General features: G+C 41.7%; 6 protein-coding genes and 1 long non-coding RNA gene across 14 annotated transcripts in view; 5 read left to right on the forward strand and 2 right to left on the reverse strand.

Annotated features, from left to right (window-relative positions):
• The first annotated feature begins 43,757 nt into the window (after positions 1 to 43,757).
• LOC125009277 (cadherin-2-like) lies at positions 43,758 to 111,350 on the forward strand. The gene is made up of 16 exons (XM_047587069.1): positions 43,758 to 43,953; positions 49,089 to 49,230; positions 75,736 to 75,965; positions 81,016 to 81,189; positions 83,347 to 83,502; positions 86,219 to 86,363; positions 86,475 to 86,647; positions 88,059 to 88,196; positions 88,603 to 88,788; positions 89,209 to 89,462; positions 91,007 to 91,149; positions 93,773 to 94,006; positions 94,200 to 94,433; positions 98,269 to 98,408; positions 103,550 to 103,711; positions 108,333 to 111,350. The coding sequence occupies exons 1-16, from the start codon at positions 43,912 to 43,914 to the stop codon at positions 108,537 to 108,539; spliced, it is 2,760 nt and encodes a 919-aa protein (XP_047443025.1). The 5' UTR covers positions 43,758 to 43,911; the 3' UTR covers positions 108,540 to 111,350.
• A 611-nt stretch (positions 111,351 to 111,961) lies between these two features.
• On the forward strand, positions 111,962 to 145,525 carry LOC125009603. Its single transcript, XR_007112962.1, has 2 exons — positions 111,962 to 112,908; positions 144,481 to 145,525. It is a non-coding gene; the product is annotated as an uncharacterized LOC125009603 (long non-coding RNA).
• A 39,360-nt stretch (positions 145,526 to 184,885) lies between these two features.
• LOC125008917 (aquaporin-4-like) lies at positions 184,886 to 191,239 on the forward strand. The gene is made up of 5 exons (XM_047586323.1): positions 184,886 to 185,194; positions 186,348 to 186,786; positions 187,414 to 187,578; positions 187,999 to 188,079; positions 189,086 to 191,239. The coding sequence occupies exons 1-5, from the start codon at positions 185,160 to 185,162 to the stop codon at positions 189,344 to 189,346; spliced, it is 981 nt and encodes a 326-aa protein (XP_047442279.1). The 5' UTR covers positions 184,886 to 185,159; the 3' UTR covers positions 189,347 to 191,239.
• Positions 191,240 to 197,010: 5,771 nt separating this feature from the next.
• LOC125008941 lies at positions 197,011 to 209,047 on the forward strand. The gene is made up of 5 exons (XM_047586355.1): positions 197,011 to 198,647; positions 201,243 to 201,445; positions 202,637 to 202,781; positions 204,752 to 205,057; positions 206,420 to 209,047. Exons 1-5 carry the CDS (start codon positions 197,043 to 197,045, stop codon positions 206,576 to 206,578), a joined length of 2,418 nt encoding a protein of 805 aa, XP_047442311.1. The 5' UTR covers positions 197,011 to 197,042; the 3' UTR covers positions 206,579 to 209,047.
• Positions 209,048 to 209,620: 573 nt separating this feature from the next.
• LOC125009572 (transcription initiation factor TFIID subunit 4-like) lies at positions 209,621 to 222,397 on the reverse strand. 2 transcript variants are annotated; one of them, XM_047587638.1, is made up of 16 exons: positions 222,256 to 222,397; positions 221,473 to 221,973; positions 220,861 to 220,982; positions 220,664 to 220,762; positions 219,720 to 219,839; positions 219,098 to 219,220; positions 218,771 to 218,860; positions 218,366 to 218,515; positions 217,984 to 218,116; positions 217,577 to 217,661; positions 217,309 to 217,469; positions 216,481 to 216,611; positions 216,047 to 216,172; positions 215,846 to 215,902; positions 213,248 to 213,355; positions 209,621 to 210,642 (listed from the first exon to the last, which is right to left on the reverse strand). In XM_047587638.1, the coding sequence occupies exons 2-16, from the start codon at positions 221,963 to 221,965 to the stop codon at positions 210,517 to 210,519; spliced, it is 2,124 nt and encodes a 707-aa protein (XP_047443594.1). In that variant the 5' UTR covers positions 221,966 to 221,973; positions 222,256 to 222,397; the 3' UTR covers positions 209,621 to 210,516. The 2 variants fall into 2 exon arrangements, with proteins under 2 accessions (XP_047443594.1, XP_047443593.1); XM_047587637.1 differs by having other exon boundaries at positions 218,771 to 218,875.
• Positions 222,398 to 224,270: 1,873 nt separating this feature from the next.
• Positions 224,271 to 229,071, reverse strand: ddx10 (DEAD (Asp-Glu-Ala-Asp) box polypeptide 10). Its single transcript, XM_047588213.1, has 2 exons — positions 227,494 to 229,071; positions 224,271 to 225,978 (listed from the first exon to the last, which is right to left on the reverse strand). The coding sequence occupies exons 1-2, from the start codon at positions 228,841 to 228,843 to the stop codon at positions 224,743 to 224,745; spliced, it is 2,586 nt and encodes an 861-aa protein (XP_047444169.1). The 5' UTR covers positions 228,844 to 229,071; the 3' UTR covers positions 224,271 to 224,742.
• A 2,027-nt stretch (positions 229,072 to 231,098) lies between these two features.
• szt2 (SZT2 subunit of KICSTOR complex) overlaps positions 231,099 to 288,358 on the forward strand; it is an 84,095-nt gene continuing 26,835 nt past the window's right edge. For 2 of the 7 annotated variants that reach the window (XM_047586783.1, XM_047586788.1), the window contains exons 1-60: positions 231,099 to 231,265; positions 232,819 to 232,944; positions 233,592 to 233,765; positions 235,882 to 236,052; positions 236,142 to 236,264; positions 236,386 to 236,548; positions 237,682 to 237,788; positions 237,872 to 238,082; positions 238,411 to 238,581; positions 238,665 to 238,896; positions 238,999 to 239,128; positions 239,724 to 239,869; positions 240,907 to 241,059; positions 241,607 to 241,721; positions 242,273 to 242,478; positions 242,585 to 242,821; positions 243,020 to 243,098; positions 243,241 to 243,329; positions 243,676 to 243,844; positions 244,007 to 244,124; positions 244,799 to 244,912; positions 245,443 to 245,646; positions 245,800 to 245,897; positions 246,406 to 246,544; positions 246,640 to 246,963; positions 247,095 to 247,302; positions 247,662 to 247,709; positions 249,549 to 249,676; positions 249,997 to 250,264; positions 250,612 to 250,786; positions 250,873 to 250,965; positions 251,105 to 251,189; positions 254,185 to 254,475; positions 254,729 to 254,864; positions 255,776 to 255,883; positions 255,973 to 256,042; positions 256,139 to 256,324; positions 256,451 to 256,672; positions 256,943 to 257,180; positions 258,800 to 258,874; positions 259,938 to 260,076; positions 260,745 to 260,880; positions 261,158 to 261,278; positions 261,452 to 261,604; positions 262,473 to 262,575; positions 263,500 to 263,614; positions 265,290 to 265,377; positions 267,646 to 267,764; positions 267,848 to 268,012; positions 269,402 to 269,486; positions 274,545 to 274,718; positions 278,191 to 278,382; positions 280,883 to 281,082; positions 281,309 to 281,475; positions 281,946 to 282,043; positions 282,187 to 282,319; positions 283,478 to 283,608; positions 284,479 to 284,526; positions 286,067 to 286,188; positions 286,772 to 286,957. In XM_047586783.1, coding sequence (XP_047442739.1) covers positions 231,242 to 231,265; positions 232,819 to 232,944; positions 233,592 to 233,765; positions 235,882 to 236,052; positions 236,142 to 236,264; positions 236,386 to 236,548; positions 237,682 to 237,788; positions 237,872 to 238,082; positions 238,411 to 238,581; positions 238,665 to 238,896; positions 238,999 to 239,128; positions 239,724 to 239,869; positions 240,907 to 241,059; positions 241,607 to 241,721; positions 242,273 to 242,478; positions 242,585 to 242,821; positions 243,020 to 243,098; positions 243,241 to 243,329; positions 243,676 to 243,844; positions 244,007 to 244,124; positions 244,799 to 244,912; positions 245,443 to 245,646; positions 245,800 to 245,897; positions 246,406 to 246,544; positions 246,640 to 246,963; positions 247,095 to 247,302; positions 247,662 to 247,709; positions 249,549 to 249,676; positions 249,997 to 250,264; positions 250,612 to 250,786; positions 250,873 to 250,965; positions 251,105 to 251,189; positions 254,185 to 254,475; positions 254,729 to 254,864; positions 255,776 to 255,883; positions 255,973 to 256,042; positions 256,139 to 256,324; positions 256,451 to 256,672; positions 256,943 to 257,180; positions 258,800 to 258,874; positions 259,938 to 260,076; positions 260,745 to 260,880; positions 261,158 to 261,278; positions 261,452 to 261,604; positions 262,473 to 262,575; positions 263,500 to 263,614; positions 265,290 to 265,377; positions 267,646 to 267,764; positions 267,848 to 268,012; positions 269,402 to 269,486; positions 274,545 to 274,718; positions 278,191 to 278,382; positions 280,883 to 281,082; positions 281,309 to 281,475; positions 281,946 to 282,043; positions 282,187 to 282,319; positions 283,478 to 283,608; positions 284,479 to 284,526; positions 286,067 to 286,188; positions 286,772 to 286,957 — 8,829 coding nt within the window. In that variant the 5' untranslated portion in view covers positions 231,099 to 231,241. Of the gene's footprint in view, positions 231,266 to 232,818; positions 232,945 to 233,591; positions 233,766 to 235,881; positions 236,053 to 236,141; positions 236,265 to 236,385; positions 236,549 to 237,681; positions 237,789 to 237,871; positions 238,083 to 238,410; positions 238,582 to 238,664; positions 238,897 to 238,998; positions 239,129 to 239,723; positions 239,870 to 240,906; positions 241,060 to 241,606; positions 241,722 to 242,272; positions 242,479 to 242,584; positions 242,822 to 243,019; positions 243,099 to 243,240; positions 243,330 to 243,675; positions 243,845 to 244,006; positions 244,125 to 244,798; positions 244,913 to 245,442; positions 245,647 to 245,799; positions 245,898 to 246,405; positions 246,545 to 246,639; positions 246,964 to 247,094; positions 247,303 to 247,661; positions 247,710 to 249,548; positions 249,677 to 249,996; positions 250,265 to 250,611; positions 250,787 to 250,872; positions 250,966 to 251,104; positions 251,190 to 254,184; positions 254,476 to 254,728; positions 254,865 to 255,775; positions 255,884 to 255,972; positions 256,043 to 256,138; positions 256,325 to 256,450; positions 256,673 to 256,942; positions 257,181 to 258,799; positions 258,875 to 259,937; positions 260,077 to 260,744; positions 260,881 to 261,157; positions 261,279 to 261,451; positions 261,605 to 262,472; positions 262,576 to 263,499; positions 263,615 to 265,289; positions 265,378 to 267,645; positions 267,765 to 267,847; positions 268,013 to 269,401; positions 269,487 to 272,490; positions 272,542 to 274,544; positions 274,719 to 278,190; positions 278,383 to 280,882; positions 281,083 to 281,308; positions 281,476 to 281,945; positions 282,044 to 282,186; positions 282,320 to 283,477; positions 283,609 to 284,478; positions 284,527 to 286,066; positions 286,189 to 286,771; positions 286,958 to 288,358 lie in introns of all 7 variants that reach the window. The other 5 variants (XM_047586784.1, XM_047586785.1, XM_047586781.1 and 2 more) reach the window with 4 other exon arrangements.

Here is a 288,358-nt window from a genome sequence, read left to right on the forward strand (position 1 = left end):
TTTTAATTAGCATAAATGCATTGAAATGATATCATTTTGTACTTGAGAAGGCTTGTTGAAGGGGTAATTATGGTCCTCATGTAATTAAAGTTTGTGAAATGATTTTATTTTGGAGAGCTTAGTTCCTCAAATACTACATATATAACAGCATTGCACTCTTTATTCATTCATTCATTCATTCAGCTCATTTAATACCCTACAGAAATATACCATGCAAAATTAGAGCCCTTTAAAGGATACTGTGCAAAAATATTAACCATTCAGATAACCACCCCAAGACTCTTCTCCCTGGCCTATTTATGTTAAAGTAATAGTGTACCACTTTGAGAAATGCACTTAATTGATCTGTAGCTTAACGTTTGATGGCCGGATCATTACCACTCTTCACACCAGGGGAATCCAGCTAGCTGCCCCTGTGCAAAGTTCAAAAACATACCCGAGCTCAGTTTAAAAGAAATGTAAAAACTGCACAGCGTTGAGTTCCTCAACGCGATGACAGCCCTCCAGTTTGTCAATGCATCAAGCAGCAGATCTGTAACTGTGGTTTGATACCTGCTGCCTGAAGCTCTGTGTAGCAGTGGGGAGGCGCTCACGTGTTCTGACTCCATTTATTCCTTTACTAAAATGTGTCTGGTTAATGTTAATGTGTTAATGGAATGTGTTAAAAGAAATTTAAATTTGTGGGAGAAAATTAATATATACTGTGTATATATATATATGAAACATGCCTAATCAATCAAAGTTTTTGCGACCCCCCCTGCAGTTCCTCTGCGGACCCCGTGTTGAAGACCTATGGCCTAAAGTTGGGCTCTTTATGAAAGGGTATGGAAGATCAACCATCAGGCTTTATAATGAGTGGCTAGCAAATACACCAGAAACTATATAAAACATACTTGTCTCAAGTGATCACAGGTCAGTCAGTTGATAAATGCACTCGATAGAGTTGTGATGTCACAAACGAACCGGATCTATTGACCGGCTCTCTAAAATAAACAACGGGAAACGATGTGCTGCTGCGAGCACTCCCTTCTTTGACTCTGCTTTTCAGACGGTGCTGGTATAGTGGAGAGCATCGATTACCGGTCAGCGCAAAGTTGCTCACCGAATTTCTCACGCGTTAAGACTCAGATATCCCACCAAGAGAATATATATTGGTGGGAAGTTTGAATGATTCTGAACCAAATCTTACCATATTAGCCAGTCTTTTGAACAGCTCTTTGAATGGATCCACACAATCCGGCTCCCTTCAAAGAGCCATAAATCCCATCTCTAGTATTCAGTTATCATTCAACATACGTAGAAGTCACCTAAGCAGTAGATCTGCTTGGCATTGCAAGAAGCACACAATCTTTTCACTTGGATTTCAATACATCATTGGGAGAGCAAAGTCGCACCTTCTGCTGCACCTGCCCCAACTCTGGTATACACAGCTGGGTTACCAGGACACTGAAGTTGATAAAACACCTTAGTTCACTGTAGGAAAATACAAGTTCAGTGATGCAGAGCTGCATTTTGCTCCCAGCAAACCCGGAGCGCTTTATTCATGTGATGAAATGTTGGCGAACCACGGTAATGCAGTGATACAGTCGCCTTAAATCCTTTTAATCCGTTTCTACCTCCTGTTGGCTGAGGCGCAGCTTCAGTTTGTCTCAGTGATTGTCACTGTGTGTGTGTGTATACGTGCGAAAACGTGTGTGGCGATGGTGTGAGACTAGCCATAAAGAATCAACCCATTTAACTGCACTGCCGAAGGCCACAGCATCACATCAGCATTTTAGCCTCCTTACTCATTCAGGATCGTCTGCCATTACCTCTGACAACCCCTTACCCCGACACTAATTCATCCCTCTTAAGTCAGCCACACACATGCACGAGCACCCCCACACACACAAATAAGTTCCAGACCGATTTTGCAGGATTAATTAATGATATATAGCATATTACATGGTATATGGTTTCGCCGCCCGAAGCACAGACACGGTATCGCTGTCACGGTATCGCAGACCTGAAGATACATGCATCTGCGGTACGCATGTGTGTGTGCGTTTGTGTGCGTAACGGATCTACTCTGGAGACAAAATGCAACGGCTTCACAGAAACAACAACAGATAGCGGGGGAAAAAATGAACGTGGCAGCTGAAACTGGCAATGTCTCTCTTTAAATAGGAACCAGATGTTATCCAAAGTAATTTACTGTTATTGACATTGCAGAAAGTGCTGCCTTAATGACTGAAGCTATTTGAGAAACAATGAACATTTTCATTTTTTATTTTAAAAAAAAGCCTTTATTGTAATAATTCTGACATTTTAATTTAAACAAATGTCTGTTTTGTTGCGTTTTGCCATAAAAGTAATCACGTTCTGAAGCACATAAATGTTAAGCAGTCGCACTGACATGTCTGGTGATTTCTTTTCAAATTCTCTATTTGTAGGAGCTGCACTGAGATTACATTTTTCCAATGAACATCTGCTCAGTTGTTAAACACTTTGTTTGGCATTGTTACTTATTTTAATAAATGAAGGTTCATAGCGGTTATTGAAAACATGAACAGAAAACCCATGACCTCTACCATAACTTTATGCTGGTTTCCAGATCTAGCATCTCTGATTGTGGTGCTGATGTGAAAGGGTGAAGAGTAGGAGTCAATTCCTAGAGAAAAAAAATGTCTAGTTTACAGAGACTTATTCATTCTGGAAAAACAATCTAATGTTGCTTAGTAAAGGAAATACATTTAGAGAACCAAATAGGCCTGGGACCCAGGATTCAGGACCCCTGTTTATAATTAAACTCCTAGAATAAAATAAATAAATAAATGAATGAATGAATTAATTAATAACTGAGTGAGTGAGTTTCTGTTTTTCATACAGACTTAAAGAACTGACTTGTTTAGTAGAGAGAATGTGATTTATGCAAGTTCTCAAACATGTGTGACAAACTAAACTCTTCCAAACATGCACACATTTTCTACTCTACTTTTTTTTAAATAATAGAGCAAAGGGAATTGGGTAAATCTAAACATAAATGAAAGCTGTGCTAGATTAAAGCCACCCACATTCTGTAATTTCTTCTGGACTGTTTCTGGACCAGTGCTGGTGGTAAAATATGGAACAATGCCTGATGTCTAGAATTTATGTGACCAGAAAAAGGCTATTTAAGCATGGTCTGTGAGGCTCCCCCTTGTGAAAAGTTCTTTTTGTCAGGCGGACAGTGAATCAAACTCGAATGAACTGTCTCGTGAATGAATGGTGGTATTTAAACGAATTTGGCTTGTTTCTGCCCTCAACTGGGCCTATGAGCACAGTGATGGTCGTGCTTGACCGGTGCCGCAACAATCCATTAAATGTGTGGAGGAGGGAAGAAACATGCTTCGAGTGCATGCATGACATTAATTAAACATGCATAATGAATACATGCTCAGACAGAAAAAGAAAAAGAACATGCGAATGCAATACTTGAAACTAAGTAAATTGCAAAGTTCCCAAAACAAAGCAAGTATGTGTGGGAGAGGCAGGTACAGAGTGTGGTTCTGAACTGTAACAGCAGGAGAGGAAGGGGAAAATAAAATGCATGAATGCCATTACAGCTTTAGGTACATCTTTGTTACTGGGCAGTACCATTAGAACAAAGATAAAGTGAAAAACTGCTCATTAATAAAGCTGACATACTCAGATGTAAATATGTTGCAGTTATGATATTTTATAGTCATTATCATAACTTAAATTAAAAGAATCCCATTAGTATCAGGTAGCTGCAGACTTAAGTCAAGTGAATGAAAATGACCATGGCAAGTTAGATGAACTTTGTCCATGTCACGGGAGAACACTGAGGCCTTCGCTTTAGTTATTACACAGATTGGGGGCAACACAAGTTACCAGTTACCCGTCTCCTGAAAAATTGACTTCCATTTCCTTTGATTGTCACTGACTTTGAGGTGAGAGGAAATAAGAGGGAGTACACCACAAAAAGATATTTGAACAATCTTTAAATGTTAATGCGCTGCTACCTTTTGAACAATGCCTTGAAAAATAGAAAAGAGACAACTGCGGCGTTGCTGAAAAGCCGTGAACTGATGCACCTGTATAGTTATAAACAAAGAAAAAAATAGGTTTTAGACATTTGTCCTTCTCATAAATAACCACTTCTTAAATTCTCTCACATAGAACATTTTCACAGTGGACTCGTCTTCGAAAGGAGCCGGACCTTATCGATCGCCTCCTTTGAAAGAGCCGTTCAAAAGACCAGCTCGTGTTTATTTATTTATTTACTAATTTTATCCGTGAAAAAATAAGAACAAGAGTAAGATTTGGATCGGAGTCAAACTCCCCGTCCCCCAAACATTCTGTTTATCCCTCAGGAAATTCAGTAATAAGTTTCCCTTCTTGAGACAGATGCTCACTGAGGCACTCATGTAAAGGCAGTGTGGAAAACTCAGACGACGTGATGTGACATTTGCATATCACATAAGTACCAATGGAAAGGAGGAGCTTGGGTGTGCATCTGTGGGCAAAAAAAACCAACAAAACAAAAAACAGAACATGTCACAACAGCTTCTGTTCAAAGAACCGGTCGATAAAGTCGGTTCGTTTGTGAACGTCACAAAATATCACTCATAGTGTAGAAGATATGTCATTCAGGGTATAGGCCTCACAAGCAGTGATATTTTGGTTTATATTCATTATTTTTACCAGAAACATAAAGAAAGGTGCAGTTCTTTAAAGTAATACACTGTCCACAATGTGTTTTATTTTTTTAGACGTCTAAATGTGTCCAATTCCGCAAGCTATGTGGACATTCAGCATATTGTACAGTGTGATGACTCAAACGTGGATGTTATCACAGTGCAATAACACGGTAACACGGCGGGCTCTCTTCAAATTCATTGCAGAGCTGCTGGCAGGGGGCTCCGATGGCAGACATTTGAGGGCGATGATCTTTAGTATAACTGACAAAGACTGCCTCACAGTGTGTCACGGCAGAGACGACTCCCTAATGTGACTTAATATGACGTTCTCTGAAAAAAAGCGTCTGTGAGACCGCTGCTCCAAATGCCTACTTTTCCGTCTGAACGTGACATATTAAAATAAAAAGGACTATCGTTCGGTTTGTCGTTTCATTAGGTTTGTTTCCAGTTCGTTGTTTATACAGAGAAGCTGGTATTTTTCTGCTTTTCTCCTTCCTCCGTTCAATCTGTCCACCTTCAGAGAACGATGGCAGCCGACAACTCTTCAGACACGCCTGTCCAACCAACAGGAGCTGACTGATTGATTATTCCTTGAAAGGGATCATTTATAAATCGCATCATTTTTGGTTCAGATCCCCTGTAGCGCTTGAAGAGATAGTTCCGGTTTAGTGAAGTGGTGTTAAAGCAGTATAAACACCAGATGAAATATAAATTACTTTAGGGCTCTTAGCACGTTAAAAAATATATGTGTATAACTTATCTTTTTTATGTAAAAATTAACCTAAGTTACCAATAAATAAACTTTATAAAGGGATACATGTTGAAATAAATTCAGTTCCAGTTATTTTTCTGCAACTCCAAAATGCCAGGGCAAAGAGTCCGGCTGTAATCCACCAAGACATTTACGACACAATAACAACGGCGAAATGTCAAATAGCTGAACTGTAATGCTGCCACACTGCCACACAATCCCAAAAACATACACTTTCTCCCAACACAGCTACGGTTATAGCCGCGTGTAGGCAGACTCAATTCTTATCAGAATACGAGTCTGGCAACGTGGCATTTGGATTTCATTATGGGGTGAGTTTCAACTGATAGCGAGAAAAAAAATAAAAAAAATATTTCCTCATGCAACTGGATTACACTTCAACCTGGTACCAACTCCACATTCCTTAGATAATGTGTATGACTATGCAGCATGGAGTCTGCCCGAACTCCAGAGCATAATCACTTCCCATTGGAGGGTTTCCAGACCAACTTTCTGCCACAAAAAATGTGTGGGCGGGGAAGTTTGTCTCGCTTCTGGGCTACCACAATGAAGCAGCCTGCCCAGATTTCAAAGGAAGAATACCATATAGCTAGAGAAGAGGGGCACGGGAAAGATTCCCTCAACTCCCGTCAGAAGATGTATAAGAAAAATACTCTGACTTAAAGAACATCGTCTGTGGTGTCTCGCATGGCGTCTCTGTATAAATGCTAGGTTGCCTGCTTAGAAACTGTTTAAAATGACATTTATTCCTCCCCAAATCTAGGAGTATTACAATTATTTTGGAATGTTGTAATACTGAGACTATACACTGATCAGCCACAACATTAAAACCACTGTCAGGAGAAGTGAATAATATTGACCATTTTGTGACAATGCAATGTTCTGTTGGAAAATGTTTGGGATTTGTGTGGATGATATTTAGACATGTACCACCCACCTACACCTATACCAGAACCCTGACCCATAGCAATGAAACTACTCGATGGCAGCAGCTGTTCTCGACAGGATGCAGCCTGACACAAGTGCACCAACAAAAACGGTTTAGGAACAACTTTAAAAAAAACAAAAAAAAAAAAAACACAAAGTGTTGTTGACCTGGTGTCAAAATTCACTAGGTCCCAATTCACGTATCAGGGGAATGCACTGAAAGAAGTCTGATTCATGGAGGCCACTCCCCTTATATGTGACTGTGAAGCACTTTTAATTCAGTAGAAAAGCGCAACATAAATACAAGACCATTTACCATTTTATGAGTCTTACTCTTTTTATTTTGTTGTGTAACAAAAATACAGTCATGGAGGCTATCTATCTTTTATGTCATGAGTGATCTGGTTTGTATTATAAGATTAACTGACCTTTAATTTCAGGCAGGTAGACGCATGCTGTGTGTGGATTATCACATGCTGGAACGAACCCTGAAATGCCCAGTATGTAAAGTGTTTGATGGCGTACATATCGTTTACGTGTCTGATAGTGGATGATAATTCCAGCAGGGGTTGCTGTTAATGGATCTATTGTAGTAGCTCAGCACAGACAAGTTGAATATGCGTGGTAATTACGACGCAGGCCACATGTCGCATGATTGCACACCTAAATGTGTGTGTTTGGAGAGTGTGCGTGTTCCAGCGTGGGTGAACACATGGGTAGGAAAGTGCTGTTTTTCTCTACCTTTCCCTCCTCTGTAGAGAGAAAAATAATGTTTTTAAAAATAGTGCTACCTTTTTTCTGTTTATTCGTGGGTCTTCACGTGGGCCTTGATGGTGTGTATCTGTCTGTGTGTGTGTGTGTGTGTGTGTGTGTGTGTGTGTATGCGTGAGTGTGAACGTGTTATCACCTGAGTGTGAGAGTGTGAATTAGGATCCTGATATAGTTCAGGCTCATTAAAAGTTCCTGCTCCTTTTTCCCCAATCCAGTTATCAGCCAGGCATAGAAGACCTTGTCTGCATGGGAAATGACGGAAATACCCTTACTGATGATGATGATGATGATGATGACGATGATATGCCTGTTCCTCTCTACTCTCCTCTCTCTTTTTCTATTTCTACCTGCCTGGCCTCAAGCAGATGAGTTCCCCCATATGAGTTGGGTTCTGCTCAAGGTCTCTGTCTCTGTTGAAGAGGTTGGAGTTTTTTTTTTTTTCCACTGTCTCCTTAGTGCATGCCATGGTTGTTTCAGGCTCTGGGATCTGTAAAGCATCTTACTGAAACTGCAACTGAATGTTTTTCAAAATATTGCCATTTAACCTGGAAAGGATTTACACATGGGACCGCCCAGAAGCAGCAGCCAACTAGCATGGTAGTGGAAAACATTCCTTCAAATTTATCTTTAAAAAAAAAAAAAACGCAAATTTTTAAACATTTAAACATTTTCGGCGGAATGCTTTACGTGAAGCACCTTGAATTGTTGAAAAAGGCAAAAATAATGAGTGAGATCTCACAGTCCAGCAGGACTACAGTACAGTTGCCATGGTAACGCTGCTCCTGCTGAGGTGAGAAATCTTGATCACTATCAAAATTGCTACTGCTATTGTGCTGTTACAGCGCACTTAATAAAAAAAAAAAGACGGCCTTGAAGAGGCAGGATGAAGTAAAGCAGACAAAGTGGATGGAGGGGGAAAAAAATAATTTGGGGTTGTCAGATACTGACTGGAAACAATAACTCCAAATTACATGCAATGCAGAAATTCTGAGTGGAAAATTTAATTGTAGGAAATGCAAAATGTTCGCGTACAGTTCTGTTATAATGACCCCGGTGGTCATTTTGTCCAAAAGCTGCATGAAGGAAAATGGCCAGTTGCAAAATTTGCCAAATTGTGCTTGTGTATGTTTGGGAAACTAAGCATAGCAAGACGTTAAAGACTACAGACCACAGAGTAGGACGTGAAGAGCGTGTACACACAATTTCTAAAATTATTCCATTAGTTAAAGCCACATTTCACTTAAATTTTCACTGGCCATCTGAGATGAGGAGAACAAACAAGACCACTCTAGCTGGTGGTTGGTGGTTTCCATATTGTTTTTGTCATCATCATCATCTCTTCACTGCGGGCTTGAGTGACATGAGAGGCTTTTTGCTTCTTTCTGTAAAATAATGTTCAAACCCATACTCTCAAAGCACCCTAACAACTAACTTTAGTAGGCCCACGAGTCAGCACTTGAGCAAAGGGCTGCTGGAGAGGGTCAAAGCACCAGCTAATAGTTGATAGATCAACTACTGTATGTTGTACGCGTTGACGTGTACAATAGAAGAGAGATAATAAATGTGACAATCCCTGCTGATAGTTACATCAGAAAGAGGGAGGGACTGGAACAGATGTGAAACGAACTGGGAGCATCATTCCAGACTGGTAGAGGTTCCAGAAGATTGAAAGCCCAACATTTTAGGTCTGTTCAGTGACATCCTCACACATTTGGAATATGGTGACAATTGGGTCAAATGAAATGCAAAATACACCAGTCAGGCATAACATTATGACCACCTTGCTAATATTGTGTATGTCTCCCTTGTGCCTCCAAAACAGCTGTGACTCAGAGAATGGACATGGGTCTTCTGAGGGTGCCCTGTGATATCTGGCAACAGAGTGTTGTTAGTGTGGTCTTGGGTCCTATGGGTTGAGGGGAGGGGCCTCTATGGATCAGGCTTGTTTTTGTGTGCCTGTGTCAGGCTGCATCCTGCTGGGGATGGCCGTTGCCATCTAGGAGTGTCATTGCTATGGTGTGGTGGTACCTGGTCTGGTCTAGGTTAATGGTATTTCTTTACTTATCCTGTCAGTGGCTTTAATGTTGTGGCTGATTGGTGAAGTTAGGTTAGGGATCGGCAGGTTAGGGGTATGCAATCCATCTTCAAGAAATGGCACAATAAAAAAAAAAAAAAAAAAAAAAAACACAAAACAAAATGTGTGAGCCACATCCACTGGCCACCGCTTCTGACACTGATTTAACTCTCTGCCATAGTGTGTGTCCATGACTCACGAGCTCTTTTAACAGCCTGATGGTGGAAGAAGCCATGAATACTCTGCATCCCACTTCAACAGGATAGATTTTTGCATTCCATTACCAGTGTTAAGCACCCACTGCCAGTTCTGCGTAGCACAGTTTCTTACGCTCATAAGCCTCTTCAGCTGAATTCTCCCACGGGACTGTGAGCTCTATGATCTAGACACCCTTCAGTGATGGAGACAAGAGTACCAGGTTAGCCCTAAGGGTGGTGTATGCAATCTTGGTTGGAAATATCTTTGTTAAGACGATATTTGTTGGTTGGATAAATGTTGGTGCCTTGATGGGATTGGAGATCTCAGGGGCAAGGAGATGGTCGGTCATACTCTTTTTACTTTCAAGAGCTGCTGACAGACTCTTGAAGACCTGGTTATACCTCCAAGTTTAGCAGCATTGCGTTGCTTGCATTGGGCAGAGAACACAGTTTGGGTCGTTGCCATACCACTGGTGGAGGTTTTTTGGAGATGGAAGCACATCACGATGAAGCTGAAGTTGTTCGCCTCCACCAGTGCTTTGCACTTTTTGCAGCCTCCTTCTAATGACTCACCTCCTCGACCACCATCTTTCTCCACTCTAATGTTGAGGCTTTGCACCAAGTTTGTTTGCTTCCTGCAAGGTCAAAGCCACCTCTTCCTCTTCCTAGCTGGACATGCCCCACAATGTTGTTGTGTCTCAGGCTAGGCTAGCTAGCTGGTGTGTTCTTGTTGGTTGTTAGCTGGTATCTGGCTGCTAGCCTACTGGTCAGTTTTCAGTTGACTGGGCTTCTAAATGTGTTGTGCCTGTGATCTTGACACAAAGGATTGTAACACCTTATCCTGTGTAATAATGAATGCTAGAAGGGCTCAACATCATCTGAAGTCTAACTTTTGAGCACTTGCACTCCTCCGTTAGGCTCGTGAGGGGCAGTTCAAGAACGCCTTTGCCATAGAGGCCAATGTTGGCGAGACATTGTGGAACACCGAGCCATTCCTTCACAAATTAAGTTATGGTTCACTCCATCTTATCCACAGTTGTTATTGAGAACTCATAGATGGTCAGTGGCCACATTACCCGAGGGAGAAGTCCAACTTGCAGGCGCCAGAGCTGAAGTTTCCCAGCCTGGGAGGTACTACTAATTAAATTGGGTTTCGAAACATCTCTACATTAGTTGGAAGCTCAAAAAAAAAAAGAGACTGGAGGGAATGAGGGAGGGGACAGCAAGTCTTGGATTCTGATTATGATCAGACCTGACCTCCCACTGGTCCTGTTAACCAGACGACAACAGAGGCAGACAATTATGAAATCGCACACTTTGCTTCACGACCTTTCCTTGTTGCAGGGACGGGGTGAGGGGGTGTGCAGTCTAACTTTGTGCTCTGCTTTGGGCCCATCTCCTACTCATAAATGATTCATCAATTCTCTCCAGTCATTTCCATTTCAATTCATCTTCAGCCCCACTCTCAGCCAAAAATACCCTAATATTATTTTACTGCTGTGTAATGTTTTCTGTTATATTTGAAGGCTATTTAAATCAATCTTACCTTCAACCAGGCGTCAGTGTGGCGCCACAGAGTCAGACGCAGAGCAGCAGCCGTTTAAATGCTCCACCATCAAGCCTCACTAAATCTGTTAGACATTATTAATTACCTGCTTACTAATGCAATCGCTAACTTGAGATCAAATTAGTCCAACAGAGCATGATCTCATTACTTTCAGACACTATTAAAACTATAATACCAAACATAGCATAGCAATGGACATAATACATCACTCTGACTGATAATGCTTTAGGAAGACCTCAAAAACAACACGGATTGTTGTGCCTTATTGACTTAAGCTGTGTACTATCATTCGCAATCAGATCCTACTGAGTATTAGAATATATGTAAAAATAATTTTGGAAAGTCTGACTGTAAACACATTGCTCAAGTGTGACAAGGTGCCAGGTTCAAGAGTGGGAGGGAGAACAAACCTACAAAGTGCATATACACTTATCAGGCATAACATTATGACCACTGACAGGAGACATAAATGACATTGATCACCTTATGACAATGCAATGTTCTGCTGGGAAACTTTTGGACCTGTCATTCATGTGGATGTTATTTAGACATGTACCAACAACCTAGACCAGACCAGGTGCCCCCCTAGCCATAGCAGCCATCATCAGAACGATGCAGCTAATTCACTTGGTCCCAAACTGATCAGGTATCACTGGAAAAAGTCTGGTCCACCAAGGCCCCTCGCCTCAACATGAAAATCCCCACTACAGGACACAGGACACCCTCAGAAGACCCATTCTCTGATGAGTCAAAACTGTTTTGGAAGCAGGACGTAGACCTGCACGGTGTTAGGAAGGTGGTTTTAATGTTATGCCTGATCAGTGTAAATCAGTGTAAAGTTATTTAGAAAAATATAGCATGGAAGCTTCGTACATGTTCTTTTGCCCCAACCTATGTCTAAAGACATAGCTTATGACTGATGATCTTTTTTCAATTGTTAGGCTCAGTGTTGTTTACACCGAAATGAAAAAAAGTATCATCCGGACAGAGTTTCTGGTCTGGTATTTTTAAATCATCCAGAGTAAACTGCGTCATGTCCAGCTTTTCTCACATGCTTATGCTGCGTCTGTTGCAGGAGTTTCATGTTGACTCTGCCCTTTTGACTCTCAAGTCCCAAATCTGTCTACCCATGAGTTGGAATGTAAATCCAATACCCTAGCCCCTTCAGTTTGAGCTGCTGTGTCAATCTGATCATCTCAATACTGCATACAAATAACTCTGGCAGACCGGCTCAGCAACATGTTATGTACCTGCACGATGTAGGAAAATTAGCAACATCCCAAAGATTTCAGCCGCAGCCCAGACTGTCCTTTTGGATGAGGGAGGGCGTTGGAGACGATGAAGAGAAATGGCTCTGAATAAAACATTACATTTACTGGGATAGTTTTCCTCGCATGAAGAAGATTTTCTTGCTCTGCTTCTGCAGGGAGCGGGTTTAGAAACGCGCTCCAGATTCTAGACTTTTTAAAGATTAAAAAATCAGCTTCTGCTTTTAAAATACTGTTTAAACATTGATAAACCAGGTCCATATGATATCAATGGCTGAGTGATATTAACCTAATTCTCTAACAGAAACCCTCCTTGGGAAATCTCCTTGTGTTCTCCGACTCTCAAACACTAGTCAAATTCCAGACTTCTGGCAGACATCACAATTCTGTGTTTTCGAAGTTTGCAGCGTGAGAAACAGAATAGAAGTGTTTGATGTAAAGATTCAGCTGGGTGCATTCAGAGCTGCTGCAGAGCCTTGTCCTTCTTCCTGGCTGATGCTGTGGCGGTAATGAAGTGTGATACTGAGCCAGGATCTGCAGCATCCCCCATGACCCTGCTGCGCAGCATATGGTGGCCCTCACTGTGGCCCCAGTGATTATTGGCTTATGGCAGTATGTCACCAGCTGAACTGGGAAGAACAACCGTGTGGGGAATATTGGGTGTGAGCTGCTGCAGACCTGCCTGTCTTTGTTATCATGTAAACGTGAACGCCTGCTATTCTGCTACATGTGCTTTTGAGAGGAAAACTGTTTAAATGGGTCATCCAACACTGCATTTGCACACTCTGTGTTCTTGCTCTTTAAAAATGTATGGCGATATCGCTCTTCAGTATCAAGTCAAATCAAGTGTATCTGCTTCTTTGTTCAGTGCCATGGGAAGATTGCAGTCAATTCTAGCGCGCATTGTGATGAGACCTGCATCTTTTCACCACAGGCAGAAACCATCGCATCACCCACGCAGGGATAGGGACAATATAATAACGCTACCCAGAAAAAAGCCTTTCAGTGTTAACAACATTGTAGTCCCGAAAATGCCAACGTCTACTCGCAGCTTTCAGCACTTTCAGCTGTTTTGCATGAATGCTTTTATAAAATACGAGTGTTGGAAAATTGAGACCAGTCATGGTCACAATTTTAAAAAAGCAGTTTGAGTTGCCTTATTTTTACGTAAGGGCAATCATGTCACAACTTGGCAATAATAATAATAATAATAATAATTAAAAAAAAATCTTCATGGTGTGAATACACAAATCAGCCACAACATTAAAACCCCTGAGAGGAGAAGTGGATAATATTGACCACCTTGTGAGAATTCATTGTCCTGCTGGGAAACATTTAGACATTTAGATCCACAGAGACACCTCCCCTCAAAAGACAGGACCTAAAGACCCCCCATTAACAGCATTGGAAGACCATATCCATTTTCTGATGAATCACAACTGTTTTGGAGGCAAAAGGGAGAAATACACAATATTAGGAAGGTGGTTAGAATTTTATGCCTGATCAGTATTGTAGGAATCATTTATAGTGAGTTTCTGGCCATTTTCTGTCTTTCCACTAGTAATAATATTATTCATTATTTATTTATTTTTCTGTTATTATTCACACTGCTCCTGTGAGTCAGGCCTTTCATCTACAGGGGGTGCAGTGACAAACTCAGAGCTCGGGGTGACCCGTACCGGCCCCCGAATGCTGGCTCCTGCCACATATAGCCTCAGCCCAACCTGCTGGAACAGCTTTGTGCGACTGATTGCGCTGCTTGTTAGTCTGTCTTTGATCATTAACCAGAGCAATGTCACTGCCTTTAGTGCCATCAATTATAGTTCGGCTCGTGTCGCTTTGATCTTAACAAATATTATCCCAGTATTTTAAGCCGTTGTTCGGCTACGTGCTGCAGACTTTCTCTAGTGTCCTCTATTAGATGCAAGCCTTGTGATGAATAATTTACCTGAGTGGATTTTTCTCTCACATGCTCTCTCTGCTAAAACCGAGACTACACAGCCTACAGCCAGGAAGTTTAGAGTGAATGAGAAAGTGAACGGATATCATATAAATAGCTCATCATGTCCCTTGGTGGTGGCACCTACATCTGCCCAGTCCATATGGCACCATATTTCAGCTCCAATTTCCACCGAGTCAGTAGTCAGTATGAATTTTCTAATTGGTTTAATTCTGTGGTCTGGTCAGAAAGTTACTGCTCGTCTGTTCGGTGTCCAGCTACAGAATGTGAAAACACCTTGCACAGGAAGACTGGCCTGTCACAGGGATCAGTATTAGGTCCCATTCTGTTTTGCTTGTTCTTAAATGATTAACCAAATATTTGTAATGACACTTAATTTCAGATTTATGCTGTTACAGTCATTTATGTATCAGCTACGAATCTCCAGTGAGTCAGAGAGATGGCTACTATTTCAGAATGGCTGCAAAGGAACCATGTGGACTTTATACATGTACTTCCTCTTTTCATCAGACAGTTATGACAGTGTTGGTTTTGTGATCAGCACTAATTAGCTTATTTGGCAAAGGTAAAGGTAAAACAGTTGGGACTCATCAGAGGATGGACATGGACCTGCTGGGGTCATCCTGTGGTGTCTGTTAACAGAATATTGTTAGACGGGGTCTTTTGGTCCTGTGGGTTGAGGGGAAGGGCTTGTTCCAGTGCATCCCACAGACACTTAATCAGTTTGGGACCTAGTGAATCTTGAGGCAAGGTCAACACCTTGTGCTGTTCCTCATGTTTTTTTTTGCCTGGTCTGGTATAAGTAACATCCACATGAATGTCAGGTCCCAAAGTTTTCTAGCATATATTGTCACAAGATGGTCAAAGATATTTAGTTTGCCTGTCAGTGGCCATAATGTTGTGCCGGATCAGTGTATACAGGTAAGTAATGTGTGCTCACTGCATTTCAATCACGTTTGTTAAATAACTTCTAGATCATACTGTAGTATGACAAAAAAAAAAAAACCTCAGGTTTCACATATTCTGTTTTCTTTCTGTACATGTTACCATAATGATGTTGCAGTGGCCTGAGACCTGTGACAAACTAGTCCTGTTATGACACTCGTATTGTTTGCAGTCTTGTTGCTTACTCTGGTAATTTATAGTCAGGTCTGAATCCAATTTTCCCGTGGGACAAAGAGCCCTCTGAAATCATGTGGTAACCATGGCAACACATGTAATTAATTCATTATGGACATTTTCCTGTGAACATCAGATATCAAAAATCAGTTCAAAGTGAGATGCACTGCGCTCACCTCTTCCTCCTCCTCCTTCTCCTCCTCCTGAAGTGCAGTTGAGCAGCAGTATAATTATGCTCATAATCAATAATGCAGAGCATCATCGAAATTGACCAATGAGCCTGTCACTCCACATCTTCTTTTGTTTATACGAGGTGTGAGATATTCAAACGGTAAAAGGTAGAGAAGGTTTAATTAGGTGAACAGATATGGAAAGATGACCTGAGGCTTTTTTTTTTTTTTACCCAGGCCTGTAAGCATGAGTTTCTGGCCAGAGATAATCATTAAAGTCGTCTTATTTCTCTTTCGGATCAGGAAGTAATCTGAGAGCAAAAAGGAAGCACATTCTCTATGCATGTTCATTTATATTTATATATTCATGTTCTTCCGAATATGAAAGCATGCTTTTGTCACATTAAGGTACAAGGTGCTTCAGGGGTGGCAGCCCCTCAGGTGTGTGCACTTTTTCAAAAGGGTCATTTTCTTACAGAAGTCTACTGAAGCCTTTTTATCACGTTGGCAACGGGATTGTTCTTTTAGCGGTACAAAGTGAAAACATGTAAAAACATACTGCAGGGGGGTGAAAGATATGTGTATCCCTGCAGGGTACGCAGACTTACCCCACTGACAATCATTTGTACTCTTAACTCTGTAATGGATAAAGGATTTCTGACATTATTAAACACCTTGGGATGTTTGCATTCTGGTATAGTATGGCATATTATATCGTAATATTATAGTAGCTACACATAAAAATAGCATTTTATCGTTAAAATATTATTTTAAAATCAGTTAAAGATGTTAAATAAGTTTTTCATTGACAAATATGTTTCACTGAGACCACTACACCAAGAACTAAAGACAAGCAAAGAACTTCCAGATAATAGTTTATAATTAGATTTGATTGCACTCAATACTTTGTTTTAACAACTCTCCCATGATTAATTTAAAAACATTGTCAAGGACAAATAGTTAGAGGAATGTGCATTTTAGATGTACTGTGTTTGAAACTATTATAATATTCACAAAATGAAATTAAATGAGTGGACTCTATCATAATATCACTTTAATATCCCAAAGGACAAAAACTTTTGCAACACTTCTCTGTGTGATACAGAACATTTTGGTTAAGACCAAATCAAAAGTTAAATCCAACTTTTTAATTGAACCCAAACCCATCTCATTCCTGTAGTCTGGAATGTCTTCCTTCTATCCAGCGAGATACATCTTGGTCAGTGTCAGCCACTGTACTGAAAAGTTTTTCCTGACAAACTTTCATTTATGATGAGTGGAGTTCATGCTCTTTGTCAGCAGAAAAAGTTGGATGCTTTACTGTTGCACAATATTTTCTTCTCATCTGGATTAAGGGAAAAGGGAAGAGAAAAAAATCATGATAACACTGGGGCCCATTCTGGATACGTCTTGTTGTGGTCTACAGTCAACAGTTTGGACAAATTACTTTGTTGCCCAAAGGTCGCTGTTGATGCTTTCCCCTGCTGCAGACTTTTCAACATCTCTTTCTCGCCACTCTTCTCCAAGGAAGAGTCTTTTAGCAGAGTAATCTGCACAATTCCGATCAATTTGAGCTTCTCCTCTCTTTGTTCTGTAATGGGAATTTTTCCGCACGATCAATAGACATATTTTAGAAGTTCCTTCAAACGATAAGTCTGTTGAGGTATATGTAATTTGTTCTGTGGTATTCTTTCAGAGCCCCTGTGCCTGGGAGCTAGACAGATGGCTCAAATGAGTGAACAGTGTGACCTCCTGCAGATAAGAAATATAAAACAAATCTACAGTGCGTATTCTTTGCTCATTAGCCACTCTCGATGCTTTGAACCCATCTGCAGATGCTGAATTAAACACACAGAAAGACCGGAGCGTGATGACTTATTCATTTCAACAGACATTTCCTCCATAGTTTGTCATGAGCGAACAGGTTGGATCATTGTTCATTTTTGTGTTTTAATATTTATATAAAAAGTATTATTCCTAAGTATTGGACTCCTGGTTCATCCTCAAGAAGTTATTCACATCAGAACTGGACAAAATGTGTGGGAAATAACAATTTCTATACATAGTTACCCTTATTATGAGGGGCTCAAAAGTGACTGGACTATTTGCTCAAACTGTTAAACAGGCAGATATGGGACATCACCAACAGTTAAGTATGGAAAAGTTGTGGAGTTGATTCCAAGAGTGGCATTTGCATTTGGCAAGTGTTGCTGTAAAAAGGAGCTCTCAATACAATTGAAAAAAGGCAAAAAAAAAAATAAAAATTTGTCTGAAGTTTAGTAAGAATTTAAGAAGTGGCCATTTTGTACATTCTAGGGGAAAATGACTGCACTGTTGAGTTCAGTAACAATGAAAAGGCCTAGATACCCATAGAGGACAATAGCGACCTCAGTCTCCACAGTAGTATGACAGACTAAAAAACACCTAGATGGTTGAACTTTGTATGGACCAAAGTTGGATTGCATTTTTATGGTATGGGTACAATTGCAGCACAAATCATGTTTGTCACCAGGTTCTATAATAAGCGCAGTACTCATTGCCTTTCAAGCTTGATTTATGTCTTTTTATCTGTTGCCTGGTTTCAATATTTACACATATATGAAGGGAAAGTTGTCAGAGACCCAGAAAACTGTAAAAGAAACAACAAAGTACATCTTTGATATTATTTGAAAAAACATAATCCTTTTGTTCTTTTCAGTAGCCTACTATAACAGTCGTTCTCAATTCCCCTCATCTGACTGTCTCAGTATGTCTCCAGAAACCTATTAAATGTCCTAATTTTTGTTGACAAGATTGCTACAATTAGAGGCATGTGTTTCACCCCCTACCAACGATCCATTCACCATTATAACTTGTTCATTATGACCCTGTGTCTCCGGCACTTTTAAAGGAAATCACTGGTAAATTGAAATCCTTTGGCCTTTCCAATAGATTCTAAAAGGACAATTTTGAAACTATTGGACCAACTATTCAGGCAATTATAAACAGCAGGCTTGCTTCGGGGGTAGTGCCAAGGAATTTTAAACATGCAGTGGTGCATCCATTGATTAACAAAATCCAATCTGGATACTTTAGCTCTGTCCAACTTTAGACCAAGATAGAAATTTTCATTTCTTTCCAAGATATTGGAGTTTCTTTGTGTTTTTACATACCTGCTGCATCACAGACATGTTCCATTCTGGTTTTAATTCTCTTCATAGCAACGAAAGTACTCGTTCAAATGATTTTTGATGACCTCTTCCTCGTGGTGTCCCTCAGGGATCTACCCTTGGGCCAGTCTTATTCTCCCCATACATGCACTCCTTAGGGCACATTTCCAGGAAGTATCAGTCAGTCCATAATTGTGCCTATGATAAGCAACTCTACCTGTCTAAAAGAAAGATCCGATCTTCCTAAAGTCACACCTTGAATCTCTCAAGTACATCAAAGACTTCATGGCCTTCACTCTCAACTTCAATGAGGGTGAAACCGAGGTCACAATATATGGTATTTGTGGCTCCCTAAATCCAAGACCTTGATTTTAAACTGGACAAATAGATTTACTCAATGTGATTCACCCCAACAGATCTTACTGTACATCACTTTGTATTGTAATTTTCCTCATTTTACAAACAGTAATTTGTCGTAAATAATCGGAACAATTTCGAAAGTGGAAGATTTATTTTCTTTAATAGTTGTAGTCCCTGTGGTCAAAACGGAGTAACTCAGCAAAAAATGTTTAGACCAATATCTGTACAACCACGACCCTGACAACAACAAGGCAGAAAAAGACTGTATACCAGAAAGTGAAAGAATGCCAGTGGACATTTCTTTAAAGACAAGTAATCATTTCAACGCGTTCTTGATGAAGGTTGTGCCACCAAGGATGCAGTACAGAAGAGGCGCAAGGGCAAATCATTTTTTCTTTGGCGCTCAAGGATTGATCTACAGATTGCATTGCAAACTGCACAGACTCCCAGAGTTCTTCATGTGCATCTGCTGACTTCTTGAGTGAAATCTTGAAAAAAGAAAAGAAAGAAAAGACTAAGAATAAACGCTTTGACAAACAGCCAAATAATACCTGTAAAATCAAAGTAACTTTTATGTGGCTTCTAACTTGTGCGCACACAAGCCTAATGATCTTCTAGTCGATAAAGACTCCGCCAAAGTCGCCACTGCTGATCAATAAATCTAAAGGCATAGCATTTGCTTGTGGTTCTTGTGGTTAATTATTTTCCTTTCCCTATTCTTGTTGCACTGCAGATGAATAACAATGAATCAAGTTACTGGATACACACGACAAACCAAGGGCAAACACATATTTACATTAACATTACAATAACTCATAATACACTTGGTAGTATTGCAGTACTTATTAATAGTCATCAGGTACTCTAGAGGAATGTTCTCTAAGAAAAGGCAAAGCCATATTTTGTCACAGAGCAAATTTTAGTTTATCAGTCCACACAAAGATACTGAACCTTCACTTTTTTTTTGTTTAGAGTATATGACATGCTGTTAACCCTCAAATGCATGAATGCATTGATTTGAAGATCTACTTGAGGCTGCTGATGTCAGGGAGTTCATTTACAATATATCCAGAGGTAAGAGAGATGAAATTAGATTGTAGGTGCTTAGTAACAAAAGCGGTTCACTGCATCAACCCCCCAGCAGCCTAGGCCTATTGCAGCATGACTAAGAGGTGGTTCATGGTCACCTGAGCCCGCCCAAACTATAAGACTCATTTAAAAAAAAAGTCTTAAGCCAAACCTTAAAGGTAATGTCTGCCTCGCGAACCCAAACTGGGAGCTGGTTCCACAGGATAGGCCCCGGTAGCTGAAGACTCGACCTTTCATTTTACTTTTTGAAACTCTAGGAAACATAAGCAGGCCTGCAATTTCAGAGCAAAGCGGAGTGATATGTTGCTATGAGGCTTTTAAGATATAATGGTGTTAGTATGGTCTTGTATGTAAGGAGGAGGATTTTAAATTCTATTTTGGCTGAGCTAAAACTGGAGTAATGTGATCTCTCTTGCTAAATCCCGTCATTGCTCTCGCTGCAGCATTTAAAATCAACTATAGGCTTTTTGGAGAGCAATTATATGGATGTATATGTATATATATATATTTATGAATGGTGTGCGTGAGTGAAGAGGTGTTTGTGAACCTGTGTGTGCAGATGTGAATGCATGTGTGCCCTTTGTGGGTCTGCATTGCTGCTTTCTGCCTCAGGTGTGCTGATTACAGCTGCTACATTGCGTAGGCTGGGGCTGGGCCGCTAACTTGTCTGCTTCTATTCCACTAGTCAAGCCTTGCATGCTACGTAAGTTCTTTCAACTACCTCTGTGATAGTTACCTGTGACCCATCCATTGATTTTCTTGGCAACTTTGAAAGCACAATTCCTAATGTGCCCCTTTCTCCTTTTTGCTTCTCCTTAAAGTTCAGGTCTTTGCCAGTGAGCTGCTGTAGACTTGTTTCTTTTTGGAACTTCGTTCCACCTTAACATTTAACTTCTCGTCATTAAACTCCTTTTTTGGGGACATTCACACCTGAGTCCTGTGCTGGCCCTTTTCCAGAGTTGCCTTCAACGTAACGGCATGAGGCATGAGATGCGAGACACAAAGAATATCCTTCCTTTATTCTGCTTCTAAGTGCAGGGCGTGAATGCATTATTGAATACAAATATATCTGGTGTGGTTGTATTCAGAGCATGTTCAGAGCATATGGTTTAAACCCTTCAGGTGTTGGTTAGAAGAGAGGGTCGTTAGTGTGCATGCGAGGTCTGTGTGAAGTTTAACTGACGCCTCAATTAAGCGGAGTGGTACGAGCCACGACAGTAATGCTTAACCAAGTAAGTACATGCAAAATTACTGTCTACACTGTAAATACTCAGTTGGTCACCAAGCGCATGAGGGGAAAATGACTTGGTGTCTGTTGTTATGAGTCAGCTGGGGAGAACTGTGGTCCGATGGAAATTGCCATCATACTGGGTCATAGTCTCAAGGTACAGGTTGCATGAAACCACTCTCTTGTTTGATGCAGATTTAGCAGCTCAGCGGGAACTCCTAGCAGATAGACAATGTGTTGCTGCTGGCAACACATTGAGGGTCCAACAGCTCATTGCACTCGGTTGGACCCTCAGAGCGCCAGAGTATTCATGGCCAATGAGGAATCACTGAGCATCCTGAGAGGAATGCTCCTTTGGTCAATGAGTAGTCCATGTTTTTTCAAGTAACTGTAAATGAAAATGACTGGAAAAGAGTTCACATTAAATACCACCTGATGAATGACTTCCCAACAATGAAATGAGGTTGGAGTTTTTTGCAACAGCGGTGAATAACATTAAACCATCTCTGCAATATCATGCGGAGCTTAAGGCACATGGACAAATCTATCTATGGAGACGTGGTTGCTAGCCAGTTTGTACTGACTGAAACAAATGATGGTTCGCCACTGCATAAAGGTGGCCAAACATAGCATCTAGCCTCTAGGTGTTCAGAATCAGAGTCTGCTTGGGCCATGGGTCACAGTGCCTCTGTGAAAGATTCAGCAGGAACAAGCACCAACTTGTAGCTCTCATTGGAAAAAAAACAATTGTTTAGTTGTGAAAATTTGAAAAAAATGCTATCACATAACTGTATCCTTTAAGTTTAGTTATGTGATTTCTAATATGACGTACATCCTGACCATATCATTTGTCACTTGAGGACTGTTGCAAGTCACTAGTTAAATCTTCTTTGTAAAACTCAGAGAAACTTTATTGTCATGGTTACAAAAACAATCATGTTGTTAAGATTACGAACGAAACGAAACAGTGAACATAAAGTCCTATGATAAAGTCCAATGTTTTGTTGACCCGTGTATCCACCTCAATCTCAACCCTCCACTTTTCGGCTTCCGCTAACCTTCATTTGTCCATGAGAGGGCACTGCTATTCGAAAACAAAGGCCTCTTCGTAAGTGAATTGCTTATCCTTCAGCTCAGACGGAAAGTGCTGTTATCGCTGCTTGGAATGAGAATTACGAAATTATTTATCACTCAACTGCATAAAGCAAGATTTACTCAGTGTGATTCACCTCGACAGATTTGCCCTCCGCGGTGAAGCAGATACCTTTAATTTCCAGGCTGTCTCATCCATTACAGGGTTGAAAATGGAATCATGCAGGTGCTGATCTATTATTACCCCCAGCTCCCCCCTACTCGACTGTCACCCACTGAAGAAAAGGGGAGAACAAATTGATGTTGAAACCTGAGATTAGCCAAAATAACAATAAAAACTAAGAAATAGTTCGTCCTCGTGCAAGCGAAGAGCAAACTACAGGTGACTGCACACGCTGTGTCTCTTATAGAGGTGCGAGGGGAAATTCCGCAGATAAATGTGTTTTGTCTAATGAGACGGGGTGTGTTTGTGATAAAAGCGGTAACAATGTGTCACGTTGCTTTGCAGACACCCACTCGCATCCAGTTTCTCCATCTCGGATAGTGTATGGATGTGATTGAAAACCTCTTCCTGGGAGATGGATGCCTCCCCCAAGTCCCCTGCCTCCTTCAGCCTGCGGGCTCGAGTGGGTGTCCGCGTATGAGAATTTCTATACTATCGACTAAGTTTTTGAAGAACTGAATTACAGCACACAGGATAATGAGTTGTCGTTTAAACAGTCGGTATGAGGAGCTCATTATTAACCCGGACCACACACGGGGATGCCAAGTAACGAGAGGAGATGATCACTTGGCTGTGCACAGAGGATGATAAATCCTTGAAGTATGAGCAAATTGCGCTTGCTTCTTTGATGTAAGTATGTGGGAATGTTTATGCATCGAGTTTCTTCCACATCAAGACACATCACACTCTCACATGTACAATGCTGCTTGAAACCTCAAGAAGTTGATTTGACAGTTGGTGTAAAGTAACTACCACAGTACATTCAGTACTCTGAAGGAGGAAATATCATACTCTCTGCTTCATGTATCCGATGGCTACGGTAAAATACACAACAGGCGTCTAAAATACTATACAATGCATTAGAGTGGTGTCTGACAGCAGAGTCTTTGGGTCCTGTGGGTTGAGGGGAGGGGCCTCTGTGGCTTAGGCTTGTTCCAGTGCATCCTACAGATACTTGATCAGTTTGGGATCTAGTAAATTTGGAGGCCAGGTCAACACCTTGCGCTGTTTTTGTGTGTCATTGCTAACTAACTTCCCTCACTGTTATCCTTAGTGTGTGTGGCTAAGGCTGAGCTAACTTGCTTCTACTTTTTTTTTTTTTGCCCTAAACTATTAAAAAATATGTATATTCATACCAATATTTAGATTAGATTAGATTTGTCTTTATTATCATTACACATGTACAGCTACAGAGCAACAAAAAGCAGTTTAGCACCTAACCAGAAGTGCAATAAGCAGCAAGTGCGTGTAGCACGAATCGTTATAAATGTTATATAAGTAAACCTTAACCTGTGTACAGGTGAGACCATATATACAGGTGAGTGATCAAAATATACACAGTGATTGATTGAGGTACTATGAACATATTATACTGGTCGATTTGCGCATTAAAAGTAAGTAGACTATAAACAGGAACTATAACATAACGCAGATGATAAATTAGGTGATACAAAATACAGATAAGTGAGCGTAAACAGTGCATAAATAATGAGCAGTAGCTACTTAATGTTACTAATCTAGTGCAATATTTGGTACATAGTACTGAGAAAACTGATTATTTATCCCCAGTACCTCTGCAGACCCCCAAGGGGTTGCGGACCCCCTGTTGAAGACCTGTGATTTAAAGTGCAGATGTGCAGCATAGTCCAATACTGCACTGGTGATGGCGTAAGAGTCTTTAGTCAGAGAATTATTTCAGTATTCATAATTATGGTATCTATAGCAACCAGTCACCTGCTCGGTCTCATCTAATTATGAGTAATTGAGTTTTCTTTAGGTTACAGTGACTCTAGAGATGGCCTTTCCTGTTTTTAACGGCCACCGTGCGTTCTCCTACGCTCTGGGTAAGAGAAGGGAAGATGAGAGGATTTCATTTGGTCGCAGTCTGCAGTATGTTATTGCTAGATGCCACTAAATCATGCGCAATGTTTGTTCAATGTGGAAGCAGACGAGTTTTCTTCTGTCTAAAAGTGAAACTGTGCCTCAAATAATAACCACATAAAGAATGGTGAGGACGGGGGCCGCTTTAATAACTCAAACCCAATTTGTAAAAAGTGATTATTCGAACTGAAGATCTGCAGATTTGTGCAAATGCAAGGCAGTGTGGGCGGTTTGGCTCTTCAGCGAAGAAAAACCTTTCCACCGCTGTCTTCAAACGTGTCCCCCTGGACCAACAGGCAGTGCATGAAAACAAAAGACTGGCCTGAGCCCCTCACTCACTGCTGACTGACACGATTCAAGAAGGAACCCACAGACGCAGGCTGTCTGTTTAAACCCTCAGATTACAAAGAGCAAACAGGAGATACATAACAACACATCTTTTTAACAAGTGCTCGCTGTGGCACCTTGACAGGCAGTCTCAGGATTTGCTTGTCTTCACACCTAAACAACTTAAAAGTCAGCCTCGGTATTACCTCAGGGGCCCATTTCAACAACTGTTCCTCCATATTTATGAAGTGTAAAAACAAAAAGCCTCTGCCTCAGCCATTAAACAACATTCTTAAGCACACTGCTGCCATATCGGCCAGGTTACTTCAGGGATTCGTGTATAGATTGCTTGTGTAGGTCATGTTTCACGGCACTGTGGGATATTATTTGCTTGTGAAGAAGTATCTGAACAGAATGTACTGTAGGCATGTTTGTTTTGTCAGGCAGTGCCTTGGTTTTTTATGATGTACTTTGAACCAGGAAACCAAACAGTTCACCCTTACCTCTAGTTAGAGGAAACATTCAGTGAAATGTGTCTTCTGTGTGTTCTTCACACATAACAACAGATGAAACCTTTTGGTCTTGGTCTTTCTTTTCTTAAACATTGAAAAAAAAAAAAAAAAAGGTTAACGATGAGCCAAACACCTGCACTTCCTCCATGGACAAACCCAATATGTTTAAGCATATAAGTGGTCTTTCTTGACCTTGTGGATTGTATCATTTAAACATTCACAGTGCTGGTGGAAAAAGAACTGTCAGTGAGCTGCTGTATTTAATAGCTGGGGCACTTCCAGCAGTAATATGAAGTGTTTCATTGTTCAGGAGGAGTTTTGAACCATTCGTCTTCACACTACCATTTCAAACGTAGCTAGATCTCTAAGATCTCTAAGATCCTAAGACTCAAAATGTCCTTATTTTTTTAAAATAGTTTTTAGTCTTATATCATTCTGAAGGGCAGTCATGATAAAATAAGCCCATATTCAGTCCCATAGAAATGGTTGGCTTTTTGACCATTACCTGGACAAGTACATGATCTTCTTTGAAATGGTGGTATAATAAAGATGACCTTAAACAAATGAGACACGGAAAATGAGCCAATGGAAAAAAAATTAAGTATAGATTCAACACACCATAAAACCCATAAAATCTGAATCAAGTGTTCCTCCTAAGGAAGTGACAGGTGGAATCTGTCTTATTTAAACATCTGATGTCTGGGATCAGCCGTTCTCTCTGCTATCGGAGTGTGTGTGGTGGCATGCTAATATCTAAACAAAATGGCAAAGGCAAAAACCCTTGTTTTGGAATGAGACACATTCATACTAATTATATTGTCATAATCTTTTCATGAGAAGAGATAAAAACATAAAAAATATTTTATTCCAACTACACTGCCTGGCCAAAAAAAGTCACACATATTTTGTTGGACCGCCTTTAGCTTTGATTACAGCAGCATTCACTGTGGCATTGTTTCAATGAGAAGCTTCTGCAACGTCACAAGATTTATTTCCATCCAGTGTTGCATTAAATTTTTACCAATATCTTGTATTAATGGTGGGAGAGTCTGACCACTGTCGAAAGCCTTCTCCAGCACATCCCACAGATTCTCAATGAGGTTCAGGTCTGGACTCTTTGGTGGCCAATCCATGTGTGAAAATGATGTCTCGTGCTCCCTGAACCACTCTTACACTACTTCAGCCCAATGAATCCTCTCATTGTCATCTTGGAATATGTCCATGCCATCAGGGAAGGACAAAATCCATTGATGAAATAACCTGGTCATTCAGTATATTCAGGTAGTCAGCTGACCTCACTCTTTGGGCATAATTTTGCTGAACCTGAACCTGAGCAACTGCACCAACCCCAGATCATTGTACTGCCCCCCACATGATTGTACAGTAGACACAAGGCATGATGGGAGCATCTTTTCATCTGCCTCTCTTCTTACCCTGATGCCCCATCACTCTGGAACAGGGTAAACCTGAACAAACTGCACAACCTTCTTCCATTACTCCAGAGTCCAATCTTTATGCTCCCTAGCAAATTGAAGCTAGGGCCTCACTGATTAGTGGTTTTCTTGAGACTACACAGCTGTTCAGTCTCAATCCTCTGAGTTCCCTGAACATTGTACGTGTGGAAATGCTCTTACTTTCACTATTAAACATAGCCCTGAGTCTTACTGTTCCTTTTCTTTTTATCTAATTTCACCAAACATTTAAGTGATCACTGATCACAATCAATCATTTTTTCTAGGTTCCCCTGCGTTGGACAGTTCTCAACCCAATTTTAGCAGCTTCTGCTTCAGTCTATTTGGATGTTTTCTCTGCTTGATGCATGCCAATGATTTGACCCTTCTCAAACTAGACTAACATCTTTTCCAAGACCACAGGATGTGTTTCCACATTTAAGAAATGAGAAGCTCCTCATCGCCTCAGTTGAGGTTAAATAACTTGTTGTAAGCTGAAAGCTAAAATGCCCATGCAGTAATTATCCAATAGGCTCATACCTATTTGCTTAATTAAATCCAGGTGGCGACTTTCTTGCAGTGTATCTTAGCAACAATGTATTTAGATGTTTTGGGCCCTATAGGGTACTTTGACTAAAATATATTTCCTCTGTCTTCACTGAATAATTTTTTTCTGGGCTGGCGTGCGTTACACAACCCAATTAATAATTTAGTATTATAAGTAGATATTATAGTTTTTAGAAGATATTCTGTGAGCTATGCATGTCAAGAAGACAGGCAGTAGTGCAGCCCCAAATCATGATGCTCCCACCACCACCATAATTCACTTTTGGATTGATCTTTTCATCTGAGTATTGGGTGCCTTCTCTCCTGCACTGTACCATGCAAAGATTTTAGGCATTAACAGTGAAATGTTCATGCTTTCCAAAAAAGTATTAATAATAATGATAATAAAAACATCAGATAGCTGCAATAGTTCTGGCATACTTTTTTTTTTATATATATATATATATATATATAATGACTCATCAGCTTTGGGAACACACTACAATAGTAGGATTTAATGGGCACTGAGCTGGGAACAGAAGATGGAGCCTGATGTTTTGATTGGGACTGATAAGAAAACCAGGGCTTTATCCAAAAATCTTGCCTAGTGCAGATTTGAACCGTGTTCTGATGCCAGGTATACATCATTGACAGAGTTTGCACATGTTGTGTGGTATAAGGCATGTAGCCAAGCCGACTGCTGAAGTGGAAAGCTTTCAGCCCGGTTACTAAGTGGGGTCACAGCACCGCACTGATGACTGCACTCCTCCATCTTCCACTTCACTCTCTCCCCTTCACTCCTTTCTTCCCGTGACCCAGCTCTCCTTTCTCTGCTGCTGTTTTATATCATCCATCTGAACATCTCTCTTTCGCTTTGTTTTCTCTTTATCTGAAACATCCTCTCCCCCACCTCTCCCCGTCTTTTCCATTTCTTAAGCTTTCACCCTCTTGAAGCCTTTTTTCTTCCCTATCTGTCCGAATTCCCCCCAGGCATCTGGGGCATCTTAATCTAACCACATCAATTTTCCCTCGGTCACTCGGTTTTATTTATTTATTTTGCTATCTTCTCCACTCACTTTCTAATGTCTCTCTCCTAACCGCAAATACATCCTGGCAGCTGCGTGTCGTACTGTTTCCATGCATTGGAAGTAATTAGATAAACAGAACATATTCACAGATCACTTGTGTACAGATGAAAATTACAATGCCTTTGTCGGATAGAGCTGGTACATTTAGTACACACATAATAATGGATGCTACATTCAATTTCTAAGTAGCACATCAGTTTAATCAAGTTAACGTTGTTATGGAAAAACACTGTGAGGGGCATGTCACCCTTGCAACACAGAGTACCCCGCATTTAGGGATTAAAAAAAAAGTCAAACAGAATCAACGTATTTATTGGTCCTGAAAAGAATCCATAACAATTAGTGACTACCTCACATCTTGGTCCCAAAGACATGAGCAGACACTTTTCTGTCTTCAGTCTGGTTCTCGGCAGGCAGCAACTTAATCACACTGGGATCAGGGGAATCAATCAGCTAGTTGAGGATATTCCAGCTCCTCACCCTGAAAAGTTATTTGCTTGTTTTGACTATATCTTTAGAATCATTTCCCTGGAGTAATGATGGTGAGGAAAAGGGGCCTTTGTGGATCAGGTTTGTTCCAGTGAATCCCACAGATACTTGATCAGTTTAGGATGTTTGTGTGTGTGTCTGTGTCAGTGTTTCATTGCTGTGGGGTGGAGGTGCCTGGTCTGGTCTAGATGGGTGATGCATTCTAAGTAACATCCACATGAACGCCAGGTCCAAAAGTTTCCAAGCACACTCAAGTGCCACAAGATGGTCAGTGTTATTTACTTCTCCTGTCAGTGGTCATAATGTTGTGGCCTGTCCGTGTACACTATGCATCCGTGAACAAAAATGTGTTCCATCTGCTGCAGGAATTGATTATCAGTGATGAGGCTTGACAACTGAAATGACTGTCTACTTAGGGAGTTTTCAAACACACCTCACAGTTATCCCAATCACAAATGAGCAAACTTCATCTCTAGGAAGAATATTGGGTCACTGAAAGATCTGGAAAGTCCTTAAGTTAAGAACCTTAAGGCATTTCTTTCACAAATGTTTGGGTCAAAATTTTACCAGTCGATAGTTTGGATGTTGTGGCTGATTGGTATACATCTGAATTGGCCCTGCTGAAATCGCCAAGTCAGCTCCACTGGTAGCCATACGCTGACGCATGACATTTGACACATGAGCTGTTTCGGTTTCTTCTCAGGACTCTTTCTGTTAATTCGACAGAAGTAGACTGTTGTTTCAAACATTCATTGAGCTCAGGCTTATCTTGATCATTGACTTGTCTCGTGCAATTCTAATGAGCTCATCCAGACTTGTGTTTCTTGGTTTTTGTTGTTTTCTAGTTTACTTTTTGCTAACTAGCGACAAATCCACTTCAATCTACATCAGCTCTGAGCCCCTCTGATCCCCGTGTTCACAAAACAACACACAGCTGCCCAAGTAACAATCAGTAGCAGTGTCTCTACTAATAGAATGCGCCGTGTGTCTCCCACAGTGTGTCCTATCAATATAGAAAGACACATTAAATCTGAGGCTTGGCACTTTAATGTTGTACCCATTATTGTATTTCAAATTCAATGTGCTGAAGCTAAAGTCCAAAACTAAACACCCAGCCCTGGGATTTATATATATTATGTCACGGACACACGCCATGTGACTTTAATGTTGTTTCTTTTATCATTTGGGATAAAACGTTACAGAAATCGCAAGTGATTTGATAAATATCTTCTCTTGCTGTGATGAAACCGTGTCACAGCCCACACAAACTGCAGAACAGGTTTTAGTTTTGGGCAACAGAGGAGCGTCTGATTATGTTCCTGTTCCTCTCTTCCATCTGTTAAAACAGACTCAGACGCTGTCGACTTGAATTTCTTCCTTCCTCTGCTTTCATGTTTCATACTTTGCCCTCTCTTTCTCTCTCTCTCTGCACTTAACTTCTCCTCTCTCTCTCTCTCTCTCTCTCTCTCTCTCTCTCATCTGTCTCCTTGATTACTCGTCGTTCCCGTCCCGACTCCTATCTGCCAGCTTGAATTAGACCGCAATCTCAGCTGATGGGCTGGGTTGGTTCACCCCCTGTGTGTGTGTGTGTATGTGTGTGTGGTAGTGACACATGGCAAAAACTGTGCTTGGGGCTGGAAAGAGTTCCATCACAAACTGTTTTTCCCCTTGATGAGAAAAAGTTATGTAAAAAACATAAGCCCCATTTAAATCAAACAGAAGCCTGACCCTTTCCCTCTATAGACCCCTTCATGGCCTATACGTCACTGTGACGTCACGATGTTAACTGGAGGCAAAACGAAGGGAAGCTTGAGGCTAACACTGTCACTTTCAACCATGAAAATGTCGCCTTGCTGTATTTTTGTTGCCAAAACTGAAAAATCAAAAACACTAAGTTGAAGTTTTATCACATACCAGCCACTGTCCAGTCGTAGACAACTTTGGTTTGGCTTTGGCGATTGAAAGAAAGGATTGGAGTGAGACAATCAACAACAGGTCAGATTAATATGTAATGCATCATCAGTTTCAGCCTGGAAAACATTACGAGTCAGACTAAGTCATGACTGAAATTATGTTAAGTTAATCCTTATTTAGTGGATTCTTGGTACATGTTAATGCTAATGCTAACCACTAGCTAATGCAAAGTTAGTTGCGTGTTTCTGGGGTGTCCAAGCAGAAGTTGCATTTACTATGTGACCCTCCACAGTGGTTCCACTTACTTTTTGTAATAACTTTATTGGAGAGGTTTCACTTGATAAGACAGACCAGACTTCATCCCCTCTGTGTCCTTCTTTGGTCAAATCATCCATCGAGTGAGTGAGAGTGTAGGGGTCGATGAATGTTGTCCCATCAGTCAGAGTCAGCTTTTTAAAATAACACTCACGGTCTCAGGGAGTGAGTGTATTAGTATAATCTCTCAAATGTGTGTTTCCCTTATCCATTCTCAGATCATACTACTAGGCAAGGCATTTAACCTAAAACTGTTCAGATATCCACAAAGCGAAAATATTATACAATCATATCTCATCATAAACAACTGAAAGCTATGACTTGTTGGTTCGTGTATCTTCACGATAACTTATCTATCGTTTTATTATTATACTCATAATGTTTGTGAAGTGAATAACACTGACCATCTTGTGACAGTACATTGTTCCGTTTGGACCTGGCATTTGTGTGGATGTTACTTAGACATGTACCACCCACCTAGACCAGACCAGGCACCTCCACCCTGTAGCAATAACACTCCTTGGTGTGAGCAGCTATCCCCAGCAGGATGCAGCCTGACACAGACACACACACAAAAACACTTTAGGAACAACTAAAAAAAAAAACATGAAAAACAGCACAAGGTGTTGACCTGGCCTCCAGATTCCCAAGATCCCAAACTGATCAAGTATCCATGGGATGCACTGGAACAAGTCTGATCCACAGAGGACCTGTTTTGGAGTCCTACACAATAATAGGAAAGTGGTCACAAGGTTATGCCTGATCGGTGTATAACAGCACACAGGTGAAGCGAGTGACACTTAGCATGTCATAGCAATGCTGTGTTGTCACTAACTGTGTCTAGCTCTGGGATGTTATGTGGAGTAAGTAAACAGTTAGTCATGGTGTTGGATGTGGGAGAACTGAACAGGTGGTAAAATCTGAGCTGTTTTGACAAGGACCAATTTACCATGGCAGGACAAGTGTGGTTTGGATGCTCTCCGAAACATTAAGGCTGCTCTTGGGCGGCAGTGGTGAGTAATTGGTGACAGTGGTCTGATGAAGGACAAACCATGAACTGGCAACAGAGATGTTATGGAGCGAGCCTGATCCACAGCGGCTTCAACCCCCGTATAGCAATGATCAGCTTCAAGCGTTTTAGTGCCAGATAACACAGGGCACATTCAGAGATCGTGTGGAGTCCATGCCTCAGTGTCAACTTAGCTCCGCCTAATTAAGATTCGCTTCTTATCTCGTTATTTATGACTTAATATTTAAAGATTTTCACTGACTATGACCAGCAAAAGCATTATTGGTGGTCATGGTTTACTGGGGGAACCGCAATGCTAGTGAAGTGTCTTTGAGTTGGAAAAGTTGGCCTAGTTTATCAGAGATATGAGCAGTGCCGCTGCGCTAAATGGTTAACGATCCTTAGGAGGAGAGAAGGCCATGACTAATCTTGCCTGTAGGCGAAGTGCATTAATCTGAGAAGGAGCCTGGAAATCATTGCAGCAGTCTCGTCTGCGTGCACTTACCAAGCAACTGAGCTGCATATGCTGGACGTGTCTGAACTAAGTCTAAACCAATGTATGGAGTGTTATTTATGGTGAGGCAGCCCTCTACTTCAACGTTATGTATAATGGTTTGGACTTTAGCAGCTTGCACCACGACCAGCCATGCAGCCCAGTCATAGATAGCTTTACTTAATGCACCGTATAGTCTGGCTCCTCTGTAAATGGCCGGAGGACTTAAACTTGATCTGACACACAATAGCTTCTAATAGGGTCTTGGGGAAATTGCCTCAATGTTAAACTCATCCACAGTCTCCTCTGCTAGCAGCTCTCATATGTAGCTGCCACACGGGAAACTTCCTACGACAGCCGCTCAGCCTTCAGTTTAAAGCAGCGCAATAAAGATGGTCAGGTCAGCCTGTGTCAGTCCTGTCATGTCCTTACACCGAGGGAGCTTTCTGCAGCTCTTAAGGGCCACACTTTATGACATTCTAAATGCCACTTGGAATTTGATACCAATTTTAAAAAGTCTTCTTCCAAATCTTTTTGTGGCAGCAGTCATAAAATACCACGGAGGGATTTAAGGGATCACCACAGTAATCAAATTTAAAGCAGCACACACACACACAAATACACACACCAACACACACACAAATACACACAGAGAAAGAGAGATTTACTAGAAAATGATGCTCAGTGCTCGAATGGAGATACTGATATAACTCCGTTTTGACATTGTAGGTGCATGTGGTGTAAAAATGAAATGGAAACCATTCCACAGAAAGGGAATTCTGTGATTTTTGTATGAATATCACAAGTTTCAGAGCCTGCCAGATTCGCGGTTTGTCCTTTTAGAATTAGCCGTACTTCAACCAAACTAGGCTCTTGTTTTTCCAAAGAACACCTTCAGATTTTTTATTTATAGCAATGAATTCTTGCTTTGAACTGTGGGTCTTGCATTAAAAAAACTGTTCATTAAGTGTTGGGAGAGGGACATGTACGCCATCTAAAAGGCTTTCTGTCCCTGAAGTGAAGAGATAGACATTCTCCGTTCAACTTTAAACCTTAACTTTAAGCTTATAAAAACGTTGCTCAGATTTGGGAGTATAGACCCCTTCACGGTTTGTAAACAGTGTGACATATTTTGAGGGGCGGGACTTAACTGGATGTAACACATCTCAAACACTATAGCCTGTAAACGGCAGTTAGCATATTTCAATGGACTGTTTTGGCCAGAATAGACGAGGAATGTTTTAGAGAATATACTAATACACTCACTGTCCAAGATCATAGAGTGTTATTTTAAAAAGCTGACTCTGACTGATGGATCTACATTCACTGACCCCTACACTCTCACTCACTCAATAGACGATTTGACTAAAGGACAACACAGAGGGGATGAAGTCTTGTCTGTCTTATTAAGTGAAGCCTCTCCAACAAAGATATTACAAGAATAAGTGGAACCACTGTGGAGGGTCACATAGTAAATACAGCTTCTGCTTGGACACCACCCTGAAACATTAAACGTTGCATTAGCTTGCAGTTAGCATTAGAATTAACGTGTAACAAGACTCCCTCAAGTGACGATTAACTTAACGTAATTGTAATGCAATGGGCAGACATTTACACATACCAAATTGAGAAACCCAGCGTCTCCACGAAAGAAAAGTTGAAGGCATACAAATCGTTAGAGGCCTATAACAATGTTTCGAATGGATAAGTGCAAGATTTACAATAGAAGAATTTGAACGATGACTTTTGTCCATACGAACACAGAGGGGCGGTCTTTATCAAGTGAAGCCTCTCCTACAAAGACATTACCAGAAGTAAATGCCTGCCTGTGGAGTTGCCTGTGGAGGCTAACATAGCAAATACAACTTCTGCTTGGGCACCCCTGAAATACGCAACTAACTTTGCATTAGTGATGATGCATTACATATTAATCTGACCTGATATGAAGTGTCCAAGTTTTCTTTTTACTTTTAATCGCCAAAACCGAACCAAAGTTGTCTACGACTGGAAGTGGCTGGTATGTGATAAAACTTCAACTTAGTTTTTCAGTTATGGCAACAAAAAATACAGCAAGAAGACATTGTCATGGCTGAAAGTGACAGTGTTAGCCTCAAGCTTCCCTCAGTTTTTCCTCCAGCTAACATCGTGACATCACAACGACGTAGGCCATGAAGGGCTCTTTAATACTGGGACACCAGTATACAGCATCCTCAAAATAGGTTTCAGTCTGTGAGGTGTTTCCAGGGATCAGGGGAAAAAGAACCTAAGACCTCTACTGTACAGTCACGTGAAAACATAAGTGCATCCCATGGACATTGTTGACTTTTAAGGTCAAGGCTGCAGCAACACCTGCAGTATATGAATCGAATTTATTAGACATTTCAGCTGAAGGTCTTCATCAGCGCCATTAAAAAAGCACCCCACAAACAGCATTTTAAATAATGTATGAGGTAAAAAATGAATGTCTATTTAAAAGAAAACAACTAAATATGTACATATAAATATGAGCTAATGGGGCACCTGGAATATGGGCTTGGATATATGATCATGTGGCTCCAGGCCAAACAATCACATACATCCACCAGCTGAGATCCTAGCATTGTACCAGACTGGCAAAAAGATGAAAGCTGAGCAAAGATCAATGGTAAAAAACAGGAACAACAAACAAAATGAGGGGGAGTAAAAAGGTTAAAGCAGTTGGAAATAAACCTGCGTAATCCCAAACACTCTTTAGTCAAGCAAACATTTGATGGATTGTTACAGGTAAAGGTGTATAAAGGTGCATAACATCATTTATCCACCAACTGACACTCACACTCACACTATTCATTGTGTCAACTGGAGCCAAATTAAATATTTGGAACTAATCACATAGTCATGCATAAAAACAGCAATAAAACAACCATTTTCATGAATCTGTATATCTTAATTAGTTTACATCCACTTGAAAATTTGTTTGCAACATCATAAAAATCTATTTGATTATAAAATTTGTAAAAATAATAACCATATATACTGTCTGAATGGTTTCTGCCTCAGTTCACTAAATCACACGGACAGGATGTGGAGTAGCTGTACACGTGTTGGTACACAGGCAGCAGATGACTTGAGAAGCATCCACTGTGTTTACCTTTAATAAATCACGTGCAAACAGCTGCTGAGAAGTAAACCCATTCCATTACACACACAAGGGATGAGTCTGTTACGGCTCGGTCTGTTGTTTATGAGGAAAGTGTGTGTCATTGCCTCACTTCCAACTTTCTTTTTTAGTTAAAGTCGTGTTTCATATTTCATTCTCAAAATGAAAGGTCCATTGTGTCAGGATTGGCGCATATGTGATTTTTTGATATAAAAGTCGAATAGGTCAGACCGGTGTGGTCATGTGCAGTAGACAAGTTGCATGGACTTGAATAAAAACATATCATGTGCCTCTGACTGTACAGTGGAGGTATTGTGTGTTCACAAAAAGAAAATTATAGACAATAAGTCATTTAGAGTTGTCATATACACTGATCAGGCTTAACATTATGACCACTGACAGGAGAGGTAAATAGCATTGACCATCTTGTGATAATTCAGTGTGTTCTGATGGGAAACTTTAGGACCATGTGACATGTGTGGATGTTACTTAGACACGTACCACCCGCCTAGACCAGACCAGGCACCCCCATAGCAATAACACTCCTTGATGTCAGCAGTCATCCCCAGCAAGAATCAGCCTGACATGGACACACACAAAAACGGTTAAGGAATGAATAATAATAAGATGAAAAAAAATGCACAAGGTGTTGACCTGACCTCCAAAATCTTAGATGTCCATTCTCTGATGAGTCACAACGGTTTTGGGGGCACATGATAGACGAGGATGGTGGTCGTAATGTTATGCCTAATTGGTGTATATTATTAACTTGGCTGTTTCTGAGTGATGACCAAAAGAACCAAAGAAAAAAAAAAATACAGCTGAGTGAAGATACGCTTAATTTATTTTGGGCATGTTATTGTTTGAGCAGGAGTCGAAAAATTAGGCGTAGGGTGTAGAAATGCTGTACAGATGACCCATTTGGGTGTGAAGCCACTTGCATATTAATAAAAAAGAAATGGACTCCAGATTATCAGATTCAGTATACCACATACATTTAATTTTAGGCGCAGCAGAAACAGAAACAAGTTCACAGAGGTTGATAATGTTTGATTAATTAAAACATTTGCAATTCAGCCATTACGTTTAATATGAAAGAAATGCAATCACTTAATATTTAAATAATGTACTTTGTGAGAAAATGTTTCTAGCCTTTAATACATTTTAAAAGTATGATGTCATCCAAATTAATTTCCATTTTTTTTTCAATCATGCAACTTCACCTTCAATGCAATTTCCAGTTGAATATGCAACAGCTTTAAGCTGGATGTTGTCCAACAGCAGCTCTTTTTTGTTTATCCTCTCTTTGAATTTTTCTTGTCGTTGATTTATTTTCACCATTCCCCTATGGGTTCTTGCGTTTCAGTGCTTAAGTGTTTTTTTTTCCCCTGCAGGCAGAGAAATTCAGCCTTGGGGAATCGCAGGCTTCAGCGCTTACTTAGAATATAACAGCAGTTTGCGGGAAATTTCCATGCCTGATGACAAATAGTCCCACATCAGAGTGATTCTCTCTTTCCTCAGGCTCTTCTTAAACCAAACATGAGCTTTCTTTCAGACCAGTGTACAGATTATCCCTCAAGGCCATTCCTTTGTTTCTTGGATGTGGGTTTTGCCTAAATCACTTACTCAGTCATTTGCATAACACCACTGTTTCAGACAAAAAATGCTATCTGAGGCATATTTGTGGCCCATACGTCTGCTCATACGGTGGAATTATATCTTTGTGTTCCTGTGTTTTAGTTTCCTTCTGACATCTCCCTTAATGTTGCCCTCAGAGGCCGCCACAACCCAGTCACCTCCAACCCACTCTAGGGGAATTTATGAACATGGCACCTCATTCATTGAGTCAAACAAATAATCCCTGAATGTAAAACTATTATGTGGTGTTACATTACAGGGTAAATTATTATGTAGTAACATCATTTTACAGTTTATAAAATACATGTTTTGCATATCATTGTTTATGCCTTAGAAAGGCTTGAGGTTTGAACAGTACGCATCTACAAATGTCAGACCAAATCAGATCAGACCAAATTATATTCAGTCTAGTCAAGACATTTTCTTTTCCTACTGGGCTGGTCTTTGTGGATCTCACTGTTGGTGTGGTTGAGCTCAGATAAGATCATGCCGTGGGACACAGATGCTGTAACCTATACCTATGCATGTAGCAGATGCCGGTGCGAGCCAACTGTACTTGTTGCCAATCGACGCCGGGTCTTGTTTCTACCTCCTGACTCACTTTCCATTGCCTCAACAATGATGACTCAAAATTTGAAACGTTTGGGACGGTGTTTAGCTCAGCAAATAGAGAACCCTGTGTTGAGGCTACAGTCCTCGCTGCATCGGCGCCCTTTCCTTTGTGTCTCTCCCCCATCCCTGCCTCCCCATTTCCTGTCTGTCTCCACTGCCACTTTCAAATAAAGGCTAAAATGCTGAAAAAAAAAACAAACAAAAAACAATATGAGGCATTTATGATGAGGAGGACAGAAGAGGAGAGCAGAGTGTCAGAATTAAATAATAAATAAATAATAATAATAATAATTTATACTGTATTGATCCCAGAGGGGAAATTATGTTCCTGCTGTTTGACCCATCCATTTGTTCACACAGTGTGTACAGTTATGCAAGTTTTCATTTTATAATAGTTCAGTACTAGTTGCTTCTAACTAAGTTCAGTGTCTGAAACAGCATTTTCACATATTTTGTATGTGTTCACTGTTTTTTTTTGTTTTTTTTACTGTATTAGCTCGGCTATATAGTAAGTGAGGCTGCTACCTCAATATACTTCTGAGTTTAAAATAAATAAAAAAATGACTCTGATGCCTTGTATTCTTGATGAAGGTATGATTTGAAATACACTACGTTGTCTTGGGTTTACCACACACATTAGGGTGTATTTACACAAAGTATCGGTATCGGATCGGTATCGTCAGTACCAGTCTGAATTTTACTCAGTATTAGATTGGAAAGGAAATCGGTGCTATAGAACATCATTAACGCATAGTTACATTTCTTGAGAGGTACTAAGCGTACGGTCTGGGTATGCTCTGCTGTGTTGATGCTGCAGCTACAGCGTCACATTGATGCAGAAGCCGTCTATTAAACATGCATTAAAGCCATAGCAGTGGATGAACAGCTGAATTACGGTTTGTAAGTAAATAAATGCTCCAGCTTCTCGAAGGCCATGCTCCTTAGTGCTCTCTCTGTTAGTCAATCAGTTAGTCTGGGAGGATAAGGCAAAGTTTCCAGAAAGTGCTTCACACATGATAGTAACCTATATTAAAAATGTTTGTCATGACATAACAACTTCTACAAATCAGATTAAAAGATGTGAAATGGAAAATAAAGTAAAAAAAAAAATACAAAAAAAACATTTTTGGCTTGTCTACAGTCCAGTTGCCTACAGTGTTTTTATTGGAGGTGCAGATAAAAAAAAGGACATTTAATAAATGAGTCTTTAAGGAAAGATGAATCACAAGAAATTAGCTGCCAAGGCTACAATTTTATTAGGCCATTATGTATTAGCTGCTATAGTCACTGTGGAGTCATGGACTGTGGATGAAGATGGGCGCAGCCTCCGTGACATCAACCACTTCGTGAACAAGTCTAGCAGCCTGGGATGGCATCCGCCTGTCATTCGAAGCAGCCATGTCCTTAAACAGGTGATTTATATAAAACCCTTATACGGTTTCAGTAAGTGGAGAAACTAAAACCGTTTTTGTTTCAGGCTTCACAGTTATTTCTGCTTTGATTTGTACACAAGCATCATCATCAAAGCAGCGCAGTAGTTTCTGCGTGCATATGTCACAGTCATCAGCAAACCTGCATATACACACACTCACCCCTCCCTCCTGACACAGCCACACAGCTCCCCCACCCACCGCCATGCTGGCTTACTTACTTGACAATATATGATTCTTGAGTCTTGAAAGGCTTTCATATCATACAGTAGTATCTTTGTAAAAGTTGTTCAACAACTACATCAGTGAGTTGATTAGTGAAAGTAAATGGTTAATAGAGTTTGCACAATATTAGGAAGGTGGTCATATTGTTCTGCCTGATCAGGGTATATACTGATTCTTACACCGCTGCAGGTTTAAAAGAACTACCCTAATCATTAGGCTGCACAAATAAACCCATTGCATAGGGGAATTATGTTTTGCTTTATAAACCAAATAGATAGTTTGACACTTATTAGTCCATTTACTCATTTGGGTATAAAGGCATCCACTTCCATATTCATGAAAAATAAAACGACTTTTCCCAGTCATCTGATTCAGTGCATCAACAACAACAACAACTCATTCTCCATGTGAAACACATCCAGAATAAAGCTCATTTAATATATAAAAGTGCACTGGCTTAAGATTTATATCGCATTTTTCATTTATTTTGAAAATTCGTCACTGCTTCTTCCAATTAGCATAATCTAGCTGCCTCTTCATTCAGATGTTCCCATTGTGTTTTGCAGATCTCGGTCTTGATTGCAAACTGTGTAGTGACGCGCAGTTGCATTTCGGGGCGTTTTGGTCAGTGTTGGGTCTGCGCTGTACACCGAACAGCTTAAACTGCCTGTCATTCAAACCACATAGTCTTCCCATCCTTACTGCGCTGTCACAAATGATCTAAGCAAGTGAAAGGTTGAGAGTAGGACACGCACTCATAGATGTTCATCATTTAGTGCTAAATGCATTGTCGTAGTGAGAAATCCACTTTTCTCTTTGTGTCCCCGCTGGCACTGAAGTATCAAAGCAGTCGTAAAGGTCACACACTGTCAGTCATCGGGATGATAGATTTTACCTGTGCATTAACCTTTACAAATAACTCCTGTGCTCTGCACAGATCTGTGGACAATAGTAAAGAAAACAGCTGCTCTCTGCTATGTAGATGCTTCTAAACTGGTGCCAACTCATTAAGTGGATTAAAGTGCAACTCAGAATTTGATTTCCCTAAGTGATTAACATTTGGTCAGGGAAGTGCCCTTAACATGTTTAATCATGTATCAGAGGTGGCTTTGAATAATAGTGGAGTACCATCTGTGCTCTTATTGGATGATGACTTAGGGTTATTACTGTGCAAATTAAAGAGTCCAGTCTGCCAACGGGTGTTCCCCCAGTCATAGGATATACTGCATGAAATAATGAAACCTCTCACACAAGATGCATAAGATTATAGATCTATAAATATTTTTGTTATTCTAATGTTTACCATTAAACCCTAAAATCAATATTTATCTTTATCAAATACAAAAAGTGGCTGCACTGCTGGTCCTTGGAGCTTTCGTGTTTTACTTTCCAGCCTGCGAATGAAATCATGTTACTTTGAGTAAAAACTTTCAGTAGTGACTGTGATCTTCCTGATCTTTTACACCACAGGCTGCACCTCAGAGAACCATCTGTTGGTCTGCACGCAGACAGATACAGGTGCTTAAGGTTTCTGGCCCCTGTGGTCACCCAGGACCTGAAGCGATAGACGAACACTGATTCCATCATCAAGAAGCTCCCGCTCGGGAGAGGAAGTACTTTATGTTTTTTCCAGTTCAAAGTTCCAAGTTCAGTCTGACTCAGCAGCTGTTAATGGGAACGAGGAGTCGGGTTATTTGTTAACCTTGACACAGTCAGCTGCTCACACCAGCGAAAGATGTATGACTGTAATCACAGTCTATCGATACCTTACACTGCATTGACACCACAGTTGGCAATAATTATAGAAGCTCTGAAACTGGAAGGAACATAACAGCCTGACCTAAAAAGAGAGCATGTGCCAATTTAACCCAAATGCATTTTGGTGCAATCCATTATGCTTTTAGCATAACAAAAATAGTCCTATAAAAAAAAGACTCTATACTCTATAATACATTAAGTTTCCTTTTAATTAATTTTACCTTCCTTTATGACACTCTGTGATAGTTCACATTTGTGTCATCACTCTAAAGAACGCCGTGCTTTACCATCTTTGATAACCTAACTTCAGCATATAAAAGTGGTGTACGCAGAGTAAATGAATGTAAAACAGCGTCCGCATCAGCTGATGTGCATTACCATGATTAAAAACATGGAAAACCACTGCATGCTAAAGGCCTTGCCTTCATGATACATTGATGTTGACATGCCACTGACTGCTTCATCATCTCCCACAGCAGAAGACGCTTCTTCTCAGCACCTCTTCCAGGCCTCGGGGCTTTAGGGTTACAGCTCAGAATATGTCCTATGGAGCTTGGTACAGTCAGTGCGCACACACACTGCATTTGTCCCTGCCATTCCCAAGAAGATAAGAAGAGGTTGGTTGGGCCAGGGTGGATGTTGTAGAGCAACCGGGCAGTGGATCTGATGTGCAGCTCAGCTCTCCATAACAAGGACCATGAGACCTTCTGGTCTATTTTCTGCTCCTACTGAGTCCACACCCCTCGCTGTCACATCCCTGCCTCAGTAGAGGCAGTAATGTCCTCACCAGCACATTTTTCAACAGCCTGGTTAACTACATCCTGAGCCTTCCACTTCATTCTGGTCCTCAGCTCTATACTGGAGTATCTGTCAAGCAGCACCATGTCTGGCTCAAGAGACCATGTGCCAGTGATACACAAGGCCCACCCATTCAGCCCTTTGTGCCGGATACTCATCGCTTAATTTTCTGTCCGACTGCAACAATTTAATTCCGAGGTCCTCACTTTCCTCCCGTTGTGTCGCTGTCAAATGGGTCAGATGAATACACTTGTACTTCATGAATGAAGCAGAGATGCTCACTGGCAGATCAAGGGCAAGGTCGCACTCATGAGCGAGTAATCTATTTCCCCTGCGCTGTGAATGTTCAACGTGAGAAAGAAATGGCATCACTTCGACACTTTTTCCAGGGTTCACCGCTTTCCATCAACAACACATTCCTTTCCCCCAAGGTGCAAAAATGACTTCCGAGATCAAATGTATCAGCCCTGCAGTATCTATATTCTAAAGCATGGCTAATGCGCACATCTCAAGTATGTACATATTTTAGTTTCCTGTAATGTTAAATTACAAATGCCTTTTTGATGAAAGTGCGGCAAATTAGCTCCAAATTTACACCTCTGAAGTGATAAATTATGAAGTGATAAATTATTGCAACACATGGACACTAGGTCACTCAGAAATGTGTAGAGCACAGGGGGTTTATTTGAATCAGACAAATCAAGAATCAAATTATCTTAAACTACGACGTTGCTCCTTGTGGAAAACATTAAAGTGACTGCGAGATAGATGAGGGTATGTAGCTACATAAGCCTCTATACACTGATCGGTCACAACATTAAAACCCCTGACAGGTGAAGTGAATAACGTACTGTAGATCATCTAATTACAAAGCACTGTTCTCATGTGAAACCTTTGATACTGGCATGTAAAGTAGGTGTATAGGATGCACTAACACCATGGCAACAACCATGCCACGCAGCAACCTTATGGAAGAAGAAGTTTCAGCTTGCACAGGAAACTGCTGAGGGACAAAAACCCCTCATAAAAATAGTTACAAACTTTGCAGGTATCGTCCCTAAAGATTAAGCATCTGCAGGGTGTGCTAGAACAACGCTGGCCCAGACCCTCAGAGCAGCACCTGTTTTTATTCCCAGATGAATAAGAACTGTTGGAGGCACAAGGGAGTACTAAACAATACTCATGCATTTGGCTTTAATGTTGCGGCTGATCGATGTACGTTACATCAATAATCTACAGTTCTCCAAAGAACAGCAATGTGCCTGCAAATGAGTTATCCTTCCACTTTGGTAGTGGTGGTGGTGATGGGGTCTCAGTTTGTTGTGATAATGTCGAAACACTTTGCTTTGGGAAAACCTAAAAGCAAATTCGTTTGATGGCAGGGGTCAGCAAACTCATGATCCTTAAAACTAAGTTCCCCCGGTGTCCGTTAGAGGGCGACGCCGAGGCGCATGCGTTGAGGGGCTGGCGTTGAGCCAGTCCCGGGCGGGCAGGAGTGCCTCTGAGCCGGGCAGAGCAGACAGACCGGAGGAAGGCTGGTGGAAAGAGGAGGGCTACCTCATGCCGCCGGGCTTTACCGGGAATTTAAAAACCTGACGTTCTGCTTGGCCCGCGAAGGAGCAAATATAACGCAGCAAAATGCATTTTCTTGGAGTCTGGATGCTCGTGGCAACCGCGCAGGTAAATATTTCTCCTTTTTTTTTTCTTCCTGCGAGTGAGCTGCGGTAGGATGCTCCTGCAGCAGAACAGATTGATGCCCGTTAGGCGGAGGAGACGAGCGACCTGCTGAGAAAGAAGGGAGGACAATGCAATCTCACACGACTCGGTGTCCGCTCCAGACTGGTTATTTTACGCATTTTTTTCTCCCCCGCGCTCCTCTCACTAAAACACATCGATACGAGCGGTCTTGTATCGCGGCGTAGCTGTAGCCGAGTGGCAGCGCGATGCCGCCGATCCCAGACCTGCTCCGGTCCCGATGCACACGCTGCTAGCCCGAATTCGTCCGGCAAACAAGAGAAATGCTCTCCGTGCGCGATGCTTTTCTTGCGGGTTTCAGCTCGGATGCTCGCGGTCGGACGGCTCGAGCGGAGGAGATCTGCCAGGAGGGTCCTGAACACAAATACCCAACCCGTAGTCGGTGACGGGGAGCCCGTGCGTCGCCTGATTCTGCGGCTCCTTGTTCCACCAGCCGTGTTGCTTTCGGCTAAAATAACACGCTTGACTTTTTGTTGGGGTTGCGGAATCGTCCATTCAGACTGTATCACTAATGTTTATGGTTATTATTTAGAAATAAGGATGATAATAATAAAAAAAAACACGGCTTAGTTTTATTTGTCCCTACCACACTCGGGCTTTTATTCTAGAGTAAAGGTTTCAGAGCCTTGTCTGATCCTAGGTTTTGGCCCCTGGCAGGTTCAGTGGCAGCCTACTTAATTCAGTGCGCACAGCCTACTCCTCCATCCACGAGCTCTTTCTCATGTTTTATTGTTATATCATCACTATCAGCCTGTGCGTGGGACATTTTGTGACTGAGATACTGAGACGCCGTTCATGACATGTCAAATGTTGCCTGGTTTGACATTAAGCAAGAAGTGTAAACAGGGCACTCATGGGGCCTCAGTCAAGGCTGTGAGAACATTCACATATAAAGGATCATGCATTCTTAAATCACTGCATGTTTTATGGCAAATTACTGACACTGAAAGGCTGCTTATTTATTTATTAACATATTTAATGTAATAAAAGGAGCTCGGATGGTTGGTCGGGCTAAAGAAGAAAAGCGCCTGGGCTTTGAGAAGTGGTCAGTGGCACTTTTTCAAGATCATATCTACAAACAAATTATCATGTGTGCGCCTCAGAGGCCCGATTGATCTCGATTTAATGAAGGCGAAAAGGTGACGGCCCCCCTGGACGCGCGTGGATCAATAGAGCGGACAGTGCCGTGCCAGAGGGTCAAAGGTCAGGTCCTAAAATAAACCCATCACTGGATGCCTTGCCCTGGAAACAGCAGGGTCAGCGTGTTTCGAAGGGCTTACCTTAAACCCCCCCCCTGAAAGAATTGATCGGTGTGCTTTTGTTGCATCCCAGCTGCAATTTGTACCGTCTCATCTGAGCTTTGATCATGTACGTGACTGCTGCGGGTGGAAGGTGGTGGTGGAGGATGGTGTGATGATATGCTTAGTGATTCAGCTGACACGTGACAATGGGACGGTTTAAAGACCTTGTCGGTGAAGCTGTTTAGGCGGAACATTGAATACGTTTGCGGAGGTAATGACCCCCGTTTCCTCCCCGCAGCCTCGAGATACAACAGTTGAAAGAACTCCTCGCAGGAAGTTGGTTTAGCTCTGATTTTATCTGCTGTCTCACACATTGTCAAATCAGCTAGCCTTCCTTCTGATAACGTTCCTCTGTCTTTTGACCTATTTTTTTTTCAGGAGTGTGGGGCTAAATATTTGTCAATCCGGTTCTTTATGATGACACCGGTACAAATTTCTGTTGCTTCAGTCAAAGCTTGGGATGCCTGTTTTTGACCTGTTTTTTTCAGGTGTTCTTCTTTCCTGCACCACGTATGATGTTAATTCCGTAAGCTAGATAAAATAATTGTTTGCCAAATTAGCCTCCTCTGACTTGGGTGTGGACGTACAGTTTAGAGACCAGGCTCTTGCAGACGGTGTATTGGGTGGTGGTGTCAGCGCATGACTCACTAACATCTGTGCAGCCTGATGCCTCTAAATGGAAAATGCATCATACCGTTACACTTATAGACTTCCTCCAAAACAGCCTATTTATACTGGATTCATTTGAAATGCTATTTTTTATTTTTTTTTTGCTATTCTTTGGTAAAAGAACGTGTTATTCATACGTGGAAATGTTAAGAGCAGGGATTTAACGCACAAAGACGTTCACTTTAATGTTAATTTAATTAAAAAATAAATGGTTTCGGGGAAATAACAGCTGAAGCGAAGTGACTGTTTAATTGCTGCCGGTGAGGTAAGGAATTAATTCTTATTAGTAAGGTGGGAATCCAGGTGTATTTCCAGCTGTTTGTTAAGGAGAACCGGCAAAGTTTGCAGCAAGTGAAGCTTCCTCCTTCTGTGGCATTCGGAAAAACTCTTACTTCCCACAGATTAGTCAATCGACAGGAAATTATAAATCTAAAATTAGAATATGCGGTTATGTTTTCCATCATTTTATACAGGAAGTAATAGAGTGACACACAGCTTAAGTGACGGCAGTACTCTGTGTGTGTCAGCGGTGCTTGAGTACAGATGTCGGAGGACTCTTCCAGCCTCTAAGTTGATCATCACTGATCTGCATAAAATGAATAAACGGTTCAGGGTTCCGTCGGCGTGACCTGATTTCTCCCTCTCCGTGGCGTGCTCTCTGATTATCTCCGTTCACTGTGAAATCATGGGAACCTTGCGTGAGTTCCCGTCCTGATGCTCCAGTCAACAGATCGTGGTGCACACGTACTGCAGTTTGTTTGTTTTTTTTGTTTTTTTTTTCTTACTACAGCATGCACTGCTGGGAGTCCTGCCGCTGATAAAGAGGTCAGGCACCACGGTGGGGGTCCCAGCTCCGAGCAGAACTTAGCAGGGTCTCAGCATTTTATTTTGAGAAAGGCTCCCCCGAAGCCAGGATTCACTTCGGTGCAGAATAACAGCCCACAAATCAGCGTGTAGTGTTTACGGCAACACACCTCAAGGTTTTTTTTCATTTTCCCTTGATGTTCGTTTCTCACAATGACGGCGTCATCCAGCAGCACTGAAGCCTCAGTCAGTCTCTTCCACATCCTCGCCTTGTCACATACCCGCTGTGGCTGTAATTTTCTGTAAAGCGTACGGCGCGTGAACATGCTGTGACATCTGAGCCGTAGTCGCTTAAGTCGAGAATTGCATTATTGCCATTTGAATTTGGTTCTAAACATCAAATCCAGGCAATTACTAAAGTTTGTATGTAAATCTATAAATTAGGTCTTCAGCAGGGGGTCCACGACCCCTAGGGGGTATGCAGAGGTACTGCAGGGGAGGGAGTCGCGACATCTTTGGTTGATTGGACATTTTTATATATGTTTTATATAAGATTTTTAAATTTCTTTAAGTACACATTGAACATATTTTATTAAAGGGATAAAATGGAGGCAGAAGACATTATCTTTCAGGCAGCACTTCACTCATTCAGCGATGCAGAGCCTTTAATCGGAGTCTCAACAGCGCACCGTTTCACACATAGCCAAGACCTGTCAATCCAAGCCACCTGTACACAGCAGGCCCCGCCCATACCACACGCTGACTCTGTCAGGTTTCCCGCAATTGGCCGAGAGCCTGTTCAGTCCCTATAGGTTTAATCCAGAAGCACGCTGCAATATTAGCAGGAGAGAAGTCAAATAGTGCAGCTTGCTCTCATCAGCCAAATGCTGAGGCCAAAATGTTATGGGGATTCACTGTCCCTACTACATTTAGCTAGATTTTAAATTATTGCCAATTATTTTCTTCATCTGTTACCATACTGTTGCACATGTTTGAAAAAAAATATATTTGAACCTGTGTATTATTTGATTAACTTAGAATTGAATGCAGAATGATAATAATCATGTATATTAGAAGACTTTGAAGACCCCTGATTTATGATTAGTTGGTCTGGGGAAATTTCAAAACCTTCATTTCATTCATTTCTTAAATGATCAGGACTCAAGCTAGTAACTGTTTTAATGGCCACTATTTAAATATAAGAATAGTTATTAATTAGCTGGTGAGTGGAACCCCCTGGCTTAGCAACAGTGAACACTCAAAGTCACGTTTCCCTCATATTTTATGCTGTAATGTTGAAGTAACTTCCGTCTGCTCCCTGTCTAAATACATTTGTGCGCTGCAGTTTACTTTTTTGACCTCTGGGCTTCTTCCCAATTTTTTTCCCCCCACTTCTCCTTTTTGCCTGCTAAATGTCAACACTGAAGCGTAGTGTAGGGTTCTGCAGAAACGCATCATCAGGCCACAGTCTTGCTATGTTTACTTCCTCTATCCTTAGGCCAACGGTCGGGGGGGGAGATGAAAGCCAGCCGTCCTAAATCCCTCTGTCCCACTCCTTCCGAAACACGCCGCGATGGGCAGCGAGGAGGACACGAGGGTTTAGAGTTTTTTTTTCTTTTTTTTTTTTGGGTTAAGTGGAAGCAAATCACAGCATTCCTCTTGGCTTCGGTACTTTAATCACGGAAGAACTCCCCCGTCACATACTAACAACCTACAACAGATGCTTTTATGCCGCTCTGTGGAGTAAGAGGAGTGGGAATACTCGTCAGTGTGTGTGTGTGCGTGTGTGTGTGTGCGTGTGTGTGTGTGTGTGTGTCAGTGTGTATGTGGGACAGGAGGTGGAGGGAGGTTCATGGCGGGCTGACGCTCACACAACAGCAGACACAAACGTCTAGACGCTAATTAGCATCGAAATTAATTGACCCAGTTGTCTGCTGCTCTTCCTGGTCATTAATAATGGCCTCTTGGTTTGGACTGGTGCTGGACTTGATTTCATTTTCCCTTCGATGCGCAACATTTTCCTCGCTGTTGTGGGACAGGACAACAAATCTTCTTAATAAACTGTGTGAAAATTAAATGATTGGTCTGTGCTAATTAGTTCCCTCTTTTTTTATATATATTCGGATTTACCTACTTGGTTTCTATCCCTTCATATCTTTTCCATCGTAAAGCACAGCTTAATAGTGATAGTAATAAAAAAAAAAAAAAAAACATAGAATAACCAAATGGCGTTTTGGATGAGGTTCATTTTACCCCCTTTCATCTTTCTTTTCTTTCCCTCTGCAGGTTGCTGTGCTGGGCGGAGAGGCCCAGCGGTCGTCGTCGTCAGGCAAGCAAGGGTCGTTGCCATGCGCGAGGGGGTTTACACAGGAGGAGTACATCATCGAAATAGACCAAGAGCTGGCAAAGGGACAGGCCGTCTTCAACGGTTAGTGCACACAAACTCCACACACACACAGAGAGTCTTGGAGCGGGGACAGCTCCAGTAATAATCCCCTGCTGTTGGGTGGGGGTTGTTTAAGAGTCCTGCTGATATTTGAACCATAATGGACCTTCAAGAGGACTGACCTTTGCGAAGACCGAGTGTGGATTAGACTGATACTCTGAGCCGATGCAGCCCTTCTGTTGGCGATGAGTGTGCTTCAGTCCGGCCTGATCTGATTACTAGTTTCAGTGTTGTGATAAAACACGAGGGTCGTTTTCGTGAGAGCAGAAGTGGATGCTTTTGCTTCCTTTTTAAAAATCCGTACTTCAGTGTGCTTGAAATTTCCATCACCAAAATACGCCGTCTCTGTTCTTCAATTAAACCTTGAGAAATCGAAGCTTGCAGCTTTTGAATTCCCGTAACTCACGACGGTTTAGCGGTTTAGCGTGGCTGAACACTGGAAAGTTGTGCTTTTGTCTGGGAGTACCTTCTTCGCCAACAAATTCCTGGGTCTCCCCTGTCATGTGTCCCCCCCCCCAACCTGCAGCCAACAGCAGTGGTAAGTCATCATTACCGTAATGCCAGATTTTTTTCCCAGAAAGCGCAACTTCCCAGTGTTCAGCCATAATTTGAATTTTATCCATTGGTGTGTTACGGTAATTCAAATACAGCAAGCTTTTTTTTCTTTTTTTTCTTTTTTAAATCTGCGGGCAGATGTTTCTTAAACGGTTAAAAAAACGTCTTCAATGTCTTTCAAAACCCTACAACTAAATGCTAACATGGGTTACAAGGCCTGGTGCTGTTTACCTGATGAAGTCAGATAAATCACTGTGATACTCCTCTGCGCTGTGGGTGTCGGAGAGGTCGGAGTGATCAGTATTGACCTGACCTCGGGGCATCAGCGGCAAGCCGATCGATGACCACCGGATATTTGTGGGAATGGTGACAGACCGGCATATGGGTGGGGGGACTCCTCCAACCACTGACACATTCATCTTTGTACGCGTTATATAAAGGACAATACTGCAAGTTGCTTGCGCGGCTGCTGCTTCTGCTTCCATATAGGAAGCATTCAGACTGTAAACTAGCGCGTGAGGACATTGCGTTGGACATGTGGCGGTTTGTCGTGACAACAGCCGAAGCATTCAGAGATGCTTCAGATTTATTATGCTCTGGTGAGAGTTGTGTTGAGGCCTTCGTAGTGGGAGGTTGGCAATTTGAATTCCTGGGCTGTAAAAAAAAAAAAAAGTCATTGGGACATCTACGGCCGAGAAGAAGCTCTTCCAGCTGATAGAAGAAGCCTGTGGTTGGATAGAAGTGTCCACTGCCCTGGGGAAAAGACACAGATAAATGGAGTTCTCTCAGCTGGGATGAAATCACTATCTGTTGTGTTTGAATGGTTTTTGTTCTGACAGAATGAATAAACCTCCTGATTAATATCAATTAATGGGGTGCGGGTGTGTGAAATAACACCCGAATTTCTAAAATGGGAATTCTCATTAGCCGTGAGTAGCAGGCATTCGCAGTTTTCGCTTGAGTTGCTTACTTTCACCCCGACAGTATCAGCTGTGGTTTCGGGCTATTGTGGAAATACTTGTTGCCTCATTCGTTTTTACCGGATAACAAGAACATTTGCTGGGCCTGCTTCAGATTAATGTAATCATGCAAACACAAATCCCACGGAGAAATAACGGCAGGGAGGGAGGTTTGGGTGCGGGTCCCTAAATCGTAGTAAAACAATTAGCTGCGTGTGCGGTGGGTGGATGATTCCTGCGTGCATGCGGACACGGGTGGCGTCAGAGCTGATCGCTACGGAGCAGTGAAATGGGCTTTTGTGACCGCATCCAAATAACAGCCCTGAGATGTTGTGTGTGTGCGTGTGCGTGCGAGATAGAGAGAGAGAGCTGGAATGTGTGTTTGTGATCACATGTTTTTGTGCTTCAGTGAACATGTGTGGGCCCTGTGAAATGTAACAAGGCGACACTGACCGAAGCTGACAGACTGGCCGTAGAAACAAGGACAGAGTGTGTTTCTTTGTGTGATTCTGTGGCGATAATTGTGGTGTGTGTTTGTGTGTGTGTGTGTGTGTGTGTGTGGTAACCGAGATGCATCTCAGTGCAGCTATTGATGACATGTGCATGTTTTGCTTGATTTTTAATGGTTTTCTGCAAGTGGCCGAAGTTCTGTCATTATTAACACTCAGGAAGATGGATACGCACACCGACCAGGCCTAATATTATGACCACCTGCCAAATATTGAGTTTTCCTTGTGTCTCCAAAACAGATGGGACTGTAACTTGGGGGGGGGGGGGGGTGAGCATAGGGTGTATTTTGGGTCTGATGGCTCAGGGAACTGTTAATTATTTAATTGGAGCAGAGGAAGAGTGAATGATAAATGAGAGGACCGAGGCGAGGAGCATAATTATAAAGAGGCAGTAAGACTGGGCGTCTGGGGTAATGGCTGTGAAGAAAAAGGAGGTTTGAGGTCGACATCAGCAGCACACTTGGTCAGACTGACAGCAGGCAGCAGGAAGTTCAGCTGAAGGTTGTGCTCATTTGAATGCTGCCGTCAGGCTTCTTAGTTCAGCCAAAATGAAACGACGTATATTTAATAAATATAATTAATAGTTGGACTGGAAACAGGTCTGTTTATTAGGCAATATGCTGCACCCTGTAACAAAAAAACAAAAAAACCTGGATAGAGGCCCAACCATTGTCTTCTGGAATCAACATGGAAATTTGCATTACTAGTTAGCCTTTATTTATTTGCATGGTTGCAAATAAGACCAAGCAGTTGAAGCTCAGCTCTTTTCTTGGTACCGGGGCGCGGTTTAGCCTGTATTTCACCAAGTAAATGGACCTTCGTCAAAAGGTGCAGCTCCGAATTGAAACCAACCTCTTTTGCCGCAACGAAGAATTGGTCATGTCTCCAAAAATAAAGTGGAATTATTCGACATTTACAGGAAACTAAAGTATTTTCTGAGCGAGATTTCTGTGGAAATGAAACAAAAACAAGTAATGGAGTGGAAAGTTGATACAGCTGTTGCCAGGGCAGTGTTTGACTCAGTGGACAGTACCATGGTGTGTGTGTGTGTGTGTGTGTGTGTGTGTGTGTGTGTACGTTCGCGAACAAATAAATATAGTGGTTTAATTTGCTTTTATAGGCATGATGGAGGTGTTTGTGTGGATCTCCTTCCTGTTTGTCATCTCGGGTATGTGTGTCTAAGTAGGCGAACATGTATATGTATGTGTGTATGTGTGTGTGTGCGTGTGTGTGTGTGAAGCATTTATCTCCGCAGTGTGGGCAGTTTCTTCTTTCGCGTACAGGATGCGTACGTGTTTGCACGCATGTGTATATCTGCACTGCGTTTGCTGTGCTTGCATGTGTGTGTACAGTATCTCTCTCTCTCTTACTGTGTGTGTGTGTGTGTGTGTGTGTGTGCTTGACTGTGTGTGTGCGTGAGTCAGCCTGAGGTCAGTGGCTGCCCTGTACTTCCTGTGGAGTGCAGCAGGGCTGACTGCTCTGACCTTCCCATTTTCCCATCCATCCTTCCTATTAAGGCAGCGAGTGTTAGTCAGCGATACAGCCCCGTACAGCCGGCTGCTGGTCAGCGCCGCCACGCACAGCTGTGGAAACCCCCATCCCACGAGCCGGCAGACACTGACCACATTCATCTCGCCACATCCTCCCTCTGAATCCCTCTCTTTTTTCACCATTTCTTCCCCTTTCTTTTCCAGTTTCGTTCTTTTCTCTTGTCATGCAGGGGATTGCCCTACTTTATTCTCGCCTCATAAATCACTGTCTCCCCCTCTCAGCCGGATTTCGGGAAGGGTGGCAGGGATGCAGAGTGAGAGCTCTCTCTTTCCTCTTCCTATCTGAAGCCGTCCCACTTGTCATCCCGCACGCACGCACTCGATTTCCTGATCCTTGCTCGTTGGATGTTCTTGGCTCACATTTGTCGACGTCTTTGTATGATGTGGTGTGAGATGTGTAAATTTTGTAGGACTGATGCGATTCATGCCACTCCAAGTTATGAGTGGTTATTAATTTTATTCTTCCATGGTCTGGGCAGATGTCAGTTTGTCATGTCGTTCACTACATCAGTACTGGAGCTTTTAATGAAGCTTTGTATGACAACATAACTGAATTGGAATAGAATTTGTATTGATATTTACTAAACTGCATCGAAGTTTGGTTGTTTCACAGATAAAACAAGCAAATGGGACGACCTGCTTTTGGCTAAAACATGAAATAATATATCCGTTATCACACTGGTGCCGTAATTCCAGTGTCATAAACCCAGTATCACAGGCAAACACAGAAAGAGACGGTTCAGGAACGACTTAAAAAACATGAAAAGCAACACAAAGTGTCAACCTGGCCTCCAAATTCACTAGATCCCACACTCATCAAGTAGCCCCCCCCCCTCAACCCATAGGACCCAAAGTTCCTCTCTTTACTGTTGCCAGACACCACAGGACGTTCCTCAGAAGGCTCATGTCCACTCTCTCTTGAGTCATACTGAAACTGATGTGGACTTTTCTGGAAAATGACTGAAACAATCGAATGCAGAAAAACTTTTTTGCGTTTTAATAGTAACAGTGAATAAAGTGACATTTGTACAGATAAATGGGAAGGGCATCGGGAGGGGTCTGAGACTGGGGTCACACATTTGATGACTGATGCTTGCACATTAGATGGATATGAACCAAAAAAAAAACAAAAAAACAAAAAAAACAGGTGACTGACAAGCACAATTACACATATACTGATATTGTGGTAGAGTTGCAGTACATAAACCTCTCAATACAAAGATGCAAGCACATTTCAAAGCTCAGTCGTGAAAAAAAAACAAACTGACACAAGTCGACAGAAATGTGGACAAAAGTGTAAGCAATCGTTAGCATAATAGCATAATTGCCTGAGTCATTTTTTGACTTACTGTTAGAATATCAATAAAAATGCCAATGTGTTTGCTTAAAGTAGTGTCTTTTCTTATTTTCCCAAAATGTTCAAATATGGCTGAGGCTAATGATATGATCTGATGAGTCATCCGATATATCCTGTGGGTGAGTACATGTGTGGGGGTATACCCAGAGAGTGGTACAGGCCTGAATGCTTGACCTGCACATGGAGGGGATACCGTGGCTCTGTCACCATGCGGTAAAGGTTTGGAATTACTTATCCCGTAAGTGGGAAGAGCCACTGCGAATCAATACTGAGACGTTCTGAGTGATCACTTTTATGCAACGATGAAACATTTCCATCCTGGACGCATTGATTTCTTCCAGGATGACAAATAACTATTGGGCTTGAAGTGTCACTGAAGGGTTTGATGAGTATAAAAATTATGTGAATCTTATACTATGGCCTTTGCAGTGACCGTTCTCAATTTAACCCTTTAACACCATGAGCCTCAAATTGTACGCCCAGACTTTTTTTTTTTTTTTTGCTTATTTCGTCTATAAAAGGTTCAGAAAATGTCTTGTGAGTAAGTGCTTTAGCCCTTTTTTCCAGAATACCTAGAAATTCCTTTCAATGTCTGGCAGTTAATTACGATTTCTTTCATGGTATAAAAGCGGAATAATCTTCCGAAAGCGGTGCAAGTGAAATCACTGTAATGACTGTAAAGTGCAACGTCTCAGGTTTCTGAAACCATTGGAATTTTTCCGCAGGCCTTGATGAGAATACGGTAACCCAAAGTGCACTCGTCCAAACGTCCTAATTCAGTTTTAAAGGGTTAACGCCTATTGAAGATTTTGAACCTAAGTGCCACTTTCTAATGGTTAGAAGGTTTTTATAGGTGTAGCAGCTCTGCCTTTCACGCTGCATCTTTTGTTGCAATTCTCACCATTGTGTTCGAGAATAACAACGGTCAGTTGAGGATCCACTCGAAGAGTCAGTTAAAATGCAGTAAACGCGGTAAAGGGGGCTGCTGACAAGAAGGTGGGAAGCTTCTGTCAGCAACAATCAGGAGCAGTGGCCGTTTATTTCTCTAACGGCGGTCAGCGAGGAGGGAGGAGGGCAGCTTCTGTCACGGCCAATCAGGGTTTCATTCATGTTCTCATTGGCTAAAACCAATCTGTACTCTCCCATCATCATCACTATCAATAAAACTGACCTGCCGTCAGGGTGCAAAGCGACAGCCTCACATGTTTGCGTGCGAGCGTGATGTAACCGACGTTTAAGATGGGAATTTACCAAAAAGACAGCAAGTACACAGAAAAAGAAAAAAAAACAAAAAACCATGGCTCGCTTATGTACGGTTGGCATAAGCGTTGTTTGGACAGCAGATCAGCCCTGTTGCTTTACATTCGTTCATTCTGGTTAGACGAGCTAATTCAAACCATTTCACATCAACCAGCATCAAGTTTAAGTCAACTCAGTGAACTCACTTTCCTTCTTCCAACTTAGAGTTAAACTAGACGGAGTGACCACAAACCTTCTGTGTCATTGTTGTTTTAATTGGTCACCCAGTTAATTAGCTGGTAGAAAAACCAAAATGTTTCTTGTGGGTGATTTATATAATTTTAAATCAAGAACAAATACAGTGAATGCAGCTTTAATGTTTATTATTGTTGGTCATGATTTAAGTACAATGGAATTTGCGGTTTTGCCAACGATAAATCATCCAGCCACAGTGGAGATGACATGCCTGAAGCCGTGGAGGCTCTTTAACTTTTTTTTTCCACATATGTGTCATACGCTGCTTGTTAAATGCGTGCATTAGCAGATTTCCTTTAAACACTCTCTGAAGATGTCTTTTCTTTGCTGATGTTGGTAAAAGCAGATTATTGTTTTCACTCTGCCTGCCTGTGCTCATCATGACTACAAGGCTCAGACATCTGCTAGAGACACTTCTGGACCACTAAGCAAAGCAGACAGCGAAGACAGAAGGGGGCCCACTTTCCCTGAAACATGGTTTATGTTTATACACTGCGTGTGTGAATGTGTGTTGAGGAGGAGGAGGAGGAAGAGATACCGGGTCTGGTTCTTATAATAACCTTTGTAAGTTAAACTGACAAAACCCAGGCAGTTCCACTCTCAACTCTACAGATATATAGCTGGAATGTCCTGTGTGAACTCTGTGCGTGAGTGTGTGTATGTACGACTATCTATGAGAAGTTTGCGGCTCAGACCACTGGACATGTTGTCTTGTCCTCGCTCTTCTTTAAAGGGCTTTTTGAGAGGCTTGCTTTTGGGGTCAATGGTAAGTCCATGATAAGGGTCGGGGTAAGGCATTCATTTGGGATGATTATGGTTAATTTCAGGAGGAAATGTGGAATGCATTCTTTTCAGTAAACGCCCCCACAAAAATAACCACGCATATAGCATACAGCGATCCGGCTTAACATTATGACCACTTTCCTTTCCTCATATTTCGCTGGTTCCCCTTTTGCGGCCAAAACAGTTGTGACTCATCAGAGAAAGGAGAATGTCATTGTTATGGGGGTGGGGGTGCCTGGCCTGGACTGGTCTGGTCTGGTCTGGTCTGGTCTGAACTGGTCTGGTCTGGTCTAGGTGGGTGCTACATATCTAAGTAACAGCCACACAAATGCCAGGTCCAGAAGTTTCCCAACAGAGCGCTTCATCATCACCATATGGTCAATGTCATTTACTTCTCCCGGCAGTGGTTCTAATGTTGTGGCTGATCGGGGCACGCGTGCATGTGCACCGTCACGGGTGTTCACCGAGTTCAGCTAAATCCCGTCCTCCCATTTTTCTTTCCCTGCCTCCTTCCATCTTCCTCTCTGTCTGTGTGCCTGTCTTGCAGCCATTTTCTGTTAAATGAATGATGGCTGCACGCCTGACCTCACATCTGACTAATGAATGTGTGTGTGTGTGTGTGCGCGCGCGCGTGCGCGTGTGCGACTGTGAGAGCGCAGCTGTGTGTATTTATGAGTGGTAGAGCTCGGGCTGTGCGGGTACGTCAGAGCTCGTGAAAGCGGAGAACGTTCCTCATCCATTTGATGCTCTCTATTTGCACCAAAGATTTACATGCACCGCTTAAAGTGATGGTGATGGAATTATAGCAGAACTCCGAACTGACTGGTGTGGTACCTGACTGATTATCCCACAAGACGTGTGCAATTTCTGACACCGGTGGTCTCCAGAGGATAAAAGACTTCTGTGGCTTTGATTTCAAGTCAAATACCTGCAGAAGCAGCAACATCTCCATCCAGCCTCGGCTTCACTTGTTGCTTAGTCCGGTGTAAAAGGTTACATCACGTCTGTATGGCTGATAACTGCTCCATTTCATATCCCTTTGAGAGGAAAAAAAAAAAATCATTTTCCGTTTAAAGCCCACTCCTCCGTGTAAAACACACTGGCACTGAGAACACGCCGCTTCGCCGACTCTGCCAACACTCCCCATCACGGCCCTCTGTTGTTTACAGTTCTGCTACATCACGTCTCGACAGTGGAAATTTCAGGTGATGCCAAGCAGCAGTTATCACTGTCAAAAGAGGCTTTTTGTTAGTTGCTAAATAAAGATCTATGCCAGATTCCGATATTACAGATAAAACACTTTCTCGTTTTCCTCATTAGTCATCGTTTCCCTTGTCCTGCCTGTCGTATCATTATGCACCGATCATTCACTACGTTAATGCCGCTGGCAGGAGAGGTGAATACCATTGACCATCTTGTGACGGTACAATGTTCCGTTGGGAAACTTTTGAACCTGGCATTGGTGCGGATGTTACTTAGACAAGTATCACCCACTCAGACCAGACCAGGCATCATCACCCAATGGCAATGACAAAGCAGGAAGCAGCCTGACACACAAAAATAGTTTAGGAAGAACTCAAAAAAAACCCATAAAAAACCGCACAAGGTGTTGTCCTGGTCTCCACGTTCACTGGATCCCAAACTGATCATGTATCTGTGTGATGCACTGGAACAAGAATGGAAGACATACACAGGAAGGTGTTTGTTAGGATATGTGATATGTGATCAGTATGTGATACGGTATGTGATTCGGTATTAAATCCCTATTCCTGATTCGTATCCTTGGGAGCAGCCCAGGACAGATGCAGTGTCAAGCGTCTGTCCATATCAGGCTATATCTAATGATTTTTTTATTTAATTATTGGAGATCTTCATCCGTGTGACAGGTTAATACATTTTTCCAATAAAAGAACAGAAAATATTAAAATGTCCACCATCGCACTCTCCCACAGACAAATAATGTCTTCGGCTGTTCGGTACCTGTTGACCTCGCCGGTGTGGTTCCTGAATTAATGATAAAATGAGTTGGGTGCTTCGGTGGACGTGTCGCAGCGAGTCAGAGGCCGACAGGGGACCGGGAGACGACTTCCATCGATGCTTACCGACGTCTGGATGTGCTCGGGTTCACGCGGGTCCGTCTCCGTGCGGTGACTGACCGCGGCTCTGTCTGCCTGAGCCCGCTGGCCTCCGCACTCATAATACCATTTTTGCCCTTTTGTGTGGTGTGTGTGTGTAGTACATCGTGAGCGCCCTTGTGGACCACACACACGCGTCTTTCTGCGTGTGTGTGAGTGCCTTTTTGTGTTGTGGGGTAATGTAATCAGTATAGTCTGTCACGGTCTATTAGAGATGTGCGGCTATTATTCCAGTTATTGCCCAGCCATAAACTCTGAAAACATGTCGTCACCAATCGCGCACACAGACACACACACAGACAGCGCTCACATCAGGGCGAGGTATAAACTAAATTGTAATGGTGGTTTAAGAAATTAGTTGACAAGGACACTGTTTGTATATTTGAAAATTTCTAATTAACATATATCATCATTATTTCCATTATTTCATTTTCTTTTCTGAGATCGACTTGATTCCTGAGGCAGAATGTTTAAAACGACTCTTCTTGATCGCATGAGTGAAACTCTCAAATTTCATAACAAAAAAAAACAACAAAACAGGGCGGGGCCTTCTACAATGTCAAAGTAAAATTGCCGTCTGTGTGTTCTGATGGTTCAGTGGAGGCAGTTTTTTTTTTTTTCTCTAAATGAACTCAACATATGCCTGGTATCTCTCGACTAACAACCGTTAATCTGTGAGGAGCTTAAATGCTTCAGCATGTATGAACACAGAATGTCATGCTACTGCTTGACCAATTCCTGTAATCTGGGGCTTCCTGCCACCTTCACCCTCATACGTGCGTTTTGTGCGACTGGGGAGACTCTTTGTGTGAGCCTGGACTTCAGAACATATTTCCACAACGTTCTCTTGTGCAAATGGCTTCCAGTCATTGAACCTGCCTGGCTGGCGGCCCATGCCGAACTCTTCCTCTGCTGTAGAGCAGAGATCTGCGAGGTGCACAGGCAAAACTTTACGACCACTAACAGGAGAAGTGAATAAGATTGACCATCTTGTGTGTGGTACCACCCACCTAGACTAGACCTGCCCCCAAACACATAGCAATGATATTCCATGAAAAGCAGCACAAGGTGTTGACCTGGCCTCCAGATTCAACCAAAACTAGAACAAGCCCGATCCACTGAGACCCCTCCCCTCAACCCATAGGACCCAAACTAATAAGACCCATAGGCCCCCACTAATAACATTTTATTGTCAGACACCACAGGACACCCCCACAAGGAGCAACGTGCATTCTCTGGTTAGTCAGAACAGTTTTGGAGGCACAAGGGAGGCCGACACAATATTAGGAAGGCGGTCAGTTTTTTTTTTTCTTCCGTTTTTGGAATTCCATGTTGTTTTGCCTCTCTGTTTGCCGGCATGCACGGGGAAAAAACAATTGACCACATGTTGGAAGGTGACGAGAGGAGCACAGAACATTTGGCGACTGTCTCGCGGCATCTAATATTTCCGTGGGTGTCTTAATATTGGAGTCAACTGCGCAGTCACAGCACAAAGCCAAAGGGCACCTTGTGCACAAACGAGAGAGACATCTAATACGCACTAAAAGCCAAAGCAAACATGCTTCTCCTCCCTTGACGTCTGATTTTCGTCAGTTGAGGTTCAAGTTCGCTCCGCGTCCAAAACACGAATATTTTGTCTGGTCCCGTGTCCAGACCGACGGGGTGTGGTCCCATCTCGGGGAGGAAGGATTGGTTCAGCGGGGGATTACGAGATTTTAAGAGGGATGGGCGGGGGGGGGGCAGCTGATTTTAAGATGATGCAATTTCAAAATCAGCTTTCATTACGGACATAATCCAACTGTTTGATAGACTGTGTGGCTGGAAGCAGCCCTCGGCCACAGTGTTTGTGTGTCGTCTGTGTCAGCGCATGTGTGTGTGTTTATCAGATCAATCAAGACATGGCGACAGCTGTCCCGTGTGGATTAGCTGTGTGTATCCAAAGTGTGCGCGTCCTGTCAGTCTGAGTTAAGTCTGCTCCCCGTGTACAGGCGAGCGCAGCGGCAGTCTGACTCTCTAAACTTAGCCTCCAGATTTCCAGTCATAATTACTTACATGCACTCACTCAGATGTTTATACTCAACCTACAGTCGCACTGTCTCGAGAGGAACTATAAAGTGTGACTCATAACCCATCATTAAAGTCAAACTATAGCTCCAAACATAGAAATAGATTCCGAAAACATGAAGACAGGGATTCCAACAGCGGGGTGGAAGAGAGGTCGAGAGGTCTAAATGCATGCTATGGAGATGTTTACATGGTTTAAAGATTAGGTTGTGTCTTTTTTTGTTTGAGTATATATCCATGGCATACTTCTTTTGGATTGTTTGTGGGTCAGAGTCTTCCAAGGCTTCATTGTTGACGTGTTTCACTTAGACGCTGGACAGACGTGAAGTATTGGACAGTGTGTAGCAGACAGCCTCACGGATAATTGTGACACTAATCACAAATGACGACAGTCTAGGAAAATAACCAATGGATTTGTGTTGCAGAACCTTTTCTTGCTTTCTTTTGTGTCTCACAATCTCTGAAATGTCTTTTGCAGCTCCTCCTGTTGGATTCCATTCTCTAAACAGGGGATCCATGGATAATGTTTGTCTCCAGTGCAGTGTTCATTTTGGTTTAATTGAGTCACGAAAAGTGCGTTAAAGGTGGCACACCTGATACACCGATCAGGCCTAACATCATGCAGAGCCTTGTGCCAGTTGTACCAGCTAGAGTTAACAGTGTTTTGTGAAAGTAGATCAAATCAGGACCTTGTGAGTCGTAATTAAATGAAATGCCACTGAGATTTCTTCATTACATTACATTATGTATTGAAAATTGATCTATTATCTGTCTTTACGCATTTCCCTTTTTGGTTTATCTGATGCATTTAATAACATCGCCGGAGATCTGAGTTGAATTTAAGGGTTTCTTCTGTTGGAATTAGCTGTAAAGGTGTTGTTTTATGTTTGGGTTGTGTGTATGCATGAGCTTGCCCCTTAAAGGGAACGCTGGCTGATCACTAAATGTGTTGTCGATCGCTCATTTTGCGAGGGTGACTGAGGCCCAGCTGAGGGTGTACAGTGGGTGTGGAGAAGGCAGCGTGTCCCTGTAACCTACATCTGGAGATAAATCTGTCTTAACACAACATTCACGCAGACCTAAGCCATGGCAGCAGAAACTAGACAGCAGAAAGCAGATAAGACTTTGAAGTTATTTCCTTTTCGATTGGGGCTTAACATAGTTTATTTTTTTCTTTTTCTAGACTCATAATAAAGGAGCAGCACTGAATGAAAAAAGAAATAAATAAAAATCTAAACAATGGCTCAAGTGATTTAGGAAAGGTCTGAGACCCAAAGCATGGATTATGATGGATTATGGATTATCACTGTAAAGAGCACATAAATGTAAGTGCTGCAAAAAATAACCAAAACACGTGTAGAGTGTTTGAGTCTTCTTTCAGCTTGTTCTTGTGGAGATTAGAAAATAAGACAAGTAAAGGAAAATGGATTTTAGATAAGGTGCACCCGTGCTGCGTTGGGAAGGAAGGAGTTACTTAATATATAAACAATCCAAATGAAAAAGTAGCACAAAGGAAGTCTTTGTGTCGCCATGGCTACTAACAATAGACAAGGCTGAACAATTGAAGCCCACTCTTCTAATGTATTTGCACAACAGTGAGACCTGACCCATAAAAACGTCAAGTACTGTCTGCGCGTGCTCATGTTTATTCATAGCAAAGTCCAGACTTTTATATGAATAATCATTAAGTGACGCAACATTTCAACATTTTCTGGGAAAACAAAAGTTTTTAAAGGAATTAAGAGACGTTTCCTATAACCTGAAACAAAATTAGTGCTTCTCAGTTATTTTTTTTTTTGGATCAGTCGGTTGTTTCTTTTTATGAGCAGTTGATTAATCCTTGGGTTAATTTACCAGTAAATAATAAATACAGCTTCCCCCATTAATCTTTCAACCTTTTCTTCTAGCATTTTCCCAGGTTGACATATTTAGATGTATGCACCATGGGCCTAATTAGAAAAACGGTGATTTACTATATTTTGCTATAAATTATCCAGGATAATGTTTAGTATGGTTTAACACAATAGCTTGTGTAGATTGCAATTGGAAAATGCAACCCACTTAGAGCGTGACATTAATCAGTATTGTTGAAATGTTAAATTTTATAGGTCTATATATGCGTATGTGCAAACTGCGCAGATGCACTGGGCCTCTCCATCATTTGGGTGGTACTTTATCTACAGTACACCATCGATGGAATTGAGCCCCAAACAAAACCATTTTGTGGTCTGCAATTTTTTAGGCGTGCATGAAAGAAGAAGAAAATCTACAGAAACATGCACAATTTACCAGGACACGTCTCATCCACCCTCTTACAAAGGATGCTGTAAGTTATCTTTAAAGCACCAGGTGTGAATCAGAGCCGTTTTTAACATCTTAGCAAACACGTGCTTTTTTTTTTAATGCGATGACTTTCAATTCCACTATTGCATACTGTATTTTTATATTAGGAATCCACTTAACGACTGCACGTACTGTGAAAGGGGATGCTGATAGCAACCACCGGGGAATTATCACCAACTCTGCTGCACCCCTCTGCTCCACTGATCTTCTTCCTATTACTGTGCATGAGTGATAAACCCGTTGTAAAGTACCTGCTCAGAACCACACGGCAGACAGATGCAGTTAGAGGCTATTTGGATTGCCTTTCATGCAGCAAAGTGGAGGTTGAGATGCTGGGCAGATGTCTGGTGTGTCTGACTGTTATGCAGTAGACAGGAGCATGTCTCTTCATTAACCATTACAGCGGTATTTCCTTACACTGTCTGTTGTGCTGTTGTGCTAAAGCTTTAATGTCAGTTAAAGTCTGTTGTTTTGATGTCAACAGCTCTGCAGATAAAGTTGAAATTAATTTTAGGTTCTTTCATCAGTCAGAACATGTAAGTCTGAATAAGAAAACAACTGATCCGCCAGACAATATAAGCTCAAAATCCATCCAGCCCTGAGAATGACTACAAATGGCATATGGGGTTTCTCATGCAGCGCTGCAAAATACACAAATATTTTTTTCCAGGAGAAATGTTCACCTCATGGCAGTGTCTATAACAGAAAAGAGGTGATTAGACTGTTGTCTGTTGTTGATCATTAAAAATGCTTCTGTTGGTGCCTTCACAAAATAGCATTTGCTAGCTACTACAAAGTGCATGAGCATGAGAGTAATGAGCTACGCTTCACTTCATATTTCACTAAAAATAACACAGCTAACATTGCTTTTACATTAGCCTGTGCAATAGCCTTGCATATATAGCATGTATGTAGTTAACTTCATGCGTGACATGCACGAGATGTAGGTTACTTACGCAGCCGTGCTAGCTAGTGCAGTTAGCTGTCAAGACATATCACTTGGTTCGGTTCACAATAACTCACACTGATGCAGGTTTGTTTTCTAGCCTTGCCGCTAGCTAGATGGAACTAAAACTTTGTAAGTAAAGTCTTGTTCATGACCATTTAGGACATAATTGTAGGCATCTAAGAAATTATATATACACATTTTCTCTTTATTGTTCAGGCTTGGTTTCTATATCAGTTGTCCGACCATTGCACAGTAGGTAATCTTGTCAGATCGCCTTTCCGTTTTGTTATTGAATACAGCAAATCTGGTCCTGTCTATTCATGTTAAATTTTTCGAATTACACTTGAGGTCTTGGGGCGTGAGTGACTGTACATGTTCAGATAAAGAAAATACTCACATTTTCTTCCACCATTGTCAAAAGCAAGCCGACAGAAGCTGCTAGTCCATGTTAACTAATGTATTTCTGTAGACTGTTTTGCCTCCAGCTAAGCTCCGCCCACTACAAAAAGGCATTGTGTTTGCTAACACAAAATGGGTGTATATAGTATTTTCATATCGTTAACCTAATAGCATAATTGACAAAGTAATTTTTGACTTACCTTTACAATATCAGTAAAAATACCAACGTGCTTGCTAAAAAAAATTATGGCTCCCTCATGAACGTGCATGTTGGCTTATACATGTACTCTTAATGTATTTAAAGCTATCACATAGGCTGTCAAGTACTAGAACACTGTGGTTGTCGATATGATGAATCCTGGTTTCTCAGTCCTTCCAGCTCTGTGATCGATTTCCCCCCAGAAAGCAGACTTGTGTCATTTACTCTTCCAGGGTCACGCTCAGCTCACAAACACACAGCCATCATACTGTTTACATCATATAACCTGATACCAGGCTGTCTAAACATCTCAGGTTTCTACCTCGCAGATTTCCCTGAAGCATTTCCCCGGAGACACCTTTGGTGCATGCTGTCGTTTTACAGCTCCCAGGAAAAAGGAGTCGAGAAGATGTTTGCCCTTGCAACAAATCTAAATGTACTGATCCTGAGGTAGATCAAAGGTTTATTTCACACGAAACACTAGTTTAGTCAAAAGGCTACAGATAAGGTGGTTGTTGAGGAGTCTGGTGGGGGGGTCTGAGGAGCAGCAGGGGGGAGTGGACCTGTGAATGGCTTCATTAACACGAAGAGATGGGTTCATTAACACCCAGCAGCCCTGCTGAAAAGGAGAGTCCCACTGATAGGCTGGGGAGGAACATGGTGTGCTATGCGTTTGTGTGTGTGTGTATGTGTGTTGGCAGGTGCAGGAGGTGATAATTGGTAGTAGTCTCATGTTTGCTCAGGCACAGATCTTAAACTGGAGATCTTCACTGTCTCATTGGCTTTGAGGGTCCAGATTCCCCCGTGGCCATCTCTGCGTGTCTCTGTCTTTCTTCTCTTCCCTTTCATTCTTACGCCTTTCCTCACACAGTCTCTCTGTTGCTCTCTTGTGTCCAAGTCGTCTTTCTCTCCCTGTCTCTCTCTGACGAGGGCTACATGCTATTGTGTCCTGAATTTTAACTGGCATTGTGCTTCGTGAATGGCTTTGTAGAACTCCTGCTGGCGAACAGTATGTAGCAAGTTCACATAGCCAGACACACAGCCAGACAAAGTCTGGCAATGTGATTACCTGAGTAGTCCATGACCAAAGGTCAGTATACCTATTTTGTGTGCCTTTGTTGACTGGTTTTTACTGGATTTAGCATCGCTGACTATCTTATGCCTACCTAAGGTCAATCAGCCTCCACTGGTTGCTCCCTACTAAGGTAGGCATATATAAACTACCAAAGTTTTACACTCAAATATTTCTATCTTTTTATTATATTGAAATGTATGCAATTTAATGTCCCCGGATATCCACATCAGCAGGCAGCGCTAATACGGGGCCATGCAAACTAGTGTGGGATTATTCTACAATTTTTACTCATGACAGTTAAATAGTCCATCTACTGCATTAGTTTCTCCGTCAACCAGTAGAAAATGTCGTGAACATGTGATGGAAAAACAAATACTGTAGCCCTAGTGCCTGGTCTGGACTACGTGGCCGGTACACGTCTAAATGATATCAACACTAATGCTAACAAAGGCCCAAACGAGCTGAACATTGAATAGTCACAAGGTGCTCAATGTTTTTTACTTACCTTGTTACTGATTTTACCGTTGATCAGTGTGTATGGTGCTTTCCTACCTACTGTTACTCAAAGACCCTTACAGTCACAATGAAACATTGACCCACTCATTGTTCATGGGCAACCCACTCTATCCACTTGCTATACAAATACAGATACAGATACCTGCCTGAAAGGAATGATGTTTGACATAAAATCTAATGGTACTAATGTTTAGTACCTGGTGATTCTGCTGTGATTTCCAGCCCCACATGCATAATGATTTTTTCATTATATTACCTTATTTAAACAAGTGTCACATTCCCACTAATCTTTTTGAAAGCAATCAAAGCCAATATGTACTGCTTTAAATATTCACTCAGCAATCTAAGCATGCCACAGTTTGTTATATTATGCAAGTTATGAGACGTTTATGCGATTTGGAGTAAATAAGACAGATCAGTTCTCAGTGGTAAAGCAATGTGTTTGCATACGAGTGTGCACGTCCCTGCTGCCTCGAGTTACTCCATTGTGTTTGTTCCCAAACGCCCCCACATCCGTGCTCCAGCTTATTAGCGTTGAGAGGGTGGGTGGATCAGCCTCAACATGGCTGCTCTGCACCCCTTTAAGCCACTCGGCTAATGTGTGTTGTGTGATTAGAGGCAGATCAATGCAGGGCTTGATCAGGGTCTTAAGAAACATAACAGGAGCTATCAGGAGCTGACGATAAGTACATTTGGATGTGGATTGTTCACACACAGCTCATCCTTAAGATTGCTCGCAATATGAAATGAGCCTCAATCTGCTGAAACTGAAGGCCTTCCATTGTTTGTATTTGTTCATATTGTTCCTTCATATTGAAAACGTTGCTAAGGTGCTAATGTCTACGTAAATAACTGCTGTCTTTGACGAACAAGTGTGTCTCCTGAGGCTTTATTGAAGCCTGTGAAAATATCTGTAGAATACAGAGACGGTATATTACCAATGTTATTCAGCTTCAGAGTAATTGTCCAACATATTATGTTGTTATGAGTTCCTGGACGGGTCCTGGAATTGCTCTATTAAAAATGAATTGGAGACACAAAAGTGTGACCACAGGTCCAGTTTCTGGTCTGATTTCTCCAGGGGGCGTTTTGTGGTTCCGTACTGGCACTGCTACAATTAAATAAAGCAGTATAATGAAGTAAATCTCATTTAGCTGTGCGAGTCCACCAAGACAATCAGCAGTTGTCGCAGATCTACGCTACAGATATCGATTGTCTGTCCAACACTGCCAGAATAACAGATGGGAACTCTGGTTAAGATGAGGCTTTCCTTAAAGCACTCCCGACTTTACTTCGGGCGTGTGTATGTGGCTTGAATGGAAAATCCACCGTAAAGCAGATTTATATCACATTCATAAAGGAGATTTATATCTGAAGCAAGTCAGCGTTTCAGTGTGGCATTGTTAATTTATGCTGATGTACCACAGCGTGATGCAGTAAGATAGACTACTCAGTGATATAAAACACAGTATGGTGCAGAACAAAATGATATATTAAATGTAGCATAATGATGCCAGCCTGGATTGCTCATTTACGTGGCAACTGCAATATACATCCAGACGAGAGGCTAGGGCCAAGGCGAAATGGACCCAAAAATCGCGTCCCGGTATGTTTTAGTTGGAAGGCGATATTCGATATATTTCTCATTATTTTTTTCCATGAAATGTTAAAGAAGACGGCTCCCGTCAAAGTCACTGCTGTACATTTATAAAAAAATGTGTTTCTGGCATATATTTTAATTTGATAAACTAGGTTTCAGCACTCTCTCTCTACAAAATGCATTCTTCTGCGGCTCAATTGGCAATTAAAATCCGAACCATCTCCATCTTATGGCGCCATTGTTGTTGTTTTTGGGGGCTCCTCTTCACGAAACCACTTAAAATCTTGTCTTTGTATAATCTCTCTACAATTGACAACTACAGCGTGGTCAGTGCCCGGAAGAGATAACGTTTCAGGCTTATCAGCTACGGTTGAGGTTGTGGTCAAGGATAGACGTACGGGTAGTTCGCGTGAACATTATTGTAATCTATTTTGGGGCACAAACCACAGTCATCAAATCTAGTGTAGAATTACTATACAGAAGTCTTTGTTTTAGATCCAGTAATCCAAGATTAACAAAGATATTTTGCTACATTTTCACCCATTGTGTTTTACCAAGTTGACTGTTTGATAAACGATACAGGCACCAGCAGTAATACAGATATTTGAAGAGCTGCTGACAAAAGAAGGTATTTATGGTCAGTTATGCATTTAACTGTTGGTGCAACTACACCAATCAGCCTCAACATTAAAACCGCTGACGGGTAAAATAAAAAACATTGACCATCTTGTGACAATACAATGTTCTCCTGGGAAACTTTTGGATCTAGCATTCATGTAGATGTTACTGAGACATGTACCACCCACCTAGACCAGACCAGACCAGGCCTGACACAGGAAGAACCCAAAAAAACATGAAAAACGTGTTTTGGAGACACAAGGGAGACTTACATAATATCATGAGGGCAGTCATAATGTTACGCCTGATCGGAAAATGAGTGACAGCTGGAAACGTAAGATGCAGATAAAAACTGCTAAAGCCACTGCTTCTTTACATTAAGATTACTGTAGTTATCCTGCAGAGCATCTACACTGATTAATAATGTATGAAAGGCAGCGTAGGAAAACAACTCGGTTTCTTTGTGAAGCTATCGTTTTCTGGACAGCAGCCATGCGTGAAGTGTGTTTAAAGAGAGGAGATTTTTTTCCCTTCAACACACATATCCGAGTGCATTAAGGCAGCCTGCTGTTTAGCAGAAAGGCACGGTGGGTCAGTAAATGGATGGACCTGTGAACAGCAGGTGATGATAGTGGTTGAGCCGGGGCCTCTCAGAGACTGGGAGCTCTTATTGCCTGTGATTCATCTATCAGCCCAGTGCTCTCTTCACATGGTAATACCCTGACAGAGTGCGTAATGCAGGTATGGGGCCGCGGAGCTCTGACTGCTTTTGTCTGACTAGCGGCTCAGCGCTCACTCTGTTGTGTTATGTGTTTATCAGCAACATATTGGCCTTTCAGGGCCGTGTCTGATTGATTTCGCATGCTTCCCAGTGTTATCTTTGTCAGAAGGGCCGCGGTGGAGTGATGCCGCCCCGCCCACAGAGGCCGGAGGAAAGCACGGCCTTTTCTGAACGGGGGCAGTTGCTAGGAGAAAGTGGGGCAGTTGCCAATGAAAACGAGCATTGGCGCTAACAAACCATGTCCATCCTTCTGTTGAGGGAGTATTGTTTTCATTGGGATTGCATTTAGTTTCTTATTTCTCCTCACTTACAAGAGATTATTTAAAAAAAAAAGAAAAACTGGTTTGATGTAATTTAGCAACATGGAAAGATTAAAATAACTAGGACATATGAAAGAAAAAATGGACACACATGAAGCTGTTTGGCCTTCAGTCACAATTCCCTAAGTTGTCCTTGCCTCCAAATTCCCCAGATCCCAAACTGATCAAGTGTCTGTGGAAAAAGCCTGATCCACAGAGGACTCTCCTTTTGACTCATAGGACCCAAAGGTCCCCACTAACAACACTCTATGTCAGACACCACACGCTCTTCTTAAAAGGCCCATGTCCATTCTCTGATGAGTCACAACCGGAGGCACCAGGGAGACCTGCGTAATATAAAGAAGGTGGTCACATGCCAGGCCGGATCGGTGCATATAAATACCTGAATCTCTTCTTCCTTATTCTTGTCAAACAATTGTCAAACAATGAAAAGGCAGAGAGAGAGAGAGAGAGCCGACTGATGAAATCCTTATTTCATGGTGAAGGTAGAGTGTGTAAAATATGCCCTGCCCCCCTGCTCCTTCTTGTTTACAGCCACAGTTCCACTCCCTCCTCCTCCTCATGAACGCACTTAAACCCAGGCTCCTTTTCAGCGGGAAAACAGGTGAAACAAGCCGCCTGGACAATTTATTTTTTTTGTTTTTTTGTTGATCCGACCAGAACCGAGTGTGCCCAAAATTGACTTATTTGTGAAGTAACTGTCTCGCGCGGCCCTGTCAGTCAACGGCTTCAGACATCCTGCTTCTTCTGTGTGCACAGGTAACGACGGCGCTAGCGAAGCGAAGCCACATTTTGTTATTCGTATGTTGTACAAATTTGCTTTGAATTGATGCCAGAATAAAACAGGACTAGCCAGTCTGACGTGGCGGTTACCGTACGGTGTGAAGCATACAGCGTTGCTTCTTCTCATATCTCATATTCATATCCGTCTCATATTTTAGCATTTAGGGCTCTCATGCTCGTGGCTAGAGCTTTTACGGGTCAGTTGTATGGACTGATGTAGCTCCAGAGCGCCACCGTACCGCTGTACTCTACCGATACGCTCTGACGAGTTTGTCAGTGAAGTCGGGAGGAGGGAGCTGATTGACATATCTGCTTGGTGCCACGAGTTCATTGCCTATTGCAGTGCAGTCTGATGTGCGTGCTCTAAATCATCAGTGTATCCACATCTAAAAGCGCTGCCCATCTCTCCTGCTGAGGAGCCAGAACGTGGCGTGCAAAATGTCAGTTTCTAATGTCGCAGATAAGTTGCTCTAAATGAACCAGCCTGCCAGAAGCCTCCTTATATCATTTAAATTCATGAAATATTATACTCATATTCTCTGTCTCCGTGGATTGGGTTGACAGAGAGGAGAAGAAAGTTGGCCCCTGGCTTTGCTCCTAGACAGAGTTTATCTAGCAACACCCAGCTGTCACTGTGAGACACACAAACACACACACACACAGCCTCAAAATTCAACAGTGTTTGTCAGTATTTAGCAGGCAGAAACTTGCTTCGGAAGATGCACCAGTGAGGCTTTAATCCCGTTTAGTTGTCTTTGTTGCCTTTGATTCTTCGCTTGACTGTGCGTGTCTGTGCGTGTGCACATTCACATTCATTTGTGTATCCTCATAGCTGCATGGCACACTACCTCAGCCTGACATCCGCACCATGTCACAGGATTTTACCTGATCGCACTTTAATGTTGACTGATTATCTCGAAAACCTCTCATTGACCTGTAAAAGGTTTTATGATTTTCTTACACTAACCAGACAAATAGACAGGATGAATCCCACCCACTTTAATCCCATTCTGCACACACCTACAGTTTTTGCTACTGTTAATCATCAACATTAACTATTAAGCAGCCAGTCCTGTTATACATGGAATACAGATGAACTAAATTTAATCCTGATTTTCAGAAACGGATATTAGTTTTATTCTCTCTCACGTGGAACAAGGAATTTTTTCCTCTAAATTTCCTTGTATGTGCACCATCAGTTCAGCATTTCAGTGCGTCCAGTTTGGTTTGCTATATGTGCAAATATTTACAAAGTCAATGACATTATGGCCACAACTGACAGACTCAGTAACGCTGCTGTGTATATGTGTCAGCTTTACAGAGCTGCTAATAGCCATTGACTGCATATAAATATGGACAACACATCCCCGCGTCCCCGTACTGGCCCAACTGACGCTATTTTCCCGGGGATACGAGCGACACCGTCTTTCGACTTTGGAGCGGTCATGGAGTGGAGCCACGCGGAGCCGCGATATCGGCTTCCACCAGACTCACTCTCATTTGTAGTTAATTAAAACTGCTCTAATTCGTAACTTATCATCCTAAAATGACTGAAACCATTCTTGAAAAAAATAAATAAATAAATGACTTGTACTTCCATGTTTTAGTTTGGCCCAAGTCCCTTCCACTAACATGGAGGGGGCGGAGCTTACGACCTATACTGCAGCCAGTCTCCAGGGGGAGCTCTATTTACTTTGGCTTCCCGTTTGAGGATCAGTTTCGTCATCCATCTTTAAACAGTGTCTGATAACAACTAGGGCTGGGTAGTCAGCCATTAAGTGAGATTTCAGTTTTGAAACAATTTTGCTCAGTTATGAAAGAAATGGTCACGTAACGACTTTTGTCCTTGATTTCAGGGTTTGCAACCTACATCTATCTGCATGGATTAGTGGCACTTTCTGTGATGCACCTTAAATGTGTTGTAAATTTTTATTTTATTTTTTACTTATGTCAGGAATCATGATGTGAAAACTGATAGAAAAGGGTAAACCTGATGAAATGTGTTACATGTGTTTTTGAAGCTTCGGGCTGCAGCTAGTTTATCTGGTTCTGTGTTGTTCTCTCTGAAAGTGAGAGGCTGAACTGGGAACCACCCACTGCTGCCCACCAACATCTGAAGGCCCCACGCTTAGTTCTGCCCCAGTTCCCTTTGCGTGGTATGGTGGAGGGGCGTGTTAAATCAGACGGTGCTAACATCATGTAGCAGCGTGAGTGTTTTTGCACAGAGCCATAGATAATGTATGAGCATTTACAACGAGCTAGCAGAGCCCATTAGGGCTGCAGAAGAGGATCTTCAGACCAGAATCTCCACCACCTCAATAAACCATTTTTAGATGAAGAAAGCACCGACTGGCCGGGAGACATGGTTTTTAGAGAACATATTCATGTGATAAAGATCAGACCCTTCTGATTTTAATAAGCCCATTTCTTTCCCTCGGGCAAACTATATATTTAATCCCTCTAACTGGTAAGGATCACAGAGCAGCAGAGAGTGCCGTGAAAAATATTCAACCCCATCTTGATTCCTTTTGTCTCGTGTGACAGTGCGTCATACTAAGCTGGGTCATGTGTTCAAACTGAATTCAACATAAAGCGAAGACGAACTGAGAATATGCAGAAAACTACTTTTGAATGATAACTGCACTCATCGGCGCAGAAAAAAAGCTTTCAGTGTCGCATACGAATACATCATGCGGCTGCTGCACAGGAAGGGAATTTTCCTTGCGTTGCATTGCAGTCCACGTAACGATAAACGGAATAAGCGAGTGCAGTTATATCCAAAAATACGAAGCGGTGGGAGTGCAGTCGTTTGACATCCGACTTGTGGGCAGGAATGCACACTGGGCAGATGCGCTCGGGTTCAGAGGATCATAATGGCTCGTATTGCTGCTTTTTCACGCAGTCATCCTCAGCCGCCCCGCTCTCAGGTTTCCTCCGCTGCTGTCTTTTCAAGCACATTTTAAATCGTTGCAACACAAGTAAAAATAAGCTGTGAATAAAACGTGTTTGAGAAGTGAATAAATTAGCGCTGAATGTGAAAAACAGTTTTTAGAAATCTGCCCCAGTAGGTACTCTCTTTAGCATTATAAAGTATACGGATATTTTTTGCATATTGTTCTGTAAAAGCAGTGCCAAGTTGGGTTGTGTTACAGTAAACTGGTCGTAGGCACATTTCCTGTGTTGCTGTTGGAGGCACATAAGTGCAGACTCCTGAAGTCTATTTTTCTTTTAAGCAAATAATGTGCAGATCATTCAGGTAACATTAGCGAGCCTCAGTAAGGTCCGTGTAAGGTCTATGTTCACATTTCCGAATGAATCTACCACCAAAACCTTATTACCATCCGTAGAAATCTCAACGCTTGTTACAAGAAGCACTTGGACAGAAACCAAGCCGCTGGCTCGGCCGTCCTCTCTGCCACAGCTGAGCTGGAAGTAGCAGCTCTGGATGCACTGACTTGTTCTTAATATGCTGACTATGATGAGCTGACATTTGGCATTGACAGCTTTGTTCTGCACGAGCCTGCTGTGTCTGCTCAAATCACACTGTTAACGAAGTTGCGATGATTTCTGCTGAACTGCAGTCACGGCGCTGTGTACTTCCCCGAGCTATTTCCTCTGCGAATATAGGCTATAGTTGGCAAACAAATAAAGAGAAGGGTCTCTTTTGTGCACATTAAAGGTTTTCTTTTTTGGAAATCCCATCTTCAGCTTTGGGATTTATGGGCAGGCTAAACTCTCTAGTCAGGTCCATCCGTCATTCTTATGCTCATCTAAATGTAAGTCACTTACGTTGCTTGACTTCTTTTTTTTTTTTTTTCGTGTCTCTTCATCTCTTCAATTTTCCCTTTTAAGCAGTGTGGATTAGCCTGTCATAGCCAGACTCAATTCTTGTCAGAATACGAGTTTGGTAGCACACCGTTTAGATTTCATTATGTGCTGTGTTTAAAACAGCACACAGTTGGATAGTCCCACAAACAAATCAGAGCCACTTTTCCCCCTCGAAATATTCTAGGCGGGGGGACGTTCAGGCAGCTTTTGAATAGAAATTGTCATGATTGTTGGTCCCCAGGTTGTTATGACCATTCACTGGTTCCCCATGTTGCGCCGCTTCTTTCCTGGTGGGGATGTCAGTATAAATAGGAATAGTCATGTGTTGTGGTTCACGTGGGGTAAACAGTTGTAAACACCTGGCAATGTGCGCTGTGGTGCGCTTGAGTGGCCACCACGGCCCCTTGCTTGCGGCTAAAGTAGGTCGCCGGATCGACTGTCGATTTTATCATGCTGGGCCGCTGTCACTATGAAGGCTGCAAAACCACAGTTAAATGTTCGTATGTCACTAAAGAAACCTTTGGAGAGAAATAGCTGTCTTAGTTTTCTAAATGTTGCGGCAGGGAATCTTCACCAACATAAATGGTCATTATAGAAAACTCCTGGACTGGGGCATCGCTATTGATTTACTGTATCATTTTGATTCTGATTCACAAGGTCCTGTTTTGATCTGATTCAATTGAATATCAGTTCCTTAAGAGATATCTCAATTTCAATGCAATTTTGCCAGATTTTCACAAAACTAATATTGTTTGTTCCAGATATTTTTCTAACAAATTTTCCGCACTATTCTACCTCTAGTTGACACATCCTTCTTGTGGCTTTGCTTCTATTCCGCTCATCTTTGTCATTTTTAAATGCTGCCACACATCAGCTTTCAGGTAGTTGTGGGCGATATTGGGAATTTTGGTATCGATCCAAGACCAAAACAGGGCTGGTAACGCAGATACTGATACCGATTTTTACTCAGATGTTTGCTGATTGCATTAACTAATTGAATTATAAAACAATTTAACAGTATAAAAATGTAATTATTCCCCTTTTACTACATAACTGTTTTATTAAAAAAAAAATCATTAGTGCAAAATAAGAAAAGGGAGCAATGTAACAATCAACATAAAAATTTCTCAGAGAGGGACATGTTGCCTCATTCATTTCCCACCACAGAAGTGAGTCTGCGTCCCATCAGTGCCAGCTGTGCGATGCTGCTGTGATGCTAGGATTCGGATGTCAAACTCTGTCCATATGCCACCTTTTACTACAGGTAAGGATGGAGAAGCTCCTGTCGTGACTTGGAGAGAAGCTGCGCTCGCACGAACTCTGTGATGAGAAATTTACTGGACGTATAGAAGAAAAACTACACTAGTATCGATCCGATACCGATACTAGCCTTGGTATCGATACTATCGATATTTAGATCAACACATCCAGCCCTACTTTCAGGCCTGACCATACTCTCAGACTTGTCACTTTGTGCCATGTTTTGGATCTCCTTCACTCAAATGCAAAACCTGTGTTTCTAATGAGAGGATGCTGGAAATGGAACTAATATATAAATGTGTGTGTATATTGTTGTGCCCAGGCAAACACGCTCGCAGCACATGTTACAGGTGTTGAACGTTTTTTTCCCCACAAAGTCTGATGTCTGTCTTTCTGTCTGTTTTCCGCAGCGAGCTTCAGGGACTGCAGTGGAGGGAAGGTGTTGTTCAAGGTTGAAGGGTCGTCTGATTTCGGCGTTGGGGAGCGAGGTGTGGTTCGTGCCCTGTGGCGACTTAGCCTGGCGGGAAGGGAAAAGGTCACGGTGGTGGTCTACGCTCAAGACCTACAGTCCAAAGAGGTGTGGAAGGCCAGAGTGCATCTGCACATTCGCCCAAAAGGCAGCCGCCCTGGACTTGAACAGGTATGACCTTACAGTCTCTCTGGTAGATTTTAGTAACACTGGCGTAACACTGTGTTTATTGTCAGTAACCAGAAAAACTTCTTCCTTTAAAGTAGTTTGTTTCGAGCAATTTCTTTTCCTCTCCTTGCATGCACTGTGTATTTGAGCCAGAGTTACCCAAGAGTTTCGATTTCTGATTGTTGTTTGCCATCAATATTTTGTCAGACTCAACACCATCCGATATCTTGTTGAGTTCAGAACGTCGGCGATCACAGCAGTAATACTAACATTGTGCTGTACTCACCACAGAATATTGTTCAGTAAAGATTTTAAGCCACTTCCATCGTGGATGGTTTAAAGCCAATGTCAATGAAACCCATAGATTCCTGCATATACAGTATTTATCTCATATTAAAGATTTAAAAGCCACATTCCCTCCATTTCCTCCCAACTCAGTATCCTATTTGAGGTATATAGAGTGAAATGAATACTTTTTTCTTCATGCTGTTTTCTTAACTTTTCATAGCCTTTTATATTTTATCTTGCTACCTTTGATGTGGTGTGGTAAAACAATATTAATTAATGAGAATCTGTGTTTCTTTTTCTCATAAAATACATGCTAGCCTTCTCTGTTTGCTCTATCAATGTATCATCATCATCCTTAGCTTCTACACTATATCCATATATTTACACTAAGATGGGTTTGATGACTTAGAATATTTTGCATTAAGTATATTAGGAACCAATGCTTATTTAGTTTTGATTCAAATACTGTTAAATTTGTAGTCTCTCTATGGCAACATGCACCCTTGGTTTCCGGAAAAGTCTGGTGGGTATTTTCACTTTTTTGTATATTTTGATATAAATGATAAAAACTTAATGTAAGAGCATCACTTTTTTCTTTATTTAAAAAGGGCCAGTGTACAGCTCAAACATAAATGTCGCCATTTAAAGCTTATCCGCATCTGCAGTCCCTTGCAGGTCATAAAATACAGTGACAAAACAACACAGGAAAATTCAAAAAGAAGAATTAGCCATGACAGCATTCTGTAGCTACTCAGAACCATACCCACACACATACACACACACACATGTGCGCACACAGTCAGTGAGTGATTGCAGAGCTGAGAAGCTTTCAGCATATTTTTTAGGTTGGATTTGAAAGCGCTAAAAGAGCTGCAGCTCCTCACATCATCAGACTGGGTGTTCCATTGATTAGTAGCTTTTACAGAAAAAGCAGATTTCCCAGTTACAGTAGGACGAAATGCTATGGTGCAATCTTTTGTAGATGATATTCTCAGGTATCTAATAGAATAGAGTGTGCACAAAATCTGACAACAGAGGAGGGGCCAAGTCATTTAAAATTTTATGGACAAGTAGCTTGTGTTTTTCCGGTATCTTACAGTGATGATAATGCACTGTCTGTCCAGGGTTTTTTAGAGTCTGTTTGTACAGAGACAATAAGACATGTGGGACAAGATCATGGCATACATAAATGCCTTAGGTGCATCCAGTGAGAGACAATGTTGGCGAGATTGTATCCAGGATCCAGGGTAACTACATCAGTTATTTCACCTTTAATGCGAGCATCCATATTAGGAGGTTGTACCATAGTTTTGAAAAATACCTTTATATTCAAAGTAATACATGACTGATCGATCCAGTGAGTGATCCTTTGCAGTGCAGTTGTTAACATGTTAACATATATAACAGTATCATCTGCGTACATCTGCAAATTCACATCAGTAAACTGTTCAGCAAGATCATTAAAGACTGAATAACAAAGGACCTAATACTGATCCTTGTGGGACGCCCATATTGCACGTTATATAATAACTGGACTGTGCATCACAAACTTTAACACATTGTCTCCTGTTTGATAAATATGAAAACATCCATTTTGATATTAAGACACTACGATTGACTGATACGTAACATATATTAGTAATATTAGTAATGGTAGTAGTGGTACTTGAGTCTAGTTAAGGCTCAGAGTTTAGCAGAAGGATGGCATGGGGATAGACACTCCTCTTCAGCCTGGTGCTCTTCATTGTCGCAGGGAGAAGAGAGAGTGTCCGTGGTGGCTGGGCAGTTCCAGGATCTTCTTGGCCCTTAACCTTAACTTTAATGATATATTGGAGCATTAATTCCTCCATTACCTTGATATGTAGGCCTATCCTCAGTTAACGTATGGTATCATTTCCAGGCGGTGCTTTTTGTATTTAAACTCCTAAGTGAATGGTATTCATCCAGTGTCACTGAGTCATTAGGCACTCTATCTGAATAATCGTGACTTCATTAACATATACAGAGCGAGACAGTGTGAACACATACCTGCGTCTGAGTCTGAGGAAGCCAGCGTGTGAGTGAAGTGTAATTTTCTACCACCCCTACCCCACTGCTTCGGCATGAACAGATATAAAATCGCAGCTTTTCCAGCCCAGCAGGCGTCTGAGGTTGGCCAAGCGCTGATTGCAGAGACAAAGTGAGTCAAACAGCCATCTGTTAGTTTGTTTCATGTACAACAGTGATAATAAGGCCCTCCGCATGTACCCAGACTAGGCAGCGGCTTTGATTGGCTGTTCGTCTAAACAGAGCCCACAAATAGCCCAGCTGCCATATGCTTTAGCTGCTATCAGCAACACTCGTTGCAAACGGTGAGGAGGAGAATCACAGAGAGTGAACGAAGCTGTCAACATCCCCTCATAAGGAAAAGTCATGAGCAACAGCTATGGCTGTTAACAGTCAACCATTTGCCAGGGGAGCAGTGTCATCACTGAACTCTGCAGCTGAGAGACTGGACCAGGGTTGTTATCAAATGAAGCTGTATGGTGTGACAAATAGGCGACACATTTACAGCTCAGCTGGCTCCAGCTGGCGGCACAATGTACCTTAGTTATACCGTATGGAATATATAAGAGTTTTGGATTTAATGGAAAATTGTTTCACAGGTATTTAAGTTCAGTTGTATAATCCGTTAAAGTTAGAACCTCATATCATTATAATAACAGGGTTAGTTACTTCCTGTGTTGCGGTGCTCAGTTTACAACACAATCTAAGATGCACAGACTAAATAAATAATGTAAGTGAATATGGATCCCTGAACAGCTCCTCAAACGTGAAGCCAAAGTAAAGTAGAGCTCCCCCTGGTGTCTGGCAGTATAGGTCCCCCATGTTAGTGTTCGGGACTTGAACCAAACAAAAACACTAAAATTCACGTCAAATAATTTTGTTCAAGGATGGTTCCTGTCATTTTAGATATTTAATGGATAGTTTTTGCTTTAGTTAGTCATTTGACGCTGTGGAAACAGGATGTGACATCAGGATGTGGGGGTTTGCTGCTCCAGGAGTTGTTCCTCTGTGTTCGTAGAGTTGACGTCCTTTGGGTTCTTTTCGACCTGCGTGGCTGGTCGCTCTACACCTATTTTGTTTCATCATTTTGTTACATCTTTATTTTTTTCTGTTTGTGTTGCATCTTTTTTTGTGTACGTTGTGTTGCTTTTCAACCCATGTGAAGCACTTCATGTTACATCCATATGAAAAGTGCCATGTAAATTTTAATTTGATTTGACTTGTTTTGATTGGTGACTACTAGTTGCCATGTCAACCACTCTGTAAAGCATCCTGTTGGACCGTGGGAGTTGTAAATAAATGAATAAATGAATAGGTTCCTTTTATAATCTAACATTTCCTTCTAAGTGGTGGAGGTAGAGCAGAGAGTAATATTAATTTAAATGAAAATGCCGAAAAGTCTGAGGGTCATTGATTTCACGGCTCCGCTCTCAGACTGTACTGAACAGACTCTGGCTACCGATATGCAAGATCACCGGGAAAATAGCGTCAGGTTCTCAAACGCAAGGAAGTGGCGACACGTCCATATTCATACAGTCTGTGGTTGGATATCGTTTTTACCTAACCAGTGTTTCAGCATTAAAATAATGTATTTTATATTTTTGAATTTAGTGAGAAGAATTGAGACCCCAAATCACCAGTCCCACTAGCCCTAACCCTTTTTTATTTTTTAATTCACTTGCTTCACCTGGAAATGGATCTGTATTGAATCATTACACATATCTGTACACATTACATAGAGGAATAAATCATCTAATTTGGTTTCATAAAGAAACTCTATGCAACCAAACGAGGGCTAAGTTATTTCACTTGTTTCCTGAACGAGCCAACTTTATAGTAAGACTAAGTAATAATCTCACAGTCCCCATATAAAGGCACTCACTGTGTATTGCATTTTGTAATATACTGTAATATGATATTTTCACAGGAACTGACTTCTACATCACATGTTTTTAATAAGAAATTAATTAAATTTCTTATTTCTTCTGCTGCCATTTTTCCTTTTTTTTTTACATTATTGTGAAAAGGCCACTGTCTTGACTGAATACTTCCCATACAGTTAAAAACTTCCACAATCTCATAGCACATAAGTGGACCTTCCCTCCAACCTTTAATTGTAAATGTCGCAAGAATTATTAAGTGATCACTCACTTACTAAATCACCTATTCTAGCTTTGAGCCTAGCCAAGGTTCTGTCATTAACAGCGCCAATACTTTTATTCAGAAACAGTCATTTTTTTTGTCCTTTTCATTCTTTTTTTATTAACTTGCTGTTGTTAGTGAAGTAAAAGCAAATACTACTATATTACAGCCGTAATTAAAACGGCGCTCAAGTGGTAGCCACCGAGAATACCTATCTCTCCAAGGAACTGAGCTGAACTCCTCCTGAGCAGCAGGTGAATCGTGGGAGGGCAAATGAGAAGATCTTCCTGTTCCTTATCGTTCAGGAGCGTCTGGCTCAGCGCCTGGTCTCGCAGATACTCACAAATACATTCACACACTCGCACACCCACGCGCGGTGACAGGTGGTGGTCATTTATCAGGCCGACTGTAATGAGAGCATTAATCCAAGCCACTGGAATGAGGTCAGAAATGCCCTGAGTCACCAAACACTGTACCGAGCTGCGCGATGTGCGCCGCGTGCGTGCTCGTGTGTTTGCGCATATGTGTGTTTGTTCCCGTGCATGGTGTACACAAAGCTTGTTTACTGTCTCTGCAGGTGAAGCCCAGTGATGCAACACTGACTCAGCAGGTACCAGAGATCTTGTTTCCATGGCGCAGCGTGGTTGTCAGGGGTGATGGCACTCTGAGGCGGGTGAAGAGGGACTGGGTCATTCCGCCTATCAACGTCCCCGAGAACTCGCGAGGACAGTTCCCCGAAGACCTAGTCAGGGTAAGACTCACACATTTAAGCGGAGCAGAAGCACAGCGAGCATCCTTTATCAGCTATTTAAATACAGCGTTAGCTCAATTAAATGCACAAGAAATGAGGGGTATTGTTAGACTGCTTTGCAGATGTTAACTCTGCGTCTATAAAACAACATCTATAAAACCCCCACCAGATGATCCTGGAGATCTGACAAGCTGTCACAATTGTACAGTGGATCAGATGCACTACTTCTTAGATACTAAGTAACATTTAAATATGCATTTCTTGAGAGAGGAAATTGCATCTGAGTATAGACATAAAGAGCCAGATTTTTAAGGAAAATTGCCCTGCACACTACACCGCCGATACTTTTCACTGGGCTATTGACTTCACTTTTGGTTCTAGGGATCGATTTTCTGTGGAAGACTATATTTAATGTGATCCTTTGCCCACTGCAGTCTTCCTCACGCTCCATCTGGACTTCCTGCATGTTTGTATGTCTCCACTCCTCCCATTATTTGCATGATCCTCCCTTCAGTGGATATGCAATGAGAAGAGAGCCGCACCCTGCAGCCACTTTCACGCACGGCCCACAACTCAAGTCGTGTGTGTCATGTTTTATAAATCACGTTTGATGGCAGAAAGCATCATACTTAAAATAAAAATAAAATAAAGTAACATTAAATCCAGCACCAAAGCTCCTAAAGAGATGTAGAAATGTATTGTCTTGTTAAGCAGGAGGTGATCAACCAGGCTTTTCACATGCAGGCTGTGACAGCTACATTAAGATGAATGTATTATTCATCTGTTAATTCATCTACCTTGTTGAGCCCCTTTATGTAACAAAATGATATATCAAAAAAAAAAGTTTCACCACCTATTGAATTTTAAGGAACGCTTAAAGTTTCTAAAGTTAGGAGACTTTGAAAATATTCTCAGGCTTCTTTTAAGCCAATGTTGCAGATAATTAAGAGATAACCTGAAGTAAGAGAAAGGCCGATGTGGTAAATATCCACATGATCAGGTTGTTTCTGTAGCCACTAGATCATAAGTCTTCAACAGGGGGTCTGCGACCCCTAGGGGGTGTGTGGAGGTACTGCAAAATCTTTGGTTGATTAGACATTTTTTATATATTTTTTTTTTGAGTATCAGCCACAAATTTCAATTTCGTTAAATACATATTAACATGAATCCAATGTATTCTTGTAAAGGGATAAAATGGAGGCAGAAGACGTTATCTTTCAGTCAGCACTTCAAATTTTTGGTATATATATAAGTATATTATTTAAATAGCTTGATATTGAATGCAAAATGATGATAAAATGTATATTTTTAAATAGCACTTGGCCAAGTTTAATAAAGAACACATATAGCAGGTAGGGGGTCCCTACTTAATCTCTCATCAGTTTACGGTCCTTGCCCTGAAAAATGTTGAAGCACTAGATGCCAAATTTTCCTTTTGGAACACAAAATAATACATATTTTTTCAAGTAATAGAACTGTTGTGGCTCTGGAAATGAGTGCATGTATTACATCTCTTACAGCCTAAGTACATGTTGATCTGTGTTGAGGGGAAAGTCAAGTTAGGTATTAGATTAAGTGTGATTTCCGTTTCGATTATTTATTCAGTTCGTCTGCTAGTATGAGAATATCCTGAGTGCTGGCGCAAGTTTGTGTTAAACTCAATAACAGATGCACTAAACCCTGAAATGATTAACACTAATTGTCAGCCATTCTTTTTCTGAGTTTTGTAAACATGTCTGTGTGAGTGTCAGGGCTTGTCTTCACCGCAATAATGGCTTTCTCTTCTCAGCTTTGATGATCCGCACAACATGCAGGATATTAACGGAGAGACGTCACACTTTTATTTTGACTTCACCTCAAATCACATTTCCTGTATTTATGTAGCAGCAGCCTCAAGCGCTGACTACTGCCTGTGCAAACCTAAAGTCATCCTGACACACACACACAAGACACATCCAGGTCAGACGCACAAAAGTTGAGCTTCTCTTGCATTTTATTCCGTTCCTAACTTTAAACAGGGAGTCACGCATCTCCAAAAATACACTGACGGCAGCACGTGCACACAAAGACGTAAAAGAATTGTGTTTGTTTGTTTCGTGCAGACTTTAACATGCTTCATTTCACTTGTTCTGTTTTTATTACTTTCTGTGCTTTTAGATCCGTTCAGATCGGGATAAGAACAGGATGCTGCGTTACAGTGTGACGGGCCCCGGAGCAGATCAGCCCCCGACTGGAATCTTCATCATCAATCCAATCTCAGGCCAGCTGTCGGTCACTAAGCCTCTGGACAGGGAACACATCTCAAACTTCCACGTAAGACTCCCACAAATGGCAACTAAGGTCAAAGCGTTGCAAAGTGTTAGAGTTTTCAACACGGGTTACTGTACATTTTGAAAACGTGTGGCCGACTATAAACGTGTTTTTTTACTACACAGGTTTATTTAAGGTTCAGACCTTATGTGACCTGTGTCTGGGTGAAGAGGTTGCACTTGAAGAACAGCCCCCAGCCAATGCTAAAATAACTCTTTATACAAGCAGTAGTAGCGTGCATTCGTTGATCTAAAGAGGAAATGTATGAATTAGCCAACTATCACAAGGGATTTGTAGTGGAGATACTAAACAATCCCAGATGTGTACACCGATCAGGCATAACATTATGACCTAATATGGTGTAGGTCTCCCTTGTGCCTCCAGAACAGTCATAAGGTAATGGACATGGACCTTATGAGGGTGTCCTGTGGTGTTTGGTAACAGGATGTTGTTAGTGGGGGCCTTTGAGTCCGGTGGGTTGAATGGAGGAGCCTCTGTGATCAGGCTCATTCCAGTTCACTCTACAGATAACTGATTAAAATTGAGAATTTGGGGGCCAGGTCAACCCCTCGTGCTGGTTTTCATGTTTTTTTTAGTTGTTCCTAAGCCATTTTTGTGTGTTTACTTGTACCTTAACCATGCCTGTGTCAAGCTGCATCCTGCTGGGGATGACTGCTGCCATCAGAGAGTGGTCATCAGTGGTCATAATATTTTGGCTAGTCGGTGTATTAGCTGGGAGGAGCCACAAGCTATTGTACAGAGCTGACCTCTCTTGAATCGTACTTAGCACGTGGTCCATAACAGTTTATTTGATGTCATTTTTTTAACTTCCCTTGTATTTGAATGTTCAGATGAGATGAAGATAAAAGCAGCCCCTTGTTTATTGTGTTGTTGTTTAGTGTTTTGCTAAGCTGATCATCCAGCCGTAGCGATCCCTGTCAAATACGTACTCTACCTCTGAATCGACCTGCTAAATTTCTTGAAAAACGGCATCACGACCGCGACCTGCTGCCTCCATCTGTCTGTTACAGAGAAACAGTGAAGTAAAACCGTTGTGAGGTCACAATGTAGTACTCTGATGAAGTTTTCAACCCCAAATCAATATCCAAAAACAAAGGCTCTTTTGTCTCTGTGTGAGGAACAGGAGGAGGTGATTAGACTAGCTTAGCATAAAGACTGTAGGCAGAAGGAAGCAGTTAATCTTATTTTCTATGTCTTTTGTCTTGACTGTGTTGTTTAATTTAAGAGCAATCTGTCAAGTGTGTGTCAAGTAAGCATGTTCTCTGTGAGCAAGTTTCTTTTCTCACCCAACGGTCTTCGCAGCGCGAGTTCTTCAAAATGTTAAAAGTTGAATCTTGGGTTTGATAAAGATCGCAAAACTACTTTCAGTTGAATCTTCTCCCAGCACACCACACCACACTGGTCCTGTGTCACCCCCGTGTTTTTATTTTCCTCTTTGCCGTCACTCTCTGAATTTATTCCCTCTCATGTGCCGAGATGAAGAAGAAACTCTTTTAAGAAGGCACTTGGTGTTTGCTCGCTATATCTAATACAGTCGCAAACACCTCAGAGAGCGGAGTCTAACCTTTTGATCTGTAGGAATGCACACAACTCACACAGGGGAGTGAAAATCTGGAGTCGCAGCAGGGTGATTTGCATTTAAGCTGTCTGATGAATATTCATGTGACTGGATGTAGTTGTCAGAGCTGGAAGCTGGGATTGGCCCGCATGTATATTCATGAGGGAGGCTTTGACTCTTTCAGAGCTTTATACAGATGCTACATGCACTGTAAAGGAATGATTAGGACTAGCCAATAGCTATATTCAGCATCTTTGACCATATTATGCTAAATAAATACATCTCATTAGTCTTTGTTTTAACCACCATCAAGGTTATAAGGCAAATATTGCACCGTTGCACTTTTTCCAAATGCTATAGAGCTAATATTGCATTTTATTTTGTAGCTTTTATTGCAGAAACCTGCAAAGGTGTGCTGCACTGCTCAACATATAGAATAGCAAAACAGAACACTTAAGAATGATGCATCCAACTGAGAAATGATCAATGGTGCATAAATATTTGTTCTGTTACCATGACATTTTGTACCTTTCAAAATGTCATAGTTCAAAGAACTGTGCAGGAGATGTAGCTGCTAAGAGCGGGAGTTCCTTTACTTTATATAAAGTCCTTTATAGTTAGTGATTTGTATCTTCCATGGCAACACTAGTCTTTCACTGCATACACCTTCACTGGAGTGACTTAAGGTTGTTACGTACTCCACGAGAAGCAAAGAAAAAAGTTATTTTTGACGACGTAATTTATACTTCACGAGAATCTCAAGTGCTGAACTCCAGAGAAGTCCTGATAGGGCCATCCCACTGCAGCATATGTCACACGTGCTAAGCATTTTGGGAGATTAGATGATGAGCTAGACACAATTTCCTTATTTTTTTGGCTGTTGGCCAGTTGTTTTGATGACCATGTCCGTCGGATCACGCCTTGCTTTCAGCATGGGAACAAAATGCAGAAATGATGTCGTTTTGTTGTCACAGCCCCAACAGTGTTTAAGACATGCTTTAGTTATTCCACCTCTTCAACCTAAAAAAGCTATTTGGTTGCTTTGTACACGTTCAGAGAACAACTCTACTGGTCTCCTACTTCTTCTAATATGTTTTAGTGTCAGCCTTTGACGTCATCTCTTTGTGTGTTTGTCCACAGTTGCGAGCCCATGCGGTGGACCTGAATGGGAATCAGGTGGAGAACCCCATCGACATCGTCATCAATGTCATTGACCAGAATGACAACAGGCCAGAGTTTACCCACACCATCTTCAACGGCTCTGTTCCCGAGGGATCCAAACCTGGTAGCGACGCACACTCAACCTCACACAAACACACACAAAGAGTAACGTGAGAATCAAAACCCTTCTTCGGGGGCCTGTGTGTGTGTTGACTTGCCTTGCTTTTCTCTGTAGGATCATTTGTGATGACGGTGACATCAATCGACAAGGATGATCCTAAAACCGCCAATGGGATGCTGCGGTACAAGATCCTGTCCCAGAATCCTCAGAGTCCGTCCTCCAACATGTTCACCATCAACAACAAGACCGGTGACATCATCACCGTGGCAGCCGGCCTTGATCGGGAGGTGTGTGTGTGTGTTTGGGTGGACGTTTTTTAAGGCTCACTTCTAAACCCATATGGAACAGCTGCTTCTCAGTCTGTACATGCGTGTCCAGCCTGCAGTGTATCCCGCAGCATAAACACAGCGTTTAGCCTTTTTTTTTTTTTTTCAGTCATTTTCTTACATCAGTAAATCCTTCAGAATTCCATCTGTTTTAAAGTTTGCTCTCTGCACGCCAGAATACCTTCATTGATGACTTGACAGCTTGAAATCTGCCTCCTACAATACAGCTGATGAATAGAAATAATCAGCAGTCAGAAACAATCAGTCTGAAGGATAATGCAATTTTTTTTTTGTTTATTCTTCAAACTATTTGCAGCTCAAACTCTCTCTTCTACATTTTTTTTGGAGCTTTCAACCACATCTTAATCTCTGTGTCTCCATATGGCGTTAGCTCAGTTGTTTTCAGATAAGGAACATTTGTCATCGTGCGACCCAAGTGACACGACAGCTGTCGGTCATGTTTGCGTCGCGTACTTGGATAGAATAAAACCGCGAGTTCACCGAAGCTTCAAGTCGAGAGAATTTCTTCACACTTGGAAAGAATTTTCAGGGTCATAAATAAAACTTTTGTTCTCAACCTGGGCCAGATTGTCACGGTATTAGTCACGAACAGACAACAAAGCATTCTCCAAAGTTATTGGAAGAGATCTGAAAACACGCTGCAGCCAGTGAGATAAGAAACGCAAGCTTCCAGAGATTCAGACACGTAGCGAACACGCCAACAGTTTATCTCTGTTTGGAGATCAAACCGAACGGGAGCGCCCTGAAATTGTTGCAGCCACCAGTTTGGTTGTTGACTACGACATTGTTGTGCTTTGAAAGTAAAACAGAAGTCAGTGGCCACTACTCTGTTGTTCTAAAGCTAAAAGTGTCTCAGTCAAAATTGGCGCGAAGAATGACTGGCAAAATTAAGTGTCATGAGAACTTCAAGTCAAGGATTAAAGTACCTTGTAACTGACTTACTATTAAAATACGTTTAGTCGTAGGGTTTGGGTTAGTCTAAAATATATTGAAAATCCAAGGTGACGTCTAACAATGTTGTGATTGTCCTTTGAAAGAACACAGTAATTACATTTTTGCAGGAGATGTGTAAAGCCTCCTTTCCATTTAGCAGTGACTAGTTCTCTCAATATAATAGTGAAGTTGGTGCGACAGTCATTAGCTCTGATGGGGCTGTGACAGAAAGACAGCCCACTTGTTAAATGGCTTTCATTCGCATTCGTCCGTCATATTTACATTTGAGCTCAGGCTTGTACTGTATGTTTCAGATCCAGCCAAGCATTATGGATGTGATTTAGTCCACAGTGCATGTACATATGCGCATGTTAAAAAAAGAAACCACTGACCCTCTTCGTTCTCTCTCTGCTTCCAGAAAGTCACGCAGTACACCCTGATCATCCAGGCTACGGACATGGAGGGAAACCCAACGTATGGCCTCTCAAACACAGCCACCACCATCATCAAGATCACAGACGTCAACGACAACCCCCCTGAATTCACCACAGACTCGGTAGGTTAACACGCTCACGCACGCAGGTAATGTAGTGGCTCTTAAAGCAGCAAACGGGTCTGAGGCGCCGTTCCTCTAAACGCCACTAAAGCTCCCCGAGCTTTTATTGGCAGCAAGCAGATGGTGGTGGAGTGAAAAGCCAATGAAACCTCCAATATGTTTATCCTCCTCAGTAACACTGAACAGGTTGGACAAGAAGAGGCTGTATTTGCAGGAGATGGTGGTCTTTATTTTGAGAAGCGCAGCCACTTGGCTCTGGTGCGAGACAGAAGCAGTCGTTTGCACTGCTTCGTCAAGCACCATTTGTTTACAGTAATGCTTAACAAGGAATTAACATATTTCTGTGTTTACGCTAACACATAAAACGCGGCAGAGTGTTTTGAGTCTGTTTTTTTTTTTCTTTTAGTTCTTCGGCGAGGTTCACGAGAACAGGGTGAACGTGATCGTCACCAATTTGACCGTGACGGACAAGGACCAGCCTCACACTTCGGCCTGGAGCACCGTTTACCGGATCATCGCCGGGGACCCCACGGGACGCTTCTCCATCCCCACCGACCCCACCACCAACGAGGGGCTGCTCACAGTGGTCAAGGTGGGACATCATTGCACATCTCAACATCACACACCAGACACCCGCGGACCCAAAGCGATTCAGTCACATCAGGTTTTCAAAATAACAAAAGCCTTCAATATAAAAAGATGATCCGAATAATAGTAGTTAAAGCATCGGTCCACACAGTCGTTTCAACTGATACGAGGAAATTCACTTTTCTTTGGACAGATTGCAGGAAAGAGATGGGAAATGACATGAAAAGATGCACAATGGCACTTTACATTGCAAAGCTTAACTCTTGTCTCAGCATAGATATAGTGAAGTTGGTGATATTCAGATTATATAATCTCCGAGGCGCTCCAGAAACACCCGGATGCGTGTTTAATGTCGCGTGTGTTGGCTTTCCACGACAGCCCAGCGCACCATGTGACCTCGCCTGTCTCTTCCTCTTCCGCTCAGCCTATAGATTTTGAGCTGACTCGTTCCTTCATGCTGACCGTGGAGGCGGAGAATGAGGTCCCGCTGGCCCGCGGCATCCACCTGCCTCGTCAGTCCACGGCAACCGTCTCGGTGCGAATCCTGGACATTAACGAGAGTCCTGAGTTCAGCCCCAATCCCAAATCCATCAAACTGGAGGAGGGTCTGCCCGCAGGGTCTCTGCTCACCACCTTCACTGCTCAGGACCCGGACCGCTTCATGAGGCAAACGGTTCGGTAAGAAACCCTCTGGAAGCTTTCAGTTTCTGTCAGTCAGTTCAAATTATAGTGCTAAAATAAAATAAAAAAGTACACGTACAGTTAAAATGTGTTATTTAACCATGAAATGTTATGTTAACTGTGAAACAGCTCATCTGAACAGCTGAATGCCTTTTCATCTTTTATATTAGCCGCCGTCTTTCAGCTTTCAGCGACTGTCATTGAAAATGTCTGATTGGAGCAAAATGTTCATATTAGTATGTATTCAATTCAACCGTGGACTTTTCATCTATTTCTTATTTTGTTAATACCATATCCTCACAAATGCCTGTGATTGCAAGAGTTGCCGTGGGCTTTTCTAAGTTTGTTCTTGGTTCTTAGTTTGTTTTTAGTTTGTTCTTGGTTTGTTCTTGGTTTGCTCTTAGTTCTTCTGAAAGCTGAAGGGAGATTTTGTGTTCACCATTTTCTCCATGATCTTTCAGGGAACGCTTAATGTGAAATGTCCTGAAAGAGTGTGCGGATGTGTCCCGCTGTCTCCAGTGAACTGGACTTTTGATTTTTCATGGCTTTTGTTGCGATTTCCTTTCATATGCAGGAACATCATTTCCTTTGCCTTGTCGAGACTCAGGACAGCACACTAGCGTCTGTATTTAACCTCCAAGCCCTATTTCCTTTTTAGAGGCTCATAAGATGGATACATTTTATTTTTCTACTGGAAGAAAATGTATATATGTACACTACGTACATAGTGGATATGATCTGTGTGCCTCCAGATTGCACAGCGCTGATATACCAGCTCAGCAACAAGCAGAGCAGCGCGCAGAGAGCCTGCAGGACTGCTGCTTTTTGTCCCCATCCTTCTTTCTTTTACATCCCACTATTTGTTTCTAAATGTAGTGCTGAAGTCTTTGTAGCCTAGCAACAGCCAATGGTGGACGCAGGCCGCTCACGAGCGCACGCACTCACATAAAGGCTCACATGTTCGCGCACATAAAGCGAGTGTGTTGTGCACTATGGAGCAGGCCAGCAGAACATTTTGGTTTCTGATTTCCTTCTCTTTTTTTTTTGTTGCTTTTTGTTCCGTCATTGCTGCGTCTCCTGCTGCATTTATTCATGACTGTGCCTTTCTACTCCTTTTCTCGCCAGTTACAAATAAACAAAATGGACAATATAGCCTATTTGCGGGTGGTGGCGTTTTGGTAGCCCTGTTTGTCTTTGTTGAATCGTGCTATCTAAACTGTGTTTCCTGCCGGAAACATGACTTTGTGCTCCGACGGCTAACTTCAGACTAATATGTTTCATCAGCAGCTTTTCTTGCTTTTCTTGCATGGATTCCCTTTGTTTTCCCCACAGTTTTTGTTTTGGTTTCCTGTTCTAGAAAATATATTAGATAATCAAAGATCACACGAAAAAAATATATAAATTTCTGAAATGAGAATCATTCCCAGAGAGGCAGAATGAATGGTGGCTGCTTCTGGAGATCTGGCACATAGCCAGGACAGCAGATAAAGAAGCCTCTCTGTGGTGGCTTCTCACGCTGAGTCTCTGTTTACCGAACGCAGGTATTCCAAGATGTATGACCCCGCCAACTGGCTGGAGATTGACCCGGTCAACGGACGGATTTCCACTATCGCCATCCTTGACCGAGAGTCTCCGTATGTCAAGAACAACCTCTACAATGTCACCTTCATGGCCTCAGATAACGGTGAGACACGTGGGTGCCGCTGGTGTCCTGCAGTAACCCCATCCACTACCCACATACAGAGGTGCATTGTGTTCTCGCGTGCGTCACTGCTCCCGCTGGTTTCAACTATCCGTTCGTGTTTTTTTTTTGTTTTTTTTTTTATTTTGTTCATGTGTACTATTTGGCCATCAGAAAAAGCTTTTGTGTGAGTTTCCGTGCGATTCTGGCCACATTAATCAATCACATGCAACAGCCCTGACAACATGTTTTTCTGAAACCTTTTAAAAATGTGAGCAGCCTGTTTGAATTCCCATCATAATGTATATGTAATGGAATGGGCAGCTCACATATATTTCTGCTTAAACCAAGCACACTAACCAGTGGAGAGTATATATATACAGCATCAATCGTTACAAAACTAGCCCCTTTTCAGTGGTTTTGCCATGTTCGATGTTGCTGAACGATGTGACCCACAAAGGGAAGAGCTGTGATGATGTCTGTGGACAAAAAGCTCCGGTCAACATCGCAGTGAAGGAAAAAAAAAAACAACACACAAAGACGCAGAGGCACGCTTCAGCAGGGGTTTTCACTTATCTGACAGAAGAAAAGGATCTGAAGTGGTGGAGCCGAGCTAGTAGTTAGCAGTTAAACCCACGAGTTCACCAAGACGCAGAGGCAGCATCCAGAGTGCAACCTCTCGCTCATGCAGATGAAAAACGCTGCAACGTTTGACTCGATGCCACAGAAGGTACTGGCAGGCTGAGGGAGCTTCAGAGGGAAAGTTCACAGAACAGGATCTTTTATAGGAAGGCGCGAGGAAATCGGTAACATCCATAGAGGAAGTTTCATTGATGTTATCTCCTACTCACTGCCTCAGCACAAAAACTGACAGTGTTACCTCGTGAACAAGTATGTACATTAGTTTAAAAACACATTACAGAATAATGAAATAATACCCCCCTCCCACCAGGATAAATTAATAAGCGGAGTTTAAATCTAACTCAGTTAAAGTTGCCCTTAGCTAGCCCTGCTCAATATAAAAATTATCCACCCATGTCCACCCCCTGATGAGTCACAGTCGTTTTGGAGGCACAAGGGAGACCTACACAATATTAGGAAGGTGGTCGCAATCCGTTTAAATCACACACCTTAAAACAGGGAGATTAGTTCACATGAACATTATATTACATGGAACATCATATAATGTTAGAAACCTTTATTCCACTTCATAAATTTGACGAGCTAAATTTCACCCGCTAACCCTACTTCAGTCCAGTCATTGTGAAAGAAAAAAAGAAAAAGTCTAGGAAGTTTAACTAAGCTGGACTGCACTGTATCTGCAAAATTATCGACCCCTATTGTCAGTGCCATATGCAGCCTTGTTTTGTAGCAGAGGAATGTCCGTGTCCTGTAAGCAACGATTGTTCGGTCCATATTTAATCACACGTCACAACTTGTGGGATTCCTCGGACAGTCTTTTCTGACAGTGGACTCCCATTGACTTGTAATGGGGATGCTTCCCAGCCTATTAACTCCATAGTGATTCCCAAACCCCCCCCACCCCTCCACTCGTCGCTCTTGTTCTGATGACAACGGCGCATTATAGCCGCAGAAAAAGAAGATTCTGTGTTCAAAGTGGGAAATTGTCGAAGAGGAATGTCATTCAGCAGCAGCTCAATCCATCCATTTCACCCTGCACCCCGTCTTACAGAGATCCCGCTGTGCTGAGAGCTTCCTGCTAACGCACTGTCTTAGCACATTCTCTGCCATTCCCTTTTTGCAGACACGCACTTGTAGACATGTCCTTTTTCAGCCGGCACCATACTGCGTGTGTCCTGGTCACCTGCCATTATCGGCCACATTATCTACCGTGATATACACACTGATAGGTAAATAAGCACTGCCAATTTTGTTCCTCTTAAGTGGAACAAATTTGGTGCTCTAGCACTTAGTGGACAGTGTGGACAGGGTCAATATAGTATAACCGAATGTGTTTGTTTTTTTGGCAGTGGGGGAAGATGTTTGCCGGGCTCGCTTTGTTAATGGCTCCTGGACGACAACTGAGCTCTAAGGCACTGAGAAAGAGAATAAATCATCGTCAATTTACAGACACACTGTAGTTGACTCGCTGCTGTTTTTTTCAGACAGAATTTCACATGACTGATTTCGGTGACCACCTGCATTGCATTCTAGTATCATGACAATCTGTACCTTATTTTAAGTGTTGCCAGCATTTCCACTATGGAGGCCAGTCATATCTGATGGACAGACTGTAACCTTGAGAGCGACATCCTCCCTAGACAATGAAGGATCTTATTTTGGATTCTGCACAAACTATTGTCCCTCTCCAGTGTTGCTTACATAAAGCCTTATCTTCTATGTTCCCTGTTTTTGGTTTAATGACCATGAGACTTCATTTTACCACAGCCCTCAAGGAAGATATTTTGCCCCATTTATTAAAGGAATAATTGTGGAGTGTAATTACAAGCTTTTAGTCTGTGTTTTATCCACATTCATGTTTTTTTTTCTCTCGAGATTTTCCTTCCCGCCATGGTATCAGCTTTATCAGGGAAACAGAACTAGGCAGAAGATTTGGTATAAAATACGGTGTACTAATACACCCATTTTCCGTGTTGGTTTCCAGGTATCCCCCCTGCCAGCGGGACAGGCACTCTTCAGATGTACCTACTGGACATTAACGACAATGCACCTCACGTGTTCCCCCCTGAGGTGGAAATGTGTGAGAAGCCGGTTCCCAATGCCATCAACATCACAGCCACCGACACCGACCTCGCGCCGAATGCTGGACCATTTGTCTTTGAGCTAGCCAGCCGTCCCTCGGACATACGTCGCAACTGGACCCTTGGTCGTGTGAATGGTCAGTTTGGAATAATGTTTTTTGAGTTTGTTAGCTTTATGTGTCTTCATTCATTCACTCATCAGATGGAGGACTCGGTGTAGCTTTTGAAAGAGTCGGAGGGCGAAAGCCAGTGACCATTGAAGTTGCATCTGCGTAAGTTAGCCTTTGTGATCATGTTATCTTTCTGTTAATCCTTCCAACTTGATCTCAGGTGAGTACGCCCAGCTCCGGCTGCGTATCGGCTCCCTGGCCAGTGGGATCTACGAGGTTCCCATTATGATCACGGACTCTGGCAACCTGCCCATGTCCAACACGTCCTACCTGAGGGTCAAAGTCTGCCAGTGTGATCACCACGGAGACTGCGTGGACATGGAGCGTATCATTGCAGCCGGACTGGGTACCGGAGCCATCATCGCCATCCTCATGTGTATCATCATACTTTTAGGTGAGCCTCTCTTTCACACCCAAACACACATGCATAATCACTTTTGGTGAATTTCCATAGACTTACGTTTTAATTTTATGGTACACTGCCCTAACCACAACGACTACTTTCCTAAGTCTAAACCACCACCACCACCATATAAATTGCCTGTTTTACAATCAGGTGAAGCCGACACAAAAAAGCACCTTTTAGAACTCATCATATTTGTTACTGTAAGTCAGGACATCATATGTTACGCTTGCTCACTATTTAAGACAAAACAATTTCACACCCAGCTCAACCTGAGGCAAGGGGTCGAACTGAATGCTGCAGCGCTGAACATCAACCAAAAATCCAATGAATGGATGCGGGCTTGACAGAACTGAGCTTTTTTAACCAGAACCAAGAGACTCTTGCCTATTTTAACCTCCTCAGTATATGTGAGAATTGATTTTAAGTCAAAATGACTCAGTTGGATCCAATAAAACTATTTGATTAGACATTCAGAATAAAAGCACTTTGGCCAACTAGAACATTTTTAAATAAACTAAAGCCTTGCAGGCTGCAATTAATTATGGAAGAAAAACTATTGGTGCACTCAATACTTGGAACCAAAGTCTTGAAATCAGATGTGCAATATACACACACATCAGCTACAACATTAAAACCACTGAGAGGAGAAGTAAATAGCATTGATCATCTTGTAACAATTCAGTGTTCTTCTGGGAAACTTTTGACGCAGGCAAACACACCAATACTGTTTAGAGGAAACTAAAAAAACATGAAACACAGAGCAAGGTGTCGACCTGGCCTCCAAGTTCCCTGCATCCCAAACAGATGGAGTATCTGAGGGATGCACTGGAGCAGGTCTGATCCACAGAGGCCCACATTGTATTGCCAGACACCACAGGACACCCCCAGAAGGCCCATGTCCATTCTCTGATTAGTGAACTGTTTCCGAGGTGCAAGGGTGACCTCAACAATATAAGGACGGTGGTCATAATGTTATGCCTGATCTGTGATGCCTGAATAACTGCAATTTCACTGGAGATTGAAATGGCACCCCCAGGCATGTGCAGGCATGTGCACAGCATTCAAATCACTTTGATGGACATTTCTGAGCACAAAAAGTCGGCCACTGATGAATTCCAACTGTGCCGAGAGAGGTCAAATGGAGTCAAAAGGAAAAACTACAAGCAGTGAAACAGTGCAGTTTCTCCGAGTTCTCCATTTCCCTTCCATGCGCCTTATTCAGTAAATTTAAGCAGACCATTGCTGTCTGTAGGATTTGAGCAGAAAAAATAACCTTTGCAAGAAAGCTTAAAGAAAGAAGATAACAAGAAACGATTTCGTCCTGAATTTGGTGCATTGAAAGAAAACAGTGTGGATCCAGTCGAAGGCCAAGCACTAACAAAGGTCAATCGAGCTCTGATTCCAGTCCAGTTGAAGCTTTTGTGTTTTAGGATGGAGTCGGTTTGTGGTTTAGTTTGCATTTTACAAGTATTTCTATAGATGTTTGGGAATGTGTTGCTGTAGCAGCAAAGAAAGGTTGAATCTTTTAATCAGATTTTGTGAGACTGCTGGGCATGGTTAATCCCCATCAGTGTGTTTGGAAACTTCCTCTTAATTGGGCCTGCGTCATAGTGAAAGCTGCAGTGATACCTGTTTTTTTCTGATTTCTATAAGAAAACAAACTGGCCTTAGACCTGGTCATCCAAACACAGAAACGTATTTAGGCTCAGAATGTGCACATTGTCGAGATTATACAATAAACACAATTGTGGTGGCTTTACACACAAGCAGTAGTTTGTTACCGTACAGAGACTGGACATCTTGTTGAAAGACTGCGAGGCTGCTAGCAGCCAGCCTTCCCCGCTGGTTTTCACTGAGAAATGATTTTCCTATGGCCTCTCTAGAGTTTAAATTGTCCTCACTCAGCATCCTAATGTATTTTGGCCCTTGCAAGTACACTTGTGCGGGTTCATGAACACATGCACACGCACGCCCACAGCCTCCACCGTCTCTCATAAATCCTCCCGGATTAATGCAATCAGAAAGAGAGAGATTCACATCGACTTTTAAAACCCCACAAGCTGTTTCAAAATAAGAGCTGCATGTTTCTGTCCGTCTTTAAAATACTTACTCCCATATGCAGGGATTCCAGTTGTTGTTATGTATTGAACCGTGACTGTCTTTGTACTAGGTACATGAGATAGCAGAGGCTTTGCAGTTGCAGTGATTCAAATATTGCGTCAGTTGTAATGAAATGTGGCTGATAGCTGATGTTGCCTGAATGCTGAACCAGCCTGGAAAATCACAGACCTGGAGACAATGTGCCGCATAAAGTGCTGGAATAGTTTCTACATATAAAGAAGCATGAGAATGTACACTGTCACAGCAGATGTTGGGGGCTGGTGATGGGTAAGCCCCCTCGTAGGCATGTTTGGGTGTGACTCAGATCTGCAAAAAGGTTCAATCTCAAAAAGATAAATAAACAGCACAATGCCGCCTTCCTTGCTGACTAACTCTCTTGTACCACTCAAGGCCCCCTGATGCTCCTTGTTCCTTAATCCCTTCTTCTTTTCATTTTTACTGTTATATTCTTTTGTTTGTTTCTGTCTGTGTACTAATGTGTATGTACGTATCACACATTCTATTCATTTCCTGCCTATATTCATACAATCCATCTATCGTCATAGTCTTCATGACTGTCATCAGGATTAATATTACAATCCACAAAGCACCACATTAGCAGTCTTTTTTTTCTCCATTTATTTATATACTTATTTTTCTTCTTTCTTTTCCTCGTTTACATATACATACACTGTTTTCCACACAGTGCAGTCTTACATACCACATACACTGATCTGCCATAGCTTTATGACCAGGCTGACTCCTGTCCACCGCCAAAAGTGGCTAAGTGAACATCAGAACTGGACACTGAAGCACTAGCTGAAGGTGACCTGGACCTGGTCAGATTAATCATGGATATGAATGCATTGTTTAATTGGGGGACCATGGCACCAGGATGCACCCTGGGCAGGCAGTGTGATGCATTATTGTAGACCATCCTTTAATGGAAATACTGTTCACTGATGGTAGTGGCCTTATTCAGTAGAATAATGTTCCGAGACACTAAGCAAAAATGATTCGGAAATAGGTTTGAGGAACAGCTAGAAAAGTTGAAAGTGTTGGCTTGCCTCTGAACGAACATCAGTGGCATGTTTCGGACAAAATGTTTCATCTTGGTGCCAGATAACCCAGCACACCTTCAAAGGTCTAGAGGAGTCCCTACCTACCTCAACAGATCAGGGTTGTTTTAGCTCCAAAAGGCAGACATACATAATATTAGGCAGGCAGACTGGTGTATATGACCTCCTATGTACAGTGTACAGCAGTTCTCATTCATGCACATACCTGACATTGGAAGAAGCGAGATGTTTGACTGCCATTTGGAGCAATTTCAGATTCAGTGTCTTGCCCAAGGACACTTTGGCGAGCTTTCGGGTGTCCAGGGACTCTGTTGACCAGGTGTCATCTACTAATCTCCAACCCTGTGTTAGACAACACTCTCTACCTCCTGAGTCACAGCCTCCCACTTTAACAATGTTGTTTTAAGGCTCAAAGAACAGAACATTTTTCGATTCAAGTGTCTGTTAGTCCGCTGTTTCCTACTATGAAACGCTATCGGGTTTAAGCTTCAGACTGGCACACTAGTTCTTTCACAGTCCCTCCTGGAAGCCTCTCATTAACCACCAGGTGGTCCCTGAAGCCTTCTATGGAAACTCGCCGATGTTCAGTGAAGAATTGATTTGTCTCCTCCTAAATAGGGTCCTTATCTTCTTTTGTCACACAGTCCTGGTGCTGCTGTTTGTGATGTGGATGAAGAGGAGGGATAAGGAGCGTCAGGCCAAGCAGCTTCTCATCGACCCAGAGGATGATGTTCGAGACAACATCCTCAAATATGATGAGGAGGGAGGCGGAGAGGAGGACCAGGTACGCACACAAACGCAATTAAGGAAACATAAAAGTATAAAAACACCGATATTTATCACAATTAAATTTGCTCAGGTTCTTTTAATAATTTACAACAACCCACTCTTTACCTCCGCTCACAGTTATGCAACAACACACTCATGCATTCTCAGACACAAACCATACGGAGACACACACTCAGCCTCCCTGCAGTTTTCAATCATCGGCCCTCCAGCTAAGATTAAGTGTACTACAAACGAGGACCTCGAAACAGGATTAATTGCTTTCTGTTGGAGAACAATTTCCTGTGTCTCTCCGCACAACTTCGCTGCTTGTGCCAAGTACATAAGCGGCTCTGCACTCATGCTGGGGAAATAGTTAACCCTTAATTTTCAGCACTTGTTAGCCTGAATCCCGTGGATACCGTTCAGCTGCCATCAGAGCCTGAAATCTTGAATTAAGTGCTTAAATGGACCCCATTCATTTATTAATCATGTACTTCTAAAGGTACTGTACACACCTTTACATTTTTATAGTATATGAAGTGGAAATTCAGTTATATACCATAGATTCTTTACCTGCCATCAACTGGTATGTGATTTTTTTTTCTCGCATTATGTCATAAATCGATAAGTCGATGATTGGTTGTTTTAGTTTTACGCAACAAAAATAAACAGATGGGTTTCCTGTGTGACATTAGCAGTATTAGCTTTTTCGAAACTTTCATCAAAGACGAGTCACGCAAATGTTTGTATCCCCAAACCTCCTCAGTTATCATTTCCTCGATGTGCTACATCTCTATTGATCCAAAACAATCAATTTGAAAATTGCGAAGATGGAGAAGCTGCCAGAAATACTAAAGCAGATACACGCTACTACAAAGTGGACCAATCACAGCTCTTGTGGTTTGTGTAGCCGTGGCACGTAGTTGGGGTGGTGCATGTCAGCTATGGCAGTCTGGCTTGTCGCCATAGCTACTGCATTAAATTGACGCAAAAGCATAAAACGCCTATAACACAGACTCGAGGGGAGGAGGGAATAGAAAACTAAAGAACCTTAAGGAGGTATACTAATCAGGAGTAAAAAGTGCTGAAGTTTAAGGGCAGGAAAATCCAAATTACAGTCCAAACAAAATTAATCAACATAGTAAACTGAATAAATCCAAACACAAGATACACTGGAGACAAAACAGTCAAAGTGAAGAAATACAGCTTGGAAACAGAGAAATAAACAGACAATCTGACACAGGACAGAGGGAAAAGCAGGACTATGACTAATGAGCGGAGCCCACAAGGAGAAACCAATCAATCAGTGGAGGGAAGTAAAGCAAGAAACAAAACATCAAGGAAGCAACTTTCAAAACCAAAATATCAACAAAATAGAATTACAGAAAATATCATGACATGTCCAACGTGACACTGGTAACATGATGACAGACAGAGAACAGACAGCACTGCTGTGTTAGATCTCACAGGGCACTGCAGCCATACTCCACCACAAGCATAATACGAAATCAATCAATGGAAATGTCCAATTTAATTGTGTACCTTTACATTACCATCTCTTTTATTGTTGCGTTCGGTGAAGTCACTTTAGTATGTGATATCGTTCCTTACTCACTGTCTTGGATGTCTCATTTACATATTATTTAAGAATTATGTCTCCCCATGGTGGTTCCACACTATAGCTCTCAGCGTTAGGCATTGAGCACATTCACTACAGAGTAGGGATGTCACGATTACAGTTTTCCTTAGTACGATTATTGTCCAAGAATTTATCCCGATATTACGATAATCACGATTATCATGCGTTGATTGATTGATTTCACAATTCTATTCATATGTAAAATCACATGAACATTTCTTAAAGGTCTTAAAGTTTCCTTTATTTCTATTTTTTGATGCCCTAATACAATTATATTACTAATTATATGATCCAATATTTGTATTTGTACACACATACACCTGAGCAAAAAGAAAACCACTCGATGAAACGTCGGATAATTTAACGTGCAGCGTCGGTCACCACCATCATTGTCAACAGACCAGCGTGTAGCGAGAACGCCAACGAGATTATAAACTGAAACGGACATGTGGTGTTAAACTTCTGGGCCACAATAACCTCGTTCTTTATTGATAAACCGAGCGCCGTCTAGCAGATCGAGACACTTGAGGAAGTTTAAAAAGTGACTGGTGGTAACCGGTAGATTAAGAACCCCAAAGACTAGATACTGAGCAAGATACTTATCTGTTGTTTACCTTAGTAGTTGCAAGTACCCGAGAGACATGCGGCAGTGGTGTATTTGCGTCAATAAAAAAATTTGAAGGAGGGGTGGCTAGGATTTAATCAATTAATCAATTTTGATCAATTAATTGTAGCGCTTAATACAACGATTAATTGTCAAATTGAGTAATCGTGACATCCCTACTACAGACAAATTCATTTGAACGTAAATCTCTTTGTGAGTGATGAAGATTTTTGCCAAAAAACAAGTTGTTCTTGACCGAATGATGCTTAAAGTGGAAAGGTTGAAAATGACGACAAGTTATTTCATCAGCATGTTCAATAAAGCACAGCAAATGAAAGCTTAGCTGTGCTGTTTGACTTCAGTTGAGTTTATTCTCTGTCATTCAGAATACAGAAGGGACCAAGTTTCATGTAGTCTCTCTGCGGTATGAACAATGTTCACAAAGTTTATAAAAGAAACTCAAGGTTTGCTACTTCCCTAATTACTGCTACAGTCGCACATTGCGCAGGCCTTGCATGGTGTCAGGAAGCTGTTCTGTTTGATTAGATTTTCACATTGAATTTCTTTTTCTTCTGCAACCAGCCTGGGTCTTTATTTATCTTGATAACAGCTTTGGATAATAAGCACACTCAGTTCTTAGGAACACATTCATATTCTAAGCTCGCTGATCACACAGACACACTGTACTCACGTTAATACTGCAGCTTTTTTGTCACTTCTTAAGTTTTTACATGTAATGTACCTGGTTTCTTCTTTAATGCTGCATAATGTAAAGGAATATACATCTCAGAAAAGGCCAGTGGGCATCACCAGAGGTTTCTGTTCTGTGGAGGGTAAAACAACGTTAAAGTAGTGTACTAGTTTCACCGTGGTGTATTTCTTAGCGCATGTGACCTATACAGTACATATCTGATAACATCATGTCATGTTGTAAAGGAATTTGATCAAATGTTTCTCAAAAAATTACCTTACTGTATTAATTTTCAAAACATCAAAAGTGGTCCTTAGCTCAAGCAATGGCCCGAAAGTTCATGTTCCTTTAAACAGGAATGAAATGTCCTTACCGTGAATACATCGCTGACTCTTCTAAGTGTACAAATACATGAAGGAGCGCACAGCATTTCCTGCCGGGCTATTGCAGGGCTCTCCGACGCTATTCAGAAAAAAAGTATTCTTGTTGGTCAGTCGTTATTGTGAACAAAGCCCAAGGTCAGTCCAGAGCTTGCTTGTTATTGTCCCCTAAAAAGCTGCTTTAGTCGATTTCCCTGGAGACCAGAAATGTCGAAATGGTTTCTGGATGGTTGCTGCAGTGACTCATCACTAACATTCAGCATGAACAGATCACAGTCCCCGGCACACTCTTCCCCTCTGTCTGTTGATTGTGCCAATGTAGTGTGGTAGAAGGTGGAGGAATGACTGTTTCTCTAAATGGATGCTAATTAGAAAACATTAGGGTAGTGTTTTATTCTCCTTGAGTGTGGATGATGCAGGAGGAATGGTAGCGGTTGCGTCAGAGGAGCTCAGTGTACTGAGTCCTTGAAATTTTCACACTGCTTGTTATATCAGAACAGAGGCGGGGGTCATTTTAGTGCCAGTGTAATACTGCTACTTTCCCGTGTTAGTGAAGTTCTGCATGAGATCCAGGCCTTTGGTATTTTTATTGCCAGAGGCAAGAAGTACATTTGGCATTAGGGTCAAAATAGAAGACGTGTTATCATACGGCAATAGTTACGATTGCTTGCAAACAACTCCTTCTTCTCGTTTATCTTTTAGGTGGAATTTATACAGCTGCTCAAATATTCTGCAAGATTGATAATGTCTCCGTGTTTGACGTTGAGTTCATTTTCCCGGACGATATTGTGAAGTGTTGCGTTTGGCTCAAAATACTGCAAGTTGTTATTATGATGGTTATTTCTGCGCTCCGAGCAGTCTGTCTTTAAAGAAAATAGCAGAGTTGGTCGTGTCAGTGGTTTAGTTAGTTAGAGCCTTAATATAATTTTACTAGTCAATTATTGTAACCACGCTTTAGTCAGTACAAGTCGAATCCTTATTACACGATGTGTAGTTTCATATCATAACGCATTAAAAGACTCACGTTGGAAAAACATCAGCTTATAATAATAATAGTAATAATATAGAGTAGATGGTAGATGGACATATAATGTCAGAAAACGCAAAGGAAAAAATACAGACAAACACTCACCCATATGAAAATAACATGACACAATAGCGAATTCTATTTCTGCGTTAAGGCATGGCTGAAGTTCAGGGTTGGGTAAGGTCCCCAAAATAGATTACTGACTGCAGGAACCGAAATAAAAAAGGACCGATGTGACTGTTATACCAATATCTTATATATATCTTTTTTTTTTTTTTTTTTTTTTTGCATTGTTTTCAGTATGTATGTACACTATGTATACAGTACATCTTATTTACAGGAAAGATCTAACTGTTAGATATGAATCCAGTGGACCTTAGGTCTACTCTGTGATTACTGATGAAATAACAGTCAACAAAATAATTTAATTTGAAACATCTGCATGCTAACTTTGCAACTGCCAGAAATTTTGTTTCTCAGAGCTGCTAGCGAGGCCCCAGGAGTCTCGCTAGTATGCTCTAGTATCTTTCACCTAAAAGTCTGTCAGGAATTGTTTATATTTCAAAATAAATGACATAAAGCCAGGTGCATTCAGATCAACCATTCAATACATTCAAGGTCTCTGATCTGGGAATCCTTGAGGTGATGTGGCCGTGTAAAGTTGTTTTTGATTTATTAAGAGCACACTCACTCTGAGTCAGTTATTGTCCTGACCGGTTGTAAAACCCTTCGGGAAAATAGTGATTTGTGATTTCATACAAATACCTATTACTGTAATTCCAACATGTTAATGTCCGGCTTTGTGTGGATGTTTAGGACTATGATCTGAGTCAGCTGCAGCAACCCGATGCCTTGGAGCCAGACTGCGTCAAAGTGGGGATCCGACGCCTGGATGAGAGACCTCTCCATCATGACCACCAGTACCCCATCCGCTCTGCTGCCCCCCACCCAGGAGACATAGGAGACTTCATCCACGAGGTATGGAACAGTGAAATAAGGAACAGACCCCAAACCTGCATCTGTGAGTTCAGCAGAGGAGGTGGTCCACTCTCACTGAGTCAGATTCAGCCTGCCCAGGCTACGTTTTAGTGTCAGACACACTCACTTCTCCTCACACAACAAGTGAGGAATCACAACTTGGGTGTAATACAAACTGTCTGACAAGCAGTGAGCGAACACTGTGTCCACAAAAAGCTGGATTTGCCAACATTAGTTCTTTTGCTTCTCTCATCCCTTTTTTTTTCCTTTGGTGTAAGACATCAAAGACTGGGCAGGATGTGTGCAGTTTACTTCATCACCTTACAAGATTTAGGATATTAAAGTTCAAACTGTTATTTCAAGGCTCAGAGTAGGGATTTGGAGCTGCCAGTATGGGAACGTACCTACTGTGACATTCAGAGTCTTTGATTACTGCTATTTGAAACGGAATACAGTGCCTATCTAAACATGGAAGCACACACAGGAAGCATCAAACAAAGTGAAGCAGATGTAAACTGTATTTAGTCTTGATATCAGGTGTTCACAGGCAGCTCCCCTAGTGTGAAGAAATGCATAATCATGGGTGATAAGAGGCATGCCGGTACACCAGACACTGGTTGTACCAGTATTTGGTGCCATCTGCAGATTGCAAATTGCAGTGAGCGTGTAGGAGACCCTCCATTGGCCGTCTGCCAGGTGCCAGCAGCTACTGCTAATATCGGGGCTTTGGCACCACCAAAGTCAAGCCGCCACTCCAGAGCCAGTGTTTGGCAGTTTCATTGTGGTCTACTAGGCAAACATGACGGTGCTGAGGCTCTGTGAGAGCAGACTCTTCCTATCTAGACATAAAGTAGAAGTAGAGGGCCATTGGGGAGCTACACTATGGAAAAATCTCCAGTCCATCACGAAGGCATCATGGAAACATTCACAGGGAGAACATTTAAACTAAGTTAATGCTGGATATAGCAGAAATGTGAATCACAGTTTGTTTTGTATGGGGCTGTGAAGCCACAGACAAATCAGGGTCCCCATGCTGACCTCAAAGCACTGGTATGGAGGTGGTAAGCATACACCACCATGCCTTGCGCTTGTTCTGCCGCAGTGTTTGCCCATTGGTCCACGTCAAAGTAACATCCAGAACCCAGGTTTACCAGGAGAGCATAGTATCTTGATGAGATCATAAAGGCAGACATGGGGAAAAACAGTTAGTGGCAGTTAGAAAGACAAAGTACAATGTCTGTATAATTCCTAATTAGCTTTGCTAATGGTCTGGATTAAGTGGCTGTAGACTTGCCTTGCTAACTGAAGGTAAATCTACTACTACGTTTAATCCAATAGACTGGCTAGAGGGCGTCCCCTGCCCCTTAAAGGCACAGTTTAGGACCAGGTGTACCCTGTCACTGTGGTCCATGGTCTCATTTTCTATAGAAAAGAACTTTTTCTTTTTCTGTCGATGCACACAGTTTAGCATACAGTGACAGAGAGAGATGGACGTCGCTGTGCAGCATTACATACTTCCAGAATTTGTCACAAGAGAAAACATTTTTAAAATATTCTGCTTAAAGAGGAAACTTTTTCTGAACCCTCTTAAAATCTGAGCTGGAGGCATTAGCCTGCAGCAGGATTTGTCACAACACAACTGGTCTGAAGCCAAAACTAGGTCCAACTGGCGACCTAACCGTGCAGCAGTGTGACATGGACAAGTGACGCCTGAGGCGCAAACACCAGGTATAGACCTGTAGGGCATCCACTATTAAAACCTTTAGAACCACTCCCATATTAATAGGGTGATATATATGGATTTAATAATATTTTACTAGCCAACTTAAACTTATATTAAAAACTAAATGAAATGGAAACTATTGCTCAAAGTAGAATATTAGTATTTTTCAGTAAACGGGTGATTTTCATTCAACACAGCTTAACACAGCTTTTATCTAAAATTCTTAGTTGGGGTTAGGTTAACTATTCGTTGCTGAGGTTAAAATAATCTAACCAAGAAAACAGGAAACAAGGAGCAGTGTCCAGTGGTGTGTATATATATTAAAAATGATATTCAATAATACATGATCTGCATGCAGTATGAAAAAAACAAGAAAAGTGAGTATAGGATATTTGAATAATTTGAATAATTTTTAGTTTGAATATATATGGAAAAACAAAAGAGAGTATGTAAAAATATTTGCGTTTCCAGACTACTGCCTCTATTCCTTTTTGAATTATGCAGTATTGTAGCTGTCTCATGGAAGTAAATAGACTCTTTTTCGTGAGGAAACTATTTCTCAGTGGTTGCACTCGGCGACCTTTTCATTGAAATCTTCACCACAGACAACGGGAAATTGTAATCATTTTTCAACCAATTTTCCATTCGAATGATATATATATATAAATGATTAAAAAATAAATGGAAACCATATAATATAATGTATTCACCGTGAATTAACAGGTGGAACAAGTCCTTTTTGAGAGAGATAGTGTTGCTCTTATTAGTTCCTCGCTGCTTTAATGTTGTAGCTTGAATAAAATGCATTGAACTGAGCTTGGTGTTAATTGGTATGCCCTACATTACATGAAGCCACAATGCCTTGGCAATTATTTGGCAAACATAACAGCAAAGAGAGTCAGGATGGTATAAATAGCTGCGTAGCTGTACTTGAATATCAAAATATACTGAGGTTTCTGAAAATTGGTGCAGAATTTTACCAAGGAAAATGTGTAGGACCCCCGACTGAATATTTTCTGTGACAATGATCAAGAAGCTACATTCAGTAAGTCTCAAATGAACAGTCTGAGAGTCGTGTGTTCACAGCGTGTCAGACGAAACATGAGGTGAGGTGAAAATCCTGTCATTGTGGCTTCTACCGTGTTACCTCCCACCGCACTCCCTTGATCGCTTCTCAACAGTTGGTTCCCTTTGTAGCTTTGATGCAGTGAATGGAGTTTATGGATTGTAGAAATCAGGATAAGGAATTGGTATTGTCTTTGGTCTGTCTTTAAACCTTCCTAACAGTGTTACATTCCCTCAGATGGATTAACGCGACTCTGGGTTAATCAGATGAGCTTTTTGGAGGGAACTCTTTCTTTAACGGGGGTAATACCCGTCATCATCCCAGGTGGAGGTGGTGCATGTTGCTGCCTGTGCACTAGTTGCTTCCATATTGTGTTTTTTTTTTTTTTAGTGCCCCAATGTGTGTGTGTGTGTTAGTCTTTGGTCGGGCTGCATAAAGACATCTGCCAGACGCAGCTATGAATAATGAGCGGGAGCTGTCAGACATGGCAAGCTGATCTAGACAGCTTAATCCGACAGACATGACAAGCTGATGCTCCTCATCCTGCCTGTCCCTCTCTGCGTTAATTCTCTCCTCCCATTGAGTTCCAGAGTGACAGGAGTGTCTTCAGTCAGACGACAGACGGGGCCCACAGAACATTTCCACAGCTTATCAGATTTACTTCTCCCATTCCGGTCATTCTGAGCGACGGCAAGAGGCAAAAAGGACAGGCATTATTTTGGATCCTTAGCAGGGCAATTTTTAATTTTCAGATGCTAATTACAGAAATTCCCTTTTTTTTCTACATTTTCTTTTTCCATTTTATTTGTGATATTATGCGGATGTGGGAGGGGGGTTTGAAGTTCAGGCCGCACTGGGTAATCTGCTGAATCTCCTCCTAGATATAGAGGCAGCATCTGTCCAGCATGACCCAAATCCCCCTCTCTCTCCTGCACTTCTCCGTAATCCCTCCGTCCCTCCTTCTCCCTACCGTCCCTCCGACTCTTCCACACTACCCAAACACACACACACACACACACACACACACACTAACCCTATCCGTAAGCGCTCAGCAATGATCTAACCCTAACCCTAGGGATGTGGTTCCCCACGATATGACCGAATTATGTCCCCCAGATTTACGTCTCTAGTCTCGAGTTGTGCTTAAGTGAAGGAGGAGTGAACGCTGACATTTTGAATCCCAGTTGTGTGGGAGAGTGAGCTATGTTCCTTTCTGGTGGTCAGTGAGTCAGTGAGGGCCATCAGACAGTGCTTCTGTGGTTTTACACTAGTGTTACATTGCTCCGGTATGAAGGCATTAACGTTGGTTTCTTTAATACCCTTAGGCTTACTATGCAGTTACTATAGAAATATAGGATTACTATAATCCTCTACTAGATATTGTCAGAGTCTTGTAGCTCACTCAACCATAAATTCTGCTTCTCTCAGTCAAAGGGATGCTCTGGAGTGCAAGTCTGTATTGAAAAATCTCCGGCGCAAACATGGAACTAAAGATTTCACACAATCTTCACTGGCTCAGAAATGATTAGTAGGGAACGCCACTGATTAACCTGTGACCAGTCTGGTATAAATGAATCTACTTAGTTCAAAGAAAAGAAAAAAAATCATTTCATTTTTAAGCCTTATTTTATCAGTCCTCCACTTTATTACACTCCTGTCTCCTCCATCAGACAAGGTTAATAAAAAGCAGTCTGTGGTGAAAATTTGGTGGCTACAAGAGCTCATTTCATTTTCATCTTGCAGTTATAAAGCATCGGTTTTCATGCCATCCGTTGCCATTTTAATACTGTTTGCTCATATCCCTCTCCCCTCCATCTTCCTTTTTTTCCCAGGGCCTGAAGGCGGCCGACAACGACCCCACCGCTCCCCCGTACGACTCCCTGCTGGTGTTTGACTATGAGGGCAGTGGCTCCACCGCCGGCTCCCTCAGCTCCCTGCACTCCTCCTCAAGCTCCGGAGACCAGGATTACGACTACCTCGGCGACTGGGGGCCACGATTCCGCAAACTGGCCGACCTGTACGGTGGAGGGGATGATTAGCATCCTCAAACCCCGCCAGCAGCTACTGCCCCCACCCTTCCCCAAAAGGCTCAAGCGGTGGGGTGGGGTGAGGGTGATGATATGTGACGAACATGGTGTTGGGATCGGCACTTCTGTATTTCCATGGGACAGCTTGTAAAGAGATTTGCTGCCTCTTTAGGACAGTTGACGACACTAGGGACCATGCTGACTCCCGGCCTTGCAAGGCCTTGCACTGGCTAGCATTCAGGCTCATGGACATCATCTGAGCTGTTAGCACCCGTGCTAACAAACGCGAGCAGCCAGAGCGACGCGCTGGGACGGGATGTTGTCTCTGTGATGGTTGAGAGCTACGACAGCCATGCTACAGACGCTCATTTACACTTGAATCTCACAGTACAAGCAGCACTGGGGTCAAATGTGCCTTTTTGTACATTCTTTTGATTGTGTTCAGTCTTGATTCTGTATGTTGCTTTAAAGCTCCTCGTGTTTTGCAACAGCGACTGGAGCACTTCGCCATGATAATGAGTGCATGTGTGAGTGTGTTTTGATCCACCTCATTATTTGCGTGTATGTTTGTGTGTGTGCGTGTGTGCGTGAGAGAGTGTGTGTGAATCATTTCCACAGAGACACACTGGATGGATACACAGGAGGGCGAAGCCTACTGTGAGATGCTTTGGATGATCTTACCAGCAAAAAAATAAATGGCTTTAGTGTGCAGCTCTGGGTGTTAAATGGGCACACAAAATTAAAAATCTGCAGTTAGATTTTATAGGAAGTATATAAAGTTTTGTCTTTAATGAAAAACATATGAACCGTACTCCCACAGTAGTGCTCCGAGTAGGGACATTCTCCTCTGATCACAACTGCAACCGTTGTCATTGCATACTTATATGAGACAGTGGATCAACTATAAAAATACATTTGTTACCTGGCTTCGGGTTTTTTGAAGCACATCTGCGCTCCTTTCATTACAGTGCTCTGGTATTAATGTGACTGTGTGCGTTAACAAAGCTGTCCAGGATCAAAAGTTTTCATTTCCCTCACCGCTCCACCACCAGGATTTCGCTCTGTAAACTTTGATCATCAACATCACATCAGGTCAAAGCTCTGAGTTAATAGATGTGGAGAATGGCTGCCTCCTCTGGCTTTCGGCATTCTTAGACAGTATGTGAGTGTTGGTGCCAAAATGAATTTTAATAACTGAATTGAGGAGGTTTTTATGAGTCAAAAACATGTTATTTGTGCAGTTTAAATATAAGGGTTACGTCCTCCGTTTCCAGAAAGGGGAATTTAAAATGAGATCCGGGTTACTTTGTTAGCGGGATGGCAAAACAGTATCGCGGTGGTGAAAAACATGGTTCTGAAATAAAAAATTTCCATTGTGTTCGAGTGGATGAAAGAAAACAGACGGCAGACACAGCTACAAAGTACCAAGGCCAGCGGTAATATGAAATGACAAATACATTAAAATTCTCCTCATAGATGAAAATCAATTAAGTCTGACAGAGTGGGCAAGAGTGTGTTTGTGTCTGGTGGAGGTTCATCAGGTTTTTATTTAGAGATGAATATTTATGTTTGATGAACAGGTTGGGAACTGAATATAGAGTGATGGAGTGGTGACTCATATTCACATCTGCTGCTTAAAAATGACCCAGTCCAACAACTTTCCTTTCTGCAACGCATCAGTTAAGGAGGAAGAGCAAAATGTGGCATAAAAGCTATTAGCCAAATTGCTATCTCTAGCATGGGGGTTAACAAATTTGTCGGTCAGGAAATAAGTTAACTATTTTTGGTTACTCCTGTAGAATTGTTGCAAGGTTTTACATTGATGAAAGTAATATGTGAAGGACCTAATGTAAGTACAGTAATACCACTTTGTTATCGAAGAGTCGAGGGTGAGTCAGGCTAGCTTCCGGTCTCCCCTCGGGTAAATAGCACTGCTCATAGGATAGTCTATATCCTCTTGTCAGTCATGTTGATAACACCCACAGGCAGTCAATACATGGGATGATAGAAACAGACTTTTCCAATCTTTCCTCATGTCATCTTCCGGAATTGCCATTTTTAGTCAGTCCACTTCTGGGTCCCTCCGTTTAACTTTATTCAGGCCAATTCTGTTGAGAACTTAGCTGATTAAGCCCATTCAACCCAACCATAACACCAAATAGAATTAACGTCCCTGGACAGATGAAAACGTTCAAATTTGTGATTTAGAGTTTTCTGCAGCTTTAAAATCTAGTTCACCGACTACCTTCATGCTCTGAAGGACATGAAAGCTTTTGAAACTAAACTAAATACAAACACCATTCTCAGGACCAGTATTTAATAGGGTTAAAAATGGATCACAGCATTTGTTGCCGTGGGAAACACATGTTGGTTGGACCAGGAGCTGTACAAAAGAGCTGCATATTTTTGCCAGGTTGGTTTTTCCAAAGCTTGTGAGAAGACATGTACAGTAACGCTAGACTTTAGATAGATACCTTCTGGATTTTTTTGTTTTTTTTGTTTTTTTGCTTTTATCACAATGTAACTTATGCAGCTAACTGCTAATAAAGGGGTCATCAGTCCTTGTTTTGTAGCAAAAATACTTCTTGATACTCTGCTGTGGTGGATTAAATACAAAAAAAAAGGCAATGTTCTGTCTGCTGATGATTGGCCTTAGTGTTCTCTGGTACTCTTCAACTGGCTACTCACTGTAAACTGAAACATGTACAGATTGTATTTTTTCTCTTGTTGTTCTTTTGGCTGTGGTCTCTGAAAATGACATGCTAATATCTTGAATCCTTGTATATGTGTAATTTGGATTACAAATTAAAACGTTTTTGCATGTTTTTATCTTTTTATTATAGGAAAACAGTATTTTTTGGATCTTTTGCGAATCAGTTAGACATTAATCGCACACAAAGCGATGCACAAACCCACAAAAGGTAGCCTTAACTGTCGGTGAGATCAACTAACTTCTACAGCAGCATAAATTGTATTTTCAGACGATTTGTTTTTTTAGCTGCTAAACTCTCCCCTATCTTCACCTGTTATACCAATTTCTATCCACATTGGCCTGTCATTTGTCGTTTGTTTCACCGCTCGGTGCTAAGTGGGTTTAGCAGAGCTTTATAACTGGAAACAGGTGCCTGTTGCGGTGGAAATATAAATCATGAGAAGCGCGCCAATAAATTACATTGGCAGTCAGAGACAATAAAACAAAATCGTTTAATAATAAGCTAAATGGAGAAGGAGTTTCATGGAGGAGTGTGGAGTTGTTAGCGGTTAAAATTGTTTCTTTCACACACTGAAGCACGGCTACGGACAATTTAGCTTAGCACCTACTTAAAGTTGGAGGATTTCCAGAAGACATACTAAAGAAAAATCATTAAAAATCAAATTAGGAGGGGTATGAGGTCTTAGCTTTCGGTCCCAGTTGCAGAGGAAAGTGAAAAAGTTTTAAGAAAAATGTGTCATCTACTAGCATAACCTAGATACTTTAAGCTGGCAGAGACAGTAGAAATTATTTGGGTGAGCAATAATGGTTTCATGAGAGGGTCATCTAAGAGATGGGTACTCAAAGGTTCAGATTATCTGATCCTCTAGGACTCTTTAGGCATGAGTGGGCCAGACTGATTGATTAAACAAGCCGCAAACACTCATTTGGTTCTGTTAAATGTTAATTCTAAAGTAGTGAGTAAAAATCATTGGTAAAAAATAAATGGCCTTAGCTGGTCCTATCCAAAACCCCCTCACACAAATCAATGGAGCTTACAAGTCCTTCATGTGAAACAACCTAAGCTACTCCAACTTTCTTTCCTGGTAGTAGAATTTGGACCCCTCAGAATTTCTTATTTTATTTTATTTTATTTTTTCCTTATCTTCTTATTTCTGTATAGAAATGACTCAAAGCAGTTCTAAAAGTGGTCAAAGAAGACAGAGGAACAGTTGTGTGGAGGATATAGAACATATATAAGGATCTAACATGGCAGGAAGTATAAAATGCAGAAATTACATAGAAAACCACTGGTATTCTGGAAGGTTCTTTAAGATTTTGGGATGTCCTACGTTTGACAAGGTTCCTGAACTCACCGCAGTCTATGGTCGTAAATGGTATGGACAGGTGTCAGTTTGTTTGATTAGCCAATTAGTCAAGTCGTTCAGGGTAACCTACTGGGATTTTTTAGTAGTCTATAGTGTTTTATGTTACTGTAATTTATCCTACTGGATGCCTTTGGACGTGGACGGAGCCTGGGGACGTGTTTCTTCAGCTGCTGCTGCTGGGACACTTCTGAAGAAGGGTTTGCCACAATATATACCGTGCAGTTAAGACACTGTGAACTGGATTCAAATGAGCTCCAAAATTCGCACCAAAGGTTTGGTACCACAGACTGATTAACTAAAGGTAAGCCTATTCAAAATATACATGTTTGTTTTTTTAATATTTAAATTCAAAGGTAGTGATCAGCTGGTCACAAATAAATGTTGTGGGTGCTTGTAGATGTCTCTTTGTGATAATGTATTTTCTGGCGTAGGGAGCTAAGGGGCTAAGTAGTTTTGTTAATGTGTTGGAGGCTGAGCTCTTATGGACAGAGTAGCTGTGTATGAAGCTGATCTAGTCTCTCTGCACCTTACAAAACACACATCCCAAATTTAATACTTTAGTAGACTTATCAACTGTTCACCTTCCATGCAAAGAGTGATTAGTCAGAATAGTTTTGAGCACAAGAAACTAAAACAAAGGGAAACATTTGGAGTTGTCTTTACTTGTAGATTATTGTACTATAAAGTTACTTGAGATCGAATTGGGCTGTATGTGGCCCCCGAACTGAAATGAGTTTGACGCCCCTCCTGTTATAGAATAAAATCATCAGCATAAAAATTTACCTTCGAGTGCTCCGCTGGGAAATAAAGGCTGCTATAATAGAAACATGAAAATTGCCATAATGTAGCATGTCTGGCAAGATGTTGTGATCAGCAGTATCAAATGCAGTTCAAACCACAATATCAAAAGCCTCAGGCGGTTATGCAATGAGCAGTATGGTGCTGCTATTTATAAAATGAGTTAACAATTTCATACACAACAGCAGTCGCAGCATTTGGCATCTTATGAGATGCTGACTATTTTTATCCTTAGGAAAAAATAAAAACAATAAGTAAATAAATAAAACATTGCTAACTGTATGTAGTCGGGACTCGATGTGGCTGTGAAATCAGTTATTGGTTCATTGATATGTATCGCATGAAACAATGTTTTTTGTTGTTGTTGTTGTTGTTTTTACAGTTAAGTTTCTTAAAACCTTAAACCATGTCAGATTTTCTGATAAAAGTGATGCCACTGCTTCTCTGTTGTCTGGAGTTCTGCAAGTTTGGTGAACAGTGCCATGGAGGAAACTTTATTTATTTCTGATGAATTTCAAGAGGGAAAAAAAAAGGCTTTGACTCTTTTTATTCATATTTTTTATAAAGAAGAAAGTCAGCGAGTTTAGGTTAAAATATTAGAAAATGAACATGAGAGCCTTGGATCAAACATGATAATTTTATGTTAGAGAGAAAGGAAACATTAGGAAATCTTGCACATTGAAGTGTTGCCATTTGTCTCGTAGGTTAATTTTTTGTTTTATTTTTTTTGGCATTTTTGACACAAACTTCTGCTGCTGTTTAGATGCAGTGTATGGTTTGTTTGTTAGAATGACACCAACTCCTGCAGATTTAGCATTAAAAATTATAGTCTGACACTCTGTCATCATTGTGAAGTTATTTATTCTCGGCAGTCGTCGTCTGCCGAGAGAAAATGTGTATTTGAATCAGCCGTATGCGTGAACGACACTTGTACCGGCATCGAGCAGGCGATCGAGTCGTCATAGATGTCGTAATTTCTTTCCCACTTCATTACCTCTGCTGCGGGAGATCCACAAAAGTGTCACTTTATGCCCGGATCTGCTGCCGTAGTAGCGTTTTATGAAACAATTTTACATTTCAATGAGAAGATGGGTTGAAGGGATGGCTCACTCGTTAAATCGCACTGTTTCATTAGACTGCTCGTCAGGCAGGCAGCAGATTGTTCTCTTTTGTTTCCGGCTCACATAGAGCACTCTCTCTGAAACTTGTGTGTTTTTATGCACCTGGACAAACTCTGTATTGCTGTCTACCCCTGTTACTTGCTGAGATCTGCAGCACTGCAGCTTTATACTATACAGAATTCATATTATATTCACCTTATGTGCACTTTCTATTCAACCTCTGTTGAATGAGCTGAGTCTGAGATAGGTGTGTCAAAGGTGTACTTTGGTCCCTGGAATGAAAGAAATGCACCCGCAGTAATGGTTGGGGGGATGTGGTCAGAAACTAAATATCTATAGAACTATATAACACAACAAAATCACTCTAAAATTGTTTTTCTTTAGCAAACTATCTTTTCCTTGTGTAGTTACGTGGCCACCCACTGTGGTGAAAAGTGCTCTGCTCAAAGTGACAGTCTGTGTGTGCAGGTCACCCGCCTCGAAAACTTGCCGACGTCGATGGAAGTCGGGCTTTGGTTTTACACCATCTCCTGTCTTGTGCAAACTCAGTCACGCTGTGAGTACACGAAAGCTCATTGTGACAAAAAAGCAGCGCCAGTAGAAACAGAGGCCACTGAAGGGAGTCTGATATAAACCACCGCTCCGATTCTAACTGAAATCACCTCTTCAAATACGAACGTTTTGCTCTCGCCATGTTTCTGTCCCTACCAGAAACTCATCGGGCCACATATCGATGTACAGCAAACACGTACGGAAAACACGCACATTTTCCAACCACAGAAAAATGATTAGATGAAGTTTTACATGGTTATTAGGAGCCAGTGCTACTGAACAGATTATCAAAGTTTTACAACTCCCCTGTGATAATCAGTAAAATGATAATCATCGTGGTGTAGGTGTGTGCTGATGCATGCGTATAAGTGATATGTGTTTCAGTTTTTACGTGGTATTTCCTGCACAGTATCTAACAGTGCTGCCATAGTGTACACTCTGGATAGGATCCAAATAAACCTCTCAGCCTGGAGTCCTGGCTACCTCGTTCCAGAGAGAAAACCAGAAAGAAGACCTCCTCAGGGGAAGAATGCATAACGCTCCTATCTTAATCCTCTCCCATATTTTTTCTTACTGTTTCTGCATGTGTGTGACCACGTGTGTATCCGTGTTGGACTGATATTTTACACATAGATGCTAAAATTTGCTTTATGTTTGCTACTTTAAAAAAAAAAAAAAAAAACTGAAAGTATCAACTGCGGCAACAATCAGGCTTTTACATCACAAATGAGTTGTGCTGATATTGTATTTCGTCTTTAGTGTTAGCAACAGTGATGATGTAATCATGCGATACGATATGGCTGAACGACATACGATGCATTGCAATAGGACATGAAATACGATATATATCTATATATCTATATATATATATCTATATATCTATATCTATATATCTATATCTATCTATATATATATATATATATATATATATAGATATATATATATATATATATATATCTGTATATCTATATATCTATATCTACAGTATCTATCTATCTATATATATATATCTATATCTATCTATATATCTATATCTATCTATATATATATATATATATATTATATCTATGGAAGTGGGCAAACTTACAAATTCAGCAGGGGATCAAATACTTATTTCCCCCACTGTATCTATCTATCTATATATATATATATATATATATATATATATATATATATATAGATAGATATATATACACAGTATATATATAAACAATCCACAATAATACGATGCGATGTATATGATATGATATGATATGATATGATATGATATGATATGATATGATATGATATGATGCACATTAAATAGACATTATGCACATGGCGTCACCACAAGCGAAGTCTCCGTGGCTAATGGCAAAAAGTGACAGTTGAACATTAGTTTGAATCATAGGCTTTAATACCATCTAAATTGTAAAATTAATTTAGGAAAAAAGGTGAAGAGCGACTGAGTGTACCAAACTGTACGGTACAATTTATGTAATTTCTGGATGAGGTCATTCCTTAAGTTACTTCTTAAGTTACGTCCTGGAGGGCTGTCAGTTAAGTTTGTCAGTGTTGTTGTTTGGGCGTAGTTAGGACTGACAGTAACTATTTGGGTTCCAACAATAAATGGAATATTTGTGATCACTCCTCGTCATCCTTTTAACGTCCGGTCAGATGCTACAGTATTGTATGGCTAACATTACTTCCCAGTTAAGCTCTTAGCATTAGCATCTTTTATTTAGCTACAGTTATCATAACTGAAATTAACTTAAACTAACTGAAACTGAGGCTAATCCATGCTGATAATGGTCATTTTTCCGAGTCTCGCTGTATTTACTGATAAATTTCGGCATGTTTTTGCCACTCAGGGGGCGTGGCCTCAGTGGGCAGTGACGTCAATGCGTAGCTTCTATTGTCCTGTAGGGGAGCTTTGTCCTGGATGTGTGCTGCACACATAACCACTACTGTTGTCAAATTTTCATGGTTCAGTTTCAATTTCAGAGTATTTTCTGTGACCCTGTTTGGTTTTCCTTTAGTTTCCTATTTCTATTTTGTAAATTTCTTCACTGTTGTTTTACTTCATTGTTTTACTTCCTGCGTCTCCCCCCTTTGATTGTTGGATTGGTTTCTCTTTGTGGGCTCCACCTTCATTTCACCTGTGTCTCGTTAGCCTCCCTGCCCATGTGTGTAAATATAGCCCTGCCTTCTCCCTTTCCCTTCATTCTGTGTCGATGTTACTCGTTTGTCCTCACCTGCGTTTACAGTTGTGTTTTTTTGAACGCGCTACCCTTTCCTGCGGCGCCTTTTGTTGCTTGGTTTGTTAGTTTTCATTAAAGCTTCTTGGTTCTGCCTCCCTCTGCGTCCTGCATTTGGGTTACCGGAAACTTGGCACACATAAAACAAGTAACAAGAACATATAAACAAAACTGTATAAATTTGACAACTCAAATGAGAAAAGCGTAACTGGCAAATTTGTGGTCATATGGGGTGTTATGTATCAGACTATTTCTTGGCTCTGAGAAGTTGCCAGGCAGCATCTGAGAAAAATAATCATGTTTCCAGAATGCAGCGTGTTCTCTCATTTAATAACCATTTCTGTCATTTATTTTCTCCTTCAAGAATTAACTTAAACCACAATCAATTACCTTAATACTTGTCATTAATACTGTTTACGTGTGTGCGTGTCCAGAGGTTGCACTATATGTTACATAACCTTTAGCTTTTCAGTTATATAAGTTGTCTATATCAGCTTCTCTCAATGCCCCCGTCTGACCTAAAATAAAACTGAACAGGTTTCATTTTTGTTCTAATGCTACGGTAGAGGAATGGTGCAATAAAATCCTTCTGACCCCCTGCGGACCAAATGGGAGACTATTTCAAAATGAAAGTGTGTTTCTGCGTAACATTTTTTATGTGCGGCCCATAGAGAGCTTTTGCCTCTTCCTGTTTTTAAAGTAGCTCATTAAGTGTTGCAGAGTGATCCTGGTCTGTATCATTAAACAAGGATATCTGATGAATAATTAAATCAATGATTAAATGAATTAACTACAATCAAAGTTTGCATCTAGCACCCATCGCTTGTAAAGGTTGAAGGGTTAGCAGAGGGTGGCGGCGTTCTTGTGCGACATTAAAAATGTAATAGGTGTGAAACAGAAATACATGGAAGCATTTTTGTCTTGCTGCTCCTTTCTAAGAATGGAGGTGTTGATTTGAAAATGTAGTGTGCATTCATGTACAAATCCAGATGTCCACTTTCATGTAAGGAACAAATGAATAAATTTAGAATCTAATCTAACTAAATTCACTCGGTGTTAGAGTCCAGACCCTGTATAACCAAAATAAATCCATCATAGAGACAGTGGACACTTTAGGGGTGGCCAAACTCCCAGGTTAATTCTGACAATACGCTGGTGAGCTCTGCAACATAAAAAGCCCTTCACCGAAGACACTATTGTCTTCTCTGGATCCTTTCCGTGGCAAATAAAAGCACACAGTATGTCTCCGAGTGCAGAACACTCTGCAGGGGGTAGACACATCATTATCTGAGAGCAGTATAAAGAAAAGACTTCATTAGAGCATATACAGAGGGCGCGTGTCACCTTGCAATCCACTCATAAAGCTCAAGATTAGAAGAGAGGAGAGGCATGAACAGCCTTGGCCAAAAGCATCAAAAAAGCCAGAATAGATCTGGAACGGCATTGTTTGAATGGATTGACTCCAAGATCAACCTGTAACAGGTAGAAAGAAAAATGAAAAATATGGAGAAGGCTTGGAATCGCTCGTGAGCCGAAGCATCAGTGGGTGTTTGCACGGCATACAAATAGTATTAAAACTGAATTGAATTGGGGTCAGAAACTTCAAGGGCACAATATGCATGTTAGTTTAATCAATTCAAAATGTTTTCACATTATTTCATTTCTTTTTATTAAAGTTTCAGATGACACTATACTGCTCCTATCCTCCAGGGTTCACAACAACAAAGAGGAAGTAATAATCACTTGATTCTTATCAGGAGTCAGGTACAGTACAGTCAGCTAACGCAGGAAGAAAACTCTGAGGCAAGCTCTGAAAATGATTTTACCTTCGTCACTGTTCATCAAAGTTTTTGACCTCTGGTTGATCTGCTGGTTTCATAACTAGGGCACTGAGAATAGTCTGAGCAACTAAATTAACATCTGCTCCAAGATTACCGGGGAGCAAGAGAGGGATATGGGATCCCTTATCCATCTGCAATATGTCTACCTGGATCGCTTTCCCACATACCTTGAGGGACTCTGTAGGACTGAACGCTTGTTAGCTGGGGCGCTTCTTGTTCACCCTGCGCCCTACCTACCTACCTACCCCACCCCAAAACCATCCCAAATCTGGTCCTAAATCATGCATTAGGACGCAAGTTCAAAAACACCCAGGCCATTTTTTTTTGTTTGCTCAGTTCAATCCCGCAGTTCTGGTTTTCTGAATTTAGTCACTAGTTTGTTAACATAAAAAAGGCCAGGAAAAATAAATAATAATAATAATAATAAAAAAATACTTAGCAAAGGCTGCTGACAGTGTAAACGCATAAATTAACATTCTTATAAATATCCTAAAAATAAGACACAAGTACATCTGATTATAATTACAGGGTAGTTTTGGTCTTCTTTCCAACAGAACATGGAGCATATAAAAGGAGGGATATGAAAACAAACCTTTAACTAGAAAGTATGCACGTTTGCATGAATAAATTATATGAAACAGGTGACGAGTATGTTATGGCAGACAGCTAAAATATGAAGCGGGCTTTACGGCAGCTCCCCAAATCATATAAACATTACTGTATGTTGAGTATTTTTGAAGTTGTTTATAGTTTTTAAGGATTTATTCAGTGCATTAAATGTAAATTGTGCGTCTGTGTGTGTCAGAGAGTAAAGCTGTTTGTACACTTCCAGTCAAAAGTTTGGACACACATTCTCGGTGAATTAAATGCGAAGGTGCGTCCAAACTTCAGACTGGTAGTGTACATACGTCCATGTGGGAGACCAGTCTACTGCGGTAAAGATAAATGCTTGACCCTTGTTACTCCTCAGCTTGCCTCCCACTCACAGAGGCCGTCAGCCTCCTCGCTGTGGATGCAAAGTAAAGAAAGTAATTCAGCGCGGGCTGCTGAAACAGCTGCTCAATCTCTTCGCGGCTCCTGCGCCGCGTGTATAAAGCGAGAGGCCGATAACGGTATGTGCAGGGGCTGCTGTTTGAGATTTGGGCTATACTCTCTCCTCTATCTTGAGGCAGGTTTGAGAAACACGCTCATTAAGCGCGCGAAGCTGGGAGGCCAGCCGTGCCTTCTGTACCTCAATAATGCTGCCTTAAAAAGATTGAGATCCCTTCTAGCGCAGTCTGTTTATTTTCTGAGCGCTTCACTCTCCTACCTGATCTTTTTCTCTCTTAAGACGTTTCTGAGGCGCAACATTGTAATTCTGGGTGACTGACTGACGCATAGCCATCTTCCTCCGCCTGCCAGGATGAGAGAAAGTATTTGGTCCCTTCACAAAGATGAAATATAGTCACATATATATATACAGTGGGGGAAATAAGTATTTGATCCCCTGCTGAATTTGTAAGTTTGCCCACTTCCATAGAAATGATCAGACTCTGGTTTTTATGGTTGTTTACTGGTTATGGGTATAGACAGAATATCAATCGAAAATGCATAAAAAACACACAATCTAAAAGTTATAAATTGTTATGTATTTTATTAAGGGAAATAAGTATTTGATCCCCAACAATTCACTTAGAATTCAGGCTCCTACAGATTGGCTGGTGCGCATGTGGCACACAGCTGTGCTCAGTCAACTAATTACCAATACTCCTGATCTTAACTCGTCATGTATATAAAGCACACCTGCTCTAAGAATCAGTTTCTTACATTCCAACTTCTACAGCACCATGGGCAAGACCAAAGAGCTGTCAAAAGATGTCAGGGACAAGATTGTAGACCTGCACAAGGCTGGTATAGGTTACAAAACCATCAGCAAAAGGCTTGGTGAGAAGGTGACAACTATTGGTGCCATTATTTGCAAGTGGAAGACCCATAAAAGGACCATCAACTGTCCTCGGTCTGGAGCTCCCCGCAAAATCTCACCTCATAGAGTGAGGATGATGATGAGAAAGGTGAGGGAGCAGCCTAAAACAACACGGCAGGAGCTTGTTAATGATCTGGAAGCAGTTGGGACCTCCGTCACCAAGAAAACAGTTCGCAACACACTGCGCCGTTATGGATTGAACTCTTGCAGTGCCCGCAAGGTCCCCCTGCTCAAGAAGGCACATGTACAGGCCCGCCTTAAGTTTGCCAGTGAACATCTAAATGACTCAGAGAAGGCTTGGGAGAAAGTGCTGTGGTCTGACGAAACCAAAGTTGAGCTATTTGGCATTAACTCGACCCGCCGTGTTTGGAGGATGAAAAAACGTGAGTATGACCCAAAGAACACCATACCCACGGTTAAGCATGGAGGTGGAAACATCATGTTTTGGGGCTGTTTTTCAGCAAAGGGTACAGGGCAACTTCACCGCATTATGGGGTCAATGAATGCAGCCATGTACTGTAACATCTTGGACAAAAACCTTCTTTCCTCAGCAAGAACACTGAAGATGCCTCGTGGGTGGGTTTTCCAACATGACAATGACCCAAAACATACTGCCAGGACAACAAAGGAGTGGCTCAAGAAGAAGCATATTAAGGTCATGGAGTGGCCTAGTCAGTCTCCAGACCTTAACCCGATCGAAAACCTGTGGAGGGAGCTGAAGCTCCGAGTTTCCAAGAGGCAGCCAAGAAACTTGAAGGATTTAGAGACTGTCTGTAAAGATGAATGGGCCAAAATCCCTCCTGCGCTGTGTGCAAACCTGGTGACCAACTACAAGAAACGTCTCATCGCTGTGCTTGCCAACAAAGGTTTCTCTACAAAGTACTGACTTGTGTTGTGCTTGGGGATCAAATACTTATTTCCCTTAATAAAATACATAACAATTTATAACTTTTAGATTGTGTGTTTTTTATGCATTTTCGATTGATATTCTGTCTATACCCATAACCAGTAAACAACCATAAAAACCAGAGTCTGATCATTTCTATGGAAGTGGGCAAACTTACAAATTCAGCAGGGGATCAAATACTTATTTCCCCCACTGTATATATATAACCACTGCAGACCATTAGTATTTCTTGCTGTCCTAATGGGGTCATGTTCGTCACAATGGAGTTTACAGTCTCTTTCCACTTCCAGAGTCTTTTTATGTTTGCAGAAACTGATGTTACGACCGATTTCAATTTAATTATAAAAACCATATCTAGAAAGGTGATTTTGGAGAGGCCAGTGGCTACCTCTGAATTGGACGCAGTACTTTATTGTTGTTATTTATTTTAATTTCCAAAACAAGTAAAAAAAGTTTTTGTTTCTGTTGGATTATCTGTGATGTTAAAAGTGTATAAAAATATTATACTCAAGAGATATATGGAGGAAACAGAAAGTATTGCACTAAATTAAAGAATAAATGCCTCACCTTGTTGATTGTTGTTGTTGTTGTTGTTATTGTTCTGTTTTTGTTTATTTTTGTTAGATGGCGTAGAAACTGTTTTCCTTTAGCAAAATATGGAAGCAATCAAGTTAAACAACTGATGGAGAAGGGGTGGGACTAGATAAGTTTTATGTATATATTGCATTTATTTATCTTTTGAATATATTCCAAATAAATGAAGCTCAGTCAATCTAGGTTCTCAGTCATCCAGGTCATGGTATCATCAAATGAAACATTAAAGAAAGGCAACTCCTCTCTTCTCCTCCTATCTCCATGTCCATCAACTAATTTTGTGATGGTTCTTCTTATTAATATTACACCTAATTTTCATTTTATTCCCTCCTTTATTTCTTTCTCTCATTGATTCTTCTCGTTAGGGTCTATGTATCTTTGCATTATTGTCATTATCACTATTACTGTAGCTGATTTTTCTACCCAAACTACCATTGTATTATTTATTTATTTGTTGCTGCGGATTGCTGCAGTGTGGCACATCACCTTTTTTGTAATGCATCACACATACTCTGATTTTAATGCATCGCATGCATTCGAAAACACCTCATAAATAAATAAAAGTAAAATAAATAAATTGGAAATTTATATATACATACAGATGCAGGGTATGGTGTTGTTGGGGCATCAGACTTCGCTCTGCGTTTTACTTTCATGGATGAGATTCAAGTCGTCCCTTTACTGTATGTGTCACCGCCACATACATGCAGACATCGACCTGCCCACCTGAGACTCACTCATCATCCTGCAACACACTGTGTCTATCCCAGCTGCTCACTTCAGCTCAGTCGCACAGTTCCTTAGCTTTCTGCCATCACTGTTACCTTGTGCTTCGTATTCACTGCCTCCTTGTGTCACGTGTTACCTGGCTCAGATTCACGCCCTGTGATTTATCCAATCCTCCCCGCATGTCACGCTCTTCTCAAGTCTGCGCTTCAGCTCAGCTCGCAGACCTAACAGCCTCTCACTCACTTGCCACACTGCAGCACCTGCTTGCCACGCGCCTCAGAGAGTTTTCGGTCCCAGCTCTCCACCATCTGCTCCCTCTGTCTCACCATCAATCCATCCCCATTATTCCACAGTAAAACTGTGATTAACTGTCGGCAATTTCGTTGTGGATTTCGGTGTGTCCCCAAAAAAAAAAAACTGCTTATAACAATTTGCCTTTGAGCTATAATAAGGCTTATATTTTTCAGATCTACACAGAGAAATATTTATAAAGAACACGAAATACTAATCTGCACACCCGGCATTCATAATACATGAGAAAATACAACAGTGTGGCGATAAAAGAAACATAGAAACAAATCAAGGCAAAAAATGTGTGCAGGTTTCTGTGTGACCGTGTACCAAAGGTGAGCCGGTGAAGGATAGAAATGAATCCTGAAACTGTGAACAGAGCCGAGTGAGTCCGTTAAAAATTCACTGTCTCTGTGGTGTTCCACGGGAGGGGAAGGATGGATCGTCCAAGATGGAGATCAGAAGTTTTGTTCAGTGACCTCCTGCTCCTCGCTGACGCAAGTCACTCTAGTTTGTCAAAGATGATTGTTCTGACTCTGGCTCTGAATTATTTTTATTTTTTTTTATCCCGCTAGCATCTCTCACACTGAGGCTGCTCCTTTTGTGCCGACCAGCTCAGACTGTGGAGAAATCTCCTCCATCTTGCTGCACACAAGGAAAGATCTGAGTTTAGTCGAGAAATGTTTTGCTCAACCAGCGTCATGCAAGTAGCATTGGGGTAAGTAATCCAGGCAGTTTTGTTGTTCAGGTGGACACCCATGATGTTTATGAGGTTGGCCACAGATCATGTTTTCCCTAAAAATCAACAGCCTAGTATTTTAGCAGTTTGTAGATGGGAACAGATGAGACCCTGTCGCAATGAAACACTTTCTGAGTGAGAGAACGCTTTGGGCATACACCAATCAAGTGTGTACCCAATAACATTATGACCACTCACACAGGAAAAGTATGTAACATTGACCGTCTTGTGACAATTCAGTGTTCTGCTGTGAAACTTTTGGATGTAGCCTGACACAGGAACACACACAAAAACAGTTTAGGAACAACTCAAAAATAGCATGCTTCTGTTTTACTGTGGATGGAGCTCCGCACTGACGTACACATAAACAAACATGCAAACACACACTTACAGCCAGAATGGCAGAATGATAAAATAGGGGCTAGCGGGGCTAACGTGGTGGTGTCTGTATAGCGGAGAGTGGAGCTAACTATGGGGCTAAGTTAGCAAGCCGTGGCCATGTTAAACATTCTGCTGTTATTTCTGTCAGTGTGTCTGTATGTTAGTGTGAGACTGGTGTTCAGCTGTAGTGGTGCTGTTATTTATATTTTGTGTGGATGCCCTGGGGCAGCCACACTCTTGTTATTTAGTTTAGTTTTCTGTTTGCCATGTGTGCTACTGTGGAACATTAGGCTAACTGGTTAGCCTGTTGTCTGCTAACTGGTACAGTGTTGCTAGTAACCATATTGTAGTATTTAGTGCTCTGATGCTAGTGGATGGAGCTTTTATCGGTCAACTGTATGGACTGATGGAGCTTCCTAAGATGCTCTACTCTACTCTATACCATGAACGGTTGCCTAGGCAACCATGAGACTGATAAGATGATTGACATACCTGCCTGATGCCATTTCAGCTGCTGCAATGCAGTCTGGAATTTGCAGTACAAATGGTGCGCACACAAAATCCATGGGGTCCAAATCTGATCGATATAATGCAGTTGGCCTTGAGTTTCACATGTGTGCCATAGGATGACAGGGTTCAAGCCAACCTGGCTGTCAGAGAGGAAGTATTACTCGTGGCTGTACAAAACTATTGGTAAGTACATCCAAAACTAAATAAATAAGGAAACAAATATTGCTGATAGTATTTATTTTGCACATGCATGCTATGTATACCTACATTTAACTTAGTATGCTGCAAAGTTAACATTTTGGCCCACGACCCTCCCCCAACATTCAATTTTGGCGCTCCACTGGGAACAATGTGGGCACCCCTGGCATAGAGGGACCATGTGGTGCTGCTAAAGCCTCCAAGACAGACAATAGGTACTTGTAATTAATAATGTGTACTTGGTGGGTGCCAAACTGCTAAGTGAATTCTGTCCTTCTGTCCAACGGAAATAAAATAATAACATTATGCAGCACTGGTCACCTTTCTCACCAGCTCAAACTAGCTGAACAGAAGGGTCATGGGCCAGCGTTGGTTTTAGCCCAGCCAAACAGATTAGGTGTGAAAACTCCCTTATATTAATTGTCCTGTATGAAGTTTCTGAATTTCTTTCCTTTGCCTTTTTTTTTCAGCTAGAAAAGAGTCATTGCATGACTTGAACAAACACTCTTGGTCATGTTTCGCAGTGTTTTCATTAAGTTTTCATCCCGCGTGATTTCTTAGTTTAAGCGGGGCACCGACTGCAAAACCCTGTTAAATAGATCACAGACAGCATGTGAAGCGATATGTGGGAGAGATCAAGGAATCCATCTGAGCTGATGAAACGGGCGGCAGCAGATTGTGGAGACATGGTTCACTTTAATTCTGTGTCTTGCGTTTTATGTCTTTCGCTTTTTGAAGTTTGGCAGAGAAACTATCGTATGGTTATTTATATTTAGTTACTATAAAGTCTGTGAAATACTGCACCACTGCAGTGGAGGCGGTTTAAAGTCCAACCTCTAGTGCATAGACTGTTATAACCTCATACCATTCACAGCATTGGTCCATTTAAGGTCAGCTTGAACAATGGGCTAACAATAGCAGATGAGAAACAGTTGTCTGGGTGTATAGGGTCTTGAAAACCAGAAATCTCACACACAACAACAACTATAACTGTCAGTTCACTGCCTCTAAACTAGAAGCACATTTTCAGAAGAATATTGGCACTAAAGTCAGGAGAACTATTTATTTATAAATCACAGTAGTTTACGTATGGTCTTTTTACAAATGGTTGTTCTGATGTAAACTCTGCTGTATGCGTATGTTTGCTATTCACGTCTGATTAGTGCAATTATAGAGTAAATTTGAGTGAAAACACATCATATGTGACTGAAGGAAGGTTCCCCGCTATCACTGATGCTATCACCCAGCAAATGCATCAGAACGAACTTGATAAGTCTGAGCAATGGACACACTTATCTACTCCGCTGTCGTTCTCCACAGGGTAGCATGCAGCTCCGTGAAAGCAGCTCAGCTGTGACTTCCAACATAGGGGCTTTGCATATCATTAGGGGCCAAAAACACAAGACTGTCTTACTGGATAATTAAGAAAGAAGATTCTCACAGTCACTTGGCCCGTTCATGATTTTTAAAGACTCACGCTGGCTGGCAAAGCTACATCCAATTCCCTGCCTTTAAAAAAAAAAAGTTTGCTGCAGTTGGAAAACTTTTAAGGAAAAGATGCTAAGCCCATCTGCAGCCAGCTCTGATTCATACTTGATCGACAATCTGTTTCCACTGACTTCCGTCTCTGTCTTCCAGCCACTGCATCGCCTCATTCTTGATGGTTTAAAGCTCAGGTTGGTTCTCCCAAAGATGGCTGTACAAGAACACACACACACAATTGAGATTGGGAGAAGATTTCCCGATTTGTAATATGAATTACCTGTGATTTCATTTCAAATTACCCACCCCACTTGGACAGGACAGGACAGGTATCCAAGCCTCAAACTGTATATTTATGTTTTGATTTGAATGAATCTTTAAATTTGTTTTAAGAATGGTTTGTTAACTGGAATAAGCTGACTGACAACTTCAGCGCATGTATTAAAATTTGGAAGCAACCGCATTACATGTGAAGAGAAATTGAGGAAACGTTTTTTATTGTTTATTTTTAATTTGCACATCACGGCCAAACAATCTGCAATGCCACCCTTCCAAAACGTTCCCCCTACCCTACCAGCCCGCGATATTGTAGGCGGCCTTATCTCCAAACACAAGCTCTGTGAGTGTAATAATTGCTCCATAGACTTGAATGTGCACTTCCTTTTTCTTCAAGTCTATTCTTCAACTTAAAAAAAAAAAAAAGACCTCAAGTACATAAGCACCATTAAGATGCTATGGAAGGCAATTTCACACTCGGCAGCACACATACCTTTTGAACAACAGCGTGAAGCACACTGCAGTTCTAACACATAAAGCCGGAGATATGGTTTGTGTTCACAAGGCAATGAAAATTTTAACTGTACCGTGTATATAAAGTGGTCTTACAATTTTTTTGTGGGGGAGGGGGGCAAACTGTACCCATGCATCCTAATTCTGATCAAATACAATGTGCAGTTACGCTATAAATGTATAAAAAGCTAAATATGCGTGATTGTGAAAGCGCATTGAAGAAGAGAATTAATGAATGAGCTTCTTGTAATATTATGAATAGATCTGATATTTAGCAAATCTCCTCCTCCTCCTCCTATTCCGTGCATTGGATTCAGGGATGCAGCAGTCTTTTAAAGCTGCTGTTGAATGCGACTGATTTGTTTTTTTTTTCCTATTTTTAATATCGCAAAAAGAATAATCGTCATCCCATTATGGATTCAGTCATCTGGTAGAGATTTATTTAGAACTGCAGGGACTGTGGAGAAAGCCCGCTTTACTACCCTATGCAAACTCGGTTATGCCTTATTATGTCTTATCATTTAATTTAAGTTCAGGGGCAGGACGACAGTGTGGAGATCACTGAGTCTGCCCCTCACGGTGTACGTTTTCTCTTTCTTCCGAAGCGCAGTCTGAAATGCAGCTCGTATAGACAGATTGACATCAAAATGGACAATCATACTGGAGGTTCGCTTTGCCAGTGGGCTGCTGTGGGGCTGTGTTGAAGCCAATCAGTGTGCCAGTAAGTTTAAAAAAAAGAACAAATGGATCCAAGTTGAGTCTCTCAACCATGAACTTGTGGAAAGAATCATTACAGAAGAAAACTATTTTATGAGGCTGACAGCTTGTTTTTTGTTGTTGCTGTTTGTTCTATTTTGTTTTTTGTTTTTTGTTTTTTTTGGGGGGGGGGTGGGTGGTGGGGGTAGGGGTGGGGGTGGGGGGTGGGGGGCTGACTTAAACAGCTTAACAATGCTCTGATCTTGTGTATCCACAATCAGATAATGATAATGAACATACTAAACAGTTAAAATGATACTATAGGTACACTCACTGGCCACTTTATTAGATACACCTAGCTAGTAAAAGGTTGGACCTCCTTTTGCCTTCAATACATTGCTGTGTTCAAGAAACCAGTTTGAGATGATATGAGCTTTGTGACATGGTGCATTATCCTGCTGGAAGTAGCCGTCAGAAGATAGTACACTGTGGTCATAAAGGGATGGACATGGTCAGCAACAATACTCAGGTAGGCTGTGGCATTTATACCTCAATTTGTACTAAGGGGCCCAAAGTGTGCCAAGAAAATATCCCCCACACCATTACACCACCAGCAGCCTGAACCATTGATACAAGGCAGGATGGATCCATGCTTTCATGTTGTTTACATCAAATTTTGACCCTGCCATCCAAATGTCCCTGCTGAAATCAAGACTTCTTGTCCAATTTAGGTGAGTCTGTGTGAACTGTAGTCTCAGTTTCCTGTTCTTAGCAGACAGAAGTTGCACCCGGTGTGGTCTTCTGCTGCTGTAGCCCATCTTCTTCAAGGATGGATGTGTTCAGAGATGGTATTCTGCATTCCTTGGTTGTAACGAGTGGTTATTTCAGTTACTGTTGCCTTTCTATCATCCCCAACCAGTCTGCCCATTCTCCTCTCACATCAACAAGGCATTTTTGTCCACAACGCCATGTGGTTGGCTTATTAGCTATTTGTGTTAACAAGCAATTGAACAGGTGTACCTAATAAAGTGGCAAGTGAGTATGTCTGAATGAGTGTAATCACCTGTGACTACGGATTATTATGTTTTTGTTAGCTCAGACTGAGCCCTTCATATCTACCACTATGAGGAGCAGCTCCTCATACCATGTTCTGTAGCTCAGATCAAACAAACTGAACTCTGTGCACAGACGCTCATGAGGGAAAAAAAAGACTTAACTTTTTAAAAAGATTATCAGATTGCAAGAACAACTGAGGTCTAAAGCTCATATCAAGCTGGTAGGAGGTGGCTGCTTTAGTGAAACAAAGAAGATGAGGTGAAGAATGTCTGGATCCACAGCCTGAGTGGTGAGTCAGAATGTGGTGATTCTCCAATGAACAGGAATGCAATCTGGATGTAAATTGGACAGACGCCTCCGTCATCTGCTCTGATTGACAGACGGCCTGCTGGCTCCAGGACTACGCTCCGGGATGTGATTTTGCCTTTTTGGACTCTTTAGGATTTAGTTGGACACAGCGCCAGTGACTCTGAGGTGGCGCAGCACCATAATCTGTTTGGTACAGCCGACCGAGAGTGACAGGAAGTCTGAGGGAGAGAGGGCAATCTAAGGACAGCTTTACATTTCTATTCATGAGTAACACGAGGGGACTGTGTGGTATTGTAGGAACCACTGAACCGGAGATAACGGCAACATTATTATCAACCTCAGTGGCATAGTCACATTGTCAGAACGCCATCATGTTGATGGGCATTTTACTTTGGAAAAAAAAAAAAAAAGTGGAAAAAAGTGGTAATGGCCTGTTTTAAAATTCAGTTAAATTTTACTTTTCATAGCTTGCGTACAGCAGTTCTTTTGCTTATTTTTTTCTCTTTGGAGTGGTTTTTGTGATGGATGTTGTGTGATTAGGGGAACAAAGATGACATGAATAGCATTGCCATCTAAATCCTGAAAGTATTGTGTGCGTAACGATGCGCATGCGGTCCCATTCATACTGTAATTTAGGTCATGTGCTGGCCTGCTGCTCACATCCCACACAGAAAAACATTGCATTTCTGGAGAATAGGAATCTATTTCCCTTCAGAGTGTTTGATGGCATCATGTGGCATTGAACATTTTGAGAGATGAATTGTAAAACTGTAGAACAGACAACCTGGTATCATCTCACGGTGAGTAACATACTAAGTTCTGTCGTGTTTGATCAGTAGCCCATGCATTTTGTTGTTGTGCAGCCTAATCTTGATGAAAGAACCATACTGTGTTGTTTAACGCCACAAGATGACACATGAAATGCTTTTCCATGAAACGAACTGATGTGCTATTTCTATGACAACACCAAGGTAACTGAACCTTGGTGAAGTGACAATATTCGCATCTCGCAGACACAAATATAAAATAATAATAAATTGTTCTGTGTTTCAACCATGTTCTGTGTGAGTACTTTGTCTGTCTCTACTATTGTTTGCTTCCTTCAAGTCCTCCTCTCCTATTAGCCAAAACATCTTTGAAGTCATCGTTGACATGTTTTAGGTTGTAAAGGTTGTACAATTATTTTATTACTACTTTTTTTTTTTTTTTTAACATACCTTAGCCTCCTGAGACCCAAGTTTTCTCCAAGGTATTTGGGATCAGTAGGTCCTAAGAAGTGTAAAAACTAAGCATCATATTTTAAGGATTATTTTAAGGAAGTAGTAGTTTTTGAAAAAAAAAACAAAGTCATATGTGGACACTGGAATTATTTCATTATTTATGTTATAATAAAGTCACCAATGTGTGACAAAACATAAAATAGTTTATTTTAATACCATGGCTGAGCAAAACCAACGAAGTCCCAGCGTCCTCAAGCGAGTACTTGCTAATTTGTTAAATTTGCGGGTCATATCAAACTAGAAACATTAATGGGCATAAACAAATACGTTTTAACTGTAGAATGTGATGGTATTTTGTTCCTTGCCCACTTCTGTCCTGTGATCGTCTGCGGAAACCGATGAAATGCCCGCTATCATGTTTTCACTGATGGTGTATAGACTCTTTGCTACCACTTGATGGCAGACTAAAGTGTCCACTAACGAGGATAACGGGTTTAAATGAAGCAGAATAAGCTGCAATAAAACCTAAAACATAATGTCCCCATATGAGGACGCAGAGTCTCAGGAGATGAGATGTGAGGGTCTATCTAGATGGAGGTCAAGCTGAATGTGGTGTTGGACAACAGAAGAACAAAGGAGACCTCTGTACCTTTAAGTAGGAACTCTGACAAGGGACTCAGATGGACAAAATTTTAATTAACAAATGAATGCAAAATAATTGAGGGAAGCTTAGCGGTGGACCTCAGTAGCTCCAATAAAAACCACAACCAGGCGAAGCTAGTGCATAAACTGAAGGACCAAAAACAAAAAAGTAGAGTCTAACCTGAATAAGTCCGCTTTTGCCGTAGCTATCAAGTCCTGTCTACACCGTACCTTTTTGTTCTCTGGATATATTCAATGAACTTGGCATCAAAGGTAACAAACACACTTAAAAGTGCTTTTGATTGTGCATATATCGCTTTGGCCAAAAGCCGCCAAATGAATAAATGCATGAAAATAAATGTAGGCCAACTCGCCCCTCAGAGGATGACTGACGATAACTTTGATGATCCTATAACCTTTTATGTAGAACCATCCGGGTACGAGAACATACCAGCAAAACACGCAATCTGAAAATCTCAATCGGCCTCTCCAAGCATTTACTTTAATGTGAACTGATATGCTGACTGACATGTTCAATGTCTTAAGCATTATACGCATCAATTAAACATAATCATGTTTGCTCCTTCGTACTCATCGTGTAATTCTTAGATCTGATGCTGGCACAATGAATGGACTGGTTCTGCTGGTGGACCAATATTTGGTGTGAACATCTATGATTTTTTATATACTTTTTTTTAACACATATTTGTGCATTTTAAGACAATTTCTGGGTGAAAACCAATAACTGCAACAATAACTGCAAAGCAACTGCAGTGATTTTCTCACCTCCCCTCATCGCTCTGACTCAACTCTACATTTATTATCTTCCTCTCCACTTTGCACTTTTTCCTCTCTCTCCTTCTGTATTCACTACCTGTCCTTTTCTCTGACTTCTCCTCACTTGGCTCCTGAAAAAGTGTAAAAGAAGTAATGTGGTAGAATTATTCACCGATCAGCCACAAAATTAAAACCACAGTAGAAGTGAATAGCATTAATCATCTGGTAACAATTCAGTATTCTGCTGAGAAACGTTTGGACCTGGCATTCATGTGGATGTTACTTAGACATGTATCACCCACCTAGACCAGACCAGGCACCCCCACCATTTGGCCAAATTTAGTCCTGTGACGTCGTACATCACAGTCTTCTCCACGCAGTGCTTTGGTGTTTACTCTGGAAGATTTTTTTCTTGATGAAGCCCTTTAACCTTAAAGATGAGACAGACATCCAAAATCAACTGGTAGATATCAAAGTCCAAGATTTTGTACTTAACTACAATTTTATAACAATGATAATGTATAGGTTTTTGGTCAAGAGTTTTAAGTGTTCCCTTGAAGAGAGACTTGATTGCTTGTGGAGTACTCTCTGAGGTCTGTGATCATGTTGTAAATAACATTGCATGCATACAGGTCTTCGCTGACTCCACAGTCAGGAAAGGTATGACATGTTTATATGTTTTATTGAATTTTAACTGGTACAATTTTGCATACTGCACTACTCGTCAGTTTTGTCGTTTTGTTTCCATGTTACCAGTGGGTTTCTATCTTAGCAGCATCACCAAGATGCACACAATAAACATAAGCAAACTTTTTATTGCAGGTGATCTTCTCAAGATGACTCACTAGAACTGGTCATGATAAACTAATAATATTGCTTTCCTTTACAGGAATAGTCCACAGTTCAAATATGACAAAATTGCAAGAGATCTTAAGTACACAAGGCAAATATTAACTTCTCAGATGAAGAGGGGAGGTTTTCCTCATGAGAGACGCCTGAAGCAGCTGAGAGTGACTCCATGCTGAGCACAGTGTGAACACTCTTATGGATGCATTTTAAAGCTTTACGGTGCCTGCGAGATGAAGGCAAACACATGGCAGGTTGACGTCTGTTTCTTCACGCTCGGCTTCATTTGAGAATCTAAAAGAAGTACTTTATCCCGTTGTGATGTGAACATCCTTCTTCTCCTTTTCGCGAACATTTTAACATTACATCCAGACTGTGGGCAGAGCAGAACGTCAGTTCTGTGAACTCTGCCACAGAAGGTTGTGGTTCAGTCAATTTAATTACACAAGACAATGGTGAATCCAGCAGCCATCTTCCCGCTGCCCGCTGCTGCTGCTCCTGTCAGCGGGAGCAGAGCCTAGCGCCTGCCTGGACCAAAGCCCTGACATTTACTAAATTCTGTGTGGGCGCAGCGGTCTGTGTGTGCGCGCAGTGAAGTCTATTCTCTAAGCTAATGAAGAAGGTTGACAGGCTTTTTAGCTTCTTGGACTCCAGAGAGGCAGGAGGCTGAACGCTATGACACTAATTGCAGGTATATAGTCACTGAGTGGACCAATCAGAGCTCATTATCTGCGCTGTGTGTATGTGTGTGTGTGCGTACGAGTGTGTGTGTGGGGGTTGTGAGCAAGTATTTTTTTCTATACCAGTTGAAACACGCCCCACAATGACATCCCATTGATGTGATAGCAGACTATACCTCATATTCTGATAAGAACTGATGAGTTAATTCTGGTTTAGCCAAGGGTCGTAATGCTACAGCGCAAAAACGCGCTCACAGCAACACCATTGCACTTTCACACATACACACATACCTTCATGACTTCTTGCAATTGTACAAGAAGGCACATACAGGCACATTGAGGTTGAGATTTGAACTGGTGATACTTGACACGGAGAAGATGTGTGAGCAGGCACTTTTAAGGAAAATACTGGATATCAGGGAGCTAAGCCTTCACGTGTTGGAAATGTTTTTGCTTGATTGAGGGAACAGATTTTGAATTTGAACTTTTGAAAGGTCTTCACTGCATTATTCTAAGCAGAAATGAGATGATGGTCAAACTCACAGGGATCTTTCATGTTTTTTTATGTCAGATTTGGCTGAATCTGGCTTAATTGTGTTAAACGCTAGAGCGCTATTATGCGGAGGAATGCAGTGAATGCATCCTGACTGAGCCCCGAAAGGCGCTTCCATATAGGCAGACCCAGCAGGAACGCAGCCTAACTGCAGATTCAAACTCTGAAAAACAGATCCTATGGAGAACTGACTCGGTGTGTTACAGCTGTCGTCCTCTGCTGTCAATGGAAAGAGTGTCAGGCGGTTTTCTATTCACACCAGGCTCTGCCTTTCTCCTCCTCCTCATCTCTTCCTGCCTCGCCTTGACTCTCTGTCAAACACAGCACCTGACAGCTAAAGGAAGAGAAATGTTCAGTTACTGCAAAAGTTCTTGATAAACCTGCTCCCTTTGAATGTTTGTCTGAATGTTTGGATACATGGACATTTATTAAGTAAGTCTAAAGTTGCTTAAATAGAATTTTTTAACCAAAATTATTTTTACCGTTATTCTGACGCCGATTTTTATTTGGGTTTAAGTGCGCCTCTGTTGTCTGGGAAATGTCCTCCAGCGCTGACACTTGCATCAGCATTGGCTGGCTGAAGACAAAAACTTAAAAATGAAAGTGTGGAGAAAAAAAAAAAAAGCAAAAAAAAACAACAAAAAAATTCTGTTTATATGTAATGGTTGATGAAAAGCGACCACCAAACTAAATCAAATGGAAACCAAAAGGTCGCCATCAAAATAGTGTTAGGAAAATGGCAACGGCAGATAATAGGTAGCATCATCAGAATTTCTCTCCAATCTTTTGTGCCAGTACCAGACTGTTTGGGAAAATAAATTCAGTACATCCTGCTAGCTAGAAATGGGGATGGGAGTTAAAATAAAACAAAGAGTTTCAGGAATGTAAAGGATCGTACCAAGAGTTCATGCGTATATCCTCCAAAAAAAGAGCAAAAAAAGAGTGATGTTCTTAAAGACACCTGGTACAGGTAATGTTGAGTTTTATTGTGATATTCATGGACGAATATGGGTACATTTTTGTTGAAAAACTGAGGAACAATTAATAATCTGGGGAGTTACATGGTGTATTTAATTTCAGTCTGACTCAGAGATGCTCTGATAATGAACATAAATCCACACAGTCTTTTATCAGCTGGACAGCGTGCCGGCTTTGTTTTGTAAATGTGACCAGATACTGCAGCCGAGCTGATGAGCGTGATAACACGGTAGATACGGTAGATATCAAAGTGAATAAAAGCCACAAACAAAAGAAGAGCAACGCAAATAATAATAATAATAATAAAATTTCACACTGATGGAGACTTATTTTAGGCATAACCACCCATCATCTTCATACTTTAGATTATTGAACCATAAAAGCCTGCAGTTTCCTCCTTTAAATGAGAAAAGAATAAATGTCAGCGGAAATAATTGCAAAGTATATGACTTGACTCGTCTGCATGTAATTTAGAATGACCTTTGAAAATGATGTTTTCGTGTTGAAATAGTCCTTGGTTTTAATGGTCATTTCTTCCCATCCCCGTAAATGTTTATAGAGGAGACGGCTGAGATTTTATTTGGCTTGTTTTAGTTGACATTTTCTGATGTTACATTTCCCACAGTTACTGCTATTTCCTTTAAATCTTTTTAAAAGTTAAACATACACAAACATGCGGATGTTCCCCTCCTGGCATATTATGGTGTTTGGAGACCATGTGTTAGTGTGTGGGATCTAATTTTTGGGGGGGTCAGTTCTGAACTGGTTTGATTTGCTAAAATTAATAGACAAGGAAATCGTTGGTACTTTTAGTTTGAGAAGATCGACAATCCAGTGATTTTCTTTTCATGCTAAAGCAGAAAAAGTGTTGCAGCCATACCCGACCTCCCTGTGCTGTAATCTGCAGAAGGTTCATTTTAGTCCCATCTGCAATCGTGTTGTGTAACCAACCCTCAGCGACTAAATTGGAAAAACAGACAAAAGCTTTAACAAATGAGAAACATTCAAGATACAGGGAGTGTATGCATGAGGGGGGGAAAAGAGGAGACAAAGAATAAATGTGCTGGAACTCTTTGGCAGCTTTAAGCACATCTCTCTGCCAAAGATGTCACTGATCCCAACTGCTATGCTGCCCACATTTAAATTATTCTTTGGGCTTTTGTAGGTTATAGAGTGGAAAGGTAAGTCTATTTTCCATTAAATGTAATGGTCTTGGTTGATATTTAAAACTATTTAAAACGTTTTTTAACCAATTTTTCACATCTACTTATTAAAAGGAGCAAAAAGGAGAATTGAGATTATGTTTATTTGTAAGTTTATGAGTCTTCTTGGGTCTTCTCTATCAAGTCTGAGCGAAACCCAAACAGAAGGATTAATTAATTAATCGCCTCAGCCTTAGTGACCCACGCCTTCTGTAGCACACTACATTCGGTATTTTTCTGTCTTAGCCGTGAATTATTCAGCCCAGGTATTCAGGTATAAATAGTGGAGCAGTTTCCCAGTGAGCAGACGGTGGGGTTAAACTGGTTCTCGCTGTGATTACCTGAAGGTGAGTTGCAGTTTCAACTCAGAAAACATAGATGAGACCGAGGCATCACGCGGCTCCCTCCAAGAGCTGTCAACAGGGCTTTGTTGAATGTTTCATGCTCTTCGCTGGCTGCCCCTGTTTTGAAAACAGAATGGGTGATGCCTTGGTACAACATAGCACTTTGAACCCTGATCATGGGCTGAACCCTTCAGGCCCTCTCTTTAGATCTACTTCAAACACAATTTTCGTGAAAATCTTAATTCTGAACGATCAGCTTCATTGGGGACGACATGACTTTGTTTCAAGACTCGGAATGAATTCTACGAGGGGTTGCGCGGACGAGCCGGTTTGTCGGCTTCCCCGCTGTGCCATGAAGCGTTAAGCATCGTGGCTGTCGGCTAGTCACCGATCATGTGACAAAAACAACATTCCAAGTGAGGAGCCCAGTGCCTCGTTGCAGCAAACTGGCTGCAGTTCATCAAGCGTGTGGACGTATTTCGGTAAAGATAAAGCCCATTCTGTCATGACACGCAAAATATCATTCCCGTCAGTCCTGAAATACAACAAATGTACCGTTGCAATACACCTGAAAAGGCATGTGCTAATGTTAACAATTGAACGGGAGCATACCTATGTTCCCCGTGTCCCTAACCCTGTCCCTAACCCTAAGCCTTTTTTAAAAAAAGGGTCCTATGTTCCCCGATCACATACAAAGCGGGGAACATAGGACCCGGGGAACGTAGGACTCGGGGAACATAGGGATGATCCCCAAGGGAACAGTACAAATCCTCTCGACAGCAGTCAATTAACAACTTTACCAAAGGCCCAGCGGTAACAGAGAGAAGGAGGCTGTAATCATTCATGTGCTCAGTTCTGTGCTGCTTGAGTGTGTGTGGAAAAGTGTGAAACTAAATGGAAACAAGCTCAAAAAATGACTTGATATCAGTATTGGGAGGTTGTGCCGCTCTAGATGGAGGTTTTTCTCGCAAGTTGTTTTATAAATATGTTTAATTACTATACTGGCTCAAGGCTAAATGTATGGATATGTGTGAGATATAAGATAAGAGAACATTTTAACCCTTAAGACCAAGAATCTGCTTTAAAGAGCTTTAAAGGAGACAGAGCACCAGCCACCTGATCTCAAATATTCGTACACACATCGACTGATCACCTGCATGTGCACGTACTGTTCGTCTGCTATTGAAAAAACAAAGAGCCAGACAAATGTATTTGTGCCAGTTGTCAGTTGGGTGCAAGGAGCTGTTCCTCTCTCTCTTAGTTGTGCGGTAGTTGTGTAGCTCTTGTGTGGTAGCTGTGTAGCAGTTGTGTGGTAGTTGTGCATAGGATGTGTAGTAGTTGTGCGGTAGCTGTGTGGTAGTTGTGCGGAAGTTGTGCGGTAGCTGTGTAGTAGTTGTGCGGTAGCTGTGTAGTAGTTGTGCGGTAGTTGTGCATAGGTTGTGTGGTAGCTGTGTGGTAGCTGTGTGGTAGTTCTGTGGTAGTTCTGTGGTAGTTGTGTGGTAGTTGTGCAGTAGTTGTGCGGTAGTTGTTTAGCTCTTGTGTGGTAACTGCGTGGTAGTTGTGTGGTAGTTGTGTAGCTCTTTTGTGGTAGTTGTGTGGTAGTTGTGCGGTAGTTGTGTGGTAATTGTGTAGCTCTTGTGTGGTAGTTGTGCAGTAGTTGTGTAGTAGTTGTGCGGTAGTTGTGTAGCTCTTGTGTGGTAGCTGTGTGGTGGTTGTGTGGTAGTTATGCGGTAGTTGTGTAGTAGTTGTGTCTGGAGAGCTGAGCTTAATAACAGAGAGCAAATCCTTCAGACTGTGAGACGGAAATGAAATTCAAGTACAGTAGGTAATGGTGAAAGTGACTGTCGTCATTCTCATCCTTTCTAGACAGACTGTTGACATGGAAATTGAAGGTAGGCGCCGAAAATACCTATAAAGACTGTCTCGTTTTAATGATAGAACTGCGAAATGCATGATGCAATTGTGTAAGCTGAGCATTAAGATCCAAAATTAGGCTCATTAATGGGGGAAAAACTGACAGAGCTATATAAGTAGTGGAGTAATTCTTCCTTTGAACAATCCGCTTAGATAAGTAGACAGGCGGGTGGGCGAGAGTGGGAACAGAGAGATGTGAAGTGCCGGGGAAACTTATGAGAGAATTTTGCAACACAAATTTTAAATCTAATCCTGAAGGTTGTTTTTTTTTCATTATTTGTGCATGTACTCACAATCTCTTCATCACAGTTTTTCATATTTTATTGCGTCTCTTATTTGCCCTGTTTTTCTCATCAAAATGAAGCAAACTGAACATTTTGGTCGACAAAAACACTCGATTACACATAATGAAAAAGTGGCGGTGTGGGTTTCGATTTTCACCAACTTTACAAATGAAAAAACGGAGAGTTCTCATTTACAGCAGGGTCTTTTAATACAGTTCTCTGTGGATGTCTCTTAAGTTGTTTCCAGTCTGCTGGGTCTCCACGGGTTTTATAGAACTGGCTTTAGGCTGGACAAAGAGTCTCTGTGAACGGTAGGATTTGATGGGCCTGATGGAGAGATTAAGTAGGGACCCCATACCTACTGAGTCCAAACTTCAGATAAAGATAATTATCTGAGTGTTTTCGGGTCTTCTCTTGTTTTCGCTTACACAGCTTATCAGCAGGTGGTTATTTGCCATTGGACTGGTCGAAGGGGGTTTGTGAGCCGGAGGGTGTCACCCCTGTGTTAGTGGACTTTTTTGTCCATTTTTGGCCTCATTAATTGGCTGACAGGAGCGAGTTAGCTTCTCTTTTGCTAATATTGCAGCGTGTGTCTGGGATTTCACCTATAGGGACTGAACGGGCTCTCGGCCAATTACGGGGAACCTGAACAGAGTCGGTAATATGCAGTCGTGTGATTGGCTCAGCAGCAATACGGGCATGTCCTACTGTGTCCAGGAAGCTTAAATTGACAGGTCTAGTGTGGCGCTCTGTGTGAAACGGTGTGCTGTTGAGACAGCTCCTCAGTCATGTTTTTTTTGGTTCATTATGTTAGAGAGTCTTTGTCATTCTCCAAGCAGGCTTTCAGAGTGTTCCCTCTATGATAAAGGCCCGATTTATTAAGTTCTTTAGTCATCCATTGCAGCCGGTTCTGTCCTGTCTACAGAAAACTTCTTGGTTTGGATGGAAGCCCTCTGACTCTCTCCCCATTCCAGTCTCCTATTATAAAACAGTTGGAACAGCTTTCGAAATGGGTTTGATTGATCCCATGACAACATTTTACCGCATAGTGTTTATTTGAGCGCCAGGACCTATCCTCAGGCTTCTGCATCAAAGACAGGATGATTCCTGTATTATTTTTCCTCCATCCTACCATGTTTAATTATTTACAACTAAGAACTTATTTCTGAATTTCAGGACTTTTTGGCAGACGGATATTTGACAACTTTTCATGAAGTGTCCACGTGTCTTTTCTTCTTAAATTCCAGTGGTCAGTGTAGCACACATGGCAGAAAGTTTTAGGGCCATTTCTGTCGGAAAATGTGGGGTGGTTGAATGAACGGATGGTTGCGTGGCGTTCTCAGCGGTGTAGCTGTGAGCAGTCAGGCTCTGAATGAAGCAGCACTGTAGCTTTCCACTTTACAGGCTCAGAAGACTCTGGCTCTGTTCACAGCTTTAACACTTATCTCTCCTGACCAGGTGTGTGTCTGCACGATTGTGTGCACGTGAGCAAGCATGGATTTATCTGACTTGTTATTCCCGTCGTTCAAACAGATGTTTGGGTGTGCGCATGTGCAAATCTGTATGTGGGCTGAATGTGCGTGTGGTTTGTGCATAAATTCTATATACGCCAGTGAAGGAGACACTATATATACATAGGTACGCTGGTGAAAACACATCCACCCTGCACTAAATCCTCTTCATGAATACTCATTTGATGCTGAAACAGCACCAGAAAGGTACAGATTCAACAAATGTAAATGAATAATATAGTTTGTGGTTCTATCAAACTGGATTGAGTTAAACACCAAAGGATACGACACAATGCAATTCATTAGTGCTACAAACCACAACCTGCAAGACAGAGATATGCCCAGACCCCTGAATCTCCCTTCCTGGGCTCCTCCATCCAAACATCAGAGGACCACCACTGGTCTCTACATCTTCCTTCATCCCATCCACCCGACTGCTTCATTGCATCCCCTCCACTTCCCTCATCCTCTCTCATCCCTTCCCCCTTCATCCCATCCCCTCGACTCCTCTCATCCCATCCCTTACTGTTCCCTCTCCCTAACCTGGTCAAAATAAACTTCTTTGTACCTACCGTCGTGTGGTCTTGTTAGCGAAAGACGTTTCATGGAGCGTTTCATGGAGCTTTTGTCCAATATATTATCTGTTCCTAGTACTGCACTCCTCTGGCCCTAATACTCCAAATACCACTGGGACCACTATGGACTTCCTAGTTGTTCCTTCCTGGTCCTTCTTCCACTTCTTCTTCTTGATGTTTCAAGTCGTTTAGCATAACTACTGCCCTGTTCTGTTCCTTGTCCACCTCCACCACCACCACTGTGTATGGTTGATTAGCCAGCAGCTGCCTATCAATCTGGAAGTCCCACCGGATGCCTGCTGTGCTCTTCTTAACCACGTTTGTTGATGCGTCCCATCAGGACTTTAAAGCAATCCCTATACAGCAGTTCAGCTACTTGGTAACGCCTTGCAGTGTATGTGTTTCCTGGCTGGATCCTGCTACTATTTACTGGGCCGCCTCAGGGGCCTCTTAGGGGGCCCCATATAAACGATTTCACACATCGGGGGATTTTCACACATGTTATGAGAGTAGACAAAGGGAACACAATCAAACAAACGCCATTGTCTGGCGCAGAAATAACAGCAACTAAATGTCTCCAATAGCTTCTGATAAAACGTCCAAAATGCGGCCTCGAGGAATTTTTCACAGCACAGAACAATTTCAGTTCTGAGACGTTCATCACATGAGCGGCTTGCTTCAGGTTCACATCTGACACCTCTGTCCAGAAGAGTGCAGTTCTTGGAACAGCTAAGACACTGCCCAGGACCTGAGCTTGAAAGAGGAAGAAACTGAAGATGTGGGGTGACAGGATAATATATATATATATATATATATATATATATATATATATTCTGTATTTTTGAAGTCAGCGTCTGCGCTTGTGTGTACACCTGTGTACTTATGTGTGCTGTTATCTTCAGAAACAAACTGTCAAGAGTGGGGTTGTCTTGTCTTTTTTCTCTCTCATTCAAAAACGCTGCCTTCTTTCTCTTTAAGAAAACTCTTGCAACAGCTTTTGCAATTATCATCATTTTTTTTCCACAGTTCAGTGCTGTATTGTGTCAGGAAAGTCAATGTATAGGAGTGCTACTTCACACTGATCCCCGAGAAACTCTAAAACAACTTAGTTCAACTTAGCTCCACTGCTCATAGAAAACTCCACACACTGATGGTTCCATGCATTCTTCTCTTCTCTTTGTTACCAACACACTCGTTATGGAAAGAAAAATATGTAGTAGGGACCTATACGCTTTCAAAAATAACCACTAATAAGTCACAGATGATCTGTTGTACACAGTGTATGAAGCTCATGATTCTAAAATCAAAGTCCAGATTGTTCCTCCATGATTTCAGCACCACACAGTCCACTCCTGAAGCACACTGAGTGCAGTCACGTTTTGACATGAAAATATTAGCACACAAATAAGATTAAGCAGTACTTAAGTAACAAGAGAAACTCTAACCTAACATTTTAAACAGTTTTAAATGCTCCCTTCTTATATATTTGACTTTTTTTGAATGCATTATTCTTTGAAGATTTCTATTTCTGGGATGGAACGATGTCTGGGTCAGGCAGGCTGTAATTTTTTTTTTTTTTTTTTTTTGGTTGTCAATCTCAATATGATCCATCTCATGCAATATATATTTTTGAGACCGTGATAGACAATCTCCCTCATCCTTGAAGTATTTTTTAGCTCAGTTTTGTCTTCTATAGGTTGAATCGCTTAAATCAAGTCTGACAGCTCCGTGCACAACTTTTGGAGTAAAAGAACAAACAGAGCGTGACCGACCACAGCCAAACAGCTGTGTAGCAAGAGCAGAAAATCAGTTTTCTTCTAGGTTTTTCTCCAGCTCCCTGGCAAACAAAGTGCAACTAAATAGTGAAGGAACAAACTGGAGGTCTTGAGCTAAGGCGTATGGAGGCATCATCGTATGTGTGTATCGTCTTGTCTTGTCTTAATTATGTGGCTCTGCTTAGAAATCAGATTGTCATCAGGCACATCATTGTGGAAAAGTCACGCTTTTTTTTTTTTTTTACCTGACAGGTAATGTATCTCTGATCAATTCCAAATAAATCTCAGCTATCAGAAATGTTCTTGGATGACTGCTATTACAATAGGGCCCACGGACCAGAGAGAGCTCACAAAGTATCAACGGCATCTTACTGTTGAAAAGTAAAGGGCTCCAGCTGTGTTTCCAAGACACTACATAGAACACAACTTAACAGTGACAGTATCAAGGGGGGAATGGGACGTCCTCCTCCCCAAAACTGATGTGAAGACAAAAAGAAAACTGGTCAGGGAGAATGTCAAGAGGCCAGCAACATTAAAGGAGCTGTTTCTCCTCCTGACAAGTACCAGAATCTGTCGGGTGTGCTGTGGGGCAAGGTGGCAAGATGCAAGCCTTTTCTGTTAAAATAAGAAAAAACACACATTTGTGGAATGTGTCACCATGTCATCACTGCACACTGTAGACCTCACAAGGTCCAATTCCAACACAGTGGACCCAGTACAATCCACAAGGCCCTGGGGAGCCTTAAAAGTAATCAGAAACGTCTAAAAATCAATTCTAAAACAACATACAGGCAATCAGTACAGACCTGCTAAAATCAGAGTGATGTGAGCCCTTTTGACTGGTTCTGGCAGCTGAATTTGAACCACATTTGAACCATGTTCAGACAGGTAAAAGGGTTGTTACAATAACCCAGACGCGATGAAATTAAAGCATGTAAAAATGTGTCTTTAAAAGATAAAATGAGATTGATTTTGAACATGTTCCTCATGAGGTAAAAACAAGTTTGGACTAGTAAACCGAGGATTTAAAATTAGTTTTAGTTAGTTTTTACAGAAGAAATTATTATTATTAACTTCATGTGTAAAAGCTTAGATGTCAGTGGAGTGAGCTCCTAAAAGCAGCATGATTACGGCAAGAATCCTCCACACTGTAGAATGCACATTTGTAGAAACTTGTACTTGCATACAGGCTATTATATATAGTGCTGTTAACACTGTATGTGGTTGCGCTGGTGTGTGTGCGTGTGTGTGTGCAGATTTCGTGGTGCAGTGAATGTGTCACTGCATGTGCATGCACAGGGTTCTTTTCATGAGACATGTTTTATTGAAGGGCATCAAAACTCAAAAGTCTCCCTCTTTCTCTTTCTCTCTCTCCCAAGCCCTCTACATCACCATGGCAACCAGACCAATCAGCTTCACTGAATATGCCAGATAAGGCCGACTTGAAAGACTAAGAAAATCCCTCCTCGCCGCCTCCCTCCGACTCTCATCCATCTCTTGGCCTCGCATCCTCCTTCCTCCCTTCATGCAATTTAATTTTTCTTTTTTTTTTGTCTCATCCTTCCCTGCTTCACTCTCCCCCCCTCCAAGCTCATTCTCTCTCATCCTATTTCCCTCCTTTTCGTTGTCTGGGTTACTTCCATCCCCCTGCGTTTTTTTCCCCCCCTTCCCTTTCAATTGCACTTAACATCTTTCCTTCTTCCCATCTTCCTTCCTTCCGCCCCTCCCAGAACCCCCACCTCTTTCATTCCTTCACTGGATTAAAAAGACACACCCAGTCATCGTGCAAAAACATCTCTCTCAATGGCAAAAGCCCATGGTGAGATATGGGGACTGGCATGCTGCTGACATTCACCATCTGTCCCCGAGACGTAGGGACCAGCAGAGAGAGAAAGAGGGGGGAGAAGGAGAGAAAGGAATAAAGGAGAGCGGTGCATGCCTACGAGTCCGCCAATACGGGCTTGATGATTTTTAACTCTCAATTTGCATTCAGGCTTCAGAGACAAGTATGTGAAGGAAAGCATTAAATTTGGTGCTGGAAAAGGAGTTGAATATGTAAAAAATACAACTTGCATGGTGGTAAATATTAATTTTTTTATTTTTATTTTTTTTGAAGCTTCCTCACCTCAGACATTTCCTAAAGGTTAAATCCTTAAAGGACAAAGCAACCTCATATGCACAACAAGCACAGTAGATCCTGTGCGCATAAATCACCAATGGCAACTGTTTCCCACTACAGGGAGGTTAAAGTTTGTTTGTTCGTTCATTTTCTGTAACCGTTTGTCCTCTAGAGGAGCGAGGATGCTGGAGCCTACCCACCTGTCACCGGAACGAGAGGCGGGGTACACCCTGGACAGGTTACAAGTCTACTGCAGGGCCGACGCAGAAAGACGGACAACCATTCACTTACACTCACACCTACCGTCAGCTTCGCCAGTGAACCTGACCAGCATGTCTTTGGACATGGAGGAAGCCAGAGTAGCCAGAGAGAACTCAGACAGACACAGGGAGAACATGGAACCCACACAGAAAGATCCCGGTCGGTCTGAATTCGAACAACCCAGAACCTTCTTGCTGTGAGGCCTCAGTGCTAACCAACCACGCCACTGTGCCGCCCCGGAGGTGATAGTGTTAATTTCTAAATGTCTTTTCCTTCATGCCGAGGGCCCATTGGTTTCAGTTCATTCGCTGTGAAATTCAACTGCCAGAGACTTTAAACTTGCCGGAGCCTAGCGTGCTGAAACATAATTGAGGAGTTCATAATGAAACACATCTGCACTGGTTTCCACCGAATGTATTTAGTTTTAATTGTCTTAAAATGGCTGAACGGTCAAAATGGCATGCCGCAATAAAGTGTGACAGTAATTTGACTATTTTATTTTTTTTTTGCCAATCTAAATTAGTTTTTATAGTTCCTGGCAATGTAAGACAACCTCTCTCCAAGTTCGAACTGCACACTGGCGTAATTTATGATTACAGAATTAATGTAATTTTATGTAATTGTAATTCCACTTTTTTTAACTGAATTGTGGATCCAATGAGCCTCGTCTAACATGTTAAGATATTTACTTTCATTCATTTGCTAGATATGTTTGTCCAAAGCTTTACGCATGAGTCGCAGTTGTACAAATTGAAGTGCTAAACAGTGCTGCAGCACTTAGTTCAATATTTCGCCTGAAAGTAAGTTGCTAGTGCATGAATGAACAGCAACACATTGCAGTTTTTTGCATTTACTGTGGCAAAGCTTAATCATTAAAAGTAAAGAAGACATGGAATAGAGGAAAAGCAGCCTCAAAACCTCCCTCAGCAGATCGGCTGAATGCTGGCGGTTTGTTGTTCTCTTTCATTCTTTTAGAAACTTCATGTTCCAGTGTGTGACCACACCACGCCAGCAGTGTTTTTTCAAATCATGCTGATATGCTGCAGTTTGATCAAACATCACATTGACTCAGATAGGGTGTGCAAGACGCCTGCATCACTGCACTTCCTGCTATCTTTTTATTCAGTCTCTTATCTGCTCATCCAGCCTTTTAAATCACACAAATTTCGGCCGTGTTTATGCACTGAACTTATTAACTGTATCTATAATGATCAAAGCCACCCATTTCAATTCAGCTTTTTCAGTTTCCCTGAGATTATATTAAGATCCAGTTGGTTGTGGTTAATACAATAAATTAATAAATAAATGAAAACAGTGCTGCAGTTTTTTATGTTTTTGAGGTTGGAGCGGAGGCATTTTCCTCATTTGGACTGTTGCTGTAAAAGGGAAACAAAAGGCTTTTTTTGTACCACATTTGTACAATCATTTGTATGATACAAATAATCTAATGTGGTACAAAAAAATCTGGGTATACAATACAAATTGTATCACATTCAAGAGTTTGACCAGCAAACCCTGTGGCAGTCCGCTCCTGCCTCTCAAGCAGTGGTCCTTGTTCCTGCTCTTGCTCCTTTGGGTTGATTTTAATATTGTGACAAATCACCTGGATTGTTTTAATTTATTCCATATTATTGACCCAACTCTCGCCGTCTTTATTCTTGAGTAGCGCGACATAAAATGAAACGTAATGAACTGAATCAGATGATTATGGGGAGTCAATTCAAGCATGGGGTCTTGCTACTTGACTTATGCATCAGAGACCAATTGTTCAATTCTGTGTGTCAGTGTCTAGTTAGTCTGCTGTTCAACGACCCATTGAACATTTTGCACTAGCTGTCATATCATCAGCTGGAAGAAGCCAGGACTGAGTTGGAGTCATCATAGGATCAATAGATGCTTCAAGAGCACTTCAGGCATTGTGTTGCCCAGTTTACCCTGCTGGGAAGGCAACTACATAAAATATTTTTGTTTTTATGCCAAAAAGAAACTGAAATGTTCATCACTCATCCTGTTTTTATGGTTTGCACAGGTTCATGTTCACCACAGTGCAAGTACCACAGCTTTCTGTTTTTGGTTTCACACAGGTGCATGCCTATTATAATTCTTTCTATTCTAAAGCCTACACTTGATCACTACCGCACCTGATGTTACATTAGGCTTCAAGCCATTTATCATTAAAGAGTCTTCTTCAGAAAAGAGGGTCACATCAATAGTTGAACATCAGGTCGTTTTCGTCGTGTGGAATGATGGACCTGCTCTTTACCCTCGCTAGGGGGCTGTATGGGAAATGGGAGTTTGCTCAACCAGTCCACATGTGTTTTGTGGACCCCAGAGGCATCCTGTGGGGGGATGCTCTGGGAGTATGGGATGGATGGCTCCTAAGGGCCATTCAGTCCCTGAACCAAAGGTCCGCGTAGCTGGCTGTAAGTTGGACTCATTCCCGGTGAGGGTTGGACTCCCCCAGGGCTGTCCTTTGTCGCCAGTCCTGTCCATAACTTTTATGGACAGAATTTCTAGGCGGAGTCGGGTCGTGGAGAGTGTCGAGTTTGGTGATGATGTGGTCCTCCTAGCTACATGGAGGTGGAGGTGCTGATCTCCAGCTCTTTCTGGGGTGGTTTGCAGCCGAATATGAAGCAGTTTGGATGAAGATCAGCACATCCATGTCTGAGGCCATGGTCCTCAGTTGGAAAAGGGTCGATTGCCCCTGGATCAGGGAGGAGATCCTGCCTCAAGTGGAGGAATCTCGGGATCTTGTTCACGAGTGAGAGTAGAATGGAGTGGGAGATTGTTAGACAGATTGGAGCATCAGCAGTAGATGTAGCACTTCTTCTATCCATGCTTAGTTCCTTGTAAGTTCTAAATCTACCATTCAAACCCACAGAAGGCCTTCCTTAGTAAGCAATAAAATGTTTTTGAAAATGTAAAAAAGGTAATGGCAGTCTCTGGTGTTTGAAGGCTGTGGAGAAATGTCTTTATACAATCAAATGTATTTTACAAATGACCAGAAAATAGTGCTGTCCCACAATAAGACATATTCTATAGCTTCTAGAATTAATTTGTGTGTCACAACAAACAAAGGCACAAATAAAATACTAAATCCCAACCACTATCAAATAGAATTGTACTACCATTCATGTAAAATTGTATTGTTGTATTGACTTGTTTTTATCTGATTTTTCTGTGTACCTGTTTTTGGAAGGGGCTTCATGTAAATAGAGTTCATCATTTTCAATATACTATTGCTATATAAGTTCACATTAAATGATAAATGATCAAGTGGTAGAAGATGTTTTTCTGCTTATGAATAGCTGATGTTGGTGATAAACACAAAATAATAATAATAATAATTGATCCCTGAGAGGTAATTATGTTCCTGCTGTTTGACCCGTCAAGTAGACCATGCCTGGGGAGCAAACTGGGGGACAGGTGGTTGCTAAAAGCACCACAGCCATGGACAGGCCGGGAGGCAAACCTGGGACACTTAACAACAGAAATCACGGTAATTTGTACACTGGTATATAGATTTCTGCCATTTTTGCATTATGTACCCTGATGTTTTTTGTTACTTTGTTGTGGCTAGCTTTCTAATATCTGTACATCTTTTAAAGAAAAAGACTGAAGAAAAGTGGAGAAACACAACAAATGCAGATGCCTAGAGAGGTGCATTGCATGATGCAGCTAAGCCAGTCAAGCTTTGCGACATGTATAAAAATGATTCCAGGGACTTTTGATTCAGATTTTATATCAACATAGCATAACAACAAAAAGTTCAACAAAAATTGAGTAGATGGCAGTTGAGCAGTCAAACAGACCTCTAATAATAAGTCTGCTGAAATGACATTTGACTTTAGAGCTATGGGAAAGACATCAGTAAAAAGAAAATTATGATCGATGGCACACATTGATAACTGTGATGGTTATGAATTATTGATATGTAGCAAAAAACAAGTGACTACAAATGAGTGTCAGTACAGTTCACTCACAATTATATAGTTAGAGGGAGGCAGTGAATTAAGATGTTCCGTAAAAGATGAATGTCCATTTGAGAGTTCAGTGATGCAAATAAAATGGAAGCAAAGGTTTACAGACATGGCCGGATGAGTGTCCCGTCACCACACAGATGACTGCATCTGTGGGATATGGTAGAGTGGTCAGAATTGTAACATGTTTGACTTTTACCCTTTTACCCTAGACTCTCAAAGATTTCCTCCTATAAAAACAATTTGTTTGGAAATAAAATATGAAATTGGACACAGTTCAGTTCATACCAAGAATATTATTAGATAATATGAAGATACTCTTAAACCTGATCAAAGTAAAAAAATAGGGTTATAGGAACACATCTCTGGGCTTTTAAAACCCTCATTCTCCCACTCTCCCATTCCTGTCTTTCAGTTTTGACCTTCTTTCCATTCTCCTCTCAAATTACACAACTAATGGTTATCATATCTTGGCTGTGCTGGTTTCTGCCATGCGGATCTGACTTTTAAAGACTATTTTTAAAAATCTTTTTTTTAGACCAACATGGGCAAATTGTATATGGTTCATTATGTTCCTCTGACATCTAGAATGACTTGACTTGTGGATTTTTTGCAATGTTTTATTACTTCAAGTTATTCTTGACATTTTTCGCACTTTGTTTCTGTTGCTTTTTTTTATCCATTTTCTAGGTATTTTATGTGATTACCCGGTTATCTAGTTGTTTCCATAGAACACGAACAAGAGTAACTCACATTTTCCATTTCTTCCACATATATCTGACAGCTACAACTGGTTGCTGTATAGCAGCTTTGTGTAAGGCCAGTGCAATATAATGTTGAAGTCTTCAGGGGGAAGGGTCAGATCAAATCAATGCAAAGACATTTTGAGTGACGACCTTTATTCTGGGATGAAATGTTTCCATCAAGGGGATCTGTCTCTTTTGATATGACTGGGCTCCCCTCTACAAGACATGATCGAAAGCATTGATGAGTAAAAAAACAATGTGAATCATAACCCACAGCTTTCACAGTCAATAGACCTCAACCTAATTGAGTACCCTTTGGGGTTTTTGACTTGTAAGATAGTGATCCCCTGCAGTCCCATATCAAACAGAATGTTACAATTCATGTGGTCCACTTGATAAATGAGTCAGATCAGAAAGCAACAAACATTCATGTGATGTTCCAGAGGACAGTAATTGAATGGATTTTTACCTATTTTCACTGGAAACATTGCCTTGAAGTTTGCATTGTTCAAATACTGACTTCACACAAAATATGTCTCAGTATGGCACACACTTACATGAGCTGTTAAAAGTACATTCTTGCTGCCACTTAACACTCTTGCTTCATCGGATTGCTGTCTGGACATTGGTTGCTTGGATTGACAGTTCTTCTGTTGCCATGGAAATTTATTACTATTTGTTTATTCTGGAAGCTACATAGCTCGTAGGAATAAAAAAAAACTATATGAAACATGCTGTAATGATATGTGACTTTAAAATTCAGTGCAGAGTCAGAGGAAGACAAAGAGTGTGGAAGATTGTGCTAGTAGAAAATATGGCACTCTTGGATCTAAAAGAATGTTTCTGAAATATCTGAATCTAATTAACTTCCATGTGACACCACCGTTGGGACTTTGTAGAGTAAGTCACCTGTTCCTCTCTTTCCATCTTCATGGTCCTCACACTCCACTATTTGTATCGGTGGAGTGATCTAGCCTCTACCTCTTCTGGCACTGAGTGCTAATTACTGACATTTCTCCTGAGGGGTGCTGCTGCGTCGTTGCTGTTTCAGTACCTTTCATTCCATCAGAGGGAACACTTGCAAAGGTCACACTTCACATAACGCTCTGTCTAGTGAATCAATGAGCCAACCTTTGTGTGTGTGAATGTTAAATTAGTGTGGGTGAGAAGATGAGACCTGCATGCATTCTAGTGTGAGTGTAAGTTTGAGGTTTATTTTTATTGGGTGGGTCTCAGATGAACTTATCTGCAACACCCTACATTTGGCTTACAAAGTCTGACCCTTAGCGAACCCCGTTGGTGTTGCTGTAAATTAGCACCGGGTCATCAAGAGTGTTGAAATACTCAACAAACTAAAAATGAAGCCAATTCTACCGTGACATGTCAATCTGGAAATACAACAAAAGTACTACTGCAACACACACTCATCTGAAAAGGTGAACAGAGAAGGTGGCTGCAAATCAACAACTTCATGGTTAATTTCAATGTCTACTGCTCACAGAAAAGGCTAGCCTTTGTTAACACTCTGAAGTACTATTAAATACTATTACTACAATGCTAATTTATATAGGCTAACATATCTATAGTAGCACACACAATTGATAAGTGCATGTGCTTGTGTTAGGTTCTGTTGGTTCTGTCAGTCGACATTGACACTTTTTTGGCCTCGATGTCAGTGAATGCACCTTGAGAGAGACGGAAGTGAGTTTGCCAATGGAGTTTGCCGAGAGGGAGCCACGTGTATTAGAATTGTCAAGGAGTATTGGATTCAGTGTGTTTACGGTTCGCTTGGACTATAATCCAAGTTTGTTTTTGTTTTGTTTTTTATTATTTTTATTTTTTATTGTATATCTGCGGTCATCAACCTCGACGGCCACGGGTGTTACTTAAAAAATTTAACATCAATCCACAGGACCAGATTGGCCGACCCGTAGCAATAACACAATGTATGGAGGATCTAAGAGACAGAGAAACCAAGCGTGGATACTCAAGAAAAAATGAGGGCATATAAATCCTTGATGTCCTCAACTAAGTCCTGAATAGTCACGAGTAAGACTGTGAACCGGACCAACCGACTACATCTTGACAGCTAACTGCATTAGCATGGCTGGGTAAGTAAAACTCGTCTGGGATTTAATAATGAAGGTTATTCTGCGGACAAGTGGTGATTAGGCTAATTAAAGCGCAAAAAGTTGTTGGCTTTGTTGCGAAATGGGGTAAATTGCCAGTAGATTGCTATACTGAAGTATCAGCATGGCACATTATTTCTAACATTAGATAACTTAAAAGTGGGAGAGGTAACGAATGCTATTTTGTGAACCATACACACAACAAGTACATTTTTTCATTCACTGCTCTACTTTGGGATAAGCTGGGCATTACTACAAGGAGTAACCAAACATACTAACTAAAAGAAGTATTTATTCTTTATTGTCACTGCACACAAGCATTTTTGATGGTCGCCTCGGTCCAATGCTTTAGTTTTATCGTGTTCAACCGTGTAATCTTTAATATAAAGTCTGTGGTTTAGCTTGTATACAATAAAATTTCAGTTTTATTAACCATACTCCTAGCACCCTACAAAACAGCAGGATTATATTTTAATATAATGGCGCCATCCTGTTCTGCTCCATGGATTTTATTTTTTATTTCATTTTTTTATTCTGCTCTGTTTTGTTTTTTTTTTATTATTATTATTTTACTTTTATCTTATTTGTATATTCTGCTCTGTGAGTTTTATTTTTATTTTATTGTTATATTCTGCTCTCTGGGTTTTAGTTTTAGTTGTATTCTTATGTTCTGCTTTATCTTTTGTTTGAAAATGCTTGAACATCTTTTTTGAAATATGGCATAAAGGCAGTCATTGTAATAACATGTTTGGGAAAGGATAACTTTTTGAGCGGAAACCTATGGAAGTTTTTCTGTGCCATCAGAGTTTGACTATGAATTACTACATAAATGCAGTTTACATGAAAAAATTCAATTCATCGCAAAAAGTTCAACCTCATACAATTCAACCTCATACAATTCAACAACAAAAAAATCAGCCTTATAAATTCAACATCACATTTCAAATTCAACATAAAAAAAACAAAAAGAAATTCAACCTCAAAGATACAACCTCAAGAAATTCAAATTCTGAAAAAGCAAGACTTAACTTCCGTGTGATCAGGGAGAAGCAATCGATCATCATCTCTATTCATCCAACGTCTAACCAATTAGGCTACGCTCCATTGGTCACGACGTGACACCGGCACATAGCATAGATACTACCTTACTTACTGTATAAGTGAATAGAGGCAGAGGTCTTTCAACGATAGACGATTAAAAGTTCAGTGTAGATACTGTTCAAGAAGTTCTGTTAATGTTCAACTGACCGAGTAATATCTATTACACAATTTCACAAACACAAATAGCAAATAGTACTCACCGAAGCCCCATCAGTCGTGTTGCTGGCCATGACTGATCTGTCCTATGTGCCGGTGTCGCGTCATGACCAATGGAGCGTAACCGGATTGACTAGACGTTGAATGAGATGGGATCGATTGATTCTCCCTGGTCACCCGGAAGGAAGTCCGGCTTTTTCAGAGATTGAATTCTCGAGGTTCAACTTTAGAGGTTGAATTTTTTGAGGTTGACATTTTTGAGGTTGATTTTTTTTATGTTGTATTTTACGAGGTTGAATTTTTTGTGATGTTGAATTTATAAGGCAGATTTTTTTTTTATGTTGAATTTTTTGTGATGTTGAATGTCATGAGGTTGAACTTTTTGTGATGTTGATTTTTTTTTTTAATGTAAACTACATTTATGTAGCAATTCATATTCAAACTCTGATGACAGAAAAACGTCCATAGAAACCACATTTCCCTCTCGGTGGATTATTCTTCCTTTCTCTTTGTGTGACGCTTATTCTGTTTCTAAGTCTTGCAGCGAACTGCAGAGCACACCTGGTTGTAATTGCACAAGGGAAATTAATTGGGTAATTACACTGAAAGACATGCAAGGACAACGAGTAATTAACAACTGTGAAAATGCCACATTTGGTTGAGATGTGCTTCTGGTGTTCAGGAGTGTATGGGGAGGAACTGACAAGGTCCCCAAGGGTTTCATGGGAACTCTCAGGATCCCCTGATCCCCTAGGAATGTTGGTAGGAGTCTGATGCTTGTTACCGAGCAAGAGATGGCAGTTACTGTAAGAAACGTCTCTTCTTGTTGCTGTTTGCCTCTGTAGCCATTGCTGCAACTCTGTCTCAGTGGGAATAGAAAAGTAAATGAGAGGGAGATGACTGTTCTCATTTCTCAGGACTTGTGGTGGTAGGAGTTCTTCAAATCCCTGAGGAAACGAAACACAGATGCCAGGCTTTTTCTTTCCCCTGGATCCCACGGATCTGAAAGTAAAGTTTTTGTCTCAGCACTCCGGGTTATGTTTGTCTGCACATCTGCAGAGGACGCACGTACACACCCGCGCCCCCACACACACAAACAATGAGGCTGAAGTTGAACAGTTCAGCTGTATTTGTCATTAACAATTGTTAGCATTACCAACACAACCTAACAATATCAACACAACAGCGATTCATAAAAGTGTATACTAACAATATGTTGGTGACAGTGAGATATAGCCACAGGCATGAGCCCAACCCAGTTTACGCAATATTGTGTAATGCGAGTTGAGGTCCATCTTGTTGCTGCCTCAATTTGTGTCTCTCCCCTGTATGTAAATACGCAAATACAGCGATTTTGACTTTGAATATGATCGAATCATGAAGAAATTGCATTTATAGCTCAGACCTATGGACAATTTGTGTTATTTATTTTAGAAATAAAATAAATGATATTATACATATATTAGGACATATATTAGAAGCAGCTACACTGACATTATGACCACCTTCCTAATATTGTGTAGGTCTTCCTTATGCCTGCAAAACAGTTATGATTCCTCAGAGAATGGACATGGGTCTTCTGAGGGTGGTGTTAGTCAGGGTCTTTAGGTTCTATGGATTGAGGGGAAGGGCCTCTGTGGATCATCCCACTTGATCAGTTTGGCATCTAGTGAATCTGGAGGACAGGTCAACACCTTATGCTGTTTTTTATGCTTTTTGAGTCGTTCCTAAACCATTTTTGTGTGTGCCTGTGTCAAGCTGCAACCTGCTGGGGATGGCTGCTGCTATAAAGGGCAATAGAATAAAATTAACTGTACTGTCATTTGCACAGGTACATGAAAGTACAGGTACGCTGTAATGCTTGTGCGCAGTTTCCTGAGTCAGCCATTTTATTAAAAGGAAAGTGTCATTGCTATGGGGTGAGGCCTGTCCAGGGGTCTGGTCGAGGTGGGTGGCACATGTCCACGCAAATGCCAGGTCCAAAAGTTCCCCAGGTGAACACTGAATTTTCACAGGATGGTCAATGTTACATTACTTCTCCTGTCAGTGGTCGTAATGTTATGCCTGATCGGTGTATAATCGTTGTTCTAACATTAACAGTGATGGAAAAGTATGACTAACCCGTGGTGATGAAATAGCCGAGAATTATCAGCAACTCTCAGTTCACATACTTTAACAGCTTCATCCCCAGCTTGGTTGAGTTACTGCTCTCACTGACCCGCAGCAGACATTTGTTTTCATCCTTTCCTTTACCTCTGCACAGAACATGCACATGAAGGTACCTTCAATCTAAAGCGGACACTGTTCCTTTAAAAGTGGTGGAACATTACTGAAGTCTCAGGGGAGACTTTTCCGCCAGTCTGATTAATGATTAGCACTTCAGAGAGGTGAAGAGGTACGTATTTTTCCGGCAGAAATAGGTGCAGACATCTACTGTTCCGTGTAATGGCCCTGAGAAAGATACACTTGTTTTTTAGGTTGTTAAGGAAACATTGTGCCAGCTTCATGGAAATCTGAATGCTGAAGTTTGTCTTTGATCACTTGCCGGATGTGGTCAACTTTTAAGCCAGGTCTATCGTTTCAGTTGTCACTTGCGTTCTTGTTTCTGCTCCCTCCTGCTGCTACAGACCAACGCAATTTCACATTCTCGTTGGGGTAAGCGTCCACATTTATTTATCTCGAAATAACCTGTTTATTCTCCCAGATTGCTCGACTCGGAAGATGCTGGGAGAGCTTCACCGTGCGGGGGGCAACCTGCAGTCTCTTTTAACTGTGCGTTCCATTTGTTATTCAGTCTACGGTGAGAAGCTTCGTGTCTTCCTAATCAGACCCGCTTCCAATAATTATATTCTCTGTTATTACATATTGCCCCAACACAGGCACACACACACACACACACACACACACACACATCAAGACTTTGTTTTTTTATGTTTTATTTTTATTAGTGCTCCACTACAGTGTTTTCATCAAGGAAAAAAAAACTCAACAGTGGTGTATTGACTGCTGGTTTGTTCATTTAATATAGAGTAAAGTGTGGTTCAGTTGTGATGGATATGCAGCTTCTTTGATCAGGGTCTTCTTTGATCAAGGCCCTGGCTCCCACTAATGCGACTCTTGTGTTTAATGTAGTTTCCAAATGTGTTTTGTTATACTAATACAATTGAAGGTAGTAGCAGTAGTATTTGTCTCTCTTTTACTGAAGCAAAGACTTTTTGGATTTCACGCATGTACCATGTCCATTACATTACGTTTTTGTGGGCAAAACTTGCATTTACTCTGAGGCGGAGTGGCTTTTTTCCCTGATGGATTATGGCGGTGAACTTTATTTAGAGATTTACTGTATGTCAGCAACATAAACTAAAGTCATAAAAGTGCTAGAACTGCATTTTGATATAAAGCCCCTGACAAGGGCACAAGATAATATATACAACTGTGCGAGTAATGAACCAACTGATAAACACTGTTGGGCCAGTTGCTTTCCTAATGCGCCACAGGGACAACTTAAGAATTTGAAGCACTTAAGTATGCAGCATCCATACAGCACTTTAACCTCACCTTGGGTTGTCTTTGAGGAAACAATTCTGTGATTCATAACAATATTTCAGTTCAAATTCAGGCATGGAACTAAGTGGAACTATTTTGCGCGGTGTGCAGACACATGGACATTTGTATGTCTTAGTGTGAGTCTTGGTTAATAGTTTTACCAGCACACTTAAATGATGCCAGTGGTTTAAATTACCCAGCTTTTTTTTTTTTTTTTTAAAGCTCGGTAGGGTCAGCTTGATACTGGATACATGGACCACATGCCAAAGTGCAAATTGCACCCTGGTGCTTGGCAATGTTGTGCATACGTGTGTGTGTTTGTATGAACGAGTGGTTAGATGTGTCACTAGCTGCGTTTCCATTACAGCTTTTTGCAAAAATAAAAGTGACTGCAATTTCGGTGCTTTACATGTGTTTCCATTGAAATTTTTTTTGTGAGTCAGTTGTAATTCTCGTCAAATCTGATCTTGTGATATCCCATAATTTACTTAAATTCTCGTCACGCAAGACTTCACTTTGAGGAAGATGGACTTCAAATTAACTAGTAACATGACCCTGTGCATCTTCAGTTACGCTGGTGACAGGGAATTACGAAAAAAGGGTTTCCATTAGGACTGTATGATAAATCGTTAAAAAATCGCGACCTTGATTCACATGTGATCTCATTTCGAAACAATGATTCTTATTATTTCTCGACTATCACAAACAAATGCTCGCATTTCTTCACAGATTTTTTCAAGTGCCCCTAAAGGCAGCACTGCCGCTGACTCCTCCCTTGACCTATGGCAAAGCATCTTTACAACAAGTGATTCAGTCAATTGAGGAAGCCTGAGTGCAGTTGAGTGTGTGGAAACAGTGAGGGAGAGAAGAAGAGAGAAGTCAGCAGGAAAAAGATTTAAATGGATGGCTAACAAGCTAAGAGGCCTATTGTTCAAACGTATGCTCTACATTCTAAGGAAATCTCAATGTTTGATACTCTACTTGAATGAACATTTGAATGTTTTTTTTTGTTTTGTTAAAGTTCATCAGTGCAATAAACAATTTATTTAAAAAAAAAAAAAATTGTGCCAAAGAATCGTGATCTCAATTCTAAGCAAAAAAATCGTGATTCACATTTTTTAATAAAGTGCTTTGAGTACAACAGGTAGAAAAACCTCTAGATAAATACAAAGCCATATAACAAATATGTGCAGTCCAAATCAACAGTTTAGTCAAACTACACGATCCACCTTGCTCAGAGGTCAAACAAAATTAAATGTCGGAAACAATTCCTCATTCCACCCTCTCTTACGAAACCTATGAAATATCATCTGAGTGACATAGCGGTTTAATTACAAAATTTAATGACTTTTTTGGGGGGTTGTGGTCTTTGGTTTGACAATTAATGAGCTTTAGACGCGCTGGTAGATGGATTAGCCAGCTGTTACTTCCTGTTTCCAAAAGAAAACCTGAATCTAAATGGTAGTTATCTGAAAACTGTTCAAGAAATTAGATACGTATATGAAATAATTCTCATAACTAAACCCAGTTAGTCAAACAATCACTAGTTTATTTATTTATTTATTTTTTTACATTGTTAAAGTCTATGATTTGTTAAAGAAAACTGCTTAAAACTTAGTGTTTGCTGGTGTTGAATATCTTCTCAAATTTACTCTTGTTATTACAAATAACTCTATTTCACTATTAAGATAACAGCGAGCCCATGTTTGCAGGTTTCTCAAAAGAAGTTTCTGAAAACCTGGCCACAATTTGTGTAAACACCAGACAACCTTGTGTTGACAATAATGTATAATCTTACACCACAAACTGCAAAATTTAAATTTCTACACTTGTGCATTGGTAATAAACCACTTTAAAACTAATAAATAAAGTAAAGGTTCCAAACATCGAAGCTCTTGTGAGTTTAGGCTTCACTGAATATAAAACAAACTGAACGACCAAAGGAGATCTGTGGAGTAAAGGATTTGTGGAGTGTGAAAGAGAGTTATCAAGAGCCCGGAATAATCCACATGATTCAGTTGAAATCAGGATGTCAGAAGCAGCACTGAGGCGGCTCATTTGTCTTTTAATAACCTGAGTTTCGCTGAAGTCACTGCTTGTATTTAAAGAAACAAATCAGAGAAACGGCGCTCTCATTCTTCTCAGTGCTGCGTTTAAATTAGATTAATTAACCACCGAGGATCAAAGGGAATGCCTGAAGTAAAGAAGTGTGTCTCGTCTGTCGGGCCATGTGAGTGTGAGTGCGAGTGTGAGGGAGATACCTGGAGAGACAGTGCACCTGACTTTAACCAACAGCAGAAATAGCAACACAGACAATTTACTCCCAGTGGGAGCTGCTGACGCAGCCTGCAGCGTGTGATTTTCAGTTGATTGGGAGTCACTGAGCTCTCTTTCCCTACATTGGCCTTTTGTTGTCGAGGAGGTGTAGGATGCCCAATCTCTGTAGTGCCCATCGATTTTCGTCTTTTCCCACCCAGCAGCCTTTTCCCACAAATCAATGCTCCCGAAATGCTTTTTTTTTTTCCTTTCTTTTTTTTAACCATAGAAATGTCAGGTGGTAACTAGCGGAGCGTGAAGGGCAGAGAACGTTTCCCGGTTTCGGGTGTACCAGAAGAGCCTGGGGGGCTTTTCGAGGAGAACTTGGAGGTGTCGGAGGCTGACAGAGGAGACAGCAGCAGATGTGGAACTAAACAGCCTACTGTCACATCCACCAGCACTCAGACAGTACTGTCAAAGCATGTATAGGAGTGCAATATGAAGGCATGCATACAGTGTTAGTCTCATTTCCTCTACTTTTGCACAAATGAACTGTCACATAAAGACACCATTACTACACAGTGATGAAGTGATGGGGAGGAGTATTACATATTCAGGAACTGAATATGATTCTGCACAGCTAGGTTCCTCAAAATAACCTTCATGCAACTGTTCTGCGCAGTGCATCATTCTTCAGATTTCTGTTCGATTAAAGTGTTCAGGTGCCAAGATGCCACATCAGGTTGAGAGTCAAGATGTATTAATTGGTTCAGTGGAGTCTTGATGAAGGACCGTGGCCTTAATTTGGCAAAATGTGCCTCAGGTGTCATGGTATTTATGCAGTTCTGTGAATTCACATTAATGCGTCACATTTATGCAGTGCGATGTTCAGGCATCATGATTAGAAGTGTGCAGGTTGAAGAGGTCATGACATGTTTTTTTTCTCCTGTTCAATTCAGGTAGCGATACCATCCTTAACCCCTAGAAGACTTCATACGAAACTGCAAACACTACAACTATTTAAGTAGTGAATATTAACAGATGGCTTACCAGTTCAGCAGCATTGGATGTAAATAACCTTTGGTGACTGTGGCTCAGTAGGTAGAGTTGCTGCTAGTCCGTGGCTCCGGCGTGTCAGCATGTGTGTTTGTGTGATTCTGATGTGATGAACACATTACTGCGTCAACAGATAAAATCTGACACGTCAAAATGTGCTCCCAGGCATGTCATCTCAGGTGAGAAAGAGACAGAAGAAAAGAGCACAAAGGAAAAAATCTTCCTATGGTGATTTATTTTTACTTTAAAAGATACAGACATGACATACGCCACTACACCATAGTAGTTATGCCTCTAATAGAGAGGCTTCATCCTCCGAGCAGACTGAATACAGACAGTATTTTTTTTATTTTTTTGTCTTACATTTGGAATTATTATATCCAACTTACATTTTTGTCATGATTGATGTGGTGATGTGATAACAGTGTGAAAACTTGTTATTAGTCATAGCTCCGATAAAAGGCGCATTTAGAATACTGCAGGACCGACACGCAGTAAAGTAGCCTACGCTGGTTTGTCGAAACAGCATTTTCACATATTTTTTTGATTGGTTTTTCTGTTGTTGTATTAGCTCGGCTATATAGTAAATGAGGCCGCTACCTCAATATACTTCCGAGTTCAAAATAAATAAATAATTCTTGATGAATGTTTTTTTTTTTTTTTTAGATTTACCAGACACATTAGATGCATTTGCACAAAGCATCGGATCGGTATCGCTGATACCAACCTGAATTTTCTCAGTAGTTTTACTCAGTTTAGTCAAAATCGGTGGTATCGATTATCACTACCGGAAATACTGAAGCAGAAACGCTCTAACAGTCTGCGTCGCTGTGGTTGTTGCAGCTCTGAGGAGGTGCACGGTAGCCTCTGCGTCAACTTAATGCAGAAATATAACCTGCCTATAAGGAGGAGAAGTGATAAGAGCAGTGAGCTGCTATATACAGTATATATATTAATCTTAATATTAAATGCAGACCACTGTTGTCACACTGTTCAAGTTCAAGTCTTCTCTCTTTACCCGCACACCACAGTGTTCTAGTCTAACTTGTTCCTGAGGCCTCTGTAATTAAATCATATAGAACTTTATAGACTGAGCAGCATTTGACCTTAAGAAATCTGTGTATGTGAAGCTCCCCCTCGCTGCTAACTTCCAAGCACTGTAATTAAAAAAGCAGAAATATCACCCGGTGTCCCTCCGCAGAGATCCGCAGCGGGGGGTTAAAATCCTACAATCAAAAGCTGTCAGCCAATCACACATTCCGCTCGGAGAACCCCCCACACTGGATCAATTACATTATGCCGAAAAACTAATTACCGCTGGTATGGGAATAATTAGCCAATTAACTGAACGCAGTGTCAGAACACCATGACGCCTTCGAGCTGAGAGGGATACAATTCATCAGCGGCCTTGGAACCGAGCCGTTTACCTGCGCGCAGCAGGGCACATCATAAAGGCGGAACAGCTGGCGCTGAAACCTCACAGAAACTTTGCCGTTCTCCCTGTTATATTGGTTAACAAGGGGGCTGTCTCATGCAGCGAATCCTGTCAGAAACACCCAACAACCAGTAAACAAACAGCGAACAAAATGATGGAGGCATACATCTATGATGAGTAAGTTTTAGGAGGGCCGGAGGGTCGAACCAACCACCAGCCATTACTTTTTGATAACAGTTGTTGAAAGTTTGCAGACAGAAAATATGTGGGGGGATATATACGCATTCTGTGCTGAGACGCATTTTATCTCTGCAGAGAAAATATGAAAACGTGGAAGGACAGTGAAGTCCAAAAACGTTAAAGGAAGGCGACTGGTTTTGTAGAGCTTCATGTAGCTTGTTTCAGTTCTAAATGGCTGGTGGGGAGTTGGGGTTTGAATAATTTAAATAGGAACATCTGTGGGTGTTGCCAGTCAGAAACTCACTTGACTAGTGTCTGTTAACGACCAAATACTTGTATAACTAGTGTCCATTAACGGTTACATACTCAACTATCATTAAATGGTAAATGGTCTTGTTTTTAATGGAGCACCTACAACTACTACACTACGGCTCTGTCCTCATCCTCCAATGAACCATAATCAGTCAATTATCAGTCAGACCAGTCTGAAGGTGTGAGGGCGTGAAACCATGGCGAAATGTCTTGGTGACAGAAGTTAATAGATGATGTAGGCTTCAGTTGGACGCCGTCGCTATACGGCAACAGCCCGGACCCTACGCAGAGGTGCAATTTTCGAAATGATTGTTTTGGATCAATAAAGATGGAGCACCTCAAGGAAAGGTTAACTCAGCGACATTTTGGCGAATGTTTCACCGCTGTTGAAAGCGAAGCAGGAAGTGGAAGCAACTTTCAGGTCACAGCTTTCAGATTGAATCTGATCTGAACAGACAGAAAGTTGTGATAGATACACTTTGTGTGTATCTTCTTTTTAAACAAATATCGGGTTTACTCCTTATATATAGCACACGCAAGTTAAGAGACAGCACTTAAAGGACTTTAGCACTGCTGGCGCTATTTAACCATGTCACTATTTTTAATTTTAGATTTTACATCATATACCGGTTCATACCGAATACCAGTATTAATTTCTCTTATGATATGAATTTTTAATATACCGGCGTATTTGTGTATTTGATTACACAGAATTCGAGGCACTGTCTCAGACCGGACCATTTTCACTGTGAGGTGTAGTGAAGATAGAAAGGTCCGAAAAATGAAGTTTCAGAACGACCAAAAAAAGAACAGTTATTACGATATCCAGTCTCTCTGCTATTGACATTAGACATAGCATTTTAACCATGTTTAAATATGAATAGATGCTGTATGTCAAAATAAATTAAACCGTAATTGTCCCTGTTTATTAATTTCACCTTGATAATATCTCATTCTTTTTCCAATCTCCAAGCTGTAAATGTGACCAGATTTCCATTCCAGTAGGCAGTACTAACATGTTACCATACAAACCAGTTTTACTACCAGTGTGGGACTATTCTACAATATTTACTCATCATCACAGTAAAATAGTTCATCCTTAGTCAATGTAATTCCTCTCTCAACCACTAGGAAATATTGTGAACACTTTATTATGCAATGAAAAAAAATACCGTCAGAATTTTGAAAAACAGTGTGATATAAAGTACATTTCATACCGCCCAGCCCTACTGCTACTTCTGTTTTATGCTACTTTTATCTGATTGTCTTGTTTTATCGTTCATCCCTTGTTGGTGATTTGCAGTAGACGAGTGGTCAAACAGAATTTCAATGTGGCATGTATTTGTCAGAGAACAATGTCAGTCACCATTGTTCTGCTCTTGGCAGCTATGCTATCACGTTTTGTTGATCAGATGAAAAGAAGAATCATTGATGTATACATTTTTAATTTTGTCTTAATAGGCCTTTCTTTGAATATGTGTTTGTCATGTCATTTTTCTTCTAAAATATTTCTCAATTGATAGAATCAAATTGTTGTAATATCTAATATGAGATTTTCTAAATGAGGGTTCGGGCTGGTAAGTAATGCACAAAACATGCTGCGTGTCCATCTGTGTTAATATCCACTGTATTTAATAACAGGGACCTCGTATTTGGAGTTGTAAGGTTGGCAGAATGTCAGATATCCCAATCATCATCATCAAATAAAGGTCATTTCCGTGACTCTGTGCCACGCTGCTTCCCCAGGCAGCGGCATTGACGAACACGGTCGACTCTACATGAAGACAAATGATCTTAGCTTAATATGTGCAGATAATGTGCTTCAGTGACTGGTAATTAACAGTTATCTTTGCGTTGTATTTACGAATAAGCAGCTGCCGAAGTTCATTATTAGGAGAAATCTGCTTTTAATTTACGGCACCTTAGCATGACCTTCATTCACACAATGAATACCCTACACAGACTTACTGTTACGTTTTATGGCAACAGTTGATGCTGTTTTTTTGCTTTAAAGTCTACGTTTTTAATATCTTTACTTTCTCCTAGTGACCTTTAAATTCCACATTTCTCCACCATTACTCTTTCCTTTTAGCTTTTTACTTAGTCTGTGCTCACTGCTGTGGACAAACTAGCACGTTCATTGTCTGTGGCCAAGAGCCTGGTCACCTTGGCTCTGGTCATCAACCAACCATTGGGTTGTTGGGTGACGTCCTTAAGGGCTGACCCAGTCAGGAGAACCATAAAGTAGACCACTGCTTCAGAAAGTTATGCATCTGTTTTTGTGGTTCAACAGCCTCGTGTTACACTTAGTTGGTAGATTTGTGCTATTGCTGAGGTGGATACGATCAGTTTTGTGTTGCTTGGATGTCTTTGCATCCTCGAGACATAAATTGAACGTTGTTAGAATGAGGAACCATTGTCGTGCTTTTTTCAAATGTGTCACCAGATGAGCAGCCACGTTGGTTTTTAGATCACTTTCTGGAATATTTTGTACGTGAAGGATATGCCTTACTAAAAATTCTCTTTATATTTGCCTTCACTTGCTTGAACTGCTCTCTTGCTTCCAAAGAGAATCTGCACTCATTGTCTGCTTGAAACGACTCTACAAAGTCACATAATCCATTGGCCAGCTGCACTGTCAGTAGAAACATAAAAGATGATGCCTTTGACACCAAGTCTCCCAGCGACCACACCATTCTCGCCAAGACTCTGAACATCACCCTGTCACTTGTTAAATTTGCTAGGCACATCATGTTTTAATGTGGGCTGGTATTTCAGTGACCAACTGACAAGGACTCAATATAAAGCGCATTGTTTGAGAATTTCAACCTCATCATTATATAGCTGGACTGGTGGGAGATCCCTGCTGACAGCAACTCACTTTTTATTAAATCAGGGTTAACACAGTGTTTTTTTCCCCCAACAAAAAATATAATATTCACTGACAATCGATTTTTTCCTTTCAGCTCATAAAAATTAAGCATGATTCTTCTTTTCACTATTTCAAAAGATGGGGTCGTTCGCCGACATGCCGCATGTGTAAAACCACACATCTTGTTTCCTATTTAATTAAAGCTTCTCACATTGAATGCAGGGTTTTGTGTTTACCAGTATATTATTATCTGACAACATCGAGCCAATTTTCTGGAGCAAGTGCCACGCTCTGTCTGCCTCTCATTTCACAACGAGGGAAGAAGGAGATAGCAACCACAGATGGCGCACACATAATAACACAGTGAACGCACAGTGCGTGATCAATTGAATAATTTCACCAGTGATCGGAAAACCGTGGACAACGGAGTAGGAAAAACGCCTCAAAAATGCTCCACGGGCACTAATATTAACGACGACTGAAACGAAGAAAAGATTTCAAAATTCCATTGTTCTATGTTCCCCTTAAAACACAAAAGTAGAAAAAAGCAGAAGGGTAGTGGAGAAACTATAGTCAAGGCTGTGGCTGTGTGTTTGTGATTAGGATTCAGGTTAAACACATCCAATCATTTCTATTGTGTGGAAAAAGTCCGACCAACAGAGTTGCCATTGGTGCTATATCCACATGAAGTTAAGTTTATGTGCACCAATCAGCCACAACATTAAAACCACTGACCAAAGAAGTAAATAACACTGATCATCTTGTGACAGTATTAGGTCTGATTAGTGTATATTACACCAAATTAATGTTACGATTCCCCAAACAATCCCACCATTCCTTGTATCCCATCTCATCAAGTTATTTATCATAAATGAATTCTAATTGAATGGGTCTTCCAGTAAAAACATACTCTCTGTCTTTAAGAGAAGAGAACCTTTAGGGAGGTGGAATAGACAGTAATGGAGGATGGAAGACGGAGGTGCAAGGAGGAACCATGATTCCCTGAATGGAAGAATCACCCAGTTAGGGCCTCAATGAAAGCGGACTACTCCGATGACACCATGACAAAAGAAGATTTCTGTCGAGTAACGAGTGACTGCACACATTTTCTCAACACTCTGCTGATTTCTGCTGGCTCATCTTATGATCCAACACTAGTCAAGGATGCTTGCCAACAGCTCCGCAACACCTCTGATTTTTCTTTCTTGGGAGTGATAAAAAGTTAACCCTTGTCACCAAGTAAACGTCCAGCAGCATTTAGACTTCGACTTAGACAGACTTTAACGATCCATGAGGGAAATTACTTTGTTGCACATAAAAGTAAACAACACAGAAAAACAAAAGAAAGTGGTGGCATTATATAACCTCAATAGTTTTTGCTTGTGAAGACTGAGGTAGGCTGTACGGTAAAGTACAGACAAAGGTCTTTGTCTGAACAACTTTTCCCTACGTGACATATCTGACGTGCGTCATCAGAAGCTAATTCCCTCTGATTGCCAGTGCTGTTCTGCTTGGTGTGTTGGGAATACGTGCCTTCGGTTTTGATGCTACTCATATAATCATTGTCCAGCATCACCAGCAGGTGCCTTGGACACTTAAACTGGTAGCAAAATTAACTTGTTCAGTCTAAGTGTTTCAAGGTAACGGGCTTATTTTTTCAAATTTGCGCGTTGATATTTTCCAGTGGGACTAGAAGGTGTGGTGAAGCTAATCCAATGCGGTCATCTGTTTAGTGACAATAATGACCTCCTGTCGTGCAATGGCTCAAATTTAACCATGGTACAAAGCAGTTGTTTGTCCTTATTAGTGTTTATTTTTCGTAGCCATCCCGTTTTCAAATGCTCTGAATGAGACGGCAGAGCAGGCAGGACGCAGGAGGGGAGGGAGCCAGGAGATCATGATGGTAGAAGACAGTAAAGAGGTCAGCCTTTTTAGTGCATGGTGCTATAATCCTCCTTCCGGATGTCTCAGGATTGGCAACTGTTGCTAAACCGAGCCGTTGTCACCCTGCACTTAATTGTTTTTTAGCCGTTCAATTAGCAGTGTGACCTGTAACCACTAGATGGCATCATAACACTACCGTTACAGCACGTTTTTTTAGAGAGCGGTGAACATCCTGACATCGCCTCAGTGCATGTCTGTAATGAGTTTGGCTCTGCGATGAATGGCCTTTCCACGCTGATCATCTAAAGATGGATTGCCATTTATCAGTCAACGCCGCTGAATCAAAAGGCAACAATTGACAATCATGAGATTTATTCATCGCTAACAACCACACCTCTGTGCCGCCCTCTCATCAGATTCAGTAAATCATATATATTCAATTTCAGGTGCAGCAGATTCATGTAACGTTATTAATTAAAACATTTACAACACTGCGTACAATGACGCAACTCACTATTTGTATTGCATTACTCACTTGTATTGAAAAATTGATGGTCTCTGTTTTGCAGCAGCAAAATGATCAGTTTAAGTCATCAGTTATATTCTGTTCTGTTTGAAATCAGCCAGATTCATGACTAGTTCCTTCATGAGCTGGAAGAAGCAGGTTATATATGACTAAGGCATGATGGTAATTACTGCAGTGTCTGGTGTTAAAAGGAAAATGGCTTAGTATGCAGAATATGTTTGCAGCAGGGGCAGTATGAAGTACGACTTTCTATGGATTTATGCTGATTGGACTATAGCCAGAGACACCGAGACAAAATTTCAGTGACTATCACTGACAGCCAGCCCAACACTATAGCTGAATGTAGAAAAAAAAAAAAAACTTTCCGCCTCCTTGAGTGTCCAACAAATGCTCCAGGGAACAAAATGCCCACTCTCAAGTATAACAAGAAAATATTGTTGCTTGAAATACTAGTCGCGCACTCTCTCTGGACAGCCCTTTCTCTTACGAGACTCTCTGGTGGACCCCATCTGCTCTTTTACAGCTACGTGTCTTAAACCCAGATCTGCACCTTGGCTGAGTGATCTCTAAGACAGACATGAGATGTATAAAAATTGCTATCGTGTCTAAAACTGCTGGGTTGAAAAATTACTTTACCTGTAACTCAAGAGCTGATCAACGATGGGACACAACGCGTGCTGGGCCATGTGCTTGGGTTACCCCGTTTAACTAAGGGTTTCTGGGTTGCTCATTTGACCCAACCCAAATAAAAGTAATGCTATTCAGGGATTAAAGCATATGCTGTGTTATCTCATTGCATTACTACTTTTATATTTAACAAAATGACATTACTCGTTATAATAATAATGATAATAATGAGTGATGTGTCATTTATTGTGATTTGTAAAATAAAACTAAAATAAAAGCCACTGCTAACTTTCATTTAATGGCACTTTTGATTAATTTTTACAAACACTGAAACATTTTCAGTAACCCAAATGCAAAGTGGATTTTTCTTGGAGGGATTATTACAGCCTTGGGCAGTCAGTGATTAGTAGCAACACTGATTTTGTGGAATTGATTTTGAGCGCGTGTTTTTGAAGAGGACACTTTTGTCCCTTAATGGTATCAACAATTTAGGTTACACAGTGTAAAAGTGGAGCACTATGGGATTTGAGTTTGAAATATCAAAATTTGCTAAATAATACACACCTTTGCCAAATATGATAGCAAGAAGCTACCACTAAGTTATCAAAAAATAAATAAAATGGAAAAGGACACTTTTAGTTAAACCAGACTGTGGTTTGATATTTGTGTCTTCTTGCTGTTCTGACGTGTTTATGGTGCCTAATGGTTACTCTACAAATCTATGACGCTGAATACGTGAAACACTTAGGTGCTCCCTCTAGTGCCTCTGTTTACAGCTGTCTGAAGGCAACAGATATGTGTTCCATCTGTCAAAACCACGATGGATCAGGGGTTAGAGGGGGAGACGTGTTGATGAGTCGGTTAAAACTGGTACCTGCGAGACTGTGGTCTGACGGAAGCACTGGACGCAGTTCACACGTTTCTGCGGACATCTGAAACTTTTCTCTCCGCTTAATAACTCCCCCGGGGCTGTCTGCTTCCATCAGGCCTCCCGTAACCACGGCAACGGTGCATGTTCTCGTTTGGTGCTACCGGAGACAACCACACAATTTGGTGACAGACTAGATCAGGGGTGTCAAACTCATTTTAGTTTGGGGGCCACATACGGCCCAGTTTGAACTCAAGTGGGCCGAGCCAGTAACATAACAGAATAATAACCTATACAGTGAAAAGAAGAAGCAAACTAGGAGAATGATCTCTTAAGAAATGTAAGTGTGATTGTGGCACGTTGCTGTCTGCTGTTTAGTCCCGGGTCTCAGTGTTGAGCTCTATCGACTTCTCTTTCTAAAACAGTGGAGAAATTAGCAATAGTGGTTATTTTCATTGAAAGATTGCAGTCTTCTATGTAATTTTCGCTCTTTGTGAATACGTGTTGTGGGCGAGAGGTCAGTTGTGACAGCAGACGCAAAAAGGACGAGTTACAAACAGCCCGTTGGTGGTTTCATTTAGGCTGAAAGATAATTGATTAAGAGCTCTGAAGACAAACTTTTAATCACCCGCATTGCCAGTATCTAGTGTCAAGATACAAGAAATATAATAATTTGAAACATTCCCAGTCAAAGTTTTGTTCTTCTTCCTGTGGTTTTTCTTCAGGTGCTCTGACCTCCTCCCACAGTCCAAAGACGTGGGTGTTAGGTTAACCGTTGATTTCCAAATTACACCTGACCTCTTGCTCAGTGCCAGCTTGTATAGCCAATGGAAGCTTGGATTATTGGATTTATACACTGTAAACAAATGATCACCCACCAAAGCACAAACCAGAAAGTTGTGGGAGCCGGTCAAATCTTCCCAATTCAAGACTGGCTTGCTTTTACTTTTTTTTCTCTTAACTTAGTCGAGGTGCCTTAAAATCGACTCCTCCAGGAGCTGAGTAGGGTGATTTGCTGTACTGATGGTCTCAAACGTAGGTAGGGAAAACATAAGAAATCCCACTTGTGCACATTTGACATTCTGTATCTCACCTGTTAACTGAAAATCACTGAAATGGTTCTTACTATAAATACTAAAGTGTATTTCTTCTGTTTGGAGGGAGGGGGGGTGGGGGGAGCACACCGGGCACAAGTCCAGCTTCCTCTCTGACAGTTAACCATAAGTGGAGATAGAAATACCTGTCTGAATGTCAGTACCTCCGCCAGCTACGGGGAAAGTAGATGTAAAGAGGCGCAATTTTACAGATTTTGTCACATCTGAGGGGTTCTCCAGCAGAACAGCTGTTGTTACACAGGACCATTACATGCAGCTGGGACATTAATATTAACCACGCCACTAATAAGCCTGCGAAACCATCGTGTTCGACACATCGGACGTTTCACACCCGTTTTACCACGTCAGTTTACCCCGAACGGTCACATTAATAATGGAGCCTGGGCCGGCTGTTATTCTTTCCTACTTTCTGGGCGAAGGATGGGGAGATGGACTCAAACGTTGATCCATTCGAATGCCGCTACCTGTTTGAAGGCATTCATCCGTTCAGTCCTTATTTGCACATCACAGGACCACGCCGCCGACCCCAGCTGCCGTCGCGTGGAGAGCGCGGTCGCATTCCTGTCGCCGAACAACGTCGGCCGAAAACATCAAAACGCCGAAAAACAGCGGAGGTGGGCGAGAAGAGCGGATTCAAGGCGGAGGTGACAAGCAGTGTCCGTGAACATGTACGTCATCACTCTGAGAGACGTTTTCTTTATTTCAGAGCGGGGCCTTTACAGCACGTTTGCAATTCTCTAAAAGCACATTTTCCTCATTCCTTTTTACCTTTTTTTTTTTTTCATTCTGAAGGCTGAGTTTGTTCAGCTGAAATCCCTCCACAGTTTGCAAGATGAATGACATTAAATGTGTGTATGAAGTGCTGGAAGGTCTCTTTTAGCCCCGGGCCAGGGCCTGCAGGGCTAAGTAATTTCATAAACAACTCTTTGATGAGCTGGGGAATGTTAAAGATTTGAATTTCACCAAGCATCGTCAGGAGAACGGAGAAATGTGTAAGGGCTGAGGAAGAGCTTTGCGCAGCCTCTTGTCCATCCGAGACAGAGGGACGTGGTCAGTTTTTTAACTGTATAATATTAACGAAGTAATGTAATAATTAAACCACTGTACTTACTGAGAAGAGAAAGCGAAGGGAATTTAAATAATTCCTTTAGAAGGAGACTTGTTTGCTTTAGTCTTGACTTCTTGGGGCTTCACACCGCTCTGCTTTTAATCACAGGTATGTTACCATTACCATTTAATTTCTTCCTGCGTTTGTTATTCAAATCAGTCAGTTTTGATGTGATAATGAAGCGAGTGATTTACAAAATGCCACAAAAAGGTTACACTGATCAGTCATGACATTATTACCACCTTCCTAGTATTGTGTAGGTCTCCCTCAGTTGTGACTCATCAGAGAATGGACATGGGTCTTTGGGGTCGTGTGGGTTGAGGGGGAGGGTCCTCTGTGGATCAGGCTTGATCCACTTCATCCCATAGATACTTGATCAGTTTGTAATTTGGTGATTTATTTTTTTTTTTTTAGGCCGGGTCAACACAGTATGCTTTTTTTCATGTTTTTTGAGTTGTTCCTAAACTGTTCAGGTTTACAACCTGGTACAAAAAATGATTTTGGTCCCAGTTGTTTTTGTCACTATACATACACGTACAATTGTACGGGTGGCAATTTTTTTTCTAACTCATTCATTCACTTCTTATTAAGGTTTAAAATCCTGCATAATTAAGGGCGTTCCCGCTTTGAGTGACCGGCGGTAGCGGAGAGTTGGGTGGGCGGTTCTCAACGTCCGACACGGCCCCATGTCCATATTTGGAGTATCCGGCTGTGGACGGATCAAAGCTCATCCAACATGGCGACCGTGGGCTCCTTCCACTTTGGGCTTCATTTTCAAGGTCCAGATGGGTGGCGTCACGATGGGTTTTTTCATCCTATGTACGGTCAGTGGGTGCCGCATGTCCAAGTACACAGTACAGTGAAATCTACGGGGCATCTTAAAAACTCACACTCACACTTCTAACACTGAAAGAGTTTTTCCTTAAAACCCACGGTACATGTCTAGATAACATCCACATGAATACCAGGTCCAAAAGTTTCCCAGCAGAACGTTGGATTGTGACGTGGTCAATGTTTTTCACTCCTCCTGCCAGTGGTCCTAACGTTGTGGCCGATCAGTCTATAATAATGTAATTACTGCTTCTATAATGCCCTTTAAGGTAGCTACAAAGGTAGTGTGCTGTTGTGAAGTGAAGCTTAGGTAGAAGAATGTGTGCTATTTCCTTCTCTTGCATTTTCCCACACTGTCGAAATCAGTGCAACTTCAGTTTCTATTACTGTCACCGTATAAATGCCTTCTCCCAACAATCATTCCCTTGTCAATGTCCTTTAAATTCACTGTCATTCCGCACTTCATCCATGTCTCTGCCACCACCAGCGTCTTCTATCTACTATCTACCTTCATTGTTCGGGATGCAGGTCCATGACGCCCTGCATGCTCTTCCCACCAGTCTGTTATCATGCATGTTTTATGTCTCCTCGATAAATGTTCATTCTGCAAAATCAATGTTTTCTGAGCTCTCCTCCACCGTCCTCTGAGATTGCCACAGCTAATACTGCACACGGCACCAGCCCGGTTTGTTGCTTAGCATCCTCATTTGTAAAAGAAATTGATTAAAGGAAGCGTGGATTAGTCAACAGGTCATAAAATCTTAAAATAAAATATGCAGCAGTCAACGTGGAGTGGAGGAGCCTCTCAAAGCAGCGTTTTTTCCCTGGTTTTGTTTCCTTTTTCTTACTCGCTGAAAGATAAATCATCGCGGCGGTAACACTGATGGCGTATGAAAGTAGTTTTAAAAAGCTGCCTGACTGCAAAACATCCATCCCTTGATTGCTGACTCAGGGGATGCTGAGGGAACCTCCAGACACCTTCTGTAATCATTTTGTCAGCACAAGACAGATGAGCGCTACACCCGAAACTTCACCCTGACGAATTAGGTACAGTTGCGTGAGAAATGCTCTCGTGCAGTCATGTATAGAGGCTTGCTGCCACTTAACTTGGTTCAAAAGCCGAAAACTAAAAGACATGGAATGTGCTGTATACTTAATAATATAATTATGTCTGTGTGTTCTCAGGCATTTTGAGTGATCACCGTGCACAGAATACTAAGTCGGTCAGGGAAGACAATACTATACATAGAAGTGAAAAGCATCAATCTTCTGTTTCCAACAGACTTAAAACACTCTCCTGCCATATACAGAAGTTTGATGCAAATCCATTTACAGCTTTGTGTAAATGGACGTCCCCATTCAACCCTCTCACTGGAGACCGACTTTTTAAAACTGTCTTTCCAAAAATGGACAGCAACTCATTCCACATTTCTTAAAAAAAAATTAACTTTACCCAAACTTTCCCCTCCTTGTCTGTTGTTATTACACGCTTAATGATTTGTGTGATTTCCAGTGGTAATCATGGCAGATTTGGCAAGTCCTTGAGCTCTAACAGAGGAAAACAAAATCTGTCTTGTCATTTTTAATCAGATATAATCAGTTGAAAGCATGCTGCTAGACTTTTATATTTTTTTTATCTGGCGCTGGCTGACAACTGTGTGGAACAGTTTTAAAAAAAAACAATATCAAGATTTCAAAACAATGTTGGTAGTTAAGGACTTACAGGTCTTCCCATATATATATATGTATATATAAGCTGACGTCATTTACATTTATGAATCCACGTTGGGAAATAAGATCTCCTTCTGTGAGAAATGACTAATTATGATTATCAGATCTCGAGACTCACTTCTAAATCCTATCAGTCCTGATTGCATTACCGTGGTTAGCAGAGTAGCTTAATTCCTACATTGTGTAATGCACAACACTGTCTTCAGTGTCCTTAATCAGCCAGTTAGTTAAACTGGAACGAGCGTTTGAGTTGATGGTAAAATTCCACATTGTTGAGGATGCTTTTCCATTGTTTTCCATGGAACAAACAAATGATTCATTTAATGTTAACAATGTCAAAGTGTTTGAGCTTGTAAGCTGTAAAGATACACTTTTGTTTTCCATGGTTTTCACTTATTTGTGTATGAGTAACGCAGCTCAATGAGTCAACACAAAACTAAGCAAACTTGATTTTGGTCCTAAGAGTCGAATTTGACCTGATAATTTGATTGCTCATCTTAGATGTTAAATTTAATTACATGCACCAAACTGTATCATATATCTGTTGCCACACAGTTGAACGGTAATAGAAACATAAGGCCTGCGTGAACAAAAGCGGCCCACCAGAGGGTCAAATCTGGCCAGTATGAATTTGCAAAGTGCGAAAATTATATAAAGATTGCAATTTTTCAATGAAAATTTAGTCAGAGAAGTGGAAAGGACGAGACACTGAGACCCAGAGCTAAACATAGAGACAGAAATGAGCCCTAATTATGCTTATTTGTAAGAAATTTTTTTTTTGAACAATAGTTTATTAAATGTTAATATTCTCCTGATTTACTATGTAATTCTTTGCACTAAAACAAATGGAAAAAAATGAGGAGTTGTCGTTCCTTATAGGTTATTATGCTGTTATCTTACTGTTCCGGCCCGCTCGAGATCAAATTGGGTCTGAATGTTGCCCCCGGACTAAAATGAGTGCGACACCCCTGTATTACCAAAAGTTGATGTCGTATTCAATCAGCTTGTTAAAAAGTCTGATCTGCCTCCCTCCATTCCCCATCTGCACATCGCGTGCCTGTGTCTACTGATGTACAAATCACCCACGTCGCACACTAATGTAAACATATGCAAGCGCACACGTGCACGTGCGTGTTTTCACGCTCAGAAGCACATACACAAGTACGCGGCAGTGCCACGCGGAGGAAAAATATCCGTATTCCCAAGGAGATGTTTGCACACATTCATATTCAGGAGAGGAGGAAATGATCAGGCTGTGGAAATGTCAGAATCAATCAGCCGGTCTCAGACAGGAACAGAAACCCCCATGGTCTGCGAGGCTAAAGACAGAGGGCGAGATAATTGTCTTAGCATACTGATTATTTTTTTCCGGAAAATCAGAGACAAAGGCAAACATTGTTATTACCACTGAAAGTGAGGGTGAGGGACAATGATGGAAAGACGGAGAGAATCAGAGAGAGGGAGGATGCAGCGCCAAGGCCCCAGCCTGCTGCTTTGTATTTGTTGTATTGTGGTGTACTGCCCTCTACTGCCCAAACATGTCCAGGCACAACTCCGAAAAGCTCAGTTAAAGCTGTAACAGTAGTATGAATGTTGTCAGTAAAATGTTGCTCCTCCATGAAACTCCTGTATCGTAACACTGCGCCGCTTTAGATTGATCACATGGAGGGGTGAACAGATAATTTTCCACACTTTTTGTCATGTGCACACTGTAATCCTACTTTATATCTTACTAAATCTCCCATACGTAGGTGGTAAACTAAGCCGAGATTCATCAAGTCAGTTGTTTCCATATTTTTCATACTGATGAACTGTTCAGTGCGAGTCCTGTTAGTCCCATCAGGTAACAAATGGTCACTCAGAATCACTCTGCACTGACTTTTAATGGCCTCTCTCAAAGAAAAGAGTCTCAAATTATCGACCTGAACGTCACGTAGACGCGGTCAATTTTTAATTTCAGCGAGATGAAAGTCCTTTGCAACGCTAATGACTTCAGGAGTCTTCTTTGTTCAGTTCTTCCATTGATTTGTGTAAACTACAGGACCTGTCTATGATGTACAGGAAAACAGAGAATGGACATGGGTCTTGTGAGAGTGTCCTGTGGGGTCCTTTAGGGTGAGGAGAGGGGCCTCCGTGGATCGGGCTTGTTTCAGTGCTTCGAAAAGATACTTGATCAGTTTGGGATCTAGTGAATTTGGAGGTCAGGTCAACACCTTGTGCTTCAAGTTTTTTGAGAGAAAGTTTGTGGTTCTTTTAAATCTTTGACCGATTGTAACATGTGTTTCTTTCTGTTATTGTCATAATATGAGAGATCTGGTCGTTTAAAAGAAATTTAGAAATAAATGGGGAGTTTGCTTAGCCGAGCCAGTGGCCTATGTTGAAACGTAGTCCCCTTTGGAGAAGAGGTGATCTGGAAACGATGATCTTGGAAAGTCTGGGTCAGGGTGCTCCCATGTTAAATTGTTAAACTGACAAACGTGTGCTGCAGACTTTTATTCTTATGGAGGAGGCCTTGTTTTTTGCACAACTAGGACATGTCTATGCTCTGACAGACTGGCCCCTGAGTTCCCTCTGATCAGCTGCTGTGCAAAATGAGCCACAACCCGAGCACACTTTTCACTTAGCCTGTCATCTCCTTGCGAGAGGCAAATTGCAATATGTCGTGCTGTGTCGTTGCCACCTGTAGCTCGGCTGAAAAATCCAAAAGTCTCACTAGGAATGTGTAGCACGTCAGCCACACGTGCTCCTTGGTGGATAACTGGAACATATACGGAGTCTATGCGGTGAACCTTCGGGAGCAGGCGCATGTGGCGCGCGCAGTGCGTTTCACATCTCAAACATTCACACAAACAAAATGGCATAACAGCCAGATGTTGGCAGGGTGATGGTGCGTTTTACATTTTGACCAGACAGTAGGAAATCCAGGTGTCTGTCAAGGAAGTGAGGACAGGAATTCAAAGCAAAAAAACAAAAACAAAAACCAGACCAAGTAGATAGCTGCAAGGCTCCTGTTGTTGTTTGATTTTCACAGCCATCAGTCTCACCACGTCTGTTTGAGGCTCTGGCGACTCGATTCAGCTCTTGTGCACTGCTAAAGTTGCACAACGTGAACCCTAAATGCATCCCACGGGTTATTCTGTCGTTCAAGGTTAGCCGCTGAACCCAGAAGCAGAACACAACTAGCGGAGTAGATGAGATCCAGGAGGTCCACAGCTAGAGGCCGCGTAGTAATAATAGGTGGTTGAAAATCAAGATCAGGGAAGTAGGGATCTAGTAAATATGAGTCTGTCACATCACAAAAAACATGGGAACATGGCAACCAGGAGACTGAGACTGTGATGTGGTGACGTGGTGGAGTGGAAGCCTGTTATAGCGTAGAGACTAGAGAGTAGAGCTGGCTTTCATGACTAGCAGCCCAGTTTGTTAGGAAAGAAAAAATGATCCAAAAAGAAAAAAATGTAAACTCTCGCACGGCGCACTAATAAATAAAAATAAAAAATAAAGAGTTAACTACAAAAGCACACGGCTATCAAAATAAACCTGCGTGCCGTTTGACGCCGCGCCTCTCGTCGGCGGCATTAGTCTGTTCATTTCCTCTGCGTGCTGGTGCCTGACAGAGGTTTATCCTCGCAGGGCGCCACTGAGCCGCTCCTCCATTCAGAGGAGGAAGAAGTTATTGTGGAGTTGTGGAGCAAAGACACATGCAGCTGGTTCTTGTTGTCACTCCGTTTCCAGTTCGTGGCACATCCGTTTGCAGCGTCTAAAGACGGTGTAGTCTTTCTGGCAGCGCTGGATACACTCTGCTCTCTCCCACCTGTCCTCCTCCCTTCCTTCTCCTGTCACGACCCACATCCTCTCTGCTGCAGCAGGAGAGTGCTAGTGTCGTCGTTACTCACAATGTTCTGCTGAAAGAGAGAATGTGAATTGTTGCACTCTGTGTTGTGTTAGGTGTGGCTTTAGTTTATTAGCTGCGTGTCTCTGCCCTTGTGTGGCCATCTCCTTTCCTAGCTCCTTCATTTTTATTTTTTTTTTATTCGGATTATTAAATTTGTATTATTATTTTGATATTATTATTTTTTGCCTGTTCATTCATTCGGCCTCGGCACCCTTATAATTTTCCTTTAGTTTTACTGAAGGGACGGCCCAGGCATAGCCCACGGGATAAACAGCGTTAATGTGGCTCTTTCAGTGTAGCAGCATCCAGTTTTCCACTTCCAGATGGTGTGGGCTCAAAAGGTTTTGGATCACAGTTAATGCTGCAGGTCGTTTCAAGGGTGGTGATGAAAGCATCCGTTTAATGGACTGAGCAAATTCGAGCGGGAAAAAGAGACTAATGAAAGCTAAACAAAAATGCAGGCGCGGGTGGAATGTACTGTAGATACTAGGTGTTGAGGGCTACTGGAGAAAAGGTGGAAGCAGACGGTGTTGTCGCTACTAGTTTACTGTAAACAGTAGTTTACAGTAAACATACTGTTTACATAAAACTACTTCTCCAAAGATCTCTTAGAAGGAATTTCTAGCGCAAAGCGTTATACGTACACAGAATTGGCCAACTTCATCTCAACTTTTTCCGAGTCTTCTTAAGGCGTCTCGACTGACATTTAGAAATAGGACACATTCAGATCTGATTTTATCTGCACAAGGCCAGTTCAGAATTTCACAGTCTAAAACCCCAAGGACAATACGACAAACAGTACCTGTAGCTCCCAGATCAGCCTTAGGGCAGAGACGTACAGATTTCTGCAGAATTAATCCGAAAACGATCCAGGCTGACAAGGAAACGCTCAAATACAGCATTATTTTTTTCTACTTTCCATTTTGCACATTTAAATATAATGTGGTGGCAGTACAAAGCTGTAGGACTTGTAGTAGTGGGAGACTTGAGATGATGCGCAGATGTGGTAATAATCAGCTTGCTGATGAGCTGTGATCATAAAAAAAGGCTGTAGGTTAAGACCATATTTGGATCCACTCTCAGGTCGGAGTGTTTCACTTAACAACTGTTTACTCTTAACGCTCATCCTTGGACAGGGGTTTCCATTCCATCAGACCAAATTCAGAAAATGATACCTACAGGGGGATTATAATTGTAGTAATTTAGCAGAATAGTAGCTGCCAAATGTGCATTTCACTTATATTCCTATAGCTGATCATTACAACATATGCTGAGTGACATAATATTGTTGCTCATTACAACTAGATCGCAACTCTAAATTGTCGAATATTTTATTGTATTTATTTTTTATTGCCAGGTTCTCTGATGAGCCTAATATTCTCTAGACAGGTTGCATAACCCACTCTGTTTTGGACAGTGGTGCCATTGTCCCCAGACTTTTTTTTATTTTATTTTTTTTCATCTGTTTGCTTTATTTTATTCTTTTTGTCCCAATAGACTCACTTTCTGTGTGTGTGTGTGTATGTAATGCTTTGTCAGTTTGCTTGAAGGAGCATAAACACTGGCAGCTATTCATCCAGTTACGATCAGTGAGAGGTGTGTGTGTGTGTGTGTGTGTGTGTGTGTGTGTGTGTGTGTGTGTGTGTGTGTGTGTGTGTGTGTGTGTGTGTCTATCTCTAACAAAGTGCAGGCCTGGCTTGCTGTTTTGCTGTGAAGTTAATAATAATCCGCAACATATTACCCCAGTATATATCAGGGACTTGAGAGGTATACCATAGGTTTAGGGACAGACAGTAAATGTGTTAAATAAATGTGATAAATAATGTCTCAAAACAATTAATTAAATGAAGTCACTGTTAACCATTTCCCATGATCCATAATGTGTGTTTTTGTGTGTGTGTGTTTTTTTTTTAGCAAAGGCTGTCACGTGGTGGTGTGAGAAAGAAAAACTAGACAACAAAATTTTGGTTGCAGACAAACAGAAGCTAACTAAGGGATCTTTACTTGGTCCCATTGAGTCTGTGGCAATCAGAAAACAGAGGAAGTATGACCCTGATTATTTAAAGTTTGACATTTCATGTATTGGTCCTGACGATGCATGTACAGCTTCATCAACCTATGCTCAAAGTTCGACTTTCTGAATGCGGTCCTAGTCCTGGTTTACATGCAGAACAACTGACATGTCCTCCTCCTCCACACTAGGTGGCAATATGTGTCTTTTCAGAGGGTTAATAAGACCCCCTTTTTATATTTTTTTATATTCGTATTATTTATTATTTTTAATTTGTTAACATAAAGAAAAATGCAAACAGTTTTTTTTTTTTTTTTTTTTTTTTTTTTTTCAATAGCAGATGAAGAGAAGTAGGCAGCATCACAGGTGCCGAAGTCAGCGAATCAATCCCTGGCCCTCCAGATGTCAGATGGTCCTGGTGTCCAACACGATGATGATACACGCTCAAATCCTGACCGATTCGTAGGCGTCCTCCTGCTCCACTGGTCTCATCTAGCAGATTCCAGCAGAGGAAAAGGTAAACCCACAAACAGGTCAGGAACAGGAGGTGTCCCCACATTCAGGTGACCCCCTCCTCCGCTGTTCTCTGACTCGCAGCAACTAGCGGAGGAGAAGGTGTCCCCAGATGTAAGTAACCCCCTCCTCCACTGCTCTCTAACTCGCAGCAACCAGTGGAGGGGAAGGGGAGGGGAAGTGGGTAACCTCCTGCTTGAGCTCTGAGTTGGATTCATCTAGAAAGATAAGATGAGATAAAACTTTAACAACAGAACAACAGTGCAAAACACAAAAAATAGAACAATGTAAAACAAGAGAAACTATAGAATAGTAAATATGTTAAGGTACAAAAATATTTACCGGTGAAGATGAAGATGTTAAACTTTAAAACACCAGTATTGTGGGACCGTATGTAGGGTAGGTTAAAGTTCTTCCTAACGCTGTGAAAAACTCTGTGATGGTGCCAGGTTCCTCGGAATGTTTCTTCAACTGCTTCTTAAAAGAAGATACGATCAAGTTTTCAATATATGGATCCTTTAAGGTCATAAGCACCCCCACAATTTTCTTGGAGCAGTGCAGTTTTTTACGTAGGTCCTTGAGAATGGCCTTGTCCACTTTCTTCAACTTGTTAAAGTTGATATTTAAATCTTCGCCGTTGACCTCATCCCAGATTTTGTTGAACAGCCACTGGTAGATGTCATCTAGGGAATCTGTAGCGCTGATCAACTCTGACTTTTTAAAGACCCGTGAAATCAGGTCCTTTGTGACACTGCTCACAAATACTTCTTTCTTTGGTCTTGTGTCCTCTTCTGGGTTGTCCTCAGATATAAAGGCGGACACCGAAGCTGTGTCTTCCACAGATGTGACCTCTGTATCGTCCGGCTTCTGTGTTGGTGCAAGAGGAGACATTTTGGAAACTGTCTTTTTGAAGAATGTCTTCATCCTGCTTGCTAGAGACACGTTGCGGTCTGGAGCAGGTTTCTCTTCCACACGTTCTGCGACATCACTTTTTATAGACTCCAGATCTTCTCGGTCTTCTTGGGTGTGTCTGGGTGTGGAAATGTCTGGGCTGCATTTCAGCTGCAGCGGTTGATGTTTGGACATCACTCGTTTCTTTTCTGTGCACTCTTGCAGCATTTTGATGGTGCGATCAACCATTTCATCCACTGTTAGTAGAGCAGTGGTGTACTTTCTATATGGATTCGCTGGGTACATGCGAACGAAGTACATGGAGCTGACACACGCTGCTGCTGCTGCTTCTTTGACGATGATGCTCGTCAAAGGGTGCGAGCTCTCACGGCAGACCTCATCTGGAACGTCCAGAGCTTGAGCGAAAGCTCGAGGTAATGCGTCCCCCAAACTAGACGACAGGTACTCCCAAGGTTTAACTCCTGTCCTTGCGACTTCCGCCAGCGTTGATTGTACAATGAGCGCCATCATGTTGGTTAGCAGCTCCGCCAGCATGTACCTTGAGAGAATGAATAAATAAATTAAGTTATTTTTTCACCAAACGTATAAAAATATGTTACCATTTGTTCACACAAAAGATAGAAGTAATGACTACAAACCAAAACAACAACAAATAAAACCAAGTCAATATAATAAAATTGACTAATAAAATAATAACAGAAACATAGCTCATTTGTTTGAAAAAGAAGAGATGTACCTGGTTTCGTCATCAGGGTTTCCTGAGATCAAAAGAGCCCACTGCTTGGGTTCAATCCATTTGAAGAAAGAATCCACAATGGGGCGGATTGTGTCCACTGTAGTAGGAGGAGGGTCCTCTTCCCGTGGACTGGTTGTTTGGTCCATGGCGTTGGTTGTCTTTGTTGCCATATCACTCAAACTTGGTTTTCGTCTTGAAAATGTCTTCTCTGAACAAGGTTAAGCTATCACGAACTGTCTTCTTAGTGTAATGAATACTAACTGAATGTCAACGGAATCTGTGAGCTTTTGTTTACCCTCCGGAATGCTGAGGTACCATAGGACTGTGACATCATCAGTTACTTTCTGATGGAATGTGACATCATCAGTGAGGGCCGGGAAGACTTCATTCCATTCTATCCTGAGATCTACCTATCTACAGTGTCTATAAAATCAATAATTAAATAAATAAAAAGCCTTGGAAAGAGATTTTCATAAAATACTGTGAATGAATGATGAACTGTGAATGAATACTATCTGAGTCAGAGATAATTTCAGTAATTTGAGTCAGAAACACCATATAAAATGCTAAAAATACTGTGTACTGGTCACAACTTGCAAAATATGACAGTTATTTCTTTTTCATTACCTGATAAATGTACTTTATATACCCTACACTCAATCACATCAATTGTACAATGTTTAAAGCTCTATTCATCTTTGTTTTTAATATTCTAAAAAGAAAAATTGTTGCACTAAATTAGAAAAAAAGCACTGTCCTTTTCAGGAAGACAGTAGTCTTGAGTTGGTGATGTTGTGCATGTCTGTGGTGTGTGTGTGGGCATGTTGCAATAAAAATTGAACACGATCTGCCCACACTATCCTCGCAATCTACTGGTTGAATGTGATCTAAGTACTGGGCACCCCTGCTTTAGAGGGTTGCAGGGGGCTGGAGCCTGTCCAAGCTGCCCATTAGGCTACAGGCGTACACCGTGGAAGTTGCCAGTCTGTCATACTGGGATGAAAACAGAAAGACATTAACCACATTAACACACATCAAGAAATGGTGAAAAAAGTAAACAAGCATGTCAACTTTCAACCTTTTATCAAAATGTTTTGTCATATGAACATCTTAAAATCCAATCATTTAAAATTAAACTTCAGAAAGGTGTCACTTCTATGAATAAGGCTGTGTTAAACTTCTTTTACTTCACTGGCTTGTACTGGTTCTCATTGTAAACACAGCAGTAGTATTTACCAGAAAACGTTCATCTCACTTCTACATCTGTGTTGTTTAGTTTCATAAGTCTGTGTGTCGGTGTGACGCCCACATTCTTGTCACCAACCGAGAATCCGACCCACAGTTGAAATAATGCCCTACTGTCCGATCATTTTGAAGTTGGAAAGCCGATAGACGTTCTCTGATGAGACCAGAGAGATCTTCATTTAAATATTTAATTTTAACAAGGTGTTGATCTTATCAGGTGCTTTCTGAATGTAGTCCTATTCCCAGTTTACATGCAACGGAGAAAACTGAATAACTGACGGGAACATGTTCTCCTCCTCCACACTAGGTGGCGGTATCTTTTCAGTGGGCCTCCTTTTCAGTTGTCCTATTACAATATATAATCAACAACTGGAGTCGTTCATGCGGCAGACAATAATTTTAAAACAATAACCAGATAGAAGATGGTACAGCTTTTTCAATCTCGTACGTAATGTGCGCGGTACTTATGGTGCAGATAAGATGGCGACCGTCCTCAAGTTGTTCTTCTTTTTCTGTAACCGGCTTTATTTGCTGTTTTTTCCTGGGCTCATACGCCAGCACAGTGGTTGCGGAGCATGCGCACACGTGTTGTCTGTAGTATATTTTAGATAGCAAAACAATGACAATGTTATACTGTTCACTTATATTGCCTTACTTGAGTTATTGTGCAGCAGTGTGGGGTAATACATGAGCAATATAATGTCTTTGTTCTCATTGCAGAGAAGAGCAATCCGAATTGTCCAAGTTGAATTTAGAGAACATACCAAGTTTATTTATTACATCAGGGTTATTGAAACTTACAGAGATAATCGAACTTCAGACATTACTAATTATGTTCAAAGCCAAGTCAGAGTTTTTTTTAAAAAAGATAAATGCAAAAAAAAAATAATAACTGTCAATGTGCACTCGAAACTCATGAATAGTTTTGAGTTTGTGAATTTGTACTTGTATGTGTTGTTTTTTGTTTTGCTTATTTGTGTTGTTGGTGTAGTAGGCTACTGAAAATCAACTTTATGTGATGCCAGACCGTCTTTTCTTTTTTTAACTGTTCAAGTAGGAGGCAGGCGAATATAAGAAACATTTTCCTCTTGCTGCTCCTTTCCAATCGTGGAGGTGTTGATTTCAGAATGTCGTGTGCAGTTATGTACAAATTCTGTTATCCAGTAAGGAATAAATAAATGAAATGAAATGAAACGAGTTCCCTCAGGGTAGGCTCACTATCCCACACTTTGAAAACCCCTGCCCTGGAGTGACATCTGCTTGAGGCCAGTCAGGTAGAGACAGAAAAAGAGAGGAGACAGGAGCAGGAGGAACAAGATATAGGGAATCATAGACAGGTTGGAGGATTATGAAGGTGTGGCTGGAGAGCTTTGAGCCATAAAGGGTGGGCAGGTCTTTACCTATAAAACCAGGAAAGATGCATATTTGTGCAAACCAACCTGAATGGAAAAGAAAAAACTGTCATCTAACAACTGAAGAATCTTGTTGATGTCTGGCTCTTCTTTCTCCATCTGCTGGTGACTTTTAATATTACACTGTCTCATCTCAAAATGTGAAAAAATCCATAAGTCCGCACAGATCCATAGTCATCTAAACCTAAAGTTGAATTTAACTTCAGCAAAGCCCGCTCATTACATTTTAAGGTATCGTCTGCCACTGTACAGTGTATAATGTGTTTTGGTTATGATGATTAGTGCGGTGGCAAAATACCGAGAAAAAAAAAATTAAAAATACCCATGGACCTGACACGTTTTCGTCATTTTGTCCCTGTTGTCCCTTCTGTTGACATCCGTCCGTGACCTTGTTCAGACCACGATAAACAAGACCCCAACCATAAACATGCGAGCGCTCTCACGCACAGAGCCCGGGTATAAAAGGCAGACCTGTCCGTCGGGGCTGGCGGAGTCATGACGGAGAGCGGAGAGGCTCTGGAGCGCCTGAGGTGAGTGCACGCGTAAAGACGCACGGGAGCGAACGGTGCGACGAGCTGCGTTTGGACGGTATTCAGGATTACTAAATGAAGAAGAAAGAAAGAAAAAATTAATAATCAACCTAATTTTAATATATATTATACATTGTTTTTCAACAAAAGTATTCTATAGATTCCTTTTGTGGGTTATTACATTATTTTTATTTTGTTAGTTTTTGGAAGTTACTTTACTTTGGCAAAATTGAAATTGACAATATATTCTTGCTCACTAGCATCTTCTTGAACTGGAAGAAAAGTCACTGTTGTTAAACAGAGCCCTAGTGTAGCAACCAGATGAAGAAAATGAAATCAATGTAAAGCTTGAGAACCTTTTTTAAAGTAATATGAAGACAGATGTTGGTTATTTTGTCACATATTCAGACTTTTTAAGTCATCATTTTGCTTGTTAAACGCTGTTTGTGAAAAGTTTTCGAATTATGATAGCATATTTGGTGGAAATATAATAACCAGAATTACTCACTTTCTGTTATGAGCTCATAATGCAAATTGTTAAATTGCCTGGCAGCTTTTTGCTGATGATTAGTGGGGATATTGCTGTTACTGTTAATGATATTACTATTTCTATTTCCTCTATTATTGCTTCCGCTGCTACACTTGGACAAGTCTTAGCATATTATTAAATATGGTAGTATGTAGTAATAATAGTTACCACTGAACAAACACAATTGGGGAAAAATGCACAAGAAGTTTCAACATGTGCACCAGTGTGAGAACACATGAGGCTAAAAGAGTGTGACAGTAGCATTGTTTGTGCGCTTGCACTACAAAAGTAAAAAGGGGGCCCACTTATTATTTTGTGTTCATCTTCTACGGGGCTGCACGACAGCGTTCCCAGATAAATCAATGAGACAAAGAAACCACTGTAATCTACAGTCATGTGGGCCAGGGCCGCCAGGTCACAGATACAGAGCTTTCAGCTGTGGCGAAATGTATAAATGCAAATTTATTTAAAAAAAAAAAAGGTAATTAAAAACAGTTATGAAGTCAGATAAATCCCAAGATTTGTATCATTCTGTTGCTGTCCTTTAACCGATGTTTAAACTTGATGCCCCACAGCACACATCTCGAACAAACTAAACTGTCAAATCTCTTTCATCTTTTCCAGGAGGTGTTGCTTCCCCTGTACCCCGCACTGTCAGTTCTGCACTCGAGACAAAGTCATGGCTGCTTTTAAGGGCATCTGGACTCAGGAGTTCTGGCGCTGTGTGGGGGCGGAGTTCTTCGCCATGTTGGTCTTCGTCCTGCTCAGTCTCGGCTCAACCATCAACTGGGGGGCTGTCGACAGGGATCCTGCGCCCCCCGACCTCGTGCTCATTTCACTCTGCTTTGGCTTGAGCATTGCAACCATGGTGCAGTGCTTCGGCCACATCAGCGGTGCTCACGTCAACCCCGCAGTCACAGCGGCTATGGTGGTGACGAGGAAGCTTAGTCTGGCTAAAGCAGTGTTCTACCTTCTGGCCCAGTGTACAGGAGCCATCGTGGGAGCGGCCATCTTGTACGGCATTACCCCGGCCTCTGTCAGGGGCGGCATGGGGGTCACTGGGGTGAGCAGGAGTGACAACAAGCATTTTATTACTAGCAATGAACTGTTCATGGCTTGTGTTGCACCAACGTAACATCATTCATTCCTCCGTGAGTGTGCATACTGTGCTACTTACCTTCTAAATCATACACCATATAAAGATGGACGAAAGCAAGTGGAGCACTGGCAGCAGTATAGGTCATAAGCTCCACCCCCTCCGTGGTAGTGGATGGGACTTGGGCCGGACTACAACACGAAAGCACTTGTAAAATAAATTTTTCATTTTACATAGTTGATATAAAACTAAAGTTTACTGAAGTGCCCATTTTTCTGTAGCTAGTTAGTTGATGCCATAGAAACAGACCGTGACATAATGACAACGCTAGTGTCAATCAATCAATCTTTGCTTCAGACACCGATCAGTCCATATGAAAAATAAACACTGTAGGACACAAACACAAGCAGCGACAGGAAAAAAAGAAATTAAAAAGAATAAAAACATTGGCCAGTGCAAGGAAGTGTGGATGCGTTGTCCATATTTATATACAGTCTATGTTCTTTTGGATTAGTCACAATAGAAGAGACTCTGTAGTGTTTAATATCTGAAAAGTTCTAAATGGATTAGATGACTGTTGTGCTTCTCACACAGGTGAATGGAGGCATCTCTGTGGGAAAGGCGCTGGTTGTAGAGCTCTTCATCACCTTTCAGCTCGTCTTCACTGTGTTTGCTACCTGTGACCACAAGCGTACGGACCTGAAGGGATCATCCGCCTTGGCTATTGGCCTGTCTGTGTGTATTGGTCATCTGTTTGCTGTAAGTACTCCAACAATTGTCCAGCTATTCTTCCAACGTTGCAGCACCGTATGGAGTCTGTTTATCGCTAAGCTTTACAAGTAGCTCAAAATGCTCCACTTACAGTACTTCCCTTGCACATTGTGGTTGTTCCATAACATTCGACTGTACTGACGCTGCAGCAGAAATCTGCCTTTTCAACTGAATTGTGTGTCGGCAACAAGATGGCTTTGACTGGTTGTTTTCAGGCCGGTAAACAAAATGATGCCATTCTGCTGATGGCTGCGTCCGATCATAACACAACACTTTTTGGATCATTTGGAGGGCAATTACATAACTTGTTTTTAATTTGGTGGAAGAAAGAGAAGCAACTGTCTCATTAAAGTCCCTCTTTCTTGTCTCATAATATTATTCTATTGTTGTTTGTCGTCGTTCCCTCAGATCCCATACACTGGAGCCAGTATGAACCCGGCCCGATCCTTTGGCCCCGCCGTGGTCACATGGACCTGGGACAATCACTGGGTAACTACAGTTTTTGTCCATCCAAATGTATAATAGCCGTGCGAACTTTTTTAAGGCCTCAATAGTTCAAACAAGCTGAAGTGTAAGTGTTTATGATTGCTAGATCTGTGTCTGTCCAGTTTTGAATCCCCTGGGTTTGTTTGAACCTAAATAAACTCGTTTTATATAGCATTTAATTAAAGTCATCAGCACTAATACAAAATTAAACTAATAATAAATTTTAAATTTTTTTGTTTTTGACACTTTTTAGCCAATTATGTGAATATAATTAAATACAGGCTACCTACTTAAGTAGTTATCTTGTTATCTGCTCTCTAGCATTATAAAATACATTTTTTAATATTTCTTAAAATACTGGATTGGAGTTACTATAACAAATGGACTTAATGTGTGAACATAAATTGTCCATATACTAACATTTAGAGCACTTTTGCAATATTAATCAGCAATTCCATGCTTGTAGTTTGGAGGAAAAAAGAGAGCCCTCCTCCATATTTATGCCAGTGTGCAAAAAAGCCAATTTATAATTTGTCATGTAAAACATTGATAAGAAGAGAAATGCTCAACAATCATTAATTTATCTAAAATTGCTTGCTGATGTGGTTTGTTTTCGATACATGCACTGAAGCCGTATGCATCCGACAAATCAAATGGCTTACACATTTTTTTTATTATTTACTGTCAAGTAGAAAATCAGACTGCGCTCCTGACGGAGTTAGAATGATGTTTCATGCACTCATCCATGTCTTTTGACAGATTCCTGGACTCATACTGTAAGCTGTAGTACTCAATCAATCAATCAATCAATCAATCAATCAACTATGTCTAACTGGATATGAATTAATATTATATATATATATATTAATAATGAATATATATATATATAATATTAATAATGAAACCAATGCAGAAACAAGCTGTTGTTAACTTGAATTCGAAGTACAGGCTCAGATATGTGCAGCTGCACCTGTTGACCAGTTCTCTGTGTGTTCCCTGTGTGTCATAGGTGTACTGGGTGGGTCCAGTTCTGGGTGGGACTCTGTCAGCAGCCCTGTATGAATACCTGTTCTGTCCCGACCCAGAGCTGAAGAAACGTTACTCAGAGGCCTTCATCAAGACGCCCTTCATTGCTGCCAAACACAGGCAGGATTCAGTCACGGCCCAGGAGCCTCTCTTCACCGTCATGGATGTGGAGAGAGCTGAGAGGAGGGAGAGGGAGAGGGAGAGGGAGAGGGAGGTGTCAGGGGAGGTTTTATCCTCTGTATGACTAGAAAGGAACGGCAGAACCAATGTCCGGACTGCTGAACGGCAGTCCACTCTGCAGGAGACTGACCTCCTGTAGCCTGGCGTGGAAAACATTAAAACGTCACAGAAGGAAGAAGAAAAAGAAATCCAAGACTGAGGGAAGTATTTATCCAATGGGTGACCATGATTGCTTGTACATTTTAGCCAAGAGAAAGAAGGCAATGGTTATGTAATTTCTATTTTGTGATATTCGGTGGAGGCACGTATGTAGAAACCGCCACTGCACATGCATTTTATTTAATTGCGTTCTTCTTAATATTAGAAAATGGCATCCATCGACACACAAAGAGGTAAAACATCATGTTGTGGAGAACGTGCACCAAACCAACAACCGTGGAGACATACAGTGCCACTTAAAATTATTTGCACCCCTCACAATTTTCTACGTTTCTCCGCGGATTTTCAAACAAATCCCGACAATAGACAAAGAGAACCCAATCAAGCAAATGAAACCAACATGTTTTGGTATTTGTTTATTGTAGAAAATTAATAATTTGTACTTGTCTGTTGAGGTGCAAAAATAAGTGAACTCTTGTTTTAGGTATCTGGTGTGACCCCCTTGTGCAGCAATGACAGCAATTAAATGTCTCTGACAACTTCTCATCAGTCATATATAACAGCTTGGGGAGATTTTAGCCCATTGCTCAGTACAGAACAGCTCCAGTTCTGAGATGTTGGTAGATTTGCTCACATGAACTGTTTGCTGCAATTCCTTCCACAAAATTTCTTGTGGATTAATGTCAGGATGTGACTTGGCCATTCAAAAATATAAACTTTATTCTTCTTTATCCATTTGTAGAACGACTTGTGTGCTTGAGGTCGTAGTCTTTCTGCATGACCCAGTTTCTCTTGGGATTCAGGCCACAGGCAGGTGTCCTGACATCATCTTTCAGTGTCCTGGCCCAGATGCAGCAGGACAGGCCAAGACAAGGACATTACCGTCCCCCGTGTTTCATGGACAGCATACGGTTCCGATGCTGCAATTCTGCTTTGGTTCTGATGTTTAGAAAAGTACAGACAGGCATGTTCTTTTTGCAGAGCAGTGGCTTCGTCCTTGCCACTCTGCCGTGCACACCATGGTTGTTCCGTGTCCTCCTGATGGTGTCATGCATGAAAGTGAACATTAGCCAATGTGAGAGTTTCCTTTGTGAAAGTCCTGAGGGGAGAAAATACTTTTAGGCGGCGCTTTAAGTCTCTGGAGCCAATAGTAAGGGGACAAAACAAATTCTGCCTTCAGCAACACAATACACAGGCGATGAACAACAAAGTGATTTTATAGTTTTGTTTTCTTCTGACCCTCTCTTAAAGTCTATTTTATCTAGTTATGCAGAAAGAAAAATTATTACACTAAAAACCAGTGCTCACAGGCCTGCTCTAATGTTACAACATAAACTTTTTCATAATTTTAGACAGCTCTTTTGATTTATGTAATATAGTTTTACAAAAATTCAATATTGTAGCTGTCTCTTCAATATTAAGACCAGGTGATATGTTTGAACAATGCCACAAGGAAAATTAGCTTGAGCTTCAGCAGTAGGATATTCTTCTGAAGAAATTATGTAGAAATTGGTCAGTGGCAAGGTGTTTGATATTGTTCTTACAAGTGCTTAATTCAAAATCCTCCACAACATTTCAGTGGGATTCAAATTTTGGTTTTGACCTGCTCATTAAACTCTGTTACTCTTCTTTTTTCCAGTGGATTTGGTTGGAAACATTAACCTGTTGAAAGGGCCACTATTTGTTAAAAGATGACCTTACATCATTCATAGTTGAATCAATGATTGCATGTTGCCCTGAGGCAGCTAGTGAGAACTTTGCAATATCTACCGTTATTATTAAAAAACATTATGCCATATTCTTCCTGGTGCCATCCATGTCAGGTCTGTGCGATCTTTCTTAACTTAGATTCATGCATTTGACACCAACTGCTACTTTTATGCAACATGATACGTAGGTTTGCAGAATAAAGTTTGAGAGGCTTCATAACTCTGCAGTTATGTCTGAGTTAAATCCTATTTCTAAAGAAAGATTGTATACTTTTGAAATACAGTACATTGTCAAGGGTATAAATAACCTGTGGTGTTCCACAGCGTTCAATTTCAGGACCACTTGATTTTAATTTGTTTACACTCATTTTATGTCATTTGAAACTACATTGTAACAATAACACATCAAAGTTATGCTAATGACACTCATGTCTAACAACTACAGACAGTTATTCCCTTTGTACATGTATCAGTCAAGTTTCCTCAAACAAGATAAGTGACAAAATTAGCCATTAGACGTATAGGGATTGTCACGGACCACAAAATACCAGCTTTATTCTAAGAAATTTGGGTATTAATAGATAGATTTAGACCTCAGCTTTAGCATAAATATGAAAACAATGAAGAAACCAGCCATTAATCACAAGACAAACACATTTCAACCACTCCAAAAAACAGATTTGCTTTCAGTCTATTAGAATCCATTTTTCAATCAGTCCATTGCTTTGGTCCCTAATATATTTCTTATGGAACCAGTATTATCTGGATCTGTTTGTTTCCCCTTCAGTTAATAAAGCATGCAAAAGCAGCTTTTACTTATCAATAAGTACTGGAATAAACAGCCTGGAGCTTCAAGATCTGGTTCCATCTGTATAGAGGATATAATTAAAAGAAAAAAAGGCACAAAACACAACTATTGACAATAAAGACTTTAACTAAACGTCTATCTATATGGTCGAAAGTTATTTGTATTTACTGGTGCCCAATCTGAAATATCACAGTTTAGAGACGTGGACACAGCATCAATATTATACATACAACAGAGCCACCATTAACGTTAGGAACAACTTTTGCAGAATGCAGTGTTTATACTTAACCTTCATACTTAAAATTTTGTAAACATACAAATCTGTTGTTGCTAATGTCCGTATGACAATACGGCAATTTGGAATTAAGCTGGACAGAACCCCAACCACCTGTGGAGAGATTTGGCACAAATGCCTGACCTGTGTGTGCTTCTTTCAACCAGCAGATGTCCCTGCATCCTAAATAAGCTCTCTAAGGTCTACAACAGCTGTCTTGCACTTTGTGCATGTGTGTGAATACGCTTCTGTACAGCCGTCTTTCAGAGGACCGCCTATTAGTTTTTATACCATTGGACTGAGGACTGAGGTGGTTAAGACTTGTGGGGTGGCAGGTATGCCTGTGTGGTGTAGCTATTGATGCCCGAGTATAAATTTATTATTTATATGTTATATATATGTTTTCTTTTGGTGGGATTTCTCTTTATTGCTGTTAAAGTGACTGGATGGCTTAATTATTCCAGGACATGCAGCAAAGGGTGCAACCTAGGGTCAATCCAGTGCCACTGAAGTGAAATTACCAGCCCACTGATCTAGATCTACAGGAAGCAGTGAGCTGGTAGAACCTGAAGCCAAAACCGTCCAAGCTGCAGCTATTTTTAGTTATAAGGCTGAAAACTATTCCCTGATTCTCTAAAACCTCTCTAGATTATACTTATTTGTCTCCATGCTGGTACGTTGCACCGAAGTAACCAAATATAAGAAAGTGATTGCTTTAACATTTACTTAGATGCTCTATTTGATCTAATGGGCACCATCAGGTTTGTGATTCAAGGTTCAGTTCACCTTGTGAAAAGATGTTTCTCGTGTTATTTGCAAGCACTCTTTGATTTGATGCTGACACACAATTCATTGTTGAATTGGTAACCCTTCTCCTCGGAAGACTTTATTCTGTCAAACTGTTAACGTGTCTTTACTTCTTCTGTCTTAAAGGTCTGGTCTTTATTTAGTTCTAATGTTCTTCACAAACAACAAAGGCTTTTCTTGGCATGCGTCTCATTCATTTGACACATGCAATTGCAAAAAATATTGTCAGTTTATATTACAATTTAAATCACCAACGTGTAACCAAAATCTAAAACTGTTTATTTTATTGCAAAAGCAAAATTGGAAATGATGAAATTCCAACGTCCTCAAACAAGTACTTGTGAATTTGTTAAATTTGCATGTTGTATCAAACTAGAAAAGTTAATTAGCCTAAATAAACAAGTGTATTGACCCTTCCCAACCAGTACATAGCAGATAAAAGTGTCTCCTTATGAAGACAACAGGTGTAAACGAAGCAGAATAAGCTGCAATTAACCTGAAACGTAATGTCCCCATATGAGGATGCCAGGTTTCAGGAGGTTAAGGAGGTCCTTGTCATTGGGACCAAATCTGGAACCCCTGATATTAATTTGATGAATCTGAATAGATGGAGTTGTACAGACTTTCACCACCATGTGACAGCTGTGTGTGTCTAGTCCCAATAGTTTAGGAAAACCTAATAATTTCTGCTAAATGTCCTTTTTCTCTCACATTTTAAGCATCAGCAAAGTTTCTGCAGCAGTGATAGACTGATGTTGCTCTCCAGTTGCGCTCCACTGATGTTATGTCCTTAGGTAGCACTTAACACCAGTACCAAGAAGGTAATGTTGAAGTTTTTCCTTCTGTTTCTGAAACGAATTAATTGATAATTATTCCTGTTTTTATGATTGTTTTACATGGAACACTTTGTATCGAGGTTAAAAGTCTAATTACATACTGCAGCTTGCACGAACGTCACAAGATATTTAGCATGAACCTGACTGTGCCTGAAGTGCAGGAACATACAGTATCTGTCTCTAAAAGCTGCATCTCTGAGAGGATATTTGTAGAACAACAGCTGATGTGCTGGATTACCATGGAAGTGTGTAAAACTCTGTGTCTGGTTGATAAGAACTAGGAGCTAAACCTCTGCTTATTCTCTTGCCTTGCTCTTTCTTTACATGGAAACACACAGGCTTGCACTCTCTCTCATATGGCTCGTTTCACACCAAATTAATTATCCTCAGATACATATGCGCTCATGTATACACACACATGCGTGCTGGTAAAAAGCAAAGGTGTTCACGCGCATCCCTTCATTTGCTCTGAGGTCTGTTCCAGCCTTTACACCTTGGTCTTAATTTCCTCAGTTTTTTTTTTTGACAAGCCTCCGAGCTAAAGCTTTTTCTTTGTGCGAGTGCTTTTTCTGAACTTCTTCCCTATCTCTGCAGATTAGTCAGGGAGCAAATTACCTGCCTGCTCAAAAAAGAAAAAAAAAAAAAAAAAAAAACGCAATCCTACACATTTTGCTGTGCTTGGTGTACCGATCTCCTTTTGAAGACAGGCCATGTTATTTCCCATTGCCCTGCAGCAGTCCTGACATGCAAATCATCATAAAATTAAATTTAAAAAAAAAAAACTGCGTATGTACTGCGGGTGCTCTTATCAGCGTCTGCAGAAACTGCATAGAAATCAGGCCAGAATCACACACCACAGCAAAGGTCTCCAAGTAAAAGGCTGGCTAATTGCTAATTGGGTTGCAAGGTCTAAAGCATGCTTGGCGAACGACAATTAAAATGCGAGGGCACCTCACGTCTGTGAAGTGTCTCTGGCTTCTTGGCGACATGCCCCAGAGCACAAACAAATATCACTGCCCCTGTGGGGCTTTGAGAACTATCTGCTTTTTCTGATTAATCTACACCGAGGCTGTATAACACCGATTAGTCATTCAAATCTGAAAAATGTTTTTTTTGCTTTCCGGTGACTCTTACATCCAGGTCTTACACTGAGGTATGCATGGGTGGATGCGGCGCATGAGGCCCGGAACGTTCCATCGCCAGCTGCATTTACTAAAATTATGTTCACAGTTCGGCCGATTATGAATCAGGCCTGTGTTGGGTTTTCTCCCGGTTACTCCTCCTTCCTCCCACAGTCCAAAGACATACTTGTTTGGTTAATTGGTGCTTCTAAATTGGCCCCCGGCAACCCTCTAGAGGATAAGTGGTAATAGATAATGAATAGGAAATAAAAATCCATTTTTAAATCTGTCCAACTGCTTTAATATCAGGAGAGATTTTAAGACAACACAGGACAAAGACAGATGCAGATGAGACAGGGGGTGGCCACTCTGTTCCAGTAGGTGTGGCATAAGGCCAACAGCCCAGTGTTGGGTTCAGGAATAATGCATGGAAATAACACTTTATATATATATATATATCTAGTAAGACAGATAAGGGTGACTTTGAATTATGGCGTGTGTTTAGCATGTACCTCTATCTGCTTTCAAAAAGCTCTGATTGGTTGTAGGACTATCCAAGTACATCCAGAGGTCATCGTTCTCTGTATCATTTGAAACATGCCCTATAATAAAGTCCAGATGGCATGTTTCCAGATTCTGATAAGAATTAAGTCTGGCTACTTCAGACCAGAAAATTAAGTTACTGTATGTTCACAGGAACACTACTATTGGAATTGGTATTCAGACCTTGACTTTGACTCTAACGCTCCGTTTCTTCCTTTTGCGTCGTCGTCTTTGTGGAATTGCTCGCGCCCTTGGAAAAATGATGATGCTGGAAGATCCGCTGCGGGTTCAGCTTCCAACTTTCTGACAGATGGCGACACGATATCTTCTGGTAACTCCTTGACATGATGCAGAATGTATAGTTGAATCAGTATCTGAAAGCTATAGGTGCTGAAATAGAGGAAGCCCAAACTATAACCTTTTGACTACCGTCTGTAATTCATCTTTCCAGAGCGCACAATTCCAGTTGTTCCGGTCTTGTGCGTGCATTGGGAAAATGTAGCTTTTCACCTGACGATCACTATCTCTTGGCCTGTCAGTAGCAGCCGCAAACACAGAGGAATAATATGAGATAATAAGCCGATGAAGTCCAAACTGCGATGAGTGCAGTACATGGGGTATAGACTGTATATCAAGGTCAGGTTTGCCCAGGGGAGAAACCAGTGCTCTTAGCTGGGAGCAGGCATAGAGCATGATGGAATACTATTTTAGGAAGCTGCTAAAATAACTGCTAACTAACTTGAAAGTGGAGTGTTTTAGACGTAAAGGATCAATTTGCAGAGTCCAGAAAAGGTGCCAAATGCTGTAATGCTATAAAAAAATGTTACCCAATCATTTAGGATTTCTTATAGGGTAGGGAATGGAAAATAGCTATAACAGGGTCAAGATCCGAGAAAGGGTTCAAAGTTCAGTCATGGTACTGAAAACGCAGAGTTTTTCTCAGCCGTTTTTGTGTGTGTGCTCGTCAGTGTGTCAATGTTATTTACTTCTCCTGTCAGTCGTTTTAATTGTTGTAGCTGATTGATGTATAGCATCACTTCTAGTTTGAGTTTGTGCAGGCTATACATGCAGTAACATTCCTTAAATTTAGTTGCTTTATCTCTTAGATATCAAAAGTCACCACCCGAAGTTACATGCATCCTAAACAAAACAGCATGTGCATACTTATTTAGAATCTGCAGATAACAGGACACAGGATGGTGCATCCACATATAACACGCTAGGTGGCAAATTGCTGTTTGTTGAATGGATTTGTGTCGCCTACAATTGTCATAAACTTCACGGTGTTTATGCTGCTGGTCCTATATTCAGTCCAATACTGCAGCTTTTTTGGGAGGGAGCGCGCCTCCAAATTTACCCTCCCGCTGCGCTCGCTCCCCGTACCTTAAAAAACCGCGTGCACGGTTGAAGGTCACTTAAACACAAAAAAAAAAAAAAGCTTTCAGCGCTGCGGTCCAATATAGCGCATGCGCACTGCCGGAGGACTGCTTCGCAGACCGCAATATGGCGAGAATGCCTGCCAGCAGAGACGCAGAACAGGAGCAGATGAGCTGCCCCGAGAGGAGCAGGGATGAGGACGGTGAGGAGGAAGATGAAGATGAGATCCAGGAGGTCCAGATCACAGGGGAAGAGGAGGACGAGGAGTCCGACACGGACAGCGTGGAGCTGGAGTGGGACGCGGGGAGCACAGTGCTGGACTCCAGTGGCTCCGCAGAGACGCGAGCGGTCGTTATGCGGAGTATGGACCAAGGAGAGGAGGAGGGAGATGCGGACCCATTCAGCAGCAGAAATCCGTTTCACCTGGAGGGAGACATTCAGCGGTCCGAGAGGAACAGGCTGAGCGAGAACACCCGCCTGGCCACCAGGTATGCCGTGAGGATTTTCAGGGAGTACCTGAGCGAGAAAGCGCAAAGTCCAGACTTTGAAACTCTGGACAAAGATGCGCTCTGCGCGGTGCTGCGTTCCTTTTACGCTGAAGCGCGCTCCAAAAGTGGACAGCTGTACAGTAAGTCCTCCCTCATCAGCATCCGGAGCTCACTGAACAGGTACCTGAACGAGCCGCCCTACTGCCGCACTTTGGACCTCACCAAGGACCCAGAGCTGCGCAGCGCAAACCTGACCCTGGCCGCGGTCATACGGAGACTGGAGGAGCAAGGCGCCGGTCCCGTGGTGCAGAAACAAGCCATCACGCGCTCAGACCTGCGGAAACTGTACGAGTCCTCGGTGTTCAACACCGACACCCCGTTCGGGCTTCTCAACAAAGTCTGGTTCGAGACCTGTATGTATTTCTGCACAAGGGGCCGTGAGAACCAGCGGGAGTTGGAGGAGGACTCTTTCGGCCTGGCTGTGGACGAGGAAGGGAGAAAGTTTGTTTATTTTAAAGCTCTCGGACCGTACCACAAGTCCCGCTCCGCCGCTTGGACCAAGAAGCGTCCGGACGCAGACGAGGACACCTTGCCGCGAATGTACGAGACGGGCACGGAGCAATGTCCGTACGCAAGCTTCGTCCGGTACGTGTCCAAACGAAACCCGCTCTGCAGGGCTTTCTTCCAGCGGCCGCGCGACCACTGCTGCGCGAGCGACGTGACATGGTACGAGAACAAAGCCATCGGAAAGAACCTGTTGGGCACGAGGATGCAGATGTTGTCGCGCGCCGCGAAGCTCTCCAAGACCTACACCAACCACTGCATCGGCGCCGTTTCCATAGCAACCCTCAACAGCATCGTGGGAGCCGCTGCCTTCAGGCCGACAACCAAGCTGTATGTTGCCTCGGAAACGGCCAATGGTCACGCGCAATCCCACCTCCACCTGCTCATCCCGTACCTGCGCCGGGTCACTGATGCCACGGGTCTGGATAGTAGGAAGGACAAGGAAGCAGCAGCAGCGCTAAGCTCACCACCGCAGATAACAACAACAGCAACAGCAACAGCAGCAGCTAGAAGAGTCAGCGCCGAAGAGGAGTCTGGCGCTCCGCCTGCAAAGAAGCTGTGCGTGCGCCCCGGGAAACGCGCAGAGTCGCGGGCGGAGAGAGAGTCGGTCAATGCGCGACCGGCGGAGTCCCAAAAGACACAGGCCGGCGTCCCGAGCCCGGTCTCTGGTCCAACACAGGTAACCTAAAAGTAGTAGTTTAAGGGAAGTAAAATGTATAATTTACATAGTGCTGTTAAAAAAAAAAAAAAAAAAAACGTACGAAAACCGTCGAACGGCTAGAACTGGGTTAGTCCTATTTAAACAGACCACAGCACTTACGTTTACTAAGAAAGTGGTTACGTTGAACCAGAACCCTTGAACGCCTATTTCTGTCATCAATTTTCCGTGTACATTACTATAAAGTGCCACAATACAGTTTCTGCATTGCAATGTCATGTGACAGTGAAATCAATTCCAGAGTCCATATACTCCTTCGCATGTTTGTAGTTTTTCTGAATGTTGTTTTTTATTAATTAATGCAGGTAAACACACAGCAGTGTAATCTCTGCCCTGTAAACTGCGACACCGTCCTCATTAAGACACTGGTTAAATTCACTGCTCACTCTGAGACATCGTGAGTGCAGAGCAGGACAAGTAGCAGTGCTTTCTCATTGGTACTGTCCCTCTGTTGCCACGGGTAACTACACCTGCTGGTGAATTTACCCATAATGCATTACAGCAATAGCCCCTGGGTAAATATCCTCTGTCGCCATGCAGGGGTAGATTGGACAGCCTGTGTATGACTATACCTGCTCTGCGGAAAGTATGCGTCTTAGCTCTCTGTCTGTAGATGTTCACTAATTCATCGTGGACTCACTATGAGGTTTAACATATCTATACATAAATTTCAAATATGATTACAAAAACAAGCCAATAAACTTTTAAATAGTTTCACACTGGTGCAGTATAAGCATTTCCGTGACCTTAAATGTGTCTCTGTGTGCAGTATTGCTAATAATGTGACATAATAAACATTCTGTATTCTGTATATGTATTCTGGCACCACCTTTCTGTTCATGACCATTGTATTTTGAAAAATCTGACTACGTTGCAGAATGATGTTGACATGCTGTGAAATGCATGTTCACAGAATGGGCAGAGCCTTTGGTAGAGTGCAGTGTAGTGATTCATTTGTTTACCCGCTGCAGTGATGTCCAGTGCTTTTCACCAACCATTAACAATTCTGGACTGACCGCGATCCCAGGACAAAGAAACAATGTAAATGCCTCGTCAGAAGTCAGATTTAACCTGAATGTAGCACCTTGGACCACTCGATCATCCTGACATCGCATCATGCAGTCAAGATGATTTTGCTAAAATGGTTTTGAAGAGTGATTTGATTTAGCACGTCCAACATTTATAGATTAAATTCTGCAACAGCAAAAAATTTAAATTTCAGCTCCATTTTCCGAGAGTTCTATTTGGGGGACGCCACTTGAGTGGGTGTTTTCCTTTGGTGTGGCCCAAGACACATTCACAGTGCTGGAACACAGTGAGCAAATGTGGCTCAGACAACTGCCAAATATCACATCTTGAATGTGTCATCCGTGAGTCTTGGTAGAATTCACACCTGTACTTACACTCGTGACTGGATCAAGCTTATTTTCAAAACGTTTTGCCACACAGCAAAATAAGCATACCCAAGTCAACACCATCGTTTTGAAGTGTTGGTATGTTAACACTCCTATCGTGTTATTGTTGACACTTTTTATAGTTTTTTATTTAATTTAACACCTCTCAACACTTGCCAGTGTTACTTTCAATGCTATCAAAATTCCAAGATATAATATTCATTATGCATGTGGCAGCGAACCAAACTATCTATTTTGTTTATTTCCTTATTTATTTATTTTTGTATGTACTAACCAATATCAGTTTTGTACAGCCACGAGAAATATCTCTCGGACAGCAAAGTTGGGCTGAACTCTTTCATCCTATGACACACAAACTGAAGCAGTGGCGCAAAAAGTGGGTATGCACTATACGCGTTGCGTGTGAAGGGGGCGTTTCCTTATTCAGCAGCTGTCTGCGCATGTGTAAATGATGTGATCAATAACAGGCATGTCACTAACGATTAGGCGTCCCTCCACTACTCGCGTTATTGAATTACGTAACTCACGGTGGTTTGCGTTACTAGCAAAATTCAAAGTGTTGCTACACACAGGGACGTTGTGCTATTGTCTGGAAGACCTTCGTGACATGTCAAGGGTAACTAACTTCGTTTTTTACCACCAAACTGCTGGTGTTGCTCCAAAGTCCAGTTTAGTTGTTTGGTGGTGGGGAACCTCCTGTATGAGGTGCAGCTCTCCGCGTCACACCACCTGGGACTTCCTCTTGTTAGCTTCACCCTGCAGTGCTGCGACCCCAGATGTTTCTTTAAAGTCGATGTTGTGTTTTTGAAGCTAGATAGGACTTAGTGTCCGTCACAGAGTGTACATTAAACCTTAATACTGTTTTCTTTAGTTGACACAAACTCAAAATAGTGGCGGCAGTTCTGGCTTTGTTACAGGCCTGACAGCCAGCTCACAGGTTGTCTCAGTGTTTATCTGGCCCCCAACAACAGAAATGTAGCCTGGGAGACCCTCACCTGTCCGATTGTATAAACTTTGTTGTTTGTGGCCACTTTGAGTGCAGAACTGGGATAGATAGATAAAGGGAAGAACAGAGATTTTCTGTCTATATTCGTACTGCTACCACCAATACTATGTGTTGTACACTTGTATTGTGACCCAGGATAGACGGGGTAGCAGCAGTAGCAGCAGCAGCAGTGTGTCAAGTCAGCAGATGGCCTCGCTGTCTCCTGTGTCTGCAATGGGCTCCGGAGGAATCCCCACACCAGCCCAGCTCACCAAGGCCAATGCACCGGTCCACATCGATGTAGGAGGACACATGTACACCAGCAGCCTGGCCACCCTCACCAAGTACCCTGAATCAAGGTGAGAGGCTTATGTCCACTTTTTAAAAAAACAAAAAAACACAGCCTGAACACAGAACCTCTTATTAGAGTTTCTAATTCTGTTCCAGTTTTTTGTAAACTGAAAGGATAAAGAAGCAGATTGTGCACAATATGTTAAATGGTTTTCATTGGATGTTTGTGGATCCTATGTAGTGACGCTGGTATTTTCTAAGCTCCAATGAGCTGATTGTTAGGGGTGTTTTCAAGCTTTAAAAAACTCATTTGTACATATGATTGAACGGACACCGTTTAGAACTTCTCCGAGCCATAGAGGTGCTACAGCTGTGACTCAGTGACATTGTCTGTGGGAACAATAAATGGGACCGTTACGGGGCCCGGAATAGCTTCTCCTGTTATGAAAGTCCCTGCTGGTTAGTGTCAGACAACTTTAGCTCAACACGACTGCGTAACTGGCTCAAATTGCTCCTTTTCACTCTTCTCTAATTGTCCTACTGTGTTTCAGCGTGTCACAGGTCAATATCACAGTGTAAAAAAGTACAACAAGAATCTCAAACACACACACCACACACACACGTGTTTGTTGTTTCCTATTTGTGGACTCCTTCCGCTTGGTCGCAGTCACCTTGCCTAAGAGTGATGGTGGATGTATGAGACTCAAGAGAAAGAGTGATTTTTTTTTAGTACTTAAAAGTGGTGGCATTTCAGATAAAAGTAGATCTACATTAAAAAATAAATAAATATCAGTATATGAAACAATTCCTCCTCTCTGAGTACTGATGTTCCTCTCCATCTCTAATACTGTGTTTTATGGTTGGTGCTTTGCAGTCAGTACAGTCCACAGTCTATAGCAAGGCATTGTAATATTGACCTAAATTCAGAGTTAACCAAACAGGAGAGACTTGATAAATATGCAGAAATAAGTAAAGTACTGAAAATATTTTATTGCATTTTTCACACTTTCTGTCATCTGTTCCCATATTCACATTATTCCATGTGAGTTAACATCAGGCTCTATACATTGGATTGATTTTCACTATTCATATCCAATTATTCACCATTAGTTTCCAGGGAACATATTTTTTGTGATTTTTGAGGTTTTAGTTTTATTCTTGAGCTCTATTTACTTTGGTAACTTCAGACATTTGAAAATTGCTCCAAAAGAATAATCGGATTTGTCGATAATTTGTCTTTTTCTCGGTTGTTTGGGCAGAATCGGCCGTCTGTTTGATGGGACGGAGCCCATAGTGTTGGACAGTCTAAAGCAACACTACTTCATCGACCGGGACGGACCCATGTTCCGTTACATACTCAACTTCCTCCGGACGTCCAAACTCCTCATCCCCGATGACTTCAAAGTGAGTGTCTGTCTAGAGCTTTGATCAGGTACTACCACAGTATATCTCTGCAGCGTGTCTGAACGGTGAATGAAACTGATGTCAGTGGAGGGATTTGATTTCTCATCACTAGTCCAGAGACACTCATGCCTGTAGATCACTCACGGTACCTATCCAGAGACCACTTTCAGAGAGTATGTCGTTACATCCTCTACAGCCACAGTGAAGCAGCGTTGCACTGTCAGTCACTGAATAATTTAGTCTAAAGTAGGACTTTTTTAAAACTTTTTATTTAAACATTTTACATAACTTTATACAGTACATTCCTGACCTATAATTATATATATATATATATTGAATGAATGACAGGCTATATAGCAATATAAATTACCAAACAAAAGAATAAATAAATAACAAATAAATAAAAAATGAAACGAGTAAATAAATAAAATAAAAGAGGTAATAAAACCAACACAAATCCATACATAAACATACACACATGCCTACACAAAGCTTCCTATACCAACGTACATACATCTAATCAAACTTATAGAGCACTTTTCACACAAAAGATGCAGCCCAAAGTGCTTTACATAAAAACGACAACAACAAAAACAATAGAATAGACACAAGAGACCACACACGTATGTAAACACACACGCAGATTGAAAAACACTGATGAATTAAGAACACTGAGGAAACGCTGTCCCACCCTCACCACTTTGAAGCTGAGGAGACACTTGAGAGATGAAAAATAACTGTATATATAAATTATAATTATAATTCAGTAATTACTTAAAGGATCTAAATAAATAAAATTCAATTAAAAGCCATACTAAAAGTTTAAAAATAATAAAATATTTAAAATGATAAAATAAATAAAAATCAATTAATAACCAGACTAAAAACATGAAAATAATAAAAATAAGTAAAATTCAGTTAAAGGTCAGAGTAAATATAAAATGATAAAATAAAATTCAATAAATAACCAGACTAAAATGTAAATAAAATTCAGTGGAAAGCAAGAGGAAAAAGGTAGGTCCTTAGTTTGCTTTCAAAAATATCCGCAATGTCTGTTTTCTTAAGGTCCTCAGGCAGATTGTTCCACAAACAGGGACTGTACAGGTAAAGGGAACCTCTCCATGTGCTTTGGTTAAAACTTTTGGAGTAATTACAAAGCCTGAATACATGAAAGTTCTAGAGGACTCAAAGCAAATCAGATAAATAATTGGGACCAAGACCATTAAGAGCTAAAAACCATTAAGAGGATCTTGAAATCGATGCTGAAGCAGACAGGCAGCGAGTGCAGAGACTTTAAAATGGGTGTAAAGGGACTAATGACCTTATTTGACTTCAAAGTTTACTCTTACTGTGGCTGAATATTCATAGCCTGTATATCTAGGCAACTACTTTACACCTGTTATGGTCAGTTTAAAGAAACTTTAAATCTCCTTATTTTCTGGCTCATTAATGGTTCAAGCTTTTTTAAACTGTTACATTTTTTTACCTACTTCATGACCTTTTACATTGCTCCTTGGGGACAACTACAGTGAACTGAACTGAACTATTTGCCATAATCATGAGAACGGAAACAGAAAACTGTCGGAAGCTACTACATGTAGACTTTTTATGTGATTATTGCATCCAAATGAATAAAAAGGCATGTGTTTTGTGTGTCAGAATATAAGTGTTGTTGCACTTGCATCACTTTAAAATGATACACAACAGCTTTAACTGTGGTCAGCTGCTAACGTTCAGTAGCTCCTGAGCTACAGGACGAGCCATTTACTGTGTATCCATGAATGTATTTATTTATTTTTGTGAAAAATGCATTCGTAAATGTGTTTATTTGTGTATATGTGTGTGGATTTGCATGTGCAAGCATTTTTTTTCTGTTTCTATGTGTGTGTACGTATACAGTATCTGTGAGGTTTCTATTCCATGAGCGTCGGTTTCTGAGCATGTGCTCATGTTTGTGCGTGTGTTTTCAGGAATACTCCCTGCTGTATGAAGAAGCCACTTTCTTCCAGCTGGCTCCCCTGCAGGCCGAGCTGGAGCAGTGGAGGGCGGAGCGGGAACGCGGCGGGCTGTGTCAGGGGTGCGAGTGCGTCGTGGTCCACGTGGCTCCGGAGCTGGGCGAGAGGATCACCGTGAGCACCCACCGGGCGGTGATCGAGGAGGTGTTTCCTGAGGTGAGGGACGCCGTGTCCAACTCCGTGAACACCGGCTGGAACCAGGACTCCACGCACATCATTCGTTTCCCGCTCAGTGGCTACTGCCATCTCAGCTCAGTTCAGGTACGGAGAACACACAAGAAGAGAGATGCGACTCAACTTTGTCCACTTTGTGTTATGTAGCTCTTCTGCAAGTCAGTCAGTGGCTTAGTGACATACAAAAATACACAAATGCTAAACATCGTAGTATTAGACATCATTAAAACAAGTCAGCTTCTCTCAGCTGTCTTTCAGTCTACTTCATCCCACCGTTCATCACATATTGATTTGAGAGGTGTGTGTGATGATACGTCTCCAGCACATTGGCCCTTTCACATCCAGAAAATAACAACATTATAATGTCACAGTCTGTTAGTGACTGTCATATGTGGGGCTGGGTGACACACTTCATTATTCTAGTGCTGCCTTTCTTTTTCCCAGGGGTAATCTCACTAAGGGAGAGCATCGGTACAGAGGAGCAGAGGACTCCTGAGGGCAAACTGAGATAATGTCACCGTGTTCACTTCAGTTGGGAAGGGACAGAGAGTCAAGCTAATGGACTATTTCTGAAGTGCTTTGAGTTTCAGGCCAAAGAAGCTGAGAGTGAGAATGATTTTTACTTAGAGAAAATAATGAGTGACCCTGGGCTCCAGAGCCTCTCGCTCAGCCTTTGTTAGCAAAACATTTAAACACACAAAAGAACTGTAAATTAACCAAGTAAATTATAGCAGCACATGTGACTGATTATCCTTACTTAATGCGTCCACCATTAATCTGGTTCTGCTAGATGTGTTATCCAGTTAAAAAGGGAGATTTACAAGTTGTCATTAAGTGTTTACTCCAGGGGGGATAAGTGGGATTTTCATTTGAATTTAAGTTCAAATAAAGATCAATAGTTTTTGTGTAATCCTCATGTGACTGTGCACATTTCACATGCACCACAAAAGTAAGCCAGAGGCTTGTTTTCCATATTCTTTTTTATTAGAGTATTGTACAATAGGAGATTATTACAACACCTCAACACACAAGTGGCAAGAAGAATCTCAAAGGTACAACAGGAAAACATTCCTCTCTCTTCACAAAGACAGAGATTATCATATGATTTATTCTGCCCAAAGGTTTCAACATGTTTCTCTGACGAGTTTCAATTTTGCCCAACTGGGTGGTTTGCCTCCACTTTTCTCATCCAGTTTTCCCAACATTACGACTTGTTCTCCTTAAGAACTGGATGAATTAAGGGTCTATTTTATTAGCTGTTGGCATCTCTGAGCTAAAAGAAGAACTAAAAATGATTCTGTTCCAGTTTTATGGGTAGAGGGCATGTGAAAGTGGGAAATAAAAAATATTATATACAGCATAATGACTTTAGACCGAAGCATGTAACTCTCAAAACCTTCTCAAACCTCATTCTGACCTTGCTGTTTTTCGGCTTGCGCGTGACTGCAGGTGTTGGAGCGTTTACAACAAAGAGGGTTCTGGATCACCGGCTCCTGTGGCGGCGGCGTGGACTCCTCTCAGTTTAGCGAATACATTCTCCGGAGGGAGGTTCGAGGCGGCCGACATCCCCCCGCTCTCATACCAATCAAGCAGGAGCTGCTGGAGTGATCTTTGGACGATGTCACGGACGTCTGTTCTGTCAAGTGCGTGGACAGATTTGACACTTCATCATGAGGCGAGTCAACAAACAGGATCAGGTGTGGGTGCACAGATGCCGCAAAGATCAAATGGGATATCTGTAGCTTCACCATCTGTGAGTAGGACACAAAAAGTGGGAATTGTGGACCAGTGTAACGGTATACTCACATTTCTACAGGTATGAAAAGGAGGCCAGTATGAAGGAGTGTACAGTACGTGTAGTAACATTCTGCATTGCAAAAATATTACTGACAAATCTTGACTGATGGCATATCAAGTTTTAAGCAAACTGAGCCGTTATGCATTCTGTAACTCAGTACTGCAATAGAACAAAACCACCTCTGTGAGTTGCACACGTGATCGAATTGGTTTAATAGCCCCAGAGATTGTAAAGGGTTCAGTTCCGTTGTATAGCAAAACCTCTACCAGCAGCACATAAGTGGCTTCAGGAACTACCCAGACCCAACTTTGCACACTTAATAGGGTTGTAAAATGAAATTTGAATGGATATAATTTGCATTTCCACCGTTCTGTCTATATTCAAAACTCCCTCATGCTAAACCCTTTCACTATATTGTAGTACTTTGAGGTTTGAGTCCCTGCAAGCTTTGCATAACTGGATTTGAGCAGGTTATGCCACATTTCCTGACAGACCAAGCTCTTAAAGATCGGATGGAAAGAGTCATACATGTGCTTCTACGCAGACGACCTGTGGCTGTACCACCCAGTGAGACAGACAGGCTCGTCCTGAACCCAACGTTTAAACTGAAAATACTTTGTCACCGTCACTGAAATCATTCTGACGAGAGATGTCTACGAGGAGGCTAAATAAAACTCAGAGGTAAAGGATTAGTAAACCAGACTGGATGCACCTGACCACTGCTTGGAGCCACAGCCAAGGGTCTGGATACTGTTGTAAATTATGAATTTTCAATGTTCTTTTTAACGATTTTCAATAAAAACTCGCAAAAAAAAAGACTTTTATGCTCCAACTGTGTATTGTTATATTGCCCAATCCAGCTACCAGGTCTCAGACCACATGCTGAAGTAGCTGGAAGTCAACGTACTGTTTAATACAAACCACAGTTACGGTTCTATTATTGAGAACAGTTGGTCTGCAGAGTTTTTTTTTACACAGTTTAAATATGTCAATGGTTTTGTGCTTCCAATGAAAATTGTTTAGGAACTTCCTAACATACCTGCTTGTCATTTGTGAATTAAAAAGCCATGTTTAATGGATAGATTGATACTGACAGTGGGTTTTTTTTGCAGCTGGCCTCAGATTGTAGCAGTTTCTTCAAATGCCAGTAACAGAACACGTTCACATGTCATTGCACGTTAAGCTTCAGTGATCGTGTGATGTGACTTAGGATGTTTGGAGTCAGATGTTTGCAGGGATTGCTCTAAAAGGCAGAAGGGCAGCAAATATTTTTATGAGATGGTTCCATGTTTCCATTGTATTCACAGCAGTCAAAAGACTGCTCCCCATCTCCTTTAGCGTGCAGATACTATGAGTGCAGTAAAGTACAAACATAACATTGTATCTGCCCTTTTGAAGTCAACAGGATGAGCTACTGGCCGTAATGTACTGTATATGTCCAACTGTGTATATGTTGCGGTTTATAAATCTTGAGGCACATCGTTCCTACTTGCATGTACTGTTGCACTGATTTGTAATATTTGCGGAGACCATCAAGTTACGTTTGTTGAAAGCACTTCTGACACGTTTGCACTCTGCGAAGTAAAACACCTAAAGCTAAAGCACCGCTGCAGGGTTCCCTGTGAAATGAAACCGTTTCACTTTATTCAGCCTTAATTTTATTCATGGCGTGCAATATTTACCATAGTTTCTCTTCTTTGCTCTGTTGTAGTCAATACAAGAAGAAGAATTTACACACAAAGGACTTGAATTCTTAGATTTTTTTTTAGGATTTTAAACTTTGGGCAAAACCAGGCTCACTGTTTCCTCCTCGTTCCAGTCTTTATGGAAAGAGGAGCTGAGCTAACTGTAGCTTTATGTTAAGTGTATGGACATGAACGTGGTTTCAGGTTTAACACTTGACTGTTTAGAGGAATCCCTATAATGTCAAACAATTCATTTAAACTTAAAAACGTGAGTTATGATGCATTATCTTTACACGTTTTTGATAACTGAACATGTCCAGTGCCTGGACCGTTCTGGCTCTATGATCACATCTAATTAGCTTGTCTGTGGTGTTTTTATGTCCCGGGATGTTGCTTCTTTCTATTTTGTTGAGTTGCAGATGTACCATGGGTGCAGCGGTGGTCCAGCAGTCTTTACCGTTAATGCACAAAACCGGCTCCTCTGGATTTAAAAGCCCCGTCCATCACAAAGCCTGTAAGAGAATTTCTGCACACCACATTTCTTTTGTTTCTCTGATGCTCGGTTTACTTAATAAACTCACAGTTTTGGTTTAACTTTGTTCTCTTCCCTTCACATTAACAGCCACACCACTCGTTATATTCTACCGCATCAATATTTCATCAATAATCACTCTCAGAATTACATTTAAACTGCTTTCAATCAAAGTTAATATTTAAGAAATACACAAGAAAAACTGATGCTGATCTGTAAACAGACTCTAAATTGATAAGTGAGCATTGTCCAATTGGTCCATTTGTGCTTATCCAGTTTGAATGTCTTTCTTTTTTTATACGTTCGTGTAAACTCTTGTCTGGTTATCCACATGTCAGTAGTAATGTGGGGGGACAGTTTTCAGGTTGGCTGGGATAAAGTCCCAGGAACTGATTTCGAAGCATAGACTGAGCAGTACAATGAAAATAAGGTTTATTTTATGTCCTGTTTATGGCAATATACAAGAAGATATTGGTTAAAAGTAATAATATGACTGATGAAAAGTGGTGACTAATGCCTCCAACTGTAGCTCATCTCATCTGTGAACCTGGTTCATCACAGCTATGAAACAACCTCATAATAAAGTCACCATGGCAGCAGGGACAAATAAATAAATTCATTTTGAATTGTTGGTTTTTAATGTAATCCTCAGCGAGCTATATGTTTTCATGGCAAAACTGTCAACGTGCAGATGTTTATTAGCGTCTGTATGTCTACGAAGTTGATGAGTTAGCATATTAGCATGCCAACATTTGCTATATTTAATTTTTGAAGGCATTTTCTCCATTCAGAAAACGATGAAACAAGGACTATTGTAAAAACCCAATAATAAGTACACTTGTAAAATCTGGACTTAAACAGGCAAACTCCCCTGACTGTTGGTGGTTTCTTTCAGATTTGATTTGTAAAACCTGTTTTCATGAACACAAAAAGGGACCATTTCATTAAAGATTTTCCTTTGAATCAATTGTACAGGTTTTCCAAGGAATAAAGGATGGCCACAGTCGTCCTGTAGTGAAGGTCACTGTGTTTAACATTTCACAGCACTCCATTTAATGACCGAGGTGTTTCATTCTAGGCTAAAGATGTGAGTTAACACACCCATGCTACCGTCCCTGGAGCCACTCAACAGGAGCCAAAGACCAGATCCAGTGAGTTTGACCTTTTTTAATAGTGAAACACACACTCACTGTATTTTTAACAACATTCATCAAACTCATTTCATTAAACAGGGGTCTTCCAACTAACAAGTTCATTTCTCAACTGGAATTTTCCTTTTCCTTTTTTTTTTTTTTTAAAGAAAACAAATCAACCAAAACGATGAGTCCTGCTTAGACCATCTAGCTGCCATCAAGGATCCAGCACTATACTTTCTGAACAAATAAATAAATAAAATAAACTCTTTATAAAAGTAAAGACAAACTAAAGTCTTTGATCAACAAACATTCAGTAGAAACACTAACAGAATACACCCAAACCTGGGATCTTATAAACTCAAAATAAAGATTACTATTAGACAAAGTAAAGATAATCAAAGCATTGCTTTGTACAGAGTGAGAGAGTGACGTAGGAAGTGCTCCTGCTCCATACACACCAGCAGATCCTTCAGCATCACCCGAGTCACTCTCTGAACACCAGGTCTGGGCAGCAGGGAAACCTGAAACCAAGACACAAAGAAAACTAAACACAGAGTATGAACACAAGCCAGGTTTTGTGTTTTATGCCGATTTGAAGCTGCTGGTCTTATGGTGAGTGTTTGACAAAAAAAAATTTTGAAATTTGCTTAGTTGTCAATTAAGTTCATCATGAGAATAAAGATAGATTCACAATCAATCAGTGAGGAGGATGACAGCCAGGAGGTTTGAGAGTTTAAAACAAACCATGATTTTAATCTTTCATGGGTCCAAATCAGTCACAAATGTCAGAAACACGTTGTAATATATTTGTGGAAAGATATTCAAAGAAATAAACAAGGCTGCATGGATTTAACACTTTAAGTGCAGGTGTAATGTTTGTGAGCTTCTCCTTTTAGAGCTGGTGTGTGACATTCTTCATGACTTAACTGCAGCACTAACTACTAATACTAGCTGGCCACCACGCCTGGCAGAGCTTTAGGTAAATCTAGCAGGGTGAAGAAAATGACCCCTCCTGAAAATGTCCTCAAACCTATTTCAATTAACCCACACCAACTACTGTTAAATTACACTGACATTTTCAGTGTCCTGGTTCTTTCTTATGAAATCTTGCATGGTTCAAATCAATTATATACAGTACAAGATGTTTCGCCAGATTTTACCCACTTTTCCCAATGGGGCGAAGGCTGAATTAGTTAGTGTGCAGAGGTAGTTGACACAAAAATCTGTTAGTGTGTGAGAGTAACAGACCCGACCGAACCTCAGTCGCAGTCAAACACGTTTGAATTCTTTTTTAGCCGAATCTGGATGCAGTCAGGTAGTGTGAACTGAACACGTGTTGCCAACAGACAATAAAAAAAGAGAGAGGGTGGGACACAGGAAGTAGCATTAAAAGAAATGAGATGAGAGATGTGGCAGGAGCTTGATTTCCTATATAATGTTGTTAACATAAATTAATTTCTTAAGTATCCGGATTCTTTCCTATCAAATCTTGAATGGTTGAAATCTATTCACATTTGTCACACTAAAGCTGAGTCGACCCTACTCCAAACATGTGTTGCCAAAATACAATGAAAAAGAGATGGTGGGACACAGGAAGTAGCATCAGTAGAAGGCGGGAAGTCTCGGGACCATCAAAACAACAGCGGCAAACAGCGAAAATGGGAGAGTGGTGACAACCTGCACCACAGATATGAGATATGACAGATTAATATGATGTGGCAGGAGCTTCAGTTCCTATATCATGTTGATTGCAGTTCAAACCACAACTGTCGCCCTCGGCAGAGTTTAATGGGTTCATTTGGCTTTAGTTGGTTTGACAAATTATGTATTCTGTGATCCCTCATCAGGCACAGTTGTTAATGTGATCTCCAGTCTTTGAGGCGTCACACAGAAATCTGCAGAAGCCAGTCTGTTAGTGTTTACCCCCAGCGTTGTCAAACTCTGTAAAGACTGTGAAAGTCGTGTCGTGTGTCGTCAGCTTAAGAATTTCAATCAAACTGAATGGTCAGACTGGCAAATGTTCCTAACCACAGTGGTCATCATCTAAAACCACGGTGCAAAGCCAACTGTTATCATGTGACTTATTCAGTCATGTTCATGAGAACTAACACCTACGGAAATTTAAAACTATTTAAGATTATAGTGTAATATTTGTGAGTGTTACGTGTCCAGTGAGAGCTATAAAAGGTAGCTGTACAAGGACAGATGTTCAAAAGTGCTCTTGCCAGAGATGCCACCGCTCCTCCTCACTCTGCCGTACTGGCTGAGGTAAAGAAGCCCCGTGGCTGTTAGAGGAGACTGAAGCCACATACAGCCGACTGCGCTGGATAATGGATAATTTAAAGGCAGCGGGAAGGGTGTGCGGCTAAAAGCGCATCCTCCTTTTAAACCTACAGCCTGCGGGATGTGACTTAACCACACAAAGACTTAAAGACTCTATGACTTAAACTAACAATACTAAGCTGTAGACTTCCTGTGTGTCTGCATCAGCTGAGGAGGGCCTTTACAGAAAGCCACTCTATTGTGATAATATGAAAACATGCAGCTTTTACTTTCTATTTTTCTGTTTTACGGTTTCCCTGCTTAGTAGTTTTTGTTGATGCCTTTCCTTACCACAGTATAAGTTCATCTTTTTAGGAAGAAGTCAGTTGGATAAATGGCTACTTTTGTCTTTAACAGACTTGTACTTGTTGAGGGCTGTTAATGTGAATTATCTTGTGGAAATGCTGAGATTCATGGCAGTCTGTGCTGACGTCTTAAGATCAGTTTCTGAAAGTTTCAGTTCAAACAAAAAGGCACTAGACTGGAAGCAAGATGAACTTCCCCACTTACAACCTTTTAGAAAGTTGGTCTGTAGTCGCTCGGTTGGAAGCTGACCTGGGGGGTCAATTAAACGGTCTGGGTGGGATTTATGTGGTGAGAAGAGTAACAGCAAGGTAGTCATACATGTTGTCATCTCAGCACAGTGGACAAAATGACGACCTAATTGTACCAGATGGCAACAAGCCAGACGCAAATTCAGACTGAACTGAGTCCAACTACTGCGGACAAAAAATTACAGCACATACCTGTTCCTCCTTAATAGACCACATCAGTTTTTAACACAGACTGAATACGTGCACCAACCTGGCTCTCGGTCTGATCCAGGGGTCTCTTCCTTCGAGGACCAATGGCAGCTAGAGCAGCGAGGTTGGCCTCTCTTTGCTGAAGCTGAGCTTCTTCTATTTGCTGTAACTGAAAAGAGACCAAAGAATTAGGGCAAATTAAGACTTGAACAGCTTTCAGGTGTTAATGTAAACACTTTCTACATCTTTCAACACTAGTGAGATATTAAGAAGTCTGGAATCTGGCAGGATCAGTCATGTAAAGGGTAATTTGTCTAAAACATTTACTTTGATTTCATGCTCAACATTCGTACTATAAAAACACAAAGAAAACAGCATGTGTTTAACTCCCATTGTGTCCTCCTCACACCATAGATGACGAAAATAGACAGAAACAACTTGTGTGTTCAGAAAAATGAGCATTTATAACGTGAGTAAGAACCAGGGGGTGATGGATATCAGGACAGGCTGAGATTTCATTCGGCTGTGAAAGATCAAAGAATAAAGCCCATTCCTGCTCACATGCTGCAACTTTAACTCCTTTTAATGGCCTTGTTTTTCTGTGTTATTGTAACCGCATTGCACAAAGAGATGAAAGCCTAACAGGCCTTGGGTTAAAGAACCAGCTGTATGCCAGTGCTCTGAAGACCATGGGCTTTAGGGAGATCGTTTGGTAGTTGCAGCAACGTCTTCACAGAATCATAACTCGGTGACATCTGAACGTGGCCTGGAAGCCCAGACCACTTTCTCTTCCTACAAATGTTCTGTGTGCAAAGACTTGATCTGGGATCGCTGATTCGCTTTGACAAATATTTGTCAGGTCAATCAAATCGTTTGGTTGGACTTTATGCAGTGATGTAGTAACCCACATCATCATCGCCTTTGTTGCCGTGGTTGGTTGTTGAACTATCCAACATCCAGACTTGATAGTCCCAGGCAGCCTACGCCAAGCTAATCTAATTAATTCAAATCCAAACCAGAGAAATAATTTAGGTTTTACATATTTGTAGCACCGTTAATTTCAAAGGAACAAATGTAACTGGACAAAAGTTATCACAAGACGGCTGCAGGAAAGGCTCGGCAAGAGGATGCCATTATTTTTTGGTCATGTCCATGGGTTTCAGACTTCAAGAGGTCCCTGCCTGTTAAGTGTTACAGTAACAATGTATTAAATATTCAATTTTAATGTGAATACACTCAAACTGAAGCTAACATTCTGCACCGTACTCCAGTATGCTTAAGATAATTTTAACAAACAAAACTTTCAACCTACAGAGAAAAAATAAAACCTGACAACAGATTACATCGTACAGAGTTTGGCTGGTGGCTAAACACACATTTCTGAGACCACTTTTGGATTCTCAACAATGGCTTTAAATCCAACAAAGCTAGAAATAGCAAAAAAAAAAAAAAAAAAGACAAGAAAATGCATTTCCAATTAGCATAACACCTACTCAGGCTTTGAGTATGTGTGTGTAGGTACGGACTACCATGTGTGGTGGTGGTAACTGTACAGATTTGGTTGCTGCAGAGGAATCTCTGGGGGCATGAACGCTTGAAATTAAACAGCAGCTTGAGAATCAAAACAAACCATGTGGTGATTTCACCTCCTTAAACAGCCACACTACTAATGGTGCCTTTCACCTCCATAACACCTCCTAAGTCCTGAGGGCAAAAAAAAAACATTACACCTACACTGGTATGCAATTATACTGGTACATGATGTAGTTATCAGGTTTGAGTTATCTGTATGTGTGTGTGTGTGACTAGCCAGGTCACTGTGTAACACAACATGTACATTTAGATCAACGTCTGTTTAAATTTAGTAGTTAGACCACATTATGCATTTAATAAAACGGATTCAATAGGTTTCACAGCAGCAAGCTATCAGTGAGTTACCTGGCTGTATCAAATGACCCCCCAGGCTTTCCTCTGCAGTAACTATATCATGTTGGCCATGCATCAGTTACCACAGATGTAATCCAGTTAAAGGGGACTTGTATATGAACATACAAGTTGAACAAAACATGTATTACCAACCCTGAAATTATTATGTTTTAATAGAAATGGTGAATTTCAGACTGCAATTACACTATTATACTATAATTCTGGTTGTTTGATTCTATAGTGGGCGATGTCCACTCCACCCTGCATCTACAAAAGTAGAACGTAATTATTTCATCATTTCAACCTGATGGTACAAACACAACACACTAAATATTGTAACTAAGAATCTGTGTGAAAAAGCTCATTTTAACCAAGGTTGGGACATGGGCAACTGAAAAAACAAACAAACAAAAAAATAGTGGAACATATATCAAGTCTAGATATCAGTTATGTTAATTGGCAACAGTAACACGATTGGGTATAAAACTCTCTTTCAGAATAATGATTAAGGTTCACCACTCTGTGATAGACTGCATTGGAAAGAGTCCATTCTCATGTAGGAGAGGACAATTAATCATCTTCTTTTATGTTTTAATAACACTGAGTGACTGGATGCAGCAATGACGTGTGGCAAGGTACCAATACTTTCAACGTCACATTTACAAATATGATCCACTTGATTCAGACCAGTTTCTCTGGAGTCGGTAGAGAAGAGACTCAAACACAAACAAACCTCTTTGGCTCTTTGCTTGAGCTGCTGATGCTGAGGATCCTCAGCGTGCGAGCGACTCTGCAATCACAGACAGACAGATGTGCCATTAGAAAACTGTGTAATTTAGGCAGAAATGAAATAAAGGAAAGGATTTCAGGATTAGGACCTTGCAGTGAAACCACTGTATGGAAATAACCAAAAAATCCTCGAGGCCTTTCTTACTCGAGCCAAACGGAGCAGTCGTTCCCTCTCCTCCTCATCCTTCCTTTTCTTCTTCAAACTCTCGACTTCCTCCAGGAAGCGAAGCTGAGAGCGCACATCGCTCATTTTGCCGTGGCACTCGTCCTCCTGTTGTCACAAAGAAATGATCAACACAAACAACACAATGAGTCTGGTGTTTCACCGACGCTGAAAAGCTCTACCCATCTACAGTTTGGTGTATTTTGGAGCTCGGTGCACAGGGAGCGGACTTGCCAAGCACGAGTGGGCGGTGAGAAGACTTGTTGGCGTTTTGGGCACATTTCGAATAAGACTTTAGGAGCCTTGCTAGCAGCGCTGACACAGTGGTGTTCAGCTGAATGAGAGTGTCATTTGTGCTCGTCTGCTTCAGTTGTCGAGAGCTGCTGCCTGTTTGCATTCAGGCTGGATTAACGCACCTTCAGGGCTCCTCTGCGGTGCTCTGCCATTACAGTGAGCTTTTCCAGGATCCCGCGAAGACACTCTTGAGTAGCATGAGAAACCAGAGCAACAACCTCGGGACCCACATCAGTTATGCCCAGCGGCTGACCTAACACACACAAAAAAGGTAACGCAACACCACAACATCACACGTTCACCAGTGTGAGGCACTTCCAACAAAGTCAAACGGTGGAAAATGTTTGTGTAGCAGATATAACCTCCTGAGACCTGAGCTTTTGTTTGATATGCACTTTTAATTTCTCTTTATTTGGGATTAGTAGGATCTAAGTACTATAAAAACTATAAAAGTGTGTCTTTGAAGAAATTGTGTCCTCATGTGTGGACACAGGGATTATTTTATATAATATTGTTAATATAAATACTGTATCAATATTATAATAAAGTCACAAATATGTAATAAATATAAAACTGTTAATTCTCATTCTCAACTGGCAGAATTGCAAAAAATCTCAAAAGTCTCAATTTCCTCAATCAAGTACTTGCTAATTAGCGATGTTGTAGCTTGTCACAACTGATTGAATTTGTGTCATATTAAAGTAGAAAAGTTAATAAGCATAAATAAACAAGTTTCAACTGTTTAAATGAGCAGAATAAGCTGCCACAAACCTAAAACTTAATGTCCCCATATGAGGACGTATGAGATTAAAATAAACATGAAATGTGTGAATTGCTGTTTGTCACGGTACCTGTTTATATTTTGGAAGAAAAACAATCCTGCAGTAATAATGATGTGCTGTGTAGATTTAAATGTTGCAGGGTCAAAGAGGCTGGCTGAGTTCGTGCACCTGTACGAAGGATCCGGCTGAGCATCGGGGGAGGTGAGAGGAAGAGCTGATCCTGACATGACTGCACCACAGAACCAACCACAGAGGTCAAGATCTGCGCATTCTCCTCTCTCAGGTTGACTCCAGCCATGGAGGCGACGTCATTTATGTCGTCATCTTCTCTGGGAAACAAACACACACGCGTACCTCTTTATCCTAACCTCAGTTACCACTGCTGGCCTTCAAACGGTTTCATTTCAAGTATAAATACATGCGCTGCTTGCTTTACTTGTAAGATCCTGAATTGTCTTTGAAAGCAAATTTGGTAGGATGAGAAAGATCCCGGGTGAAGGGTTGCTTCACTAGAAAAGCTCCTACGAAAAGACAAAACGCACAAACTTATTTGAAAAGTACAATTTTAATTAGCAAAGTCTGCACAGTGACCAGTTTTCAAATTACAAGCCCAACTCTTGACACTTTATTTAGGTTCACATTTAGGTTACAGTAATTTTAGACTAGTAAAATAGAGATTGTCTGAGCCTAAAATCTATTGTGAAGCTACAGAGCAGCATCATGATGCACAGCTCAGACATGCAACAGCTATTTTAGAAAAGGCAATGGTTTGGATGGACCCACTGCAGCAGCTAGAACTGAATGGAGGTGGAGAGATTCCAAAACTTTATTTTCACCTCCTACCTGAGAAGTGTTTTCCTGGCTGTACTCCAGCGAATCTGGGGGTGGGTCCGTTCCGCTTCGTTATGTAATTTCTAGATTGGGCTAATGTTGTCAGCCCAGGTCTCAGAGTCACCTCTCGAACCTGTTGGACACCCTGGAGGAGTGAGAGCAACCGTTGAGCATCATACACGTCATACTAACCATGTACTTCTGCTGGTCACTTGCATCTGTATCGCCCAGGATGGATGTTAATGAAAAGGTATGAACAGGGCCGTTAACTTCACGTTTGAGAAAGCTATCTGTAACCTGGTTATTTACACATCGCCTTTTTTCCCCCCACATTTATTGACGATCACACGCACAATGGACACTCGCCACATAATACGATCAAACATTTGGTTACCTGCTGGCTGGTGTTGAGATTTTGTCCTGTGTCAGTGTTGGACTGTTTCATTGTTGAAGACAGACCTGTGGCGTTGCAGCTGGAAGTCGAAGCCTGTTGGACAAACAGCTGGGGGTCTGCAGTGAGGCAACGCACCGCAGGAAGACTTTTCTAGAAGTGAGCAAAGGTCAAGTGGAAAGAAATCGTGTCATCTGTGTCATTTTATTCACCAAAACAACAAGACCTGGCAAAACCAGCCAGTAAAGGAAAATAAGTAAGAAGTCAGAGCTGAACACAGCCCAGTGATACTCAGCACAGGATTTATTTGATTTGGTAGAATGAATACTGTAGAAAGGACCAATGATATTAAAACTACATAGCTTTAAGTTAACGTCCCCTGAAGAGCTTAATGTGATGTTCGGTCACCTTGAGAAAAGGCACCAAGCACGGCTGTGGAGTGGACTTCAGTTCATTGTACAGCTGTTCTGTAAACTCCTCTGCTTCCAGCTTTCCTTCCTGTGGGTAAAAGAACTACAAATAATACAGGAAGTGCAGAGTAAAGTTACAATTGAAAATAGGGGTTATTCAACTACAAATGTGCAGTATGACAAAAAGAGCAGGAGTATGACAACCTTCGCTACAGGTCTACTCACAACATTTATCAGTAGTAAACACGTGAGTCCACAACTCTACTCTTAGAACTACTAGACAAATCAGCTGATGTGATGATGATGATGAAGGAAGGTGAAGTACCAGTAGGCTCCTGACCAGTCCTCTGACGTTGTTAGCCATGGTGGCAGACCTGGAGTCACCTGAAGCCAGTTTGATCAGCGTCACCAGGAAGTTCTTACACTTTTTCACACTTTCCAGGGTCTCCTGTTGGTGAAATGGTAGGTATCAATAAACTTCTACCCAGTTTTTAGACACTGATGAATTAGTGTTTATCTGGATTCTTTGAGTCTTGTGGGACATCTTATGTAACCTTGAAAAGGCTTTGACAGGAGCTACTGTCTACACTACTATATCATTCGTTGTAGCAAGATCAAGACCAATGGCAGAAGAATAATCATACAACAGGACGTTATTATAGTAAATGCACCGAGGGAAAACAATAAGGATCAAAAATAGATCAGCAGGAAAACTGAAATATTTAGTCAGCATCACTGGTTTGTCCACCACACACATCCACAACTATAAATGCAACGTATTTTACTACTGTTGTTTTTTCCAGTAATGATGGCACCATAAAGTACATAAACCTCCTCCTCCAGAGCATGACATTGTTGATGCTGGTGCCTCATTGATGTCTTTCCAGGTGCTGCGACCTTCGGACTGAAATTCATTTTCTTGTGAGCTGTGACTGGGTTGGACTCACCTGACTGAACGAGGCTGTCGGCCCTTTTTTGGTTTCTGTAACGGGTGCCTGAATGTGACGGTGGCTTCCATGCTCACTGACGGACTGCACCACAGCTGATTTCGGAGGAGCACCGATTACCTGAACACAAGGTTAAGTATCACCCAAAACTAAAAGCAGAAGCAGGGTGAAAAACATCCACATCCTGGATACAACAGAAAAATACTTTGTTCATCCCCTGGAGGGTAAATTTGTGTGTAACTGAATCAATATGGTATCATCTCAGTTTTCTTCTGATACAGGTCCATCACCTGCACCCTAAGCCCAAAAATAGAGTTCTCTGGTGCTTATTTGGTGAGAAGATTGTGTGGACATGCAACAGGCCTGTGAACATAAGTACACTTGAATAGATTTAAACACACGATTGCATCTGCTAATAGTAGAAACCATCAGGCAAGGTCAGCAACCTCATTATCTAGTTACCCCGCTTCACCGTACCACGGGGATTTTGTCCATTAACGAGTGGAAAAGGGTTGTAGCTAAAGCAGTGCTGCATCCTGTATTTTGGTAATTTCTAAAAAAAAAATATATATATGTTCATGTTCTGATTGCAAAATGACTAATCTGAAGGTTCAAAATAAATGCTATCATACGGCTCAGGGCACCTTGAACGTTATTTTCCTCAAGCTTAACTTGACAAATGCTAGAAAAATATCAAGATGCTATTATTGTTGGAGGTCATGTAGCTGACTGTGAACAGCAATATTCCCCTGAGGACATTTCTTCATTTTTCAGCAAGTTCTCCTTCATTATTCATCATGTCACCGTAGGCATTCTTACTTGCTGCATTAACTGTATTTCTGAAATCAAATAAATGTGAAATGGGGCCAGGGAAGGTCCTGAATCAGGTAAGACTTGTCTGCTGTCAGTGACTGTTAACTGCAAAACAGCTCTTCTGTCATTACCATTGTCTTTTGGGCTGATGCAGGCTGGAAACTGGAAGGGGCTGCCAACCTGATCACGGTCACTTTCTCGTTATTTTTACTTCCAGCAGCTGCAGATATCTGGAATGTAGATATACCAGCTGAGTAAATTCGATAAGTAAACTCTTATTCTGCAATATAAAATGAGAAAAAAAAAAAGGAAAAGCAGCAGTACGCACCTGTGGGGCCAGTATTCTCGGTGCTTGACCGCGAACAAGTCTGGATCCCTGTTGTGCCTGTGCCAGAGCCTGCTGGGAAACCAGCATCAGCTGACCACCGTCGCTACGGATTAGCATCATACCTGCCGCAATTTAAATCCAATGTCACTTATTCACACCAAAGTAAAAAAAGTGATTTGTCTTGACAAGAAAGTGAGTTGTGTACAGTGGACACTTTACAGTAATACAGACTAAACAGACACTGTACTGAATATACAAATCTGTAAACTGGAGATACACACCAATCAGGCATAACATTACGATCACCTTCCTGGTATTGTGTAGGTGCCTCTAAAACATTTGTGACTCATCAGAGATCAAACATGGGCCTTCCGAGGGTGTCAGTGGTGTTAGTGGGGGGGCCGTGGGTCCTATGGGTTGAGGGAGGGGCCTCTATGGATGGTTCCTGGTCTGGTCTAGGTAGGTTGTAGCTACATTTCCAAGTAACAGCAACACGAATGCCAGGTTCAACGTTTCCCAGCAGAGCACGTCACAGGACGGTCAATGTCATTGACTTCTCCTGTCCAGTGGTTTTAATGTTATGGCTAATAGGTGTATAAATAGTTAGGTTACCTGGTGGTATGTGGATATTGCCTGGGAGCTGTGGGGATGCCGTCTGCGGCCGCTGAGGGGCGACCGCCTGTGACGCTGCCGACCTGGGTACAGTTATGACCATTGCGCTTCCTGTGGTTGTGACCTGTTTCTTGGAAGCCATCTGGCTTAGAGCCTGTTTGGCTACCTGCTGGCTGCCGGCGCTCACTCCTCCCGGGGTCACAGCCTTCGCAACCACCACAACAGAGGAAGGGGAGGAGTGAGGCACCGACACCGTGACTGAGGAGGAGGAGGTAGGTTGGTGCCCCTGGCCACAGGAGGTAACTTTAGATGGGGCGGATACAGAGTCACCCTTCGGGCCGCTTGCAGCAGGAGGTGGAGGCTGAATGACCTTGATGGGTCCACATTTGGCTGGGACCTGTAATATCCTGACTTGAACAGAAGCGTCTCCGTCCCCTAGTGGCCCACGAGGCTCCAGCTTTTGGGCTTCAATGACCACTTTATTTGTGGCCATGGTTATTCCTGAATGGGAGAACAATGTGGTTTTATTAGTATTATACACAAGGGGTCACGTTAATGGCGTTATTAGGAAGTTTAAAAAACGTTTACATTTTTAAATGAATGCTGGCTGATCTAATACATTGCCACATAAATAAGGGAGGGGCGGACTTAGTGTTTAGTTTAGTATTTAACTTGATTTTGTTTGTTTTTGTTTCCAACTGTGACGCATATAAGTTAGCTTACCGGGCTAATTGTGATAGCTGTTTGTAGCATTCCCACTGATAATAAACAAAAGGCCGTTACCTGTGCGACTGGCTTTGCTGCCTGATTTTGAATTAATTTTAGTGTTAGAGTGTTTAGTTCATCCATAGGAAATAGTTCTTCAGTGAAATGCGTAGCAGTTAACTTGCGAAGAGAAACGAGGAGGCCTCCAGGTGAAACCACCAGTCAATCAACTACCGTTAGCGTTGTGTCGTTCACGAATGATTCGGTCGAACGAACGGATCTTTTGAGTGAACGAACTGAATGGAATCACTTCGTGAATTGATTCGTTCTTTTCTCAGTTCAGTTGAGCTCTGCCGCGAGCGCATGGCCCGCGCTCGTCCTTCGACTCGTGAGTCGAGCGAATCTTCGGCTAACGACACAGCTAGCGGGCGGGACTGTTGTTGAGAACTTGACTCGTGATTCAGAATGACATCTCTCACTAGAATCACTCCGTCTGCCCTGAGTGAATATCAACAACTGTGTGCATAGACTACACTTAGTTTGAAAGGCTGGAAATGCACGCACACATTGTTTGGTCTTTTCAGCCTATATTGCATCAGATGGAGCATAAAAGGTGTACAAAGGAGTACATAATATATATGGTGCATATGGCACCATTAGTATACGTCCATAAACTTTCTGCAAGACGGTTTAATTTTTCAGCCCATTAGAAGCAATATTTGGTGTTTTACAGAATCTCCGCCCAGCTGTGACTCGCCACTGCAACGAACACAGCTACGTTCACGGACACACCGTGAGTCTGTGTAATAAGATAATGAGTGATTTGATCATTTTTACCATTCCGAGAAACTTTTGCAAGGTCTCGCAAAATTTCTCAAGTTCATAGTTAGTTTGTTTACTTTTATTTACAAGTCATTTGACTTATAAAGCAATGAAGAGAGGTGCCGGAAGAAGGCATAATGTTGGGGTGACCAGATTTGAGTTTGTGAAAAAGACAAAGAAAAAGACTCGGTGTAAACATGTTTAAAGCTCAAGTAGAACAAAATCCAATTTAAACATTTTAAATAGTTCCAAAGTTTGAGTTTGACACATTTTTAAGTCTCATATAAAGGGCATGCTCGGGAAAAGAGGAGCTTGTAGGCCACCTTAATAATACACATGTAAAAGACATGGGCAGAAAATTAATTAACTAACGGAGAATGTTTTGCGAGTTCCCACAAAGTTTGACAATATCCCGCGATACTTTTGCTAGATCTCCCCCTCATGTGCCTTCCGGGACTTCGTAATATGCCATCTGCTCACACCCAGCATAAAAAAACAAAAACACAAACAAACAAAAAAAAACAAAACAGAAAACTAACTTCATTGTCTGAAGATGGTGTAGTTTTTGCAGCCTCTGGATGAGGGTAACGCTAAGGCGCAATAAGGCAGTATGACTTTAACGCCACCTGCTGGACACAGACGTGACATACAGGGTGCCCCTTTACATGGGACCGTACAAAATCCTATCAAACGAATCCTACTGTGATCAAAACTCTTATAATTTCTTGTCAAAATATGATGCCGTTGGGGTGCTCTTGGTTATTACTGAATTGGATAAAATCTATATAAATGGTTTTCATCAAAAGAGTCCATCAAGTTTTGAAAAAAGGGAGATACCCTATTGATCTGCATGTCAATACAGTACATGTTCCTGACATGAAAAGAGTCAGTCAGCTATGAATCATGTTTGTTAGTGAACCACAGTTTGGCAGATGACAGGTATTAAAGATATATAATGGGGGACGTAGCCCCTAAACCCCTTCTCTAACTGCTAGCTCTAACCAAATAACTGCATACAATGTTAGCATTTTTATAGTGAATTTACATTCAGTTTCTGTGTTTCTTGTGGTCTGTTCAGGCTTTATTTTGCAGTAAACATAAAACTCACCATTTTAAGAATAGAAACTACTTCTTGGCAGCCTGTTGTAGAAGGAAGTTACTGTTTATTATGTATCATAAATACTGTCAAAGAATACACAGACTTAGTTGGATGAACCAGAGTGAATGTAATTAGTCTCTTGAAAGAGGAGTCCACACATTTCAGAGTGAAATGAATGTAATACTTATTTAATAATATAATTCAATGGATAAGTTCAGCTCAAAACTAGACAATAAAGATGATGTTACATATTTAGAATATGCTATTAATTACAAGAGCCCCGTTTTTCAGATGAGGAGGAAGAGGAAAAGAATGAGGGACGACGTCCTTGTTCAATGTCCATGAAGTAGATCCCAAACCGATCCACAGAGGCCCCTCCCCTTTACATACATTCAAAATAACACTCATATGAAACTGTGCTTGGTCAGAGGTCATTGTGAGGAGTCAGAATACAAATCAGAATAACATTAGTTCGATGTAAACTAAAACCAGGAGTCACTCTGCCATGTGAACACAATCAAGACGCAATCAGTGGATCCAATCAGCATGTGGTCTTGGACTGGGCTTTCTCGTTTCATTGAGTTTGTTCGTTAACCGATTTCATATCTTCTATAAACCCACTCCCCAAATGTCCCAGCCCTTCTCTAACTCCGCCCACCCAGCAGATGTAAGACTAGCTCCTCGTCTTCAGCCAGAGAGAGACCCGTGTCCAGAGCCGTGTGCTCCTCCTTCGGCTCGCTCGCTTTCTTCCTCTTCCCGGGAGCCGGCTCCTCCTGCTCCTCCTCACTGCTCTCACTGCTGTGCTGCCGTTTAGCTGACCTCATCCGATCATGACCCTCCTCCTCCTCCTCCTCCTCCTCCTCCTCTTCCTCTTCCTCCTCCAACGACGACGAGCGCAGCTTGTCTGGATCTGGCAGGGTGCTGGGGTCAAACTCGTCCTCGCTGTTATTAGCCAGGTACGCCAGCACCTCGTCCTCCTCGTCGGAGTCCTGTCCTTTCCGCTTGCTCGCCTCCCTCCTGGCTTCCTTCGCCTTCAGCCTCTTCTCCCTGTGTTTGGCTTTCACCTTGCGGCTGTACTCCTGCTTGTCAAACTCCTGATCCTCCCGTTTAAGCCTCTCCTTGGCCTTCTCCACGTCGATGCCCGAGACCTGCTCCTCCTCATCGTCCTCGTCGCCGGTCACCGTCCGCTGGACCGGTGGCCACAGCTGCAGAGCCTCTCCCTGTTCAGTGAAAGTCACCTTGGTGTTCACTTGAAAGTTTCTTTTCAGAATCTTTTTGGCTTCCTTGTACTTTGTCTCTTTTTCCGTTTTCTTCTTGGAGTTCACGGCAGGTTCCTCCGGATCCTCTTCACCCCCCGTCAGACTAAACACGTCCTTTCTTTTGACTGTCAGCAGGTCCAAGTCTCGCAGATCGTCGTCATCCTCATTACTGTCATCTGCACCGAGGAGAAGTGCCTTAGACTGGTGCACATCTTGTTCATTACAACTTTCCTCTTCCTCCTCCTCCTCCTCCTCACTGGAGTCTTCCGGCTCCGAGCTTTGGTTTTCCTCGCGAGGAACCGTCCCCGTCAGCTGGGTCTTGAAGTTCTCCAGCTCTTCCTCTTCTTCAGACCGCTCCTCCTCCCTCTGCCCTCCTTTCTCGGCTCGCTGTGCCTGAGCTTTATTTAGGAAGCGCACCCTCGGAGCAACGGCGAGGCCCAGGGAGAGAGCGTACTCGTGGATCTGGAGTTTAAAGACATCAAACACGGCTTTGTTCTTCATCAGATAGACTGAGCGCAGGTAGGAGACGAAGCACCTCTGGGCCCTCTCCTTCTGCTCCTTCTCCTGGGCGAGGAAGGCCTCCAGCTTCTGCTGCACGCTCTGCAGTTTTTCGGGGTTCACCTGGAATCAGAGAGTTAATACATTTAATGCAGATGATTTGTACTGCTCTTTTAAAGGTGTTTTTGAAGATATTTATTATAGATCCGTCAAAGTTATTACATAATGGCCATAATAATTTATAACTGATCATAATTTGATGTTAGAACTGTTTTTTTTTTTTTTAATTATTATCATGAGCCAGTTTCCTTCAACTCTCTGTTATGTTTATGCTATCTATGTGTATCCTACACATACACTGATCAGCCACAACATAATGACCATCTTCTGAACACAGTGTAGGTCTCCCTTGTGCCTCCAAAACAGTGTTGACTCATCAGAGAATGGACATGGGCCTTCTGAGGGTGACCTGTGGCGTCTGGTAACAGGATGTTGTTAGTTGGGGCCATTGGGTGCTATGGGTTGAAGGGAGGGGCCTCTCTGGATCATCCCACAGATACTTGATCAGTTTGGGATCTAGTGAATTTGGAGGCCAGCTCAACACCTTGTGCTGCTTTTTATATTTTTTTATGGGGTGGGAGTGGTACATGTCTATATTGTAAGATCTAACATTGTTAGAAGACGGTCAATGTCAGTTACTTCTCCAGTCAGTGGTTTTAATGTTGTGGCTGATTGGTGGACAAGCCAAAAAAATCCTGATCTTAATCTTGAACAACAAACATGTCAAGAAATACCGTTCAAGACAGTTCATTTATATATTGCAGTTTGTATGATAAAAACATATTTCCCAATTGAAATATCTGATTCTGTAACTCAGGGATGTCAAACTCATTTTAGTTCAGGGTCCACATACAACCCAATTTGATCATAATAGCATAACGACCTATAAGTAAGGACGACTCCAATTTGATTTATTGCAAAGAACAAGTAAAGTAGGATAATATTTAAATTTTATAAACTATCCTTAAACTTTTTTTTTTTTTTTTAACTTAATTAAGCAAAATGGGTGCAATTTGGGCTCATTGCTGTCGTCTGCTGTTTTGTGCTGGCTCTCAGTTTTGTGTTCTGTCCACCTCTCTGGACAAATTAAGGACAGCAGTTATTTCCATTGAAAAACTGCAGTTTTCCATGTAATTTTCACACTTTCGCACAATTTCAAGCTGCAGGCCAGATTAGACCCTCTGCTGGCCTGCTTTTGCGTATGCTTTGACACCTGTGCTCTCACTGCTGTTTTTTTGTATGTTCACCCGCTTGTCACCTCTGTCTGTCTGTTATTGAGTAGATCATGAGCAGTAGTTTCTAGACAGCTGCCTCCAACAGGAGTTACAATCTAGAGGTCAGTGTGGCTGAGGGCGGCCGCAGATTAACTTTAGAATTATCTGTAGGGTGATCGTGCACGTCATTTCATACTGTCATACTGTATTTATACTCTATTTCTTGCCTTGTGTTTTAATTTCAAGCTGCTTGAAAATGAACAGTCCAATACAAGATTCTCATAAACAAACATCAGCACAGAGTTGACCTGTGCTGGGACTGTGCGTGTTGTGCATGTGTGTGCTGTGCAAGAAGATGTCTCACTTGGATCTTATTGACGGGAACCTTCTTCTCCTGCAGCTGGCTGATCATGCCCTTCTCCTCCGAGGGCAGCAGCAGCAGCAGGGCCTCTCCGCCCTCCTTGTACCTGGCCGTGCGGCCCACCCTGTGGATGTAGGTCTCCGCGTCCTCCGGGCAGTCGAACTGCAGCACCCAGTTGACGGCGGGGAAGTCCAGGCCTCTGGCTGCGATGTCGGTGGCGAAGAGCACGGCGTTCTGCTTTCTCAGGAAATCGTTGTAGACCTCCACCCTCTTCATCTGCTGCTGCTTGCCGTGCAGGGCCAGGATGGGCATCCCGGGCCGGAGGCGGCAGAAGGCCCGGAACAAGTACTGCACCTCCTTGCAGCAGGCGAAAAAGACGATGACCTTTTTCTTCAGGTGGCTCCTGATGAACGAGTACAGCATGTTGACCTTCTGGTGGAGCTCGCACACGACGTAGCTCTGCTCCAGGGTGGCCGGGGTGCTGAACTTCGCCTTCTCGTGCACCCACACGTACGCCGGGTCTTTGAGGCTGAGCCGGGCCAGGTCTTTGACGGACTTGGTCTGCGTGGCGGAGAACAGCAGCGTCTGCCTGGACTTGGGGAGGTTCTCGACGATGGCGTTGAGCGTGTCGGCGAAGCCCATGTCCAGGATGCGGTCCGCCTCATCCAGGACCAGCATGTGGAGGTCGGAGGCGTGGAAGGTGGCCGTCTCGTCCATGTGCTGGAGCAGCCGACCCGGGGTGCAGATGACGATGTTGGTGCGGTGGATCCTCTCGGACTCGCTTTTCAGGTCCTTGCCGCCGATGATGAGCCCCGCAGAGAACTCGTGGTTCTTGCCCACTTTCCGGAGGACCTCAAACGTCTGGTAGGCGAGCTCTCTGGTGGGGGATATGATCAAGGCACCGAGGCCGTCCATCGAGGTCCACTGGTGTCGGTACAGACACTCCAGCACCGGTATGAGGAAGGCTAACGTTTTCCCAGAACCGGTCTTAGCCGCTCCGAGGACGTCTTTCCCTTGCAACGCGAAGCCTATGGTCTGCCTCTGGATCTCGGTGGGCTGTCGGAACTGGCATCCCTGCAAGCCTAACAGTGTTTTCTTTGAAATGGGAAAGTCTGAAAACTTGACGGCACCCTTGGTGTTGATGTCTCCGTACCTGCTCACGAGCCTGTCGATGTACTCCTTCTCGACCTGCCACTCGGGCTTCTTCTTCTGTGAGCTCTCCCTCTTCACCCGTGCTTTCGTCTTGTTGTATCGTTTCTTCCATTTCTCGAAGTTCTTAACGGGATCGGTGCCGTCTTCCATCTTCGCGGGCTTGGCTTTCTTTCCGCCGGTATTTGAAGCTCTTTTCTCCATGACGGAAGATCGATCAGATCTGAAAATGGGATTTATAAACACGCCTGGCGTGTACAGCGTGGGGGAAACCAATTCTTCGTCGCATGCAACATGACGTGATCGCCACGCGACCTTTCGCGAATGTCAGCGTTTTAGTTGTGGTGTGCGCATGCGTATGGGTCTAGTCTAGTCCTCACTTTCCGCTCTCATTGACTTGGTTGGGTCCTCTCCGTCCTCTCTGACAGCCTTGGATCCGACGCATGCGCGGAATTTCACAGTTTGACTAGTGATGTATTTAACCACTTCCCTTTGGGATGCAAATAGAGTGGACATAGATTTGGTTTGGAGCAAGTAAAAATAGTAGATAGATATGTAAGTAATGACAAAAAATATACATGACATCCTGGAGGAGCAGAGAAGCAACAACAGTGGGAGGCTTTTCTCACTACGCTGCAGGACTGAGAGGTTCAGGAGGTCCTTTGTCCCCACAGCCATCAGACTGTACAACACCACTGTCTAAATGCGTAAATACTCACTTGTTAATTGCAAATTGGTCAACTGTACATAGCTTTACATAATAAATGTTAGTGCAGTCTTAAACATAGTTCCAGTCTTCCCTCTCCTTTGTACTGTTGATTTTGTTGGTGTGTTATGTTGATGTCTGTGTAGGTACTTATAGGTCTGAGCCACTTCTGCACACTCCCCGTAGATGGTTACAGGCTGCATGTGGGGCCTGGACCTCCGTAAATCCACTACCATCTCTATGGTTTTAGCTGTTTTGAGCTGATGGTGGTTCCCTCAGCATCACGAGAGGAAGTTGTTTATGTTTTGTATTCTGTACCTGTGTATCAACAAAAAATGTTCAAAAGCAGGTTTTAATGTTACTTTGTGGGGGGAAAGTAAAGTGCAACATTTACTACTATTTTCACATATTACTTTCTAATGCTTTATTTTAATCAAGTAAACCAGTGTGATTTTACTCTTCTCAGTCGCACAACAATGTGAGTGTTTGTAGTGGCGTGTTGCGCATTGTTACAGCGGCCCAAACAACCCGGATGTCTAAAGTACAAAACAAGACATTGATCTAATATTTAGTTTTATAGCATAGATTTATATATATATATATATATATATTGTGAATGGTTCTTTATGTTATTTATTAGTTTGTTTTTCATTTTATTAGTTTGTTTTTCATTTAAAACTTTCATTTTCATTAAAAATAACTTATTTTGCACATCAGGCTGCTCACATGGGCCTTAAATATTTTCCTGTATCTAAAAATGTTTCTTTCTTTTTTTTTTATTTTGCACAATTAAAAAAACACATAAAATATTACAGAGAGAAAAAAAAATAATGAAAGTGCACTGGGAGGCAAAGAAAAACACGGTGGGCTTATTTAAAGCCTCCACCTAATATTATCATAATATATTAATATTACAATGTCTTGTTGTCCTAAAACACAAAAGATCAGAAAATATGACTGCAAAAAATTTATGGTGACTAACAACAACAATAATGTAGAAATAAAAACAGAAAATGGATTTTTAATTAAATCCCGTAACATTTCATCTACCATTGATGAGGGTCAAATATATTGTTATTTGTTTACTCTACAGATATAATGTCATTTTGCGTCTAGAATAGACATAGAAGGTATTCGAGGCCAAACATTGGCCTGCAGTGAGCAAGTAAACAGCATGTGCAACAATCATCGTGTCCTGACAGAAACTGATGCACTTTCGTTACGGTTCCCATTGTCTTTTCAGTTTAAACACTTTGAATTTGTGACAGCTATTGAGTGGATTCCGCTCACGAGGCTTACTGACTAATGTTTTAACAAGTTAGTCCAAATTCTTGACTCTTTGTTCGAGGTTAACTCGGTGTTTCATAGTTAGTTGCAAGAGGGAACGTGTCTGATGTTTCTCGCGGAGAAAAAAGAGAAACGGAGTTACTTCCGGTTCATATACCGCTAAAAAAACAACATTCACGGAAGCTTAATGACTGAAATATCAAAATAAAATATTATAAAACGAGACCAAAGTTGATTAAAGTGAAACCTAACAAGCGTGGCAAACATCTGTTGTAAATGTCTCCCAGTCAAAATATACCGTAGAAATAGTCTGAGAAACCACTATGTCAATCGAAATGTCTATTTTACTGAATTATTATATTAATTACGAATATACTATAATCAAAGACTCTGATTTTGACATGATAAATCACCACGCGTTTTATTACGAAAGGCGTGAGCGGAAGCTGTTTGTGACCATGTCGAGGCTGATACTGCTCTGCCAATACCTGATCACTGGACAGAGCAGATGATAAACAACTATTACAAGACGCTCTTTCCATAAACCAAAGTGGATATTCGCAGGCTGAGGCTCGCCGACATCCCCGCAGTCCCTATGCCAGACAAGGCATGGCAGAGAGACAGGACAATGAGGTAATGTTCAGGGCTGCACGGGCTGGGAGAAATGTTGCATATTTTCTGTTTGGTGTCTCGTCTGAGCAACCCAGAACTCGACAAAGTGCTATTTAAAGTGTCAGAAAACGAAAACGTCCCCGGCAGGCAGAGCTGTGCAGACGTCTATTTAACAACAGAGGGGGTGTTTTTGGTTTGAGGTTGCATGACTTCAGCAGATGGAAAACAAGCTGGGAATTCACACGACACACGATAGTAAGAGTAGAGGGAGCCTGCTCCTCTTAAATTCCCGAGATGTTCTTTATATGTCTGACCTTTCAGCAGCTCACTGACAGCGGGGTGTTGAGGTGGCTCATGTTAAATCCAGTCCACACAGGGTAACCGTTATTAGTAATAATAATAATAATAACAATAATAATAATAATAATAATAATAATAAAGAGTTTGACCGAAGAGCTACAGTGGATTTGACAGAAACCTCAAAAAAATTATTGCTTTATTTATTTTTGAAACGTTACAGTTTTTTTATTTTTATCAGAGTCGCGAGCTCAGATCAGTGAGACGCACCGTTCACTGTTAAAGAGGAAGCAGCTGCCGCCTGTTGTGTGTGTGCTCAGGTGACGCGATGCATCCATGCAGAAAACTTCTGAGGGCTGATAAATAATGACACGGTCGTTTATTTGGGTTTGGATCGACGGCAGGTGTCTGACCTGCACGCAGATCGGTGTTATTTATTGCAGGCCTTCCCGTTACAGAAGTCGTGGTGCTAAGATTTCAAGTTCTGACTCTCACTTCCTGTATCACACAGAAATTCACATTCATCATCCATTACCTATTACCCTCTTACCTCTAGGGGGTTTCACTGGAGCCTCGCTCTGTGGATGTTACCTGGACATGTAGCACCCGCCTAGACCAGACCAGCCCCCTCCTCACCCCCACCCTACCCCATAGCAACGACACTCCTTAATGGCAGCAGGATGCAGCCTGATGCAAAACAGCATGGCCTCCAAATTCACTAGATCCCAAACTGATCAAGTGTCCACAGAGACCCCTCCCATTAACCTATAGGACCCATAGACCCCCCACTAACAACATTGTGTAGCCAGACACCACAGAGTAGAGCAGATCAGATTAGATTAGATTAGATTAGATTAGATTAGATTACTTCATATTAAACTAGATTCCTTAATTGTCATTCTAAATAAATACAAAGAAATCTCAAGCACAAAGATAAAAATGGAGCTCATATGAAAAGTGTAAAAATATAAAGCAGCAAATACTTAAAGATAATTTATATCCCATTCGTACTTCACACACACATGCAAACAGACAGGGCCTGAAACATATGCAGTGTTCATAAATAAGACATTTCACATAATGTAAGTAAGGTGGAGTAGTCCCAGTTATTGCACAGGCCTTTAAGTGCATTACTTAGCGTAGTGATGGCTCGCGGATTAAAAACTACGTCCATTATCTGATGAGTCACAGCTGTCGGAGGCACAAGGGAGACCCGCGCAATATAAGGCAGGTGGTCATAATGTTGCGCCTGATCTGAATACGTTTCTCATCGCAAGGTGGAGGAGGCCGACCAGATCTATTTGCTCATGAAGGAGGACTATCGGATCTCTAGGAATGTGCGTCTGGCATGGTTCCTCGGGAAACTCAACCAAGTCATCTGGCCGGCCTCAAAGCCCGAAGTGGTGAGTCAGTGATGTGTTTCAATTCTCGTTTCTGTCCCCGCGGTAACACGGCAGCACAGAGATAAAACGCGGCCGACGGACTGCCGCTCGTTCTCACAGCGGCATATGCATATTCTGAGCTGTATGTTGCAATTGATTGCTGTTATATTAGTAATTTATTTGCTGGTATAGATCCCTCCTCACTGATCATGTTGTGTTTCTGCATTATGCAACTTATGATTCATGGCCTGTCACAAGGTTGCGTTCCATTGACAGATAAAGCACCACCTTCCACTTCAAGCTTCACATGCCCTGTGTTGGCAAGACAAAGATATTACGATACAGAATGACTTCACAACACTAAGACTTTCATATTTATATACCGCATGTTGAGAAATAGGTATTAGTGCATTAGTGAGAGCAGCAGTCGGTGACATAAGGCAGCACTCTCTGTCTTCTGCTTTTATTTAACAATTGAGAAACAATCCACTTTCTGTATTACATAAGTTACCTCTAGTATGAACACTGAGACCTACAGGAGCCAGCGCTGGTGGAAACAAAACATTACAATGCTGTGGAAAGCTTAAAAATATATTTATTTGAAAAAAAAGAAATAACATTTCTGAACCCTTTAAATCTGTTGTTTTTGACCCTCACTTCATTTGTAGTTGAACTCAGAAAACGAACTGGACTTGCTGAGCATTTTACCTAAAGGATGGCAGTCGGATTTCTCCCCCGCCTCGTACCCCTGCATACTGATGCCGTCCACTCGGGCCACCTTCCTGGCCCGGAGGTACCGCTTCATCATCGAGCTGGACCTCAGCCCCTCCACAGGGATTGTGGTAAGAAGACTACACACTATCAAAACCTCACGTTGAGTACATAACCTCTTGCAACATCGCTCATGGGTTGTCCGTGTCTGGACTGTGCGTGTGGTTTGCCTGCCGTCATGTGGCTGCAGTTCTTCATCCGCCACCGTCCTTCAGCTTGATTGAGTCAGCGCGATCGCGGCCGAGATGAATTGTTTTGAGATACAAACAGCTGCTTTGTGGTGCAATGTTTCAACACCTGATTTCTTAAGAAATTGAAACCGGACAAGTTATTATTAAGTTATGGGATTTGTGACTCTGAGAAGGGAGCTGGATCTTGTGAATCCGTTGCTTTCAAAGAGCTGTTCAAAAGAATCATTTGAACATCCCACCAATACATATTCTCTTGGTGGTATATCTGAGTCTATCTGTATCTAAAATATAGATCGTAGATATTTATTTATTCATTCATAAGATTATTTATTTCGTGAGAAATTCAGATAGACAGACACCCTGACCACACCTGACCAGGAATCAACGCCTCGGAAACCACAACTCAGTTTCTGTCATTCGTCTTAAAGATATGGTCAATAAATTCGGTTCGTTCACGAACATCACAACTCTTACTGAGAAGTCTGCAAATAAAGATTTTATAGTAAAGCCATTTTTTTTATAGTATTCATTGCAGGAAGCTCAGTGGGTATTCAGTGTGTTCATAAAGTCACTGTTATTAGAATAAACAAAGCATGGGGGCGTGAAAGCCTGGAACAATGGAACAATGGTATTTATATTACAGTTGAGTTAGCTGCTTTAATGTACAAATATATGAGCTACTGTGAGCAGATCGGAGTTCAGGGCAGGGCATATATAGTGAAAAGAGGCAAGTATAGAGCATGGGTGCTCAGTGCATCATGAGAAGTATGTCTAGCAGCTGTTTGCTTGATTGGACTATGTGCTAGAGTCCTTAGTGTTTGAGCACTAAGCAGTTATCTACAGGGAGACACACTGAAATCTGAAATCACTGCAGCAACCAGGGACCAGGAGTCTAAGTTAGCAGGAAAACACACCTATTTGTTGCACCTGCAGCTGTTAGGGCATTCTTTATCGTGCAAGACACTGCGTCTGTAGTCAGTCTCCTGGGACAACACAACAGCAACACTGTGATTCTACTACTATGTTACGCCACAGCAGCAGTGCACCAGGAGTCACGAGAGGTACGCGACAGCTGCGATGTGATGCGAGATGGTGCGTCTGTACCGGCACCCCTTCAAAGTGCGCCAAATCCTGTAGTGAACGGCTGAGCCAGCCCTGGTTAGCGTCTGCGCACAAATGGAAATTTACCCACCATCTTCTGAGCATTAACTACAGAAGTCACTCTGCTGAAAGCTGTTATTCTCCTGGCACGTTATTGATTCGTCAGAAGGCACTTTAATGTTTCCTGGCAGTCGGGCACCGACACCATTTGAAGTCTGACCTCATTCAGTGATACTTTGGCACTTAATAGTTTTAACGCTGATTAAAATGTGGAGGAAACATTATGCAGCATGACACGCGAACCTTTTTGTAAAGCCCCAGATTGACTTTCAGAACCTGTTCGCCAGGCAAACGTTAATATCCATCACTCCATCAGGCCCCATAACTAATGGATTTATAACATGAGCAAACAAACAACTGAATTAAAAGGACGCTTGCTCCTCAGGGTAAATCCACTGACGTGCAAAGAGCAAATGTCTAAGTGCCAAATAAAAGGCGGCGGTAGCACAGATGTGTCACCAAGTTCACTCTTTTGGTTCATTTTCACATCTCTGCATTAGTTTCTAATGTTGGTGTCTCCCTTGATAACGCTGGATCAGTCATGGCTTCGGTGCCATCGAGTGTGTCATCTTCAGTTTAACTTCCTATTTACTGGAAAGGCTGTGAAGCAGATCGGTATTACTCTATTTGTGTATAAGCTATCTTTTTAGGTGATGTGCGGGCACAAGAAAAACTGGCACGATATGATCAGAGATAGGCTTACAAAACAGAGTTAAGATTCTCTGTTGACTTTATATCTTGGATTCATGAGCTCTATCCAACGGAGGTCGAAAGTCAGCAACTGCAGACCGGATTATGTGAATGCTCTGTATTTGAAAAGTGTTCTTTCCCGCAGGATGACAGCACAGGAGAGATGATCTTTGACGAGGTGTTCCACGCCTTGTCGAGGTGTCTGGCTGGCCTGGCTCAACCGTTTAAAGTCCCGGGGACCGATCAGCCGTTCAAGCCTAAGATCTTCATCACCATCTTGGCTTACTCGTCAATTATTGGCCTCAGTTCACATCAGGTCGTTACGGCAGCTTCAAAGCAATCACATTAAAACTGGTGTTTACGAATCCTGTTGTGCTGAGACCCTTGTCTTGACTTCTCCTGCAGGTTTTGGTGCAAGGGTGCCAGCTTGACAGAACGGACCTCGATGAGTTCCTGCATCACATCTATCAGCAGCTCAGAGCGGTGGAGAGCAACATTGCAGAAGTCTTGCATCAGCAGCATGAACAGGCAAGTGCATGTTGGCACTATGTGCATTGGACAGATTTCTTGTGGAGATAAGAAATTAGTTGGGGCTTTCCGGTGTTCATGAAGATACAGCACACGTCAATGTGATATTTTTTTCCTCTAGTCTGTGGATCCGGCACAAACCTCAAATCACCACAACAACAACCTGGATGACCAGCCCTATCGGAATCAAGGCATTTCCATGGTGTCTGCTGACATGGGTCTGGTCAGCATGGTACGCCAGGGCATCTTGGCCCTTCAGCTGCTGCCCCCAAACTCCAGTGCAGGTAGGTTTGTATCAACTGTCCCAAGTTAGACCATTTGCAGAAAAGAATTCCTCCCTTGCCTCCTTACCGAATCATTTCCTAGAACCTCTTTGAAGAAGTCCAGACACGTTCAAACAACCAAGCAGCTTTTTCATACACACAGCCTTTCACACTGGAAGTCCCCAACGTGATAAACGCACAACACCGTCAGCCTGCAGCTTCTTGCAGCTGTTACACAGTAGAGATTTTTTAAAAACCTCATTAAAACTTCCACAGATACAAGAACAATATGCTCGAACAAACATTAGCAGTAAGTACTTACTATCAGGAAGCTTGCACATTCTCCTGATCCCGCTCTTCAATGTGGATCATTCAGGTCGGCCCCCACTGGAACATTATGTCCCCAGCTTTAATGCTACTAAAACTACACTACACTGCACCACACAACAGCATGCAAATAATATGTTGGAATTGTGAGTTAATATGCAAATGCAAAGCAACTACACAAAGATCTTATCTTCCACATAACACTGCTTTAGATGTTGAAGTCAGGTGCAGTCATCATCACAGTCCTCAACATACAGTTAAAAAAAAATCTGTGCTCGCAATGCACAGTATGTCTGTATGAAAGTGCCTAGTTTGGTCCTGATAGGACGGCGTTAGTGAGACATCAACACACTTCAGTATCGAGGAAAATACTGCTGACCAAGCAGCCACATACCAAACACTGTACAGGAAATGAATCACAACACTTCTCTTTAGCATTCTGGTGCTACAGTTTAGATACTGGCGGTGATGAGAAAACAACAAACATGTGCATGAGGATATGAATTACAGTATAAAGCAATATATAGTGAGATTATTTTCTAACATGACAAATAAACTGTAAAATCCAGTGACTGAGAGATACAAATCAAGTTACAAATCAAATTACCATTTTTAGCGCCCCCTGGAGACTGAAACATATATATATTGAGAGGTAGATAGACATTATTGGATTATTGATATTTAAGCATGGAGATGTTCTCCTGGCTCCGACTTCCACTGTGCACTGTGTTTTTGCGCGTGTAGACTTCCTGCTATGAAGCGATCAAATAAGGTGTCATATCTTCCATATCTTATATAATTACTCATCCAACCTGTGTGTGTTCCAGGTATCATTATAATCACAGATGGAGTGACGAGTGTTCCTGACGTAGCCGTGTGTGAAACCCTGCTGAACCAGCTCCGAAGCGGAACCATCGCCTGCTCCTTTGTGCAGGTAAAAGCGATGAGACCCTGACGTTAGCGGCTCCACGCTACAGAAACTCTTCTCCTCTCTAAGTTACGTTTGTCCCCTTCCAGGTGGGCGGCGCATACTCCTATGACTGCAGCTTTGGCTACATCCCCAATGTGGAGCTGATGAAGTTCATCTCATTAGCCACGTTTGGCTCGTACCTGCCCAGCTGTCCTGACGTGGACCTGAACAGCCAGGAGATGAACGCTTACCACAAGGCCTTCCTGACCTACTCATTTCTCAAGACCCCAGAGTCCATGAACTCCGAGTACTTCTGCGGTGAGACAACAATGCATGAGTTGCTTTCAGTCTGGAAATTGAGTTCCTCTCCTAACACAGTGTCTTCAGTTGTCTGGTTTGCATTACTGAATTATCGGCCCCCTTGATTACAGTGTTGTGGTACTCTAAATGACTAACTGACTTATTTCATTGTAAAATTGCAATTTGAAATGTATTCTATTTGATTTGATGTGATTATCCTCTCACCAGTTTAATCCCTGTTCTGTTTTGTGGGCTGCATTCATAGTATTTTGTAGATAAAAAGGCTAACTACTGATTATTGTCAGCGATAAAGAAGATTGTGTGAAACCGTTTCTCTGTTTTGTAGTCTCTCAACACAAATTGTTCAATGAGCACCTGGTGTCGGCCAGCGGTAACCCTGCCCTTGTCATGAGGAGGAAGAAGCACACGGAGAAAGAAGTCCATGCTCATTTAATCAGCGTGGTGTCGGTGCGACTGAGAGAGGGCTACACCATCAGAGAGATCAGCCTCACCAAAGGTAAATGTCCGTCTTTGCTCGGTGTCCAGGAGCAACAGGGTGGTGGAGTGTCTTTGTTTAACACGGAGCCACTCTTTCTTCAGGTGGGACGCAGCTGGAAGTGAAGCTGGTCCTGCTGTGGAAGCACAACATGCACATCGAGTACCTAGCAGCTGCCTCCTGGCCATTGGACCCTTCCAAGAGAACCACTAGGGTTGAGGTGACGATGGAGGGAAGCTACGACATCCTGCACGATATCAGCTGCACCCAGAGGAAGCCCATCACCAGCCCGTACCGCACCTCCGTCATCCGCCGCTTCTGGAACACCCTTCAGAGGTACTGCATCTGTGTCACACTCGATAGAGGCTGGCGGCTGTTGTTCTGATGCATGATGTATTTGCTACGTACTGTAACTCTGTACGCTTTGTGTCCTCCCAGCATCAACCAGACCGATCAAATGTTGGTGCATCTTCAGTCATTTAACTCGATTCCTGAGAACTACATGATTCCTGAGAGCACCAAAAATGGAGTTCCCCTGTTCTACATTCCTCCTGGCTCTACCACTCCGGTACTGTGCACCCAATCATGCATGAATGGCATTTCGGGAAAACTCTTAAAACCTCCACATTTCTAAAGCAGTGTGACGCGTGACCGCTTTTCATCAAAACCACATATCAGAAATCGAACAAAAACCCTTGAGCTCGAGAAGCTGTTGCATTAAGAAAAGGTTTAGACCATTTTAAATTTAGGGCAAGCTACAAAAACATTCAAGAAATAACACTTGAAACCAAGATTACATTGTTGTTATGATTTAAGTATTACTTCCTCAACTCTATTTTCATGATTTATTTTGCTTGCATGATTTTCTTCTCATCATGGATCTCTTTTGGGATTATTGTACTAACTGCAACAAACAACAAACATATTTTTTTTCCCTCCAATAATATGGATAAAATAATATTGAAAAAGCCGCATTTGTAATTAATTACACATTAATGATAACACCATATTTATATTTATGAAGATTATTGTAGATGTTCTTCTAGGATAATCTTCACCATTTAGGCCTCCTAACTTTATAGAGACGGTAAATTGATGATGGTGGACCTAAAGAGTTGTGTCTTCTCAGTCTTCTACTTGCTGATATCTTTCTCCCTCCCTAGGTCCTGTCTTTGCAGCACAGTGGATCCAAAGACTCCTCTCAGTCCCAGTTTGCTTCGTACTGGAAGCCCATCCTGTCCATGGATGCCAACTTCTGGCAGAGATGGCTGCACATGCACCGCATCGCCATCATCCTTGAACATGACATGTGAGAAATACAGTATATGTCTGTGGTTTACTGTGTGAGCGTGATGTGCATCAGTGATAAGATACAAGAAAGAAGGAAGTTGTTGTGTGGGTGTCGCTCTGATGTTATTATTAAGTTAGGGCGTATTCACACCAGGCTCGTTTATTCCGCTTGAAACAGACTTTTCCTCTGGTGTGGACTTTTTAAGTAGGTGTGGATACAAATCAGCGGATTTTCAGGACAACAGTACTTTTTATTGTATTTAATATCTCATGCCTTTGAAATCACCAATATAACACACAAAAGCCCGACATAAGTGTAGGGCCCGCATTTAATTAACAAAAATAATGTCCTTTTTTGCATTATGTAAATTCTGAATAATTCCAAATCTAACGAAAAAAATTAAGTTTGCCCCATTCAACCCACTCTTAAATGTTCAATGTTTAAATTTTATTAAGTTCGTTGAACTTCTTGGTCGCCAATGCCATAAAGTTGTCCAAAGGAAAAATAAGCATCAGTTTTGTCCACAAAAACAAGAAAAAAACAATAATGTGTGATCGATTGCTAAATGGTATACCAGCGAAAAAAAAGTTACAAAAAATGTTGTGATCGGTCATTGGTTGTTTCATTCTTTTCTATTTTATACCAAGTATGAGCCGTGGGTCAGCGTGGGGCACAGAAGAGAGCACTGCCTCCTCGATATATGGTCGGAGGAGAGCATATATCACCTGCTTGACGCACAAAAATGTCCACGTCCACGGCCAAATTGCAGAGAGAATGTACGAGGCAGTGTCGGCTTAAAGGGAATAAACTTCGCCAAAGATCCCGCCAATAATTATTATCCAGTAACTGAGCGGCTATGGGACACACATGGGTTTGTTTACAGTGTTGGTCCGCTTGTCAAAGAATGCAATGTGAATACAAACCGAACCAAGTTCTTTTTCTTTTTTTTTAAGTCCGGACCAAAGCAAGTGAACTATCGGACTTTCCCGGTGTGAACAGCCCTTATAGTTCATTCTGTCAATCTTTAATGGTTCTAATCGTTTTTGTCCCTTCAGGCCTGTCCCCAAACATCTGCATACAGCTGGAAACAACGGGCGTTATAGCACCATCCAGTGTCGCATCTCCCACTCTGCCCTCACCTCACTGCTGAGAGACTGCAGCAGCTTTGTGCTGGTGGAGGGTTACTCGTATGTTAAACTTATATACAGGTGAGTAGACGGCTGCAGAAATAACAACAGTCACATTGGTGTTTGTGGTTGAAAATTAAAAACCCTGATACAGGGTTAAGATGTAAATCAATATGACAGTGTTGCTATGGTGACAGCGCAGACCACAAGAGCTGTGATTTGTCTTCTTGGTGGTAGCATGTTTACACTTTAGTATTTCCAACTGCTTCTCCATCTCCGCAGTTTTAAAATTGGATCAATAGATGTAAGGAAAGGTTAACTCAGGAGGTTCGGAGATGTCTTTGGCGAAATTTCGGCGAAAGTTTCAGTCGCCATTGTTTAAAGTGAAACAGGAAGTCGAAACAAAAATTAACCCAACTGGCAAAAACGCATAGCTTAATGAGCCTTTAAAGATTTCCCTTTCCTTGTGAATCGCTACTCACTTTCTTCTCCTCAGCCAATTAGTTTGAGAAGGATTTCCACTCAGAGCTCGCGTCTACTGTATATATTGTTTAAATGGTCGCAAGCGGAAATGTCACAGTCCAAACCAAATAATTCAGTTTTTGATTCAATCTGTATCCCTCCACAGTTCGTCCGACCAACCTCCCACCTCCTTCTACCTGGTTCGCCTCATCTCCAAGACACCCTGCATGGTGCTGCGCCTGGGCTTCCCTATTGGCACACCAGCCCATGTTAGAAACAAGGTAATGAGGGTCAAACATACACATAGGGAATACAGGTCAGTGACATGATAATGTCCAGTAATTGCACTTTGCCCTGTCTTAACCCTTAAACATTCTGCTGGGTCATATCAGAGCCAATCAATCAGAGCTCTGTCCACGAGTAAAGGCTGCATGCAGTATGTAATTTTCAGATCAAAAATTCAGGCGTCCCAACAATTACTTATTTTTTCAACTGTCTGCCAAATGTGATTACTCAAGAACAACACCACTTCAAGTGATTATTGGCTTTCATAAGAGACCAAGACCATGCTTGAGCTCCAGAAAGTTCATGAACAGCATTCAATTTACTTTGGGTATGTCCTTAATTAGGCGTTTTAATTAGGTTGGAATGGTAAGAGGTTAAAGTGGTTCATGGTGTATTCATAGTATCATGAAATCCAATAAATCAACCACAAATATGTTGAAAATAGTGTCCTGTTAAGAAAAACAAATGATGTGAGATGACCTGGATGACCTGGGTACTTGATCAAATATCAGTGGTGTTGTGTAACTCATTGTGGTTTTTCTGTCAGATTGTGGATGAGCTGCGAGAGCAGATCCTCAAGCTTCGGTTCCCTCATCGCGTTCAGAGCAAAGAGGCCACGCCCAAAACCAAGAGGAGGAGTGTTGGCCACCCATCTCCATCCAAATCTCCCTCCATCCCCGCTCCAAAGCCCGCGCTGTCAGACAGACCGTGTGTGGTGGTGCTCAATAAGCCTCTGGAGAAGCTGCTCATCAGGTCAGCTCATGCAGTCGTTTGAAGCTGAACCACAGGCTTTGCAATAAAACTCAAAAATCGTGGTTGCGTTAACACATTCTGTGATGTTTTTATTCCTGCTTTGAAGGTACGAGAAGCTGCCGCTGGACTTCAGGACTCCCTTCATTTTCAACATGGAGAACTTTCCACCGCCTTCCAACAGTGCTATGCCCCTCAGCATGGCAGCCAACAGGACGGCGTCCTCCACCCTGGCCTCTCTATCGCGTTACTTCCTACACCAGCGGTGGGTGTGGGCCGTGCAGAGCAGCCAAGGACCAGCCGTGGCCATGCAGGCCGTGGCTCACATCCTGTCCATGCTCTCCGAGTGAGTCTCAGCACATAATTCGTCACTATCACATTCCAGAAAACTGCATTTATTTCCTGTAGCCACAGGTTTTGAGTTTCATTAGAACTCATTCAATATACTGCGGCTCATAGATGAATCAGCCGTGTGGGTTTAATGTGAGAAACAAACAGCCTTGTGGAATTTGTTTCCTGCAAACATCTCCTAATGTCCTTGTAGGATTCGAATATCCGAGGGTTTTCACTTTGCCGCCAGTGGCGAGGGAATCATAAACATGGTGATCGAGCTGCCGATGAAGGTAAATAACTGCAGGACAAAATCGATTCATTCATCACATATTTGGTTTGATCCTCGGGGCTCTGAGTGTTTGTGTGTTTTTGCGTACGCTGTTCCTCGTGTCCTACTTTGTTTCCAGTGAAATTATTTTTTTCTGTCTTCAGGGGATGTCAACTGACACAGACAGAGAGAGTCATTCTTGTATTGTTCAGTACATCCTGTTTCCACCTCACTGTACCTCGACTAAAGACAGGTGAGACTGGCGGTAGTAATGACTACAAAATAAACAGGTAAAATGAGGTAGAGCACAAGCATTTTCTAGTGGCACACACTCTGTTGGTGGGGGAGGGGCAATGTATGGGCTGCACAGGTCAGCAGCATTTCCAGCTTCACAGGACTGCCTGTGGTTGCATCTTTCCGTAAATCTTGCGGGAAAGAAATAATATATGCATCGGCGAATGCACCTGTGTATTGGCCAATGCCGATACCAGTAAAAAAAAAAATGTATTGACCGATCTTATGACATATACTTTGTAAAGGTTTGTAAAAGTTCAGCTGCAATTGTCATTTTCTAACCTGTTGTCTTTCGTGCAAACCAGCTTCTCTACTGACGATGACAATGACACAGAGGTGGAGGCTGTGGACCTGGAAACGGAGCTAAACCTCGTGACAGAATGCTGGGTCGAACCGCAAAGTGGCGCCGTGATGAACTGCCTGGACCAGCATCGACACTTCCAGGGCCTCAAGTACCAGGAGATCCCTCAAGCGGTGTGTGTAACTAATGTAATCTGTCTGCCCACACGCTGGGATCAGTTTCATAAAACTCTCAGTTTATTGTTGTGTTGTCTTTATCTATGATTATTTTTGCCCTAAAAAATAATTTCAAAACTGGTTTCAGGGTTTCATAAGTGACCTGCTTTATTGTCACAGATCTTCCCAAGGGATCTGGTCTGCATGTCCACCATGATGACCTTTGAGTATTTGTGTCAACTCTGTGAAAATAAGGATCAGGTCTGCTTGCTGCCGACTGGACTCAAGGATGCGAGAGGTAACGAAGTTTACGTTAGCATTGGTGCTAGTGCCTTTTGCCACGGTTAGTGTGCGCTGTGTGGACTGCTGTATTTGAAAGACAGAGTGTAAGACTCTGTTCAGTTATTTTAAATGGGTGATCCAGTCACATGTAAGCAGCTAAAAATTCACATTGCACCTGACATTTTAAGGTCGTCTCTTGATCCCTGACATTAGACTCCCACAAAGGTCAGATTGTAACGCCGACCCTGAAACGCCGGCTTTCTCCGCTGCACCATTTGCAGCAGTGAAAGAAAACATCTCCAGCATAGTAATAGTTAAATAAAGGCACCAGTGACGAAATACACAACTGAACTTCACTCGCGTACATCCAAGTATTGGCATCGATAACCACACGCTGATATGTTTTTGTTTGAATACTTTTTTCTTTTCAGACAATAAGAACTCTGTAAGAGTTGAATGTTTTGCTTTTCTGAATGAATAGGGAACAAAGAGTAGTTGAGTAGGCAAACCTTAAAGTGACCCAATGTGTGTTCACACCTCAAAACGTGGTCTGTTTGATTTCAAATGATGATCGATGCTTTCTGGGTGTGTCTAAGCTAGTGTTTGCAATCGGATCACGCAGCGTGGATGTTAAATCAAGGTCTGAGCGGAGCCTAAGTTAATGGATGTGTGTGATGTGTGTGTGTGTAGGAGAAGCAATGTCCTCTGAGGAGAGCATCCACATGGTTCCTTTCCAGTTTGACCTCATTCAGCTCCTCCCAAAATGCCAGCAGGTTGAACTCTTCTTCTTCACGTTCAGTACAGGTACTGTATGCATGTTATTCAGCAGTATATATATACTGTATGTATAAGAACAATGTACTGTATGTTAATCATGAAATATGTAGGAGTGTTTCTTGTTGTTATTGAAGGTAGTGTCAGAAAAAAATAGTATTGATCATAGTCGAAATATATGCAAATGAGTAGATAAGCAAACTGGACAATAGGTGGTGTTGCAACAGTATGAGTTCTTTGTGGTACGCGGACATATATATGAATGCGCAAGATGAAATTTCTTTCTTTATATAGTTTATTTATTTTTATTGGTACATTGGTAATATTTGTGCTCTTGTTGCTTTTGATTATTGTTGGTTTGGTTTATATGGTTGTGTTTTTGTTTCTAGTATCTCTTCTCATAAAAGATTAGGTTGAATAACAAATAAGGCAATGCAATGTAAATGTAAATAGACTCTGTGATGAAATAACCCCTATTGATGTGAAAGTAATGTAAAATAATAAGTTGGGAAAAAAAGTGTTCCTTGTTGTCACACGTTTTTACCTTTTTTTCTGCACAGCTTCTGATAATGAGGAGCAGCTTCACAGTTCGTCCTGTCTGCCCAATGAGCTCCTGCTCAACCTCTTCCACAGCAGCCTGGAGCACGAGCTCAGCGACAGAGAGATCCCTTTAGCCGACAGCGACCACGTCGCCTTCATGCACCACATCCTGGAACGAGAACGAGACGGCCACGTCGCTCCTTTCACTTTACCCGTCATTAAAGGTCAGTGCGTTTTGCTGCATCTCACCTTAGTGGTTAATCTCTTACTCCCACATTAACAAACCTACGTGGCTTTCAGGTTTTCATCAAAAGCGGAAAAGGGACTTCCTGATGAGTCACCGTGTCTCCTAATTTATCCGTTTTGCGTTTTTACAGAGGAGTGCGGGAAGCCTCCTGACAGGCAAGACACCATGACGTCGTTCCACACCACTGGCAGCAGCAAAGAGGTGATGGGATCTACTAGCACTTTACAGGTACACATTTGTGTTGGCCTCACCTGGAGGATGTTCGCTCGCTACACACAGTCCGCAGACAGAATTTGTCGTGTGATTTTGTTTTTTTTTCTTTGTGAATAATGCATTTTTTAAATATCTGTACTCTTTACATTTGCACACAATTGTGCTACTTTGGTAATGAGTTCAACAACTACAGAAGTAAACTTAGTAGCTCAAAAAAAAATAACAAGTTAAAAGGAAAAATAGGTGTAAGATGGTTGTACAAAATAAATAAATTAATAAATAATAAAATTAATAAAATATATTAGTATAAGGAATGTAAATATACACTATATACACACAGGTAGGATAAATGATAAGTTACAGTAATATGGATGGCGTGGCATTCATATAAATAAGATGTGAGTTGTGTGTTATGGAAAGGTGAGTTGTTGTCCAGCTGGAGTGACAATGGTATGAATAAATAGCATTCAATGTAGGAGCAGCATCCCCACAACACCTCGTGTCTTCTCTCTGTTTTTGACAGAGTTTCAGTAATGCCGACCTTGTAGATGAAGAGGCCTCGCTGCTGGAGAGGAGCTGCTCTACACCGCAGTGGAGGTGCTATGCCAAGTACATCAGCTCCCAGCAGATCCTCCTCACGTTCCTTCCTGCTACCTTCACAGGTCCACATGTCGTTTACGTGGTTCTTACATTTGAAAGCTCATTCTCATAAAGCAACGAGTCACAATTAACATGACTAGTGTGTTCTGTTTTGCAGACGTTCTGATGTTGATGGCGTCGGGACTGGAGACGGAGCCCAGGAGTAACGTGAGCACGCAGGAGGATGACACTCTGACACCCAGCAACAAATCTCAGGCCGACTCCCTCTCTGGCTCCACCGGTGGACTGGAGAGGTCCGAGTCCGGCCTCAGCCTGGCCAGTAAACTGAGGAGGAGCTCCAGCAGTGGACTCCTCACCGCCAGGTCCCCTGTACTCTCACCTTCATCCGATGGCCACGCTGGGGCTGTCGACTCCCAGAACTTGGACCAGGACAGCTGGGACAGCCGAGTGTCGGAGACGGAAACTGGGACATCGGGCTCAGGTCAGTGAATAATTCAAGATGGGTTGAGGATCTTAGATAAACAGTACCACATACTCACTACCATGTTTGACAATGAACATGTACGGTTAAACGATGTGTTGAAAAAATGTCTACTGCTCTAACTTTTCCAGATCTGGGAGGCAAAGAGGGAGTCCAGTTCTCAGAACCCCACAAGGCGGATTTCCACATCAGCTTCAGCAGGCAGGTTTCACAGCAGAGCACTGGGGACGGGGGCCAGTTAAAGTGTCCCGTCTACGTCTACAACTGCTCTCTGGAGCATCTGAAGGAACAACTGGTGCACCCCAACTCCAGCCGCCAGCCCAGGGACGTCTTCTTCAGGTACGGAGCTAATCTGCAGGAAGGCCAAGGCAGGGTCCAGATGTTGAAAGAAAAGGAAACTGGTACCCAAAAGAAAAGGGGCTAGCATTTCTATCAGTAATAATAATGATATAACAACAATGCACTCACTCATGTGCTGTATTATTGTTGTCAAGGTGCCGTGTTCTAATATTTCAACCATTGCCTTGTGAGTATAGTGTCATCATGACTGATAGAAATGGCAGCCATAGCCATGCAAAGAACATTTTAGTTGTAATAAACATTTCTCCCTCGACTGTATGACATTCTGACTGTGTGACTACAGTTGCTGTCCAGTCATTAACATGTGTGTCTCTGGTTGTTTTCATGGGTGAGAATAGAGTTCAAGATGCAGAATCCTTGGAGATGTATCAGCAGACGAAGTTCAGGTAGCAGCTTGGCTCTTTGTCTGCTCTCCTTCTCTGTCTGCTGAGATGCAGCTCAGCTTTGACTGGACCGCCTCTGAGAACCTAGGGATGCGCTTGTCTTCTGTAGAGCGGGAAAGTGTGGCTTTTCTAATACTGTAGACTCCAAAGGCATCTTCCCTTCTCAGGCCTGTCTTTGCTTCCTCCTCAGGCTCATGTTGCTGCATACACACAGCAGGTGCAGCGCTGCCACACACTGACCACAACGCACAGTTAAACAAGTCCATCCTCACTGTTGTCGTTATTAGAGCGATCTAAGTTCACTGAAGGATTGTGGAACAAAGGGCAACACTAAAGTGATCAATGACCTTACCTCTATCATGTAATTATATGGAGATTCCTGTTAAACAGCTTTGTTTGTTAGGGACTGTTAAGACCTTGCATTGAGGTGCGATCTGGGCAATCCGATCACGTCAAAGACGGGTGTGAACGGATTTTAGAGATTTCATCTCAGACCATATTTTGTGTCCAGTAGTGTGAAGGCAATGCGTCCTGAGTCGCATTAAAGACAGCCTATACTCAAGAGGGGTGCTCTTCTTGTCATTGGAGTTTTGCCTTATTCATTCAGAAAAAAACATGCAACCGGTATCGCGCCCCAAATTATGTCAAGGTTAATTTGTATACATAGTTGAGATCGGATCTCGGATCTGGAGACATATCTTTATGCTAGATCTTAAAACACGTGCCTAAAGCTGGTCACTTGCCCAGATCAGACTTTAATGCAAGTTCTGAACATGCAACACTCTTATGCATACAAATTAAACTGCATACAAATTAAACTGGTAAAAAGAGGTAGAGCACAAGCATTTAACAGCTTCCACCTGCACACATGATACTAGTGGTAGAGGGACAATGTATGGGCTGCACGGGTCAACAGTGTCCGCAGCGTCTCCGGATTGGCGAACACCAAAGTAAAATACCTATAGTTTGGTTGATCTCTACTTGTTTCCGTGTGGCCTTACCACACTATTTGTTTCCATCCAAGCAGTCAAAGCTTTTTATGACTCTTTGCGAACATGTTCACCATAGCAATAACAAATGAGATATTCGTTTTCAGTGGGAAGCTGCTCATGCTTCTGGTTGAAGGTAGTATACTAATGCTCGTAGCCACTCAGATTTTTATACAGGCAAATGAAACATGGACAGACATACTCAAAGTGGGTGTACCATCACGTGTAGGTGAGCCCTTAATGATGTGGCCGTGTTTGTGTGGCCGGAGTCAAAGTGTAAGGCGATCCTTAACATTAGTGGCCCTGACAGCCACAGAAAGCATGTTTGTCTGTTTATTTCTGCCCTCTTACTCTGGTGCAAAACTAGCTTCTTAAGTTACATGTAATAAAAAGCAGGGGAACAAACTGAATTACCTGGGCACCTCGAGAGGCATAATTTACATTCTTAAATGGTTCCAAACACTTTTGTCATGGTGTAAAAACATTGTCTCTGGTGATCGAGGTTTTTTCTATCTCCTATTCCATGTCTCTCCCTCCCTTCGCTATTGATAGCTATTTTTCAATCAAATGCTTCAAACGCTTGCTGTGGAGGTTCAGCTGTCCCTTGCGGGCTTATTGGCTTCTTTGATGTTGCTTACTGTAGTGTGGGTCTGATTAAAACTACATGGAACTGAACTTTTATTTGTTTTTACGTATATGTGACTCCAAAACTACATGCATTGATGCGAATCTTTTGGAAAATCCTAAATTAACCTTCAGTCCATGTGGGTTTAGCAGATGCTTCGGCGTTTTTTTCTAACTTGGCGTTTATTTCCTCTCTGTGTGTTTCCTCTGATGATGTCCATTTTGGCAGGTCACTGTCTCAAGACCGCAGCAGTCCGTCCCCTTGGACTGACCTCTTGGCTCAACCACACAAACACAAAGAACTGGCCAACTACTGCAGTCTGTTGCAAGAACATTACCACCAGAGCTATGTCAAAGGTGACCTCCTTCAGTTAGAATGTCAAGACTTGGGAAAGTCTTCAGAGCCCGTTCTTTTTGCACTTTTTTGTCTTCTGAATGTATTTACTTTCAGTCTACACTCAGTAACCTAGTCATGAAAACATGCTCAGTAGAACTTTTGGAGATTTATTAAAAATCTAGTTTCTCATTTACAGAGGTATTCAGACTCTGGTCAGATTAATCCTGTTAACTCCAGGTTCATTAGCCAAATAAAATAAGCTAGAAACCACTGCAATTCTTCATTCAAGTAAATTCTCAACCAGGGGCAGCACTCATTTTTTTTGTTCTCTGTCCCTCAGGTGTTTACCGCAGCCTGCAACAGTCGTACAACATCAGCTCCCAGGACGTCCTGATGGCCATGGACTACTGTGAGGAATCCCTTCAGGAGATCGACATCACCTCCTTCATGCAGACCCTCTGTGGACACATCAGGGTCTTCAGGGAGCACGGTAAAGCGCCAGCTTGGGCAGGGAATTCAAAACCGTCCAGGAGCCCTGCCACCTTTATCATCGGAGAGGTTGAAGAGGAGCAGTCGGATGACAGAGCTGCGGGGGCCTCCTCGTGCAGGTGAAACCACTGAGTTATTAGGGTTAGATGAGGAGCTGAACAGAATCTATATTAAACATAAAAGACAGTTAAAACTTAATAGTTTATTCTATGAAGTGTATCAGGATATGTCTGAGTCATTGTAGGCTGATTTGCAGCAAATCATATACATTTTCTTGTGCTGGAAAGTTGGTCTGGAACCATATGGGACAGGTTTTATGTGGCGATGGACAGAAAAATACTACTTTCTTTCCATTCAAACATGAATATCATGGTCAACTCTTTGAGTTCAGTAGACAGTGACTTGAGGTCTCTGGTCACTTCCCTGCTGACTATCTCTGTTATTGCTTTTGGGATATTTATGGCAGTAGTATTGATGTGGAGGACGCCAGTGAGGCCGAATCTAGAGTGAAGTTCTCTGCTCCTACGTCTGAACTGATCTCGGACGAGTCCAAGACGGACAAGATCCCAGAATTGCCTCTGACCCTGATACAGACGCAGCCCAAGTGTGAAGTGTATCCAGATCTGCACAAAATAATACAGGTACCGTCTGAAATTGTACAAGTAATACGGTTCCTCTTCTGCTTTCAAACTGATATCGTTCAACTATCTAAATAATCACTTCTCAGAATAAGTTCATGGAGATCCTGTCTCAGTATTTCAAAAGTGTGCCTTCAAATCCACACTACTTCTTCTACTGCCCCCCGTCATCCAAGAAAGAGGTGAGTTAATTTTTTTTTTTTATTATTTATCTGTCACCATATATCATAACATATTAGACATTATACAGAGGGAAGGAAATAAGACAGTTTTATTTAAACATTGCAATTCTTTACCCAATTACGTGGATCTTCCCATCAGGAGGACTCAGAGGATGACGAGACAGAAAGGAGACCCAGTGAAGAGCTGGTGTCAGAGGCTGAGCCTGCAACTGAAACTGAAGATGGTGAGGATCATTCAGAAAGGTTTTACTTTTGTCAGGCATTCGGCTCCAAAATATTTCACTGCAGCTGGGGTGTTCTGTTCTGTAACCGCTTTGTCTCTGGAGGGTCGCAGGGGGAGCTGGGGTAGGGGTAGGATTAGGGTCGCCCTATCATTTATATACTTTAAACTAGACATCTTATCAACTGATATGGATTTTTTAGGGCCGATACTAATACCAAAGTTGTTTACGTTAGTCTTGGCAGATGGCCGATACTTGCTGCCAATTTTTGAATATATTTGAAACCTTACTTTTTCTGCCTCCATTTACATGATAACAAATGTTAAGAGTCTCAATTTAACCAAGAACTTAAAAATGTATTGAACTCAAGGAATATTTAACACTCTTATGTACAAAATAAACAGGTAAGAAGTAGAGCGCAGGCGTTTTCTAGCTTCCAGCTGCACGCACTCTGTTAGTGGGGGAAGGGCAATGTATGGGCTGCATGGGTCCACAATGTCTGCATTATTCCCACAGGCACAGGGCTGTCTGTGGATATGTCTGTATGTAAAATCTTACCATGAAAAAAAAATATATATACAGTGGGGGAAATAAGTATTTGATCCCCTGCTGAATTTCTAAGTTTGCCCACTTCCATAGAAATGATCAGACTCTGTTTTTTATGGTTGTTTACTGGTTATGGGTATAGACAGAATATCAATCGAAAATGCATAAAAAACACACAATCTAAAAGTTATAAATTGTTATGTATTTTATTAAGGGAAATAAGTATTTGATCTCCAACAATTCACTTAGAATTCAGGCTCCTACAGATTGGCTGGTGCGCATGTGGCACACAGCTGTGCTCAGTCAACTAATTACCAATACTCCTGATCTTAACTCGTCATGTATATAAAGCACACCTGCTCTAAGAATCAGTTTCTTACATTCCAACTTCTACAGCACCATGGTCAAAAGATGTCAGGGACAAGATTGTAGACCTGCACAAGGCTGGTATAGGTTACAAAACCATCAGCAAAAGGCTTGGTGAGAAGGTGACAACTATTGGTGCCATTATTCGCAAGTGGAAGACCCATAAAAGGACCATCAACTGTCCTCGGTCTGGAGCTCCCCGCAAAATCTCGCCTCATGGAGTGAGGATGATGATGAGAAAGGTGAGGGAGCAGCCTAAAACAACACGGCAGGAGCTTGTTAATGATCTGGAAGCAGTTGGGACCTCCATCACCAAGAAAACAGTTGGCAACACACTGCGCCGTTATGGATTGAACTCTTGCAGTGCCCGCAAGGTCCCCCTGCTCAAGAAGGCACATGTACAGGCCCGCCTTAAGTTTGCCAGTGAACATCTAAATGACTCAGAGAAGGCTTGGGAGAAAGTGCTGTGGTCTGACGAAACCAAAGTTGAGCTATTTGGCATTAACTCGACCCGCCGTGTTTGGAGGATGAAAAAACGTGAGTATGACCCAAAGAACACCATACCCACGGTTAAGCATGGAGGTGGAAACATCATGTTTTGGGGCTGTTTTTCAGCAAAGGGTACAGGGCAACTTCACCGCATTATGGGGCCAATGAATGCAGCCATGTACTGTAACATCTTGGACAAAAACCTTCTTTCCTCAGCAAGAACACTGAAGATGCCTCGTGGGTGGGTTTTCCAACATGACAATGACCCAAAACATACTGCCAGGACAACAAAGGAGTGGCTCAAGAAGAAGCATATTAAGGTCATGGAGTGGCCTAGTCAGTCTCCAGACCTTAACCCGATCGAAAACCTGTGGATGGAGCTGAAGCTCGAGTTTCCAAGAGGCAGCCAAGAAACTTGAAGGATTTAGAGACTGTCTGTAAAGATGAATGGGCCAAAATCCCTCCTGCGCTGTGGGCAAACCTGGTGACCAACTACAAGAAACGTCTCATCGCTGTGCTTGCCAACAAAGGTTTCTCTACAAAGTACTGACTTGTGTTGTGCTTGGGGATCAAATACTTATTTCCCTTAATAAAATACATAACAATTTATAACTTTTAGATTGTGTGTTTTTTATGCATTTTCGACTGATATTCTGTCTATACCCATAACCAGTAAACAACCATAAAAACCAGAGTCTGATCATTTCTATGGAAGTGGGCAAACTTAGAAATTCAGCAGGGGATCAAATACTTATTTCCCCCACTGTATATATAAAAATATATTTATCAGCGAACCTTCCCATGTATTGGCCGATGCTGATACCAGTCAAAGAAGTCAAATATTGGCCTGATAAATCGACCGTCTGGTATAGCAGTCGATATCTATGCACACAGATGGTAAAATAATAACCTATTATCCCAATATTAACTGTTTTAACACGTTAAATTCAACCTAATCTTGTCATCCGTGCTCTAAACAATGAATATTAGCTTAATGAAACATGTAGTTTTGACAAAAAAAAAAATAGATCTTAGAGTTGAAGTATGCCTATATATAGTTATTATTTTATCCCACATTCACTTGGGAAGGTGATGGTCAAAATATTCAGCGAAGTTCTTCAGAGTGCAAACCTGAAATAATATATATACTACAGACAAGAACTAATTTCGTGCCAAAACTACATGTTTCTTTAAGCTGATATTGATTGGATTAAGCATTGATGACAAGATTAGGTTGAATTTAACATGGTAAAACGGTTAATATTGGGATAATTCGTTATTATTTTACCATCTTTACACTTCACTTCTTTTGCTGATTTTATGAGTGTCATAGTGATGTGTGAGCTTCAGAGAGCGATTGATTATCTCTGTTTGAGATCACAGTGGTTACAGCAGTGAAACAGTTTCTGTCAGGAGTTTATACCAAAACGACACGTCTCTAATCCCAGATAGGTCTGTTAAATCATAACAAATCATTCAGGACATAATGTTGGAGGATGAAGTATGTACATTTCTTCTGCCTTTGAGCCACAATTGTGTGTACATAAAGTGTGTCTTGTGTTCATATGAGGAGTCATCTTTTTTTTTTTGTGTGTAGAAAATATGTCTGGTTGCTGCATCCTGACGGAGAGTGACACAGACCTGGTGGTGGAGTATGAGGATCAACCAGGCACTGGCTCCCACGTAGAAGGTGAGGAGCAGTCCCTGTCAGACTCCAACACGGTCAACCAGGACCAGGACTCCTTCAGCATCCTGGAGGGGGACTCCCTGCTGGAGCCTGAGGGGCCACAGCTGGACATGCCACCTCTGTTTGTTCATGTCACCTGTTCTGTCAACATGAAAAGCTGCCATGGCTCCATGCCCATACAAACACTACCCACCTGCCTCGGTGAGTGCAGCTCTCTTTGCTTCCGACTTTCACAGCACTGGAGCGCGTTGTATTGGCCACAGTTTTAGATATACTGTAAGACATCTGGTTAAGGTCTCCGAGTCCCTCCTATGTACGAAGGACTTTTATCAGTCGTATTATATCAATAAAATGGGACAGTCTTCCTCCTCTTACTCATTCAAGTTTAATCTTACATTATACATAATTAGTTCTGTTTTATTTAAAAGGTGACCTTCTTTTCTTTTTTTTGCAGGTGAGATTATTTCCTGTCTGGAGAACGCTCAGACCCTTCAGTCTGTCGATCTGAATGAACTCTCAGTCACGCTAGATATTTTTGTCCTGACGCTACCTCTGGAGATTGAAGTCATGGCTGATTTCCATCATAACAGGTGAGTCAGAATGTGACTATGAAGCCTGGCTCCTGCCTGGAAATAATATATACACTACTGGTGTATTAAATTTCTCATGTTTATATATATATATATATATATATGAATATGTTTTTGAAGGATGAAATAAAAAGAGTTTTTTCATCAGTTACATCAACTTTATGTTCACCGAAGAAGCAATGAAGCTTTCAAAGAGAAGAACAGCATGAATACTATTAACAGGAAGTTCAGAGTTATCAGTCTTTGCTGTAGCTGTTTAAGAATGTGGTTGAATTCATTCCCAAATGTGTTCTGGGTTTGAATCTCTCAAACGCGTCCTCAATTCATCCTGTATGCCTGGGATGGATGTAAATGTAAGGTCTGAACAGGGTCATGTATCAATGGAGACAATTAAAACTAAAGGTAATCAAGACATTCTGGAGTAAAACGTACTGCAAAGTGTCAGAAGGAATCCCAACTACAGTCATTTTGTCTGTTTTCTTTCAATTTATTTTAAAAAAGAAACGTTGGTTTAATCTTAACAGAAGAGTATCAGTCACTGCAGCCTTGTATATATGTAAATGTGTATATATTTATCACATAGACTTAGCGCATATGCTAAATCCATTTCCAGTCTTCTTGTTACTTTCATCTGATCGCACATGGTTTAGCTTTAAATGTTGAAATGGTGTAAAGGAAAGCGAAAATAATGAACCAATCAGCCGTTTGTTAGGAGACTGAATTGATCTTTTCAGTCATTTGTCAGCCGAAGAGCTTTCGGTCCAGCATGAAGCCGCTGGCAGGATTAGTGTTTTGTGTATAACATGCTAATCAGGCATAAAGCTGGAAATTGTAATCACGCCTCTTTGCAAATAGAGTGTTTTCATCCAGCCATGTTTTACCGGCTTCACATCACATCTCTTTGTGTGCAGGTACACCTCGGAGAGCAGCGTGTCCCTGAATCGCTCACCATTACAGCCCTCCTCCTATCGCTCTGACGAGGAGCTGATGGACAGTATGAAGGAAGCAGGTGTCGATGGGTGGGTTTGTTCAACACATGTTAATTAGTTGTGCACCACTGTACTGGGTGAATTCTTCTGTATCTGATCTGTGTCTGGTCTTCCACCAGGGTTTCTGCTGATTCCTTAGCCAAGCTCCCACATCCTCAGAAGTTGTCAATTCTTGCCACAATGGATGAGGTGAGACTGATTTTTATGGTGGCTGGCATCTTTACCTATCTGTGTGTATCTATTCTTCACCGACACTTTTTTCCGACTCCCTCGTGCGCGTTTCAGATCCGCTGGCTGCTGGAGGATGAGATAGTCTCCGCCCTGCGCCACTCGCGGGTCATCAGCTCGGCCACGCTGCACAAAGTAGCTGAGCACGTCTCGCGCTCCTGCGGTCGACCCCACTGTCACTGCGAGGACGTCCCGCTGCAGTTCGTCTTCGGGCCTGAGCAGTCTCTGGAAAAGTTCAAAGAGGCAAGGACTTTTTTTTCTTCCAGATTTCACTGTTCTGATCATAGGAAGGTGTCACTCGAGCAAACTCTTAGACGTGTGAATGCGGTGTATGACGGGACGCTCTTGATGACTATTGTCGCTCTGCAGGAGTTTCGGCGCATGTCGTTCTGCGGCTACGTGCTGAACGGCGAACAGAACAGCTTCTACTACTTGTCCCTGAGCAGACTTCACCCTCGGAGGATCAGCGCTGCCAAGAGGCTGTCTGAGAGCAGGGCGGAGCCCGTACAGCACACCAACCCGTGCAGCTCTGCAGCTGAGGCCGAGGCCACGGTGCTGGAGAGTGAAACGGAGGCTCGGCCAGACAGCGAGGTCAGCTGTTGTCACGGTGATGTGGTGGAAAACTGTATTTGTAAATTTAAAAAAACGCTTTATGTCTGTCAACCACCTGTTTGGGGGATCAGTTTTCAAATCAATCAAAGAAAACAGTGCTCCATCAGCAGGGAGAACATACCATATCCATTTTTTAAGGTTTACTTTTATTTTAGAGGAGGAAATCCTGAGGTACAGCCGATAAAACGAGCTGACATGAACATTACCCAGCTTTTTCTTTTTCTTTTTTTTTTTACTTTCCATGTGCAGGGTGAGGACAAGAAGTCCATCTTTGCTGCTGCAGAAGCTTTACGTGACACAAATGCAGACACTACTGAACCAGTCAGAGCCTTGAAGCCTGAAGCAGACGACTCCGTTAGCATGTCGGGGGACAGAGGTCAGACCAGCACCCCCCAGCCGATGACTGAATGCAGCAGGGAGCCCAGCTCACCCCCGAAAACGCCGTCCAGCGTCAGCCTGGCTGAGTCCATACAGTCGGCCTCTCACAGTGAGTCTGAGACACACGTTTTAAAATGATTTTTTTTATTAAACCCACATGTGCAGCGTATAGGTGTTAAATTACACACATCATCAGTGTCAGATGTCTGACTAGTGGACATTTATTGTAGCAGCCTGACTGCAGTCCGTCCCTGATGTTATTGACCCTGACAGGGGCTTGCAGTGTTTCTGTGCTGTGCCTTCACTCGTTGTTACTAAAGCCTTGAACTGCTTTTACAGAGGATGGGTTTTGTGAGTTCCTTACTGACATGAGTGGATCTTTCCTAACTGACTGAGGTCGAGGTAGTTAACGTACTGAAACCAAAGCGGAGTTACTTTCAGTCAAAATGTATATGTATATGCATATATATGGAAAGTACATTAATGAACTAAATGACCTCTAGACTGAAAAGTCACAGTGATGAATTATTGTAATTCTTTTTATTTAGAGTTAACTACTTACAAAAGCAAATACTAAAAATGTCTCAAGTGTGGTCATTTTAATAAAACTCTCAAGAGAAATAGAAAGTCTAAACAGGGAGGCTGAATACCACTTGTACCCATTATGGTGTGTTGTGTCAATGTGTGGATGAAATGTCTTGATGTCTCTTATTTTGACGCCTTCTGACGGCAGCAGGGGACTTTCTTTAATTCTGGCAACTTTAAATTTCGGAAAGGTCACTGTGACTTCATGAAATGGATGAATAGAAAAACAGTTTTTTACTTTATTGACATCATAAAAGAAGACAAATGACTGTATCACATCTGTCACACAGGGATAGTGCTGTATAAAGGTAGAGCAGGTATACCTTCCCTAGTTCTGTAACTCCAGCAAAGAGATATTTAGAACAATAAATTAAGACAACAAATGAATTAAAAATGATAAGTAGTTGAAATGATAGTTCAAATGATAATAACAACAGTAGCTATTTAATAATGGGGTCATGTAGACATGTTTTACATTCTGTAGCCACTGAGCGATCGTGGGAGGGTCAGGTTTCATCCTATTAATCATTTTTCTTGCAACATCAATATAACATTGTTTTGTGGTGATCAGGAAACACGTCTCAGTCCACGGAGAGATCCATTTGCCAAAGTCTTATCAAGTTCTCTTTTTTTTTTTTGACATTTTTCCAGAAAATTTGTATTTTCGAGCAGAGTACGTTCGCCGGCCATACCACACGTCCTCCAGCATTTGTTGCTGGAGTTGTTTTCAGAGGTTATCAAATGTTGTCAACGGTGTCCTGAGGAACCTGATTTCCAGTCAGATTCCTCACAGAGTTGGCATCCAACCCCCTTACGGCATCTGGAACATATGTTTTCCCAGGAGTCAAAAATAATAGAGTCATCTATTATTGCATTCAGCTCCAGGATGATGACATTTTATATCTGGAAGATCGAATGTCTGCTTCCCTGTGATTCATATTTGTCCTTAAAAACACTTTAATTTAATTCCTGCACTGCAGCCCCTCACTGCAATTTATGACTCTGAATAGACGCAGATGTAAGTTGCAGCTTAACGAGTTGTGACAAAACTAATGCCGCTCCGTCAACAAAATTAAGAAATCTGTTTTACCGTCAGAAGGATGTTGTGTTTGCATAAATTAAAGTGAAATTGTGTCTTCTCAGGCTGCGGTAAACTCAGGCCAAGTCGGGTCCAGAGTGTCGTCTCCAGTCAGGGAAGCATGGACTCGGACATGCAGGGTAAGTGCTGCGAAAAGCTCGAAGACGGCTGAGCAGTAGATTTTTACTTCACCATTTCTGTTCTTTCACATTATTATTTATTTTATTGCAAGTGTGGGGAAAAAAAACACTTGTTAACATTTCAGTTTGTGTCTTTAAATCAAAATATTTTGCGTGTTTGTGGAAGAAAACATTTTACTGTCACTCTGCTAAACAGCTTATGGAGAGTTCTTTGTTTGTAGGTTATTGCGATTTTGCTTATAACTCACATGGTTTCACTTATCTCTTGCTTTTCATCTTTCAGTGAGCCTCTTATTTCTTGATCCCTACAGAGGGACAGACGCTGTATGTGTGTCTTCAGGGACAAAGTCATTTTTTTAAAGGGAGTTTATTGCAGCACCTTTCTTGGTGTCAGTCAGAGCTAAGGATGTGCTCAATAGTTTGAAGAGTGAAATTATAACAAATGTACACAATACTAAGAACATCAACTAATCAGTGTGTGCCGCCCTGAATAGAAAGTGTTAATACCTCAGATTGTTAGATTTTGAACTCATTTGCGTTCATCTGTTTTACAGTAATACACCAATCAGCCACAACATTATGACCACAGGAGAAGTGAATCACGTTGACCATCTTCTGACAATACAATGTTCTGCTGAGAAACATTTGGACCTAGATTTAGATATGTCCCACCCACCTAGACCAGACCAGACCAGACCAGACACCCCCACCTCATAGCTATACACCCCATAATGACACATGCACACACAGAAAAATGGTTCAGGAGCAACTCAAACAAACATGAAAAACAGCACAAGGTGTTGACCTGGCCTCCAAATTCACTAGGAGGCACAAGGGACAAATACACAATATTAGGAAGGTGGTCATAAAGTTATGCCATATTGGTGTACATATCTGCGATGCTTTAGTATTTCTGCTGCAAATCACCCCTGATAAGTGGCTAATTCATACAGTACGTACAGTGAGATAGTGAATCTTGTGCGCTGCACGACTTGATTTGACAATAGAGACGCTGAAGATGATGATGTCATGATACGGCCGCTTTGTCCGCGTGCGTTCGAAGGTTACGACGGCGGCAGCAGTGACTCAGAGTGTGAGAGCCCCACCACGGATGAGCAGGAGTGTCAGTCACCACCGATGCCGGACTTCTGGCTGATTGTCAAGATCCACCAGGACAGAGTGAAGGTCTACTCCCATTCCAGGTCAGACCTGCCTCAGGAAATGACAGCTATGGCCGGCGGTAGATTATCTATTTGACATTCAGCTTCAAACATTTCAAGACAAGGAGTTATGCACTGATCAGCCACAACATTATGACCACTGACAGGAGAAGTAAGTAACATTGACCGTCTTGGGACAGTGCAATATTCTGCTGGGAAACGTCTGGACCTGACATTTGTGTGGATGTTATTTAGACATGTACCACCCACACAGACCAGACCAGACACCTCCACCTCATAGCAATGACACTCTTTGATGGCAGCTCATCTACATATTTGACTGCTTAATTGTCAGAGTACTAGTTTGTGCGTGGTCTTTCAGGATTGAAGTTATTTTATCACTTATCTTCGTATACTGTAAGCTGAACTCTCTATTAAAATGATAAGAATATTGAACTCCAATTTAAGTAACTCCAAGGTATCTTAAATAGTTTGTTGTGTAGTGTAGGTTAGGCATTTATAAGCATTCTTTGCATCTGCCTGAGCCCATCCAGTCACTATAATTTACATGTTAATACTGAATATCTTTATTTATTGTGCTGTGGCTGAATAAAAATACTACCACTACTTGTTTGATCGGTGTACTGACTCTCGGATGCGTGTCCATGGCCGATGAGGCATTTCCTGTGATCTGTCATATTTTTTTACAGGTGCTTCACGGAGGGAAATGAGGTCGGTGCTGAGGAGCTGGAGAAGAAGGAGGAAGACCAGGAGCTGCCTGAGTATTTACAGCTGCATCAAATGGTGGTCAGGAAGATTGGTGAAATCTGCAGGATAGTCAATCAGGTTGGTCCCGTTGCTCCCGACAACCTGTGTCACAGAAAAGATGAGGAAAATGTGCCGCTCATAATTTAGTATCATAACATCGCACTGTGGATCTTGAATGCGAACCTCAGCCCAGAGTTGTATTAATTTAGTTTATTAAGTTCCAGTTTTCTGATTGTCTTCTTTCATAAACATAGACTCCAGTTCTGTTTCTGACGAGCTGCTGCGTCTCACACGTGAGAGTGTGAGGGTCCCGGGGTCCCGCTTGTTTCTCAGTGTCCCCTCTGTGTGTGTGTAGCGTATGCTGCTGCAGGACCTGCACGACAGCCATGTGTGTAACACACTACTGGTGGCGGAGAGCGAGGAAGACATCTGGAAGAACGAGTCTCTGTACAGGCCGAGGCTCAACACTACTGACGGTAAGGCAGCGAGAGGCAGTCAGGTTTACTTTTACTTGGCTACGTTTTTGGATTTTTCTGTGCATGTGAATAAAAAGTGGTGAAGAACACTTTTAGTGAATGGATCGTTTGCATTTGAGCATCTGATTGAGCGTCTGAAAATATTTTTTTATTTATATATTCTGTTAATACAGATTACAACACAGAGGAGAGCTACCCGGCCAGAGACTATCTGGCGGCCATGATGCAGTTCATCCCAGGACATTTCGCCTGTGAAGTGGTGTGGAGCACCATCATCCACATTCACCCGCGCCTCAAGATGGGACCCAACATGGGGGTGTCCAGGGGTGAGTGGCAAAGCTCAGTTTTGAAGGCATCACCGAGTGTGTCGGTGCATCTCAAAAGATGCCACCTGATCGTTAGAATAGTTGAACTGCATTTAATGAACACATTTCCAGTTTCTTGGTATTTTTGGCCTGTCATGATGTAACTTTCATTTTAGTTAGGAGAAGTTTATCGAGTGAACACCGTCTGTCTCTGTTTACTGCTTAATGCTCCTGAAATACACATTCCTTCCAAGGGAATTCCACTTAAATATCCTGTCTAGGATTTGATTAGAAACGTACGCCTCCTGTAAAATTAATAATAAAACAAGTTCAGTGGCTTCTCACATGGTCTACATTAAGAGTGACTAGTGTCTTGGGAGATGCTGCTGGAGCTTCTTCCCTCTTTTCTTCCTTCCTTCCTTCCTTCCTTCCTTCCTTCCTTCCTTCCTTCCTTCCTAAAGTCCTTCATTCCTTCTTTTGTTACCCATTTCCTTCCTTTACTCCTTCCTTTATTCCTTCCCCCTTCTATATTTACGAGATAAAGTCATTCTCGAAGATTAAAAAAGAAAATGATATTTTATAATGAAAGGCATTGCATGAACACATTCACCAAAAAAAAATAAAAACTCTCATGTGCAAAACAACGTACGAGTCACAATAAGTGCGGCGTCGTGTACCACACACAGGTGAGGAGTGGTAACAGTGAGCAGCAGGTGGGAGTGTGGCCACACTGAGCAGCTTAGCGTCTAATTGTAAATGTGTGCTCTCTGTTCGGAAGAGTGATGTGGACATTTGTCTCTAATATAGTGACGATCACATTCTTTAACGAGTCCACTTAATCTTCCAACACACTAAACTTCGTCAGTGGTTTTCACCTTCCCTCTTGCAGCGATCCAGGCCCTGCGCTCTGTGTTGAACTCCTTCTGCGTGGTCAACAGGAAGAACATGTTTGTCTACCAGGAACGTACGACCAAATCAGTCTTCTACCTCAGGTTAGCGTCCCTCCTAATTACTCAACTTCACGTTGGCTCTGCTAAGCTTCACATTTTTTCCATAGTTTATAAAGAGAGGTCACCTCCAGACACTCTAATAAACAGTATCTTATAAACCCTCCATCACATGCGGGGGAGGTTTGAGAGGACAAAACTGACCTGTAAACATTTTTGTTGGCACTGTGTTTACGAGGAGACTTCTTCTATCAGTCTGTTAAAAAAAGAAAAAAAATCCGAATCCATCCACATTTTTTATTTTTTTTTTCCTGACAGCACTATGTTTGAAGGGAAATCAGTGTAGCTGGAAATTGAATTGCTGTCAAACACAACATGCCTTGTAAACATCATTTTGGGATGTTCTGGTGGCCAGATGGTGCAGCTTACTGAGAAATTGGAGGAAGCATATCTGTGTCCTCCAAGACTCGGCTCGCGCAGTTCCCAATTCACTTCCCTGCCAAGACGTTAACGCGGGACGTCAGTCAAAAGTAGACATCTTTAAAGATGTAACAGAAAAATGAAATAAAATAAATGTGAAGCATGGCTGAACCTTTTTGAGCCTCAGAAGCTAGAAGCTGGCTTATTCTCACTTATTTTAATAGTGTAGCTGTTGTGTATTATGTGTAAATCTACTGTATGTGTGGACTTTAACTGCTTTACCACTATCCCAACTTGAACCTCATTAGACACTTGAATTAAACACTTAAAGTCAGCCTTGTTTTGAGTGTGCTGTCATTAACTGCTAATCGACTCTCTGTTATGTTGTTATAAAAAAAAAAAAACACTTGTTGGACGAGAGCAATGTGAGAAAATAGCGCTCTGAGGAAAGTGGTTGACATTTACAGTGATAGCAGAAGACGGAATCGTTTCCTAAGCCCAGGTCGGTCACGTCCGCTTCTAAACCTTCTGCTCGTGTTCACCCGACAGACTCTGTGAAACGTCACTAACTGGGAAATACTCTGATGTGGACGGGAACCTCCACTTGACTCGATCCATTGGGCTCGCCAGGAGTCAAGAGCCTTTGATTTCTGAGGAACTTACGGTAAGTGAGCAACTAGAGTGTCTGCCCATATGGACTGACACTGACATTTACAACGTCCTGTGGTTGTTGTAATTGGGCTATAACTATAAGACTCAGTGTGGCTTGAGACTTAAAAGGATTTAACAAATAAGACTGGTAAATCATGCACAGAACACAAGCTTGAATAATTCAATGCGCATAATAGAGATGTACGCCAATCCAACATAACATTATGACCACCTTCCATCCACTACACCAAACATTAGGGGAGTAGAAGAGCGTGTTCTCCAGCAGACTCGTTCAGCTTCGCTCCCATAGTGAACGCTGCAAAACTTCTTTTATACCAAACTCTATCTGGCTGTATAACAGCTCAGCCTTTTGTAACAATTAAGCCACTATGACCAATTCATTTCCCTTGTGGGTCATTAAAGTCTGTCTAAGTCTCGCTCTAAAACACTAATTTTTCACTTGTGTCCTGTGGTTCTTACAGTCTGTTAAAATAAATAAAACTCAAATTCAGTCAAATGTTTTCTTTCCATTGTCTCTTGGAATAAACTCTGACAGTACCAAGAAGAAAAAAAAATCCTCCAGATGTACATGCTGTAATGCACTCCAAGAGGAACTTCTAGTCAAACCTAACTGGGCTCATTCACACGTAAGGGGAGGTGTCCGAGCGGTCCCTGTTGGGAGCTGTTTTCCTCCAGTTTTTCAAAATCTAATAAGGATGTTCTTCCTTAATCTGATTAAGAGGTTTAGAGCCCTTTGATATATAGGTTGCTTGTAGCCATAAGTCATAGAATTCACACATGGAGGACTACAGGGTCAGTCACTGCAATTTAAAGTCCTGTGCCCCTCTACAACTTATGTAGTGAAAGTAAAATTGAACCCTGGGCCATTAGTGTGTTTGTGTGTGTGTGTGTGTGTGTGTGTGTGTGTGTGTGTGTGTGTGTGTGTGTGTGTGTGTGTGTGTGTGTGTGTGTGTATATATATATATATATATATATATATATATATATATATATATATAGCACTGATAAGGTGAGGAAGCAAGATTCATTCCTAGCCAGATTCATTCTTGCAGGGGTTGATACAGAAAGAAGCTGTGGTAGTACTGTCAACACCACTATCGTCGTTCCAGATCATCCCATGTCCCTGAACCAGGCTAAACTGTGCTGCTCTGTGAATACTAACAGGCAACAGAGTTTTGAAAGTTAATGGTTCTAGTCGTCTTCAGCAGCAGCAGAGAGAGGGGGAAAAAAAATGACGTCTATTGAAGAGAACATTTGGTACAATGCTGATTTTAATTGCTTTTGAACATCAATATTTATCATCAGTGTAGAGACACACGACAAATGACGAAGGTTTGCACCGTCTCACAGGTGATTCATGCACATATCGGTTTTCCTTCTTGTTCGACTAAAACCAGGGCCATATAGGCCGTGAATGATCTCTACTGTATTTTGAGCTGAAAAAACAAAGGACAAGCAGTTACAGAAAGTGAATGAATGAGTGTAGCCAGGGCCCGTATGCAGCGCATCAACTAAAACCTGCGATCACATTGTTTGTCTCGTCGGTTACAAGAAGATGCCACATCCCACACAGATGAAACTGCTCGGGCCCGTCCTAATTAAAGGCCGACTGCAGCGCTGGTGCCAGATCTTGCGCTGATCACATCTGCGGTATCTTGTTTCCTCAGGGCTCCAGGTCTTCTCTGGAGGGCTCACGGCCAGTTGGACAAGTAGACAAACACATCCTGTTGCTGGTGCATGGAGTCGGAAATGCAGGTAAGAGCAGCGTTTGTAACAAGGGTTGAGAAAAAATCAATAATAAAACAGACGGAAAATGCAGATAAGTTTGCTACAAGGTTAAGGTTGAAATTGTAGCTTTTGACAGGTCTTTGTGTGAACTATTACCTTCACTGAACTCCTATGAATAACGGTATATAATATGATATAGACCAGGACCGGGGTCTGGATCTGGATATTGAGTTGTGTTATTGTTTTGTAATGCAAACATACTGTACATCGTATGTACACCGATCAGCCACAACATTATGACCACTGACAGGAGAAGTTGCTGATGTTACTTAGACATGTACCACCCACCTAGGCCAGACCGGGCACCTCCACCCCACAGTCCTTGATGGTGGCAGCCATCCCCAGCAGGATGCAGCCTGACACACACAAAAACAGTCTAGGAACAACTCAGAAAACATGAAAAACAGCACAAGGTGTTGACCTGGCCTCCAAACTCAGTGGATTCCAGACTGATCAAGTATTTGTAGGGTGCACTGGGACAAACCTGACATCCTTCCTCTGATGAGTCACAACTGCTTTGGAGCAACGAGGGACACCTACACAATATTAGGAAGCTAAAATGCCATACCAGAGTAGTTTAAATGTTCAGGTTTCGGCTAATGGTAACATTAGCATTGCTCGTGGGTTGTTTGATCTGCCACCGGCTGATTCCGTTCCCTTACATGTCACATCCACTCTTTTCCCTCCTCATTTTTCTCACTTTCTCTTCGTACCTCTCATTTACCAGGCACGCCAAGAGGTTCACGATGACCACGCAATCCATCACGCAGTTTTTATTTATTATATTTATTACAAACAGTATTACGCACTCGGGAGAGGCGCCCACGGCGTTGTAGAATATGAGGCAGATTATGCGCGGTGGTTTTCAGCCGCTCCCTCAATCCCTTTGGCTGATCGTGTTCCTTGTGGTAAATCAGAGTGGAGTTTTTTTTTTTTTTTTTTTTGGGCACCAGTCAACACAAGCGAAAGCCCGTAGCAGTGCCGAGTGCTCCTGAGTGGAACGAGCCTGTGATGGCATGGCGATGAGAGGGTGGAAAACAGCCAGAGCCGGGGACAGATTTGGTAACGTCCTCCGCTGCACCTCTCCCGTCAGTGAACAGGGTCAGATGATAGAGCACGTGTTTGTCACTTATCCGCACAGCCGTTGTGTCCACTGATGTTTAGAATAAGATGAGTTGTGTCGTACGCAAGTTACGTTGGTTTTATGTGTTGTTTATGTGCTGTTATTCTAAGGGAGGTTTAGTAAACCCAAATTTATTTTGAGATACTGTAGCGTACATTTGTTTAATTTTATTTTGCATTTGCAAAGACACTGGTAACGGGGAAAATTTGTTCCATTTCACCACTATTTAAAACCCCTTACCATTTAATGAAAGCACACAGTCTCGGTTATTATATGATGGACGTGTGGGAGTGTTCCTTAACGGCTATTTTTTGCTATGTACTTGTATGTTGTTGTGATTTGGTGGCGTATTTAAAGCTGCCTTGTGGGGCCTTCAGTACAAAGAGCTGCTGTTCCTCCCGTGGACGTGTTGATGGGGCTGTTGTACTGTGAATCTCTTTCTATCAGAGAGGCTTTACTTCTGGGTTTCTCATTAAAATCCTCCTCTGCTCCTTCCACTCATGGTGTTTTGAAGGTATCTTAATCATCCCGAATTTCAAGTATACTTAGCATTGTCATTAATAAATTAGACATTTATTTTACCCCAAAGCTCATAACCTTGTAAAACACAGAGTTTTTCTATTTAAAGCAGGAGTTCATGCATGCCCTTTAAAAATTTTTTTGAAAAACTGAATATCCACTTGAGTTGCTTTCGCAAGCATCTCCACTCTATGTACTCACTTATATTTGGATTTTTCTTTTAAGACACAGCATAACTATTTCATAAATGTATATTAATCTTCTAAAAAGGTGAATAAATTGGTTCCTTCTTTTTGTTATACTGTATTCATCCCCACAAGGACATTTTTACTACTTGTGTGACTGAAAGTTTTAATATGTATTTATTATTCATACATCAATGGATCTAGGAACTTGGTAGGAAAGTTAGTCAGTGGAATAAAAATGGATTCACCTTTCTCCCGAGGGTTGCACAAGAAAACACGTCAGCCGCTCCCTTTCAGTTTCACACGAAAATATATTTAAATTTTTAATGGGAGGACATTAAATTCTAGTCACTAAGATTTAGTCCCTGTTGTTTTTTGAGGTTGATCCAGGGCTGTTCTTTCCCTCAGGTCCAGAGATCACAGACGAGCTGGTGAAGGTGCTACGTAAGCGCCTGGACGAGACCACCTTGGACATCATCACCGTCATGCTTGTCAGGAACTGCAAGCTGACGCCTGCCGATGTGGAGGTAAGCTGCTTTCTTTGTAGTGCAGCCAGAAAACTGATGTACTCTTTTGGATAAGGAGTCTTCACCGAATGTCGTCTGGTCAGTTCATCCAGCCGACTGGATCTCCAGCCTCCGAGGTGATGACCTTCAGACTCCCTCAGTACTGTCTTCCCTGGCTGTCCGCTGTGGCTCACTACCTCAGGCAGAACCTCCTCATCTTCCTGCATGTACCAAAGTACACGGACAGCAACACAGCACACCACTTCAAGGTACAGTCCAGACGTAGTGAATAGACCTCAGTTCCATTAATTAAAGTATTAAAGACTCCATTAAAGTCTTGCATTTCTGCAAACTTTGCTTGAGAGATGCACCCACCTTTCACAGACATGTGCTATTAACACCGTGAAATCATTTGAGAAATTAAGTACCAGGCAATCCCAATGTTACAAGAAAGAAGAACAGTATGCTCCGTGGTTTCTGTTACACACCGTGAATCCTGCTACTGTGAATATTTGCAAATTCTTTTGAGCTGTAAAAAGTGATTTTGCATCCGGCGTTGGTGCCAGTGAAGCAGCCATCATTATTTGTGTTTTTCCTGCCATGACATGTCAAAGTGTCTAACTGTGAAACAACTCCATTGTAGTTTGGGCAGTTGTCTCATTTGCTAGAACAATATACTTACCAGATGAAATGTTACGATCTGGGAACATGGTGACATGCTACAATTAAGTCTGATGGCGGGGGAAAAAAAGCAGTCTGAAGGTTTTAATATGCATTGGACAGTTTGGGTCACAGTTTTATCAGTACTCTCCATATTTTGCTCCGGATGAGTTGGACTGAAGTGGAGGCTCAGGTCTCTAGCCCATTATTAGCCTAGCTCCAGCCCCTGTTATTACTGCTAACTAAACATACAAAATATAAGTTTGATTTTATTCACAATAAATGCTTAACATATTTAGTTCACTCTGTAATTGTTTAAAACTGAAATGATTATGCTGATTATACTTCATGGTGTCATAGTGTCCCATGAGGCACTAGGTTAGCATGAAGACTAAAAACAGGGAGCCAACTACACTGGCTCCTGCGCAAAATTCTAATTTTACGGCCGAACTTCCAAAGCACACTTGGAAAGAAATGATGTTCTACAATGCTACAATGCTTCTAGTCTATCCAGTCCTGGAGTATTAGTTCAACAGCTTAATTAAACAGCTCTCTAATCACTCACCATGAGATGATTTGTGACAGCTGTGACTCGTCCTAGAAAGTGTTTCTGCTTGCTCATTTTCTTAGCAGTTGCGTAATCAAATTGTGACTAATTAAACATCAAAGTAAATAGTCAGGTTGACCTTTCTAGATCCCCCAACAACTTAAAAAAAAACAAAAAAAAACTGATGAGATAAGTCTGCTGCTTGCGAACCAAAAATGTCTCGCCGCACTGATTGATGACAGTTTGACGTATGCAGGTGCACTACAAACAGCTGTTATAGGGATCTGGATTAAAAATTAATAAATCCTAGATATGGGAGTCTCCCGGCTCTGCACAATTGAGGCAGAGACCAAAATCATTTTGACAACACTCATTGCGATGTCTGAAATAAATGCTGACTGGTGCGCTTCGAGCATCCAGGAACTGATTTGCTTTCCTGTTCTGTCTGCAGCACTACTTTCACTTGAGCAGTGACTTTCCTGACGGCGACATCTACCTCTACAATAAGCCTGGAGGCCAGGGGACAGGAGGCAAAGGTAATCACAGCCCCTCCCAGTGCAGCACACGTGTCAATACCCAACTATAACCTCACCCAGGTGGACAGTACTGCATGTGTGAAAGAGAAACGGAATAAACCGGAGTACTTTTTGTTCTGTTGGCTAACATTGCTTGTCCTGGCTGTCTGTACAGATACAGGAGTGTGTCTAGAGGTTGCTACTACCATTGTGTTTGCTGCACTTGTTCTTTTGCCCAGTCACTATTGGGAGAACTGCTGGTACAGCCAGAAAGATCCTGGAACTGGCATTCAGTTTCTTCAGTTTCCCGTGACAGATTCCGTGTTAGCTTATGCTGAGCGGTTGCACTGGAAAATGACTAGCAGGAAAATGAGCGGCTGGAAATGACGCCCTGCAAAGTGTTTTTCCCTCGTGTTTGGCATTAATGTTTAACTTGACTACGTGTTTCTTTTCGTGGGACTAAACTTTTAGATCCTTATTCTACTTCACAATTCCAAGGTTTCCAGCACAGCGTTAAAACTGTGGCAGACAGCAAGGGGCTGAAATATCTGAATCTGGAATATTTTACGTTTCGAACAATGTTGTGCTTGCCTTGTTTTTCTTATTGCTCCCGAAAGCGTCTCTCCCTCCCTTCCCCCAAAGCCAGTGTTGCCAGATGAACCATAATTTATAAACTATCATATTTATACGTTAATTATTTCATTCAAATGGACAATCCTTTGTGTTTGTTCCTTAGCTTATTGCAGTTACATATACATAGAATAGCTTTGATAAATTTTCTAAATGCACTGTCCTAGTGTGTGAAGTTGTTGTAGTACATGATGATAGTTGATAGTTTGGGTCAAGATATGATGATTTTAAAGTGACACACGTCTTCATTTACCATCTGGCAACACAGTCGCTCAGCTGCTCTGTTCTGAATTTAACCTGATGCATTAGAATTTTTTTTTAAGAATAATTTGAAACCCAGAGGAAACGACTCCAGACGTAACGTTGACTAGCAAAACTAGCAGTTAGATTTAAAAGTAAGCTCTTTACTATAAATTTGTTTTATTTGCTGATACTTTATTTAATCGTACATACATTTGTCCAAAGAATGCCACATCTCAAAAGCCTAATGTTTACTATTCCTCTAGATGAACTGCACAGACTGACGCTGTTTGTAGCTAAATCCAACATCAGCGTTATTACTGTAATTTAAAGAAACAAAAAAGCATGCTCCTTATTTTATGTGCAGACATTTCATATACTGTATTAATTGTTTTTAATAGTTGGGAGCATCATAATCAGGGGTTTTTGTTAAGACATTAGGATCCTGTCTAACGAAATCTTGTGGGAGACACTGCAATTCGGACATTAGCCAAGTCCTTATTGCTTACTGTGAGGAAATAATGTAATAACTTGAGCTCGGTTGTGGGGCTTTATGCTGGCTCTTTTCTTCTATTGTTAAGCTGCTGTTTTGAAATCACACTGATATTATACAATACGCTGACAGTCTCCTTTTCCTATTTATACTGTACTTCCCCCATTAAATCGAGGAGCCATTTTTCCTCTGCCCGTCTGGCATAACAGGGACTACACTCCCTTTTCACACGCTGCTAATTTCTCTGAACATCAGCACAATTATTTTCCTGAGGTAGCTCACTCTTTCTCCTCTAGACTGTGCACCTGGAACTGTGCAGCAAACCTCGCGCTTAGGCTTCCATCAGCTGGCCTTACCCCCTTGCGATGCCTTTTATTTTTCGCTTTTAAATGCTTTTTGCATTTAGAAGAGTGCCAACCTAATTTGCCCTTTTACTAAAGATGGCCAGCCTGTTGCAGGAAACCTTCCCAGCTGTCTCATTCATTATATGTGGTCCGTTGGGAGGGGCACAAACAAAACCTCAGCCCAGAGATTCCATATAGCAGGCTGCTGCCCTGCGTTTCCAGCTGTACAATGTGGTTGTTTACTCATTGTGGGATTTCACCCCTTGTGTGGAAATTGCTTTGTTTGTTGTTGGCAGAGCCTCGTCTTATTTGGGTGACTTTATTCAAATGAAGAAGTCCAACTTTCCATGTGTTTTTTCTTGCACTCATTTCCATGTCACGTGTCATATATATGGCGACTGTGTTAAATTTGTTGTTGATTGACGCTGTGGTTGTACTGAACCAATCACACGTGTCCAGCAAAAATAAAATAAGACAAAGATCAACAGCAGATCCCTTACCAATCTGTGTCTGGAAGTCAAAACGGTCATTTAAGCGTACATTTGTTCTCTCTTTGAAATGACTTCCCTGCACCCCATCAAATTCTAAACATTAACCCTAACCCTAACCCTGTTAGACCTGCCATCAAACTACTTTTTAATTGCTGTGCAGGGAAGCTCAGACTCTGACTCATTAGTTAAGGCCGCCGTGGAGCAAGATGCTTAGATGAGGATACTACCTGATCCCTGCTCGGTGTGGGGAATTACTCAGTGTCAGACAGCTTGACGTAGTGTTGTGGCTAACGGTGTCAAGACTCCCACCTGTGTTTCCTGTTCGCTAATTAATGATGTTTGTTTTTGGTAATGACTAAGCTGATTTCTAATTAAGCTATGTTGTAGGAACACCCTGTAAACTCTGAATTTATTTGAGCTTAGAGAAACCGTCTTCATTCAGGTAAAGAACTTGAAAAAACGATGGATTGTGAAGCTCCAAGAAAAGCACCGCCGACCCAAAAATCTTCTTCTGTGGTGGGAGGCTTTAAGTTATTACCATTCTTGGGCAAAAATAATGGGAAACACCATAGGAATGTCATCTCCTGTGGGTAACCGGTGGGAGTAGGAGATGAAGACATCTGGAATACTCACAAAAAAAAAAATGCATGCAGCCTGGAAAATCATATCCCCTGGTAGGTTCTGATCCTGGTATGATGGAACAGTGCCTCCTAACTCCCGTCACTTCTTGGAGTTTGTTAACTTGGATTAGTAAAAGACAATAAAAGAAATGATACTGGTTCATCCCTAATGACGTTCTCTGGGTCTCCGGGTCTCTTTTGGCCCAGGTACCATGTCGGAGCTGGTTCAGCAACTCTTCCCGCCTTCTCACTTTAAAGGTACCACCACATGTCATCTTCTGCCCGCTCTGGAAACCTTTCACGCCCATCGTGTTGACAGATGCCCTTGCTGCTAGCCCCCCTTTGTGCTCTGCTGCTGGCCTGTTTTCTCTTCACGCCATTCGCTCCTTTGGTTTAAGGCTTCCCCCTGGCACCCAGTGTAATTGTATTATCACTATTAATATTATGAAGCTTCATCTTTGAGTTGCCTTGAGTTTTGGCATGGACGTCCAAGGCGCATGACGTGTGACGCTACTGGTGTTTGAGCCCAGGTTTCTTTGCTGTTCAGCTTATTTATATCTGCTTCACAGAGCAAAACACAACTGCAATAAATATTTTAAATGGACTGGAAGTAAGAATACCTTTCAACTAATTACGCAGAAATATTTTCCGCTGGCCTTTTCATACCACATCTACTTATTCTCTGTAGACTTTCAGCTATGTTGGACAACCCTAGTGCAAGTTTAAATATATTTCAGTTTGTCTTTGACGGGGCAATACTTTAGGATTCTTAATGTAGGTTTTTTGTCTTTTTTTTTTTTTTTTATTCATTCGTGTTTCATTTATTCCATAAGAGTGGGTCAGATTAATCCCTGATCAATGTCAGTGTTGCACCTTCACCCTCATTCAGCAGGTCGACATGCTCCGCCGTGTTAAGCAGCTGTTAACAAAGGCTACTTGGATGGATTGAACATGCTCACCTGCAAGCACTTTGCACAAAATTGTTCATTTCAAGGATTCAGATTCTCGTCCATGCGGTGGCACCGGCAATTTGTCGGAAGCCGCTCCTGAGCACCTGTGCATTTGTATGTGCCACAGTTTGTACGCACTCCACCATTTCAATATTAGACCACTCAAAAGACCACATCTCAAGCAAATTGGTGTGGTGTTTGTCGTGCAGTTGCTACGAGTTTCTGATCAAGTATTTGATGAAGCGCTTACCGTCAAAATCAGAAAAGTCAGTCCGTGAACGGTTCGACTTGAACTAGTGGCAGACTGAAGGACCTACTTTACTGAGGACAATCTGAATGACTTCTCGCTTGTTGCGGTGGACGCGTCAACCCACAGAAGCCTGCGGCGTATAGGGACGTAAAAACAAGAGGGAACCCAGAAAGTGTAATACTTATGATGTCCTCCACGTGCTCCCGACTAAACTAAACGTACTCACCCGCCATCGCTTTGCTTTCTGTTGTCATCTTTTCAGCATAACACTGCTTCATTTTTGCCGACTATTGCATAGTGATGAAATTACTCAACTTTGGATTTGTTTATTTATTTATTTTATTTTCAAATTCACAGCAGAGGGTACCATACAGGGCTTAGTAGTGTTTCACTTGATTTAGATGCATCCTCACAGCCACGTAAAAGCCTGGCTATGATTCATTTGTCTCAGATACATTAAAAATTACTATAGAATAATGGAAAATTAGGAAAATAATCCAATGAATCTGCATTGCGGTTAGGTGGAAATTGAACCTAGTTTAGCTACTTCTGACTAAGGGAACAGAATGATGTCCTATTAAATAAAATAGTTATATACTGTGTGCAAGTCTCAGAGTATAATATTTGCCCCAAGCAAGGTAAGGTAATTAAGGACATTTTCTTGTCAAAAGTATTGTAGTACACCTTCCTTCTCAGTGTAAAAAGGATAAGCTGTGGCAGACAAACAATGATCTGTGAACACATGAAGCAGGCTGTGTTTGAAATGGCAAAACTGCGTAGTATTTCTGAAAAGCAGCTGTGACTCCTTTGCCTTTCTTGCATGAAAAGCCAAAGCATGCCAGACACAGTAACGCTGTAGGACACAAGTGGTGCCACAGGCCACAAATTACCACAAACGCCACAAATTACAAGGCAGCGGACACCGTTACAAAACAATAAAGTATGATATTGAGTGGAACAAAAGAGTGTTTACCTTTCAGGTTGTAGGAATGAAAACTTCTGATTAACTGTAAGCTGAGGCTCCGTAGTTTGTCATTTTAACGAATTCCCTGTCATTTCAGGTATTGCGTGCATCGCCCTCTCATTTGTGGACGGCCAGGGTCGGCCCCTTCAGGTTCCAGCTCAGGACTGCGCCGCACTGCAGAGATCAGACAACTGCACCACCCCCCTTCACCCGGAGCATTTCGATGAGCTGACCACCGTCGTTAAAGTGGAGTCTATCGGCGTCAGTTCAGGTAAACACACACACCGAGTAAAATTAAACTGCAATTAATTTGGCCTGCGTTGATGTGTCTGATTCAGGTCCTGGGGGGTGGTCAGGGTTAGAGAGAAAGTCAGACTAATAGGAAATGATGCAAGAAGCAAGTACTCTTAAAAAAAAAAGACTTCATTAGACATTCCTGGTTCTTTAGTATAAAGCTTAATTCCGTGTTGATAATGAACACGCTCAGTTTACTGGTGACACGGGGTCATGAATCAATGGGACCTCGAAGCACCAGTTCTCTTTAAAACTCAAAATTAAGCAAAAATAAAGATCCAAAAATGTCCGGTAATTAAGGGTAGCCTATGTGCTTTTCACCCCGTCTCTTAATATTCCCTTGAACATCTATTCACGAATTAAACGTCATTAAACTCGAGCAGAAAAAAACAGCGAGTTACTAAGGTGATCTCTTTTAGCTTTTTAATTACAGCCGTCTTTCCACTATCAATTAAAACAGAAACCAGCAAATCCAGAAAACAAAGATTGGCTCAGGGACACGGGAGAAAAGAAAAAAAAAAACTAGTTTAGTGAAGAACGTTTGCTTGTTTTCCACTTAATGATTTGTATTGCATTTTTTGAAAGCCTCAGAATTAACTACAGGGGGAAATATCCTCATGAGAGACAAAACAAAAGGCAGACTTGTTCTGTTAACTTGCGTCGCTTTGAAATTGCCAGACACACCGATCTTCTATATAAAGTATTCTTAGAGCAACCTTCAGCGATGTAAAACTGTGGTTCAAACTGAAGCTCTGACGTATGCACACTGCTAGTCATTCATTTGGACAAAGAAATCTTCACACAACACCAGGTTTGTTAACACGATGATATTGTAAGAAGGCAGGGGTGTTTTTCAGGTTTTTATGATCAAGGAACTCCAAACTGATGGAGGGATTAGTATAGTAGTAAGTAGTAGTAAGTATGGACCCCCTACCTACTATATGTCTTCTGCCTCCATTTATCCCTTTACTAAAATATGTTGCATTCATGTTAATGTGTATTTAAAGAAATCTAAATTTGTGGGGGAAAATTTAAAAAAATTAAAAAATTACATAAAAATGTGTAATCAACCAAAGATTTTGCGACCCCTCTGCAGTACCTGTGAGGACCCCCTAGGGGTCGCGGACCCTCTGTTGATGACCTAAATAATAAGGAGTTATTTTGTTGTATAAACTCCACACGTTTCAAAATGCATTAACAACAGATGTAAACCTCAAGCTGTGTAATGAGTAACAGTCTGCCTATTAAATTGAAAATCCAAACATTAACCGTCCCTAAAACTGAACGATTAAATCTTCCCAATTACAACTCTGTAAAATGGAAAGAGTGTCGTGGAATCTAAATTTGACACTGCAAGAAAAGGCCGTAAATCAAAACTTAATCTCGGTTTTGGGGCTTATTGAATTGATTGTTTATAATGTATTAGTCACACTGTTGTTGGTGTAATAGGAAACACCAACAAATAGCTGATTTAAGGGGCATTAAGCGATAGTGTTCCTCAACAAAGGGTTTAATTTTAAGTTTAATTTAGAATCGTGCGCTGAAAATCATAATTCATGTGTCACTCAGTTGGTAATTCTGTATTGATTTGACCGTAATTTAATTAAATGTTGCTTAAAATGTTAAGCAGGAATGTCGTGGGACTTTGGCGAAACATTGTCTCTTTATGCCGGCGATAATCTAGTTTATGAACAGGGCGGCAGAGGACAGGGAGACAAAGTTTGGATTCGGGACGTGTCACAGTAAATGACAGCAATAATCACTCATAACATCCTGGTCCTCACTTATCGCAAACATAAATATTCATTTCCATCATCCCTCCAGAGATGAGCGGCAGTCGCTTTTTATCGCCCCCTTGTACATGCGGAGTGGAAGTGGTCTGCATGAGAGGGGAATGGAGACAATGGCTTGTACTTGTCTGTGCTAAGAAATTTAGTGTGTGTATTCCCATGCGCTGCTTAAAACACAAATCCATTATAGTCAGAATAATCATGAACCTCGTCAAAGGAATGACGTCCCGGTGGAGGTGATTAATGGCATCTTAACACTGCTGTGACCCAATATTAAGAACACATTCCTCGTAAACCCTGCTGCTTCTTTTAAAGCGTCCTCGTTCTACCCGAATACATTCTTTATACCCCGATCAGCCACAGCATTAAAACCACTGACAGGAGGAGTGAGTAATTGTCCATCTTGTGAAAATCCAATGTTCTGCTGGTGAACTTTTGGACCTGACATTCATGTGGATGTTACTTAGGCATGTACCACCCACCTTAGACCAGACCAGGTACCCCCACCCTCGATTTGGCCTCCAAATTCACTAGATCCCAAACTGATCAAGTATCTCTAGGATGATCTCTAGGATAAGACCCAAACAGGCGGATTATGTTTCTGCGTTAAGTTGACGCAAATGCTACAGCTACACTACGCAGACCCCTACGCAGAGCCTACGCAGACCCTAATGTCGTAACTGATGAGGCTTTCAACCTGAAAATAGCACAGGAATTTCTGACCTGGATAAATCCTAGGTGGGCGCTAATGGGCTTCTAGACTGCGCTTCGAGGAAGTTCACATCGGGATTCCTGAATTGGTGGGATTTCCCGAGCATGACGTAGGTGCTACTTCACCTATGCACTTCCATGAAATATCGCGTAGCTACACATTTGATTTTCAGAGATCGGTCTCGGGGAGAACAGCAGGAAGACTGACCTTCAAAACAGACCAAAACTTTGCTCTGTTTTGAGATCTGATTGAGCAGCTCTCGCAGCCCCGGAGCTTCCACAATGGCAACCTGACAAGCTGCACAGTGACAAAATCAGAACCTGACAGGCAGGTACAGCAACGCCATCGGGTAATTTAGTCGGACAATGTGGGACCTGTTTCACAGTGCAGGCGAGCCGAGCCGCTAAATTCCCAGGTCGCTTGTTATCTGACTGGGGAAGAAATGCGGCGACCACCCTTTCACACTGACGAAAAGACCCGCGACGACCCGGGGGAGTATGAAAGGAGCTTAACGTGCAAGAGCTGTGATTGGTCCACTTAGTCGTTGCGTATTTCTACTTTAGCATGTCTGGCTGCTTCTCTGTCTCCACCTTTATCAAATTGATTGTTTTGTAACAATACAAATGAAACACATCAAGGAAAGATCAAAGTCAGGACTTTCTGTCGCCATTGTTGAAATTGAAGCAGGAAGTACAAACAAAAATGAACTCGATCAGTCCTGCAGTATTCTAACTTACGCCTAAAGGCCCCCACGAACAACATTGTGTTGCCAGACAATGCAGGACACTCTCAGAGGGCCCAAGTCCATTCTCTGAGACCTACACAGTATTAGGATGATATTGTTGTGACTGATCGGTGTAGAGAGATGGATCAGTATTTTTTGACCATCGTCAATTTCATTTCATTTAAATGTCAGACAGTCAAGTTGTCCTCTTGTCCTCTTACAGAGCCACAGTTGTACGTGCGCTTTGACATCTGGGAACAAGGCAACGTCAGCCCCTTGCAGCTGAGCGACAAACTACAGGGGGCGCTGCGCCACGCGCTTTGCGACGTCGTCATGGAGCTGAGAGTCTTGCCAAATCCCCTTTGTCTGGGCATCCTCTGCCCAGCAACCAAAGCTCAGAAGGAGGAGGCTAAAGGTGAGTTCATCATAAAGTGGTTATTTATACTGTACCTACCGTCGAGCAGCCAATAAAAGCAACGCACACACACACACACAGGGGAAGAGAGGGCCGTCTGCTGCCTGCAGTTTCATGGCGGCTGTTAAACAACCGCCATTTATCAGAAAATAAAAAAGAAAATCCAAATGTCACTGACAGCCTGTTTCTGATTGTGTGTGTGTGTGTGTTGCTTTACCTGCAGTGCTGCCATAGTGATGCATCTCTTCCACTGGTGCCAAACATTTGAGTCTTTTCTGTGTCCTGATTACAGGCTGCATTCGCTGTCTGTCTTTTGGTTTTTGAAATGCTTTTTTTTCCTCAAGTAAACCAAATCAGGATTCATCCCAGACTGCGAGAGATGGAACGCTGCTGTAAAATAGTTTCATAAGCGTGTAATTACATGCAGTCTTTCTACTGCGGATCAGTGTAATGCTTGAAAAATCAATTAAACACACTCGATGAATATTTCACTTAAACAGTACGTTCTTTGGTTTATTGCCGTTTTGCGACTTAGTGAGGCTTCACTTGTCAGAATTACTTTTCACTAAAAATGTACAATATCTTTTGTTGCGTATGCTGCAGGAGTAGTATATTTATCTATAATCTTGGGTAGTCTGAGTTACAGCGTGAACAGACATTAAGCTGTAATAAAACAGAACACCCTGTCCTATATTAAACCCGTAAGTTTTGGAAAACCTTTTCCTGTTCTCGCTGCAGATACCAGATGATGAATAGACTGCTTGGTGTCTAAACTTTAAACATCTTAGTAATAACCTGAAAAATATATCACTTCCAACCTCTCATTAAATGAAGGTAATTATGAGATTTTTCGAAGCCTCTAAACTATAAATCTTTTTTTTTTTTTTTTAGCACCCAAAACTGTAAACTGCCAGTTTTCATGTTTCATTAAATTCAGTTGGTAGGAAACTCAGACTGACTGTATATGTATGAGTATTGATCCAGACAAAAAAAAAAAAAATCTATCTTTTGGATTTCATGAATTTACATCTTTCAAGGGAATTTGAAGAAAAAAAAAGTCTTACAAGAAGTTAATCAGGTCTTAAATGCCATTTAAATGTGTGCACAAGTGGTAATTACGTTTGCATTAACTTAAATCAGACTTTGTTAACGGAACTCGTTGTGTGATTATTAAGTGGTGAGGGGGGGGACTTCGTGAAATCTGACGCCGGCAAAGAGAGCAGCGAGTTGGATTATGTGAAACTTGAGGAGGACACGATACAGCAGAGCCACCTCAGGAACCCCGTGTGTGTCCTGCAGCCAAACCTTATTGATTAAGGCTATTTGTAGTGCTGCCCCTGAAGTAGCCACAGGAATATGTCCATGCTGCACAAAACTGCAGCCAACTATAGTGCATATTGAAAATGTATCAGATATAGTTATACACCCCTTCCCCCCAGACTCACTTCCTGTTTCACCAATTATTTTGGCCAGATTTACACTCTGCAGCTATGATGAAGGCTGCAAGGACATAATGTTAGCATGTTTGCACGATGTAGCCACATGGTCTGAAAAGTGAAGCGAATGTGGCTTAACGAGCAATACTAGGGATGGTGCTGGATCCAAAACTATTTATAAAATATGTAAATAAAGATGAACAATAGAATGACACCTCAAAATTGAAGTCAAAGCAAGTAGAGCTCCCCCTGGTGACTGGCTGCAGTATAGGTCATAAGCTCCACCTCCTCCATGTTAGTGGGTGGGACTTAGACCAAACTAGAACACTACAATGCAGTCTTCTGTTCATGGTTTGTGTCATTTTAGGTAGTTCATGCACAAGTTAATGGTTAATGGTTAAGTTTTGTAGTTAGTTAGTAGTTATTTAACACTATAGAAACAGACTGTGACGTAATGGTGAATACTAGTTGCTATGTTTTTTTTATTTTTGTTTTTTTATCATTGCTAATTTGACTTCACTCTCAGACCGTACTGATTAGACTCAAGATGACCCTGCCTGTATCCCCAATTAACAATTAAAAAGTACAAAATAAAGTACTCTGTCATTTTAGATAGTGACTATAATGCTAATCCATGGTAATTTTTTTTGTTTGTTTGTTTTGTTTTTTTTTTTGTTTTTTTTTTACTTTCTGGGATGTGAACTCATGGTAAACAGGTTACCATGACAACCACTATGTGAAGAGATCCCGTAGGAGCATGAAAATAGGAATAAATAAACAAATTAATAAGTACAGTTAATAATCAAACATTTCTTTATAACTGCTGGAGGTAGAGCAGAGCGTAGTATTAATCAAGTCTGGTCAGTGGGGGCGGGTCATCACTGTGATATAGTTTCTGGTTTAGTTTGCTCAAAAAACTGAACAAATAAACAAAAAAATATATAAAAAGTAATTAGTAACGGAAGCTGAGCTCAATAATTTCCAAATGTGTCTGTGGCTGCTTGATTATGTTACATTTTCAGTTCACTTCCATATAAACACTTGGCTGTAAAATGTGTGTTCAGGACTGCTGAATCCTGTGCCTGAGGTGAAAGAAGTGAAGGAGAGCCCAAGGCAGCGCAGTGGCTCTCGGGTCTTCAAATCCAGCCCGTCGCCCATCACCTTAATCCAAACTGTAGGGGGCACCCCTGTGACAGGAACCAGCACGCCTGAGTCCACCACACCCACTGGCAAGAGCACCCGCAGGAGCTTCTGGGACATACTGGTCAGTGCTTCCAAGACTTGAAAGCTTTTATTGTGAAAATCTGCTGTGTGTAATTACTGCCTTATCATTTTTTAGATACAAAAGATACCTAAAACTAAAACCAACTGCTGGAGATTTAATAAATTCAGTTTGTTCTTCAATAATAGGTTAATAGCTAATTGTTTATTAGTCAACACAGACTTTAGAATAAATGTAGAATAAGTGTGATCCTCCGTCCCTCCGTCAGAGCAAGCCAGACTCAACGGAGCTCGGGACGCCCAAGACAACCGACGACATTGTGCAAGAAAGAGGAGAGGAGGGCCGAGCAGCACGAAGGAGGCACAAGACGGAGAATGTAAAGCAGCAGTGGAGCCAGGAGAAGGCCACAGCCGTGGAGCTGGAGCAGGTCCAGAGGTGGGGTAGAGATGAAAACTTCAGTTGGTTCTTGAAGCCGAACACGAAGCCGTGACAGTCTGTGTTTTTTTTTTTTAAACAACAAAAAGGTTCATGAATAAAATCTGTACATATTCTGTCAGCTCTGAAAAATTCACTTCCTGCATCTAAACAGTTGTGAATATACCAATCAGCCACATTATTATGACCACAACACCCTCAGAAGGCCCATGTGCGTTCAAGGACACAAGGGAGAGCTACACAATATTAAGAAGGTGGTCATAATGTTGTGCCTGATCGGGGTAGTTCTCATGGTGATCACAGTACCAGTCGCACCACTGCAGCTAGAAATCTCAACACCTGACAAACACATCACCGTTACTGACAGACACGCAACACAACCGGCTTTAAAAACCACCACAGCTCTGGCTTTATACTCCCGTGAGATAAAATGTCTTCTAATGCAACACTGGTGTTTTGTGGTTGCTCAGGAGGCAGGCGTCTCAGTTGGAGGAAGGAGATTCAGGCACCCTTCACCCCGTCTACCAGGATACCAGCGAGCCATGGATAACTTTCATGGCCAAACTTGGTAAGTTTCTCCCTGCGTTTCTGTCACCTTGAGAGATAAGTGTGAATTCTAACGTAGCTGGTTGTCCCACCCTACATTATGGACGTACCTCTTACTTCCCGTATCTCTGTTTGTTCCCTTGTAACTGGGCCGCTCGCGAACAGGCTGTCCCTCCATTCAGCAGTGCGTAGTGGAAATTGCTTCACACTTCTTGCTGCCTTCCATCTTGGCAGAGATTGTCAATTTGGTCAGTTCGCTGGCCAGCGATACTTCAGTGAAGGCATTCGTGAAGACCCGGTGAGTTGTTCATTCTGCCTTTGAATCAGCTTGTTATTTTTCTCCATTATGAACCATCACTTTTCAGAATCTCAACGGCGCATTACGCATTCAGAATCGCAAGCGTTTATCTCGCTGAGAATTACAGCAATTTCAGTGGCTGCGGCTTAATGATTTGAAAAGTACTTTTTCTTGTTGTGAAGATTTCAGGTGTTTTTAACCTGACATTTCTCTGCTTACACAATCACATTCCTGAGGCTCACACACAGACTCCGACTCGGGCGCTTCAGCTCCAGCTGAAATGTTGATTGTCACTTCAATTCAAATTACATTTCAACAGCTCTCGATGCTGATTCTTCTTTCAGCACTTATTCATCAAATGAAATTTCAGCTGCATTCAGCCACCTGACTCTTCAAACAGTTTGTACGCCCCCACTGAAATTTGAACAGTTTTAAATGGAGAAAAACTTCAAATTACAATTTGTATTTTTTTTTTTTTTTTTTTTCCATATCACACAGTGAAGACCTGCTGGGAACAAATGAATTTCACAATATTCTCACTTCTGACTCTTGGTGTGACAATTCTTAATTAATGAATGAAACACTGTAAAAAAAAAAAAAAAAGGCAATCTTTAGTTTTTCTCTTTGCACCGAGTAGCTCTTCACGCAGTTGCTGCAGATTTGTCGGCTGCACATCTATGATGCGAATCTCCCGTTCCACCACATCCTAAAGGTTCCTCTATTGGATTGAGATCTGGTGACTGTGGAGGGCATTGGAGCACAGTGAACTCATTGTCATGTTCAAGAAACCAGTTTGAGATGATATGAGCTTTGTGACATGGTGCATTATTCTGCTGGAAGTAGCCGTCAGAAGATGGGTACACTGTGGTCATAAGTGTATATGTAATCCTGAGGGTTAAGGTGACCAAGTACACAAGTGACCACCTTGTTGGAAGCCACTGAGGGATTAGGTGGTAGTTCCTTCTTGCTGGTGTCCAGTCCTCCACATACCCTCAATGCAGCCATCACAGTTGGTCTCTGTGATGTTATCGAAATGAGACATTTCACACAGAAAGAAATTTGAACCTTACCAAGCAGTAGCTTGAGTACTAAAGTACTCTTACCCTTGTACATCTTGCTGTCTTTCTCTGTGTCCTAAACCTTTTTTTCGTTTTGAAGCTGCCCCCGGTCGGGAGACAGATTCGTACCGTTCCCTATTGTCCAGAACCTCAGCCAACCTCCAGACTCCAAGCGGAGCTTCATTCTGATTGGCCGCAACTTCCATCAGTGGCACTGCAGCACAGAGCAAGGTAACGGCTAAACCTGCTGTTCACGGCAGACTCTTACTTGCATATCGCAAGTATGCACGATGCAACTCATTGAATGGTCATCAATCAACAAAGCAGCATTATTAGTATGTCCAGTTTTGTACTTGCACGTAGAGTGCAATGGAACAGAAACGGTCGTATGTTTTTAGTGTCCACTGTATTCACTGAATTCTGCTAAAAATTAAGAACAAATATCCATGAAATCATGAAGTAAATCAAACCAACGAAATAGAGAAGTAAATACGAGGCCATTTGAAAGTGGGAAAAAAAAAGTGAAGGATGAAGGAAATGAAGGAAAGTCGGCAAATCACCTTTTGAAAACCTTGCACTTGATATAATCACAGTTCTACTACCAGACTATCAAGTGGTTATGGTGGAGTACTGATAGTAATAATATAAAATTAATTCATAGTGCACTTGAAGTCTAAGTGCAACGCAGTTTGAGTTAAAATGGAGATAGTGGTGAACATGAGGCCTTCAGAGAAGCTGCTGCTGATAAATGTTTATGATAAAATACATAGATGCGTGAATGTGCAAAGGCCTGAATAAACCTTTCTCTGCAGCATGTTGCTAACGCTTATTTTAACCTCGTGTAGCGTAGAGAGGAGAAAAAGAAAAGTCCAAGCATGAATGTTTTATGTCGAAGCTTTCAACACGCCCTCCTTGCCACCGCTGCTGCTGCTGCCGCCGCCGCTGCTGCTGCTCTTTGATTCTGTGTTTCTCCGTCCACGCTAGCAGCTGCCTAACATGTCCTGTGTTATTTTGCAAGTGTTTGCTTACTCCGGTTTGTGTCGAGCTGTGTTTCACTGTCCATGCCGCCTTGTCGTTTGTGCCATCTCTGTTTGCCTGCAGAAGACAGTTCAGATGAAGAACACAGCCCAGTGCTAAATAGGTTCACACGTAAGTTTTACCTCTCAGCTTAACAGCAGCCGACGGCATGCTGTACATTTCTGCATTTTCTGTTTACTTTGGTTTCTATAAGTGTGTCTGTTAGTTTAAGAAAATGGTATAAAAGGAGACCAAAGGCAAGTGTAGTGCTTTACATCTTTTCAAATATTGGGCCCTATTTCGTCAATCAAATTGCGAGGCATAAAGATGCATTGAGGGAATAAAAGCAGTCCACTCGACATGAGGACTGTCCTCTGACTACAGCGCACTGTGAGGCATCAATCATGCCTATGAATAACTCTTTGGGCATAAGAGTGATTGACAGTACTGCTATACCTCTGAAGTTGACCAAGGATTTGCCCGACTCCAATGCACAGTACATTCTCTCGTCTTCAGCTGAAAAACTGATGCGTGATTCACGATGTAACTTGATGACAGAATGAAATTATCTTTTGGCTTTTGTCCGCATTCAGGCGAAGCTAATTTCTAAATGAAACAATCTCCCCTCTGAAGCAGTGCAGTTAGATTTGTTGATTTTCATGCGGCAGGGAGATCCTTTGAATGTGTCCGTTTAAGGAGCCTGACGGTTAAAATTTTCCTTTTTCATGCAAAAAAACAAAAAAACAAAAATGTAATTAAATGAACACAGATGGGACTTGGGTCGTCCTGATCTGACTGAAACGTTTGATTATAAAACAGGGCATAGAAAATCCTCTTGACTGCAGCTTTATTTCAGTGTGCAAACGCGCATCTTCTCGAGAAAGAAACTAAATATTTTAATTTTTTGGCTCAATTATACAGTAAGTTAACTTATAACTTTGTAAAAACCTAAACGTATTTAACTATGAAGCCCTGCTGATGTATACCAAATACACCACACGGTAATTTGTAGTCAGATGGATGCCTTTTGTTTTGTTTAAGAGTAAAAACAGACCTTGAAGCTGTAATGCTAATGGACCTGCAGTATCTCTGGCAATAATATTCACCCTTTTCTGCTTCTTTACTGCCAAGATACACTGCTTGGCCAAAAAAATAAATATATAAAAAATTATTTAAAAAAGATAATTATTACATGGGTGATTATCTTTCAGCTGGCAACAACGAGTAGCTTCTCATTGATTAATCAGTCATGTTTAAAGACACATCCCTTGGTCGTGGAAAAGATGCTAGTCTGTTTGAGAAGGGTCAAATCATTGACATGCATCAAGCAGACGAAACGTCTAAGGAGACTGATGTAGAAACTACTAAAATTGAGGTTGTTCTGTGGAACGCAGAAAAAAATGGAAAAACTGGAAGGATATTGGGGAACCATGGCCTTCAAGGAAGAAATCGGGAAAAAAATCCTGATTTATCAGTATCTGAATAGTCTCAATAAATCTACAGCGAATGTGGAGGTGGAAATGAATTGCAAACCAAAATTAAGTTCAAAAGCACGGTCCTGTCTATTAACTGTCATCCTCCTGACAGTCGCTAGGGACATGCCATGACATGTTGCCTGGCTCTGAATCCCATTTCTTTGCTGTTTCACTGAGTTCCTCTGTGTTCTGCGCAGCTCATAAGGGCTTCCAGCGCTTCGAGGCTCTGGAGCAGAGCGATTTGATCGGTCCCGGCCAGGCCGGGGCAGGACTGGCTCCGCGCCAAAGGTTCCTCTTCATCAGCATCCTGGACAAAAAGGTGACTTGACATATGGGAGCGTCTTTCTTCTAAACATCCTTCAGGCTAAACCATGAAACATGAAAAGGTCCTGTTTCTATTGCGCTGTGAATACCTCTCTCACCGCTGAGTTATAGTTGTGTTGATTGCACAAACGCGTCCCACCACCAAGGTCTTTGGACCATTTGATGCTTAGCTCACCACATTAAAATGGTCTCACTTAACTCAAGTGTTATACAACTGTCTATGCCGATGTAAATTTGGAGAAAGATGCAGATGTTTCTGCAGCTCAGAAGTCAGATCTCTTAACACGCAATTAACAGCCAAATGGTCCAATGTAGCAACATTGGCACTTTTATGTACACTGCATCAGCCCTTCTTTAACAAACACTTAGACTAAGACTATCTTGTGGTTTCTAGTGTATGTAGACGTACCTTTTTATAAACAGTGTTTGAGTTACTTTGATATATTACATATAATCTCTCACCATCTCTGTGTGCTTGTCTTACATTTTCCATCATTGTCGTTGTGGGAATGAAGCAGGGAATTGCAAAATAAAATAAAACCAATCGCCCTTTAACAGTGTTACCCTGATTTCTGTAGGCGACTCTCTACAGCTACAACTGGTCCGTGGACCTCGGCGCCTCTCTGAATCGCGAGCTGATCCGCCTTGTTAAGTGGCAGAACGCGAGGGCTCACGTCGTGCACTGCCTGTTCAACCAGAAGATGGGCCTCTTCCATCACTACTGCTTCTCCGATGCACCCATCCACGAAATGGACTCCAAGCAGGTACAGGCGCCGTCGCGGTTGCTAACACGGGGCGTTGTCAGCAAACCAACCGCACGACGGGGATGAACACTGTTGAAAGTGGGAAGATTAGTAGAAACGGCAACCACAAAAAAAAAAAAAAAAAAAAAGCCTGTAGATACAGAGAGGGAGACGCACTACAAAAGCCTTTGCGTGCTGTGTCAGGGTGGACGGTGCACAGCGGTAGTACAGAGGGATTTTCTTTTTAACTAATCCTCACAGCTGTCAGATTCTTCATTAAATTTAGAGTTATGTGGATATCAAAGTGAAGTAGATATTTTTTTTATTTTAAATCATTATTCACAGGTTAGACTCAAAGTTGTAAAAATGCATCTGTATTTGTAGTTGAGCAAAATAATAAATGGGTTTGCTATCATAGATATATATGACATAGATCTACTCTTAGAACACATTATTAATCATTACTATAACGAGTAATATATCTTATAAGTGTAATTTAGTAATTACAGCTTATACAGCTTACTAAACTCTCCTAATGTTAAAATAAGCCATGAGTGGAGCCTGGAGTTAAACTTAACATGGGCTTAAAGCTTAAAGCGCATCATAATGTAATATAACATGGTATTATCACACTGCCTCGACTCACTGGGTAATATTGGCTAAACTAGACTGTGGAAGGTAATTCTAGCTGAAGACTTCTAGTTGCTTACATAAAGTGACCATTGTGAGTTCTTTTTTCTAGTGAGATGCCGGCAGCGTAATAATATAATTCAATTGTATTTATATAGTGACAATAACAATAACTTTCTCAAGACGCTGACAGCGCTACAAAACACGACCTGAAACCTGAAGAGCAAGCCTGAAGTTCACGGTGGTGAGGAAAACTCCCTCTTGTTCCCAAAACATTTCCTACTGGTTGAGAGAGGAATTAATGCAGTAGATTCACTAAGGATGAACTATTTTACTGTGATGATGAGTAAATATTGTGTCGTTCACAATCATTTTTCAGACATTTCCATCTTCACCACGCGTGGACCATGCGTGTTTAGAAGCGCTACACTGAATATGGTCTGGTCTAAAACAGTGACTCGTGGCGCAACTTTCCTTTTTGTTTAATCAAATCCACCGGTATGTCAGTATATTAAAAATTCTCATAATAACGGAAAACATCACTGGTATCGGTTCTTATCAGTTACTGTGGCATGGCAACATATTTATCGCTCTGTCAGCAAGTCCACATACTACAAACCAATCAATAGCAGTCTAAGCTGTGCACCCTTAAATTGTTTACATTGTAGTTGAACCATACTGAAAAATATAAAAACTAGCCAAGGATGATAGTAGTTGATGATAGTTTCAGTGCATGCTGGGACATTAGCTTACTAACTTACTGACTAACTTAGTGCTATATATGACCAGCAT

This window comes from Mugil cephalus, chromosome 6, assembly GCF_022458985.1.
Source record: "Mugil cephalus isolate CIBA_MC_2020 chromosome 6, CIBA_Mcephalus_1.1, whole genome shotgun sequence".
NCBI lineage: Eukaryota > Metazoa > Chordata > Actinopteri > Mugiliformes > Mugilidae > Mugil > Mugil cephalus.

What these genes read in the sequence shown, in the direction of transcription:
- LOC125009277 (XM_047587069.1), top strand. Translation starts at nt 43,912, where the DNA reads ATGCATTTTCTTGGAGTCTGGATGCTCGTGGCAACCGCGCAG. An exon ending in AACACATCTCAAACTTCCAC is followed by an intron (nt 83,503 to 86,218) that starts GTAAGACTCCCA and finishes GTTTGTCCACAG; the next exon opens with TTGCGAGCCCATGCGGTGGA. An exon ending in GACCCTTGGTCGTGTGAATG is followed by an intron (nt 94,007 to 94,199) that starts GTCAGTTTGGAA and finishes ACTTGATCTCAG; the next exon opens with GTGAGTACGCCCAGCTCCGG.
- LOC125008917 (XM_047586323.1), top strand. Translation starts at nt 185,160, where the DNA reads ATGACGGAGAGCGGAGAGGCTCTGGAGCGCCTGAG. An exon ending in GCGGCATGGGGGTCACTGGG is followed by an intron (nt 186,787 to 187,413) that starts GTGAGCAGGAGT and finishes CTTCTCACACAG; the next exon opens with GTGAATGGAGGCATCTCTGT. An exon ending in GTATTGGTCATCTGTTTGCT is followed by an intron (nt 187,579 to 187,998) that starts GTAAGTACTCCA and finishes TCGTTCCCTCAG; the next exon opens with ATCCCATACACTGGAGCCAG.
- LOC125008941 (XM_047586355.1), top strand. Translation starts at nt 197,043, where the DNA reads ATGGCGAGAATGCCTGCCAGCAGAGACGCAGAACAGGAGCAGATGAGC. An exon ending in ACCAAGTACCCTGAATCAAG is followed by an intron (nt 201,446 to 202,636) that starts GTGAGAGGCTTA and finishes TTGTTTGGGCAG; the next exon opens with AATCGGCCGTCTGTTTGATG. An exon ending in TCATCCCCGATGACTTCAAA is followed by an intron (nt 202,782 to 204,751) that starts GTGAGTGTCTGT and finishes GTGTGTTTTCAG; the next exon opens with GAATACTCCCTGCTGTATGA.
- LOC125009572 (XM_047587637.1), bottom strand. Translation starts at nt 221,965, where the DNA reads ATGGCCACAAATAAAGTGGTCATTGAAGCCCAAAAGCTGGAGCCTCGT. An exon ending in CAATATCCACATACCACCAG is followed by an intron (nt 220,983 to 221,472) that starts GTAACCTAACTA and finishes AAATTGCGGCAG; the next exon opens with GTATGATGCTAATCCGTAGC. An exon ending in ATCTCAACACCAGCCAGCAG is followed by an intron (nt 218,117 to 218,365) that starts GTAACCAAATGT and finishes TCACTCCTCCAG; the next exon opens with GGTGTCCAACAGGTTCGAGA.
- ddx10 (XM_047588213.1), bottom strand. Translation starts at nt 228,843, where the DNA reads ATGGAGAAAAGAGCTTCAAATACCGGCGGAAAGAAAGCCAAGCCCGCG. An exon ending in TTCCCGTCAATAAGATCCAA is followed by an intron (nt 225,979 to 227,493) that starts GTGAGACATCTT and finishes CTCTGATTCCAG; the next exon opens with GTGAACCCCGAAAAACTGCA.